This window comes from Macaca nemestrina, chromosome 5, assembly GCF_043159975.1.
Source record: "Macaca nemestrina isolate mMacNem1 chromosome 5, mMacNem.hap1, whole genome shotgun sequence".
Taxonomy (NCBI): domain Eukaryota; kingdom Metazoa; phylum Chordata; class Mammalia; order Primates; family Cercopithecidae; genus Macaca; species Macaca nemestrina.
The window spans coordinates 15,526,230-15,747,159 of record NC_092129.1 but is presented as its reverse complement, the minus strand read 5'-3'; the positions used below and the strand labels follow the sequence as shown (position 1 = coordinate 15,747,159).

General features: G+C 43.4%; 3 protein-coding genes, 1 long non-coding RNA gene, 3 other non-coding genes and 3 pseudogenes across 12 annotated transcripts; 3 read left to right on the top strand and 7 right to left on the bottom strand.

Annotated features, from left to right (window-relative positions):
- The first annotated feature begins 25,624 nt into the window (after nt 1-25,624).
- On the top strand, nt 25,625-26,273 carry LOC105492079 (glutathione S-transferase Mu 2-like; annotated as a pseudogene).
- A 19,180-nt stretch (nt 26,274-45,453) lies between these two features.
- LOC105492078 (ribosome production factor 2 homolog) lies at nt 45,454-92,786 on the bottom strand. Of its 4 annotated transcripts, none has more exons than XM_071096319.1 (10): nt 92,696-92,786; nt 89,749-89,881; nt 85,819-85,856; nt 82,510-82,549; nt 75,518-75,599; nt 72,883-72,959; nt 64,303-64,402; nt 56,610-56,712; nt 49,415-49,559; nt 45,454-48,329 (listed from the first exon to the last, which is right to left on the bottom strand). In XM_071096319.1, exons 1-10 carry the CDS (start codon nt 92,716-92,718, stop codon nt 48,150-48,152), a joined length of 921 nt encoding a protein of 306 aa, XP_070952420.1. In that variant the 5' UTR covers nt 92,719-92,786; the 3' UTR covers nt 45,454-48,149. The 4 variants fall into 4 exon arrangements, with proteins under 4 accessions (XP_070952420.1, XP_070952419.1, XP_070952422.1 ...); XM_071096318.1 differs by having other exon boundaries at nt 85,819-85,895; nt 92,696-92,784; XM_071096321.1 differs by lacking the exon at nt 92,696-92,786 and adding an exon at nt 92,508-92,652 and having other exon boundaries at nt 85,819-85,895.
- LOC112428520 (U6 spliceosomal RNA) lies at nt 64,071-64,174 on the top strand. The gene has a single exon (XR_003020505.1). It is a non-coding gene; the product is annotated as a U6 spliceosomal RNA (small nuclear RNA).
- Nucleotides 92,787-93,380: 594 nt separating the features above from the next.
- On the top strand, nt 93,381-195,052 carry LOC105492076 (uncharacterized). Its single transcript, XR_011623290.1, has 7 exons — nt 93,381-104,921; nt 107,389-108,167; nt 113,150-115,368; nt 120,572-120,646; nt 122,301-122,461; nt 141,089-141,190; nt 194,401-195,052. It is a non-coding gene; the product is annotated as an uncharacterized lncRNA (long non-coding RNA).
- Nucleotides 105,518-115,076, bottom strand: LOC105492075 (general transcription factor IIIC subunit 6). 3 transcript variants are annotated; one of them, XM_011758957.2, is made up of 6 exons: nt 114,938-115,076; nt 114,508-114,588; nt 113,251-113,314; nt 113,118-113,162; nt 111,210-111,323; nt 105,518-105,877 (listed from the first exon to the last, which is right to left on the bottom strand). In XM_011758957.2, the coding sequence occupies exons 1-6, from the start codon at nt 114,989-114,991 to the stop codon at nt 105,597-105,599; spliced, it is 639 nt and encodes a 212-aa protein (XP_011757259.1). In that variant the 5' UTR covers nt 114,992-115,076; the 3' UTR covers nt 105,518-105,596. The 3 variants fall into 3 exon arrangements, with proteins under 3 accessions (XP_011757259.1, XP_070952418.1, XP_011757260.1); XM_071096317.1 differs by lacking the exon at nt 111,210-111,323 and having other exon boundaries at nt 114,935-115,071; XM_011758958.3 differs by lacking the exon at nt 113,118-113,162 and having other exon boundaries at nt 114,935-115,071.
- On the bottom strand, nt 110,468-110,571 carry LOC112428529 (small nucleolar RNA U13). Its single transcript, XR_003020512.2, has one exon. It is a non-coding gene; the product is annotated as a small nucleolar RNA U13 (small nucleolar RNA).
- Nucleotides 151,779-155,481, bottom strand: LOC105492099 (28 kDa heat- and acid-stable phosphoprotein-like; annotated as a pseudogene).
- On the bottom strand, nt 183,049-204,671 carry LOC105492077 (adenosylmethionine decarboxylase 1). The gene is made up of 9 exons (XM_011758960.3): nt 204,234-204,671; nt 191,586-191,672; nt 189,835-189,961; nt 188,452-188,554; nt 186,549-186,591; nt 186,305-186,449; nt 185,922-186,014; nt 185,673-185,828; nt 183,049-185,267 (listed from the first exon to the last, which is right to left on the bottom strand). The coding sequence occupies exons 1-9, from the start codon at nt 204,341-204,343 to the stop codon at nt 185,127-185,129; spliced, it is 1,005 nt and encodes a 334-aa protein (XP_011757262.1). The 5' UTR covers nt 204,344-204,671; the 3' UTR covers nt 183,049-185,126.
- Nucleotides 204,672-217,903: 13,232 nt separating this feature from the next.
- LOC105492073 (calponin-2 pseudogene) lies at nt 217,904-219,112 on the bottom strand (annotated as a pseudogene).
- Nucleotides 219,113-220,585: 1,473 nt separating this feature from the next.
- On the bottom strand, nt 220,586-220,692 carry LOC112428519 (U6 spliceosomal RNA). Its single transcript, XR_003020504.2, has one exon. It is a non-coding gene; the product is annotated as a U6 spliceosomal RNA (small nuclear RNA).
- Nucleotides 220,693-220,930: the final 238 nt, after the last annotated feature.

Sequence of the window (220,930 nt, the reverse complement as noted above, 5' to 3'; positions counted from 1 at the left end):
AAAGACAGAAGCTCACGTAAGCACCAGCGTAAGGTTATAATTTAACTAGTAGTTCTATTTTGTGATGACCACATTCCTACACAGAAAAGGAAACATTTGTTCAACAGTTTAATCTGTCTCATTTCTTACTGTGGATTTGAAGAGATTTACCGTTGAGAGGCAATTGTGCATTTTTCTAACTCCAGCTCCTTTCTTAAACTTTAGGATGGAGCTCAATTCACAACGTATATCAAAGGAGGGGGTCTGATGATATGGTTGTAGTCCTTTGCTCAACCATAGAAAGATTCAGTCACCACAGTCACATGGTTATGAAAAAAGTAAGGTTTAGAACATGAAGTTACCAGTCCCTGAAATAATCAAGGAGCCCTGTTTAGTGCTGTACTGAATCACACAGATCCCTTTTTAGTTTTAAACCCAGACTGTCTCCAGTTCTCACATACTGTAACTTGTTTAGTGCCTATGTTGTCTCAGTGCCTATCACTTCCTGCTCCTTATTCATTCCACAGTCATTTTTGAGCACCTGTTCCATGCCAGCCAACATATTAACATGTTGGAAGAATAACCAACACATTGTAGTGTTGTGCCGTTTACAAGCCACTTTTACAAACACCATATCGTTTGGCAATGTAATGTGAGCTATTCAAAGTCAAGAACCGAGACCCATTCATCCTTGCATCATCTGGGACTTAGTTTGGTGCCTGCTTAATGCTCATTTGTTGAATGAATGAATAAATGGAGAATAGAATGAATGAATGAGTGAATACAAAAAGCCTCATATCCCTAGTCTATGCTATTAGTTTTCATAGGATGATCAAACAATTACTTTTCTCTGCAACTCTTTTTTACCCTGGAAACACTTTGTGCTTCCTACTCATTTCTTTCTCCCCTGTAGAGCAACGCCTCCTAATGATGCCCAGAGGCAGCACCCCAGCTCCGCGCAAGTCCCTAGACTTGCTGCTGCCTCTGCTTCTTTGCTGAGGCTGTTCCGGAGGCTAATGATCTCTGGGTGAGGGGTCACACTGTGTCAGCCCCATTCCCATTCTGGCCTCTTTTTGAAACCAACCAACACTTTATGGACCATGATACAAACTGTATCACTCCTATTACTACTGTTGCAGAATAATTTTAATTGGGATTTTTAAAAGCTGTGTAACAAGACTTCCCTTGTTAACTTAGAAATCAAGAAAGCAACAAGCCAAGAAATCTAGAAAACAGTGGTGGAAACCATAAGCCAAGCTGATGCGCATTTAGTACTCAGGATGAGATCAACAGGCAGAATCAGAGAATGGATGGCATCCAGAGATTGCTAAAAATATTTCAAGCAATACTCTACTAACTTTGCAAACAGAATGCTCTTTTCCTCTTTTCCCTTTTATTAAAAAGATAATCAGGCCAGGCACAGTGGCTCAAGCCTGTAATCCCAGCACTTTAGGAGGTCAAGGGGGGGTAGATCACTTGAGGCCAGGAGTTCAAGACTAGCCTGGGCAAAATGGCAAAACCTCATCTCTGCTAAAAATACAAAAATTAGTTGGGTGTTGTGGCTCATGCCTGTAATCTCAGCTACTCAGGTGGCTGAGGCATGAGAATTGTTATGAACCCCGGTGGCAGAGGTTGAGGTGAGCAGAGACTGAGCCATTGCACTCCAGCCTGAACAAAAGAGTGAGGCTCTGTCTTAAATAAATAAATAAACAGTACCGGCTGGGTGCGGTGGCTCATGCTTGTAATCCCAGCACTTTGGGAGGCCGAGGTGGGCAGATCATGAGGTCAGGAGATCGAAACCATCCTGGCTAACACGGTGAAACTCCATCTCTACTAAAAATACAAAAAATTAGCTGGGCGTGGTGGCGGGCGCCTGTAGTCCCAGCTACTCGGGAGGCTGAGGCACGAGAATGGTGTGAACCCGGGAGGCGGAGCTTGCAGTGAGCAGAGATCACACCACTGCACTCCAGCCTGGGCGACAGAGCGAGACTCTGCCTCAAAAAAATAAATAAATAAATAAATAAACAGTACCTTCCAAATCACCACAAATTTTTAAAACAACCCCAAGCACAGATAAGACTTCAAAAAAAAAAACAAGGCCCTCCTTTCCTGCCTACGCTGGCAGTGCTCCAGTTTCTTGGTGCACTCATCCAACAGCTATCTATTGAGCTTGCTTGTTGGGCACTCTTGGGGATGCAGTGGGTTGTTTTGTTTTGTTTTGTTTTGTTTATAAATGACAGATAGGGATTCTGCTAGGTGCTCAGGGAAGGAGACAACACTTCAGCTGAGACTGAAGGATAAGCAGGAACAGCACATGCAAAGAGCCTGAGGTGAAAGGGGCTGGGCTGTTCCCCCACCCAAGAGACTACAGAGGGAGGGGGTTTGAGAGGAGATCCGAAATGAAGGCAGGAGCCAGATGGTAGAGATCCTAAGGTCAGAGGAGGCAGCTGAGTATGATTCTGAGCACGAGGAGAGCCACAGGAAAAATAGATTTTCAGGTTCTGATGTGTTTTTCTCTGTGCCACATACAGTGACATGAGCAACATCAAGGTCCAATGGCCTCCTAAGTGGCACAAAAGTTATTGGCCGCCCCCTTAGCCTCGTTTATTTGGATGCCACTTTAGAGGATTAGCTAGGTCAATATGTCTGTTACTTTACTAAACACTTCTTTTATGATAAAGTTGTGCCAGGTTTTACCTACATGATCACATTAAATCTTCACAAAAACCTTTCTTTAGCAAGGTTGCCAAAACCATCTTCAGGTCTTCTGACAAGAGAATTCAAAGACTTCCCTATGCCGGCACACCTACAGGTTGTTCCTATTTGAGATGACATTCCGATAAGGCAGTGGGAGGAGAGTCAAGATGAGGATCTGCACCCACTGCTGCTGCAACATCTTTCACCACCAAGGCAGATAAAGGAGCTTGCAGATTTTGATCAGGAATAAAAGTGTACTCCTTCACTCAGCACATAATTATGGGCACTAGAGATATGAAAACAGCTGGAGCACAGCCCCAGTCCTTGTCGTTAGTCAAGTTAGATGGAATCTAGTAAGAGCTCATACCTGTTATCCCCTCTTAAAAATTTTCTTTTAGTATTTTGAGTTGCTGCTTTATGGTGCCACCTTTTTAATCACTCCTTCTCCACTGACACCCTCACATATGTTGGGATAGCTAGTGGGTGAGCCGCACAGGGAGAGGGAGAATTGTGTCATGGGCGCAACACACCTGGTGAACACGCCCCAGAACCACGATGCATGAGATCAGGTGAAAATTAAGATCAAGGTTGATCTTGCTGGAGAACGAAAGACAGGCTTGGCCAGGCACGGTGGCTCATGCCTGTAATCCCAGCACTTTGAGAGGCTGAGGTGGGTGGATCATGAGGTCCAGAGATTGAGACCATCCTGGCCAACATGTTGAAACCTTGTATCTACTAAAAATACAAAAATTAGCCGGGCGTGGTGGCACGCACCTGTAATCCCAGCTACTCGGGAGGCTGAGGCAGGAGAATCGCTTGAACCCAGGGGGCAGAGGTTGCAGTGAGCCAAGATCCCGCCACTACACTCCAGCCTAGTGACAGAGCAAGACTCCGTCTCAAAAAATAAGAAGAAGAAGAAGAAAGAAAGAAAAAAGAAAGAAAGAAAGAAAGGAAGACAGGCTTGGCCGGGCATGGTGTCTCACACCTGTAATCCCAGCACTTTGGGAGGCCAAGGTGGGCGGATCTCCTGAGGTCAGGAGTTCAAGACCAGCCTGGCCAACATGGTGAAACCCCGTTTCTACTAAAAAAACAAAAAATTAGCTGGGCGTGGTGGTATGTGCCTGTAATCTCAGTTACTCAGGAGGCTGAGGCGGGAGAATGTTTGAGCCCAAGAGACAGAGACTTGAGCCAAGATTGCACCACTGCACTCAAGCCTGGCCAACAGAGTGAGACTCTGTCTCCAAAAAAAAAGGTCAGGGGAGAAATAGTACCTAAGTGATTGGGCGGTTATAAGGACTGGATGAAGTGGTATGCAAAGCAACTAGCTTAGAGCCTGCCAGATTGCAAGTGTGCCCCAGAGAATAACAAAGGAGACTTGGACGTGGAGGAGAGGAGCCTACACACCACTGTGCCTTGGAGGTACAGGAGAAGATACATATGGTCTGGCAAAGATTGGTTCCATAAAGCCACACATGAAGCAAAGTTCACAGACTCACGCACTGTCTTGTACATATGCAAGCCTCAGGTCAGAGGGGAAGTAAGGAGACTTGGCACCACTGGGAGAGCTGTTCTCTCAGACCCCTTCCCCCTTTCCCTGCCCAAATTGTCACCAGCGGCAACTTACTGACAGCGCCCACAGCATCCACTGGGAGGAGATCTGGGAGCCTGGGGTCTGTTGACTTGTTCTATGAAGGTGCTGTCCCTCTCAGCCCTTATGGCCCACTTCATTCATTCAGCTCCATGGGGGAAAACAAGACACTGAAGCTGGGCCTGCTGGAACAGAGTGTGGCCCAGGAGCAGCCGACTTTGGAGTCTTTAAACTATATTTATAGAATGTCTGTGACAATGTGCAAGGACAGAGGCCCTGCCCTTGCCCTGCTATGGATCTGGCACATTAGATACGATGACACCAAACAGTACAGGTACCTGGGGAGGACAAACAGAGCACTGGGACTTAGGTGGGGGAGAGAGGGAAGACTGACTGCACCCCATTGAGGGGGCTGGGGAGGCTACAGGAAGCAGGTGGCTTCCGAGTAAATGGGAAGGGAGGGCATAAAAATCAGCGACTATTTTCCAAGCAGCTTAGCTTGAAAAGAAAGAGAGAGCAAGATGGCATTAGCTAGAAAGAAGAGAGGGCTGAAGGCCCAGGGGGCAGCTCCCCAAGGGGCTATGGTGCTGAGCTGGCCTGTGCAGAGGGACAGCTTGTCCTGCAATGTGGGAAAGAGGAGTGTGTTTAGTTCTAAGTGGACGTGAAAAGGAAGGAGGAGCAGGTTGTTCAGATCCTTGAAACTCTGCAGCTCAATTTTTTCCATGAAGTAAGGAGTCGATTCCTGAGAGTCACGAGGTTCCGTCGGGTGGGGCTTGGGGAGAGCAGGGAAACTTTCCAAGCCTCACTGAAGACCACTGATGGGCATGGGGAGCTCAGGTGCGACTGGAGAGAACAGAGGTTTTGTTGTGGTCCTAGTCCACACAGCAGTGTGGTTTCTTTCAGACAGAAGCCTATGCATCCTCATGGAGGGAGACAGGTTGCAGACAGAGGATAAGAAGTCGGAGGAAGAGATGATAAGGTTCAGGTCATCAGCTGTGTGAAATCAAGGCTAGATAGGAGTGTCCGGCCAGGTGCGGTGGCTCACGCCTGTAATCCCAGCATTCTGGGAGGCCAAGGGAGGGGGCTTTGCTTGAGTCCAGGAGTTCAAGACCAGCCTGGGCAACATGGCAAAACTCTGTCTCTACAAAAAAAATACAAAAACATTAGCCAGGATCAGTAGGTGCACACCTGTGGTCTCAGGTCCTTGGGAGGCTGGGATGGAAGGATTTGTGAGCCCGGGAGGTGGAGGTTGCAGTGAGCCAAGATCATGCCACTACACTCTAACCTGGGTGACAGGATGAGACCCTATCTCAAGAAAAGAAAAAAAAGAGAATGTCTAAAGTCATCAGAGGACCAACAAAGTAAGGAGGCAGTCAGACTTCAGGTCCCCAAGAGGGAAGGAGAACATGTGAGAGGAGTGAGAAGGTGATAGCTGGAAAGACACTGTATTAGATTGAAGAGTGTCCCCAAAAGCTCATGTTCACCCGGAACCTCAGAATGTGACCTTATTTGAAAATAGGGTCTTTGAAGATGTAATTAGGTAAGATGAGGTCACTCTAGTCTGGGATGGGCTCTAAATCCAATGACTGGTATCCTTAGAAGAAATCAGAAACACAGAGATATGCACACACACAGGAGGGTGCCATGGAAAGATGGAGCCAGAGTTGAGGGTGATGCATCTGCAAACCAAGGAATACCAAGTGTTGCCAGGAACCACCAGCAGCTGGGAGAGAGGCAGGGAACAGGTTCTTCCTCAGGGCCTCCGGAAGGAACCATCCCTGCCAACAGCTTCATTTAGAATTCCTAGACTCCAAAAAGCTTATCCACCACGATCAAGTCGGCTTCACCCCTGGGATGCAAGGCTGGTTCAACACACACAAATCAATAAATGTAATCCATCACATAAACAGAACCAATGACAAAAACCACATGATTATCTCAATAGATGCAGAAAAGACCTTCAATGAAACTCAACAGCCCTTCATGCTAAAAACTCTCAATAAACTAGGTATTGATGGAACATATCTCAAAATAAAAAGAGCTATTTTTGACAAACCCACAGCCAATATCATACTGAATGGGAAAAAGCTGGAAGCATTCCCTTTGAAAACCGACACAAGACAAGGATGCTCTCTCTCACCACTCATATTCAACATGGTGTTGGAAGTTCTGGCCAGGGCAATCAGGCAAGAGAAAGAAATAAAGGGTATTCAGTTAGGAAAAGAGGAAGTTAAATTGTACCTGTTTGCAGATGACACGATTGTACATTTAGAAAACCCCATAGTCTCAGCCTAAAATCTCCTTAAGCTGATAAGCAGCTTCAGCAAAGTCTCAGGATACAAAATCAATGTGTGAAAACCACAAACATTCCTATACACCAATAACAAACAGAGAGACAAATCATGAGTGAACTCCTATTCACAATTGCTTCAAAGAGAATAAAATACCTAGGAATCCAACTTACAAGGGATGTGAAGGATCTCTTCAAGGAGAACTACAAACCACTGCTCAACGAAATAAAAGAGGATACAAACAAATGGAAGAACATTACATGCTCATGGATAGGAAAAATCAATATGAAAATGGCCATACTGTTCAAGGTAGTTTATAGATTCAGTGCTATCCCCATCAAGCTACCAAAGACTTTCTTCACAGAATTAGAAAAAACTACTTTACGTTTCACATGGAACCAAAAAAGAGCCTGCATTGCCAAAACAATCCTAAGCCAAAAGAACAAAGCTGGAGGCATCATGCTACCTGACTTCAAACTATACTACAACGCTACAGTAACCAAAACAGCATGGTACTTTTTACCAAAACAGAGATATAGACCAATGAAACAGAACAGAGGCCTCAGAAATAACACCACATATCTACAACCATCTGATCTTTGACAAACCTGACAACAAGTAATGGGGAAAGGATTTCCTATTTAATAAATGGTGCTGGGAAAACTGGCTAGCCATATGCAGAAAGCTGAAACTGGATCCCTTCCTTACACCTTATACAAAAATTAACTCAAGATGGATTAAAGACTTAAACGTAAGACCTAACACCATGAAAACCCTAGAAGAAAACCTAGGCAATACCATTCAGGACATAGGCATGGGCAAAGACTTCAAGACCAAAACACCAAAAGCAATGGCAACAAAAGCCAAAATAGACAAATGGGATCTAATTAAACTAAAGAGCTTCTGCACAGCAAAAGAAACTATCATCAGAGTGAACAGGCAACCTACAGAATGGGAGAAAATTTTTGCAATCTATCCATCTGACAAAGGACCAATCTCCAGAATCTACAAAGAACTTAAATACATTTACAAAAAAAAAAAAATCAAAATATGGGCAAAGGATACGAACAGGCACTTCTCAAAAGAAGACATTTATGCAGCCAACAAACTTATGAAAAAATATTCATTATCACTAGTCATCAGAGAAATGAAGATCAAAACCACGAGATACCATCTCATGCCAGTTAGAATGTCAATCACTAAAAAGTCAGGAAACAACAGGTGCTGGAGAGGATGTGGAGAAATAGGAACACTTTTACACTGTTGGTGGGAGTGTAAATTAGTTCAACCATTGTGGAAGACAGTGCGGCAATTCCTCGAGGATCCAGAACTAGAAATATCATTTGACCCAGCAATCCCATTACTGGGTATATACCCAAAGGATTATAAATAATTCTGCTATAAAGACACATGCACACGTATGTTTATTGCAGCACTATTCACAATAGCAAAGTCTTGGAACCAACCCAAATGTCTATCAATGATAGACTGGATAAAGAAAATGTGTCACATCTACACCATGGAATACTATGCAGCCATAAAAGAGGATAAGTTCATGTCCTTTGCAGGGACATGGATGAAACTGGAAATCATCATTCTCAGCAAAGTAACTCAAGAAGAGAAAACCAAACACCGTACATTCTCACTCATATGTGGGAGCTGAACAATGAGAACATATGGACACAGGCAGGGGAACATCACACACCGGGGACTTTCAGCAGATGGGAGGCTGGGGGAGGGATAACATTAGGAGAAATACCTAATGTAAATGATGAGTTGATGGGTGCAGCAAACCGACATGGCACATATATACCTATGTAACAAACCTGCACATTGTGCACATGTACCCCAGAACTTAAAGTATCATAGTAAAAAATAAAAAATAAAAAAAAGAACTCCTAGACTCCAGAACTGGGAGAGAATAAATTTCTGCATTTTAAAAAATATTTATTTATTTATTGAGACGTGGTTTGGCTCTGCTGTCCAGGCTAGAGTGCAGTGGCACAATCTCAGCTCACTGCAACCTCCACCTCCTGGACACCAGCCATCCTCCCACCTCAGCCTGACAAGTAGCAGGGACTACAGGTGCATGTCACCATGCCCGGTTAATTTTTGTTATTGTTGTTTTGAGACAGATTTCACTCTTGTTGCCCAGGCTGGAGTGCAATGGCGCGATCTCAGCTCACTGCAACCTCTACCTCCTGGGTTCAAGCCTCAGCCTCCCGAGTAGCTGAGATTACAGGTGCGGCCACCATGCCCAGCTAATTTTGTACTTTTTAAAGTAGAGATTGGGTTTCACCATGTTGACCATGCTGGTCTCGAACTCCTGACCTCAGGCAATCTACCGGCCTTGGCCTCCCAAAGTGCTGGGATTACAGTTGAGTCATGGTACCCGGCCAATTTCTGCAGTTTAAGGCTACCCTGTGGTATTTTGTTATAGCAACCTTGGGAAGCTCACACAGATATGAAGAAGATGGTTGTTGGAGAGTTGGGGTTGATGGCGGGCAGTCTGCTCAGTCCGGCTGATGCTTTGTGATTGCTGTGAGGGTGAAGATGTCAGCAGATGCTAGAGAGATCCTACGGGGTGGACTTGGTGGGACTTGGCAACTCATCAGATGCTGAGCTGGTGGGGGAGGGGACGTGTATAAAAGAAGCAAAGATGACTCCATTCACAGCTGCTGCCTGAGAGACCACATTCCTCCTGATTTCCTGGTTCTGGGAATGGCAGTGCCATTCCCCCAAGGGAGATGATGTGGTCTGAGAAGATTCAGGAGTCTTGTTGTCTTCCTGGAGAAGGACTGGAGGAGGGAGCCATCCTGTGGAGTGATGAGTGAGTTTGTGGTGAGGAAATGGAGGTGGTAAGAGATGATGATTGATATGGTTTGGCTATGTCCCCATCCAAATATCAACTTGAATTGCATCTCCCAGAATTCCCACGTCTTGTGGGAGGGGCCCAGGAGGAGGTAACTGAATCACAGGGGCCAGTCTTTCTCGTGTTATTCTCGTGATAGTGAGTAAGTCTCCCGAGATCTGACGGGTTTATCAGGGGTTTCCGTTTTTGCTTCTTCCTCATTTTCTCTTGCCACCACCGTGTAAGAAATGCTTTTTGCCTCCCACCATGATTCTGAGGCCTCCTCAGCCATGTGGAACTGTAAGTCCAATTAAAACTCTTTTTCTTCCCAGTCTTGGGTATGTCTTTATCAGCAGCATGAAAACGGACTAATCCAGTAACTTTGCAAATTTAGGACTGAAAAAGAGGAGGTTAATTTTCGCTAGGTCAGAAGGAGGCATGTTCTTTGAATGTCACTGTATTTTCGCTGCCGGAGGGCTATGTTGTCCTCAAAAAGGTAAATACTACTCTTTTTTTTTCTGCTCCCATCTCTGATATAGCACATTGAACCATGTCTCTGCATCATAAACTTGGATATTATAATCATCTACCTGAATCTGAAACAGACAATGAAACAGGATTGGAAGAAGGCTAAAAGGAAGGGGTGCATGTCTGTGACCATGTCTGTGTGTGTGAACGTGCATGTGTGTGCATGCATGTGCATGTGGGGAGGGGAGGGGGCAGGGAGTGCTTAGAAACTGGGCATCTCATCCCAACAATGCCCTTTGCCACACTTGTGTTGTCAGTTTCTCAGGTGATAGCTCCCATCCTTCACCTGTCCCTACTCAGCCCACATGATGATCATCCTGTGGAGGTGTGACGATAGCAGTTGCCCACAGGAAGTCCTGGGCCTGGGTCTCCTCTAATCAGCAGGGTCTGCAGCTCCAGAGAAGTTGATTAACCACAGTCAAGGTCAAGGGTACCTCCTCTCCTGCTTCTAGATCACAGCCATGGCTCCTCCTACTTCTTTCTTAATTTTTTTAATTTTAATTTTTGTGGGTACACAGTAGGTATATATATTTATGGGGTACATGAGATATTTTGGTACAGGCATGCAATGCGTAATAATCACAACATGGAAAATTGGACATCCATCCCCTGATGCTTCTACTTCTTGTCCTTACTGGAGAAGGACCTGTCTTCTAGTGTTGTGTTGTGTCTGAGTCTGACCGCAATTCATTGTTGCTTGTTTTTTGTTGCTGTTTTTTAGGAAATAGGGCCTTCCTCTTTCCCCCAGGATGGAGTGCAGAAGCGCCATCACAGCTCACTGCAGCCTCCAACTCCTGGGCTTAAGCGATCCTCTCACCTCAGCCTCCTGAGTAGCTAGGACTACAGTCACGCACCACGATCCTTGGCTAATTTTTAATATTTTTTTGTAGAGACAAGGTCTCACTTTTTTTCTAAGTACAACCCCTTGGCCTACATTCCTGGCACAGAAACAACAGGCTGGTTAAAGCTAATACCTTGTTGTAATGGAGTCCTGGAGATCAAAGCCAGAGGATCAGGGGCAGCAAATCTCCAAGAGCCCGAAAGGCATTTTTCCTTCCAGCACAATTTTGACCCCCATCCCCTGTTTGTTCAGACACTTCTTAGCTGTAATATAATCCTCTGGCTCCAATTGCAGCCTAATGCCAGGAAAGAATTCATGCTTATTTATTAAACCTTTACAAAGAGTAGAGTTGAGTGGGATGAAAATTAAGAACAGAATCAAATCAAAGGTTTAGCTGTTTTATCATGCATACCATCATCCACATAGCCCAGATCTGCTGATTGAGAGACAAGGGGAAAGGGACTGCCTCTCAAACCATTGAGGTAACCTTGAAAAGGTGAGTAGGAGATCACTAAGTACGAAAAACAGCACTGTTCAAAAGTACAGAGTTGTACAAAGTACCCAGTGGTAAAGAACAGATTTTGTTTGGAGGACATTAAGAAGCGGAAGGCTGGTCTAATTTAGGCTGTGTTAGAGAATGCAGCCAGAGAGACAAGCTGGGAATATATTATAAACACTCTCTTCTACCGCAAAAGAAATTTGGATTTTTTCACATGAATGGAATTGTTAAGGAGGAGAGCTGAGAGTCCTTAAGTAGGAGAGCTGCTGGATCAGATTTTTATTTGTAAACGACAGATTCTACTAAAGGCTGGGAGACTGAAAGGTAAAGAATGATAGGCGGAGGGTATGGAGAGAAGGTGAGAACTGGCAGAACAGTGGGAGGGAGAGAGGGGTCGAGGGAGAGGAGAGAGTCAAGGTGAACGCCAAGATCCTGCCGGGGGACTGGGTGGGTGGTAGTGCTATTAACAGAGATGGGGAGTACAGGGTAGGCAGCAGGCTTGGCAGGGGAAACACATGCTTACTTCAAACCTGTTTAATGTACTGGTTGCTCTCCAGAAGACACCCAGGAGGTAGGGGACTTTAAAACAAGAGGTAGAGGCTAGGGACATTTAGCACAGATGGGGACACACCTACAGATGGAGAATCGAAATGGACCCTACCAGCCGGGTGAGGTGGCTCACGCCTGTAATCCCAGCACTTTGGGAGGCCAAGGCAGGTGGATCACCTGAGGGCAGGAGTTCGAGACCAGCCTGACCAACACGGCAAAACCCCATCTCCACTAAAAATACAAAAATTAGCCAGATGTGGTGGCGTGCACCTGTAATCCCAGCTACTCAGGAGGCTGAGACAGGAGAATCGCTTGAACCCGGGAGGCGGAGGTTGCAGTGAGCCAAGATGGCACCACTGCACTACAGCCTGGGCAATAGAATGAGACTCATTCTCAAAAAAAAAAAAAGGACAAGGAGCTAGGTGTGAACTTATGAGCTACCAACTAGAGAGAACTTAGAATGGGAGGTGATCCAAGCCGTGAGAGCACAGTAGATGAGAAAGCTTCGAGGAGGAGGTGTATGCAGACAGGCTCACCTGACTCTTCCACAGCACACAGACAGCTGTGGTGAAGGTGGAGAAAAGGCCCCAGATGGAGGCAACTGAAATCCTTCCTCCTTTGTTTGACTCTGCCCACTGCCTTGCAGCTTCATCTCTAGTCCAGATCTTTTTTATCTTATTTCTTTAGAGATGGGGTCTGGCTGTGCTGCCAAGGCTGATCTGGAAGTCCTAGGCTCAAACAGTCCTCCTGCCTCACCCTCCTGAATAGCTGGGATTGTAGGTGGGACTGCTCCACCATACCTGGCTTCTAGTCCAAATCTAGCCCTTTCCCTGACAAGGAGAGTAAAGACCATGTGAGTAGGTTAGTCTGCCTCTGGGCAGCTCAGTTGCTGCAACCTGGGAAGAAAAAAATACAGTCATGTGTCACTTAACAACGAGGATACTGTAAACTAAAATTAAAATTCCAAGTCTCCCAACAGACTGAATGGACCTTCCCTCTCAGCCAAGGGTCTTCCAAAGAAACCCAAATAGCTAGTCCAGGCCATGATAGGAAGGGGTTGCTGGGCATGCCTCATTATACACTCTTCCTTTCAAAGTTTACACACAACTGATCACCATTAACATTAAAATAGAGATCTTAAGACTGACAGAAGGCTGGGCGCAGTGGCTCACCCCTGTATCCCAGCACTTTGGAAGGCTGAGGTGGGGGGATCACCTGAGGTCGGGAGTTCGCGACCAGCCTAACCAACATGGAGAAACCCCATCTCTACTAAAAATACAAAATTAGCCAGGCATGGTGGCACATGTCTGTAATCCCAGCTACTAGGGAGGCTGAGGCAGGAGAATTGCTTGAATCCGGGAGGCAGAGGTTGCGGTGAGCCAAGAGCGCGCCATTGCATTCCAACCTGCGCAACAAGAAACTCTGTCTCAAAAAAAAAAAAGAGATATTATAAGCTATGTTATTATATATGTCTCACAAATATTACTTTTAGGAACTACATTAATTATTTTTGTTACATTTGTTATGAAATAATGTATTCGGTTATATTTGTTATGAAATAATTTATTTGACTAGATTATAATATATATGGTAAAAAAGTTCCAAATGCAGAGCTGTCCCTCCCCATTCACAGGGGATTGGTTCCAGGATCCCCTGAGGATACCAAAAACCTGTAGATGCTCAAGTCCCTGATATAAAATGGTGTAGTACACTCGGCAGATACGGAGGGCCGGCTGTTCACAAGAAAGATGTCTCCCCACGTTCCCATCCCTGTCTTCCAACCACCCAGCTCTCATCAAACAGAGGATTGAGCTAGGGCAGAAGACTGTTTCGCTAACTAGGAAATTTCTGGAAACCCAGGAGGAAAAGGCCATGGCAAGGTGATGGTAGGGCGGTGGGGGTGGGGAATGCTTATTGGCTGTGGTCACAACATCCTTGGATCAGCCCATCTGCATTTGAGGCATTGGAGAGATGGAAGGCTGGGGAGATGGGGGGCAGTTTTCTAGAGCAACTGGACTTGCACAAGCCAGCGAGAGGACTTGCTCAATCCTCTCATCAAACAGTTCTGGTCTGTCGTGTGTACTTCCAGAGATATTTTGTATATGTGCAAAATGAATTTACAAATACGTATTCTTCCTCCTTCTCCTCCTAGTGGCAGCAGACTATGCACACTCTCTGCACCTTATTTTTTTCACCTAACAGTGTACCCTGGAGCCTGTTCCAGATTGCCTAATTAAAGCAGGCAATTGGGAAAGCTTTTATTAGAATAGCAATTTCTTTGCAACAACAAATAGTGGCTCTCCCAGAGGCATTCAGATCCTCCCTTGAGCCAAAATGACAGGAAGCAAGTGACCCACCTACCAGATCTGCCCATGGAAACCAAGAATACCAACTCTGAGATTCCTGTCTCTTGCCCACAGTGTGGGGATGCTCGAGAGGCAGAAATAGATCTTGTTAATAAATGGAGGCAGCATGTCCAGAGAAAACAAGACTGAAGAATGAACTTCGCTCCAGAAATAGGTTGCTTTTGCTTTCTGTCTCCTGCACGCTGGCTTGTGCAAGTCCAGTTGCTCTAGAAAACTGCCCCCCCATCTCCCCAGCCTTCCATCTCTCCAGTGCCTCAAATGCAGACGGGCTGATCCAAGGATGTTGTGACCAGAGCCAGTAAACATCCCCCTCCCCCATCGCCCTACCATCACCTTGCCATGGCCTTTTCCTCCTGGGCTTCTAGAAATTTCCTAGTTAGCGAAACAGTCTTCTGCCCTAGCTCAATCCTCTAGCGTTTTAAGGTGTGTGTTACCTTAAATCGGATCAACTAGCCCATGTGTTGAATACTCAGAAAGGCACTAAAAATCTAAGATTTGACATAATAATGATAATACTAAGAGTCCTATAAAGAGGAGGATTGTTGAAGAGAAATGTGGATGGCAGCCTGAAGTATTTGTTGGGGACAAACTTTTCCTATTTGCCTAAACTACTAAGAACCATCTCCACTCCCTGCTTGACCCCAGACAAATGGAAAGGGTGCGTTTCTCATGTTTACCGTGTTGAGGAGACGCTAAGAGCCACATTGTATGGCTCTGCGTTTCAAGGAACATACAATCTCCTATATGCCACGCACAGGGCCAGGCACTATGGATACAGAGATGAGCAAGGCAGGGGCTCATGATCCAGGAGGTAAGATGAGACATTGGCACGAAAAATCAACTAGACAGGGAGGGTTAATGAGTACAAAAAAAAAAAAAAAAAAATAGAATGAATAAGACCTACTATTTGATAGCACAACAGAGGACTACAGTCAATAATAACTTAATTATAGATTTTTTTTCCTTCTTTTTGAGATGGAGTCTCATTTTGTCACTCAGGCTGGAGTGTAGTTGTGCAATCTCAGCTCACTGCAACCTCTACCTCCCAGGTTCAAGCGATTCTCCGATTCTCCTGCCTCAGTCTCCCAAGTAGCTGAGATTATAGGCATCCACCATCACGCCCAGTTAATTTTTGTATTTTTTAGTAGAGACGGGGTTTTGCCATGGTGGCCAGGCTAGTCTCAAACTCCTGACCTCAGGTGATCCACCTGCCTTGGCCTCCCAAAGTGCTGGGATTACAGGTGTAAGCCACTGCACCCAGCCAATTGTACATTTTAAAATAACTAAAAGTGTAATTGGATTGTTTGTGATACAAAGATAACTGCTTGAGGGGATAGATAGCCCATTCTCCATGATGTGATTATTCCCCATTGCATGCCTGTATCAAAACGTCTCATGTACCCCATAAATATACACACCTACTATGTACCCACAAAAAATGTTTTTAAGTCAACTATACAAGAGCTGTCACTGGGTGATAAAGAAAGATTGCCAAAAGAATAACACATATTGACTTTTGAACTATGGGTCTTGACTCATCAGTGGATAATAAAAGCCAGTTTGGTGGACAGGGGATGTGACCAGAAGTTTTTTTAATGGAGTAGAATAGAACGGAAAATATTAACACATACAGTACATAATTTGGATATTGTTTTGTGAAACCTTTGTTTTTCAGTTTTTTATCAAGTCACATGTGTTCCAGTCATGATATGAAATTTTTTTTTTTTTTTTTTTGAGACGGAGTCTCGCTCTGTCACCCAGGCTGGAGTGCAGTGGCTGGATCTCAGCTCACTGCAAGCTCCGCCTCCCGGGTTTACGCCATTCTCCTGCCTCAGCCTCCCGAGTATCTGGGACTACAGGCGCCCGCCACCTCGCCCGGCTAGTTTTTTGTATTTTTTTAGTAGAGACGGGGTTTCACTGAGTTAGCCAGGATGGTCTCGATCTCCTGACCTCATGATCCGCCCATCTCGGCCTCCCAAAGTGCTGGGATTACAGGCTTGAGCCACCGCACCCGGCCTGAAATTCATTTTTTATTGTGGTTTACAGACACAAAGTTTGAAAACAACTGATATCACAGTAAGGAGTCACCAATGTAAATTTGAGAAACCTGGAAATAAATCCCTCAAAAGTACAGGATGTAGCACAGAGGAGGTGCTCCAAAAACGTTTATTGAGGCTGGGCACGGTGGCTCGCCTATAATAGCAGTACTTTGGGAGGCAGAGGCAGGCAAATCACTTGAGGTCAGGAGTTTGAAATCAGGAGGCAGAGGCAGGCAAATCACTTGAGGTCAGGAGTTTGAAATCAGTCTGGCCAAGGTGGCGAAACCCTGTCCCTACTAAAAATACGGAAATTAGCTGGGCGTGGTGGTGCACACCTGTAATCCCAGCTACTTGGGAGGCTGAGCATGAGAATCGCTTGAACCTGGGAGGTGATGTTGCAGTGAGCCAAGATCATACCACTGCACTCCAGCCTAGGTGACAGAGCAAGATTGTCTTTAAAAAAAAAAAAAAAAAAAGTTTATTGAGGCTGCACATGCTACAGGACTTTAAGATAAGGCTTATTAAAGCAAGGTGGACTCAATGGCCCTGAAAAAGTGAGGGGAAATTCTTGGTATCCATGTCGAGGCTGCTCAGGCAATGCATTTTATATCGGGAATTCCTCTACTTTGCTCTGAGTTAACTGCCAGCACTTGTCTAGGTCTTTCTCATCTCTGCTATGGACCAATGAAAAGGCCTCCAAACTGTTAGTCCCTCTTCCACTCCAGCCCTCCATATCAGCCAGGAGTCTGCTCAGCTGTAACAGGAATCCCTACCTCAGTGGTTGAAACAAGTAGATTTATTTTTCTTATGTAACAAAAAGTCTGGATGTGGACAGACTAGAACTTATATGGCTGCTCAAGAGTCATCTGAAGACCAAGCTCCTATATCTGCCTGCTGTGTACATATATATATATACAGACACACACACATAGATATATGTGTATATATATACAGATATATGTGTATATAGGCATGAAACTTTCACCCTCATGGTTGCAAGATGGCTGCTGCACCTCTAGGCATTGTATCCTTTTCCCAGGCAGGAAAAATGAGAAAGGGTATAGGACAAAGGCACATACCTTTTATCAGTAAAACAATAGCCATCACTGAGACTACTAAAGTCCTCTCAGTAGACTTCCAATTATATCTCGTTAACCACTTATACTATCATTGGCCATCCCTGTGGCAAGGAAATAAGTCAATTTGCATTTTTGGCTGAATACATTGCTGCCTTCAACAAAATCAGAGTTTCGTTAGTAAAGAATTGATATCTAGGCAGGGTATGATGGCTCACACCTGTAATCCCAGCACTTTGGGAGTCCAAGACGGATGGATCACCTGAGGTCAGGAGTTCAAGACCAGCCTGGCCAACAGCTGAAACTCTATCTCTGCTAAAAATACAAAAATTAGCCACACGTGGTGGCGTGGGCCTGTAGTCCCAGCTATTCAGGAAGCTGAGGCAGGAGAATCACTTGAATTCAGGAGGTGGAGGTTGCAGTGAGCTGAGATTGTACCACCAACTCCAGCCTGGGTGAAGGAGCGAGACTCAGTCTCAAAAAATTAAAAATTAAAATAAAATTTTAAAAAAGAATTGATAGCTGGAAGTGTCTGCCACATCCCCTTCAATATAGTCTCTGCTTCAAACCCTTAAATGGTTTTCCACTGCTTTTAAGAGTAAATTTGAAATCCTTAAAGTTATCCTAAGTGAAATAACTCAGAAAAACATTTTTTAAGTAAAAATAAAAATTTAAAAATTAAAAAAAAAAAAATAGGCCAGGTGTAGTGGCACATTCCTGTAATCCCAGCACTTTGGGAGGCTGAGATGGGAGGATCATTTGAGGCCAGGAGTTCGAGACCAGCCTGGGCAACCTAGTGAGACCTTGTCTTTATAATAATAATAAATAAAAATGAAATCCTTAAATTTGCTCTGTGGACTGAATTGTGTCCCCCAACCCCACAAAAAAAAATTCATATGTTGAAACCTTAACTCTCCGTCCCTCAGAATGTGACTATTATTGCATATGGGGCCTTCAAGGAAGTAATTAAGCTAAATGAGAGTCTTTAGGGTGGGCCCTAATCCAATCGACTGGATCCCTATAAAAAGAGGAGATTAGGACATACAGAGAAATACCAGGGATGTGCAGGTACAGGGAAAAGACCATGTGGATAAGGCAGGAGAATAGGGTCTGGAGGCAGGGAACCCAAGGCCAATTCATGCTGACTTCTTATAACTAAATCAAAAGGAAGACCTACACTTTCCACACCTAAGTAATAAAAGAACTGGAGACTACTCACTTTGCAAACTGCCCATCCAATGCGTGGCAGATGGAATATTGAAAGTACCTCTGATTGGTTGCTTTCTGCAACTGATCAGATGTTTGCATAGGAGTGTGACTTGTAACTTCACTTCAGCTTCTGATTGGTTGCTTACCACAACCATTCAGACTGATTGCAGGCCATGTCTTCCTTTGCATAGAAGTGTAACTTTGTAACTTCATTTTAGTCTCTGAGTGGCTGCTTTCCACAACCAGTCAGAGGTTTGCAAAGGGTGTAACCTTTGTAACTTCACTTTACTGATTGTGGGCCACTACTTCATTTGCATGGGGTATACACCAAGTGGCCAATGGAAAACTTCTAGAGGATATTTAAACCCCAGAAAATTCTGTAGCTGGGCTCTGGAGTCCCTGTGCTTGGCCTGCTCCCACCCTGTGGAGTGTACTTTTGTTTGCAGTAAATCTCTGTTTTTATTGCTTCATTCTTTCCTTGCTTTGTTTGTCCATTTTGTCCAATTCTCTGTTCAAAATGCCAAGAATCTGGATACCCTCCAACAGTAACATGGAGACACTGAGAGAAGGTGGCCATCTGTAAGCCAAGGAGAGAGACCTTAGAAGAAACCAAACCTGCCAATACCTTGATCTTGGACCTCCAGCCTCCAGCTGTGAGAAAATAAATAAAATAAATTTCTATTGTTTAAGCCACCCAGCCTGTGGTATTTTGTTATGGTAGCCCCAGCCGACTAACACAGTTGCTTAAGAGAGCTGGGTGTGATCTGGATCCCCGCTAACCTAGGGTTCACTCTTTCGCCATTCTCCTTTGCTCATGGCCCTCCACCCACACTGGTCTTCTCTAGTTTCTAGAAGGTCAGCCCCGTTCCAGGCTCTGGAGCTTTGAGTGCACTGTTCCTTCTAACTAGAGCTGTGTGCCCCCTGCTTTTTAAGTGACTGGCTCCTTCTTATCCCACAGGTTTCAGCTGACATATCATTTCTTCAGTACCTTCCTGACCACCCTGTGGAACAGAAGTGTCTCCCTCTACCTGATATTCTATCTCTGGCCATGATTTGTTTCTTTATAGACTTTTATCGTGATTTGTAATAATTTTGTTTACTTTTGTCAAGTCTTTTGTTTGTCTTTCCAATAGTAGACCTTAAACTCCCATGAGGGCAGAAACATGCCTGCCTTATTCGCTGCTCTGTCCCAGTGGCCTAGCACATTCTAGACCTTCAAAAATAATTTCTGAGGGAATGCAATGTGTGTCATCCGGTATTTTCTGTTGCTTAAATTTATTATTTATTTATGTGTTTAGACAGGGTCTCACTCTGTTGCCCAGGCTGAGTGTGGTTGTGCACTCATGGGTCACTGCAGCCTCGACCACCTGGGCTCAAGTGATCCTCCCATCTCAGCCCCCTGAGTAGGTGGGACTATAGGTGCACAACACCATGCCTGGCTAATTTTCTTTCTTTTCTTTTTTTTTTTTTTGAGACTGAGTCTCGTTCTGTCACCCAGGCTGGAGTGCCGTGGCACAATCTTGGCTCACTGCAGCCTCTGCCTCTTGTGTTCAAGCGATTCTCCTGCCTCAGCCTGCTGAGTAGCTGGGATTACAGCCACATGCCATCACACCTAGCTAATTTTTGTATTTTTAGTAGAGACGGGGTTTCACCATGTTGGCCAGGCTGGTCTTGAACTCCTGACCTCAAGTGATCTGCCTGCCTTGGCCTCCCAAAGTGCTGGGATTACAGGCATGGGCCACTGTGCCCAGACATGGCCATTTAAATTTATTTATTTATTTTTTATTTTATTTTATTTTATTTTATTTTTTGAGACGGAGTTTCGCTCTTGTTGCCCAGTCTGCAGTGCAGTGGCACTATCTCGGCTCACTGCAATCTCCGCCTCCCAGGTTCAAGCGATTCTCCTGCCCCAGCCTCCCAAGTAGCTGGGATTACAGGCATGCGCCACCATGCCCAGCTAATTTTTTTTTTTTTTTTAGTAGAGACAGGGGTTCTCCATGTTGGTCAGGCTAGTCTCGAACTCCTGACCTCGTGATCCACCCTCCTTGGCCTCCCAAAGTGCTGGGATTACAAGTGTGAGCCACCGTTCTTGGCCTTAAATTTATTTTTAACTATGTGTTGAATGAAAGGAGAAAGAGCAAGCCTGACTTTTCTAGATGGGGGATGGGTAGCAATTGGGCACAATCATCACCCACATATATGTCCATGGGGCCAGGGGTACCACACCTCTGCTTCCTCTAAACCATTTAACACCTTGATGATCTGCCAAGAACTTTGCTTATTAGTGGTTCCAGTTATGGCCTGGTGAGGGAGAAGGTTGAAAATAATTTGTTACTCATACATAATACGTCAGAATTCCATCACCTTCTCTCGGCTACAGTACATCCACTCCAAACTCCACTAGCTCATTACATGAAGACATCCAAAAGCATTCAAACCCTTACGTGTTCCCTTTGTCATAATTCAACAGCAAAATCTAAAACGTGATAAACCGAGCTGTTTGCAAAGTTTTGTGGAGAGGAAGGTAATTCCAACCACCATGTATCACAAATGTTGAATTGTTCAACAGAGGATTACCAAATGGAAATTGAAATCTGCTCCACGTTTCTAATATCAAGCCAGGAGAGAAAAGAGTCTGTCATTGTCTCCACATCTAAGATGAAACCTGAGGACTCAGAGCAGCGATTGCCCTGGCTTGCCTGGCCATAAATACCTTCTTGATTAAAAGTCCATGTCCAAGCTGGGCATGGTGGCTCATGCCTGCAATCCCAGCACTTTGGGAGGCCAAGGTGAGTGGATCACTTGAGGCCAGGAGTTCGAGACCAGCCTGGCCAACATGGTGAAACCCCATCTCTACTAAAATTACAAAAATTAGCTGGGCATGATGGTGCAGCCATGTAATCCCAGCTACTCAGGAGACTGAGGCAGGAGAAACTTTTGAACCCAGGAGGCAGAGGTTTCAGTGAGCCGAGATCATGCTACTGTACTCCAGCCTGGGTGACAGAGTGAAACTCTTGTCTCAAAAAGAATTTTTTTAATTAAAATTTAAAAAAAAAGTCCATGCCTGCCAGACTGTTGGAACAATGAAATGTTATTTCAAAACGTCTAAGTTTATGCAAAAGACAACAGACTAATCCAAAATAAGGATATAACAAGGGTATTAACTTCTATTAATAAAATCTATTTTATTTATTTATTTTTGAGACAGAGTCTTGCTTTGTCATCCAGGCACAAGTACAATGGCAAGATCTTGGCTCACTGCAACTTCCATCTCCTGGGTTCAAGTGATTCTCTTGCCTCAGCCTCCCGAGTAGCTTGGGCTGCAGGCATGTGCCACCACGTCCAACTAATTTTTGTATTTTTAGTAGAGACCTGTCTCCATGTTGGCCAGGCTGGTCTCAAACTCCTGACCTCAAGCAATCCACCCACCTCGGCCTCCCAAAGCGCTGGGATTACAGGCGTAAGCCACTGCGCCTGGCCTAAAATCTACTTTAAAAGTTTTTTGTGGTTTCTTCCCTGGAAGTTTCTAGGCCTTTGAACATATTTAAGGGGAGCAAAAATACTATGTTTGCATGTTTCAAATAAGTGAATAAAACATGGACGGAATTGACTAACTGTCTCAAGAATTAGATCAGGACTTTTGCCTCTAAAATAAATCCAAATATTAGTTTTCCTGTTTTTCTCACTTTATTATCATAAATGGGCCTTATTTTCTTTATTTCTTTTTTTCTGCATCTGCTTGCTAGGGAAATGTGTGCCTTATTTTAAAAGTCCGTTGTGTTCCTTGAAGGCTGTCTGCAAACTATTTTTGGAAAGTGAATCATGTAATATCTAAAGATATCAACTATTTTAGAGATCCTTATACTGAATTTTGTTTGCAATAGGAAGAAATATGTTTGTAATGTAAATACTCACTTTCTAGTTTTTCTATGTTTGAAAATTCAGATTCTAAAGTCTCAGATTTATATGTCTCATAGATTCTGAAAGTTTTTCACTCTTAAAATAGTAAATAGCTGACAAAATACAAATGGCGTGATATAAAACACAGAAAGGAATCAAATCAGTGGGTGGAAATGTCTTAACTTTGTGCTGATTAAGGAGTAAATGCGAGAAAAACTGTTCTTTTCCTTTTTTAGCTTCCTCATCTTCCCTCTTATGTTTTCCTTCCCTCTCCCAATCCCCTACTTCAGCAAGTTCCCAAATTTTAAACAAGTCAGTCTCCTGTTTGGCAACTTTTCCTGACCATTCAGCAGTCAGAAAACAGGAAAGTTACTCTTCCCTTTGCCCTGTTTTTAAACTTTCTATTTCTACTAGGCAGCTTTTACCTATCACACTGGGATTTAACAAAGTATCTGAGGAATTAACTCACACTAATGTAGAAAACACTGGTGGCAATTTTCCATGTCTTTTTTTTTTTTTTTTTTTCTTCTTTGAGACAGAGTTTCACTCTTGTTGCCCAGGTTGGAGTGCAATGGCGTGGTTTGGCTCCCTGCAGCCTCCGCCTCCCAGGTTCAAGCAATTCTCCTGCTTCAGCCTCCCAAGTAGCTGGGATTACAGGTGCATGCCACCATGCCTGGCTAATTTTTGTATTTTTAGTAGAGATGGGGTTTCACCGTGTTGACCAGGCTGGTCTTGAACTCCTGACCTCAGGTGAATCACCTGCCTTGGCCTCCCAAAGTGTTGGGATTACAGGCGTGAGCCACCGTGCCCAGCTCCATATCATTTTTTTAAAGGTCACCCAGAGGCAACAATGTTTTGATTCAAAGGAACAGTTCGTTAGTGAATGGATTCTCGAGAGGACTTCTGTTTTACATGCATTTATCTCTGCCATCTCTCTAGTCCACTCTAACAAGAGTAAAGAAAAGAAGACCCACTGCCAAAAGGACAAAGAGGCAAAGAAGAACAATCTAAACCCAAAGCAAGCAGAAGGAAGGAAATAATAAGGCTTAGTGCAGATATTAATGAACAGAGAATAGAAAAACAACAGAGAAAAATCAACGAAAGCAAAAGTTGATTCTTTAAAAATACCAACAAAATGGACAAAACCTTAGCAAGACTGACCAAGAAAAAAAGACTCAATTACCAAATCCAGAATTGAAAGAGGGCTCATTACTACTAATCTCACAGAAATAAAAATTGTAAGGCAGCCAGGCGCAGTGGCTCACACCTGTAATCCCAGCACTTTGGGAGGCCGAGGTGGGCAGATCACCTGAGGTCAATAGTTCAAGACCAGCCTGACCAACATGGTGAAACCCTGTCTCTACTAAAAGTATAAAATCAGCCGGGCGTGGTGGTGCACACCTGTAATCCCAGCTGCTCAGGAGCCCGTTGGCAGGAGAATCACTTGAACCCGGGAGGCAGAGGTTGCAGTTAGCCAAGATTGCACCACTGCACTCCAGCCTAGGCAACAGAGAGAGACTCTGTCTCAATAATAATAATAATAATAATAATAAAAAATTATAAGGGAACACTATGAAAAACTGCATGCCAACACATTACACAGTATAATTTAGATGAAATGAACACATTTCTGGAAAGACACAAACTATCAAACCTGATTCAAGAAAGAATGGAAAATCTGAGTATACTTATAACAACTAACCAGGCTGAATTAATAATAAAAGAAAAGTCTCAGCTTCACTGGTGAATTATACCAAGCATTTAAAAAAGAAATAATACCACTATGGTGTTATTCTGTGATAGTATTATAGCATGCAATTCCTCAAAATTAAAAATAGAATTACCATATAATCTGGAAAATCTACTTCTGGATATATATCCAAAAGAATGGAAAGCATGGTCTCAAAGATATATTATATTTCTTGTTCATAGCAACAATATTCAGAATAGTCAAAAGATGGAAGCAGCCAAAGTGTTCATTGAAAGATGAATGGATATACAAAATGTGGTGTATACCTACAATGGAATATTACTCAGCCTTAAAAAGGAGGAAAATTCTGATGCATGGTATAACATGAATGATCCTTGAGGGCATTATGCTAATGTGAAATAAACCAATCACACAAAGATAAATACTCTATAATTCCACTTATACGAGGTACATAAGAGCAGTCAGAATCATAGGAACAAAGCCAGGTATGCATCTAAAGTCTCAGGTACTTGGGAGGCTAAGACAGAAGGACTGCTTGAGTCCATGAGTTTGAAGCTGTAGTGCACTATGATTGTGCCTGGGAATAACCACTGCACTCTTGATTGGGCAACATAGTGAGATGCTGTCTCAAAAATTTTTTTTAAACTATAGAAACAGAAAATAGAACAGTGGTTACTGGGAGCTGGGAGAAGGGGAAATGGGAGGTTGTTTAATAGGTATGGAGTTTCCATTTTGCAAGATAAAAAAGTTCTGGGCCAGGTGCAGTGGCTCACACTTGTAATCCCAGCACTTTGGGAGGCCAAGGCAGGTGAATCACCTGAGGTCAGGAGTTCAAGACCAGCGTGACCAACATGGTGAAACCCCATCTCTACTAAAAATACAAAATTAGCCAGGTGTGGTGGAGCATGCCTGTAATCCCAGCTGCTCGGGAGGCTGAGGCAGAAGAATTGCTGGGACCCGGGAGGCGGAGACTGCGGTGAGCCGAGATCACGCCATTGCACTCCAGCCTGGGTGACAAGAGTTAGACTCCGCCTCAAAAAAAAAAAAGTTCTAGAAGCTGGTTGCAACAACAATGTGAATATACTTATCACTACTAAATTGTAAACTTAAAAATGGTTAAGATAGAAATTTTCATATTAGTGTATTTTACCACAATTTTTAAAAGATAAATAAATGATATAAATTCTTCACAAACTCTTCCAAAATATAGAAGAGAAGGGAACATTTCCCAACTCATTCTATGAAACTGGTATTGCCCTGATACCCAAACCAAAGACACCACAAGAAAGCTATGGACTAATATATCTTACCAATAAGATGCAAAATCCTCAAAAAAATTAGCAAGTAGAATTTGGCAATATGTAAAATGGATTATACACCACGATCAAGTGGAATTTATCCCAGGAATGCAAGATTGTTTTAACATCCAAAAGTCAATTGATGTAACATACCACATCAATAGAGTAAATGGGCCTGTCTGCACCGACCAGCACCAGGCCCATGACACAGGGGTACTGGGACATCTGAGGGCTGACCCACACCATCTGCCTGCTCCAGCAATACACAGACTCAAGCTATGAGGAAAAGAAGTACACGATGGGGGGGTGCTCCTGACTATGACAGAAGCCAGTGGTTGAATGAAAAATTTGAGCTAGGCCTGGACTTTCCCAATCTGCCCTACTTGACTGATGGGGCTCACAAGATAACCCAGAGCAAGGCCATCCTGGGCTGCATTGCCTACAAGCACAACCTGTGTGGGGAGACAGAAAGGGAGAAGATTTGGGAAGACAGTTTGGAGAACCAGCTTATGGACAACCAAATGCAGCTGGCCAGACTCTGCTACAACGCAGGTTTTGAGAAACTGAAGCCAGAATATCTGGAGGCACTCCCTGCAATGCTGAAATTCTACTCACAGTTTCTGGGGAAGCAGCCATGGTTTCTTGGGGACAAGATCGCCCTTGTGGATTTCATTGCTTATGATGTCCTTGAGAGAAACCAAGTATTTGAGCCCAAGTGCTTGGATGCTTTCCCAAACCTGAAGGACTTCATCTCCCGATTTGAGGGCTTGGAGATCTCTGCCTACACGAAATCCAGCCGCTTCCTCCCAAGACCTGTGTTCACAAAGATGGCTGTCTGGGGCAACAAGTAGTGCCTTGAAGGCCAGGAGGTGGCAGTGAGCTGCCCATACTCAACCTGCTGCCCAGACTGTGTAGAGCAGCTGGACTCCACACCCCAGCCCCTGCCTTCTTGTTCTTTTCTCCTGTTTATTCCCTTCTTTACCCCCAAGACTTTATTGGCCCTCTTCACTTCCCCTAAACCCCTGTCCCATCCAAGCCCTTTAAAGCCTCAGCTACCCATTTTCCTTTATGAACGTCTCCCTCCCAACATTACCCTTCCCTGCACTAAAGCCAGCCTGACCTTCCCTCCTGTTAGTGGTTGTGTCTGCTTTGAGGGGCCTCACTGGCCCCTCGCCTGTGGAGCTAGCTCAGCCCTGAGGTCCCAGGGCTGCATGAAAGAGCAGCATTGACTGGTTTACAGGCCCTTCTCCTGCAGCATGGCCCCTGCCTTAAGCCTACCTGATCCAAGTAAAACCTAAAACACACAGACACAAACACACACACACACACACACACACACACACACACACACAGAATAAATGTCAAAATCCACAGGATCATTTCAATAGATGCAGAAAAAGCACTTGACAAAATTTAACACCCTTTCATGATGAAAAAAACACTCAACAAAATAGGAATAGATGAGAATTTCTTCAACTTAATATAGGGCTTCTACAAAAAACCCACAGGTAAGAGCATATTTAATGGTAAAAGAACTGATTCTTTTTCAGATGAAGCATCAAGACAAAATGAAGAACAGGACAAAGACATCTGCTCTCCCAGCTTCTATTCAACATTGTGAAGGAGGTTCTAGCCAAGGCAATTAGGCAAGAATAAGAAATAAAAGGCACCCAGCTTGGAAAGGAAGAAATAGAAGTATCCTATTAGTTGATGATGTGATTTCGCATATAGAAAATTCTAATGAATCCACTAAAAAACTGTTTGAACTAACAAACAAGTTCAGCATGGTTGCAGAATACAAGATTAATATACAAACAGAAATTGTATTTCTTTATAGTTGCAATAAGCAAACAGACAATGAAATAAAGAAAATTCTGTTTATAATAGCATCAAAAAGAAAAACTACACAGAAATAACTTTAACAAAAGAAGTACAAAACTTGTACACTGAAACCTACAAAACATCATTGAAAGAAATTGAAGATTTTAATAAATGAAAAGATAATCTATGTTCATAGGACAGAACACTTAACATTGTTAAGATGGAAAAACTCTTCAAATTGAACTAAAATTCAATACTGTCCCTAACAAAAACCTTGGCTGATTTCTTTGCAAAAATTGGCAAGCTAATCCTAAAGCTCATATGGAAATTTAAGAAACTCAGAATGGTCAAAACAGGTTTTTAAAAAGAACAAAGCTGTAGAATTTACATTTCCCAATTCTAAAACTCACTACAAACCTATAGCAATCAAGACAGAGTGGTACTGGCATAAGGACAGACATATTGATCAACAGAACAGAATTGAAAGTCCAGAAATAAAGCCTCACATTTACTGTCAATCAATTTTTGACAAGAGCACACAACCATTGAATGAGGAAAGAACAGTCTTTTCAAAAAGTGGTGCCAAGACACTGGATATCCATATGCAAAGGATGAAGATGGACCCTGTGACTCACACCAGATACAAAAATGAATTCAAAATGGATCAAAGACTTAAATCTAAGAGTTAAAACTCTAAAACTCTTCAAAGAAAAGTCAGGAGTGAGTCTTTATGACCTTGGACTAGGCAATAGTTTCTTAGATATGACACCAAAAACACAAGTAAAACAAAAGAAAAAATGTGTAAATTAGACTTTATTAAAACTAAAACTTTAGTCCTTCAAAGTACATCATCAAGAAAGTGAAAATATTCCAATGCTCAACAACATTAATCATCTGATAAATGCAAACCCAAACCATATGAGATACCACTTTACATCCATTAAGATAACTATAATAAAAATGGGAAATATACATAAGTGGACTTGTGTTATATGGGGAAAAAATGGAAAATAGCAAGCACTGGTGATGATGTGGAGAAACTGCAACCCTCGGCCGGTCGTGGTGGCTCATGCCTATAATCCCAGCACTTTGGGAGGCCGAGGCCTGAGAATCACTAGAACCCAGAACAGTGAGCCAAGATCATGCCACTGTACTCCAGCCTGGACAACAGAGCAAGACTCCATCTCAAAAAATAAAATAAAATAAAGAAAAGAATTTGGCAATTAAAGAAGTGCTTTGTTGAGTTAGTATGCCACAAAGTTATATAGTACTAAAAATACGCCTGTACTCTTACCCGGCTTCTCCAGAACTGAGGGAGATCATGGAAGGATGAAAGCAGTAGGTTTCTCATGGCAGTGAATATGATTTTCTCCTTCCATTTTTCCTTCTCCCTCTTGTTAAATAAAATTCCCCTGGTTGCAACTCCCTAGTGAGAGGATTGATGACAATTGAGTTATTTTGGAGGATCCATCTTTAGGCAGATTCTAGTTGTATCACTGAAGCTGTGACTGGGATATCATATATGAGAAGATATATAGAATGAATCTATAGGTACTGGAGGCTAAGTCTAAAGTATGCCTTGATTTGGCTTCCTAACCTAAAGAAGTTTTAAATGTCCATTCTGAGAGTTCTTACCAAAAGTTCCAGCAAAGCTTTGCAGCAGTAAATGCTATAGAAAAAGAGAAAAAAGTTCCCACAGGCTGGGTACAGTGGCTCACTCCTGTAATCCCAGCACTTTGGGAGACCGAGGCAGGAGGATCACCTGATGTTGAGGGTTCAATACCAGCCTGACCAACATGGACAAACCCCATCTCTACTAAAAATACAAAATTAGCCAGGTGTGGTGGTGCATGCCTGTAATCCTAGCTACTCAGGAGACTGGGGCAGGAGAATCACTTGAACCTGGGAGGCGGAGGTTGCAGTGAACTGAGATTGCACCATTGCAATCCAGCCTGGGCAACAAAAATGAAACTCCGTCTCAAAACAAACAAACAAACAAACAAAAAAAAAACAGTTCCAGCAAAGCAAACTTAAAAACAGTCTATGTGGTCAATCACTATTCTTGCTGCTCTTATGTAAATAACCAGGCCAACTTTGATGAGACTACCCTTATTTTGTAAACCCATTTGTCTTATTCTGATTATTTTTGGTAGAAATGGGAGGAGTAACTGTAGAGAGAAAAACTGTTTCTGAAGAAAAGCTATAGTACACCTGCTATTAGGTTGTAGCTCTGCTCATCGTTTTCAAGTTTTTCTTATCTTCCTGTAGACTGGACTAGATTCTAGAATTCTCTTTTCCTCCAATATCTGGCTACAACTCTCCAACTAAGAAGAACGGCTCTGTTCCCAAAGCCCTCTAAGCTGAAACCAGACAACTCGATGTAAATTTCAAGGGACAAGTGTCATTCCTGATGTGCGGGCCACACAGAGTTCACCACAACGCCTGATACCATAACCAGAGACATTCAAACCGCAGGGAAAGAAGTTGACAACTTCATGCTGTAAACAGCTTTCCCCAAGGTGTCAGCACAAGACTGCCTATCATAAGACTCTTGCCCCTCTGAACTTGTTTTTTTTTTTCTTTTTTGCCCATCTTTTTCGCTTGGCACAGTCAGCAGCTCCTGCAGGCAATCTGATGAACTGTCATGTGAAACCCAAATCTTTACAGAATCTAAGAGCTTCTTTAGTCCATCTAGTGGGTAAGTTTAGCAACATCTCTAATGTACGTAACTGTTGTTCAGATTGTACTAGCGGTCCCTTTTATAAAGTTACACTTCTAGATCCACTTGTTCTCACTCCCTGCTTTAGTATAACCCAGTCATAGGATGCCAGATTTCCTATAGCTGTATAGGAGGAGTCTGTGCAGTTGATAACACTTGTTGTCCATGGGTAGAAGCATTGGGTATTGCAGAGACTCGGTTACAAAAAATGAACAGTCGCTTGGGTAAAACAAGTGGACTCCTCATCTGACTCCTTCTTTGATTTATTCAATTTTAGTTGGTTTGGTTCATGGGATCCTGGCTAAGGAGCTTACACCAAACTGCTGGTATTATCCTCCTGATAGTCATAATAGTGGTCTTCCTGGTGTGCTATATTCTCTCAAAGGTTTTAAATACCTACACATAGCCATCCATTGAACATTGGATGACCTCTCTTCAGCTAGAATAACAAAAACTCAAAGAAGTATGTAATCATGAGGACACCACAACCTAAGAATGGCACATCGAGACCAGAAACGCAGAATGATGGTAACTGAGAGCAGTGTGAATGGCCTAAGTTTTGGTTGGACTCTCATCTACGTGACAGCCTGACCCAAAGGGTGAAATCGTTTAAAAAAAAAAAAATTATAGGAGGCCACTGGTTTGGACTGAACTCCTGCTCTAGGTCCAACAGATCAAACCAAAATGGAGTCAGTCACGCTAAAGTTCCACATCGCCAAACTGAAACTAAGTTGTTTATCTGACCTTCTGAGAAATCAGGTGAGAGACAATAGCTAAATCCCTAAACAAGCAATTTCAGCCAGTATGATAAAGAAGTCCCCTTTCTAGCCTTTACAAGGAAAGCAACTTTGAAACAATCTATCAAGTTTTTGTTTTCTGTTTTGGCGTTTCTCAACCTTTTTCTGTCTATAAAGCCAACCTCCTCTAATTAGAACATTCATTGTACTTTTTTTTTTGTTTTTTTTTTTGAGACCGAGCCTTGCTCTATCACCCAGGCTGTAGTGCAGTGGTGCGATCTCAGCTCACTGCAACCTCCGCCCCCTGGGCTCAAATGACTCTTGTGCCTCAGCCTCCCGAGTAGCTGGGATTACAACCACATGCCACCACCCCCAGCTAACTTTTGTATTTTTAGTAGAGATGGGGTTTTGCCATGTTGGCCAGGCTGGTCTCGAACTTCTGACCTCAGGTGATCCGCCCGCCTTGGCCTCCCAAAGTGCTGGGATTACAGGCATGAGCCACCACACCCAGCCTCATTGTATTTTATAGTATGAGGTGTTGCTCAGTTCTAGAATTACAAATAAAAGCCAATTACGTTTTTAAGCTAAATTTGTTATTTGTTGTAATTTTGTCTTTTGCAACTCTTCTTTTCTTTCTTTTCCTCCTCTTCTTCCCCTTCCTTTTTTTTTTTTCTGAGATAAGTCTCACTCTTGTACCCCAGGCTGGAGTGCAATGGCATGATCTCGGCTCACTGCAACCTCTGCCTCCCGAGTTCAAACGATTCTCTTTCCTCAGCCTCCCACGATTCGCCTTTCAGGCGCCTGCCACCATGCCTGACTAATTTTTGTATTTTTAGTAGAGACGGGGTTTCACCATGTTGGCCACGCCAGTCTCAAACTCCTGACCTCCGGTGATCTGCCTGCCTCGGCCTCCCAGAGTGCTGGGATTACAGGCATGAGCCACCATGCCCGGCCTTTTCCCCTTTCTTTTCTTCCATTATTGTTCTTAAGTTTGCACAATAATTAGGATAAGTAAGCATTTATAAAATCAGGTATATTTAGTCTTCTAATACATATTCCAATGGTGTTGTCACATCTTTTATCTAGATTAATACCTTGGTACATATCATTTAATTTTATTAAGAAAATGTAATTGTTATTTTAATTACTTTATTTATTTATTAGAGAAGAGGTCTCGCTAGGTCACCCAGGCTAGTCTCGAACTGCTGGGCTCATGCAATCCTCCCACCTCTCAAGCAGCTGGGATTATAGGCGTGAGCCACCATGCCCGGCTTGTCTGCCTGCCTTTCTTCCTTTCTTCCTTCTTTCCTCCCTTCCTTCCCTTCATTCCCTTCCTTCCTTCTTCTTTTTTCATTTTCTCTCTTTCTTATTTATTTACTTATTTATTGGTAGAAATAGGGTCTCACTGTGTTGTCCAGGCTGGTGTTATTATTGGTAAATGGGCAGATTTATGTAAATGATGAAGGATTATCACCCCTTCTTCTTTTTAGAGATGGGGGTCTTGGCCAGGCGCGGTGGCTCAAGCCTGTAATCCCAGCACTTTGGGAGGCCGAGGCGGGCGGATCACAAGGTCAGGAGATCGAGACCACAGTGAAACCCCGTCTCTACTAAAAATACAAAAAATTAGCCAGGCGCGGTGGCGGGCGCCTGTAGTCCCAGCTACTCAGGAGGCTGAGGCAGGAGAATGGCGGGAACCCGGGAGGCGGAGCTTGCAGTGAGCCGAGATCGCGCCACTGCACTCCAGCCTGGGCAACAGCGTGAGACTCCGTCTCAAAAAAAAAAAAAAAAAAAAGAGATGGGGGTCTTGTTCTGTTGCCCAGGCTGGACTCAAACTCCTGGGTTCAAGTGATCCTCCCGTCTCAGTTTCTCAAGTAGATAAGACTACCAGGCTCGCACCACTGTGCTCAGCTTCCCCTATTTTTATTATTAACATTTCCCCAGCCAGGCATGGTGCCTCATGCCTGTAATCCTAGCACTTTACAATGTCGAGGTGGGCAGAGCACTCGAACCCACAAATTTGAGACCAGCCTGAGCAACATAGCTGGGTGTGGTGGCATGTGCCTGTAGTCCCAGCTATTTGAGAGACTGAGATGGGAGGATTGACTGAGCCCAGGAGGTCAAGTCTGCGGTAATCAAGCCACTGCACTCCAGCCTGGACAACAGAGTAAGACCCCCATCTCAAAATAACAAACAAAAAAACATTTTCTCACACTTTCTTATACACTAACTATAGACAGTGTTATTTGACTGAAAGAGATAGTACATTTTTCTTTTCTTTTTCTTCTTTTTTTTAAGATGGAATCTCACTGTATTGCCCAGGCTGCAGTGGTGCAGTGGCGTAATCTCGGGTCACTGTAACCCCTGCCTCCTGGGTTCAAGCAATTCTCCTACCTTAGCCTCCTGAGTAGCTGGGATTACAGGCATGTGCCACCACGACCAGCTAATTTTTTTTGTTTTTAGTAGAGACGAGGTTTCACACCATGTTGGCCAGACTGGTCTTGAACTCCTAACCTTGTGATCCGCCCGCCTCAGCCTCCCAAAGTGCTGGGATTACAGGCGTGAGCCACTGCGTCTGGCCTCACATTCTTCTTTTCTCAACCTTTTAAGAAACACTTGAATGTTTTGTTTTGTTTTTTTCTTTTTCTCCCCCTCGAGATGGACTCTCACTCTGTCGCCCAGGCTGGAGTGCAGTGGTGCGATCTCGGCTCACTGCAATCTCTGCCTCCTGGGTTCAAGCGGTTCTCTTGCCGCAGCCTTCCGAGTAGCTGGGATTACAGGTGTGTCCCACCATACCCAGTTAATTTTTGCATTTTTAGTAGAGACAGGCTTTCACCATGTTGGTCAGGCTGTCTTGAACTCCCGACGTAGATGATCGGCCCGCCTTAGCCTCCCAAATTGCTGGGATTACAGGCGTGAGCCACTGTGCCTGGCCAAAAAACTTGAATGTGTTCCAAGTGCTTATTGTTAAAAATAGATAGTAGAAAAAAAATGTATTTTGTTTTTTAATCAGTTGCCTTATAAATTCATTCAAAATTACAACAGTTGGCCGGGCGCGGTGGCTCAAGCCTGTAATCCCAGCACTTTGGGAGGCCGAGACGGGTGGATCACGAGGTCAGGAGATCGAGACCATCCTGGCTAACACGGTGAAACCCCGTCTCTACTAAAAAATACAAAAAACTAGCCGGGCGAAGTGGCGGGCGCCTGTAGTCCCAGCTACTTGGGAGGCTGAGGCAGGAGAATGGCGTGAACCCGGGAGGCGGAGCTTGCAGTGAGCTGAGATCCGGCCACTGCACTCCAGCCTGGGCGACAGAGCATGACTCCGTCTCAAAAAAAAAAAAAAAAAAAAAAAATTACAACAGTTGGTTTCTAGGCTAGATTTATATTTGCTCAATAATTCATTTTGAGAGCTCAAAATCGTAGGTTTGGTTCCAGGTCCATCTAGTTGTAGTTCTTATTTATATTAGTAGAAAACATCTTTTTTAAAAAAAAAGGAAAAAAGAAAAATGAAGCCTCAACAACAAAAAATACTTAAAACCAGGTCATTTTCCTATCCCCAGATGTCCCCAAATCACAGAATCTCAGCTGGGGAGTGCACCTGGCCTCGTCGCCTGCCTTCAGCCATCATCCTGTCTCTAGTGCCTCTCTTATCTATGTCCGATCACGGAAGCCTCACTGCCTCCCCAGGCAACTCATTTCAGTCATGAGTAGCTCTACCCACAAAAAGGTGAGACTGAACTGAAAACTTTCTCCATCTCACTTTCACTCATGAGTCATAAATATGCCTCTAAAGTTCTTAAAATAAGTGTAATTCCTTTTCCATTTGGTTTTCCATCAAATGTGTGGTGAAAACTATTAAATCCTTAAGTCAAATACTTTGCTTCCTCAAGGACTTGACATTGACAGTTCTGAAATGTGCTCTCCCAAATTTTCACATACTAATAACTTGACATTCAGGACTCAGTTCAGTCCGTGTGTTGCCTTTACTGAGAGCTCTTCCCTTGTCATTCTTGTTAAAGTAGGCCCTCTTGAGTCACTCTCTGTCTATTTTTGTTTTATTTTATTTTATTTTTGAGATGGAGTGTTGCTCTTGTCGCCCAGGTTGGAGTACAGTGGCACGGGCTCAGCTCACTGCAACCTCTGCCTCCCAGGTTCAAGTGATCTTCCTGCCTCAGCCTCCTGAGAAGCTGGGATTACAGACGCCTGCCACCATGCCCGGCTAATTTTTGTACTTTTAGTAGAGATGGGGTTTCTCCATGTTGGCCAGGCTGGTCTCGAACTCCTGACCTCAGGTGATCCGCCCACCTCGGCCTCCCAACGTGCTGGGATTACAGGCATGAGCCACTGTGCCTGGACTCTTATATTGTTCTTATGTCACTTATCACTTTCTGAATGTATTCTATTTGTTTATATGTTTTACCACCTCTTTCCTTCCACTAGAAAGTGAGCCTTCTGGGGACTGGGAACATGTCTCTTGTTCATTCAGTTCCTTATGTGATCCAGGCATTCTATTCCTAGGTACTACCCCAAAGCAATGAAATCACTTGACCATACAAAGACCTGTAGCACGAATATTCATGGCATCTTTTTTCGTAACAGCCAAAAAGTAAAAGCAACCCAAGTGTCCATAAACAGATGAATCTATTAAAAATCTGTAAGAAATCCATATTATGGACTACTACCTACAGCAACCAACTACAGATACATGTAGCAACATGTATGAACTTCACAATATTCATGCTGAGTGAAAGAAGCGAGTCACAAGAGTTCTTCTCTTTCATTCCATTTATACAAAATTCCATTAAACATAAATTAATTTCTAGAGACAAAAATCAGATCAGCGGTTGCCCAGCACATGGAATGGAGGGAAAAAAACAAATATGAATTTTTTGGATGGGATGAAAATATTTTGCCTCTTGATTGTGGCAGTGTTTCCATAGGTATTCACAAATGACAAAACTCACCAAATCGTACACTTTAAATAGGTGCATTTAATTGTACATAAATTAGGCCAGGCACAGTGGCTCACACCTGTAATCTCAGCACTTTGGGAAGCTGATGTAGGAGGATTACTTGAGCCCAGCAGTTCGAGACCAGCATGGGCAACATAGTAAGACTTTGTCTCTATTTTACAAATAAATAATTTTATTAATTTTATGTAAATTATACTCCAGTTAAGTTGAGGGAATCAAATTTTGTTCAGTAAACACTTTTTTTCTTCAGGCAAATCATCCGTGCCTAATCTGACAGGGTTTGGAGATTTGTTGTTACATTCGCCATTACCGGGTAGCTCAATTTCTCCAAGGGTGGTGCCCAGAAATGGAGCCTATATTATAGACATGAACAGGTTAGAGGATGTTGGTTCCTGTTATATCTACTTTTTTATTACTGTACATTTGAATCAGGATTTCTTGTGTTTAGACTTCAAAAAATCTCATATAAATGATTTTAATCAGCCTGAAGGATCAACTTCTGTCAGTGCAGCTTAAATTTAGGGGGACGTTTCGGAAGCAGGCCTACACTGATGTCTGACATTGGGTTTCTCCAGGGGCATTTCCCAACTGTGGAACAGTCTCCTTTATCCTAACTACCTGTATATTTTTCCCCCAGGTTCTGAACTTTTCTTTGTGTCTTTTTTTGTCTTCATGAAAGTGGAAGATAACACCGTTTAAAGAGACAAAGGTCAATAGCAGCCCTGAGGCTGGTCAATAAAGATCTGCTTTCTGGATGCCATAGATGTAGTCATCGTTCATCAATACTCTTTGGGTGTAGTTGTTTAGATTGCTATGAATTGGCCTGGGTGCTGACTAGTTACATCATTTCTCCATGTGATTGACAAGAATACTGTGTGACACTTAAGACATCTTGCTGAGAATCCACTAGATCAGGAATTAGAAGGCTTGAGTTCTAGGTCCAGATTTACCTCTTTAAGTTGTGTAACATTGGACAAGATTACTTAATCCAAGCCTCTGCTTTCTCGACTGGAAATTTTATACAAATACCACCTGCACTATTCAGTTTATGGAATATTTTAAATATCAACTGAAAATATAATGTGAAAATACTTTCAAAAAAAGATTGTGCTTATCAGCCAGGCGTGGTGGCTCACACCTATAATCCCAGCACTTTGGGAGGCCAAGGTGAGCGGATCATGAGGTCAAGAGTTCGAGACCAGCCTGGCCAACATGGTGAAACCCCGCCTCTACTAAAAATACACAAATTACCCGGGCATGGTGGCAGGCACCTGTAATCCCAGCTACTTGGGAGGCTGAGACAGGAGAATTGCTTGAACCCGGGAGACGGAGGTTGCAGTGAGCTGAGATCGTGCCACTGCACTCTAGCCTGGGTGACACAGTAAGACTCCATCTCAAAAAAAAAAAAAGAAAGAAAAAAAAATTGTGCTTATTATATTATTTATAATAATGTCAATAGGAAATGCCATTAATGTCCAACACTAGAATGACTAAAATAAATAACATATCCACATAATCTAATATTACAGAGCTATCAAAAATAGTGTTTAAAAAATAACTAGTGACACAAGAAACTGCTTACATATAACATTTATTTTAAAGAGCAGGGCAGGCCAGGCGCAATGGCTCACACCTGTAATCCCAGCACTTTGGGAGGCTGAGGCGGGAAGATTGCTTGAGCCCAGGAGTTCAAGATCAGCCTGGGCAACATGGCAAGACTTCTGTTGTAAAAAAAAATTAGCCGGGCGGTGGCATGTGCCTGTAGTCCCAGCTACTAGGAATGCTGAGGTGGGAGGATCACCTAAGCCTGGGAGGTTGAGGCTGCAGTGTGCAGTGATCTTGCCACTGTACTCCAGCCTGGGCAAGAGTGAGAATCTGTCTTAAAAAAAAATAGGCCGGGCGCGGTGGCTCAAGCCTGTAATCCCAGCACTTTGGGAGGCCGAGACGGGCGGATCACGAGGTCGGGAGATCGAGACCATCCTGGCTAACGTGGTGAAACCCCGTCTCTACTAAAAAATACAAAAAACTAGCCGGGCGATGTGGCGGGCGCCTGTAGTCCCAGCTACTCGGGAGGCTGAGGCAGGAGAATGGCGTAAACCCGGGAGGCGGAGCTTGCAGTGAGCTGAGATCCGGCGACTGCACTCCAGCCTGGGCGGCACAGCGAGACTCCGTCTCAAAAAAAAAAAAAAAAAAAAAGGGCAGGGCACCTAGTTGTGAACCCTTGGACAAGGGCTAATGATGGGAGCAGGTACAAGGGGACTTCTGTGGGTCTTTACAATATTTCTATTTCTTTTTCTTTTCCAACTTAGATAAAGGGGGTACATGTGCAGGTTTGTTACCTGGGTATACTGCATGATGCTGAGGTTTGGGGTATGACTGATCCCATCACCTAGGTATTGAGCACAGGACCCAACAGTTTCTGAACCCTTGGCCTCCTTGCTCCCTCCCCACTAGTAGTCGGTCCCCACTATCTACTGTTGCCATCTTTATGTCCATGAGTACCCATTGTCTAGCTCCTACTTACAAGTGAGAATGTGTGATATTTGGTTTTCTGTTCCTTGACATTAATTCACTTAGGGTATTTCTATTTCTTGATCTGGATAATGATTAAGCAAGTGTGTTCACTTGGTAAAAATTTGTCATGTTTTGCTCATATGAACACTTCCATACATGTAGGTTTTAGCTATATATGTATTTAAAAATAAAAAAGCAGAACTCAGAATAAGACCACAGTTTTATTTTATGTATTTTATTTATTTATTTATTTATTTTGTGACAGAGTCTCACTCTCTGTTGCCCAGGCTGGAGTACAGTGGCATGATCTAGACTCACTGCAACTTTTGCCTCCAGGGTTCAAGCTATTCTCCTGGCTCAGCCTCCTGAGTAGCTGGGACTACAGGCGCGTGTCACCATTCCTGGCTAATTTTTGTATTTTTAGTAGAGATGGGGTTTTGCCATGTTGGCCAGGCTGGTCTTAAACTCCTGGCCTCAAGTGATTTGCCCACCTCGGCCTCGCAAAGCACTGGGATTACAGGAGTGAGCCACCGTGCCCGACACCATAGTTTTATTTTTAAATTTGGGGTTTTTAAAAGATATATATTTTAAATATTTTTTAGAGACAGTGTCTTGCTCTATCACCTAGGCTGGAGTGCAGTGGCAAAACCATAGCTCACTGCAGCCTCAGACTCCTGGGCTCAAATGATCCTCCTGCCTCAGTCCCCAGAGTAGCTAAGACTACAGGCATGCACCACTATGCCTGGCTAAGTTTTTAAATTTTTTGTAGAGACAGGATCTTGATATGTTGCCCAGGCTAGTCTTGAGCTTCTGGCCGCAAGCAATACTCCTCAAATTACATGTGTGAGCCTCCATGCCTGGTCCTATTTTTAATTTTTTAGAGACAGGGTCTTGCTATGTTACTCAGGCTGGAGTACAGTGGCTATTCACAGGCATGATTATAGCATACTAAGGCCACCTGGACTTAAGGGACTCTCCTGCTTCAGTCTCCTGAGTAGCTGGCGAAACCCCCTTTGCAAAAATTATAACTGAGGAAATTATGACAGTGAAAGAAATCAGACCTAAATGGCTCCATCTTGCGTCTAACCTTTAAGCTGTCCTTGTTCATCCCTGGGCATAGGCCGAACTAACTTTGGGAAGGAATTCAGTTTATGGTTTGACTCTAAAACAAAATTGGTAATAGCTCTTTCCCGAAAAGACTCCCTTCTTGCCTGGGAACCAGTCTGCCTTTGTAGGACTAACAAATTAGCTAGAAGATTAGAAATTACAGTTTAGGGGTGATGCAGCCTTTGGCTCCAAGAGTCTGAACCTCCCCAAATTGCTCCTGGGGATAACATCACCATTGTAAAACTAAAGATCAGAGCTATTTTGCAGATCCTGAACTCGATGGATCAGCTGACACCACCCAGACAGTAATCTGGGTCAGCTAGTTCTGCCATCCCACCCAGGAACAGAGAGAGCAAGAAAAATTCACTTCTGTCCCCTATGAGTCCATCTCCAACCTGACCAGTCAGCACTCCCCACTTCCCAAGCCCCTACCCGCCATATTATCAGGGAGGCTGATTTGGGTAATAATAAAACTCTCTTCTCCCACACAGCCAGCTCTGCATGAATTACTCTTTCTCCATTGCAATTCCCCTGTCTTGGTAAGTTGGCTCTGTCTAGGCAGCCGGCAAAGTGAACCCGTTGGGCAGTTACACTGGGACCACATGCGCAGCACCACACCCAGCTTAAAACTATGTATTTTTTTAAGTGGTAAGAAATACAGCAAAATGTTAATGATGGTATCTCTGGCTGGTGAGATTACAAGTGACTTTTATTTTCATCTTTGCAACTTTCCCTTTGATGATCAGAAAAAAGTGTTTGTTTGTTTTAAATTAGAAAAAATATTCCTTGTATTTGAAAGAAAATGCTTGGCCTGGCGTGGTGGCTCACCCCTGTAATCCCAGCACTTTGTGAGACCAAGGCAGGTGGATCACCTGAGGTCAGGAGTTCCAGACCAGCCTGGCCAACATGGCAAAACCTCGTCTCTACTAAAAATACAAAAATTAGCCAGGTGTGGTGGTGGGCGCCTGTAGTCCCAGCTACTCAGGAGGCTGAGGCAGGAGAATGGCGTGAACCTGGGAGGCGGAGCTTGCAGTGAGCCAAAACCGCGCCACTGCACTCCAGCCTGGGGTGACAGAGCGGGACTCCATCAAAAAAAAAAAAAAAAAGAGAGAGAGAAAGAAAGAAAGAGAAAGAAAGAAAGAGAGAAAGAGAAGAAAGAGAAGAAAGAAAAAGAAAAGAAATTGTAAACATATACAGTGTCAGGTGTTATTCCCAATGCCTGAAACATAATGCTTGATAAATGTGGAGTGAATGGTTATTGCCCTGTGAAAGTTGGTCCATAAGAATTGGGTCATTCTCTTCAGATCCAACTAAAACAGAGTCGAGAAGCCAGGAGGAAAAAGCACTCAGGGTACAAAGCATTGCTCCAAGAATAGAGTTTTTGCAAGCCTGGCTGCTGAAACTGCTTGTTGTAAGCTGAAACCAGTTTTATCTATAGCTTCTGAGATAACTTGCTACAATTCTAGGACTAATTTTGCCCTCTGCTGTTGCTCACCAATCAGAGCTCCCAGCTCCCCAAACCCATACTAGGGCAAATGAACTTTCTCAAAGAGCAATACATAACATTTCTGCTTTTTACTAAAACCTCTGGCCTTTTCTTTGTTCTTCAGACATTCCGAAGACCACCCAGTCTGCATGTATGCCCGAACTTAATATTCTGAAACCGCCCCCACAGGGTTGACAAGAATTGCATGTCAGGTTCTGGCCAGAAATGTAGTTATAATTTAGCATGAATCAGGCTGCCCTTTGGCCCACTTCCTTGTTGCTAAGTCACATAGCACTAGATACTGACCATCTGCATCCCCACTGTATGACGGGCAGGATTTCTGACATCAGGATCGTAAGACTAAGAATTGACTTGGCCGGGCGCGGTGGCTCAAGCCTGTAATCCCAGCACTTTGGGAGGCCGAGACGGGCGGATCACGAGGTCAGGAGATCGAGACCATCCTGGCGAACACGGTGAAACCCCGTCTCTACTAAAAAAATACAAAAAACTAGCCGGGCGAGGTGGCGGGCGCCTGTAGTCCCAGCTACACAGGAGGCTGAGGCAGGAGAATGGCGTAAACCCGGGAGGCGGAGCTTGCAGTGAGCTGAGATCTAGCCACTGCGCTCTAGCCCCGGCGACAGAGCGAGACTCCGTCTCAAAAAAAAAAAAAAAAAAAAAAAAAAGAATTGACTTGCATTCCTATTGTTCCTACAGGGTCTCTGAACATTAGATCATAACACTTTTGTTTAAGGATCACTTAAAATGTTTTTCAGAGCTAGGTGTGGTGGCAAAACCTGAAATCCCAGCACTTTGGGAGGCCGAGATGGGAGGACTGCTTGAGGCAGAGTTCAACCTGCTTGAGGAACATAGCGAGACCCCATATCTACCTACAAAAATATTTAAAAATTAGCTGGCCCTGGTGGTGCGCACCTGTAGTTCTAGCTATTTGGGAGGCTGAGTTTGGAGGACTGCTTGAACCCAAAGAGTTCAAGGTTGCAGTGAGCTATAATCACACTGGATGACAGAGCAAGTCCATATCTCAAAAAACAAAAACAAACAGATGTTTTTCAGACTCCGAATTCCAACAAAACAGCTGATGCCAACGAGTTTGAAGATCCCACCAGAGGAAGGGGATCAGCGTGAGAATAGTTTCTTCATCTCCCTGTCCTACGACTTCACTCTGCACTCTTTGATCAATTAACAATCTCTAAAACCCTAAAAAATCCTAACCTCAAATTCCTCAGAGTTGTATCTGAGGTTTCTTCCCATCTCTTTGTTCAAATTTTGCTTTTCTTTTTCTTTTTCTTGAGACAGGGTCTCACTCTGTCGCCCAGGCTGGAGTGCAGTGGCATGATCTCAGCTCACTGTAACCTCCGCCTCCTGAGTTCGAGCGGTTCTCCTGCCTCAGCCTCCTGAGTAGCTGCAATAAAAAGCTTGTACTACCATGCCCAGTTTTCGTATTTTTAGTAGAGATGGGATTTCACCATGCTGGCCAGGCTGTTCTTGAATTCCTGAGCTTAAGCGATCTGTCCACCTTGGCCTCCCAAAGTGCTGTGATTACAGGTGTAAGCCATCATGCCCGACTTCCTGGTTCAAATTTCTACGATTCTTCTTCTTTCTCTGTTGCAACCTGGTGTCCCAGCGTATTGACTTGCTGTGTGCCTCAGGCAACAAATTTATTATGGTTACAATTCTTTCTCCCAAGTAAAACAAATTTAGAGATTAGTCTCTACAATTTTGACTTCAATGCTCTATCTACCAGGAAAGTACCTGTTTTAAAAAACGAAATAGGTTAACACTCTTAGCTCTCAGGGAACCCAGGCTGGCTCCTACAATGACTATTTCCAATTCTAAGTAAGAGCTCATGAGGCACATACCTAATGATTTTTCTTATAATTTTGCCAGAGTCAAAACCAGAAGATATCTGTCACCAGTTCTCTGCCTCATTCTACATCCCCATAGTTCCTTCAAGATTAACTGAATGTGCGTGTTTGGAACGCAGACTCAAAGTTATTTCAAGCAGCCTGGTGCTTTCCATGCCATATTTCACCCACCTTGAGGTTAGGATAGAATTACTTTCTGGAGCCCCACTTCTCAATCAAGATGGCCACTCCTCTCATTTTCTAAGAATGGAGATAACATGGGAATTTCATTAGCCGGTATTATGCCAGTTGCCTTATCAAGTCCCCTTTTAAAATTCTTTGTCATACTGCTACTACTACCACAAAACAAAGCCACACTGATTGTCCTTTGCATTTCTTTAGTCTGCAAACATTTTCACTCTTCTTAGAAAACCGTATTACTAATTGATGCTGCCCATGGTTTTATGCACTGTATCTTTTCATTGTCCGTTTAAATCTCAGCTGAGCTCTCAAGAGTAGCAGGCGAGGGTTGGGTTGGTTTCATTTAACGCCACACAGTTTCCCACAACACTGCCCTGTCTGCCACTCCCACATACTCTGCTGCCCGTATGGTGATGCTGCTTTTGAGGAGCTCTCATGCCACTTGAGCTTTGATTTTTCAAGATTCTGTCTAATCCTTCCCCAAGGTGTCCCTTCACGGAGGAAGGTGCTGGGAGTAAAATTCAAAACATATTTGTGGCATTGACTAGCTTTGAGTGAGGAGCCAGATGGATGAAATGGGGCCTCATGGGGACAGTAAAGAATTCTCATGCTCTCCCAGTGCCATAAACCCAGAGCGGCCTCTGAAAGGCTGAGCTGGAGGGGCTAATGCAGCTGGTGTCATCTAAACTGATGTCTCTAATCAGTCAAGTCACTATACTATTTGCTTTGTCAGATAAGTGACTCTGGGGAAATCAGGTCGGAGAGTGGGAAAATAAACTGTTTGCTCAAGCTGATGTGAATCTTCAAAATCTATTTCAAATGCAGAAATTAAATAGGCTGTGCTTTGCCTTTCAGGAACCTCCTTCAGAACTCAACCAGTGAGTGAGAGGGACAGAGGGAGTTACCAGAACACAAGCTCGACTTTAGCTTGGCTCTAACTCTGGTTGCAGGTTCCTCCTCCTACTCGATGATCTAGTGTCCACAGATGGTGCCTGTGCAGTCCTGAGTTCCAGCTGGGTCGGAGGGCATGCCTCACAGAGCCAACATCTGCCACTCTGCGTCTGTCTGAGCCCTCAGAAGGCTGGTTTTCAGTTTGAGGAATCAATCTCAATCCAGGAAAGCACTTACAGCTCAGGGGCTTTGATCTTTGCTTGGCAAATGCCCTAACTGCTGAGTTCTACATACTTTGCCATTTCTCCCTTATCTGCCTTCTTTCATACAAGCTCCAGCTTGTATGAAACCAGAGCCAGAGTTTTCTCCGTGTTTGGAACCCACTTTCTGATTCCTTGAGCATGGGTGAGAGGAATGGGGGTGGGGATGAGATGGGTTGGGGAAGGAAGGACAGAAGTTTAATGGAAAAACAAGAACAGAAATAAAATGCATTTATGGGCTGGGCACTGTGGCTCACGCCTGTGATCTCAATTCTCTGGAAAGCTGCAGTGGGAGGATTCCATGAGGTCAGGAGTTCAAGACCAGCCTGGGCAACATAGTGAAACATCGTCTCTACAAAAAAAACAAACAAACTAGCCCAGCTGTGGTGGCATCTGCCTGTGGTCCCAAGTACTTGGGAGGCTAAAGCGAGAGGATGGCTTGAACCCAGAGTCTGATGCTGGAGTGAGCTATGACTGCACCACTGCACCCCAGCCTATGCAACAGTGACACCTGATTTCTAATAAACAAAATGTATTTATGCTATATTTAAAAACTTTCTGAGCTGGGTGCGGTGGCACACACCTGTAATCCCAGCATTTTGGGAGACCGAGGTGGGTGGATCACTTGAGGTCAGGACTCCAATTCCAGCCTGGCCAACATGGCGAGACCCTGTCTCTACTAACAATACAAAAATTAGCTGGGCACAGTGCGCATGCCTGTAATCCCACCTATGCGGGAGGCTGAGGCACGAGAATCGCTTGAACTCAGGAGGCGGTGGTTGCAGTGAGCTGAGTTCGCACCACTGCACTCCAGCCTGGGCGACAGAGCAAGACTCTGTCTCCAAAAAAATAAAATAAAAACTTTTTCTCAAAGAGCTCTGAAATGGAAAGAGTGCACAATAGCTTCAATTCAATGATGGCAAAGTTAAAATTCCTAACATGGTCTCCTGGCACACTCTGGATGATATGGGAAACACAGTGACATCCTTGCTGTTTTTAAACTTGAGCAACTCAAGTTGTTAGTATGAGAGGCAAATAATTAACATCTAAATGCAAGCTGACTTTCTTCTTACAGCTAGCATATACCTCGTCAGCAAGCCCATTTCATCTTCTTTTTCGAATAGCTTCTGTCAATGAATTCTCTACAATTTCATAATGTATACATGCTAGGATGCATTTGTCTTAAATGCAGTTATGTTTTGACTATTTCTAAGTAAAAGTGCATTCAGAACATAATGAAGCCCGTATTTTTTTGCACTGTCTCTTAATTTTATGGTGGATAAAGCACCAATTTCTGAAATTCAATAAAAGCAAATCTTCCTTTGTTGTTCAGATCTTAGCAGTGGGTTTAGTAGTTTTAACCTCTTCCATTTTGAAGCTTTCCATTTTTAGCCTGAAGTAGCTAAACATATAAAGGAAAGGAAGGAGAGATCATCTAAGTAGCTAATCAGATAAAATGAAAATTGACTTGAAGTTAGGCTTTATTCTCCCTTTCTTTTCTTGAATTGGATAATAACAGCTCTACTTTGGATTATGTTCAATAACCAAGAAAACAAACAGCACTTAAAAAAAAAAAAAAGAAAGAAACCCAAATTCCATGAAAAAATAGCTTGGTAATAGTATTAATATTCCAGAAAAAAAATATAAGAAGTTTGGTATTTAAAACAAAACAAATAACCAAACTGCTTTCCTCATCTACCAAAATCCAACATTAAGTAACACTTAAAACAGGCAATTTACCACCTCCATTGAAATGAATACATAGTCTCCAATTTATATATGTTGTACTCTAAAGTAAGGACAACTGAAAATTAAGATGTGCTTTCCACAGAAAGTGATACAAATGGCAGCTCAAGAGTTCCAGATGGTATAACACTACAAGGTGTTCTCAACAAAAAGCCTTTGTTAGACTTCAGCAATACTATCTGGTACTTCTAACAGCAACTAGGAAGCATTCCAATACTTATTAGCTCCTCTACCATCAGACACAGAAATTACCTAGAAAATAGAAATGTATTGCCAAATCTCAAACAAGAGGGCTACTGATTAAAACAAACAAAAACACCCTTACGACATCTCACATACAGAAAACATGGCCGTCTTTGGGTTACGATTGGCTGATTTTCCAGTAGTGCTCGGGTAGGTCTTCCTGATAGAGGGGTCCGGAAATGGCAGGGTCCCATAAGCGGCTGGTGAGGAGGACCCACTGCTTTGCCTCCTACCAGTGAGGAGCGAGGATTTGGGGAAGGACTATGCATCCATCGCTCCTGATGTTCTTTTCATGGCTCCCCTTCTCCTCAGTTTTATCCATCTACCTCCAGATGGCAGCAAACGACTTATTTTAGCCCTTTCTTCTCATTTAGATATAAAGTGCAAATGTCTGATTCAGATACAAGACTGTATGGTCTTCGGTTAAATGTATAATCAAACTAAAAGTATAAATGATACCAGCTCCCTGATTTTTCTGGCAAGAGGGGAGTAACAGCTATCTAGAGAGGACTAGGGAAAGCTAAGGAATGGATTCACAGGAGAACGGAAAGGTAAAAGGTAAAGCTGAGTGAGGCTCGAACTTTTGCTTAGTGCCAGCATTGTTGATCTGCACCTGAGCAATCTTACATAAATGCATGTACACACAGGCACGGAGCTCTCTAACATGGAATTGAGGTGAAACCCTGTCTCTATAAAAAAATACGCCAGGTGTGGTGGTGGGCGCCAGTAATCCCAGCTACTCAGGAGGCTGAGGCAGAAGAATCGCCTGAACCTGGGAGGTGGAGGTTGCAGTGAACTGAAATCGTGCCACTGCACTCCAGCCTGAGCTACAGAGTGAGACTGTCTCAAAAAACAACAAAAACAAAAGCATTGGTACTTCACGTAACAAATTATGATTTGCGTATGTCTGTACTTTTACAACATAACTGGCACTTGTATAAAGGAAATTCTTTGTCAAGGACTGAATCAAGGAACTTAACACCCTATTCTGGAAAAACAAGTATGCAATACTAGTAGGAGGAAGTAGAAAGCTGCTTTCTGTTTTCCTAGGCACAGGGCCTGTCTTCAAGAAACTTTCAAAACAGGTAGTTAGGCTTTGGCTGGCTTCTATACCATCTGCAAATGCCCAAGGCCTTCATGCAACCTTTAGCTACCTAGGGCTACCCAGTACCCTAAAGTGCCCTGCACCTTAAAACTCACCTGTTTTCTCCTTTTTCATTTCTGCCCCTATCACTGCCTTTCTGCTAGGTGCAGTGGACTAACACCTGTAGCTCCAGTTGCTCAGGAAGGTAAGGTGGGAGCATCACTTGAACCCAGGAGTTTGAGTCCAGCCTGGGCAACACAGCAAGACCTCACTGCTTAAAAAAAAAAAAAAAAAAAGTAGGGCTCAGTGACTCATGCCTGTAATCCCAGCTACACAGAAGGCTGAGGCGGGAGGATTACTTGAGCCCAGGAGTTCGAGACTGTAGTTAGCTGTGATTGTGCCACCACACTCCATCCTAGGTGACAGAACAAGACCCCATCTCTTAAAAACAAACCAACCAAAAATCACAGGCTTCCTCTCAGAGAAGGGGGGTGGGGCTCTACTTAGTAGCAGAGTCTCTTAATCAACAGTAGTGTAATGTATCAATAATCAGATACATCACTTTCAGAGATCTATATTTTCAGCCACAAAGCTTAAAATCTCAATTGTCAACTAGTAGGATTTCCGGCAAAATAACAAAAGTAGAAAATAAAAATCAGGTTGTAGATCTATGTTGGGAAAGGAGGTTAACTTTCCAGGTAGTTCATATTCAACGTGTCTACACAGCTCCTGCGGGTCATTTCTGCTTTCTATGTCTTCCTTTAGCTAAGGCCATTAATTCAAAAAAATTCAAAAAAATTCCATTGGTTATGGAGATCCCTCTTCACCCACCCATTCACTCAATGAGAAAGAAGAATTTGTGGAAGGCAGGGGATATCACAAGAGAAAATGGCACACCAGAGTGTAATGTCTCAAATAAAAGGCTTACTTTACACTTAATACTAGTATATTACTGTTCATAATATTGTAAAATTATCATGTTATAAAAATATATAATAAGATCTCATAAGAAACTCTGAATGGACTGACACTTGATAATTCTCTTAAGTAGAACACAATGAAACAGTAGTGGCTGGCTAAGTTCCATCAATTTTTTTTAACTCTTTTTGACTTTTTCTCCTGGTCTTCTGTTATCCTTTCTGCAGGTCGCTTCTTCAACCCCTTCATTTTCCTGGTTTGTAGTTTGCTTAGGTCTTGCTTCTGCATATGAATCCTTCCATAAGTTGTACCAAAAGTATCATGGGAGATATTTTTCTTCTTCTTTGGCTACGACAAAAGAATACATATATATTTAATGGCCTTCTACTATAATGAGCCAGTAAAAACCTAGTCTGTAACAACTATCTTAGTAGCAATTTCCATTAGTGCCTGCCCCTTCAATGACAGAGTATATATAGCCCTATATACTTTTCTTCTCAAACTTAAGTGTACATACAAATCACTTGGGATCTTGCTAAAGCACAGATCCTAATTCAGTATGTCTAGGGTAGGGCCTGATATTCTGCACAATTCCCAGGTAAACTGTCAGGCCACACTTTGAAAAACAAAACTATAAACTACACTAACCACTGTCAAACATCAAGAAAATATCCTGTGTGTAGCTTAAGGAGTTGTGACTATCATTTCAATTTCTATTGGCATTTTAGGGATTACATTTCTGCTTGTCTTTTAAGACTACTTAAAAAGTCAAAAGACATTTTATGCACATATGGTTTACATACCCTGTGCTCTAAATCCTCAGTCTTTACTGCGTCCCAAACAACTCTCTTCCTTTTGTTGAAAACAGCAGTCTTGACTATCAGAAGGCACTTAGCCAAACCTCACGTCTGGGTTGTGCAACTCTTTTTTTTTATTATCCCTTATTGTTGGCTTATTTGGTTCTCTCTCCTTTTCCTGGCTCTGTGAGTCCTAGTTTAATCTATCGTATTGATCTCTTTATGTATGTCCTTGTCTTTTTTTTTTTTTTGAGATGGAGTCTTGCTCTGTCGCCCAGGCTGGAGTGCAGTGGCGCAATCTCGGTTCACTGCAAGCTCCACCTCCCAGGTTCACACCATTCTCCTGCCTCAGCCTCCCAGGTAGCTGGGACTACAGGTGCCCACCACCACGCCCGGCTAATTTTTTGTATTTTTCGTAAAGACGGGGTTTCACTGTGTTAGCCAGGATGGTCTTGATCTCCTGACCTCGTGATCCGCCCGCCTCAGCCTCCCAAAGTGCTGGGATTACAGGTGTGAGCCACCATGCTGGGCCTATCCTTGTCTTTTAATACAATATGCCACAAATCCTTTTTGGAAACAAAAAGGATTAAAGTAGAATATACAAATAAATATGGCACCAAGCTCTAAGTCATATACCTTGAGAGCTTTTGGCATTTTCATAGATAATTTATAAAGGTCATCCGATGCCAGGTGTGTCCTCCTCAGAACGAGATCCAATGAGGGTCCCATCTCTTCCAATTCAATCCGTGGTGTTCTGCAACCAGATTTCTTCAACAGCAACCTTTAGGAAATAGGTAAAAAGAAATGTTGCTATGACTTTCATAAAAGTCCTCTCCACCAAATATTTTTTGTTCAGGGGATTTACAGGTCCATTAAATGACATAAAATGTTTAGAGAGACTTACTTGAATACTTCATACATTCAAGCCAAGCATATCCTTTGGTTCACTTTGTTTTATAAATCTTTTTTTTTTTTTTTTGAGATGGAGTCTTGCTCTGTCGCCCAGGCTGGAGTGCAGTGGCGCAATCTCGGTTCACTGCAAGCTCCGCCTCCCACATTCACACCATTCTCCTGCCTCAGCCTCCTGAGTAGCTGGGACTACAGGTGCCCACCACCACGCCCAGCTAATTTTTTGTATTTTTAGTAGAGATGGGGTTTCACCTTGTTAGCCAGGATGGTCTTGATCTCCTGACCTCATGATCCACCCGCCTTGGCCTCCCAAAGTGCTGGGATTACAGGCATGAGCCACCGCGCCTGGCTTTTTTTTTTTTTTAAGTCTTTTATCCCTTTTTGAGCTAAAGGGTCGCACAAACATCAAATTAAAAAAAATTTTTTCCCCTGAGGTAAAGGACAGTTTGCTTATTTTTAAAAATCAGAAATAAAATTATACAATATTGTTAAGAAACAGCAAGTGAGATACAAAATTCTCAGAAATGAAATAAAATCCTTTGATTTGACTTCATCTTACTCATAGACTTATATATGTATAAAAATAATTTTAATTGGCTTTTTCTTTGAAACAGTATGTTTGTACGATTAACAAGTTCTTATCTAAGACTGTAGGAGTTAAACCAACCCATTCGGAATCAACTTTTCCTCATAGCACAGATATTTACTAACTTCCTTACATTGAAGTGAACTTTAAAATCTTAACCACAACTTTCTGAATAGCCTATGACTAAACAACTCTGGATCTGGAAACACTGGTGGAGGGGAACTGGGGAGTACAGGCAGGATAAAGGGATGGTGGAGCAGCCTGGCGCAGTGGCTCACACCTGTAATCCCAGCACTTTGGGAGGCTAAGGCAGGCAGATCACCTGAGGTCAGGAGTTCCAGACCAGCTGGCCAATATGGTGAAACCCCATCTCTACTAAAGACACAAAAAAATTAGCTGGGCGTGGTGGCGGGTGCCTGTAGTCCCAGCTACTCGGGAGGCTGAGGCAGGAGAACTGCTTAAACCCGGAAGGCAGAGGTTGTAGTGAGCCGAGATAGCACCACTGCACTCCAGTCTGGGTGCCAGGGCGAGACTCCATCTCAAAAACAAACAAAAAAGAAATCAAGGACGTGTATTTACATTTTCAACTAAAATTTTTTCTTCCACTTAAAGTGCTAATTTTCAGCTAGTTAGAAAACTTGTGAATTCAAAACAGCTCATGGCATGTCTGATAGATTCAAATCACCCAAGTACTACTATACACTGCCAAAAGCACTTTTGAATTAACTGAAGCACCTTTTAATTAACTAAAAATAATTTTAAAAATTGATGCATAACAGATGTACATAGCTTCAGGGTATACATAGTAATTTAATATAGTGCCTTTTTATTCACACAAATGTCCTAATGAATTAATTTTTTGAGTGGTACATAAAATTAAGATTTCCAAATAACTATGTATAACTACCTATGTTGCTGTTTCATTAAAGAGTTAAGTACAATGCCATACTTGTCTGTGTAGATGATGTGATCTTAATCATTTCAGTGAGTATGTTTACTGGAACAGCAAACTGATTTAAGCAAATATTCTCTGGCTTTTAGTTATCTGCAAACAGAACCCAGTTCTTTCTCTCTCAGATGGATTCAAGCTGGTAGATATGCTAACTGGTAATTGCTACATATTTTAAAATATTATTTGCCTATTTCTTGAGGAAGAGTGACATTACTACTACTGTTCAAATTGTAATTTCCTCATTTTTCTCCCTCTCATACACTTTTCTGGCTGAAAGTGTGTTTTCATTAAGTAAACTCCTCTATTAGAATGTTGTGTTTGCTTTTTAAAGTATGCTAACACTTTGTTTTGCATATTCCCCCCCATAAGGCCTAACCATTGTGCAAAGGCACATGTGGCATTACTAACATTTTGTTTCATATTCATGGCCCTGACTCTCCAGTGAATAGAATTTCCCAAGGGATATCAACAGTCACTCACATATAAGGAATAATTACTACAGGATGTATAGGAACAGTGGTCAGTAACACTATGATTTATTCACCCAAAAGATCATGTTAAAGGTTATATTAATATAATTTCATGTTTAGAGTTCCTTTCATCCAAAAAGCTCAAAACCATTTTATAAGCCTCATTAATCTTCACAAATAAAGTGTGTGAATATTAAATATTACCATTTTCAAATTGCTTAAGGGCTAATTTGCAGTAAGAGAGAAGGAAAGGGTTCCACAGTATAGCCCAAAGAATGCCTGGGGAGCCGACTTAAGTCAGACACACTTTCTGGTATATGCCCATCTATGAGTACCTCTTTACTCTTATAAAGCAGTACTGTCAATCTTACGGGGACCTCAGAATTACCTAAACGGTATTGCTATAGTTTGCAGAGGAAGAAACAAAGACCCTGAGAAGTGGTGACCTGACCATGTCGGGTGGCTGAGCCCAGCTCAGAGCCAGGTCAGTAGGCTCAGATGTGATGCGGAATCCCTGGACCACCTCTTCCTCCCATCCTCAATGCTCCTCAAGTGTAGCACAGCCTCTGGAAGCTAAGCTGATCCACGTGTTTAGTGATTCTTTCAAGTAGCAGCTCACTCTCAATCACACTGTCCATTTATCATTTCAAATTAATAGCTAACAAGTATTACAGGCACATATGGAACATCTAGTGATCAAAATTACATACTGGGGTCTCTGATTTTAAAAATTCAAACTTTTCTTTTTTTCATTATGAAAGATGTCATGCTAGTGTAAAGGTGATTCTAGCAATCGGATTTTTGGTGGATCTATGCATTATAGTTACACTGCTAGTTTTTTGTTTTTGTTTTTGTTTTCATTTTTATTTTTTGAAATGGAGTCTTGCTTCGTCGCCAGGCTGGAGTACTGTGGCACAATCTAGGCTGGCTGCAATCTCCGAATCCCTGGTTCAAGCAATTCTCCTGCCTTGGCCTCCCAAATAGCTGGAATTACAGGCATGCGCCACCATGTACAGCTAATTTTTTGTATTTTTAGTATAGATGATGTTTCACCATGTTGGCCAGGATGGTCTCGATCTCCCAACCTCATAATCTGCCCACATTAGTCTCCCAAAGTGCTGCTGGGATTACAGGCATGAGCCATTGTGTCCGGCCTTACTGCTAGTTTATTCTTTTTTTTTTTTTTTTTTGAGATGGAGTCTAGCTGTCACCCAGGCTGGAGTGCAGTGGTGCGATCTTGGCTCACTGCAACCTCTGCCTCCCAAGTTCTCCTGCATCAGCCTCCTGAGTAGCTGGGATTACAGGCGCACACCATGTTGCCCAGCTAATTTTTGTGTTTTTAGTAGAGACGGGGTTTTACCATGTTGGCCAGGCTGGTCTCAAACTCCTGACCTGAGGTGATCCACCCACCTCGGCCTCCCAAAGTGCTGGAATTACAGGCATGAGCCACCACGCTGGGCCAGTTTATTCTTGTTCTAAAGTCTGACTTGATAATTCTCTATTTTGTTTTTCTCTGTATCCTTCTTTACAAATAAATCCTTTTCACTAAATACAAGCGAATACTTTCTATGAAACTGTTCAACACAGAATAGTTTTAGGCTACTGTTATTATTCATTTCTTATTCTCAACAATTGTTTATTGTTATATTTTTATCTCCCTTGTATCCCCTCTATGTTTAACACAGAGGGCATACATATCCACCTAAGGCAGGAGAATCGCTTGAATGCGGGAGACAGAGGTTGCAGTGAGCTGAGATTATGCCACTGCACTCCAGCCTGGGCAATAGCAAGATCCTGTCTCAAAAAAAGAAGTGTTCCAGGCCAGGCGCAGTGGCTCACGCCTGTAATCTCAGCACTTTGCAAGGCCAAGGCGGGTGGATCATGAGGTCAGGAGATCGAGACCATCCTAACATGGTGAAACCCCGTCTCTACTAAAAATACAAAAAATTAGCCAGGCATGGTGGCAGGCGCCAGTAGTTCCAGCTACTTGGGAGGCTGAGGCAGGAGAATGGCATGGGCCGGGCGCGGTGGCTCAAGCCTGTAATCCCAGCACTTTGGGAGGCCGAGACGGGCGGATCACGAGGTCAGGAGATCGAGACCATCCTGGCTAACACAGTGAAACCCCGTCTCTACTAAAAATACAAAAACTTAGCCGGGCGAGGTGGCAGGCGCCTGTAGTCCCAGCTACTCGGGAGGCTGAGGCAGGAGAATGGCGTGAACCCGGGAGGCGGAGCTTGCAGTGAGCTGAGATCCGGCCACTGCACTCCAGCCTGGGTGACAGAGCGAGACTCCGTCTCAAAAAAAAAAAAAAAAAAAAAAAAAGGAGAATGGCATGAACCCGGGAGGCAGAGGCTGCAGTGAGCTGAGATTGCGTCACTGCATTCCAACCTGGGCAACAGAGTGAGACTCAGTCTCAAAAAAAAAAAAAAAAAAGAAAGAAAGAAAAGTGTTCCAGATTTCTGTTTTTTTTCAGATTTTGAAATACTTGCATACACATAATGAGATATCTTGGGGATGAGACCCAAGTCCAAACACAAAATTCATTTATGCTTCATATACAGTTTATACACATAGCTTGAAGGTAATTTTATACAATTTTTATTTTATTATTTTTTATCTGAGACGGAGTTTCTTTCACTCTTGTTGTCCAGGCTGGAGTGCAATGCTGTGATCCAGCTCACTGCAACCTCTGTCTCCCAGGTTCAAGCAATTCTCCAGCCTCAGCCTCCCGAGTAGCTGGGATTACAGGAGTCTACCACCATGCCCGACTAATTTTTGTATCTTTAGTAGAGATGGTATTTTGCCATGTTGGCCAGGCTGGTCTGGAACTCTTGACCTCAGGTGATCCACCCGCCTAGGCCTCCCAAGTGCTGGGATGACAGGTGTCCAGCCAACATAAGGTTTTGTTTTTTTTTCTGACAGTCTTACTGTGTCGCCTAGACTGGAGTGCACTGGCATGATCTCAGCTCATTGCAACCTCTGCCTCCCAAGTTGAAGCAATTCTCATGCCACAGCCGCCCAAGTAGCCGGGATTATAGGCGTGTGGCCCAGGCTCAAGCAATTCTTGTGCCACAGACTCCTGAGTAGCTGGGGTTACAGGCGTGTGACACCATACCCACTTAATTTTTGTATTTTTTAATAGAGACGGGGTTTCTCCATGTTGGCCAGGCTGGTCTTGAACTCCTCATCTCAAGTGATCCGCCCACTCTCTGCAACCTCTGCGTCCTGGGCTCAATTGTCCTGCCTCAGCCTCCTAAGTAGCTGGGAGGACAGGCGTGTGCCACCATGTCCAGCTAATTTTTGTATTTTTAGTAGAGATGGGTTTTGCTGTGTTGGCCAGGCTGGTCTTGAACTCCTGGCCTCAAGCAATCCACCCACCTCGGCCTCCCAAAGTTCTGGGATTACAGGCGTGAGCCACCATGTCCGGCCTGAGTACCTTTTTATATTAGTGATTTTTCATCTTTTATTTCTTGTTCTCTAAATAACAGTCATCTACTGTATAATATAATATATACTTGGAAGCCCCCAGATCACATATGGAAACTCAAACAGGAGACTTAGGGCTTTCGATCTTAACTAGCTAAAAATTATAAAGTCACTAACTACATCTTATGATCATTGGGTATTTTATTGCATTTTGCCTTATTATTTTATTTTTAGTGAGAGGAAAATAGAAAAACAGAAGTGGTTGAATTAATCATATGGAGAAAACTAAGTGTCTCTGATTTAATACGGTTGAGCCCAAGATGGAAATTACTAGCTGACAAGAGGTGAATATATAAGTTTCATTTGGACATTTCATTGGACATCAGTCATGTATTTCATTGTGAAGGAAAACAAAAACCATGCACGAAATGCTAGATACAAATGGCTGCACAACCAGCACGACTGGACGGAAGACACTGTCAACACCAAGCTGTCAGCTCTCAGGCTGCGGCGCCAGCCACACCATAGCTCAAAATGTACAGCAAAGTCTAAACTCAATGTACAGAGAAAGGCAATTTGTGGGAGTCAGTGTATTCTTTAGGAAACTGTGTGCTCTGTCAGCCAGTACCAACGCCTTAAAAAAGAGAAGTCACACACTTACCTCAAGAACCACAATTACAGCATGTCATTAATTCTTTAATAAACATAGAATCTGCTTAAGAGGTTATTTTTTTGTTTTTTGTTTTGAGACAGGGCTCTCACTTTGTTGCCCAGGCTGGAGTGCAGTGGCACAATCATGGCTCGCTGCAACTTGCACCTCCCAGGTTCAAGCGATTTTTGTGCCTCAGCCTCCTGAGCAGCTGGAACTACAGGCATGTGCCACCACGCTGGGCTAATTTTTATATTTTTTTAGTAGAGATAGGGTTTTGTCATGTCGGCCAGGCTGCTCTTGAACTCCTGGGCTTGAGTGATCTGCCTGCCTCGGCCTCTCAAAGTGCTGGGATTACAGGTGTGAGCCACCGTGCTCAGCCTGCTTAAGTTATAATATAGTTATACTGTGGTAGGGGTAGAAGGCCTAGGCTAGAGAGACAGGGTGAAATGAATCTAGCCACTGAATCTTCTTATTCCTTTTAGACTCAATTGTTTAGACTTAGGGTTTTGAGATTTGCTTCGGCTGGCCAAGGATTTGTGGCTTAGTGCTGTGAATCCAACCAAGAACAATAAAGAGATGCTGCATAAAGCTAGGAAGAGCTGGTGCACCTGGCTCAGTGACACTGCGGTATCAGATGCTCTGGGGCACTGGAAAAGTAGGGTTTCAGAGGCAAAGGACTGAGGATCAGCAGAGAGCTGGTGCCACTGCTATCCCGCCAACTCTCCAAAACACCTTTTGGCCAGATACCAATTCTAAGTTTGGGCTCTATAAAACAGTCACACAGTTTTAAACGCTAACCCTGAGGATTAAGAAAATATGCAAAGAAATGCTCTTACTTATAGCTTCGAAAGTAAATCTTCCCATTCAGTGCAGTGAAGTGCAGAACATACTCTAATCCAGCCAGGCGGATATTTGATACTGTGGGGCCTCTGAAGAAATCTAAAAGCACATATTAAATTGTTAACAAAACAAAACAAATACTTGCAAAATTCAGTTACAACTGCATTCTAAACAGTTTTGTTCCAATACTTATCTAAAAAAGCACAAAAAACGATTCCTGAAAAATGTCTGAAGGTCTCACCCCTTAAGCATTTAATCTCATGACTTTATTTCTGTGTTCAGTTCACTGAGACATTTAATGTTTCAGTTTTGAAGTTCTTCCTCTGAGTCAGCTCGGCAACAAAAAATCATATCCATTAAAAAAATGTAAATCGGCCGGGCGCGGTGGCTCAAGCCTGTAATCCCAGCACTTTGGGAGGCCGAGATGGGCGGATCACGAGGTCAGGAGATCGAGAACATCCTGGCTAACACGGTGAAACCCCGTCTCTACTAAGAAATACAAAAAATAGCCGGGCGAGGTGGCAGCGCCTGTAGTCCCAGCTACTCGGGAGGCTGAGGCCGGAGAATGGCGTGAACCCGGGAGGCGGAGCTTGCAGTGAGCTGAGATCCGGCCACTGCACTCCAGCCTGGGCTACAGAGCGAGACTCCGTCTCAAAAAAAAAATAAAAATAAAAATAAAAATAAAAAAATAAAAAAATAAAAAAATAAAAAAATGTAAATCAAAGCATAAAATTTTAACCTATAGGTAGATGAAGGTAGCAAATTTCTGTAAAAATGATTGTTCAAACTGACTATTAAAATCAAATTAGCTTCAATTTTTTTTTCTATGAGGGAGGTCAACAAGAAAAAAATTCTAAGAAGAAATTTTGATTATATAAGCAAAGGATAAGAAACTTTATAAACTGTTAATGCCAGAAAAGAAACTTGGATATCAGGGATAGGCTTTTTTCTCACAAAGTGGTAATCATACCACTGGTGGCACATGCGAGCATTTTAATGATACAAAGCCAGATATAATTTACTACATATTTATTTTATCCTGTACCATTCTCCATTTATGACAGGGACATAAAGTTTCCTTTTAAAAAGAGTAGTCGGCCAGGCAGTGGCTCATGCCTGTAATCCCAGCACTTTGGGAGACTGAGGTGGGCAAACCGTTTAAGCTCAGGAGTTTGAGGCCAGTCTGGGCAACACGATGAAACCTCATCTCCACTAAAAGTATAAAAATTTAGCCAGGTTGTAGTCCCGGCTACTGGAAGGGCTAAGGTGGGAGGATTGCTGAACCACTGGACTCCAGTGAGGGTGACAGAGCAAAACCCATCTCAAGCAGTAACATAAAAAGAGGAGTAATTAAAAGAAAATCTCCAGTGCACTGCACGCTATAGATACTACACGGACTTGGCTATGAAAGAAGTTTGGAAAACAAGTGTGATACCTTAATTTTACAGCTGAGAAAATCGAATCTCAAGAAGGCTAAATGGAAATTCATGAATAACATTTGACTAAGATAAAGTTCTATATAAAAATGTATCCAAGTTTGCTTAGGAAGAGCTGCCCAAGGCAGGTGACGTAGTAAGTAGGAAATTTTATTCTAGTCCCATTCTGTAGCCACCTAGCATTTTCCTTCCCTCTTCCCATTAGCCCATAAGATGCAGATGATCTCCATGTGCACAGATGTACACATCTTTTGTTGTCTGCTTTTCCCTTCTTGTGGTTAACCAAAAGAAAATCACAGGCCGGATGCGGTGGCTCATGCCTGTCATCTTGGGAGGCCGAGGCGGGCGAATCACGAGGTCAGGAGATTGAGACCATCCTGGCTAACACAGTGAAGTCCCGTCTCTACTAAAACTACAAAAAATTAGCGGGGTGTGGTGGCACGTGCCTGTAGTCCCAGCTACTTGCGAGGTTGAGGCAGGAAAATCACTTGAACCTGGGAGGCAGAGATTACAGTGAGCCGAGATCGTGTCACTGTACTCTCCAGCCTGGGTGACAGGGCAAGACTCAGTCTCAAAAAAAAAAAAAAAAAAAATCAGCATTAATGTGTATAAAACAAACACAAGTGTACAGGCACATTTATATATTACCCTTCTCTACTCCCCCAAACGAGAAAAAAAACAAAAAACCCTAATGAACATTTTTAATTTAAAAAAAGTACATATATTACATATATTTATACATATATTATATAGAGATGGGGTCTCACTATGTTGCCCAGGCTGGTTTCGAACTCCTGGACTCAAGCACTCCTCCTGCCTTGGTCTCTCAAAGTGTTGGGATTACAGGCATGAGCCACCATGCGCCTGGCCTGGGACATTTTTATAAAACAAGTTTGTACTTTTCAAGATATTTTAATCTAAATATCATAATAAAGAGCTTTCCCATAATTTTGCCAAAGCCTGGCTCTCCTTCAGTGGCCAAGTTATGCTTCGGCAATGCCACACCAATGCCAAGCCCACTCATTGGTGTGGCATTACAGAAGTCAGAGTAGTTCTGGGGAACAATATGTACATTCCAGTCTGCTCCGAAACAACTTTCATAATGCAAAATTTTCAGGGCATCTGTGCTTTTTCCATAAGCTTTGGGAGAAAACTTTAGGAACACAATAAGCACATGGAAAAGTACTCTTTAATAGGTCAAAATTTCTAAGACTATGAATATAAAAGGATTTTCAGTCTGTATCCAATAGTTTGAAGTAGTCATCCTTTTATTACAACATTTCTCTTAACTGCCAAACTGAAATTTCCCTAAAGTTTGCAAATCATCAAGGTAACACAAACAAGTAATGAATGAAAATGGGAGGGCATAAATGGTAGTACTTAGTAACCGAAAGCAAATACAGCTAACAGCATGATATTTTCTGGCTAGAAACAACAGAGTATTGTTTATACATGAATACCATTGGCAAGAATCCATTCACTTAACAAATTCTACCAGAGCACCTATTATGCATAATGATAAATGACATATAGCATCTTTCTACCAGGAGCCCCGCATTCTAGGTAGATATGAATACATACAAACAACTGCAATTTAAAATAGCACATTAAAGGAGAACAGTATAAACCATTCTGGAAGTTCTGAGGAGAGAAAGATCATTTCTAGTTGGGAACGATCTCATGCAAGTGGTACATACATTGTAAGGATTTTGACCAAGAAGTATGATAAACAACTTTATGAACCTGAGAACCTGAAGTATAATAATACTGTATAAATAAAAGCATGGCTGGGCATGGTGGCTCATGCCTATAATCCCAGCACTTTGGGAGGCCAAGATGGGTGGATCACCTGAGGCCAGGAGTTCGAGACCAGCCTGGCCAACGTGGCAAAAACCCATCTCTACAAAAAATACAAAAATTATCCAGGCATGGTGGTGAATGCCTGTAATCCCAGCTACTCAGGAGGCTGGGGCAGAAGAATCGCTTGAACAGCTGATGCAGAGGTTGCAGTGAGCCGAGATTGCACCATTGCACTCTAGCCTGGGCGACAGAGTGAGACTCCATCTCAAAAACTAAACAAATAAGAAATAAAAGCATGTACTATAAAAATACCTAAATTCAAAACTTTAATATGCCACTTGGTAAATGCATGACCTTAGAAAAGCTACTCACCTCTTCAGGCCTCAGTTTTCTCAATTATATAATGAAAATCAGAATTAAAAATTCCTCTACTCCAAATTTTAAAAAAACCACATAAATAATATGCTACCATTTAAGAAGGGAAGAATAGGCCAGGCACACTGGCTCACAACTCCAACTTTGGGAGGCTGAGGCTGGAGGGCTGCTTGAGTCTAGGACTCTGAGACCAGCCCAAGCAATGTAGCAAGACCTCATGTCTACAAGAAATAAAAAAAAAATTAGCTGGGTGTGATGACATCTACCTGGGATCCTAGCTACTGAGGGGAATGAGGTAGGAGGATCGTTTGAGACCAGGAAGTTGAGGCTACAATGAGCCATGATTGTGCCACTGCACTCCAGCCTGGGCAACAGAGTGAGACCCTGTCTCAAAAAAAAAAAAAAAAAAAAAAAAAAGATGCAAACAAATTCAGAATGAACAAAATGGGTATCTTGCATGAAAAAAAAGGTCAATTTTTCTTTTTGGCCAAGAAAAAAAAAGAAAAGGAGCTTCCTAAATGAAAGCCCTTCATACATTTCTTGCTCCCTACTGATATTTCATTTGAACACACAACATAAACCAAGGAGCAGTTGTTTTACTTCATATTTATACTGAAAACCCAACTTCCCTTAGTGCCCTACAGTCTGAATCTGTTCATCTTCTACCTTTCTGCTTCTGTACAGATTCCTTTTTGGTTTTCACTCCCTTCCACTCATCACTGCATTATGTGATTATTCCTGCCATCTAGTGGAAGCACAAAATAATGAGAAGGTGGGGCTTATTAAAATACAACAAACATTTAAACAAATGCAAACAAAAGCTCTCTCTGTTATAACAAATTATAAGTATCTGCCTCACTGACAATAAACAATTATATGGGAGACCTAGGGGAAAGAGAAAAAGGTAAAAAATCGGGGTCAATGGAGTACAAGTAATGGAAATCTTAGCTGAAAATCTGGCTGACAGTTTGGTTGGAAAAATATCCTTGGCCAGGCACGGTGGCTCACGTCTATAATCTCAGCATTTTGGGAGGCCAAGGCAGGCAGATCACTTGAGGTCAGGAGTTCAAGACCAGCCTGGCCAACATGGTGAAACCCAGCCTTTACTAAAAATATAAAAAATTAGCTGGGTGTGGTGGTATGTAACCGTGGTCCCAGGTACTAAAGAGGCTAAGGCAGGAGAATTGCTTGAACCTGGGAGGTGGAGGTTGCAGTGAGCTGAGATCACACCAGGGCGACAGAGTGAGACTCCATCTCCAAAAAAAAAAAAAAAAAAAAATAGCCTTGATAATTTGGGATATATAATATTGAGAGAAGGAAATATTGGTCATTGTCTTTCATGTACGAATTCATGGAAAATGTGGATAAGAACCTAGAAAGATTCTAGAAGGGATCATGGGAATATGTTCACCACAGGCAAGATGGACAGTAGGGGAAGAAAAGCTCAGGCTTTGGAAACTTTAGGTTTCAACTCGGCTTTACCTACTTAATAGCTCTCATTTAAGTTCTCAGAGCCCCTGTTTGTTTTCCCATCTGTAAAATGGGAATGCCATTGAACTCAAGAACTTTTGTAAAGATTAAACAGATAATAGTGGTTCTTTAATAAGGGAAATAAGTTCTAAAAATTACAATGCCAAGAATGGGTGACTGGGTTTTTTCCCCTAAAAATTATAATCCTGATAATAAAGACCAAAAATAATCCCAAAAAGAAAAAATGAAAGCAATATGTTTGTCACAAAGTTTTTTTGGTGGGCTCAGATTTGTAAAGCATGTGTATACAACTTAACTTTATATGCCATCAATTTTTCAAAAGTGATCTAGGGCAAAGTACATAAAAATTTAAAAGAAGGGTAACAAAAAGTGTAGCATAAGCCTGTAAGCATGGTGCAAGAAAAGCTCAAATGGAATAACGTAGAAAATGCCACTGAGCATTAGATGGAGGCCTCGTGGCTATCAACACTGAGGTGAAATAGGAACATAAAAGACTGCTGCTTTGAGAGTAACAGTGCACTGTGCAGGAAAAGCTGAATCTCTCAAACCCCATGAGGGAAAAGAAGCAAAAAATTCAGTAAGATTTTCTTAAATTGGAGAGAGCTAGGTGCAGGGGCTCATGCCTGTAATCTCAGCACTTTGGAAAGCTGAGGCAGGTGGATCGCTTGAGCTCAGGAGTTCAAGACCGGCCTGGGCAATATAGAGAGACCCCCATCTCTACAAAAAATTAAAATAAAAACTAGCTGGGCATGGTGGTGTGAACCTGTAGTCCCAGCTGCTCAGGAGGTAGAGGACTGCTTGAGCTCAAAAGGTTGAGGCTGCAGTAAGGCGTGATCACACCAGTACACTCCAGCCTGAATGACAGAGCAAGATGCTGTCTCCAAAAAAAAAAAAAAAAACTGAGAGACAGAGACACAGACCCCCTAGACCCTTTAAATTAGTACCAATCTCTTGGAAAATTAAATTACTTTCTAGAGGTATAAAAGAGCTGGCAAATAGAATCGCGGAATGCTAAGTATTAGTAACCTTTTAAAAATCATGGAGGCTGGGTGTAGTGGCTCACACCTGTAATCCCAGCACTCTGAGGGGTTGAGGTGGGAGGATTGCTTAAGTCATGAAGTTCAAGACCAGCCTGGGCAACACAGTGAGACCCCGTCTTAACAAAAAATTTTAAAAATTAGCCAGGTATGGTGGCATATGTCTATGGTCCCAGCTACTTAGGAGGCTGAGGTAGGAGGATCACTTGAGTCCGGGAGGTTGAGGCTGCAGTGAGCCATGATTAAGCTACTGCACTCCAGCCTGGGCATCAGAGCACGACTTGTCTCATAAAGGAGAAAAAAACAGAAAAGGATGTAGTCCTTACATTCATTACACAAATCATTAAGAACTAGCATAGTTCACTAGGTGTGGGTTATCTGTAGAACAACCTCGCGAGGTTCTTGTTAGAATGAAGCAGTGTATATGAAGTGCCTACTATATGCCTGGCACTTAGGATGATGATGGTAATAAAGTAAAAATGAGCCGGGGCCTGTCGCAGTGGCTCATACCTGTAATCCCAGCACTTTGGGAGGCCAAGGAGGGTGGATTACGTGGCGTTAGTAATTCAAGACCAGCCTGGCCAACATGGCAAAACCCCATCTCTACTAAAAATTAAAAAAAATAAAATAAAATTAGCGAGGCATGGTGGCAGGAGCCTGTAATCCCAGCTACCTGGGAGGCTGAGGCAGGAGAATTGCTTGAACCCGGGAGGTGGAGGTTGCAGTGAGCCGAGATCACATCATTGCTCTCCAGCCTGGGCAACAGAGCAAGACTCCATCTTTAAAAAAAAAAAAGGAGCCAGGAAGGTCACTGAGGGCTTCCTGGAGAAGAAAAGAAACTTGACGATCTGACACTGAAATGAATTAGTAGAAACTGGATTAGTAAGAGTAATACCAGAATAGACAACAGAAATGTGAATAATATATTGGCAATAAACCCTTTCTAATGGAAAAAAGAAGTAGGAGATCAAGAAGGCCAAGTTACATTGGTTATATGTTGTGAAAGGCCTTGTATATTCAACTCAGAAAAACTAATTAAGGTTTTTGAGTTGGAAGTCAGTGATACATACAATCTTGAAATTTTAATCCCTCAACTTTCTAAATTTAATTTTAAATGATGCTAGGAATGACAGGAGATGGGTGCAGGAATTTTATAAAACACTATGTAAGTAATACCTAAGTTACTAACACATTGGGAAATAATCATCTGCACAGTACAACAGCTGCTTTAACTCTCCTGAGACACTTAGGTACTTTCTTGCTGCTGGTAAGGGGGAAAAAAAAGAAAAAGGTCCAAAAAAAGGAGGAAAAAGAAGCTGTGCTCACTTCGGCAGCACATATACCAAAACTGGGAGCACACAGAGATTAGTATGGCCCCTGTGCAAGGATGGCCCACAAATTTGTGAAGCACTCCATTATTTTCAGTATATATTATTTTTAAAATAAGAGAAAAAAGAAGTTACAAACCTAAAGTGGCAAACTGCCACCAGTGACAGTCTGAGACTGCCTTCCTGAGCTACTCTGAAGATAATAAATGCTAAAATACTTACCAATAAGAAGACTTTTTAGTCTTCTATAATCTTCTGTTACATCAAAATCATCACCAGCAAATATTAGCATGGGTTTTGTTCCCTCAGGACATTTACTGTTCTAAAAAAAAAAAAAAATGCAATTATATAATTACCAAAGTCTAAACTGTTTACATACTGATTTATTATTATATTATTATTTTTGACATGGAGTCTCACTCTGTCATCCAGGCTGGAGTGCAGTGGCGCAGTCTCAGCTCACTGCAACCTCCACCTCCCGGGTTCAAGCAATTCTCCTGCCTCAGTCTCCCAAGTAGCTGGGACTACAGGTGCATGCCACCATTCCCAGTTAATTTTTTGTATTTTTCGTACAGACTGGGTTTCATCATGCTGGTTACGCTGGTCTCAAACTCCTGACCTCAAATGATCCACCTGCCTCGGCCTCCCAAAATGCTGGGATTATAGGTGAGAACCACGGTGACTGGCCTATACTGATTTTAAAGTAGTCGGTACTTTACACTAATTTGTTTTCACATTTTAACTGTTCTAAAACTATGTCTGTGAATACTGATATTAGAGGTAAAAACAGAGGTGGGATTTTTTTTTAAAGAGACAGGCTCTCGCTGTGTTGCCTAGTCTGGACTCAAACTCTTGGGCTTAAGACATCCTCCAAGTATCTGGGCTAAAGGTGCAGGCCTGGCTAAGATGACGTTTTTAAGCTTCTAGACTTCTATACTAAAAAAACCATTCTTTGTCCCATTCATTTACATTAGCAAATAAAATATGGCAAAAGAATGATGTAACGGGCTTTTTAAACATTAGTCTATGCAAAGAATAAAATTAAAAGTTACACTTGCAAAAGCAAAACACAACACAACACAATACAACCAACTAACCAAAAGAGCCTTCTGATGGCCAGCATCCCTGAATCAAAATAAATTTAAGGCCAGGTGTGATGGCTCATGCCTATAAACCCAGCACTTTGGGAGGCCAAAGCAGGAAGACGGCCTGAGGCCAGGAGTGAGTTCAAGAGCAGCCTGGGCAACACAGTGAGACCTCATCTCTACAAAAACCTTTGTTTTGAAATGGAGTTTCACTCCTGCTACCCAGGCTGGAGCGCAATGGTGCTATCTTGGCTCACTGCAACCTCTGCCTCCCAAGTAGCTGGGATTACAGGCATGCACCACCACGCCTGGCTAATTTTGTATTTTTAGTAGAGACAGCTCCATGTTGGTCAGGCTGGTCTCGAACTCCCGACCTCAAGTGATCCACTGGTCTTGGCCTCCCAAAGTGGTGGGATTACAGGCATGAGCCACCACACCCGGCCAAAAACAACTTTTAAAAATTAGCTGGGCATGTTGGTGAGCGCCCATGGTCTCAGACACTCGGAACATGAGGTTGGAGGATCGCTTGAGCCCAGAAGGTGGAAGCTGCAGTAAGCCATGATCGTGCCACTGTACTCCAGCCTGGGTGACTGAGCGAGACCTTGTCTCAATGAGTAAATAAATTTAATTATAATTTATTTGTACCACTGTACCTTTCCTACTATATCTTATAAAAAGTATTTTAAAATGAAGGCTATGGACTGGGCACAGTGGTTCACGCCTGTAATCCTAGCACTTCCAGAGGCAGAGACTGGCTGACCACTTGAGGTCAGGAGTTCGAGACCAGCCTGGCCAACATGGTGAAACCCTGTCTCTACTAAAAATAGCAAAAGTTGGCTGGGCGTGGTGGCACACGCCCGTAGTCCCAGCTACTCCAGAAGCTGAGGCAGGAGAATCGCTTGAATCCAGGAAACAGAGCTTGTAGTGAGCCAAGATCATGCCACTGCACTCTAGCTTGGGTGATAGAGCAAGATGCTGTCTCAATTAAAAAAAAAAAATGAAGGCTATAGGCTAGGTATGGTGGCTTACACTTGTAATCCCAGCACTTTAGGAGGCCAAGATGGGCAGATCGCTTGAGCCCAGGAGTTTGAGACCAGCCTGGGAAACGCGGTCTCTACAAAAAAATATAAAACAGGCTGGGCACGGTGACTGACCCTTATAATCCCAGCACTTTAGGAGGCCGAGGCAGGCGCATCACTTGAGGTTAGGAGTTTGAGACCAGCCTGGCAAACATGGTGGAACCCTGTCTCTACTAAAAAATATAAAAATTAGCCAGGTGCAGGGGTATGTGCCTATAGTCCCAGCTACTTGAAAGGCTGAGACAGGAAAATCACTTGAACATGGGAGGTGGAGGTTGCAGTGAGCTGAGATAGTGCCACAGCAGTCCAGCCTCGGCGACAGAGACTCTGTCTCAAAAAAAAAACAACAACAAACAAAACACAAAACAATTAGCCAGGCGTGGTGGTGCACATCTATGGTCCCAGCTACTTGGGAGGCTGGGGTGGAAGGATCACCAGAGCCCGGGGAAGTCCAGGCTGCCGTGAGCCGTGCTCACGCCACTACACTCCAGCCTGGGACAGAGTGAGACCCTCAAAAACATAAATAAATAAAAATAAAATGAAGGCTAAGTTAAACTACCAACTAGACATTCACATGAGAAGCAATGTAATTTTATATAAGCTATAGAAAGTATAGGCCAATTCTCATCAGCAGTGTTGAAACTCTTACTATAAAAAGTATTTTCACCAGTTATAGATTTTTTACACCAAATAGAATGTGATGTGATTAAAAAGAGGATTTAGAAGCCACCAAAGAGGCAAATAATGAAAGAATAACAATTCTTTAACTGAGTGAGTAATTTATGGAGGAAGGTGAATGACTTGGTCTGGGCTTCCTATAAATTCTCTGTTCTGACCAAAAATCAAGGGCTATCCAAAATCCAGCAACAAAACAAAACAAAAACAGTACAAAAACCAAACACCCTCTGCCCTAGGACCAGAGGTCACCTGTTGCTTTGCTGCTCACCATGACCACTCTTGTTGACATTCTCTACTTCCAAACCCGGAACCTCAACGGTCTCTACTTAGGAGATGGAGATGTGCCTAACATCTGTCTGTCTGATAGAGAAGCTGAAAGGACATTCCAGATCTAACCGGTCTTCCACGCTCCAGCCATGCCAGTCCGACCCTAGGTCTATAGAGTCTATTTAGGTGTACAGAAGGGAACAAAAAGCACAGCATCATCAACAACTACTTTTGGCTTCCAAACCATCCTGACCACAATGCACAGTAAAAAAAAAAAAAAAAAAAAAAAATTGAAGTTGTCACCCAGTATACACATCATACAAATACAAATCAAAGTTATGTGAAATAGTAATTGGCTGGGCACGGTGGCTCACACCTGTAATCCCAGCACTTTGGAAGGCTGAGGTGGGTAGATCACTTGAGGTAAGAAGTTTGAGACCAACCTGGCCAACATGGTGAAACCCCATCTCTATTAAAGGTACAAAAATTAGCCGGGCGTGGTGGCGCATGCCTGTAATCCCAGCTACTTGGGAGGCTGAGGCAAGAGAATCGCTTGAACCTTGGGGTGGAGGTTGCAGTGAGCTGAGATAGCACCACTGCACTCCAGTCTGGGGGACAAAGCAAGACCCTGTCTCAAAAACAAAAAAAAAAAACAAAAAAACCCAAAAAAACCCACCAATACTTAATACATACAGCACTGATATTTTTTACTCTATTCCATTTTTTAAAAACACTAGTCACGGCCGGGCACGGTGGCTCATGCCTCTAATCCTAGCACTCTGAGAGGCCAAGGCAGGTGGATCACGAGGTCAGAAGTTCGAGACCAGTCTGGCCAACATAGTGAAACTCCGTCTCTACTAAAAATACAAAAAATTAGCCGGGGATGGTAGTGTGCGCCTGTAATCCCAGCTACTTGGGAGGCTGAGGCAGGAGAATCGCGTGAATCCAGGAGGTGGAGGTTGCAGTGAGGCAAGATCACGCCATTGCACTCCAGCCTGGGCGACAGTGTGAGACTCCATTTCCAAAAAAAAAAAAAAATGCTAGTCACATGCACATCATGAAGACCCTGAACTAGGTAGGAGTCTACAACAGATGAACTGGCTGGGGGCGGTGGCTCACATCTATAATTCCAGCACTTTGGGAGGCCAAAAGTGGGTGGATCACCTGAGGTCAGGAGTTCAAGACTAGCCTGACTAACACGGTGAAACTCCGTCTCCACTAAAAATTCAAAAATCAGCTGGGTGTGGTGGCACACACCTGTAATCCCGCTACTCAGGAGGCTGAGGCAGGAGAATCTCCTTAACCCGGAAGGCGGAGGTTGCAGTGAGCCGAAATTGGGCTGCTGCACTCCAGCCTGGCCAACAAGAGTGAAACTCTGTCGGTGAGGGAGACGTGATGCCTCACTCTGTTACTCAGGCTAGAGTGCAGTGGAGCGATCATAGCTCCCAGCAACCTTAAACTCCTGGGCTCAAGCGATCCTCTCACCTCAGCCTCTCAAGTAGATGGGACTGCAGGCACATGCCACCATGCAAGGCTAATTTGTCTCACTATGTTGTCCAGGCTAGTCTTATTTCATTCAATATAATCATCCTTCGATGTATGGCCATCTTGAGAAAACAGGCTCCTAGAATACTCAATTTCCTGGTAGAGTCTAATATTAAATATTCTCATTGAGTTTGTTTAAAGAGTTAAATATTCTCATTGTATCTGCTAAAAATACAAAAAAATTAGCCGGGCATGGTGGCAGGCACCTGTAATCCCAACTACTTGGGAGGCTGAGGAAGGAGAATTGCTTGAACCAGGGAGGCGGATGTTGCAGTGAGACGAGATCGTGCCACTGCACTCTAGCCTGGGTGACAGAGCAAGACTCTGTCTGGTGGGGATGGTGGAGGAGACGGACAAGTTAACGGAGGAAAGAGGGTTGGCAACAAAAGTAGGTAGGTGAGGTAAGAAATACCTAGCAAAACATCTTAAAAACAAAGGAGAAGTTGCCGGGCGCAGTGGCTCAAGCCTGTAATCCCAGCACTTTGGGAGGCCGAGACGGGCGGATCACGAGGTCAGGAGTTCGAGACCATCCTGGCTAACACGGTGAAACTCCGTCTCTACTAAAAAATACAAAAAACTAGCCGGGCGAGGTGGCGGGCGCCTGTAGTCCCAGCTACTCGGGAGGCTGAGGCAGGAGAATGGCGTAAAAACCCGGGAGGCAGAGCTTGCAGTGAGCTGAGATCCGGCCACTGCACTCCAGCCTGGGCGACACAGCAAGACTCCGTCTCAAAAAAAAAAAAAAAAACAAAAACAAAGGAGAAGTAAAGGGAAGATAAAGGAAAGTGTACCAAAACAAATTAAAAATATAAATCTGTAATCAAATAATGGGGTATTGGTGACACCGGTGTTAGAAAATTAAAAAAAAAAAAAAAAAAAAAAAGAGGTAAAAAGTGAAAGACTAGGGCCGGGTACGGTGGCTTACGCCTGTAATCCCAGCACTCTGGGAGGCTGAGGCAGGTGGATCACCTGAGATCAGGAGTTCAAGACTAGCCTGGCCAACATGGTAAAACTCCGTCTCTACTAAAAATACAAAAATTAGCCAGGCGTGGTGGTGGGCGCCTGTAATCCCAGCAACTTGGGAGGCTGAGGCAGGAGAATTGCTTGAACCTGGGAGGCAGAGGTTGTAGTGAGCCAAGATCATGCCACTCTGCACTCCAGCCTAGGCCACAAGAGCAAAACTCCATCTCAAAAAAAAAAAAGGACTGCCTAATAAGTCTGAGTACACGTAAGAATTGCCAATGTAAGGACATTTTCAATTAATAAAATTTATAGTTATATATATACTCCATGAGTGAAAATGTAGTGTTCAATTTAAACGGTTCTTGTTTAGAATGAGACCTGGGCTGGGTGCAGTGGTTCATGTCTGTAATCCCAGTGGTTGGGGAGGCCAAGGCGGAAGGATCGCTTGAACTCAGGAGTTTGAGACCAGCCAGGGCAACATGGTGAGACCCCATTTCTTAAAAAAAAAAAAAAAAAATTTTGGCGGGGCTGGGTGGCACACACCTACAGTCCTAGCTACTCAGGAGACTGAGGCAGGATAATAGCCTGAGCCCAGAATTCAAGGCTGCAGTGAGCGGTGATCCCACCACTGTACTCCAACCTGGGCAACAGAGTGAGACCTTGCCTCTAGAAAACAAAAAAAGAAATGAAACCTGGTAATAATGGTTTTGTGGTCCAGTTTACTTTTTTATTTTCTTTTTTTTAGACAAAGTCTTGCTCCGTCGCCCAGGCTGGAGTGCAGTGGCATGATCTCGGCTCACTGCAACCTCCACCTCCCGGGTTCAAGAGATTCTCATGCTTCAGCCTCCCAAGTAGCTGGGATTACAGGCATGCACCACCATGCCTGGCTAATTTTTTTATTTTTAGTAGAGATGGGGCTTCGCCATGTTGGCCAGGCTGGTCTCGAACTCCTGAGCTCAGGTGATCTGCCTGCCTTGGCCTCCCAAACTACTGGGATTACAGGTGTGAGCCACTGCGCCTAGCCGGTTTACTTTATACATATACGAGACAAGGTCTCGCTATGTTGCCCAGGCTTGTCTCAAATTCCTGGCCTCAAGTAATCCTCCTGCCAGGGCCTCCCAAAGTGATGGGCTTACAGGCATGAGAGCCTGGACTGTGGTCCAGTTTAGAAGCTGCACAGTGAATGAAATATTTCATTGCTTTGGAAGTGAAATGGAAAGACTAGAGGGGCTGGCATGTGCTCATTAGCCAGTGCTCCCTCCCACTAAGCTGGTGATAAGCTAGTAGCAGTGGTAAAGGTGAAATGGGGTTACGCTGGTCATCTCCAGAGATTTGTGCATGCTCCCAAAGAGACACTATAATAATATGACAGCTGGGCACCCCAGCACTTCGGGAGGCTGAGGCAGGAGGATCTCCTGAGTCCAGGAGTTTGGGACCAGTCTGGGCAACACTGTGAGAGCTTGTCTTTACAAAAAAAAAAAATTAGCCAGGTGAAGTGGCACACACCTATAGTCCCAGCTACCTGGGAGGCTGAGGTAGGAGGATTGCTTAAGCCCAGGAGGTCAAGGGTGCAGTGAACTGAGATCGTACTACTACACCCCAGCCTAGGTGACAGAGCGAGACCCTGTCTCCAAAGAAAAAAAACAGAAAGAAAATAATATGAGGGTTTCCACCATAATCAAGCATCACAGTTTATATACTTTACAAAATACTTCCCAAAATATTATCTTTACTGATAAGCACTTTCACATATATTATCTCATTTGATGTTGTTATACTTATTTTATATGTGATTGCAATTGAAGGTTAAGGAAGCCATTAACTTGTCAGGTCACAAATGTCATCTAAATAGCCAAGACAGGCCTCAAATCCAAGTGTTCTGCCTCTAAATCCAATTTCAGACCACTGTTCCACCTGTACCTGAGGAAACTGGGGTGACTGACTAAATGGGGATCTGGTAAGAACCTTTTTTTTCCAAACTCATGGGATAAAGTTGCTTAGTACAGGAATTCTACCCAAACCTGGAAAGCATGTCCTCTCTTAAAGTCAGGCAGGGAAAAGAGTAATTATATATTTTTGCTACAATTCTTCCGACTAGACCATGAGCCTCAAAAACCCATAAACTGCCAGTAGTTACATAACTTTCTATTACCAACAATAATATCACTTCTCCCAAAGCCCTGGAGTCCTAATCTTGGTTATACTGACCATATGTGTGATTCTAGTTGACCAGTGAAACCCCTACGGGCCACAATCTCCAAATCTATACAAAAAAGAAAATTACTTAGGCCTTACCCAGATTGCTATGAGGTCTAGGTGAAATAATGTATTTGCTAAGATAGATTAAGCCTGAAGCAGAGTTCTGAGGGAACAGTAGCCCAATTTGTACCTAAGAGCCGAGTTAGAACACTCTATTTCATACTATCATTAAAACAAAGATGACACAAAAGATACAACTCCCCAAGGGTGAACTGAGCTGCCATTTGGTGGTTAGTAACCAAAATACTATAGAATCAGCCAGAGCTTCCTGGGTTTACAAGAGGACTCAATTTGAAAATTCTACAGGTTTTTCTAAGGTTCCATAAAATAGATGCTGTGATAATTGAGAGGAAGAGGACAGCATTTAAACTATAGGCCTACAGGTGCTTTGGCTCACACCATGGCAGGGGGAGCCCTTGAGCTCAGGGATTTGAGACCAGCTTGGGCAACATGACAACACCCTGTCTCTACAAAAAAAAATACAAAACAATTAGCTGGGCGTGCTGGCACGCCCCTGTGGGGGCTTGCTTGAGCCCGGGAAGTCGAGACTGAGTAAGCCATGTTCATGCCACTGGTCTCCAGCCTGGGTGACAGAGTGAGACCCTGTTTCAAAAAAATAAAATAAAACAAAAAAAAAAATAAAAAATAAATTCAAACTATGAAAAAAGCAAAAAAAAATTAAACTATGGCCTAGACAAGAATTAGTAACCACAGTCTGAAGTCTAACAGCCACAAGGTCCACATATGTTGCTATGCACTACAAATATATTCCTCTTTTTAAAAGAAAGGTAAAATAAAATTGCATTTTTATCCTAGAGCATGTCAAAATAAAAACACAAAGTTCTTGATCTACTCTTCACCACAAGATGTCACTACTGGCCAAGAGAAGCATTACAAAATACTTTTCATTTCTATGATGAGTATCTTACCTTAATGTCTTTTAGAGAGATGAAATTCTCAATACCTAATTCAATCATATCCAGCACATGGTGGTCATACATACGACCTGGAAGGAAAATGTATTTTTAAGTATGTATTTTTCCCAAAGAGCCACCTTACATATCCCCACATGAGCTGTGTATTCAAAATGTCCTAATATCTGCCTCTTTTCTTTCTCCCTATAATCCCGCAAACATATCCCACTTTCTTACATTTTCAACTCTACTTATTGTTATGATATTAGTCATTGAAAGGATCTTAGACATTACCTAGCCCAACTCCTTTATTTTATACTAGAATAAATGATGGCCCACAAAAGGTAAAGGGCTTGCCTAAGCCAGTGAGCATGCCAGACTCAATCTCAATACACTGAGGCAAAGGTTCATTTTCAAATCTACTTACTCAATAGATATTAGAGCAAGGTTAATTTACATGGGTCGATACACTAACTCTAATATTGATTTAGTACATATATATATCATACTAAAAAAAAAATCTACAGCTTAGGATAATTTTTTCCCCCAATTCCAATGGATCCATGCTACGTGGGAGCTCAGAGACACTCAATGCAAGTATAAAGTAATCATGTTGCATCTACAACCCAGTAGGCAGGGATGCTGAGAGCCCGAAGAGACCACGGTTCCTGTTTAAATCAGAATTTGATTCCAACAGAGACAGAAGGCAATGGCATTCTAAGAAACATGAATTACCAGGAAATCTTTTCATATTCTTTCTTACTTGTGGCACTTCACTGTATCGGTAGGGTCATATTTATTTATATGCCCCATTCTTTACTTGCAGACTGACATAAATTTTTTTTTTTTTTTTTTTTTTTGAGACGAAGTCTTGCTGTGTCACCCAGGCTAGAATGCAATAGCATGATCTCAGCTCACTGCAACCTCCGCCTCCCTGGTTCAAACAACTCTCCTCCCTCAGCCTCCCGTGTAACTAGGATTACAGGTGTGTGCTACCATGCCTGGCTATTTTTTTGCATTTTTAGTGGAGACAGGGTTTCACCATATTAGTCAGGCTGGTCTCAAATTCCTGACCTCAAGTGATCCACCCACCTCAGCCTCCCAAAGGGCTGGATTTACAGGCGTGAGCCATCGTGCCTGGCATGATCTAAAAATTTTTTATTCAATGTCACAAGGTGAAAACAAAACCAAAAAACCCCACCAAACTAGTTTACAGCTTATTGATTACTCCTGATCCCTCAATACCATCAGTTAATCTGAGTCACAGAGCTTGTTACAGTAGATAGGCAGACATGCACGGGACAGGAGAGGCTGCCCACTCACCCCACCCCAACCAGGAATGTCAGGCAACCATCAGGTGATGGTCAGGTGGCTGTTTAACTGTCTCTCTAAAATAATAATTGGTTGTAGCCAGTGCCAAGGAGAGGCATGCTCCCAAGAAATAGATAACACCTGAGGCTAGTAATCAGCAGCTTCCCAATAAGATCTCAGGAGTTGGGTGGGTGGGCTCAAGCACGCACACTAGGAGGCAAAATGGCAGACTTTAACTGGTATATGACCTTGCTCTATGCTTCAAATGAGCATATGTATAACTCCAATAAACACACTGTGCATGTGGCCCCTCCCAAGTGCTGGCAGGCCACTGCACAGGCAGACAGCTCATCCCAAGGAAAAATCAAGGTAGGAGGAGAGGCATGCTGGCTCATGCCTGTAATCCCAGCACTTCAGGAAGCCAAGGTGGGCAGATCACTTGAGGTCAGGAGTTTGAGACCAGCCTGGTCAACATGGTGAGACCCCCATCTCTACGAAAAATACAAAAATTAGCTGGGCATGGTGGTGGGCACCTATAGTCCCAACTACTCAGGAGGCTGAGGCAGGAGAATTGCTTGAACTCGGGAGGTGGAGGTTGCAGTGAGCTGAGATTGAGCCATTGCACTCCAGTCTGGGCGATGGAGCAGACCAAGACTCCGTCTCAGAAAACAAAAAAAAGAAGAAAAGAAAAACCAAGGGAGAAGAGACGCCAAACCCCTGAAGCATACCAACGTATAAAGCCCCCAAGTCAAAGGTCAAACAGCACACTTGAATCTTTCAAGTTGCCTGCTTGGCGCTGCAAGGGTACTTTACTTCCTTTTACTTTCTTTTGTTTCTGCTCTATAACTTTTTTTTTTCCCTTGAGACAGGGTCTCACTCCGTCGCCCAGGCTGGAGAACAGTGGCGCCATCTTGGCTCACTACTACCTCCACCTTCTAGGTTCAAGCAATTCTCATGCCTCAGCCTCCCCAGTAGTTGGGACTACAGGCATGCACTACCATGCCTGGCTAATTTTTGTATTTTTAGTAGAGACAGGGTTTCACCACGTTGGCCAGGCTGGTCTCGAACTCCTGGCCTCAAATGATCCACCCACCTCAGCCTCCCAAAGGGCTGGGATTACAGGCATGAACCACCATGCCAGGCCCCTGCTCTAAAACTTTTTAATAAACTTTCACTCCTGTTCAAATAATTCCCTCAGTCTCTTACTCTGCCTATGCCCCCTGGATGAATTATTTCCTCTGAAGAGGCAAGAACCAAGTTGCTCCAGACCCATATGAATTCGCTGCTGCTAACAAGTTGACTCTAACAGTGAAAACATTAAAAAGTAAATTATACTTACCTATTACTAGATTATTTGGCCGCTTCTTATTATGGGAGCCAAACATGAATAAAGAACAATCTGACTTCTTTGAAAAGAATTCCTATAAAACCAAATAAATCCCATTTAGTCAACGCATAAATTTAAGAACTTTAAGAATCTTACCTTTAAACTCAGGCCAGGCACGGTGGCTCACACCTGTAATCCCAGCACTTGGGAGGCCGAGGTGAGTGGATTGCTTGAGATCAGAAGTTTGAGACCAGCCTGGACAACAAGATAAGACCCTGTCTCTACTAAAAATACAAAAGACAGCCAGGTGTGACGGCACACGCCTGTAATCCCAGCTACCTTAGTGGCTGAGGCACGAGAATCACTTGAACCCAGAAGGCAGAGGTTGCAGTGAGCTGAGAATGCAACACCGTCCTCCAACCTGGGGGACAGAGTAAGACTGTCTCAAAAAAATAAAACAAAACAAAACAAAAAACTATACCAGTTTTTTTTTTTTTTTTTTTCCCCAGTGGAAGTTAATGAAGACTTAATGAACCAGAAAGGAAAATACAGGGGAAAAGTATTTCTAGCTTTTTACTTCAAGTTTTCTGATTTGGGGTACTTAGGGAAAAGATGTACATTTCAAGACTAAGAATACATGAAAACTATTCAGTTAATAAATAAAATGAAACCATTTATTTTGTTATGCTGTCATTTTGGAATAGCACACCAAGTGTTCATTTGCTGAACAAATCCCTTTAACTCATAGGATATCACTACTATCATTGCATACATTTAAAACACATGAGGCCCAGTAAGGTGGCTCATGCCTGTAATCCCAGCACTTTGGGAGGCTGAGGCAGCTGGATCACCTGAGGTCATCTGATGTCAGGAGTTTGAGACCAGCCTAGCCAACATGGTGAAACCGTGTCTCTACTAAAAATAAAAAAAATTAGCCAGGCGTGGTGGTGGATGCCTGTAATCCCAGCTACTCAGGAGGCTTAGGCAGGAGAATTCATTGAACTTGAGAGGCAGAGGTTGCAGTGAGCCGAGATCACGCCATTGCACTCCAGCCTGGGCAACAAGAGCACTGCACTCCAGTTTAGGTGACAAGAGTGAGACTGTCTTTAAAAAAAAAAAAAATTATCTGGCTGGGTGCAGTGGCTCATGCCTGTAATCCCAGTACTTTGGAAGGCTGAGGTAGGTGGATGGCTTGAGATCTGGAGTTTGAAACCAGTCTGAGTAACATAGTGAAACCCTGTCTTTATGAAAAATACAAAAAATTAGCTGGGTATGGTGGTGAGCACCTATAGTCCCACCTACTTGGGAGGCTGAGGTGAGAGGAAGGATCACTCGAGCCCAGGAGATTAAGGCTACATGCAGTGAGCTGTGATAACACCACTGCACTCCAGCCTGGGTGACACAGTGACAACATCTTGGAAAAAAGAAAGAGAGAGATCTTATCCATTTGGTTCTCAGAAGTATAGACTTCCATTACAGATTTCAGAGTAGTAAAAAATCTAAGTGTGGGGTTCTAATTCTAGACAGCTCTTTTTACACTATGCCTATAGTCTCCACATCCCACATGCTTTGATTCAGTTTACTGAGATCACCACTCTTAGCACAAAAATTAGAATCAACATGTTTTAGTCCAAAAATCAATTGGAAAGCCTCTTATTAAGAAAAAAAAAAAAAAAGGCCGGGCGCAGTGGCTCACATCTGTAGTCCCAGCACTTTGGGAGGCCGAGGTGGGCGGATCACCTAAGGTCAGAGTTCGAGACCAGCCTGACCAACATGGTGAAACCCTGTCTCTACTAAAAATACAAAATTAGCCAAGCGTGGTGGTGCATGCCTGTAATCCCAGCTACTCGGGAGGCTGAGGCAGGAGAATCACTTGAACCCAGGAGGCGGAGGTTGCGGTGAGCTGAGATCACGCCATTGCACTCCGACCTGGGCAACAAGAGCAAAAACTCTGTCTCAAAAAAAAAAAAAAAAAAAAAAAAGAAAACAGATGAAAGAGTCATAACCCTCAATTTTTCTTTACTCCTTACAAGACTCTCTGAGGTATGAGCCCCTAGTTTGGTTATCATTCATTCTAGTCTCTAAACAGAAGCATAAAGGACAAACAACTACCCAGCTGGCCTGTCCACAACCAGTATGGGGGATGCAGAGTCAGAAAGTCCAAGAATTCAGGCTCTGCCACTAAGTATCTGGACAAATAATCTTTTCTGAGAATTAACTTTATCAGTAGGGATAATACCACCTCCTGCAAAAACTTGCAAAGGCCACATGCGATGTCACGTGAACGCACCTTGTACAATGTTGTACAATGTCCTGAACAAAGTAGGTGTCCAGAAAATACTTTTTATGGCCAGGTGTGGTGGCTCTTGCCAGTCACCCCAGCACTTTGGGAGGCTGAGGTGGGTGGATCGCACGAGCTTAGAAGTTGGAGACCAGCCCAGGCAACATGGCAAAATCCTGTCTCTAGTAAAAATAGAAAAAAATGTCCGGGTGTGGTGGTATGCACCTGTGGTCCCAGCTACTTAGGAGACTGAGGTGGGAGGATCACTTTAATCCAGGAGGCGGAGGGTGCAGTGAGCCGAGATGGTGCCATAGCACTCAAGCCTGGGTGATAGAGCGAGACCCTGTCTCAATTAAAATATATATATTTATTTTGTATGTCTAAATCAATGGAATTACTTTCTTAAAATTTCTTAAACATTCTCATGGTATGACTAACATCCCAAAGCTTTCCACAAAACACCCTTCATATATACTTGAGTGTTTTATATATATACCCACACACGTGTGTGTGAATGTGTGTGTGTGTGTATACGTGTATATACGTATAATCTCATCCCATTCTCCACAAAGTCTACTTTTTATTTCTTAAAATTCTAGAACAGGGGTAGTCAAATTACCTGCAAAAAGCCATATAATAAGTATTTTAGGCTCATCCTTTTGTTTTGTCTTTAACCAACTCTTCTTTTTTGTGTGAGACAGGGTCTCACTCTGCTGCCCAGGCTAAAAGTGCTATGGTGCAGTCATGGCTCACTATAACCTCAAACTCCTGCACTCAGCAGATCCTCCTGCCTCAGTCTCCCAGACAGTTAGTACTTGGGCTCCCACCACCATTTCCTGCCAATTTTTTACTTTTTTAAGAGATGGAATCTCAATATGCTGCTTAGGCTGGTCTAGAAATCCTGGCCTCACGCAATCCTCCCACTTCATCCTACCAAAACAATGGAATTAGAGGTATGAACTACGAGGCCGGGCGCGGTGGCTCAAGCCTGTAATCCCAGCACTTTGGGAGGCCGAGACGGGCGGATCACGAGGTCAGGAGATCTAGACCATCCTGGCTAACACGGTGAAACCCCGTCTCTACTAAAAATACAAGAAAATTAGCCGGGCGAGGTGGCGGGCGCCTGTAGTCCCAGCTACTCGGGAGGCTGAGGCAGGAGAATGGCGTGAACCCGGGGGGGCGGAGCTTGCAGTGAGCCGAGATCGGGCCACTGCACTCCAGCCTGGGGCACAGAGCAAGACTCCGGCTCAAAAAAAAAAAAAAAAAGAGGTATGAACCACGGTGCCCAACCTAACCAACTCTTTTTTTTTTTTTTTTTTTTTTTTTTTTGAGACGGAGTCTCGCTCTGTCGCCCAGGCTGGAGTGCAGTGGCGCGATCTCGGCTCACTGTAAGCTCCGCCTCCCGGGTTCACACCATTCTCCTGCCTCAGCCTCCCGAGTAGCTGGGACTACAGGCGCCCACAACCGCGCCCGGCTAATTTTTTATATTTTTAGTAGAGACGGGGTTTCACCGTGGTCTCGATCTCCTGACCTTGTGATCCGCCCGCCTCGGCCTCCCAAAGTGCTGGGATTACAGGCGTGAGCCACCGCGCCCGGCCTTTTTTTTTTTTTTTTTTTAATTGAGACAGAATTTCACTCTTGTTGCCCAGGCTAGAGTGCAATGGAAGGATCTCGGCTCACTGCAACCTCCGCCTCCCGGGTTCAAGTGCTTCTCCTGCCTCACCTCCCAAGTAGCTGGGATTACAGGCATGCGCCACCACGCCTGGCTAATTTTGTATTTTTAATAGAGACGGGGTTTATCCATGTTGGTCAGGCTGGTCTCGAACTCCTAACCTTAGGTGATCCACAGGCCTTGGCCTCCCAAAGCGCTGGAATTACAGGCATGAGCCACCACGCCCAGCCTAACCAACTCTTTAAAAATGTAAAAACCATTCTTAGCTCATGAGCCTCACACAAAGAGGGATTTGGTTTGCAAGCAGTGTATTTTTGCCAACCAACCCCTGTTCTAAAGCAGCAAAACTCATGTCTCCAAGATCGTAGTGAAAAAAATGTGTGGAGAGGGTCAGGAGGAGAAAATTGACCACTATTTCCAACACAACCACTCCTTCCATAGCCATTTTGAGCTCTGTAGGTCTGGGATTCAGATAGCTAATAAATATATCCTATATCTGGAGATAGGAGATCAAAGAGAGGGAATGTCACAAACTTAAGAGTAAGAAAAGCTGTTATATCAACACTAGACTAAAAAAGCTCAAGTGCTACAGCTTTCACTATGGAACACTGCCACAAAGTGGTCATGCAACTAAAAGCATTATGGTATCACAAAACAAAACCAGGCCTTGATTAAGTGGTATATGAAACAGAGAATTCTGAGATAAATCTTTTATTTTTACTTCCAGGATCTCTTCAACAAATGACTGTAAAAAATACGAGACAAGGCCGGGCGCGGTGGCTCACGCCTGTAATCCCAGCACTTTGGGAGGCCGAGGCGGGCAGATCACAAGGTCAGGAGATCGAGACCACGGTGAAACCCCGTCTCTACTAAAAATACAAAAAATTAGCCGGGCGCGGTTGTGGGCGCCTGTAGTCCCAGCTACTCGGGAGGCTGAGGCAGGAGAATGGTGTGAACCCGGGAGGCGGAGCTTGCAGTGAGCCGAGATCGCGCCACTGCACTCCAGCCTGGGCGACAGAGCGAGACTCCGTCTCAAAAAAAATAAATAAAAAAATAAAAATAAAAATAAATAAAAGTAATTTGAAAAAAACTAAGTAAAATGCATTTTATCGATACTATCTTAATTTTCACTGCAGTTAGTTACAATAAGATTATTTGATTTTAATCTAATTAATCATTAATTTCTTCCTTTTAAATTCACTAATTAAAAGAAAAAAAATTACAAAAGTCAAATGAGCTTAAGGAAAAAACAACAAATAATGGGTTCCTGGTTGGGTGCGATAGCTCACACCCATAATCCCAGCACTTTAGGAGGCCAAGGCGGGCAGATCATTTGAGCTCAGGAGTTTAAGACTAGATTGGGCAATATGACAAAGCCCTGTCTCTACAAAAATTAGCCAGGCATCGTGTCGTGCACCTGTAGTGCCCGCTTCTGAGGTGGGAGAATGGCTTGAGTCTGGGAGGTGGAGACTGCAGCAAGCAGAGATCATTCCAACGCACTCCAACCTAGGCAGCAGAGCCAGACCCTATTTCAAAATAAACAATGGGTTCCTATCAAGAAAACATAATCATATTAAGTTTTTAAAATTTTTTTGGCCGGGCGCGGTGGCTCAAGCCTGTAATCCCAGCACTTTGGGAGGCCGAGACGGGCGGATCACGAGGTCAGGAGATCGAGACCATCCTGCCTAACACCGTGAAACCCCGTCTCTACTAAAAATACAAAAAACTAGCCGGGCGAGGTGGCGGGCGCCTGTAGTCCCAGCTACTCGGGAGGCTGAGGCAGGAGAATGGCCTAAACCCGGGAGGCGGAGCTTGCAGTGAGCTGAGATCCGGCCACTGCACTCCAGCCCGGGCTACAGAGCAAGACTCCGTCTCAAAAAAAAAAAAAAAAAAAAATTTTAAAATAGAGACGGGGTCTCACTATGTTTTCTAGGCTGGTCTCGAACTCCTGGGCTCAAGCAGTCCTCCTGCCTTGGCCTCCCAAAGTGCTGGGATTACAGGCGTGAGCTACTGTGTCTGGCCCAACTCTTAAGGAAGAAACTAATTTTCTTAAGGAAGAAACTAATATCATCACATACTGAAATCCATTCATCATTCCCCATTTACTATAAACAATCTTTGATTTCACTTCCTAGTTTTTTCATTTAGTTTTGGTTGACTATATACTCAAACAAGAATCTGATTAACTCTAAGAAAACAACTGACATCTGTTACCAATAATTCAAGTAGCGTTTCTTGTTTTAAAAGTATCCACGCTAGTTGTGGTGGTGCACACCTGTAGTCCCATCTACTTGGGAGACTGAGGCAGGAGGATTGCTTCAGCTCAGGAGTTTGAAACCAGCCTGGGCAACATAGCAAGACCCAATCTTAAAAAGAAAAAAAAAAGTAAAAGCATCGGAAGGAAGAATCATATTTTTAGAACTCAAACTTGCTTTATAAAAATAGGTCTATAATAAACTTCCTTTTGAAAATTCATTATGTCCTTTAAACGCAACTCAAGTTTTACTTTTTTTTTTTTTTTTTTTTTTGGCGCTGGAGTTTCACTCTTGTTGCCCAGGCTGGAGTGCAATGGCGCAACCTTGGCTCACTTAAACCTCTGCCTCCTGTATTCAAGTGATTATCCTGCCTCAGCCTCCTGAGTAGCTGGGATTACAGGCATGTGCTACCACGCTCGGCTAATTTTTTTTGTATTTTTAGTAGAGATGGGGTTTCTCCATTGGTCAGGCTCGTCTTGAACTCCTAATCTCAGGTGATCCACCCGGCTTGGCCTCCCAAAGTTCTGGGATTACAGGCGTGAGCCACCACGCCCGGCCAAGTTTTAAAAATTTTATCAATGTATTTGCAGGCAATGAATAACACATTTCCCAGCCATAGTGAAAAGAAAGATCTATAGATATTTTTAAAAGTATTTCCTCTCCATTTTACATCAAAATTCCCTCACATAGGATGACCTCTAATTTAAAAAAAATCACAAATTTGGAGTACAAATGAATTAATCTGAATCATTACTACTTATATGTTCTCTTAAATCATAAAGATTATTGTACTTACCAGTGATGTCTGATCCTCAAAAGGTCTTGTAATATTTTTCCTAAGAATATAAAAAAAGTGACTGCAATTTTAATAACCTCAATAAGTATATACAATGAATGTATTAAGGTAATTTTATATTCAGATGATAAAAAAATTGAAAGGATATTCATTCATTCAAATATTTATTCAATGCCAATTATATGCCAGGCCACCATTCTAGGAGCTAGTGATACTATACTACTACATCAAACAAAATGCTTGCTTTCATGGAGTTTACAGGCTTGTGGAAAATAAAGTCTTCTGTATATATGGATTCTGCATCCTTCCGCATCCTTCTGCATCCATGGATTGATTTGACCAACCACAGACTGCTAGTATTCAATAGACAAAGAAAGTGTGTTTTTAAAAAAAAGGTGGGGGGGCTGGGCACAGTGGCTCACAACAGTGAGCTATGATCATGCCACTGCACTCCAGCCTGGGTGACAGTGAGACCCCGTCTCTAAAAAAAAGTTAATCAAGAAATAAAAAGAAAGAACAATAAAAAGCAGGATAAACCAGAAAATACAGCATTATAACGATTTACATAGTATTACATTATATTAGATATTATAAGTAATCGAGAGATGATTTAAAGTATATGTGACTTACTTTTATGGGAAGCATTTTTTAAAAAAAGTACACAGGAGGATGTGCGTGGGTTATATGCAAATACTAGGCCATTTTATGTAAGAGACGAGCATACCTAGATTTTAGTATCTAAGGGGAGGTTTCTGGAACCATTGCCCACAGATACTGAGGGATGACTGTAGCTTATTCCAGGGCTGTGGTAAGGAAAAAGACAAGATGAATCCAGAGAATTTTGTGATGTTAGAAAGTAAGGAAGTGCTCAAAAACAGGAGGCATGTTGAAAGGTCATAGGAACCAAACTAAAAGAGTTCCCAACTTTGGGAGGCCGAGGCGGGCAGATTACGTGGTCAGGAGATTGAGACCATCGCTACTAAAAAAAAAAAAAAAAAAAAAAAAAAAGACAAAAAAATCAGCCGGGCGTGGTGGGCACCTGTGTAGTCCTAGCTACTAGGGAGGCTGAGGCAGGAGAATGGTGTGAACCCGGGAGGCGGAGCTTGCAGTTAGCCAAGATTGCGCCACTGCACTCCAGCCTGGGCGACAGAGCGAGACTCCACCAAGAGCTCCCAGCTGGGAGTGGTGGCTCACGTCTGTAATCCCAGCACTTTGGGAGGCTGAGGCTGGTGGATTACCTGAGGTCAGAAGTTCAAGACCAGACTGGCCAACATGGTGAAACCCTGCCTCTACTAAAAATACAAAAATTCGCTGGGCGTGATGGTGGGCACCTGTAATCCCAGTTACTCAGGAGGCTGAGGCAGGATAATCGCTTGAACCCAGGAGCTGGAGGTTGTGGTGAGCTGAGATTGCACCACTGCACTCCATCCTGGGTGACAGAGACTCTGTCTCAAATTAAAACAAACAAATAAACAAACAAAAAAACGGGGGGTTCCCAATTGCCAAACAGAACAATTTAAGCAATTAAATTAAGAACACTGGATTAGGCCGGGCGCGGTGGCTCAAGCCTGTAATCCCAGCACTTTGGGAGGCCGAGACGGGCGGATCACGAGGTCAGGAGATCGAGACCATCCTGGCTAACACGGTGAAACCCCATCTCTACTAAAAAAATACAAAAAACTAGCCGGGCGAAGTGGCGAGCGCCTGTGGTCCCAGCTACTCGGGAGGCTGAGGCAGGAGAATGGCGTAAACCCGGGAGGCGGAGCTTGCAGTGAGCTGAGATCCGGCCACTGTACTCCAGCCTGGGCAACAGAGCCAGACTCAGTCTCAAAAAAAAAAAAAAAAAAAAAAGAACACTGGATTAGAATCCAGAAGAATATATGAGGAAAGTGCAACATTTTTGTAGTGTTCTTGACAAACATGCATAACCTCAACCAATTCATGAGAAAATTTAAACCCAAATTGAGGGATAATTTACAAAATAACTGACAAGTACTTGTCAAAAATGTCAAGGTCATCAAAGACAAGGAAAGACTAAGGAACTGTCACAAATTGGAGAAGACTAAGGAGGCATGAAAACTAAATGCAACATGGGATGCTACAAGAGAAAAAGTATTAAAAGGAAAACTAGAGCCGGGCGCAGTGGCTCACGCCTGTAATCCCAGCACTTTGGAAGGCTGAGATGGGTGGATCACCTGAGGTTGGGAGTTCGAGACCAGCCTGACCAACATGGAGAATTCCGTCTCTACTAAAAATACAAAATTAGCCGGGCATGGTGGCACATGCCCATAATCCCAGCTACTTGGGAGGCTGAGGCAAGAGAATTGCTTGAACCCAGGAGGCGGAAGTTGCGGTGAGACCAGATCGCGCCACTGCACTCCAACCTGGTCAACAAGAGTGAAACTCCGTCTCGAAAAAAAAAAAAAAGAAAAGAAAGAAAAAAAAACTGGGCCGGGTGTGGTGGCGGCTCACGCCTGTAATCCCAGCACTTCGGGAGGCCGAGGTGCAGAGATCACCTAAGGTCAGAAGTTTGAGACCAGCCTGACCAACATGGCGAAACCCCGTCTTGACTAAAAATACAAAAATGAGCTGGGCGTGAAGGCATGTGCCTGTAATCCCAATTCGGGAGGCTGAGGGAGGAGAATCACTTGAACCAGTGAATCGGAGGTGGCAGTAAGCTGAGATCGTGCCACTGTACTCCAGCCCGGCGACAAAGCTAGACTCCGTCTCAAACAAAACAAAACAAAACAAAACAAAAAAACCACAAAAAAATTAGCCAGGCATGGTGGCATGTGCCTATAATGCCAGCTACATGGGAGGCCAAGGCAGAAGAGTGGAAGTTGTAGTGAGCAGAGATCACGCCACTGCACTCCAGTTGGGCGACAACAGGACTCCGTCTCAAAAAAAGGAAAAAAGAAAAACTGATGCTAATCAAATATGTCTGTCATTTGATTAACATTAGTGAATCAGTGTTAATCTGTTAGTTTTGATCACTGCATTATGGTTATGCAAGATGTAACATTAGGCGAAGCCAGGTGAAGGGTATATGGGAATTTCGCATTATTTTTGTACTTTTCTGTAAATCTGTAAGTATTTCAAAATAAAATACATATGCTATGGTCACAACTATGCAAGGACATTCAATACAAATGAAAAAATAGAACAAAAGAAAGAAATTATAATATTAATAACTGTAAGGAATTTTAGTATCTTTAAAAAATTTTTTTGTTTTCCAAATCCTCCATAAAGTAGTTACTTTTATAACGAAACAAAATCATTTAAAATACAGTAAAAGAAATCATGACTTACTTTTTATACAGGACACCATATGGTTTTTTCAGTGCATACTGTAAAACAAAATTTATAGCTTTTAAAACAAACACATTCTGAAAAGCAGAAATAAAAATAAAACATCATAACAGTCACTCTCCAAGACTGCTCTGGGGCCTCAATCTTGTCCTGAGGCCTTCTTCCTGGCTCCCTTTTCATCACTTACAGTAACTTGAAACATAAACTTAATATTCTTGGACTAGACTTTCCTATTTAAAAGTTTCTATGCCCTTTCAATAGTCTATCAAACTTAAACCATTTCCTTCATGTCTTTAAACTCGACTTAGTCCAGTCTCTCTCTGGGGAAACAATGCCAGGTACAGTGGCTCACGCCTGTAATCCCAACACTTTGGGAGGACAAGGCAGATCACTCGAGCCCAGGAGTTCGAGACCAGCCTAGGCAACATGGCAAAACCCTGTCTCTACAAAAAACTGCAAAAATTAGCCAGACATGGTGGTGCATGCCCGCAGTCTCAGCTACTTGGGAGGCTGAGGTGGGAGGATCACCTGAGCCTAGGAATTTGAGGCTGTGGTAAGCCTTGATCGCACCACTGCACTCCAGCTCTGGTGATAGTGTGAGACCCTGTCTCGGAAAAAAAAAAAAAGTAGTAGATAAAAACAGAAAAAATAAATTCTATCAGGAAAGGTTGATGTTGTGTGGAGATAAGAAAACTCAGAAACAGTCACAATGATGACAACTAGAATACTAGCCAGGGGTTAAACACAGCTCTTTAAAAAATGCCTATTATTCAATGTTCTTCATTTTTTTCCCTACTTCTACCCATCCACTAATAATCATTCATTTTATTTTATTTATGTATTTTGAGACAGGGTCTCACTCTGTTGCCCAGGCTGGAGTGTAATGGTGCGATTAAAGCTGACTGCAGCCTCAAACTCCTGGGCTCAGGTGATCCTCCCATCTCAGCCTCCCAAGTACAGACACATGCACCACACCCAGCTAATTTTTGTATTTTGAGTGGAGATGGGGTTTCACCGTGTTGTCCAGGCTGTATTTTACTATTTTTAAAAATTTAATTTAAAGAGATGGGGTCTCACTTTGTTGTCCAGGCTGTTGTACTGGGCTTAAGCAATCCTCCCACCTCAGCCTCCCAAAGTGCTGGGATTACAGGTGTCAGCCACCACACCTGGCCTATAATCACTTATTACTTGTATGGCCAGTACTGCTCTACCACAGAGAATAACAAAGATGTCATCAGGTACTACCTTGCATTAGAGAAATGGGTAAATGAGGGAAACAATGAAAAATAAGGTATAATAATCATTCATCAACTATCAGAGTTGGTGAACAAAGAAAATGCAACAGTAAAATCTGCCTTTTTAAGTATAAAACTTTTGATGATTCGTGGCCAACTATTTCCCTGTTTCCGTGTAATAAACATTGCCACCTCTTCTTTCTTGATAACTCAGATGAATTTTGATAATCATGATGAATTTTAATTATTGTAGTAATCTGTAATATTGTGCTGCTTTTAAAGCTTACTTAAATATGTAGGATCATTGTGCTGATGGATATACTAGGAGAGGGGCAGTGTCCCGTCAGCACAATGACATTCAGACAAACATTTCAAAAAAGGGATGGGCCTATATAAGGCATTCAGACATCTGAATTGACTATGCTTATCAGGCATAGAGTTTGGCAAGTTTAAAAATGTATTCAACGCCAGGTGTGGTGGCTCACTCCTGTAATCTCAGCACTTTGGGAGGCTGAGGCAGACAGATCACTTCAGGCCAGGAGTTTGTGACCAGCCTGGCCAACATGGTGAAACCCTGTCTGTACTAAAAGAACACAGAAATTAGCCGGGTGTGGTAGCATGAGCCTGTAGTTCCAGCTATTCGGGAGGCAGAGGCAGGAGAATCGCCTGAACCCGGGAGGCAGAGGTTGCAGTGAGCCAAGATGACACCACTGCACTTCAGCCCGGGTGACAAAGTGAGACGCCATCTCAATAACAACAAAAATGTATTCAATTACTTAATTGATTTAATTCAAAGACCTATTAGCTGTACTGAAGGCCTAATTAGTCAAATAACCTACTAGATATCTCCACATACTATGCCTTTTTTTTTGAGATGGAGTCTTGCTCTATTGCCCAGGCTGGAGTAAGTGCAATGGCGTGGTCTCAGCTCACTGCAATCTCCACCTCCCAGGTCCAAGCAGACTCTCCTGCCTCAGTCTCCTGAGTAGCTGGGATTACAGGCGTCCACCACCAAGCCCGGCTAATTTTTGTATTTTTAGTAGAGATGGAATTTCACCATGTTAGCCAGGCTGTCTTGAACTCCGGACCCCGTGATCTGCCCGCCTCGGCCTCCCAAAGTGCCGGGATTACAGGTGTGAGCCACTGCGCCTGGCCTTTCTTTCATTGATTACCTATATATTGAGTACCTACTATGTACAGACACTGGGCTGGACACTAGGCTACAGAGGTAGAAAAAACAAAGCTTTTATTTTCATTACTTAAATCACATGTCCCAAACTGAATCTTTCACCTTTCCCTCCAAACCTGCTCCACTTGACACATTTTCTAATTGGCATTATTGCCCATCAGGCACTCAAGCCAAAAACCTGGGAAGTCATACTTTTCACTAGTTCCCAACTCTTCTACCCTCAACATCTATTTTTTTCTGGTCATTTCTCATTTTCATTGCCACCACTGGACTCCAGATGCTCTTCACCTAGCTGGCAGCAATGGTTTAGTTTCCTACATTTGCTCTCAACCCTCTCTAGTCAAGCCAATTAAAAAGACTGGTGGTCCTTTAAATTCTCTTGCTTATTATCTTTCAATGACTACATGGAGCTTTCAGATTAAAATTCAAACTCCATTTTACTATATGACCCATGCCTCTTCTTCTAGCCTCATCTAGCCCACTCTCCTTTGGCCATGCCCAATTATTTATAGTTCTCCAAATGCATCAACGCTCCTTCATACTCCCTTTTGCACAAACTTCTTTCTCAGTCTCAGAGGGTCTTCTCTTTCTCTCCCACTTCTTGCACCAACTTCTCCTTCAAAATGAAGCTGAAGTGTTATCTCTGGGGGGACCTACCCTGTGTGGGGGTCCCCCATGTGATTTTCTTTTTTTTTTTTTTTGAGATGGAGTCTTTTGTCACCCAGGTTGGAGTGCAATGGTGCGATCTCGGCTGACTGCGACCTCTACCTCCCCGGTTCAGACCATTCTCCTACCTCAGCCTCTGAGTAGCTGGGACTACAGACATGTGCCACCACACCCAGCTAATCTTTTTATTTTTAGTTTTCACCATGTTTCACCATGTTGGCCAGGCTGGTCTCGAACTTCTGACTTTGTGATTCTCCTGCCTCGGCCTCCCAAAGTGCTGGGATTACAGGCGTGAACCACTGTGCCCGGCCTCCCTTATGTGATTTTAACTGTTTCCCACCCTACCCTGTCCATGCCTCCAACACAGCACAATGTGAGAACTTTTTACATGTCTATCTCTCTAAGCTCACTGAAAGAACTGTGTCTCACCTATTAACTCCCAGCAGAGGCACAGTAACTGGTGTTGTTGAATGACTAAATATATAGCAATATGCAGTTCTTTCTCTTTACAAATTAAATTTTTTCCTAAAATGTGAGTAAGCCAAATTCTAGTAATTGAAAACAGCTTAAATTTACTAAGGGAGACCTTCACCCTACCAGACCCATCTGTGCTCCTAAAAGATAATAATAAAATTTACTAACAGAACTAGTTGCTTTAAGAAAAACTAGTAGTTGGTGCCTCGCAGGGTAAAGAACCCCCCAACTTTAGCTCTTCTCTAAGATTAGTAGTTCTTATGGTAAGGCAAGCTGATCTATGTATTTCTCCGGCAGCCCAACCTAGCATGCTGAAAATTCCAAAATGACTTCAATACCTTTTAAAGATTAAGTATATATACTCACCACATCTTTAAGTACTTGTGTCACTGTTGCATTTGCATTTCCCCCTTTAATCAGCATGGCATTTTTAATATTTTCATTGAGTTTCGGTTCTCTCTTCTCAAGGAATCTCTTGGCTCTTTTCGTTTTGGGCTTTCTGTTCAGAAAAGCACAATTCATAACTATTTAAACATTTTCCTCACATTGCAAAGGCATGACTTAACTAATATGCAAATTCTTAAAAACACATTTGTCATTTAGGACTCCACCCTTAAACAAAATCTCACTTTTTTTTTTTTTTGAGATGGAATCTCACTCTTGCCCAGGCTGGACACAATCTGGACGCAATGGCACAATCTTGGCTCACTGCAACCTCCATCTCCTGGGTTCAAGCAATTCTCCTGCCTCAGCCTCCTAAGTAGCTAGGATTACAGGCACACACCACCACACCTGGGTGATTTTTGTATTTTTAGCAGAGACAGGGTTTCACCATGTTGGTCAGGCTATTCTCGAACTACTGACCTCAGGTGATCTGCCTGCCTCGGCCTCCCAAAGTGCTGGGATTACAGGTGTGAGTCACAAGGCCCAGCCAAAATCTCACTTTTTTGGGAGATATCAGTAAAAGATATTTCCTTATGATTGTTAAATAAGTGTTTTGTTAGCTTTTAAAAAAAAAGCTTTCATTTTTATATTTCCACCATTCTTTTACTACTGCTTTTTCAAATCTTTTTTTAAGTAAAAAATAAAAGGCTCAAGTAAATACTGTCGCTATTTTTACTCTTCTTTTTTCTTCAAGCCTTAAGTAGTCAAACTGTATCCTGTACCCTAATACAAAGAATTGAGCATCAACTGCTGATCAACCTGTGGGCATTTACTAAACATGAGACTAATGACTGCTTACCTTTCTTTTAGGTTTAAGACCACAATGCCTGCCAGGAAGTATACACTGTTGCACTCCAAAATCATTGCTGAGAATGTCAATATTATTGCCAACAATGGGGAATAATAAGGTTGATGTTTACCTGGAGTCACTCTATTAAGGCTTAATCTTCACCACAATCCTGAGAGTTACAATTCTTTATTTATTTATTTATTTTTTTTGAGACGAGTCTCTCTGTCTCCCAGGTTGGAGTGCAGTGGCGCGACCTCAGCTCACTGCAAGCTCTGCCTCCCGGGTTCACGCCATTCTACTGCAGGCGCCCGCCACCATGCCCGGCTAATTTTTTGTATTTTTAGTAGAGGCAGGGTTTCACCGTGTTAGCCCAGGATGGTCTCGACCTCTTGACCTCGTGATCCGCCCGCCTCAGCCTCCAAAAGTGCTGGGATTACAGGTGTGAGCCTCCACACCCGGCAAGTTACAATTCTTATCTTCACTTTACAGATGAGGCAACTGAACAGACAGGTAATGTGCCCAAGATCACACAGCAAGTAAACAGGCCAATTTTCAAAATGAGCTAGGGCTGGGCGGCCACAGCCTGTAATAAAAACACTCTAGGAGGCCAAGATGGACGGATCACTGAGCCCAGAAGTTCAAGACCAGCCTGGACAACATCGCAAAACCCTGTCTGTACAAAAAAAATACAAAAATTAGCTGTGGTGGTGCATGCCTATAGTCCCAGTTACACGGCAGGCTGAGGTAGGAGGGCTGCTTGATTCCGGGGAGGTCGAGGCTGCAGTGAGCTGTGATCGGGCTACTGCACTCCAGCCTGGGTGTCAGAGCCATACTCTGTCTCAAAAAAAAAATGTTTTTTAAGCCAGATTTAAAAATTCATGTAGACCAATTACCCTGTAAACTATTAAGGGAAAATAAATTCATTATTCTGACTTTATGATGTGACAGTAGGAATGGCGTATTTTTATACATTTCTGTTCAAAAAAGGGGCTTCACCTCTGCTTCCTCTACAATGAGCGCCCTGATTTTTCAGACAGTTCTGTCATCTACTGAAAGAATTCTCCTCCCAAACAATTATGACCCTCCCTCGTCCAGTCCCATGGACACTTTGGGAAGAAAGAGACTATACATGCACTTTAGTTTCCCATGTAGATTTTTAAAATCCTCCTCCAGAGATAATGTCACATATAAAGCTTCTAATCATTTACTGGTTGATAAAGATACAAATTATTCTATCTTCTGTAACTCATTAAACAGCAACAAATGCAAATAGCGATTAACATGTTTTATTAGCTGCCTGGTTCCCAATTAATGTGTAAACTAGTCCCAATACCTAGTAAACGACGACTCTTTGTAGTCCAAACAGCTAGAGGCATAGCAGGTGTGCAAAATCTCTGAATGACTAAAACTGTCGTTTTGGATACATACTAACCTACGTAAATAGCAAGAAAACCACAGCAAATAACAGCAGGGCTGTTTAGCACAATAAATATTATTGAACAAATTTAAAACAGGTATTATTCAAGGATAACTCAGAGGAGTGTACAAAGTCGGAAAGAAAAAAAAACCAAAACTAATGAACATTTCTACGTGCTGCAGCAAAGGCTCTACATACATTCGCAAAACTAACCCTCACAGCTCTAAGAAGTATGACTATGATGAGTGCTATTTTACAGAGTAAACTGAGATTTAGAGACATTTAATGACCCAAAGTCACAAAGCTTTAAGTGAACACGCCAGACTGTCACCCAGATCTGTCGGATTCCGAGGGCTGTGCTCTTAACCCCACTCTAACTAATCTGTCTCATACTTCGGAAGTCAGATGTTTTTCAACTGACTAGGATAAAAGCGGCCAACGCTTCAATCCCACATCCCATCCCGCGACTCCCACCTGAGAGCTTCCCCACTGTCTCCTGGCAAGTAGCTCGCGCTGAGGAAAACCCCGGCTGGTGATCGATCGGCTCCCACCCAGGCAAGAAGAGGGGTAACCAGGAAGAGTGAGAGGCCGAGACAATACCACCCTCATCACGGGACCCTTTCACCCCAACGTTCCCCGGGGCGGAGAACCAGCGAACTTACACAACTCGATCCAGAGTGTCCATCGCTACTGCTCCCTGCAACTCTTAACTAAGTGGATGCACGTGCACCCGGCGATTACGTGCGCCGGAACAGGCAGAACCGGAAGCTGAGCGCGACGCCACTTCCGGGGACGCCCTCGCCGACGGTGCCTGGAGGTGTTGGCGGCCATTTTGATTGGAATCGCGCCCTGTTCCCTTGGTTACGGATTTTTGCCCTGGCTCTTTCCCGGAATTACAGGTGCGAGGTAATTCTTTTAAGTAACATTGGCCGGGTGTGGTGGCTCACGCCTGTAATTCCAGGATTTTGGGAGGCCTAGACGGGCGGATCACCTGATACCAGGAGTTCGAGACCAGCCTGGCCAACATGGCGAAACCCCGTCTCTACTAAAAATACAAAAATTAGCCGGTCGTGGTGGCGGGCGCCTGTAACCCCAGCTACTCGGGAGGCTGAGGCAGGGAGAATTGCTTGAACCCGGGAGAGGGAGGTCGCAGTGAGCCGAGATCGCACCACTGCAAAATCCGGCCTGGGCGACAGAGCGAGACTCCTTCTCAAAAAAAAAAAAGTAACATAGACTCTCACAGTTTGATGTACACGCTAGTTGTATACTTGGAGTCAGGTATTCAGAAGCCAGATTTTATTCTTCAGGGAATCCCAGGATGCTAGAAAGGTTGATTGCACGGTAGGTACTCACATAATCACTAAAAACATTAATGTGAAATGGGCACTATTGACAACTGTGCGATCAGCGTGACAGAGTTTGTCTATCACGGTTGCCCAGTACATAAAATATGCGCAGAAAAGGTACTGCTGATCGTGATTTTTTCCCCAGTTTTTAAGTTACCACATAATTCACATACCATAAAATTTACCCCTTTAAAGTGTACAGTTCATTGGTTTTTCGTGTATTCACAAAGGTGTGCAAACATCACCACTAATTCCAGAATATTTAATCACCTCAAAAAGAACCCCCTCGACACACAAACCCAGTAGCGATCCAAGCCCCACTTCCCCCTCCTGCCAGCCCTTGGCAACCAATAATCTACTTTATGTTCGGTGGATTTGCGTATTCTGAACATACATAAATGAATTCGTGCAACGTATGGCCTTTTGTGTCTGACTTCTTTCACTATCTGTTTTTGAGGTTCATACATGTTGTAGCGTGGATCAGTACTTCCATTTTGTTAGCACTGAATAATATTGCTTTGTATGGATATACCACATTTTCTTTATCTGTTCGTCAACCTAGGTACTTTTTTTTTTTTTTCCGACGTAGTCTTGCTCTGTCGCCCAGGCTGAAGTGCAGTGGTGCGATCTTGGCTCACTGCACCCACCACCTCCCAGGTTCAAGCAGTTCTCCTGCCTCAGTCTCCCAAGTAGCTGGGATTACATGCACGCACCACCACACCTTGCTAATTTTTGTATTTTTTAGTAGAGACAAGGTTTCACCATGTTGGCCAGGCTGGTCTTACCTGAACTCCTGAGCTCAGGTAATCCACCCGCCTCAGCCTCTCAAAGTGCTAGGAATACAGGCGTGAGCTACTGTGCCCGGCCAGCTTATGTACATTTGAGTGGTTCCCATTTTTTGGCTACTGTGGATTATGCTGCTTTGTGTTTTTTTGTTTTGCTTTGCTTTGTTTTGTGTCTGAGACAGTCTCGCTCTGTCACACAAGCTGGAGTGCGGTGGTGCAATCTCAGCTTACTGCAACCTCCCTCTCCCGGGTTCAAGCTATTCTAGTGCCTCAGCCTCCCAAGTAGCTGGGACCACAAGCGCGTGCCACCCCACCCAGCTGCTTTGAATATTATTTTCCAAATTTTGTGTGGACATATGTTTTCAGTTCTCTAGGAGTAAAATTGCTGGGTCATATGCTAACTCTTAAGTGTAACATTTTGAGGCACTGGTAAACTGTTTTCCAAAGCACCTGCACCACTTACATTTCCCATGAGCAATGTAAGAGGGTTTGGTATTAGTTTCCTATTTCTGTTGTAACAAATTACCACACATTTATTATTTTATTCTTCAGGAAGTCAGAAGTCTGAAATAGTTTTGCAGGTCTAAAACGAAGGCCAGGAGCCGTGGCTCATGCCTGTAATCCCAGCACTTTCGGAGGCTGAGGTGGGCGGATCACGAGGTCAGGACATCAAGACTATCCTGGCTAACATGGTGAAACTCCATCTCTACTAAAAATACAAAAAATTAGCCAGGTGTGGTGGCACACCTGTAGTCCCAGCTACTTGGGAGGCTGGGGCAGGAGAATCACTTGAACATGGGAGGTGGAGGTTGTGATAAGCCGAGATCGCACCACTGTACTCCAGCCTGGACAACAGAGTGAGACTCTGTCTCTTAAGTAAGTAAGTAAGTAAATAAATAAATAAATAAATAAATAAAATAAATCGAAGAAGTCAGTAGGACTACCTTCCACCTGGAGGCTTCAGGGTAGAATAGGTTTCTTGGCTTTTTCCAGCTTCTAGAGACTGTCTGCATATTTTGGCATTTCTCCATCTTCAGAGGTCATCAGTTGAACTTCTGCTTCCATTTTTCTGTGATGCTCTGACACTTCTAACTCCCTCTTAATAAAACGCTTGTGATTACATGGGCATCACCTGGATAATCCATGATAATCTGAAGATCCTTAATTGTATAGCAAATTCCTTCTGGGCATGTAAAGTAACATATTCACAGATACTTGGGGTTCTCAACATCTTTGGGCTGGGAGTTGAAGGAAGCATTATTCTATCTACCAAAAGTTCCAATTTCTCCACTCCTCACCAAAACTTAGCATTGTCCATCTGTTTTATTAAGCCATCCTAATGGATATGAGTGCTGTCTCATTGTGATTTTCATTTCCCTGATGGCAAATAATGGTGAACATGTTTTCATGTGCTGATTAATTACCCATTTTTATATCTTCTTTGGGAAAATGCCTATCCAAATCCTTTGCCCAGTTTTTAAATTGGGTTGTCCTATTGTTGAGTTCTAATATTTTCTCATGTATTCTAGATATAAGTCCCTTACCTGATATATAATTTACAAATATTTTCTCCAATTTAGTAGGTTTTTTCATTCTCTTGTTAATGTCCTTTTGAGCACAGATCTTTTGAACTTTGTTCAAGCCCAGTTTACCTATTTTTTTTCTTTTGTTGCTTGTGCAGCGTATCCATTTTTTCCTTTTGTTGCCTGTGCCTATGGTATTGTGTCTAAGAAGCCATTCCCTATTCCAACATCACAAAGATTTGCCCCATGTCTTCTTTCAAACATTTTTAATTGTAGCTCTTATAATTAAGCCTTTGGTCCATTTTAATTTTGATATATGGTGTGAGATAGGGGTTCAACTTTATTCTTTTGTACGTGGATATCCAGTTGTCCCAGCATCATTTGTTGAAAAGATTATTCTTTCTCCATTGAATTGTCTTAGCATCCTTTTGCAATATCAATTGACCATAATTGTAAGGGTTTATTTCTGGACCCACAATTCTATTTAATTGATCTCTCTGGTTTTCATTATGCTAGTTCCACAACTTTGATTACCATATAGCATTGTAGTAAGTTTTGAAACTAAGAAATGTGACTTCTATGATTTTGCTCTTTTGCAAGATTGAATTTCCATATGAATTTTAGGGTCAATTTCTCAATTTCTGCAACAAAGGCAGCTTGGATTTTTCTTTTCTTTTTTTTTTTTTTTTTTGAGATAGGGTCTCCCTTTGTCGCCCAGACTGGAGTGCAGTGGTGTGAACACAGCTCACTGCAGCCTTGACCTGCGCTCAAGCGGTCCTCTCACCTCAGCCTTCTGAGTAGCTGAGACCACAGGCATGCACCACCATGCCTGTGGTCTCACAGCCCCAAAATTTAAGAATTAACACCTTGCTAATTCTTAAACTTTTTGTAGAGATGGGGTCTCACGTTGCCCAGGCTAATCTCAAACTGCTGGGCTCAAGCAATCCCCTTGCCTCAGCCTCTCAAAGTGTTGGGATTATATACGTAAGCCACAGCACCCAGCCTGACTTATTTGCCTAGTTTGTTGAATGCTTTTTATGCTTTTTATCATGCAAGTGTGTTGGATTTTGTGTGTACTTTTTCTGCATCTATTGAGATGATCATGTGGTTTTGTCCTTTATTCTATTAACATTTTATATTACACTGATTTTCATATGTCCAACCAACCTTACATTCCTGGAATCAATCCTATTTGGTCATGGTGTATGATCCTTTTTATATGTTGGTGCGTTCGGTCTGTTGATATTTTGCTGAGGATTTTTGTGTCTATATTCATCATATTGGCCTGTAGTTTTCTAGTGGGAATGTTTGTTTGGCTTCGGTATTGGATTAGTACCGGCCTAATAGATTGAGATGGGATGTGTTCCCTCCTCTTCAGTTTTTTGGAAAAGTTTGTGATGTCTGCTGTTAAGTGGTAAGAATGGTGGTGATGTTAGTGAGATTTTGCAGATGTTATTGAGGATTTTTTTTTTTTTTTTTTGAGATGGAGTCTCACTCTGTCGCCCAGGCGACAGTGTGCAGTGGTGTGATCTCAGCTCACTGCAACTTCTGCCTCCCAGATTCAAGCGATTCTCCTGCCTCAGCCTCCCTAGTAGCTGAGACTGCAGGTGCCCACCACAACGCCTGGCTAATTTTTGTATTTTTAGTAGAGACGGGGTTTCATCATATTGGCCAGGCTGGTCTCAAATTCCTGACCTTGTGATCCACCTGCCTCGGCCCCCCAAAGCCTGCACTGCACCCGGCTAAGAATCTTTTTTTTTTTCAGTAAAACTTTATTAACCACTCATTATTATCAGAATATAAATAGGAGTACACTGCACAGTGAAGAATTTGCATAGCAAATGAATGACATGAACAAAATATTCAGAAGTGTCACACACTTAAATTGATTAATTCAAGTAATTGTTTTCATGAAAATAATTTGTGAATGGCATGGTCCCTATCATTCTCCCCTTAATAACTTTTCAGTAACATGTTGTAAGATAAGTTAATACAATTGTATTTCATTTATCCTTAAATTGTAGTTGTTTTGATATATACATGTAATTTGGACTGGCCTCTCATGAAAAAATTAGTATTTAACAGTACACAATTACTAATCACCATTTTAAAAAATGTACGATACAGCTGAGTAAAAGTATAGAAAATATTATATTTTATAAATCTAAATATAGGTCAAGTTATTCTTGACAAATTCTTTGGAAAGAAGCTAATGCAAACAAATACTAGAGCAGCACCCCCTATAAGAAAGTACATGGTCCCTAGCACTTTGGGAGGCTGAGGCAGGCAGATCTCCTGAGGTCAGGAGTCCAAGACCAGCCTGGTCAACATGGTGAAACCCCGCCTCCACCAAAAACGCAAAAATCAGCCGAGCATGCTAGCAGAAGCCTGTAACCCCAGCCACCCAGAAGGCTGCAGCAGGACGGGCTAAGATTCTTCAAAATAGGGAGATTATCCTGGATTTTCCAGATGAGCACCAATCTAATGACAATGGACTTTATAAGAGGGAGGTAGAAGTTTAAGAGTCAGAGAAGGAAATGTGATAATGGAAGCAGAGGTCGGAGTGAGAGAGATAAGAGGTAATGCAGCTGGCTTTGAATATGGAGGAAGGAGCTACAAACCAAGGAATTCAGGCAGCCTCTAGAACCTGGAAAAAGCAAGGAAAGAGATTCTCTCCTGGAGCTGCCTGGAGCCCTACTAACATCTTGATTTTAGCCCCATAAGACTCGAACTTTTTTTTTTTTTTTTGAGATGGAGTCTTGCTCTGTTGCCTAGGCTGGAGTGTGCAATGGCATGATCTCAGCTCACTGCAACCTCTGCCTCCTGGGTTCAAGCAATCCTCCCACCTCAGCCTCCCAAGTAGCTAGGATTACAGGAATGGACAACCATGCCCAGCTAAATTTTTTTGTATTTTTAGTAGAGATGGGGTTTCACCATGTTGGCCAGGCCGGTCTCAAACTCCTGACCTCAAGTGATCTGCCTGCCTTGGCCTCCCAAAGTGCTGGGATTACAGGTGTTAGCCACCACGCCCAGCCTTGAACTAAGAATTTGACCTCCAGAACTGTAAGATAATAAATTGATGTTGGTTTAAGCCACTAAGTTTGTGGTGATTTGTTAACAGCAATAGTGGAAAATAATACAGTGCCCAAATGGGAGCATGAAATATGAGTACAAAATGAAATTTTCAAGACATGATAGTAAAAGAGATCTTATTTTGGATCTGAGAAAAGTAGAACCTCTACTATTTTGACCTTCTTATTAATGATACACAAGTATGGCCGGGCTCCGTGGATCACCCCTGTAATCCCAGCACTGGAAGGCCGAGGCAGGTGGATCTCCTAAGCTCAGGAATTCAAAACCAGCCTGAGCAACATGGTGCAACCCTGTCTCTACCAAAAAATACAAAACATTAGCTGGGTGTCGTGGCATGTGCCTGTGGTTCCAGCCACTTGGGAGGCTATGGTAGGAGGATCACTTTAGCCTGGGAGGCGGAGGTTGCAGTGAGCAGAGATCGTGCCACTGCAGTCCAACCTTGGTGACAGTGTGAGACTGTCTCAAAAAAAAAAAAAAAAGCAGGTGTATGGCTGCCTTGAACCCATGTACTATCAGTAACTACCAGCTACAAATTGACATTAACAAAGGTGTATATTTACTTTGTACTGTATTAATAAAGTAAAATGTACTTGTAGACAATTTTATAAACAGCATTTTCTCATTCCACAAGGAAATAATGGTCAAAGTCATAAAATGTAGCAAATTCATCTCCAAAATCAATACAAACATTTCTGGAAGATAATTCCATGTAAACCTTAGACATATTAGGAAAGTTGAATATTTTCACTTAAGCTGTTGGAACAAGAGGAAATAAAAACAGATTCTAAAAAATTAAAAACTGCTGCTATACGAATAGAAAAGTATATATCGTCAATAGTTTCACTGAGCTGGCTGTCCATAAATTTATGATCTGCCATGCAGTACATAATGAATAAATAAGTGAACTTGCAAACATTTTGAGACAGAGTCTCGCTCTGTTGCCCAGGTTAGAGTGCAGTGGCACGATCTTGGCTCACTGCAACCTCCACCTCCTGGGTTCAAGCGATTTTCCTGCCTCAGCCTCCCAAGTAGCTGGGACTACAGGCGTGTATCACCACGCCTGGCTAATGTTTTTGTATTTGTAGTATAGACGGGGTTTCACCTTGTTAGCCAGGATGGTCTCGATCTCCTGACCTCATGATCCACCTGCCTTGACCTCCCAAAGTGCTGGGATTACAGGTGTGAGCCACCGTGCCCAGCCGCAAACATATTTTGTAATGGGCTTAAGGAATAATTCTCCATGATGCACCTTAACAATACAGTCTTTTTTTTTTTTTTTTTTTTTTTTTTTTTTGAGACAGGGTTTTGCTCTATTGCCCAGGCTGGAATGTAGTGGTATAGTCACAGCTCATTGCAGCCTTGACTTCCCTGGGCTCAGGTGGTCCTCCTACCTCAGCCTCCTGAGTAGCTGCAACTACAGGTGTGCAACACCACACCCAGCTAATTTTTATATTTTTTGTAGAGATGGGGTTTTGCCATGTTGTCCAGGCTGGTCTCGAACTCCTGGCCTCAAGGAATCTGCCTACCTCGACCTCGACCTCCCAAAGTGTTGGGATTACAGGCGTGAGCCACCGCGCCCAGGCAACAATATGATCCTTCTAAATTGAAAAGTATTATTTGTCAACAAAAGCAATCCACTGTATTTAGTGTCAAAAGTAGTACTTAGTGGGAGGCCAAGGCAGGCAGACGGCTTGAGCACAGGAGCTCAAGACCAGCCTAGGCAACTGGCAAAACCCCTTCTCTATTTTTTAAAAATAATATTATTAATTTTTTTAAAAAGTAGTACTTAGTGTGATAACTATGCAGGGATTCTGGTTCTAACATTAGCTTTTAGGTAATCCTAGTGAGTTACTAAGGCAATTAATGGCAAAGAAATTCATAAATGAAATTCTAGTCTCACAAAATATTATATAGTTAAAAAATAAGACTATTTTACTAAATTTGAAACACTTATAAATAGGTAAGGAGCTTAACACGTATGTTTTCATCAGAATTTAAGATTTTATTTTCCTCTCAACTTAAGGTAGAACTACACTATAGTGTAGATCAGTTTCTTTGGCAAGATTACAAATCTCGGGAATATTTTATTTCTTTATACTTTTTTAAATAGAGATGAGGTCTTGCTCTCTTGCCCAGGCTGGTCTTGAACTCCTAGTTTAAGCAGTCCTCCTGCTTTGGCCTCCCGAAGTGCTGGGATTACAGGCATGAGCCACCGTGCCTGGCCTACTCTTTAATATTTTTCATGTTTTCTAAAATACATATGTATCAGGCCGGGTGCGGTGGCTTATGCCTGTAATCCCAGCACTTTGGGAGGCCAAGGCAGGTGGATCACTTGAGGTCAGGAGTTGGAGACCAGCCTGGCCAACATGGCGAAACCCTGTCTTTCCTAAAAATACAAAAAATTAGCCAGGCATGGTGGTTCACGCCTGTAATTCCAGCTACATGGGAGGCTGAGGCAGGAGAATTGCTTGAACCCAGGAGGCAGAAGTTGCACTGAGCTGAGATCGTGCCACCGCACTCCAGTCTCGGCGACAGAGTGAAGACTGTCTCAAAAAATAAAAAAATAAAATACATATGTATCAATTAGTATTATGTTTGGCTATTACAGAGTGACCTAACAAAGAGAGCAGCTAATTTCCCTCTTTATGTAAAAGAAGTCCAGAGGTAGAAAATGGCAATGCCTCAATGCCTTCTCTGCCTAAACATCAGCAATAGCTACAGGTTTGGAATGACACAATCACAGGACCCCAGTAAGCCTTGTGGAACGCAATCTGGCACCCAGCTCACTTAGTATTCCAGGATACAGAACAAAGGACAGCACAGCAACACAGCAGCATGAGACTTATTTCTGCAGGAGTCTTTATTCCAGCCTCCCAAGTGTCAGCTGAGGGGTAAAGAAACTAGATCATTTTGGATGGGTGCAGAAGCCATGAGGCTTAGAAGCTTTATGCTCCAGAAAAACCAATCCCTGTTGAAACAGTACATGAGTGTTGCTTCCAGAAATATTTGCAATAAGGAACACGACACTTAAGGAATTCCAAAGCCCATGTTTTCCAGTGGGCATTTGTAGTACGTGTTAGTCTTCCTGGTCCAAACAGTTTACCAATAAGGTGTCTGTTTTTTTTTTTTTTTTGAGACAAGGTTCTGCCACAGCTGTAGTACAGTGGCATGGTGTGATCTCGGGTCACTGCAACCTCCACCTCCTAGGCTCAAGCAATCCTCTTGCCTCAGCCTCCTAAGTAACTGGGACTACAGGCGCACACCACCATGCCCAGCTACTTTTGTTTTTTTATAGAGACAGGATTTTGCCATACCACTTAGGCTGGTCTCAAACTCCTGGATTCAAGTGATCCATCCATCTTGGCCTCCCAAAGTGCTGGGATTACAACTGTGAACCACTGCGCCCAGCTAAGGGCTCATTTTTAATCATAAACAATATTGCCTAATATTACAGCTGACATTCCATTATTACCTTGCCTAGTAGGTTTCCAGAGAAACAGTACTGAAAGCGAAATTCGAGGTCATTTAGACGGGAAAAATGAAAGGGTTTTATTAACCCTTTACTCATAGCAGTCCAGGGTAATCTCACAGTATCAAGACCCAGTCTTCTATATTGCTGCTCTGCCATTCTTGGCTTCTATTTCCAAAGTTACTTTGAAGTCCAAGAATCCTGCTGGATGGAGCTCTAGCTACCACATCCATGTTCCAGCAGGAACAGAAGATGAGCCCACCTGCTTCCTTTTAAGCCTTTAAGTTTAAGGAAACGTCCCAGAAGCACCACTCAGCACTTGTTTTTTTTCTTCTTCTTCTTCTTTTTTTCCATCACTCAGCACTTCTTATTCCATGTCAATGCCAGAACTTAGTCATATGACCACATGTATCTGCTAGGAAAGCTAGGCACATTGCTAACCTGAATAAATTCTGGGATTCTGATACAAAGCAAAAAAAGGAGAACAGATAATTGGGTCAGGCAATGAGCATTCTCTCCTATACATACATACAGGGGGAACAATAAGCTGTCAGTAAAAACTGAGACTAAAAAAAGTCATAAATTATTAGCTGGGCATGGTGGCACATGCCTGTAATCCCAGCTACTTGGGAGGCTGAGGCGTGAGAATCGCTTGAACCTGGGAGGTGGAGGTTATGGTGAGCCAAGATCGTGCCACCGCACTCCAGCCTGGGCAACAAGAGTGACAGATTATCTCAAAAAAAGTAAAAAAATTAAAAAGTCATATAGACATTGGGAAGATTATGCTTATAATCATCTGCTTATTATTTGAAAATGCTTTTTATCAAGGTAAGTCATTTTCCAATTAAATATAAAACTTTTTGAAGAAAAAAATTCTTTGGGCCAGGCATGATGGCTCACACCTGTAATTATAGTACTTTGTCAAGGCAGGAGGATCACTTGAATTCACGAGTTTGAGACCAGCCTGGGCAACATGGCAAAACGCCATCTCTACAAAAAATACAAAAATAAGCTGGGTGTGGTCGCACACCCCTGTAGTCCCAGCTACTAGGGAGGCTGAGGTGGGAGGATGGCTTAAGCCCAGGAAGCGGAGGTTGCAGTGAGCCCAGATTGTGCCACTACACTAGAGCCTGGGTGATAGAGCCAGAACTTGGGAAAAAAAAAAAAAAAATTATTCATCCTAGAACATTAGCTCTCTAATCTGTTAAAATAATTTTATCTCCACCAATTGTGAGATGTAATTAACATGAGGTATGTAACTTACTGGGACTAGGTTAAACTACAGGAAATTGCTGTTTTTTGTAGTTGGAAACAATCAAATATTGGCAGTTTTACACAGCTCAACCTGTAACAAAGTATCAAAGGGTGTGAACAATTTACTTAAAAAATATAAATTAGCACAGATTTAGTTTACTGCCATAATAAAATAACGAATACAGCTGAATTCCAATAATCTTTCTCAAGTGGGAAAGGAGCAAAATTACATCTGGAATATGTGGAATTGTTCCTTTATCCTTAAGCACTTCAAAATTCTTTTTCTCAATAAAATACTTATTGTAGTAGATTAAAAATAGCCCCAAAGATTTCCATGCCCTAATCTCTAGTATTAATGCCTGTGTATATTAAATGATCTAGCAAAAGAGACTTTGCAGATGGAATTAATGTTTTTTTGTTTTTTTTTTGAGACAGAGTCTCACTCTGTCACCCAGGCTGGAGTGCAATGGCGCAATCTCAGCTCACTGCAACCTCTGCCTCTCGGGTTCAAGCAATTCTCCTGCCTCGGCCTCCTGAATAGCTGGGATTACAGGTGTGCACCACCACACCTGGCTAATTTTTGTATTTTTAGTAGAGACGGGGTTTCACCATGTTGGCCAGGCTGGTCTCAAACTCCTGACCTTGTGATCTGCCCGCCTTGGCCTCCCAATGTGCTGGGATTACAAGTGTGAGCCACTGCACCTGGCCAGAATTAATGTTATACAACTTCGGCGGGATGCAGTGGTTCACGCCTGTAATCCCAGCACATCGAGAGGCCAAGACAGGAGGATCACTAAAGCCCAGAAGTTCAAGACCAGCCTGAGCAACATAATGAGACTCCATCTCTTAAAAAAAAATTAAAAAGAAAAACAGCCTGGCATGGTGGTGCGTGCCTGTAGTCTCACCTACTCAGGAGGCTGAGGTGGAGGATGGCTTGAGCCTGGGAGTTCAAGGCTGCAGTAAGCTGTGGTCACGCCACTGCACTCCAGCCTGGGTGATGGAGTGAGACCCTGTCTCAAAGAAAAAAAAAAAAATTATCGACCTTAAAATAGGGAGATTATCCAAGTGGGCCCAGAGTAATCAGACAGACATTTAACAGTGGAAATGGAAGACCGAAGGGTAGGTCAGAGAGAGGGATGATGGAAGAAGTAACAGGAATGATTCAAAATGGGAGAGGGACTTCACCCACTATTGCAGGCTCTGAAGAAAAGGGGATCATGAGCCAAGGAACGAAGGCAGCCTTCAGAAGCTAGAAATGACCCTGAGCTAATGGACAACAAGGAAAGGAGACTTTGATCCTTTAACTGCAAAGCACTGAACTCTGCCAACAACTAAATAAACAAGGAAATGGATTTGCCCCCCAGCCCAAAACCTCCATAAAGGAATGCATTCCTGCCAGCACCTTGAATTTAGCCCAGGTAAGACCTGTGCCACACTTCTCACCTACAAAACTGTAAGACAGTACATTTGTGTTAAGTCACTGACTTTGTAGTAATTTTTGACAGCCTCCAAGGAAAACTTTATATACTTAATAAAACCTTGAATTTAAAGGACTCAGAAGGGTCCCTAAAGTCATTTAAAAATATTTCATTTTACTTATTTTTTGAGACAGGGTGTCACTGTGTCACCCAGGCGAGAGTACAGAGGTGCAAACACAGCTCACTGCAGCCTCGACTTCCAGTCCCAGGCCACCCTCCCAGGTCAACTGACAGTAGCTGGTACCATAAGCGCACGACACTGTGTCCAGCTAATTCTAAAAAAATTTTTTATAGAGATGGGACCTCCCTATGTTACCCAGATTGTCTCAAACTCCTAGGCTGCTCAAGTGATGCTCCCACCTCAGCTTCCCAAAGTGCTGAGATTACAGGTATGAACCACTGCACCCAGCCTAAACTGTATTTTAAAAATCCAATTCATGTCTGGTCCCAAATGATTCTGGTAAAATAAGTTGTGTTATGACTGCATGTGTGTGTATAGCCGATAAAATACCAAAAAATGTTAAAAGACTGAAAGCTACACAGCAATTATTTTTATGTAAGAACTCTAAAAAGTTCTTGACAAGTTATGAGAAAAATTTCATCTAGGAGTGATTTCTAAGGCAGCATTTGAGTTTCCATAAAAACAGAACCTTCTGTCTCAGAAGGTATATCAATAAGAGGACCAGAATCTTCTATATCCAAGTGCATTGGTTTCTCCTGTTCACAACTCAGGTTTGAACTGTCGTTCATTTGAATCTCTTCCTCTTCCAATTCCAAAGATTTATCTGGGGCTGAGGCTGCCACTTCTTCGTCTTCATTTTCATGTAGAAAGCTACAAATCATGTTGGGTCGATAGGAGAAATCATTATCCTTTATTTGCAGCCATTCCACCCCACCTAATTTGGAAGGGATGAGAAATAAACCAAAAAGAAACAAAAAATGAATTTTAGTGAAGTATATTTTTATTTAATTTAAATCTCTATCATATGAATACATGTCAAACTGAAAGCCCAACATAAATCAAGGAATATGGTGTCTGTAACTACTGATAAAATATATTTTCCATCTTCTCTAGAGACCTTGGAATGCCTATTAGGTAGGTACCATCAAAATCACTACAAGTTATCAACCTCAATTACTATTCCATGCCTTTTTCCAGAGTTCAGTTCTCAGCTCATTATGAAATATAATTTGAGCACTCTCTGCCATCTTATGCCTTCAAGGAACCTTACCACTACCCTATAATTTTTTTTTTTTTTTTTTTTTTGAGACGGAGTCCCGCTCTGTCACCCAGGCTGGAGTGCAGTGGCGCGATCTCGGCTCACTGCAAGCTCCGCCTCCTGGGTTTACGCCATTCTCCTGCCTCAGCCTCCCGAGTAGCTGGGACTACAGGCGCCCGCCACCGCGCCCGGCTAGTTTTTTGTACTTTTTAGTAGAGACGGGGTTTCACCGTGTTAGCCAGGATGGTCTCGATCTCCTGACCTCGTGATCCGCCCGTCTCGGCCTCCCAAAGTGCTGGGATTACAGGCTTGAGCCACCGCGCCCGGCCAATTTTTTTTTTTTTTAAGACAAAGTCTCGCTCTGTCACCCAGGCTGGAGTGCAGCCACGATCTTGGCTCACTGCAACCTCCGCCCCCCAGTTCAAGCAATTCTTGTGCCTCAGCTCCCCAAGTAGCTGGGATTACAGGTGTGTGCCACCATGCCCGGCTAATTTTTTATTTCAATAGAGACGGAATTTCACCATGTTGGCTAGGCTGGTCTCGAACTCCTAACCTCAAGCCATCCACCCGCCTCACCTCCCAAAGTGCTGGGATCACAGGCATGACCCACTGCACCTGGTTATTAGTCTTTTTTCTTCCAATTCAGTTTCAACTACAGATGTTCATATTTTTTTCCTGCAATAACATCATTCTCCTAGTCAGCCAGGCTCAAAATCTTGAAGCTATCCTTTATTCTGTTATTTAGCATAATACTTAAAATAGAATGAATTTGATGTTCACTCATATTCGTCCGTGTCTCTCTTTTTTTTTTTTTTTTGAGACGGAGTCTCGCTCTGTCGCCGGGCTGGAGTGCAGTGGCCGGACCTCAGCTCACTGCAAGCTCCGCCTCCCGGGTTCCCGCCATTCTCCTGCCTCAGCCTCCCGAGTAGCTGGGACCACAGGCGCCCGCCACCTCGCCCGGCTAGTTTTTTGTATTTTTAGTAGAGATGGGGTTTCACCGTATTAGCCAGGATGGTCTCGATCTCCTGACCTCGTGATCCACCCGTCTCGGCCTCCCAAAGTGCTGGGATTACAGGCTTGAGCCACCGCGCCCGGCCGTCCGTGTCTGTTTCAATGTAATTTACTTCAGAATGCAAGTTCCTAGAAGGTAAGGGTCACACTTCCTCACTGTTCTGTTTTACCTCCAGCATGGAGCTGTGTTTGGTAGCCAGCCTACAAGATGGTCCCCAATGATCTTCACCTTCCTGGTATTCATGCCCCTATGTAGTCCTGTCCCACACTGAGTAAGATATTGTGGAAATGACAAGACTGTGACTTCTTTCTTTTTTTTTTTTTTTTTTGAGACAGAGTCTCGCTTTGTCGCCCAGGCTAGAGTGCAATAGCGTGATCTCGGCTCACTGCAACCTCTGCCTACCGGGTTCAAGCAATTCTCCCACCTCAGTCTCCCGAGTAGCTGGGACTACAGGCATGTGCCACCACACCTGGCTAATTTTTTGTATTTTTAGTAGAGATGGGGGTCTCACCATGTTGGCCAGGCTGGTCTTGAACTCCTGACCTCAAGTGATCTGCCTGCCTTGACCTCCCAAAGTGCTGGGATTACAGGCATGAGCCACCGTGCCCAGCCAAGACTGTGACTTCTAAGTCTAGTTCATAAAAGACACTGTGGCTTCTACCTTGTTTTCATGGAATACTTTATCTGAGAGAAGCCAGCTGCCGTATCAGGAGGACATTCAAACAGTCCTGTGAGAACAACATGGCAAGGAACTGAGGCCTCCTGCCAACAACCAAAATAAATTTTGAATTGATTTTGATGAATAAGCCATTTTACAATCAGATTTCCAGCATTAGTCAAGCCTTCAGATGACTGCAGCCCAGATAACATTTTGACTGCAACCTTATTGGAGACCTGGAGCCAGAACCACCTACCTAAACTGCTCCCAAATTCCTGATTCACAGAAACTGTAAGGTACTGGTTTTCTGTTGTTGTTTTAAGCTGTTAAGTTTAGAGGTAATTTGTTATGCAGCAGTAGATAACTAATGCAGACTCGAATTGTTGGTTGCTCATTTATTTGACTAAACAAAACACCCAAATATTCCCAAAGATCTGTCAGATTATTAAAGACTACGAAGAGGAAACTCGTAACTTCCTTTAATAAGAATATCCCAATGATAGCTAAGCTTATGATACATGTCAGCCTTTTAAGTTTATTCTAGAACCTAGTACCACTTTCTTCCTATAATTATTACAAGGTGCCTAAAAAAGGGGATAGTTCAGGGATATACATAATAAGAACAAGGGTTTATTATATAGTTGTATATAGGTGATGTAATTAATTTTATAAGATCAATGTACCTTCAAATGTTTATTCCGTTAAGCTATAAATACTCATCATGAGAATCTTACTAGAGTTTCATATGTGTTATTGAGCAGTGAACTTTTAAACCATCAAATTATTGTTTTTTCAACTCCACAAACGTATGTCTACTTCAGGTGAAAGAAGCACTAGTCTAAAAGTCTCTAGTATGTGGTGACCAGCAAGTGAAGAAGAGTAAGTGGATGCAAATTAAGAACTCATGCCTGTAATCCTAACACTTTGGGAGGCTGAGGCAGGAGGATCACTTGAGTCCAGGAGGTTGAGACCAGCTGGGTAACATAGTAAGACCCTGTCTCTATTTAAAAAAAAAAAAAAAAGGTTGGGTGCAGTGGCTCACACCTGTAATCCCAGCACTTTGGGAAGCTGAGGTGGGCAGATCACATGAGATCGGGAGTTCGAGACCAGCCTGACCAATATGGAGACACTCCATCTCTCTACTAAAATTACAAAATTAGCTGGGCGTGGTGGTGCATGCCTGTAATCCCAGCTACTCAGGAGGCTGAGGCAGGAGAATCACTTGAACCTAGGAGGCGGAGGTTGCAGTGAGCTAAGATCGCACCACCCCACTCCAGCCTGGGCAACAAGAGCAAAACTCGGCTCCAAAAAATAAAATAAGATAAAGAAACCCTGTCTCTACTAAAAATTAGCCAGGCGTGGTGGTGGGTACCTGTAATCCCAGCTACTCAGGAGGCTGAGGCAGGAGAATCACTTGAACCCGGGAGGCAGAGGTTGCAGTGAGCTGAGATCACGCCACTGCACTCCAGCCTGGGGGACAGAGTAAGACTCTGTCTCCAGAAAAGAAAAAAAGAAAAACATCAGAAGAAAAAGAAAGCCTGGGCACAGTGGTCTCTTCAGGAGTTCGAGACCAGCCTGGGCAACATGGCGAGACTCCATCTCTACTAAAAATACAAAGAAGGATGGGTGCGGTAGCTCACGCCTATAATCCCAGCACTTTGGGAGGCTAAGGCAGGCAGATCACAAAGTCAGTTCCAGACCAGCCTGACCAACATGGTGAAACCCTGTTTCTACTAAAAATACAAAAATTAGCTGGGCATGGTGGCATGTGCCTGTAGTCTCAGCTACTCACAAGAGAATTGCTTGAACCTGGGAGGTGGAGGCTGCAGTGAGCAGAGATCACGCCACTGTACTCCAGCCTGGGCGATGGAGTGAAACTCCATCTCAAAAAAAAGAAAAAACAAAAACAAAAACAAAACAGCCAGGCATGGTGGAACATGCCTGTGGTCCCAACTACTGGGGAGGCTGAGGTAGGGGGATGGGGGGCAGAGGTCACAGTGAGCCGACACTGCACCACTGCACTCCAGCCTGGGTGACAGAGTGAGACCCTGTCTCAAATAAAATAATTAAATAATAATAATAATAAAAACTAGACTGATGACTAACAATTGTGGTCCTAGAGTCTCCCCCACATTTAAAGCTAGCTTTTGGCCAGGGGCGGTGGCTCATGCCTGTAATCCCAGCACTTTGGGAGGCTGAGGCAGGTTGATCATCTGAAGTCAGGAGTTCAAGACCAGCCTGGCCAACATGGCGAAACCCTGTCTCTAATAAAAATACAAAAATCATTCAGGTGTAATGGTGCATGCCTGTAATCCCAGCTACCTGTAATCCCAGCTACTCGGGAGACTGAGGCAGGAGAATCACTTGCACCCAGGAGGCGGAGGTTGCAGTGAGCCAAGATGGCTCCACTATACTCTAGCCTGAGTGACAGAAAGAGACTGTCTTTAAAAAAAAAAAAAAAAGCCAGCTTTTTCCAGCTGTGAGCCTGTTGAAAGCTGCTGCAACTGCCAAAAGTTTCCAAGGAATTTCAGCTTGGGAATTGAGAACTATTGTGATCATATCCACTTTGCTTACAAGGAAGTTTTTTCCCCCCACACATCAGACAGGTAATATGCTGACATCATAACAAGGTTTGAGGGAGGCACATCTTATACATGAATGTAAAAACATAATCATCATGCTTATGAACTACAAAAAGGTACAAGGAAGTTTTTAATTAAAGAGGGGAGGGGGGAAGGAGAAGAGAGAGAGAAGCACTACTGAATTCCCTAGGGCTTAGATATCAAGTTTCTTCAAAAAGTCCTCAGTCATTTCCAATGCCAAGCAGATAAAAGATTTCTACGTCCCCAGTGCCCTCAGCTATATGAGCGTTCAACTGAATTTTAACTCTATGCTTGGTACTTTACATGGAGCACCCTCCATTTTAATATATTAAACATATTATGAGGCCAGGCACAGTGGCTCACACCTGTAATTGCAGCACTTTGTAGGCTGGATCACTTGAGGTCAGGAGTTTGAGACCAGCCTGGCCAACATGGTAAAATCCGGTCTCTACTAAAAAAATTAGCCAGGCGTGGTGATGGGTGCCTGTCATCCCTGTTGCTCAGGAGGCTGGGGCAAGAGAATTGCTTGAGCCCAGGAGGCGGAGGTTGCAGTGAGCCGATATTGTGCCAGTGCACTCCAGCTCGGGTGACAGAGCAAGACTCTGTCTGAAAAAAACAAACAAACAAAAATCATGTATAGTTATTACTAAAAAGTACAAGGAGTGTCCTGGCATCAATGTACCACTGTCAAAGCCAGTACTGGATCACCTATTTTCAGAGAATAAGGGAACTAACCTATGTTTTCTTCTCCTTCCTTCTTCTCTGTCAGAAGAGTTCTTGTCATGCTGAGCTTCTTCATTGTATGACATTTATATTTTAGCACTGTTTTATTATTGCCTTCTGTATCAGCTAGAACAGAAATGAACTCCATTATTATACTGCTTGTGCTATCAAATAAAACAAAGATGAAGCCTTAATAATTCCAGTGTAGGGAGTCAGATTAAACTACTTCTTGTCAAGACAGTGTAGTAAATTCAAGGTATAACTCATCCCTCCTGCTCCAAGCATAGAAAAATAACAGATAAAATACATTAACAGGCCAGGCACAGTGGCTCATGCCTGTAATCCCTGCACTTTGGGAAGCCGAGGCAGGTGGTTCACCTGAGGTCAGGAGTTCGAGACCAGCCTGGCCAACATGATGAAACCCCCGTCTCTACTAAAAGTACAAAAAATTAGCTGGGCATGGTGGCACATGCCTGTAATCCCAGCTATTTGGGCGGCTGAGACAGGAGAATTGCTTGAACCCAGGAGGCGGAGGTTGCAGTGAGCAGAGATTGTGCCACTGCACTCCAGCCTGGGCAACAAGAGCAAAACTCTTGTCTCAAAAAAAAAAAAAAAAAAAAACAAAAACATTAACAACTGAAAGTACAACTGGATTCAAAAGTAACAAACATCTTCAGAGGTCAGAAACACAAAGTTATGAGTGCGATTAAACCCACAGGTCTAACAGGCTTCATCCTTGAAGTAGAAATTGGGGCCAGGAATTTTACCCTATAGCGTATTGGGATCTAAAATTCTACCACTCAAATGAAGGACCAAAGTCAGACTTACTACCTGAAGCCAAAGTGTGGAGTAGGGACATTCTCAATCACGACAGGCTGAGAAAAAAAATTGCTGCCAACCTGCTGCCTGGAGTTGAAACTTTCAGAAAACTCTATGCCTAGGCAGGAGGGAAGATGAGGCCCTTGAGCCAAGGATACGAAGCACAGACACTTCCATACATTGCTACTGTGAGTGTAAATTGATATCATACTTTAGAAAGTAGGCTGCTCTGCCTGTGAAGTAGCCGTTCTTTTATTCCTTGGCCAGGAGCAGTGGCTCACACCTGTAATCTTTTTGAGACGATCCCTTTGAGAGGCCGAGGCAGGCAGGTCACTTGAGGTCAGGAGTTTGAGACCAGCCTGGCCAACATGGTGAAACCCCGTCTCTACCAAAAATACAAAAATTACCTGGGCGTGGTGACAGGCGCCTGTAATCCCAGCTACTCAGGAGGCTGAGGCAGGAGAATTGCTTGAACCTACCAAGTACAGGAGGCTGCAGTGAGCCGAGATCATGCCACTGCACTCTAGCCTGGGTGACAGAGTAAGACTCTGTCTCCAAAAAAAAAAAAAATTCAGGAGAGTGATGATCTCTGAAGACAGAGGGAGAGAAACAAGTTTGGAAATGGAGAGAAGGACTTCAAATGTATCTGGAATGGGTTTGTTTTTGACACATAGTCTAGCTCTGTTGCCCAGGCTGGAGTGCAGTGGTACGATATCGGTTCACTGCAACCTCCACCTCCCCGGTTCAAGCAATCCTCATACCTCAGTCTCCCAAGTAGCTGGGAGGCACATGCCACCATACACAGCTAATTTTTGTATTTTTAGTAGAAATGGGGTTTTGCCATGTTGGCCAGGCTGGTCTCGAACTCCTGGCCTCAAGTGATCTGCCTGCCTTGGCCTCCCAAAGTGCTGGGATTACAGGATTAAGCCACCTGGCCCAGCCTGGCATGTTTTTTTTTAAACTATAATCTGCGTCACATTTGGGAAAATGGTAGGATATGATACAGCTAGACAATGGATACATGAGATATTTAATGTTTATTATGCTTAAGTATGATTGAAATAGTTCATATTAAAAAGGGCTGGGCTAGTAATCACTTACCATGTTCAACATTTTCTTCAAATATAACACAGGTCCCAAGAGTGTCTACAGAAAAATACAAATTGTTGAGAAGAGCTACCATCTCTGAAAGGCCCATATCAGAAAGAGTTCCAACTATCTGACATCCTCCTACCTTCATACTCCCCAGCAAAGACACAGCTGTCCACTTGCAGAATGGGCCTCTCAGTGTCAATGCCCTACAACAGAATAAAGGATCAGAAAAAAAAACATGATTAGAAAAAGGCTTCAACATTATAACCTTGCTACCAAGGAAACTAATCTCCAAAACTGGGGAAACTCTAGAGCATCTTGTCCTACCAAGTACAGGATAAACTACAATTGCTCTGATCACAGCAGCTACAACTTGAAGACTACTTAATTCATACTCAAGTAACAAGGTCTATTTCAATCAGCATCTTCTTCAAGAGTAAGCTAAGAACAGAGGAAGTTTTGTCAACAGTAGTGCAAAGAGTCTATCTATCTGTCATCTATCTATTTTTTGAGACAGTGTCTAGCTCTGTCACCCAGGCTGGAATGCAGTGGCATGATCATGGCTCACTGCAGCCTTGACCACGAGGGTTCAGGCAATCCTCCCACCCCAGCCTCCTGAGCAGCAGGGACCACAGGAGCATGCCACCATGCCCAGCTAATTTATTTTTTATTTTTATTTTTATTTTTTGAGATGGAGTTTTGCCCTTTGTTGCCCAGGCTGGAGTGCAGTGGCGCGATTTCGGTCACTGCAACCTCCGCCTCCAGGGATCACGCGGTTCTCCTCTCTCAGCCTCCCGAGTAGCTGGGATTACAGGCGTCCACCACCATCCCCGGCTAATTTTTGTATTTTAGTAGAGATGGGATTTCACCATGTTGGCCAGGCTGGTCTCCAACTCCTGACCTCGTGATCCATCCACCTCGGCCTCCCAAACTGTTGGGATTACAGGCGTGAGCCACCGCGCCCAGCCATTTATTGTTATTATTATTGTAGAGAGGGGGTCTCGCTATGTTGCCCAGGATGGTCTCCAATTCCTGGGCTCAAGTGATCCTCCCACCTCTGCTGAGATTATAGGAGTGCTGAGATTATAGGAATATATGTACTGTTCCATATCACAATGTTACTTCCTCCAAATCTGTAACTTTCTCTTCAGCCACACATTCAAACAAGCAAGCAAAGTTAGCCATTTTCTCCTATCTGCTCCCATAGTACCCCTGTACTTTTACATTACACTTAATTATATATTTATTAATTAATTATATTTAGTGTACTTCTTATCCTTAGAGTTCACTGCTTTGTAAGGTGAAATAAATATATCAATACTTGTGGACAGGTATTTCACCATTCTTGTTTTACATTTAAGAAACTCTAGAACAATCCCCCCAAGTCCAGAAAACTCACCAAAACCTTGCATTTATTTTGACATTTTGAGAGAAAGTCTGAATCAATAATTCCTGATAATTCCACCAGAACCAACTGCTCCTGGTGAAAGAAAGAGGGGTTAATTAACATGCTAGCACGCGAGCGGGCAAGAGGGAGCAATTAGCAAAAGAAGCCAAAAATCCCACCTTTGTGAAAACAGGACTCTGTTTTCAGCAAGAGGAAACGACGCTACCTAAGGTAACTTCCCGGTACTTCCCATCCTAAGTACGGGGTGACGATTAGGGCTCAGGTCCCAAGCTGCCCGGCTCCGCGTGCCCAGGAGCAAGAAGCCGGTGAGGAGCGTCGGGGCCTCCCTCCCGCCCGCAGCTCCCCGACTCCCTTCCCCACACACGGCCAGCACAGGTATCACCGCCACTGCGGTGCAGGCTTTCGGCGTAGCGCTTACTACCTCCTCTTCCTCCTCTTCTCCGTCTTCCAGACCCCGCTCGTCGGCCGCCGCCATGGTCCCTTGGCGCTTCGCCTCCTAGTCACTGGCCACGCCCGCCCGGAGCCGCCATCTTGAGTGCGGGCAGCAGCTCCTACGCGGAGCAGCTCACTGGGTTCCTGCCACTCCGCTCCTCGCCGCGCAAACCGCTCCTGCCAGAACTCAAGATGTCGGCTTCCGGTGGGCGGGTGGCTACGGGCGCCGAGAGCGCTGGTGCTCGCGTGGAGACTCGCAACGGCCCACTCCTTGCTTAGTGACTGAAAGCGGGGGCGGGGGCTAGGCTGCTGTAGGCAGCGGAGCGCTGTCGGTCACGCAAGACAGGGCCTGCGATCTAGGGAGTCGCCGGGCTCCCGGTCCCGCTGGCGGGGAGGACTGGCAAGGCACAGGGGATAAAGGTGAAAGCAAGGAAACCATGGTTTCAGGCGGATCATGGATAGAAAGGCCTTGTGTTGACCCGAGCACATTTCTTGGAAAGAAATTATTAATATTGTGTCAGCGCTCATCCTCAATTCAACGTCCCCCAAGCCAAGTTAAAGGCACATTCAGTTTAACACTAATGAGCGCCTACACGGTAAAAAGCACTGCACCAGGAGCTATGAAAAATAGAAAGTGGGCTTAAGTTTTAGGCCTGCAGGAGCATAGGATCTGTGAGAGGTATATAAATGGACCCAAGCAAGTGCTGTAGAGATACACATTGTTATAGCAATACAGAGACGTGGGCAAGAGAAGTTTGAACAGAATTTTCTTAAAGTATCCCATAGATGTTTCTGATTATGAAAGAAATGGTCTTCGAAAGAAATGGTCTTCCTACCTGAGATAGCATGATCTAGTGGTTAAGATCATGAGCTTTGGATATTTATTTATTTAGAGATGGAGTTTTGCTCTTGTTGCCCAGGCTGGAGTGCAATAGTGTCATCTGGACTCACTGCAACCTCCACTTCCCAGGTTCAAGCGATTCTCCTGCCTCAGCCTCCCGAGTAGCTGCGATTATAGGCATGCGCCACCACGCCCGGCTAATTCTGTTATTTTTTATTAGAGACGGGGTTTCTCCATGTTGGTCAGGCTGGTCTCGAACTCCTGACCTCCCAAAATGCTGGGATTGCAGGCATGAGCCACCGCGCCCAACCTGAGCTTTGGATTTTAATACCTGTCAAGTTCTACTGCTTTAACAGCAAGGCTTTGGGCAGATTGGTTATTGTGAGGATTAAATGAGACAATACATATAAAATAAATTTAGCCCAGTATTCAGCACATAGTAAGCATTTAAAGTGCATTTAATCTATTATTAGTAGTAATATATAATTTTTTTAGTATGCTGCTCTCTTTTATTCTTTGTTTCTTTCTCTTTCTCTCTTTCTTTCCTTTCTTTTTTGTGACAGGGTCTGGCTCTGTGGCCCAGCCTGGAATGCAGTGGTGCCATCGTAGCTCCGTGTACCCTCAAACTCCTGGGCTCAAAGGGAGCCTCCTATCTCTGCTTCCTAAGTAACTGGGACTACAGGTGCACGCCACAGTGCCTGTCTTTACATAATGGTTGTATGAGTGTGCCATAACTTGATCCTCTATTTTTTAACACATAGGTTATTTACAATTTGTGGATATTGTAAATAACATTGTAGTAAACACTCTTCTGTGTATATTTTTGTCCAGTTGCCTAATTAAATGTATTTCATAGTTTAAAAAAGTAGAAGGAACACTGGACCTGTTAGAAGTACATTTGAATTCTAGCTCTGAAGCTTAATAATTGTGAACTTTTCCAACCTCAGTTTTCTTTCTTCTTTCTTTTTTTGAGATGGAGTCTTGCTCAGTCGCCCAGACTGGAGTGCGGTGGCGCGATCTCGGCTCACTGCAAGCTCCTTCTCCCGGGTTCACGCCATTCTCCTGCCTCAGCCTCCCGAGTAGCTGGGACTGGAGGTACCCGCCACCACGCCCGGCTAATTCGTTTGTATTTTTAGTAGAGACAGGGTTTCACCGTGTTAGCCAGCATGGTCTCGATCTCTTGACCTCGTGATCCGCCGTCTCGGCCTCCCAAAGTGCTGGGATTGCAGGAGTGAGCCACCGCGCCCGGCCATCAGTTTTCTTATTTATTATATGAGAATGAAAATAATTTTGCTTACACCAGGCGCGGTGTGCCTGAGCCATCCTAGTAGCTGGGATTACAGGTGTGTGATACCACACCTGGCTAATTTTTGTATTTTTAGTAGAGACAGGGTTTTGCCATGTTGGCCAGGCTGGCCTCGAACTCCTGACCTCAAGTGATCCACCTGCCTCGGCCTCCCAAAGTGCTGGGATTACAGGCATGAGACGCCTCACCCGGCCAGAAAGTGAGCCTTCCACCCCTGTCCCCCAACCATTTGTACTAGTTTCTTTTATATCCTTTCAAAGATATTCTGTGTGTTTACAAAAACACGTGTATATAAAATCTGTGAAATAATTTTTATTTATTTTTATTTTTATTTTTTTGACAGAATGAGACCGTCTCATTCTGTCACCCAGGCTGGAGTGCAGTGGCACCATCTCGGCTCCCTGCAACCTCTGCCTCCTGGGTTCAAGCAATTCTCTTGCCTCAGTCTCCCAAGTAGCTGGGACTACAGGCACCTGCCACTATGCCCAGCTAATGTTTGTGTTTTGATTAGAGACAGGGTTTCACCATATTGGCCAGGCTGGTCTTGAACTCCTGACCTCAGGTAATCCACCTTCCTCAGCCTCCCAAAGTGCTGGGATTACAGGTGTGAGCCCCCGCAGCCAACCAATAATTTTAATATTAGAATGTGGCATGCATACTGGAAAACCATTCCCTTGGAAGGAAGACATGATCTAGAGCTTGTACCCTGTGAAAATAAGCTTAAAGTTTGAAAAATCTTTCAGACTCAAAACAGGAGCTTATTAGGCACAGTAAGCATCCATAGGCACCCATCAGCATCAGCTTTGAAAGAGGGATACAAGCCTTTTGGTGATTGGGAGGAATTTCCACAATCTTAAAGTGAGACTTCATTCTTAATACAGTCTACTCTCAATGACTTACAATTCTTAAAAAGATTAAAAGGAGCCGGGTGCAGTGGCTCAGGCCTATAATCCCAGAACTTTAGGAGGCTGAGGTGGGAGGACTGCTTGAGCCCGGGAGTTTGAGACCAGCCTGGGCCATATAGTGAGACCTCGTGTCTACAAGAAATTTAAAAAATTACCCAGGCATGGTGGCACATGTGTGTAGTTTCAGGTTCTTGGGGGGCTGAGGTGGGAGACTCACTTGAGCCCAGGACCTCAAAGCTGCAATGAGTTGCAATCATGCCACTTACTGCACTCCAGCCTGGATGACAGAGTAAGACCCTGTCTCAAAAAAGAGAAAACATTGTGCCAAGTGAAAGAAGTCAGACACAGAGTACCACATACTGAATGGTTCCACTTATATGAAATGTCCAGAATAGGCAAGCCTATAAAGAGAGATAGTAGGTTGGGCGTGGTGGCTCACTCCTATAATCCCAGCTCTTTGGGAATCCAAGGTAGGAGTATCCCTTGAGGCCAGGAGTTTGAGACCAGCCTGGGCAACATAGGGAGATCCCATCTCTATCTTTGAAGAGAGAGAGAGATTAGTGGTTGCCAGGGCTTGAGAGGATGGCGGAGTGAGGAGTGACTGCTACTGGATAAGGAGTTCTTTTTTTTTTTTTTTTTTTTTTTAATGTAAAAGCAAGCTTATTAAGAAAGTAAAGGAGCCAGGCATCGTGGCTGACGCCTGTAATCCCAGTACTTTGGGAGGCCGAGGTGGGTGGATCACCTGAGGTTAGGAGTTTGAGACCAGCTGGCCAACATGGCAAAACCCCGTCTCTACTAAAAATACAAAAATTAGCTGGGGGTGGTGGCGGGTGCCTGTAATCCCAGCTACTTGGGAGACTGAGGCGGGAGAATCGCTTGAACACAAGAGGCAGAGGTTGCAGTGAGCCAAGATCGCGCCACTGCACTCCGGCCCTGGCGACAAGAGCGAAACACCATCTCAAAAAAAAAGAAAGTAAAGGAATAAAGAATGACTACTCCATAGGCAGAGCGGCAGCTTGGGCTGCTCTACTGATAATACTTAAGTTCCTTTTTGACTATATGCTAAACAAGGGGTGGGTTATTTATGAGTTTTCCAGGAAAGGGGTGGGCAATCCCCAGAACTGAGGGTTCCTCCCCCATTTAGACCACATAGGGTAATTTCTGGACGTTGCCATGGGATCTGTAAACTGTCATGGCACTGGTGGGGCTGTCTTTTAGCATGCTAATGCACTGTAATTAGCATATAATGAGCAAGGAGGATGACCAGAGGTCACGCTCATCACCATCTTGGTTTTGGTGGGTTTTGGCCAGCTTCTTTACTTCGTCCTGTTTTATCCGCAAGGTCTTTATGACCTGTATCTGGTGCTGACCTCCTATCTCATCCTGTGACTTGGAATGTCTAACCTCATGGGAATGTAGCCCAGTAGGTCTCAGTCTTATTTTATTCAGCCCCTGTTCAAAATGGAGTTGCTCTAGTTCAAATGCCTCTGACATATTCCCCCACCTTTTACAAGGGAACCCTTAATCCTAAGGGTTGTAGAGGGATGAAGATCCATTTTCTGCCACTTTTTCAGGATGAACAGGGCAATTATATTCCTGCCTAACTATGAGGGTCTCTTGTATTCAGGGTAGAGAGGAGCTCAGTCAGAAAGCGTCAGTATGGCAAGGGCCACTCATAACTCTTGAGTTCTGACAAAAGGTGATATCGTTTCCAAATTCTGGAGAAAACAGGTACAGAGAAACTAATATGCTCCAAAGTTTGTTCACAGGAGTATACTTTACTCAACTTTTAAAAGCTGTAAATAGCTCAAAGGAAAAGTTTTCTTGATTCCAAAGTCAGCCAATTGTGGTGCTTCAGACTATTTCCTTTGGGTTGGGGGTCTCCTCAGTTTAGTCCCTTCGTGGTTCACCAGGAAGATGTTACTGGAAAGGGGTCCTGATCCAGACCCCAAGAGAGGGTTCCTGGACCTCACACAAGAAAGAAGTTGGGGAGAGTCCATAGAGAAAAGTGAAAGCAAGTTTATTAAGAAAGTAAAGGGGCCGGGCGCGGTGGCTCAAGCCTGTAATCCCAGCACTTTGGGAGGCCGAGATGGGCGGATCACGAGGTCAGGAGATCGAGACCATCCTGGCTAACACGGTGAAACCCCGTCTCTACTAAGAAATACAAAAAAATAGCCAGGCGAGGTGGCGGGCGCCTGTAGTCCCAGCTACTCGGGAGGCTGAGGCAGGAGAATGGCGTGAACCCGGGAGGCGGAGCTTGCAGTGAGCTGAGATCCGGCCACTGCACTCCAGCCTGGGCTACAGAGCGAGACTCCGTCTCAAAAAAAAAAAAAAAAAGAAAGTAAAGGAATAAAGAAGGGCTACTCCATAGGCAGAGCAGCCAGGAGTTTCTTTTTGGGTGATGAAAATGTTCTGAAATTAATGGCAGTGGTTGCACAGCTCTGTTAATGTACCAAAAAAACAAAACAAAACAAAAACTACCAAATATATATTTTTAAAGGGTGATTTTTATGATATATGAATTATATCTTGATAAAGCTGGTTTTTTTTCTTTTGTTTTTTGTTTAAAAGAAAAGAATAGAAACACTTAAACTGAACAGAGAAGAGGAAATTTGCTTGGGGTGATCAAGGAAAAATCTTTGAAAGGTAGATAACCATCGTGGCTGCATAGAAATGTAATTTGGCTCTGGATCCAAAAAAGATGGCTTAAGGACCCATGGCTGAGAGGAAGAAAAGTTGGAAAGGGTCAAGTGTTATTAGTTTGCTTTAACTGAACCCACTTTAAGCCTTGTCTACTGAAACTAAGGCTGCTGAGGCAGAAATAATTTGAAAAACATTTATTGGAAGCCAAATGTGAGGATTGAGCTGGGAAGACACACCAATAGAGTTAGGAGTGTTCTGAAGTCTGTTACAAGTTACTGGAACAGGCTTTTAAAAGGACGGCCTTTTTTAGGAGAAGGGAGAAGGAGAGGGAGGGAAGGAGAAGGGAGAAGTACTCCTTATACCAAAGTTATTGGAGAGTACATACAGTACAGAATTTACAGTCATTGGCTACAGATTGCAACATGCAGGATAAAATGTCTGTGTCCAAGACAATCAGTAAAACTTTATGATCAGAAGTCAGTGTCCTTTTCAGTGTCAGTAGGTTATGCATTAATCAGTATGTCAACAATTTGAAGAACTCACAGATTCTTTACTCAGGGATAGGATGTTGCCATGAGTCACAAGACCTCCCCAAGGCAAGTTAATTTGGAAGCCAGTTTACTTTAAAAGTAAACTACCAAGTGTGACATCTAGGTTATCAGCCTCAAGACAGTCTCAAAAGGTAACTATTATCAAGAATGACATTTAATGAATTATCGAGATTATTTAACAATTAACTAGCAGGGCACAACCCTCAGCCATCTTGGGGTAGGGTCCTGGGAAAGTTGGATCATGGGGAGGCCTGGAGTGAGCTAAAGGCTTGCGGTGATTGCTTGTTACTGACTGATATGGAAAAATGTCTCTAATTTAACAACTGGTATGTTTTTATCAGTGCATACAAGCTAAATATCAGCCCTCATTAGTCTAACTTCCATTTTACACTTTGGGAAACTGACACTTAGAAAATTAGGAAACTTGGCCAGTAGCGGTGGCTCACGCTTGTAATCCCAGCACTTTGGGAGGCTGAGGTGGGTGTATCACAAGGTCAAGAGATCGAGACCTTCCTGGCCAACATGGTGAAACCCCATCTCTACTAAAAATACAAAAATTAGGCCGGGTGCGGTGGCTCATGCCTGTAATCCCAGCACTTTGGGAGGCTGAGGCGGGCGGATCACGAGGTCAGGAGATCAAGACCATCCTGGCTAACATGGTGAAACCCGTCTCTACTAAAAATACAAAAAATTAGCCTGGCATGGCAGTGTGCGCCTGTAGTCCCAACTGAGGCAGGAGAATGGCGTGAACCCAGGAGGCGGAACTTGTAGTGAGCTGAGATGGCGCCACTGCACTCCAGCCTGGACTGCAGAGCGAGACTCCATCTCAAAAAAAAAAATGCAAAAATTACCTGGGCATGGTGGCATGCGCCTGTAGTCCCAGCTGTGAGGCTGAGGCAGGAGAATCACTTGAATCCAGGAGGCGGAGGTTGTGGTGAGCCGAGAACGTGCCACTGCGCTCCAGCCTGGCGACAGAGCGAGATTCCATCTCAAAACGATGGAAGGGAAGGGGAGGAGAGGGGAGGGGAAGGGAAAAAGAAAGAAAGAAAGAAAATTAGGAAACTTATCTGACTTACTACACTCTATTGTCTTTTCTGGGAAAGCAGGAGAACCTTAACTGACCTAGTAGAGATGCCAATCTCTGCATCAGGCTAGTTAAGAGTCAACAGAATGAGATCGAGCATCCAGCCTTAACAGAGTTGAAGCGGTGTTAAAGAGCTAGGGAGCTGCACACCTGATTAAACTGGGTCAGCCACATCATTCTATGGTGAGACTTTAATGACATTAGGATCAATAACCCTTGTTCTGTAAACATGTCCACTGCTATGTTCTTCATCTCTTTCTGCTTTGTTTTTCACTGTATTTCCGGGGGTGTGAACTGCAACCACAAACTTTGATATTTAAGAAAAACCGTGTTTCCTTATTTTCCTTAAATTGAGCCTGACTCTGAGCCCCTGTCACGTCAAGCTGGCAGGAAAATTTAATCTCAGTCAATATCCTCTCCTTTACACCCCCAGACCAGGCATAGTATCTGAAGAGGCCTCTGCAGTCTTTAATCCATATCGGTTACTACTGAGATTCCCGTGGTTCTGGAAGCCACACAGACTCTTCAGTTTCAGGCACTATGTTTCAGTAAAGCATGGGAATCCCTGCTGTTTGAAAACCCTGAAATAGCCGGGCGCGGTGGCTCAAGCCTGTAATCCCAGCACTTTGGGAGGCCGAGGCGGGTGGATCACGAGGTCAGGAGATCGAGACTATCCTGGCTAACATGGTGAAACCCTGTCTCTACTAAAAATACAAAAAACTAGCCGGGCGTGGTGGCGGGCGCCTGTAGTCTCAGCTACTTGGGAGGCTGAGGCGGGAGAATGGCGTGAACCCGGGAGGCGGAGCTTGCAGTGAGCCGAGATCACGCCACTGCACTCCAGCCTGGGAGACACAGCGAGACTCCGTCTCAAAAAAAAAAAAAAAAAAAAAAAAAAAGAAAACCCTGAAATTTAGAGCAGGCCTTTCTGAGGCTAGACTCTTAGGTCTTGGCATTACTTCTGGGCACTGCTGGGAGAGAAGAGACACACCAGTCCTTTCCCAGCCTAAGGAAATCTCCATTTCCTCCTGCAGTTTTTATTTTTTGTTTTAGATACAGGGTCTCGCTCTGTTGCCCAGGCTGTAGTGCAGTGGGATGATCACAGTGCACTGGAACTCCTGGGCTCAAGCAATCCTCCTGCCTCAGGCTCCCTAGTAGCTGGGACTACAGACATGCATCACCATGCCTGGCTAATTCTTCAGTTTTCTTTTTTTTTTTTAATTTAATTCATTAATTTATTTATTTTGAGACAGAGTCTTGCTGTGTTACCCAGGCTGGAGTGAAGTGGCACAATCTCAACTCACTGCAACCTCTGCCTCCTGGGTTCAAGTGATTCTCCTGCCTCAGCTTCCCAAGTAGCTGGGATTATAGGCATCAGTCAACATGCCTGGCTAATTTTTATATTTTTAATAGAGACAGGGTTTCACCATGTTAGCCAGGCTGGTTTCGAACTCCTGACCTCAAGTGATCCACCTGCCTCAGCCTCCCAAAGTGCTGGTATTATAGGCATGAACCACCACACCCGGCCAGCTTTCCATTCTTTTAAACATCACAGATAAAGAAATACAAATTGCCTACCTGCCTGCTTGGAAGGGATAAAGGGGAAAATGTAGGGCATTAGCGTCTCCATAAATTACCCTGCCATATCACTAAAAGCCTTTCAAAAATTTAAACTTTATCATGTTGGTTTTTTTTTTTTTTTTTTTTTTGAGGTAGAGTCTCGCTCGGTCACCTAGGCTAGAGTGCAGTGGTGCAATCTCAACTCATTGCCACCTCCACCTCCCAGGTTCAAGCAATTCTCCTGACTCAGCCTCCCAAGTAGCTGGGATTATAGGTGTGCACCACCACTCTTGGCTAAATTTTTTTTTTTTTTTTTTTTTTGAGACAGAGTCTCGCTCTGTTGCCCAGGCTGGAGTGCAGTGGCACGATCTCTGCTCACTGCAAGCTCCGCCTCCTGGGTTCATGCCATTCTCCTGCCTCAGCCTCCCAAGCAGCTGGGACAACAGGTGCTCGCCAGCACGCCCGGTTAATTTGTTTGTATTTTTTAGTAGAGACGGGGTTTCACCATGTTAGCCAGAATGGTCCCCATCTCCTGACCTCGTGATCTGCCCACCTCTGCCTCACAAAGTGCTGGAATTATAGGTGTGAGCCACCGCGCCCGGCCCCTAATTTTTATATTTTTAGTAGAGATGGGGTTTCACCACGTTGGCCAGACTGGCCTCAAACTTCTGACCTCAAGTGATCCATCTGCCTCTGTCTCCCAAAGTGCTGGGATTACAGGCATGAGCCACCACTCCCAGCCTTTATCCTGTTGGTTTTAGGAGTCAAAGGTAACCTGGAGAAGTGGTGCCCACCTGTAGTCCCAGCTTTTTAGGGAGGCTGAGGTGGGAGTATAGCTTGAGCCTAGGAATTCAAGGTTGCAGTGAGCCAAGATCACACCACAGTACTCCAGCCAGGGTGACAGAGTGAGACCCTGTGTCTTAAAAACAAAAACAAAAGAGTCAAAAAGATTTGTTCTCACCTGGGAGCTTGAGGCCTCAAAGTGCTCATTGAAAAGAGATTTGAGGCTGGGCGGAGAGATTCACGCCTGTAATCCTAACACTTTGGGAGGCTGAGGCAGGCAGATCACTTGAGCCCTGGAGTTTAACCTGGGCAACATGGCAAAACCTTGTCTCTACAAAAAATATGAAAAATTAGCTGGGCATGGTGGCACATACCTGTAGTCCTAGCTACTTGGGAGGGTGAGCTGGGAGGATGGCTTGGGCCCAGGAGGTTGAGGCTGCAGTGAGCTGTGATTGCACCATTGCGCTCCAGTCTAGATGACAGAGACCCTGTCTCAAAGAAGAGAAAAAAAGAGAGAGAAATTTGGTGGCAGTGGGCTATTGTTTCCTGGTGATCTTGTGTAGTTCCTGGGGCATTGCTCTTAAGAAAGGGACTGGTAATGAGAGTGTACAAGACAAACACCTGGGTGGTGTTGCAATCCTGTAAGGGGCTGGGCGTGGTGGCTCACACCTGTAATCCCAGCACTTTGGGAGGCTGAGGCGGGTGGATCACCTGAGATCAGGAGTTTGAGACCAGCCTGACTCACAGGGTGAAACCCCATTTCTACTAAAAATACAAAAATTAGCCGGGCGTGGTGGTGTGCACCTGTAATCCCAGTTACTCAGGAGGCTGAGGCAGGAGATTCACTTGAACCCGGGAGGCGGAGGTTTCAGTGAGCCAAGATCGCATGACTGCATTCCAGCTTGGGCGACAGAGTGAGACTCCATCTCAAAAACACACAAAAAAAAGAAATCTTGGAAGAAAACTCATTTCTTCTTCTATTTATTTTTTTTCTTTTTCAAGACAGAGTCTTGCTCTGTCACCTAGGCTGGAGGGCAGTGGTGCCATCTTGACTCACCGCAACTTCCACCTCTCAGGTTCAAGCAATTCTCCTGCCTTAGCCTCCTGTGTAGCTGGGATTACAGGCACCCACCACCACACCCAGCTAATTCTTTTATTTTTAGTAGAGACAGGATTTCACCATGTCTTGGTGACCAGCTAGGCTGGTCTTGAACTCCTGACCTCAGGATCTGCCCGCCTTGGCCTCCCAAAGTGCTGGCATTACAGGCGTGAGCCACTGTGCCTGGCCAGAAAACTCATTTCAAAGTGTTCTAAGTAAATGCTTTTTACCGATAAGAAGGACGTGTGGGTAATGACGGGAAATTTATAAGTCAGATTAAAAGGAGCCATGTGAGAGACAAATGATGTGGCCTTCTGCAGGCACAGTTGGAGCTACTAGAGAAAAATCTGTGTTTGTACGTTGGAGGAGGAGGAGCAATGGATTATTTATTTATTTAGAGATGGAGTTTCACTCTTGTTGCCTAGGCTGGAGTGCAATGGTGAGATCTGGACTCACCGCAACCTCCGCCTCCCCGGTTCAAGCGATTCTCCTGCCTCAGCCTCCTGAATAGCTGGGATTACAGGCATGTACTACTAGGCTTGGCTAAGTTTTTATTTTTTAGTAGAGACAGGGTTTCTGCATGTTGGTCAGGCTGGTCTTGAACTCCCAACCTCAGGTGATCTGCCCGCCTCAGCCTCCCAAACTGCTGAGATTACACGTGTGAGCCACTGGGCCCGACCGATGTATTTATTTTTTAAAAATAGAGACGAGGTCTCATTATATTGCCCAGGCTGGTCTCGAACTCCTGGGCTCAATGATTCTCCAGCTTTGGCCTTCCAAAGTGCTGGGATTGCAGGCATAAGCCACCACACCTGGCCCAAGTGATTTTAATTATAGTTAATAAGAATTGGTTGAGTGAGGTGGCTCACGCCTGTAATCCCAGTATTTTGGGAGGTGGAGGCAGACAGATCATGAGGTCAAGAGATTGAGACCATCCTGGGCAACATGGTGAAACCCCCATCTCTACTAAAAATACAAAAATTAGCCAGGTATTGTGGCGCGTACCTGTAGTCCCAGCTACTTGGGAGGCTGAGGCAGGAGAATCGCTTCAACCGGGGAGTTGGAGGTGGCAGTGAGCCAAGATTGTGCCACTGCACTCCAGTCTGGTGACAAAGTGAGACTCCGTCTCAAAAAAAAAAAAAAAAAAAAAAATCATGAAAATTTTCAGAAATATAATTTCTGAGAAATCAAGTGTTGTGCTCTATATTTAAAAGCCTGCCACAGGCCGGGCGCGGTGGCTCACGCCTGTAATCCCAGCACTTTGGGAGGCCGAGGCGGGCGGATCACAAGGTCAGGAGATCGAGACCACGGTGAAACCCTGTCTCTACTAAAAATACAAAAAATTAGCCAGGCGTGGTGGCGGGCGCCTGCAGTCCCAGCTACTCAGGAGGCTGAGGCAGGAGAATGGCGTAAACCCAGGAGGCGGAGCTTGCAGTGAGCCGAGATGGCGCCACTGCACTCCAGCCTGGGCGACAGAGCGAGACTCCGTCTCAAAAAAAAAAAAAAAAGCCTGCCACTAGGAGGAGACAAATGAATTAAAAATTGTTTAACCTGTTCTTTTAGAACACATTTTCTTTTTTTGTTTTTGAAATTTTTTTGAAATTTTTATTTTTTTAATTTTTTTTATTTTTAGAGACAGGGTGTCGCTTTGTCCCCCAGGCTAGAGTGTAGAAACGCAATCATAGTTCACTGCAGCCTTGATATCCTGGGCTCAAGCGATCTTCCTACCTCAGCCTCTACAGTAACTGGGACTACAGGCTCATGCCACCGTGCCTGGCTAATTTTTTTACATTTTTTGTAGAGATGGAGTCTCGCTATGCTGCCCAGGCTGGTCTTAAGCTCCTGGGATCCAGCAATCCTCCTGCCTCAGCCTCCCAAAGCCCTGGGATTACAAGCGTGTGCCACCTTGCCCAACCCAACATTTTGTCTTAAAAATCAACATTTTGGCCGGGCGCGGTGGCTCAAGCCTGTAATCCCAGCACTTTGGGAGGCCGAGACGGGCGGATCACAAGGTCAGGAGATCGAGACCATCCTGGCTAACACGGTGAAACCCCGTCTCTACTAAAAAATACAAAAACTAGCCAGGCAAGGTGGCGGACGCCTGTAATCCCAGCTACTCGGGAGGCTGAGGCAGGAGAATGGCGTGAACCCGGGAGGCGGAGCTTGCAGTGAGCTGAGATCCGGCCACTGCACTCCAGTCTGGGCGACAAAGCGAGACTCTGTCTCAACAAAAAAAAAAAAAAAAAAAAAAAAAAAAAAAAAAAATCAACATTTTACACTTATGTAGTAGTTTATATTCCATTTAAGGACAATGAGAGCTTTTAAAATTATATCTTATTATGTTTTAGATTGAAAACTAAACGCTAATCCAGTGATTCTCAAACTTCAGCTGTATCAGAATCAGCTGGAGGGCTCATTAAAATGCAGACTGCTCAAGCCCCACTCCCAGAGTTTCTGATTCAGCAGGTCTGATGTCTGATATAGGAGAAGACAGGAAACATGCCTTTTTTTTTTTTTTTTTTTTTTTTTCCTTTAGAGACAGAGTTCGCTTTGTCACCCAGGCTGGAGTGCAGTGGTGTGATCTCTGCCCACTGCAACCTCCATCCCCTGGGTTTAAGTGATCCTTCCACCTCAGCCTCCCAAGTAGCCATGCGCCACCATGCCTGGCTATTTTTTTGTATTTTTAGTAGAGACATGCTGCCCAGGCTTGTCTCCTGATCCCAAGTGATCCACCAGCCTCAACCTCCCAAAGTGCTGGGAATACAGGTGTGAGCCACTGCGCCCGGTGGAAAATATACCTTTCTAATAAGTTCTTAGGTGATTCTGATGCTCTGGTCTAGGGAACACGCTTTGAGAACCACTGTGCTAGATGACAGTAGATGTCAACACCACTTGCCAACAATCAGATTGAATTAAATATTGAGAACACACTAAGTATTCCAGTTTGCTAGAAAGTAACGTAGTGTTAGAAATAAGACTGGAATTACCGTCTTTGAAGGTCTTGAATTCAAAAGAAAGCACTTGGCTGGCGTGGTGGCTCACATCTGTAATCCCAGCACTTTGGGAGGTTGTGGCGGCGGATCACCTGAGGTCAGGAGTTCTAGACCAGCCTTGCCAACATGGTGAAACCCTGTCCCTACTAAAAATACAAAATTAGCTGGGTGTGGTGGTGCATACCTGTAATCCCAGCTACTCGGGAGGCTGAGGCAAGAGAATCACTTGAATCTGGGAGGCGGAGGTTGCAGTGAGTACAGGTTTTTTTGTTTTGTTTTGTTTTTTTCTGAGACAGTTTTGCTCTGTCACCCAGGCTGGAGTGCAATGTCATGATCTCAGCTCACTGCAACCTCCTCCACCTCCAGGGTTTAAGCAATTCTCCTGCCTCAGCCTCCCGAGTAGCTAGGAGTACAGGCCCCGCCACCAGGCAGAGGCTGCAGTGAGCCGAGATAGTGTCAGCCTGGGCGACAGAGTGAGACACTGTCTCAAGAAAAAAAAAAAAAAGTTAGGCAGATTTTGCCATCTTCTCCATCTATTTTTGCTTTAACATAAAAGGAATGGGATGGGTGCAGTGGCTCACACCTGTTATCCCAGCACTTTGGGAGGCTGAGGTGAGTGGATCACCTGAGGTCAGAAGTTCAAGACCAGCCTGGCCAACATGGTGAAACCCCATCTCCACTAAAAATACAAAAATTAGCCAAAGTGGAAGAATCACTTAAGCCCAGGAGTTCAAAACCAGCCTGGGCAGCATAGTGAGACCCCCGATCTCTGCAAAAAATTTAAAAAATAGCCGGATGTGGTGGCGCACACTTGTGGTCTCATCTACTTGGAAGGGTGAAGCAGGAGGATCATTTTAGAGCCTGGGATATTGAGGCTGCAGTGAGCTGTGATGGCACCCATGCACTCCCGCCTAGGTGACTGAGCAATACCCTGTCTCCAAAAAAGAGAAAAAAGAAAAAAATATATATCAATATGGAAAAACAAATTCAGATATTTAAATATTGACTTAAGGCCAGGCGTGGCGCTCACACCTGTAATCCCAGCACTTTGGGAGGCCCAGGCGGGCGGATCACCTGAAGTCAGGAGTTCAAGACCAGGCTGGCCAACGTGGTGAAACCCTGTCTCTACTAAAAATACAAAAATTGGCTGGGCTTGGTGGCGGACGCCTGTATTCCCAGCTACTCGGGAGGCTGAGGCAGGAGAATGGCTTGAACCTGGGAGGGGGAGGTTGCAGTAAGCTGAGATTACGCCAGTGCACTCCAGCATGGGCAATAGAGCAAGACTCTGTCTCTAAATAAATAAACAAATAAATAAATAAATATTATTTACCTAAAAGCAAAAGTTTAGACGTGTTCCAAAACTTAACTTAATGTGATAACCAAAGGCAGCCGATCGATGGCCTTCAGGGAAACCATAAGTATTTGAGGACTGTCAGTGGAAAGGTAATTTGGCAGCTGCGGGTCTAGGGCAGCTTGAAACAGGAAGCTTTTCTCTGATCCAGGTATGGAGAGATGAGACCCTGGATGAGGGCAGTGACTGAGGAAGATAAAGGGAGAGGTCAGAGACATTCCAGTTATAAACCATAAGACTTGGGTGACTGCCTAAATGAGGAGGAAAAAATTCTCCAGTTATGAGCCTGAGAGTCAGTTCAGAAATATGGTACTGGCAACATGAGGTAGCTTGCCCCAGTTGCTCTATCCAAACAGATAAAAGGATAATTAACCAGACCAATGGTTCTCAAGTGTGGTCTCCAGATCAATGTAGTCAGCATTACCTGGGATTTTGTTACAAATGCAAATTCGCAGGCTGTACCCCAGATGACTAAATCAGAAATGCTGGGAAGGGGCCCTACAACTTGTGGTTTAAGCTCTCCAGATGATTCTGATGCACATTATTATATTATTATGAGACAGGGTCTTGCTCTGTCACCAAGGCTGGTGTACAGCTTACTGTAGCCTTGACCTCCTGTATTCAAGTGATCCTCCCACCTCAGCCTCTCGAGTAGCTGGAACTACAGGCACACATCACCATGCCCAACTAGTTTTTGTATTTTTAGTAGAGATGGGTTTCGCCATGTTGGCCAGGTTCTGATGCACATTTAATTTTGAAAAACTGAACTAAGCCAGTCACATTTTTCTCCTTTTTTTTGAGATGGAGTCTCACTCTGTCATCCAGGATGCAGTGCAGTGGTATCATCTTGGCAACCTCCACCTCCCAGGTTCAAGTGATTCTCCTGCCTCAGCCTCTCGAGTAGTTGGGATTACAGGCGCGCACCACTATGCCTGGCTAATTTTTTTTTTTTTTTTTTTTTTGTATTTTTAGTAGAGACAAGGTTTCATTCACATGTTGGCTAGGCTGGTCTCAAATGGCTGACCTCAAGTGATCTGCCCAGCTCGGCCTCCCAAAGTGCTGGGATTACAGCTACCAAGCCCAGCCAGATTTTTTTTTTTTTTTTTTTTTGATACGAAGTCTCGCTCTGTCACCCAGGCTGGAGTGCAGTGGCGCGATCTCGGCTCACTACAAGCTCCGCCTCTTGGGTTCACGCCATTCTCCTGCCTCAGCCTCCTGAGTAGCTGGGACTACAGGTGCCCGCCAGTATGCCTGGCTAATTTTTTTTGTATTTTTAGTAGAGACAGAGTTTCATTTCACCGTGTTAGCCAGGATGTTCTCGATCTCCTGACCTCGTGATCCACCCACCTCAGCCTCCTAAAGTGTTGGGATTACAGGCATGAGCCACTGTGCCCAGCGTTTTTTTTGTTGTTGTTGTTGTTTTTGCTTTTTTTTGGTTTTTCTTTCAAGAATTTGCGCTGGGCATGGTGACTCATGCCTGTGATCCCAGCACTTTGGAAAACTGAGGCAGAAGGATTGCTTGAGCCCACCAGTTCAAATCCAGCCTGGGCAACATAGTAAGACACTGTCTGTACAAAAAATTTAAAAAAGAGCCAGGCGGCCAGACATGGTGGCTCACACCTGTAATCTCAGCATTTTGGGAGGCCAAGGTGGGAGGATCACCTTAGGTTGGGAGTTCGAGACCAGCCTGACAAACATGGAGAAACCCCGTCTTTACTAAAAATACAAAATTAGCCGGGCATGGTGGCGCATGCCTGTAATGCCAGCTACTCGGGAGGCTGAGGCAGAAGAATTGCTTGAACCCGGGAGGCAGAGGTTGCAGTGAGCCAAGATCGTGCTGTTGTACAGAGTGAAACTCCGTTTCAAAAAAAAAAAAAAGCCAGGCATTGTGGCACAGCTGTAGTCCCAGCTACTCAGTAGGCTGAAGTGGGAGGATTGCTTAAGTCTGGGGTGCCAAGGATGCAGTGAGCTGTGATCACGCCACTGCACTCCAGCCTGGGTGACAGAGTGAGACTGTCTCAAAAAAAAAAAAGAAAGAAAGAAAGAAAGAAAAATAAAAGAAAGAAAGAAAAGAAAAAAAGAATTTGAAGTTGATTATACAGAGGATCACTCTGTTGAATGTGGGGAGAGAAGCTGAAAGTGGTTATAAGTGGTTATAGAGAGACATGATATGAGTAAACTGGAATTATGACTAAGCAGAAGCTATGACTAAATGAGGTAGTCGGCTGGTAGTCATAGAGACAGAGAGAAGTGGTGATACACACCCTCAGGGTTGGGGAGTACTGCATGACTCCTGCCACTGAGAATGACACTTCAGTCTGTCTGTAGGTGTGCATAGAATTTGTTGTGCACTTCCACGTTCATTTTAGTTCCCAACTGCAGTCTAACCACATTGCTGTTCTTACATTCCTATGATATTCTCATCTTTCTTGTCATGTGTATCCTCAAAATAGACTTCCTCCCAGCTACTCAGAAGGCTGAGACAGGAGGAGACCAGCCTGGGCAAGATAGTAAGACCCCCATCTCTTTATAAAATATGTATATAGAGAGACTTCCTACTACTTGAGATGGCAGGAGTAAATCTGCGTTCCTAAAACCTGAAAAGCTGATACAGGTTAAGCAACCCTGATCCAAATATCAAAAATCCAGAATTCTCCAAAATCCAAAGCTTTGGGTTTTTTTGTTTAGGTGGAGTTCGCTCTTATTGCCTAGGCTGGAGTGCAATGGCATGATCTCGGCTCACAGCAACCTCTGCCTCCCTGGTTCAAGTGATTCTCCTGCTTCAGCCTACCAAGTAGCTGAGAGTATAGGCATGCGTCACCACATCCAGCTAATTTTGTATTTTAGTAAAGATGGGGTTTCTCCATGTTGGTCAGGCTGGTCTCAAACTCCCGACCTCAGGTGATCTGCCCGTCTCGGCCTCCCAAAGTGCTGGGATTACAGGCTTGAGCCACCGCGCCCAGTCCAAACTCCAAAACTTTTTGAGTGCCAATGTGATGCCTTAAGGGAAAACTCCACACCTGACCTCATGTGATGGGTCGCAGTCAAAACTTTGTTTCAGGCTGGGGCACGGTGGCTCATGCCTGTAATTGCAGCACTTTGGAAGGCCAAGGCAGGTGGATCACTTGAGGCCAGGAGTTCCAGACCAGCCTGGCCAACATGGCAAAAACCCATCTCTACTAAAAGTACAAAAATTAGCTGGGCATGGTGGCACACACCTGTAATCCCAGCTACTTGGGAGGCTGAGGCATGAGAATCACCTGAACCTGGGAGGCAGAGGTTGCAGTGAGCCAAGACTGCCCCACTGCACTCCAGCCTGGGTGACAGAGACTCTGTCTCAAAAAACAAGAACAACAAAAAGAACTAAATAAATGAGAAAGCATCCCATGTTCCTAGATTGGAATGCTTAAAAAATGTTTTGTCTGTTTGTTTCAGAGGAGGGGAAGGAGAAAAAAAAAAAAAAAGAAAGAAAAAACTTTACTTCAACCAGCACATGGTTTATGCTTGTTATCCCAGTGCTCTGGGAGTCTGTTGCAGGAGGATCACTTGAACCCAGGAGTTCAAGACCAGCCTGGGCAACACAGCAAGATCCCATCTCAATTTAAAAAAAAGAGAAAACTTTATTTCACGCACAGTTATTTAAAATACTATATAAAATTACCTTCAGGCTATGTGTATAAACTGTATATGAAACATAAATGAATTTTGTGTTTAGACTTGGGTCTCATCTCCAAGATATCTCATTATACATATGCAAGTATTTTAAAATCTGAAAAAAATCAGAAATCTGGAACACTACTTTTTTTGAGACAGGATCTTGCTCTGTCACCCAGGCTGGAGCGCAGTGGCATAATCTCAGCTCACCACAACCTCCACCTCCTGCGTTCAAGCGATTCTCCTGCCTCAGCCTCCCGAGTAGTTGGGACCACAGGTGCACACTACCACCCCCAGCTAATTTTTGTATTTTTTGTAGAGATGGAGTTTCACCATGTTGGCCAGGCTGGTCTCGAATTTCTGAGCTCAAGGGATCCACCCCCCCTTTGGCCTCCCAAAATGTTGGGATTATAGGCATGAACCACTGCACCCGGCCAGAAATCTGAAACCCTGCTGATCCCAAGCATTTCGTATAAGGGATAACTCAATCTGTATAGCTTCAAACCTGTATAGTACAGATAGAGTTTCCCCATGTTGGCCAGGATGGTCGGCATCACTTGACCTCATGATCCGCCAGCCTTGGCCTCCCAAAGTGCTGGGATTATAGGGGTGAGCCACCTCGCTGGCCTCAAATAATTACTTTTTTTCTGAGATGGCATCTTGTTCTGTCACCCAGGCTGGAGTGCAGTGGTGCAATTTCGGCTCACTGCAAGCTCCACTTCCCAGGTTCATGCCATTCTCCTGCCTCAGCCTCCCGAGTAGCTGGGACTACAGGTGCCCACCACCACACCCAGCTAATTTTTTGTATTTTTAGTAGAGACAGAGTTTCACTGTGTTAGCAAGGATGGGCTCGATCTCCTGACCTCGTGATCTGCCCACCTTGGCCTCCCAAAGTGCTGGGATTACTTTTTTTTTTTTTTTTTTTTAGAAATGGGGTCTCACTATGTTGCCCAGGCTAGTCTTGAACTACTTGACTCAAGTGATACTCCTGCCTCGGCCCACCCAAAGTGCTGGGATTACAGGTATGAACCCCTGTGCCTGGTCAAGAATTACTTTTTGATTAAATGTGTTCTGTCACCTTTCCCCTTGAACAACTACCACTTCTATATTAACCTTCACTTCTGACGCTGGAGTCACAGTTGGAAATCTTTATTTTTCTCTTCTCTTACTGGCCTCCTTATTCAGGCAGTCACCCTGAAAATGTAGTACAGGTAACACTTTCTCAACTGGAATGTCTCTTGATCTCTCCTCTATTTCTCTCAACCACTGCCCCAATCCACGTCTAAACTTCCCATCCTTAATTTCAACATCTTCTGCGTATAGTGTCTTTGTCTTTTCTTTAATTTTTTATATGTTTCATATTTTTCATATTGATCTTCAAAAAATAATAGTCATGCAATTTGGGTAGAGTTGTGAACACGAAGATTCCGTCAACTGTTGGTAAATGAGGCAGGAGCGTTGTCTGGCATTGTCAAAACTTTAGACAGGATCCTACATTGCCAGGATTCTTTTTTTTTTTTTTTTTTTTTGAGACGGAGTCTCGCTCTGTCGCCCAGGCTGGAGTGCAGAGGCCGGATCTCAGCTCACTGCAAGCTCCGCCTCCCGGGTTTACGCCATTCTCCTGCCTCAGCCTCCCGAGTAGCTGGGACTACAGGCGCCCGCCACCTCGCCCGGCTAGTTTTTTGTATTTTTTTTGTAGAGACGGAGTTTCACCGTGTTAGCCAGGATGGTCTCGATCTCCTGACCTTGTGATCCGCCCGTCTCGGCCTCCCAAAGTGCTGGGATTACAGGCTTGAGCCACCGCGCCCGGCCCCATTGCCAGGATTCTTAACTTCTTATCTGGTAAAAGAGAGGTTGAATTAAAAGAGGTATCTCTAAATTCCTTTTCATCCCTGACATTGCCTATACTATTTTATTTGCTTTATCATCTTGATGGCATTGCTCTTTAGTCTATTTACAAAATACTACTTATTTTAATAGCTTGGTCTAGGGCTGGGTGTGGAAGCTCACGACTATAATCCCAGCCCTTTGGGAGGCCAAGGGGAGTTTGAGTCCAGGAGTTTGAGACCAGCCTGGGCAACATGGCGAAACCCCATCTCTACAAAAAATTAAAAATTAGCTGAGCATGGTGGCATATGCCAGCTATTCGGGAGGCTGAGGCAGGAGGATCACTTGAGCCCAGGCTGCAGTGAGCTGTGTTTGCACCACTGCACTCCAGCCTGGGTGGCAGAGCAAGACCTTGTCTCAAAAATAAAAATAAAAAAATAATAAATAGCTTGGTCTTGTAGAATTAATGTTTTATTACCAACACATTTCAAGAAAGGAAGTAAAAGTTATAAGAGCAAAACTGTTGTACTTAGGGTGTTACAAATGTTTTCATTTGTTATGACAGTTTGACTTGTATCAGAACCCACCACACCTTATCAAACCTCACACTCTTCCTTTTCACACACCAACTGGCCCTTTTGTGCCAGTTGGTGGCACAACCAAGATGATCTGTTGAAACTCTACATCCTGCCTTATATTATTTTTGCCACTGGGCCTTTGCTAATGCCATTTTCTTTGCTAGACTGCCTTCTGTTTCTCAGTCTTTGACGATTATGTCTCTCTTTTCTTTCTTTCTTTTTTTTTTTTTTTCACCACATGGGTTTAATCTTCTCACATAGGTAATTAGAGTAGGTAGTCTTGAGGGGCAGTGTCTCCGTCATGTCGCCCGTGTCTCTTGTATCTTATGTTTTCTGTCTTCTATTCTGTTCATGGTGTCTCCTGATCAGAAGATGGCCTCTGCACCCCATCCCCACGTGTGTGTGCCAGGGAGATAGAAGAAAGCCGTAAGGAGAAAATAAAATAGAAGGTCCATGCCTGGCATGGTGGCTCATGCCTGTAATCCCAGCACTTTGGGAGGCTGAGGCAGGCGGATCATCTGAGGTCAGGAGTTTGAGACCAGCCTGGCCAACATAGCAAAACCCTGTCTCTACTAAAAATAGAAAAATTAGCTTGGTGTGATGGCATGTGCTTGTAATCCCAGCTACATGTGCTTGTAATCCCAGCTCAGGAGGCTGAAGTAAGAGAAGCTGGGAGGTGGAGGTTGCAGTGAGCTGAGACTATGCCACTGCACTCCAGCCTGGGAGACAGAGTGAGACTCCATCTCAAAAAAAAAAAAAAAAGAGAAAGTCCAGTAGAGGCTGGGCATGATGGCTCACGCCTGTAATCCTAGCACTTTGTAAGGCTAAGGCAGGTGGGTCATTTGAGGTCAGGAGTTAGAGACCAGCCTGGCCAACATGGTGAAACCCTGTCTCTACTAAAAAATACAAAAATTAGCCGAGTGTGGTGGTGCGCGCCTGTAATCCCAGCCACTCGGGAGGCTGAAACACAAGAATCGCTTGAACCCCAGGGGGCGGAGGTTGCAGTGAGCCAAGATGGCACCACTGCACTCCAACCTGGGCAACAGAGTGAGACTCTGTCTCAAAAAAAAAAAAATTACAAAAAGAAAATGCAGTAGACTTTCATATAAGTCCCATTGACCAACACTTTGGAATATGGCCACCCTTGGGCTATGAAGGAGGGTGGAAAATGTAGTTCTCTAGTTAGCAATATTCCTGCTCTCTCAGAAAGAAAAAATAATAAATAAAAGGACAATGAATCGAGGGAAGGCAGCTAGTAGTGTCTGCTCCAGTCTCTACTTTAAAAATAGAAAATTTTCAGGCTGGGCACAGTGACTCATACCTGTAATCCAGTATGTTGGGAGGCTGAGGTGGGAGGATTGCTCAAGCGAGTTTGAGACCATTCTAGGCAGCTACCTCATCTGGCACTACCGCATCTCTACAAAAAAATTTTTTTTTAAATTAGCCAAGCACGGTGGCATATGCTTGTAGTCCTAGCTACTCAGGAGGCTGAGGTGGGAGGATCACATGCACCCATGAGGTTGAGGTTGCAGTGAGCTGTGTTCATACCACTGTACTCCATCCTGGGCAACAGAGCAAAACCCTGTCTCAAAACAAACAAACAAACAAACAAACAAACATTTTTTTCATAGAGAAGCGTTGTCACTGTGTTGCCCAGGCTGGTCTCGATCCCAGCAGTTGGGAGGCCACAAGTGATCCTCCCACCTCAGCCTCCCAAAGTTCTGGGATTACAGGGGTGAGCCACCTTGCCTGGCCTTCCAGTCTCTTCTTGTTCATCTTAGGGGGTGGGGTTACGTCATTATTTTCCCAATAGGACACCTAATAATAATGACCACCAGTTAAGTAACTATCATAAACCAGGAAGTTTGTCAAGTCCTTGATGTTCGTTTTTTTCTTCAGTTCTTACAAGAAGCCTGAGGGTAGATGATTACCATCCTCAATTTACAGATGGAGGAATGGAGACTGACAAATGTGTGTTGTCCAAGGCTTCACATAAGCAATAGGTGACAAAGTCTAATTTTTATTTTATTTTATTTTATTTTTATTTTTTTAGATAGAGTCTTGCTCTGTTGCCTGGGCTGGAGTGCAGTGGCATGATCTCAGCTCACTGCAGCCTTGACCTCCTGGGCTCAAGCAATCCTCCCACCTCAGCCTCCCAAATAACTGGGACTACAGGTGTGTGCTTCCATTCCTGGCTAATTTTTTATATTTTTTTGTAGATACAGGGGTCTTGCTATGTTGCCCAGGCTGATCTTAAACTCCTGACCTCAAACAATCCTCCTGCCTTGACATTCCAAAGTGTTGGAATTACAGGCATGAGCCACTGCACCCAGCCATAAGGTCTAAATTTTAATCCTGATCTCTCTGACTCTAAAAATCTAACTTTCTGCTATAACTCAATATACATCTTGATTATTGCCTCAGAGGAAGGGCTGGTGCTAAGAGATTTTCATGCTGAAGGTTCTTCTTCCAAATCCAGCATCCTTTGTTATGCTCCTCTGATGCTTTGTCTCATTAGTTAACTCACCGATGTGAACAATCTGGTATCCAGGCTCAGCTGGCCATCTGCTTTATTTATTTATTTATTTATTATTTTTGAGATGGAGTCTCACTCTGTCACCCAGGCTGGAGTGCAGTGGCGCGATCTCGGCTCACTGCAACCTCTGCCTCCCAGGTTCAAGTGATTTTCGAGCCTCAGCCTCCCGGATAGCTGGGACTACAGACACACACCACCATGCCTGACTAATTTTTGTATTTTTAGTAGGAACAGAGTCTCATCAGCCAGGCTGGTCTCGAACTCCTGAGCTCAGGTGGTCCACCCGTCTTGGCCTCCCAAAGTGCTAGGATTACAGGCGTGAGCTACCGCACCCGGCCCATCTGCTTTATTTTGTATTTTGCAAACAGTTTTGTACCAAAAGTCCTTTTTAGTCTACACATACCAACTTTACAATTAATACAATTGTAAGTTTACAGTGGGTACTTAATAAATACTTCTTGAGTGAGTGAGTAAATTACAAAGAAAAAATTTTTTCCCTTACAAGAAAGAACCCTCTTTGGCTAAGTCAGTATTTCTCAATGTGGTCCTGGACCCCCTGTAATATAATCACTGAAATGCTTGTTAAAAATATAGATCCCAGGCCGGGCGTGGTGGCTCTCGCCTGTAATCCCAGCACTGTAGGAGGCCGAGGGAGGCAGATCACCTGTGTTTGGGACTTTGAGACCAGCCTGACCAACAAGGAGAAACCCTGTCTCTACTGAAAATACAAAATGAGCCGGGAGTGGTGGTGCATGCCCAGTTACTCGGGAGGTCGAGGCAGGAGAATTGCTTGAACCCAGGAGGCGGAGGTTGCAGTGAGCTGAGATGGCGCCATTGCACTCCAGTCTGGGCAAGAAGAGCAACAAAACTCTGTCTCAAAAAAAAAAAAAAAAAAAAAAGATGATAGATGATAGATAGATAGATAGATAGATAATAATGATGATGATAGATAGATAGATCTCAGCCCTATAATCCTAGCACTTTGGGAGGCCAGAGTGAGGCTTGAGCTCAGGAGTTCAAAACCAGCGTGGGCAACATGGTGACGCTCCCGTCTCTACAAAACATACAAAAATTAGCCAAGTGTATTTGTGCACACCTGTAGTCCCAGCTACTTGGGAGCTGAGGTGGGAGGATCACTTGAACCCAGGAGGTTGAGGCTGCAGTGAACCAAGATCACACCACTGCACTCCAGCCTGGGTGACAAAGCGAGACCGTGTCTCAAAAAAGTAAAAAATAAAAATAAAATATTAAATATGGATCCTTCAGTTAAACCACAGACCTACTAGAATCAGAATGGGGAGGGAGGGTTGGTGTATGGACCAGAAATATACACTTTTAACAAATGCTTCAAGTAATTATGATGCTTTTTAAAGTTTGAGCACCATTGCCCTAAGTATAAGGTAAGACTAATAAATAAGGCTCAGAGGCGGCCAGGCGCAGTGGCCTACGCCTGTAATCCCGGCACTTTGGGAGGCCGAGGCGGGCAGATCACCTGAGGTCAGGAGCTTGAGACCAGCTGGACCAACATGGAGAAACCCCATCTCTACTAAAAATACAAAATTAGCCGGGCGTGGTGGCGCATTCCTGTAATCCCAGCTACTTGGGAGGCTGAGGCAGGAGAATCGCTTGAACCTGGGAGACAGAGGTTGCAGTGAACCAAGATCAAGCCATTGCACTCCAGCCTGGGCAACAAGAGCAAAACTCTATCTCAAAAAGATAAATAAATAAATAAATAGATAGATAAATAGATAAATAAGGCGTAGGGAGGTAGCCGCTCAGCAGTTAAGAGGATGGGCACTGGAGCTAGACTTCCTGGAGTCATCTAACTCAGGACTTACTAAATGTACAATCTAATCACACCAACCTCCCTGTGCCTCAGTTTTCTCATCTACAAAATGGGCAAAACAGCATAATTACCTCATATGGTTGTTGTGAACATTAAGTGAGTCAATGTACATAAGGTGCTTGGAACAGAGCCTGACACTGTGTAAGCTCTATGTATATATTTGCCATTATCAGAATTTTCCATCAAAATAGTACATTTCTTAGGCTGGGCATGGTGGCTAGCGCCTGTAAGCCCAGCACTTTGGAAGGCTAAGGCAGGTGGATTATTTGAGGTCAGGAATTCAAGACCAGCTGGGCCAACATGGTGAAACCCCATCTCTTCTAAAAAATACCAAAATTAGCCAGGTATGGTGGCAGACGCCTGTAATCTCAGCTACTCAGGAGACTGAAGCAGGAGAATCGCTTGTACCAGGAGGTGGATGTTGCTGTGAGTCAAGATTGTGCCACTGCACTCCAGCCTAGGCGACAGAGTGAGACTACATCTCAGGAAAAAAAAAAAGAAAAAAATACATTTCTTTATAAAGCCTATCTTATTGCAGAAAACCTGTAGATTTTGTCCTTTCTTCTTTTCTCCTTTTCTGTTTTAGAGAAGTGGACACTTCAAATCAGAATATTTCTTTATTGTGGGGTCAAACTGCACAAAGAAAGCTAAGATGATTACCACATGATGATGAACCAGAGGACCAGAGGTCAGTCTTTGTACAGCTTCCCCATAATTAAGATCGCATAAAAAGGGCAGGGATTCAAAATGAGCCTAACATGTTTTCTCACTTACCAGAAAGTGTTGGGGTAGTTACAAAGGATAACAAAACACAAAGCCTATTGCAGCAACAATCCTTTGGCCAAGTCATCTCCTGTCCCAAATCTCTGTGGAGACTGTGTTGACTCCAGGGCTTCTTGTTCCTTTCTACTCCTATCTCCAGGATGTTTGTCAGCCTCTGCCAGATGAAAAACATTCCCAAGAGCAAACTAGAAGGCTTAGCACTTGCACTCCCCACCCCTTATAGAATGAGATGAGCTTTGGCAACTGATCGCTCGAGGATGGATCCTTGAGAACAGGTGTGCCTGGGAAGTCTAACACAGTTTTTCTACAATGGGCTCCTTGTTGGTGTGTGAATCCAGACTGGATATGATTAATTGACTCTTTTATCTTTTTTTTTTTTTTAACTTGTCACTGACTTGCAGCTAATAATTGACTCTTTTAAAATTAGGCTTTCCTCTTATCATGTGACTTCTTCCAAGTTACTTAAAATTAGAATTTCTATTTCCCTATTTGTAAAAAGGAACTTACAGTAGAAAGTTAGTGCTAAAGGGAATTTCTAAGACAACTTAATATGACTCCTTGCATTTTATAGAGAGAAGATTCAGAGAGGTTGAGGGACTTATTCAAGGTCCAAAGAGCTTGTAAGTGGTAGGGCCAGGAATAAAACTTGAATATTTAGTTAATTTTGCAATTGACATAATTGAGGTGGAAATTGGAGAATTACTGAAATTTTTGCTAGAAGGCCAAAAATTTAAGTGCCATTGATAATTTATTTTTGGTATTATTTCTCTGACAATCTAGTTAGTGAATAAAAAACACAAAGTGGTCAGGCACAGTGGCTCATGCCTGTAATCCCAGCACTTTGAGAGGCTGAGGCAGGCGGATAGCTTGAGCTCAGGAGTTCGAGACCAGCCTGGGCAACATGGTGAGACTCCATCTTTACCAAAAATACAGAAACTTAGCTGGACATGGTGGCATATGCCTGTGGTCCCAGCTGCTTGGGAGGCTGAGGTGGGAGGATCGTTTGAGCCTGGAAGGCAGAGGCTGCAGTGAGCCGAGATCACATCCTTGTACTCTAGCCTGGGTGACAGACCCAGACCCTGTCTCAAAAAACAAAACACAAAAACCCCACAAAGTATAATTTTCTGGTGTTTTATCTAATGAAAGTATAATAGAAGCTTTGCTGTTAAACATAAGATATAAAGTGCCTGTGAATACGTATTTTTCTTTTTGTTCTTTTTTCCATACATATTCTGCTTATGTAATATTTTTCTTTTTTTTTTTTTTTTGAGACGGAGTCTTGCTCTGTCGCCCAGGCTGGAGTGCAGTGGCCGGCTCTCAGCTCACTGCAAGCTCCGCCTCCCGGGTTTACGCCATTCTCCTGCCTCAGCCTCCCGAGTAGCTGGGACTACAGGCGCCCGTCACCTCGCCCGGCTAGTTTTTTGTATTTTTTAGTAGAGATGGGGTTTCACCATGTTAGCCAGGATGGTCTCGATCTCCTGACCTTGTGATCCACCCGTCTCGGCCTCCCAAAGTGCTGGGATTACAGGCTTGAGCCACCGCGCCCGGCCTTATGTAATATTTTTCATAATTACTTTGGATCATAATAATTTTTTGAGATTAAGTCTTACTATTTTACCTAGGCTAGCCTCAAACTCTTGGGCTGAAGCGATCCTCCCTCAGCCTCCTGAGTACTTAGGACTGCAGGTGGGCATACCAGGCCATCAGGATCATAATAGTTTTACTTGATGTTTTAATGAATCTTGATTCTTTTTTAAAATAATGACTTATGGTATATGAATTATCTATCAATTTAAAAATAACTCTAATTTTCTGTCACTCATTAAATGTGTAATCCACTTGCAGGAACCTTCATTCTAAGTTAAATATAATTTCAGATATACAGAAACATTGCAGGAACCTTACAATGAATTTCTAGATAGTCTTCGCATTATAACATTATATACTTTTCTTTATAAAGTCTATCTAATTGTACAAAATCTAACCTATAGATTTTACATAGGTTAGACTATATATATATGTCTTTTTTTCCTGAGCAATTTAAGAGTAAGTTGCAGACATAATGCCCTTCTAACTTTAATTCTTAACTGGAAAAAATACATCACACCCAGTTAACTATAGAGTAATCTAAGTATCGGTCTTTTCAGCAACACCCACTCACATAATATTCATTGTTGACAGCATCATTTTCAAATTGTAGCATCTTTTAACTTGAACAATGGTAGATAAAGTCTAGCTATAAGAGTAATTGATATAGTCAGCCGAGTAGCATGGTGGCTCACGCCTGTAATCCCAGCACTGTGGGAGGCCAAGGCGGGCGGATCATGAGGTCAGGAGTTCGAGACCATCCTGGCCAACATGGTGAAACCCCATCTCCACTAAAGATACAAAAAATTAGCCAGGCATGGTGATGTGCGCCTGTAATCTCAGCTACTGAGGCAGGAGAATCGCTTGAACCCAGGAGGTAGAGGTTGCAGTGAGCCAAGATCACGCCACTGCACTCCAGCCTGGGCGACAGGGTGAGACTCCATCTCAAAGAAACAAAAACAAAAACCAGAACAAAACGAAACAAAAAGAGTAATTGATGTAGTCTTTTAGCTCAATAGATACTTACTAAAGAGTAAGTGTTTTAGCTGGGCACAGTTGACGTGCCTGTAATTCCAACTACTCAGAGGTAAGAGGATTGCTTGAGCCCAGGAATTTGAGAGCATCCTGGGCAACATAGCGAGACCTCTGTCTCTACAAAAAACGTTTTTAAAAATTAGGTGTGCATGGTGGTGCTCGCTTGTGGTCCCAGTCACTTGGGAAGCTAAGGCAAGAGGATCACTTGAGCCCAGGAGGTTGAGGCTGCAACTGCATTCTAGTCTGGGCAACAGAGTATGATCCTCTCTCTAAAAAAATTTCAGTTTATATTTGTTTTCTCAGGTGTTACACAGCTGTTTTTATTTGTTTTTTTAAAGGAAGGCGGTGCTTGCTTCAGTACCACAGTATCCTATAGTAATTCATCACATAATTTTCCATATGGAAGTCACTCTGTTAGCTTGGGAGCACAAACAGGCATCATTGGTGGCTTTTCATAAGCCCCTGATAACTTTGTATTGTTTTATTTCTTTTGTTTTTTGTTTGTTTTTGTTTTTGAGACGAGTCTCGCTCTTGTTGCCCAGGCTGGAGTGCAATGGTGTGATCTTGGCTTACCGCAACATCGGCTGCTTGGGTTCAAGCGATTCTCCTGCCTTAGCTTCCTGAATAGCTGGGACTACAGGCATCTGCCACCATGCCCAGCTAATTTTTGTAACTTTTTTTTTTTTACTAGAGTCGGGGTTTCACCATGTTAGCCAGGCTGGTTTCAAACTCCTGACCTCAAGTGATCTGCCTGCCTCGGCCTCCCAAAGTGCTGGCATTATCAGGCATGAGCCATCGTGCCCAGCCAGCCCCTGATAACTCTGGATACACTTAAGGAAGAAGAAATTTTTTTTACCTGCATTACAGTAAACTAACAGGATCTATTTGTCTTTCATGAACATTGTGTTCCACGAAACACTGCCCACTATCTGATAAGCAATATGAGAGTACAGGACCAGTCTTCTTATTGTGTCCTTTGATGTCAAGCATAAAACAATACACATTGCAGAAGTTTGATAGCTATTTGATGAGTTGGAGCAAAATCCAGTTTGCAGATAAAGATTCAAAACAGGGGCGAAAAAGAATTGACTTGGGGGAAAAAAGCAACTTCAGTTCTTCTAATATTCCTACCATTAAAACCACATATATTTCTATTCAAAGGTATATTACCAAATCCAGTGGGGTATTATTTAAAGTTGAAACTTGGAAAAAATAAAATATACAAAGAAAAAGTAATTTTATATTTCTTTTTTTTTTTTTTTTTTTTTGAGACGGAGTCTCACGCTGTTGCCCAGGCTGGAGTGCAGTGGCGCGATCTTGGCTCACTGCAAGCTCCGCCTCCTGGGTTCACGCCATTCTCCTGCCTCAGCCTCCTGAGTAGCTAGGACTACAGGCGCCCGCCACCGCGCCCGGCTAATTTTTTGTATTTTTAGTAGAGACGGGGTTTCACTGTGGTCTTGATCTCCTGACCTTGTGATCCGCCCGCCTCGGCCTCCCAAAGTGCTGGGATTACAGGCTTGAGCCACCGCGCCCGGCCTTATATTTCTTATATATTGTGTTTGATAGTATTGATGTTCTTCTGGGAGAAATAATAAAAGTTCTTTTTTAACTGGCATGCAAAGAAAGTTTTGGCTGGGTGCGGTGGCTCATGCCTGTAATCCTAGCACTTTGGGAGGCTGAGGTGGGTGGATCACGAGGTCAGGAGATCAAGACCAGCCTGGCCAACATGGTAAAACCCTGTCTCTACTAAAAAACCAAAACTTAGCCGGATGTGGTGGCACATGCCTGTAATTCCACCTACTTAGGAGGCTGAGACAGGAGAATCGCTTGAACCTGAGAGGAGGAGGTTGCAGTGAGCCGAGATCACGCCACTGCACTCCAGCCTGGCAACAGAGCGAGACTCCATCTCAAAAAAAAAAAAAAAAGAAAGAAAGAAAGACAGTTTTATACTACTAATGGGGATGTGAGCAGCATAAATTTCATAGAGTACTCACTTATATCAGCACTAACTTTCTGTCATAGATGTCACATCCTGGATTAGTCATGAAACAGGAAGTTTAAGAGATGTCTAAAATGACAAGTTGTAATATAAAAATTACAAATAAGTGCCTCTCTCACTTTTTTCTTTTTTTTTTTTTGAGTCGGAGTCTCACTGAGCCGCTCAGGCTGGAGTGAAGTGGTGGGATCTCAGCTCACCGCAACCTCCACCTCCCGGGTTCAAGCGATTCTCCTGCCTCAGCCTCTCAAGTAGTTGGGATTACAGGCATCCGCCACCACGCCCGGCTAATTTTTTGTAGTTTTAGTAGAGGCAGGGTTTTGCCATGTTGGCCAGGCTGGTCTCGAACTCCTGGCCTCAAGTGATCCTCCCACTTCAGCCTCGCAAAGTGCTGGAATTACAGGCGTGAGCCACCACATCTGGCCTATAGGTACCTTTCTTATTAAAGAAATGAATGAAAGAAAAAAAGCCTTATGACCTTAAGGAAATTCCTTAATAGACCTCAGCTGCCCATTTATAAAATGAGAAAATTGGATTGGATAATACTAAGGTCCTTTCCACACATCGTAATGTTTTTTTCAGAAACAAAAAGGTCTCATGTGACAGGAACTGACTGAAACTAGCTACAGGCCAGGCGTGGTGGGTCATGCCTGTAAGCTCAGCACTTTGGGAGACCAAGGTGCCTTTGCAGATAGTGGGTACTCAATCAAATCCCATCTCTCCTAAATACAAAAATTAGCTGGGCTTGGTGGTGCACGCCTGTAATCCCAGCTACTCGGGAGATTGAGGCAGGAGAATTGCTTGAACCCGGGAGGCGGAGGTTGCAGTGAGCCGAGGTTGCGCCACTGCACTCCAGCCTGAGAAACAAGAGTGAAACTCCATCTCAAACAGCAACAACAACAACAACTAGCTACAATGAAAATAATGATAAAGATGGGTAGAATAAAACATAGCATAATTCATTCAGTAATGCAAAGCTCAGGCACTCTGTTATTCACCTGCTGTCTCCACAATTATTACATTTGTCAGAATTTGCTGTTAAAGGGATTTGTTGTGTTCTAGACTACACAACGCTGTGGCAGTCAGGAAATCTTAATGCTATTCTTGGGATTCCAGATCTCTGAGCTTCCTTCATTCTGCAAGTTACTAGTCAGCTATTTACATGTTGGTATTCTTTACTATATTGTAATCTCTAGGAGGGCAGGGATCACATCCTATGCATGTCTCTACCACATTCTACCTTGCCTAATACTTGGCAGACAGTGGGTACTCAATAAATGTCATTTGATGATATCTTTAGTAAATAATTGTGAAACCTGGTTTTTAAATAGCATTTCACATTAAATAATATAACACTTATATAATGTCCATCACCTAAAATATTTGCTTTTCCTCATGCTCATCAAATATTTGATCCTTTCTTCAGGGGTCAGATGAGGTTCATCCTTCTGTATGAAGTACTAATTGACTGTTACAGCACTTAATTATGGCGTTTTCTTATTTATTGTACCATTCAGGTGGCTTAGCATTTTGGGTGAGGTCTCTGTCAACACACTAGATTTTTATTTATTTACTTATTATTTATTTTATCCTGGGCTCAAGCAATCCTACCACCTCGGCACATTAGATTTTTACTTCAGCACGGGAAGAAGCATGTCATTTCTCCTTGTATCCTGTAAGCATGGTGCCTTCATAACAAAGTTGCTAAATGAATATTTGATGATGATCCTGATGATTGATAATAAGTGATTTACTGTTAAAGGTTTACCAGTTGCTTATATCAACCCCCCCAAAATACTTCAGATACAAATTTTCTAAAAGGAATGCGTTTTGGGAGTGACAGCTTTGCTCTCACCTCGGTACAGGCTCCCGCAGCCTGTCTCAGACCATACCCAGGCACAGCCTTTTCTGTATTTTATTGCCTTCATTTTCCTGGAAGCCAGGGGATTTGGAGGACAATCAAACAGAAGGAAGGAATGAAGGGAAGGAGGGAGGGAAGGAGGAAATGAAAATATATTTCTGTGCATTGTGAATATAATGTACAAGATGTAACAAAATAATAGGCAGATTTTGAAGACATTATAATCTACTGAGATAATCTGAATATACACAACTGAAAATATATCAAAATATATAAATGGTGAAACCCCGTCTCTACTAAAAATACAAAAATTAGCTGGACATGGTAGTGGGCACCTGTCGTCCTAGCTACTCAGGAGTCTGAGGCAGGAGAATAGCTTGAAGTCAGGAGCAGAGGTTGCAGTAAGCCAAGATCACACCATTGCACTCCAGCTTGGGCAACAAGAACAAAACTCCATCTCAAAAAAAAAAAAAAAAGGAAAGAAAGAAAGAAAGAAAAAAGAAAAAAACTGGTTGAGTAAATAGGAGGAGGAGCTAAATTGATAAGGAGATTTAGGGCTCAGTGTAAATAAATTACAGTTTCTATGAGGAGCTGCTAAAAGCAGTTTAAGGTTTATGAAAAAGGACTTAGTATTCAAACAGTGTTTGAGGAAGATTATTCTTGCCATAATAATATTTATTGAACACTTCTTAAATGACTTACATGCAAATGCCTTACATATTAGCCCATTTAATCTTACAACTACCCCATGAGGAAGACACTGTCATCGCTGTTGTACAGGCAAGGAAACTGAGGCACAGATCCTGGGTAACTTGCTTCCCCAAGGCCCCATTGCTTCTAAATAGCAGACCTGGAATATGAACTCAGGCTATCTGAGTCTAAACCTGGTGTCTCTTCTAACCATCGCATGACATGGCTTGTCTTTCCATAGAGCTATGTATCTGTGTGGGAGACGGAGAGGAGATTCATCAGGAGGTAGTAGTGGTCTAAGGCATGTAGTGATTAGACTGAGCTGGGACTGTGATCACAGAAAAAGCAAGGAAGGGATGAAGCTGAGCAAATTCACATGAGAGAATTAGACTTGCTAGATATATTTGGAAATGGAGGTAAGGGATAGGGAGATAAGGATATTATTTCATTCCAAAAAGATTTATTATTTTTTTGTGAGAGGGTCTTGCTCTGTCACCTAGGCTGGAGTACAGTGGCATGATCACAGCGCACTGCAGCCTCAAAACGATCATCCCTCTTCAGCCTCCCAAGTAGCTGGGAAGACAGGTGCATCCCACCATGTCTGGCTATTTTTTAAATTTTTTGCAGAGATGGGATCTGACTATGTTGCCCAGGCTGACCTCCAACTCCTGGACTCAAGCAATCCACCCGCCTCAGCCTTCCAAACTGCTGGAATTACAGGCGTGGGCCACTGCTCCCAGCCCCGCAAAAGATTTATTGAACATTTACTAGGTGCCAGGAACTGTGTTAGGTACTGTATTCGGTTAAGAAACAGTGAAACAGATGGACAGAGTCCCTGCATTTATGGAGCAAGATTGTGTTATTAGTGGCAAACAGGCTCTATTTGCATAGAAAACACAACAAACTGGAAACACTGGTTGTTTAGGAGGACTAGATGGAAGCCGAAACATAGAAGAGAAACCGGTTGAATTTTACAGTTCTATTAGAATTTGTCTAAAGGTTTTCCCCTCCTAGACAGGGAGGGAACAAAGGAAACATTGAATTTTAACACATGAATATGTTAACTATTTTAAAAATAGGGTTTTTTGATATAATAAGATCTCATGGTATAAAAAAATGTATAGTTTTTTGTTTACTTTTTTGAGACAGTATCACTCTGTCACCCAGGCTGGAGTGCAATGGCGTGATCTTGGCTCGCTGCAACCTCTGCCTCCTGGGTCCAAGAGATTCTCATGCCTCAGCCTCCTGAGTAGCTGGGATTACAGGCCTGCACCACCACGCCCAGCTAATTTTTGTATTTTTAGTACAGATGGGGTTTCATCATGTTGGCCAGGCTGGTCTTGAACTCCTGGGCTCAGGTGATCTGCCCCCATCAGCCTCCCAAAATGCTGGGATCACAAGCGTGAGCCACTGCACCTGGCCTATAGTTTTTTGTTTTTTAAAAAAACTGAGATACTGCCAGGCAAGGTGGCTCACACCTGTAATCCCAGCACTTTGGGAAGCCAAGGCAGGTGGATCACGAGGTCAGGAGTTTGAGACCAGCCTGACCAACATGGAGAAACCCCATCTTTACTAAAAATACAAAAATTAGCCAGGCGTGGTGGCTCATGCGTATAATCCCAGCTACTCTGGAGGCTGAGGCAGGAGAATCACTGGAACCCAGGAGGCAGAGGTTACCGTGAGCTGATATTGCGCTATTGCACTCCATCCTGGGCAACAAGAGTGAAACTCCGTCTCAAAAAAAAAGAAACAACTGAGATACTAAGACTACATGCTGTGTACTAACACACACACACACACACACGCCTGTATACGCGTAGACTTTCTGACAATTCGTGCAAGAAACTGGCAAAACTGGACACCTTGGGGAAGGGAATTGGGTGAGAATAGAGGTGGGAGAGAGACTTTACCCTTTTGTACCATTTGTGTTTTTATGAATTCAATTATTGAATATACTTTGTACAAGTATTAATAAAAGCAAATGAGTTTTAAAAATAGCTATCAAAAACCTAGGCATTAATAGAGGTTTTATGGAGAAAGAATCCCACAAGTTTGAAATATTTTACATACCAGCGTGCTTTTCTTTAAGTTATAACTTTTACCAAAATTAACATTCAAAGGAAAATTATATGTATGTGCATGTGTGGTAGAAGGAAACCAATTAAAACTTTGGTGTTTGTGAAAATAAGAGAAAGTATTTTGGCATTTGGCTAATGTGGGAAAAACTCCTCAGCTATCAAAATTCTCTAAATAAGTTTTCAAAAAACGCCTAAGGCAGTTTCACTTCTTACAATAGACACTCTGTTGAAACAGGTTCAGGTGGTGGCCAACCTCCACCCATAGGCTGCAGGGTTTTTGTGCTTTCTTGTAGAACTAACTAATCCTGACATGACAGTTTGTACTGTGTTTTAAATCGGAATTGATCCCCTGGTTCCAAACAAAAGTTGGATGATGAAACCTATTATTGTTTCACAGAATGAGGGCCAATTTGGTTGAACCACGATTCAAAAATTTAGTTTTATTTCTGGAGATATTTTAACTTTCAGGATTTTTTTTTTTTTCTTTTTTTTGAGACAGAGTATCACTCTGTTGCCTTGGCTGGAGTGCAGTGGTGCGATCTTGGCTCACTGCAACCTCTGTCACCCGGATTCAAGCAATTCTCCTGCCTCAGCCTCCCGAGTAGCTGGGATTACAGGTGCCTGCCACCGTGTCAGGCTAATTTTTATTTTCTATTTTTTCGATAATGTCAAGTTTAATCTGCCAAATATACAAGTTGAATTTGTGGAGCATGTTTTGCCTGGGTGCTGCATGGTAAACACAGGTTTCTTTCTTTCTTTCTTTTTTTTTTTTTTTTGAGACGGAGTCTTGCTCTGTTGCCCAGGCTGGAGAACAGAGGTTTCTTGAAATGATCAATGGGTAGGGTTAAAAATAGGCACTAGCCCTGGCCAGGTGGGTAGGAACCGGGCGGGGAAGCGCAGAGAGGCGAGGCCTTGGTCAGACAGGACTGACCAGGGGCAAGCCATGACTCTCGAGGACCCCAGGGGCACAGGCTCCCAGATGACAGCCCCTCTCTGAATGAGCACCCAGGCAACATAGTCCAGGGCTGGCTGTAGCAAACCCATGAGCAGCTGCCTCCTGGCACGACCACGCCCTTATGTGCTATTTACCAGACAAATGAAAGCTCTTCTTACCTGATCTCCCAGACATCCCCCAGCTGGGGCTCTGAATTCTAAAAACAGCAAAAACATTCAAATGGTTCCATATGAAATGCTGTCCTGAATCTTTCTGTCTCAAAGAGAGCAGCTACCCCTCCCCCATCCCCCCCCACATCCCCCAAACAATTTCTGTGCCAAGGTGAAGAGGAGGCCCCAGGCTGTGGGGGGCTTCTGGCCGTGAGGGGCTGTTGCAGTGGCGCCAGGGCACAGGGTGGGCAAGACACAGCAGAAGTCCCGGCAGCACGGCCCAGGTCCCTGGCATTTTCTCCTGCGGGTCACAGTTGCTTATTCAGGGAGAGCGACTGCATTGGTTTTCCTGACAATGTGGCATTGTCTTTTGCTTTCCTTTCCTCTTCCTTCTTCCGGGCAGCAGCGTCCTGCTGTTTCCGGATGATGGCCACCCGGGCCAGGTCGGCCTTGGTTGCTCTGTCTTCCCGGCCAAGTGCATTTTCATGTAACGCTCTTTTGCCTTCTGCTTCTCAATCTCCTGTCATTCTCTCCTTGAAAGCTCCTTTGGCCCATCCAGATCCAGTTGTGTGAGCTTTTTGGTTGTCTGTGCCACCGGGTTGGGGTTCTCATTGTTGATGAGCCCTTCCACACGTTTGCGCCTTTGCTGGTAGTCATCTTCATCCTCATTGTCATCTGAGTCTAGAGATTTCTTCTCCTTTTGGGGTCACCTGCAGCTCCATCTCCACTTTCTTTTTGCTCCTCTTCTTCCCCGGCCTTCTGCTTCTCAGCCTTCAGCTGCACGTCGATCTCTTCAGGGCTCATACACTGCCTTGCCCGGCCTTTGTGGCCTCCCTTTCTCCCTCCTTTAGGTATCGTGGCTCCAGCGGTGGCAGCTGCGCCTCAAACTGACACCAGAACCGGAATTTTTGTATTTTTAGTAGAGACAGGGTTTCACCATCTTGGTCAGGCTGGTCTTCAACTCCTGACCTCGTGATCCACTCACCTCGGCCTTCCAAAGTGTTGGGATTACAGGTGTGAGCCACTGCGCCTGGCCAGGATTTTTAAAATTCTTTTCAGACAGGGTCTTGCTCTGTTACCCTCACTGCAGCCTTGAACTCCTGGGCTAAATGGATCCTCCCCACTCAACCTCCCAAGTAGCTGGGACTACAAACATGTGCCACCACTAACCTGGCTAATTTTTAATTGTTTTTGTAGAGATGGGGTCTGCCTATGTTGCCCAGACTGATCTCAAACTCCTGAACTCAAGCTATCCTCTGACCTCAGCCTCCCAAAGTGCTGGGATTGTGAACCACTGCATGCAGCCACTTTTGGAATATATATATAATATAATATATATATAATATATATAATATATATAATATAATATATATATAATATATATAATATATATAATATATATAATATAATATATATATTCCAAATATATGCATATATATATATGCATACCAAGACCAGCTCGATCATGGAGACCCTAACCCAGTGGCATTAGAGGAATTAAAGACACACACACAGAAATATAGAGTGTGGAGTGGGGTCAGGGAGCTGACAGCCTTCAGAGCTGAGAGCCCTGAACAGAGTTTGACCCACATATTTATTGACAGCAAGCCAATGATAAGCATTCTTTCTATAGGTTATAGATTAACTAAAAGTATTCCTTACAGGAAACAAAGGGATGGGCCAAAACAAAGCAAGAGCTCTAGCTATTTATCTGCAGCAGGAACAGGTCCTTAAGGCACAGATCGCTCATGCTATTGTTTGTGGTTTAGGAACACCTTTAAGTGGTTTTCTACCCTGGGTGGGCCAGGTGTTCCTTCCCTCATTCCAGTAAACCCACAGCCTTCAGTGTGGGCGTCATGGCCAACACAAACATGTTACAGTGCTGCAGAGATTTCGTTTATGGCCAGTTTTGGGGCCAGTTTATGGCCAGATTTGGGGGCGTGTTCCCAACATGTCCCCCTTTTTTAGTTTTACAAAGCGATAAAAGTAGTCACAGTGAGCTACTTCTCACAGGAGCTGGGATCCACGTCTGCAGACTATACAAAGACAAACAACACAGATTAAAAGCACAATCATCATTGAAATCACAGAGCATCCAAAAGTGTCTTTATCTATTTTTTTCTTTTTCTTGAGATGGAGTCTTGCTCTGTCACCCAGGCTGGAGTGCAATGGCACGGTCTCAGCTCACTGCAAGCTCCACCTCCTGGGTTCACGCCGTTCTCCTGCCTCAGCCTCCTGAGTAGCTTGGACTACAGGTGCTGGCCACCACACCTGGCTAATAGTTTGTATTTTTAGTAGAGATGGGGTTCACCATGTTAGCTAGGATGGTCTCGATTTCCTGACCTCGTGATCCGCCCTCCTCGGCCTCCCAAAGTGCTGGGATTACAGGCGTGAGCCACTGCGCCCAGCATCTTTATCTATTTTAATGGTTTCTAGCTGTTAATCTGTCTGCAGCTCCTTCAAGCACTCCAGTTCCTGGCATTAAGGTCAGGTGTGCCTGGGATGCTTTAAATATTCATTCTTTTGATTTTGCAATATCCAAAGACAAGTTTGTAGAGTGTCCTTCTAGATGCTTTTTTATTCTTTCCCAAATTTTGATCTTATTAAGAGCCATTAATAGTTTCCACAAATTCTTACATTTAGCTCCTACAGTGGGCCATATGATTTGAGGCTGAGGTGCCACTATACTGCCATGTCTCCAGATAATAGGAACTCTTGCCGTATTTCTTACCATTTCCCCATGTGACCATTTTGTTCAGACCAGCTGAACATAGTGTGGCAGTGGCACGCAGACTGAGAGGTGCAATTCAAGCTAAACATCCCCTTAGGGGACCAATCAATAATGATTCCATGGGAATCATTTCACAGCACCTCTTCCTGTTCTGCAGTGCAATCTTCCCAAACAAGTATGTTCATTATTTCTGGCCAGGTTCTATTCTGTTGGCAAATAGGTTTTTGATGGCGGTATACCTCAATTATAGGAGCAGAGTTATTATGGTAAATACTGAGATCAGAAAACATGTGTAACTGTGTCATAGAGTGATTACATCCAGGCATTATTGCCAGCCAAGATTGATGAATATTCCCAGTAAGTATAATTGTTCTCTGTGTCAGCCCTTGTTGAAGGAATACTCATGGCAATGGTGATCACTGCCATTATAGCTATCATTAAATTATTCATTGTGACTGGTTGTCCTGCTTTCCTCAGGTTTTCTTCCACCATCTGTGACAGCTTCTTGATCAGTCCCCAGGTGGGTGGCTGTGTTCAATGGGTGTTGCTCATGACAGTTGGGGTCCTCCTCAGCGTCAGTCTCAACATGGCTGCAACCGGGGGGTCCTCGGGATCCTCTAGGAATCTCTTCCTCAGCATCTGGCTCATGATAAGGTTTCAGGTGTCTTGATGGTATCCAAATCGACTGTTGATTCAGTCCTGGAGAAACACAAGCATAACCTCTACCCCAAGTTATTATTTTACCTATTTCCCAACTTTTTGTTATCAGATCCCACCACCAAACCAGTTGTTCTGCTTCTGTCTTTGCAGCTGGTTTCTGTAGATACTGTTCAGCTGCTGAGAGCATCTGGCCTTTAGGCAGTCTCAAAAAATTTAAAGGCAATAATGTGAGATTCAATTGCATACGGGGTATCCCATAGTCCTTGTTTTCCCCCCTCTGCTTTTGCAACTGCTGTTTTAGGGAGAGATTCATTCTTTCTACTATGCCTTGTCCTTGAGAATTGTATGGGATACCAGTAATGTGTTTAATATTCCACATAGAGAAAAATGTAGCTAGAGCTTGGCTAGCGTAGCCTGGGGCATTATCTGTTTTAATAGAAGCTGGAATGTCCATCACCGCAAAACACTGCAAAAGGTGACGTTTAACACAGGCGGAAGACTCTCCTGAGTGGCATGTAGCCCAGACAAAGTGAGAGAACGTGTCCACACATACATGTACGTAAGCTAGTGTCCCAAACGGGGGAACATGTGTGACACCCATTTGCCAAAGAGAGTTAGGTTCCAATCCTCAAGGATTAACTCCTCCTGTAAAAGATGAGGAAGGCACCATTTGGCAAGCTGGGCATCGCTGGATAATAGCTTTCGCTTCTTTCCAGGTAATGCTGTATCTGCGTTTGAGACCAGAGGCATTAACATGGGTTAAATTGTGAAAGTGTCTAGCATTAGATATTGCAGTAGCAAGTAGGTGATGAGCCATTTGATTCCCTTCAGTCAAAGGTCCTGGAAGAAGTGTATGAGCCCTAATGTGAGTGATGTAAAAAGGGTGCTTTCTGCTCCTAACTGCTGTTTGTAATTGGATAAATAAAGTCATCAGTTGTTCATCTGTATGAAATCATAACTGAGCATTTTCTTTTTCTTTTTTTTATTTTTTTTTAGCATTTTCAATTAATTGTGTGGAATGAACCACTCATGAAGAATCAGAAATCACATTAGCAGGCATATCAGAAGCAGTCAATACCTCAATTACAGCTACAAGCTCTGCTTTTTGAGCTGAAGTATATAGGGTGTCCGAAAAATTTTATCTTTCAAGCCAGAATAAGAAGCTTTACCATTGCTAGACCCATCTGTAAAAACATTTTCAATTGGTTTAAATTTAGTTATTTTAGGGAGAATCCAATTAGTTAATTTCAAAATTGGAAATAATTTTGTTTTAGGAAATGATTGAGGATACCCACAAAGTCAGCTAAATGGGTTTGCCAAGTAAGACTATTTATAAAAGCTTGCTGTATTTGTGCCTTCATGAGAGGGACAATAATTTTTCCAGGATCATATCCATGTAATTTAGTAATCCGAGTTCTCCCATTTCCTATCGTAGTAGTGATTTGATCCAAGTAAGGAGTTACAGTCTGTGAATTAGTATGTGGAAGAAAAAGCCACTCTACAAGATCTTCCTCTTGAACAATAACACCAGTAGGTGAATGCTGAGTTGGAAAAATTAGCAAATCTAGAGTCTTCTCTGGATCTATTCTATTTATTTGAGCCTTATGGACTTGCTTTTCGATTAGCTGCAGCTCTGCTTCAACTTCTTTTGTTAATTGCCAAGGGCTAGTGAAACTAGGATCTCCTCTAAGGATAGAAAATAGATTATTCATGGCATAGGTAGGAATGCCTAGAGCAGATCGTATCTAATTAACATCCCCTAGTAATTTTTGAAAGTCATTCAATGTTTTCAATTGATCCCTATGTATGGTTACTCTCTGTGAAACAATGGTAGTGTCATTTACTAAGGCCCCCAAGTAGGGGTAAGTAGTTGTAGTCTGAATTTTGTCAGGAGCTATAATTAAACCAGTGCGAGAAATCAAATTTTGCAAGTGATTATAACATTGGAGTAATATTTCTTGAGTGGGACAGCACAAAGTATATTGTCTATATAGTGAATATTGTAACATTGTGAAAATTTTTTATGAGTAGGTTCAATTGCTTGCCCTACATAAGTCTGGCAAATTGTTGGACTGTTTAACATACCTTGTGGCAACACTTTCCAATGAAAACACTTAGCAGGCTGCAGGTTGTTTACTGCAGGAATTGTAAATGCAAACCGTTCACAGTCTTGCTCAGCTAAGGGGATAGTAAAGAGAGAGTCTTAAATCTATGACTATTAAAGGCCAATTTTTTGGAATCATAGCAGGAGAAGGCAGTCCTGGCTGCAATGTCCTCATAGGTTGTATAACTGAATTAATGGCTCTTAAGTCAGTTAACATTCTCCATTTACCTGATTTTTTTCTTAATTATGAAAACTGGAGAATTCCAAGGGGAAAATGTTGGAGCTATGTGTCCTTTTTCTAATTGTTCATTAACTAAGTCCTCTAAAGTCTGCAGTTTCTCTTTACTTAGCAGCCATTGTTCTATCCAAATTGGCTTATCTGTTAACCATTTTAAAGGTGTAGGTTCTGGAGGCTTAACAATGGCTGCCGTTAAAAATGATATCTTCAACCTTGGCGGGAACTTTGTCTTTCCGTTTGAAGCAGTTCCTTAAAACTTTGCAAATTTTTTCCTAGTCCCATACCATGGACATACCCCATTCTTGCATCATATGTTGACTTTGAGGGCTGCATAATGCTCTGGAATTAAAACTTGTTCTCCCAATTGTAATAAATCTATCCCCCATAAAATTATAGGCACAGAAGTTATAATTGGCCAGTTTTGGGACCAGTTTATGGCCAGATTTGGGGGTCTGTTCCATATATATATATATATTTATTTTTTGAGATGGAGTTGTGCCCTTGTTACCCAGGCTGGAGTGCAGTGGCATGATCTCAGCTCATTGGAACCTCTGCCTCCCGAGTTCAAGCCATTCTCCTGCCTCAGCCTCCCAAGTAGCTGAAATTATAGGCACCCACCACCACGCCTGGCTAATTTTTGTATTTTTAGTAGAGATGGGGTTTCACCATGGTTTCACCTGGTTTCACCAGGCTGATCTTGAACTCCTGACCTCAGCCTCCCAAAGTGCAGGGATTACAGGCGTGAGCCACCATGCCTGGCCCAGAATTTTTAAAAACAGCATTATTGAGGTATAACTGACACACAATAAATCACACATATGAAAAAGTGTACAACTTAATAAATTTTGTATGTGTACAGCCATCACCACAATCAAGATAGAAAACATATCCATCACCTCCAAAAATTTTCTTCTGCCTTTTTTTCTTTTTTCTTTTCTTTCTTTCTTTCTTTCTTTTTTTTTTTTTTTTGACTAGAAATGGATTCTTGCTCTATTGCCCAGGCTGGTCTGAAACTTCTGGCTGCACGTGATCCTCCTGGCCTCCCAAAGTGTAGGAATTACAGGTGTGAGCTTCCAAGTCCAGTGGCATACAGGAATCCATGTGATAAAATTGTATAGAACTAAAACACTCAAGAATATATAAGATCAAGGCTTGGCACAGTGGCTCACACCTGTAATCCCAGCACTTTGGGAAGCTAAGGCGGGCAGATCACCTGAGGTCAGGAGTTCGAGACCAGCCTGACCAACATGGAGAAACCCCATCTCTACTAAGAATACAAAATTAGCCAGGCGTGGTGAAACATGCCTGTAATCCCAGCTACTTGGGAGGCTGAGACAGGAGAATCGCTTAAATGTGGGAGGTGGAGGTTGCAGTGAGCCGGGATCACACCATTGTACTCCAGCCTGGGCAACAAGAACGAAACTCCATCTCAAAAAAAAGAAGAATATAAGATCAAAGGGCCAGATGTGGTGGGCATGGTAGTGGCTCACACCCGTAATCCCAGCACTTTGGAAGGCCAAGATGGGTGGATCATTTGACGTCAGGAGTTAGAGACCATCCTGGCCCACATGGTGAAACCCTGCCTCTACTAAAAATACAAAAAAAATTAGCCAGGTGTAGTGGCGGGCGCCTGTAATCCCAGCTACTTGGGAGGCTGAGGCAGGAGAATGGCTTGAACCCAGGAGGCACAGTGTGCAGTGAGCTGAGATCTCACCACTGCACTCCAGCCTGGGCGACAGAGTGAGACTCTGTCTCAAAAAACAAGAGTATATGATCAGTAGATTGTATCAAGATCAATATCCTGGTTGCGATGTTGTACTCTAGTTTTGTAAGATGTTACCATTGTGGGAAACTGGGTAAATTGTACAGAAGAGCTCTCTGTATTATTATTATTATTTTGAAATAGAGTTTCGTGCTTGTTGCCCAGGCTGGAGTGAAAGGGTGCGATCTTAGCTCAAGGCAACCACCGCCTCCTGTGTTCAAGCAATTCTCCCGCCTCGGCCTCCCGAGTAGCTGAGTTTACAGACATGTGCCTCCATGCCTAGCCAATTTGTGTGTGTGTGTGTGTGTGTGTGTGTGTGTGTGTGTGTGTGTGTGAGACGGAGTTTTGCCCTTGTTGCCCAGGCTGGAGTGCAATGGCCCGCCTCCCGGGTTCAAGCGATTCTCCTGCCTCAGCCTCCCGAGTAGCTGGGATTACGGCCATGCACCATCACACCTGGCTAATTTTGCATTTTTAGTGGAGACTGGGTTTCACAATGTTGGTCAGGCTGGTCTTGAACTCCTCACCTCAGATGATTCGTCCACCTCGGCCTCCCAAAGTGCTGGGATTACAGGTGTGATATTATTATTATTTTGAGACAGGGTGTCAGTCGGTCACGCAGGCTAGAGTGCAGTGGTACAGTCACAGCTCCTAAAGCCTTGACCTCCCCTTCATGTGATAAAGCCATTCTGTATCTTTTTTTTTTTTTGTAGAGCTGGGGTTTCACCATGTTGCCCAGGCTGGTCTCAAACTCCTGGACTCAGGCTATCTGCCTACCTTGGCCTTCCAAAGTGCCTGGGATTACAGGCATGAGCCACTGTGCCTATGAGACCCCATTTGTAAAAAAAAAAAGATACAGAATGGCTTTGTCATCTTAAGTGTCTCATGTTGCCCTCTTTTAATGTCATCCACCTGCCTACCACACCCTTTATGTGAGTCTATTTCTTTTTCTCGCTGAGTAGTATTCCATTGTGTGGATTATACCAAGACTTGTTCATTCTTTACCTATTATTGACAGACTATGGGTTGTTTCCAGAGTTCAACTATTACAAATAAAGCTGCTACAAAACATTCATGTGCAAGTCTCTGTATGAACATATACTTTCATTTCTCTTGGGTAAATATCTAGGACTGGATTGGCTGATTCATATGGTACATATATTTTTAATGTTTTTTTTTTTTCTTTTTTCTTGAGACAGAGTCTCGCACTGTCACCCAGGCTGGAGTCCAGCGGCATGATCTTGCCTCACTGCAACCTCCACCTCCCGTGTTCAAGCTATTCTCCTGCCTTAGCCCCCTGAGTAGCTGGGGTTAGAGGCGCCCACCACCATGCCCAGCTAATTTTTATATATTTTTTTATTAGAGACGGGGTTTCACCATGTTGGCCAGGCTGGTCTCGAACTCTGACCTCAAGTGATCTGCCCTCCTCAGCCTCCCAAAGTGCTGAGATTACAGGTGTGAGCCACCGCGCTCAGCCGTATCGTATTTTTAACTTTTTAAGAAACTGACAAACTCTTTCAAAGTGGTTGTACCTACCAGCAGCGTATGAGAGGTCCAGTTTCAGTATATATTCTCTCCAACACGCCAGGCTTTTCTAAAAACATAGTTCCATTGAGATATAATTCACATACCATACAATTTGCACATTTAAAATAAAAAATTGGCTGGGCATGGTGGCTCATGCCGGTAATCCTAGCACTTTGGGAGGCTGAGGCTGGTGGATTGCCTGAGCTCAGGAGTTCGAGAGCAGCCTGGGCAGCATGATAAACAACCCCATCCCTACTAAAATTAAAAAAATTAGCCAGGTTTGGCGGTGTGCGCCTCTAGTCCCAGTTACTTGGAAGGCTGAGGCAGGAGAATTGCTATAACCTGGGAGGCGGAGGTTGCAGTGAGCTGAGATTGTGCCGCTGCACTCCAGCCTGGGCGGCAGAGCGAGATTCTGTCTGAAAAAAATAATAATAATTTTTAAAAAGCCAGGTGTGGTGGCTCACACCTGTAATCCCAGCACTTTGGGAGGCTGAGGTAGGTGGATCACCTGAGGTCAGGAGTTTGAGACCAGCCTGGCCAACATGGTGAAACCCCATCTCAACTAAAAATACAAAAAATTAGCTGGGCATGGTGGCGCATGCTGTAATCCCCGCTACTCGGGAGGCTGAGGCAGGAGAATCCCTTGAACCCGGAAGGCGGAGGTTGCAGTGAGCTGAGATCACGCCATTGCACTCCAGCTTGGGCAACAAGAGCAAAACTCCATTTCAAAAAAGTAAAACATTGTTTATTGTATTCACAGAATTGTGCATCTATCACTACAACCAATTTTAGAACATTTAAGAAAAGAAAACCCCATACTATTTAGTGGTAACACCTCATTCTTCCCCCAGATCTTTTCCCCCTAGTCCTATGCACCCACTAATATACTTTCTCTCTCTGTGGATTTGCCTATTCTATACATTTTACATTAAATGGAATCATATGATACAAGGTCTTTTGTGACTTTCTTTCACTTAACATATTAGGTTTTCAGGGTTCATCCATGTTGGAACATGTAGCAGCACTTTATTTTTATTGCTGAATAATATTTAATTGTATGGGTATTTTGTTTATCCACTCATTAGTTGATGGACATTTGAGTTGATTCCACACTTCCATCTTTTAAATTGTAGCCCTTCTAATGGGTGTGTAGTGATATCTCATTGTGGTTTAGTTTGTGTTTCCCTAATTATTAATGATGCTATATGTCTGAAAAAACCTTTATCTTACTTAGGTGTTTGAAAGATATTTTCGTTGGGTAGAGAATTCTACATTGATGGCCGGGCTTAGTGGCTCATGCCTGTAATCCCAGCACTTTGAGAGGCCAAGGTGGGAGGATTGCTTGAGCCCAGAACCTCAAGACCAGAAGCTCGAGACCAGCCTGGGCAACATGGCAAGACTCTGTCTCTACAAAAAAATAAAAATAAAAAATAAATAAAAATTAACCAGGTGTGGTGGTATGTGCCTGTGGTCCCAGCTACTCAGGAGGCTGAGGTAGGCAGGACTGGTTGAGTCTGGGAGGTTGAGGTTACAGTGAGCCATGACTGGGCCTCTGCACTCCAGCCTGGGCAAAGAGCAAGGCTCTGTCTTTTTTTTTTTTTTTTTGAAAGGGAGTCTCGCTCTATTGTGCAGGCTGGAGCGCAGTGGCACGATCTCGGCTCACTGTGACCTCCACCTCCCGGGTTCAAGCGATTCTCTTGCTTCAGCCTCCCGAGTAACTGGGACTACAGGCACGTGCCACCATGCCTGGCTAATTTTTTGTATTTTTAGTAGAGATGGGGTTTCACCATGTTAGCCAGGATGGTTTCAATTTCCTGACCTTGTGATCCGCCCACCTCGGCCTCCCAAAATACTGGTATTACAGCCACCGTGCCCAGTTGGCTCTGTCTTTTTTTAAAAAAAAAAACAACCAAACCACAAAGAGCCGAGCATAGTGAGGCTCACTTCTGAATCTCAGCACTTTGGGGGAGTGAGGCGGGTAGATCACTTGAGCCCTGGAGTTAAACCTTGAAGTGAGCCGTGACCATGCCGGTGTATTCCAGCCTGGGTTACAGAGTGAGACCCTCTTTTTTTTTTTTTTTTTTTAAAGATTCTGTCTCTTAAATAAAAAAACAACGTTGGTTAGAAATGAGCCATATCATGTTAGAAAGATATGTTGAAAGCCCTAGTGGTTCTTTTTTTTTTTTTTTTAAGCGCAATCTCAAAATCAATAAAAGCAATTAAATCTACAAGGAAATGATAGTATTAGCTAATATTTATAAACTACTTATAATCTGCCAACGACTATGTTAAGCACTATACTTGAAATATTGCATTTAATACGCACAGTGTTTAAAGCAGGTGCAGTAAATAGTGCCTCTTCATTTTATCCTTCATACATTTTAGACTGCAGAAATCAAGGAAAACGAGGTTTAGTCAGTTTAAGATACTTGCCTAAGGAAACACAGCTAATAATTATCAGAACCATGTATTGATCCAAGCCTATCCCAATAGTTGAGGGTTTTTTTGTTTTGTTTTGTTTTTTGTTTTTGAGACAGAGCCTCAGTTTGTCTCCCAGGCTGGAGTGCAGTGGCATGATCTCGGCTCACTGCATCCTCCGCTTCCCAGGTTTAAGCAATTCTCCTGCCTCAGCTTCCCGAATAGCTGGGATTACAGATGTGCGCCACCACGTCTGGCTAATTTTTGTATTTTTAATAGAGACGGAGTTTTGCCATGTTGGCCACGCTGGTCTCCAGCTCCTGGCCTCAAATGATCTGCCCATCTCGGCCTCCCAAAGTTGTGGGGATTACAGGTGTGAGCCACAGCGCCTGGCCGCTTAGCTCTTATCTGTGTTAAAATGCTATAATGCCTGTCCTGTGTTGTCTTTTTTTTTTCTTTTTTTTCTTTTTTAAATTATACTTTAAGTTCTAGGGTACATGTACACAACGTGCAGGTTTGTTACATATGTATACATGTGCCATGTTGGTGTACTGCAGCCATTAACCCGTCATTTACATTAGGTATATCTCCTAATGCTATCCCTCCCCCCTCCCCCCAACCCACAACAGGCCCCGGTGTGTGATGTTCCCCTTCCTGTGTCCAAGTGTTCTCGTTGTTCAATTCCCACCTATGAGTGAAAACATGCAGTGTCTGATTTTCTGTCCTTGCGATAGTTTGCTCAGAATGATGGTTTCTAGTTCATCCATGTCCCTACAAAGGACATGAACTCATCCTTTTTTATGGCTGCATAGTATTCCATGGTGTATGTGTGCCACAGTTTCTTTTTTGTTTTTTTGTTTTTTTGAGATGAAGTCTTGCTCTGTCACCCAGGCTGGAGTGCAGTGGTGAGATCTCAGTTCATTGCAAGCACCACCTCCTGGGTTCATGCCATTCTCCTGCCTCAGCCTCCCTAGTAGCTGGGACTATTGGCGCCCGCCACCATGCCTGGCTAATTTTTTTTGTATTTTTAGTAGAGACAGGGTTTCACCGTGGTCTAGATCTCCTGACCTCATGATCCACCCACCTCAGCCTCCCAAAGTGCTGGGATTACAAGCATGAGCCACCGTGCCCGGCCTGTGTGCCACATTTTCTTAATCCAGTCTACCATTGATGGACGTTTGGGTTGGTTACAAGTCTTTGTTATTGTGAATAGTGCCACAATAAACATACGTCTGCATGTGTCTTTATAGCAGCATGATTTATAATCCTTTGGGTATATGCCCAGTAATGGGATGGCTAGGTCAAATGGTATTTCTAGTTCTAGATCCTTGAGGAATTGCTACACTGTCTTCCACAATAGTTGAACTAGTTTACAGTCCCAACAACAGTGTAAAAGCATTCCTATTTCTCCACATCCTCTCCAGCACCTGTTGTTTCCTGACTTTTTAATGATCGCCATTCTAACTGGTGTGAGATGGTTTTGATTTGCATTTCTCTGATGGCCAGTGATGATAAGCATTTTTTCATGTGACTGTTGGCTGCATAAATGTCTTCTTTTGGGAAGTGCCTGTTCATATCCTTTGCCCACTTTTTGACGGGGCTATTTGATTTTTTTCTTGTAAATTTGTTTAAGTTCTTTGTAGATGCTGGATATTAGCCCTTTGTCAGATGGGTAGATTGTAAAAATTTTCTCCCATTCTGTAGGTTGCCTGTTCACTCTGATGGTAGTTTCTTTTGCTGTGCAGAAGCTCTTTAGTTTAATTAGATCCCATTTGTCAGTTTTGGTTTTGTTGCCATTGCTTTTGGTGTTTTAGTCATGAAGTCCTTGCCCATGCCTGTGGCCTGAATGGCATTGCCTAGGCTTTCTTCTAGGGTTTTTATGGTTTTAGGTTTAACATGTAAGTCTTTAATCCATCTTGAATTAGTTTTTGTGTAGGGTGTAAGGAAGGGATCCAGTTTCAGCTTTCTACATATGGCTAGCCAGTTTTCCCAGCACCATTTATTAAATAGGGAATCCTTTCTCCATTTCTTGTTTTTGTCAGATTTGTCAAAGATCAGATGGTTGTAGATGTGTGGTATTATTTCTGAGGGCTCTGTTCTGTTCCATTGGTTTATATCTCTCTTTTGGTGCCAGTACCATGCTGTTTTGGTTGCTGTAGCCTTGCAGTGTAGTTTGAAGGCAGGTAGCATGATGCCTCCAGCTTTGTTCTTTTTACTTAGGATTTTCTTGGCCATGCAGGCTCTTTTTTGGTTCCATATGAGCTTTAAAGTAGTTTTTTCCAATTCTGTGAAGAAAGTCATTGGTAGCTTGATGGGGATGGCATTAAATCTATAAATTACCTTGGGCAGTAGGGCCATTTTCACAATGTTGATTCTTCCTATCCATGAACATGGAATATTCTTCCATTTGTTTGTGTCCTCTCTTATTTTCTTTAGCAGTGGTTTGTAGTTCTCCTTGAAGAGGTCCTTCACATCCCTTGTAAGTTGGATTCCTAGGTATTTTATTCTCTCTGAAGCAATTGTGAATGGGAGTTTACTCATGATTTGGCTGTTTGTCTATTATTGGTGTATAGGAATGCTTGTGATTTTTGCACGTTGATTTTGTATCCTGAGAGTTTGCTGAAGTTGTTTATCAGCTTAAGGACATTTTGGGCTGAGATGATGGGGTTTTCTAAATATACAATCATGTCATCTGCAAACAGAGACAATTTGACTTCCTATTTTCCTAATTGAATACTTTTATTTCTGTCTCTTGCCCGATTGCTCTGGCCAGAACTTCCAGCACTATGTTGAATAGGAGTGGTGAGAGAGGGCATCCCTGTCTTGTGCCAGTTTTCAAAGGGAATGCTTCCAGTTTTTGCCCATTCAGTATGATATTGGCTGTGGGTTTGTCATAAATAGCTCTTATTATTTTGAGATACGTCCCATCAATACCTAGTTTATTGAGAGTTTTTAGCATGAAAGGCTGTTGAATTTTGTTGAAGGCCTTTTCTGCATCTATTGAGATAATCGTGGTTTTTGTCGTTGGTTCTGTTTACATGATGGATTACATTTATTGCATATGTTGAACCAGCCTTGCATCCCAGGGATGAAGCCCACTTTATCGTGGTGGATAAGCTTTTTGATGTGCTGCTGGATTCGGTTTGCCAGTATTTTATTGAGGATTTTGCATCGATGTTCATCAGGGATATTGGCCTAAAATTCTCTTTTTTTGTTGTGTCTCTGCCAATCTTTGGTATCAGGATGATGTTTGCCTCATAAAATGAGTTAGGGAGGATTCCCTCTTTTTCTATTGATTGGAATAGTTTCAGAAGGAATGGTACCAGCTCCTCTTTGTACCTCTGGTAGAATTCAGCTGTGAATCCGTCTGGTCCTGGACTTTTTTTGGTTGGTAGGCTATTAATTATTACCTCAATTTCAGAACCTGTTACTGGTCTATTCAGGGATTCAACTTATTCCTGGTTTAGTCTTGGGAGGGTGTATGTGTCCAGGAATTTATCCGTTTCTTCTAGATTTTCTAGCTTAATTGCGTAGAGGTGTTTATAGTATTCTCTGATGGTAGTTTGTATTTCTGTGGCATTGGTGGTGATATCCCCTTTATAATTTTTTATTGCATCTACTTGATTCTTCTCTTCTTATTAGTCTTGCTAGCAGTCTATGAATTTTGTTGATCTTTCCAAAAAACCAGCTCCTGGATTCAGTGACTTTTTGAAGAGTTTTTTGTGTCTCTGTCTCCTTCAGTTCTGCTCTGATCTTAGTTATTTCTTGCCTTCTACTAGCTTTTGAATGTGTTTGCTCTTGCTTCTCTAGTTGTTTTAATTGTGATGTTAGGGTGTCAATTTTAGATCTTTCCTGCTTTCTCTTGTGGGCATTTAGTGCTATAAATTTCCCTCTACACACTGCTTTAAATGTGTCCCAGAGATTCTGGTATGTTGTGTCTTTGTTCTCATTGGTTTCAAAGAACATCTTTATTTCTGCCTTCATTTTGTTATGTACCCAGTAGTCATTCAGGAGCAGGTTGTTCAGTTTCCAAGTAGTTGAGCGGTTTTGAGTGAGTTTCTTAATCCTGAGTTGTAGTTTGATTGCACTGTGGTCTGAGAGATATTATAATTTCTGTTCTTCTACATTTGCTGAGGAGTGCTTTACTTCCAACTATGTGGTCAATTTTGGAATAAGTGCTATGCGGTGCTGAAAAGAATGTATATTCTGTTGATTTGGGGTGGAGAGTTCTGTAGATGTCTATTAGGTCTGCTTGGTGCAGAGCTGAGTTCAATTCCTGGATATCCTTGTTAACTTTCTGTCTCCTTGATCTGTCTAATGTTGACAGTGGGGTGTTAAAGTCTCCCAGTATTATTGTGTGGGAGTCTAAATCTCTTTGTAGGTCTCTAAGGACTTGCTTTATGAATCTGGGTGCTCCTGTATTGGGTGCATATATATTTAGGAGAGTTAGCTCTTTTTGTCAAATTGTTCCCTTTACCATTAGGTAATGGCCCTCTTTGTCTCTTTTGATCTTTGTTGGTTTAAATTCTGTTTTATCAGAGACTAGGATTGCAACCCCTGCTTTTTTTGTTTTCCATTTGTTTGGTAGATCTTCCTCCATCCCTTTATTTTGAGCCTGTGTGTATCTCTGCACATGAGATGGGTCTTCTGAATACAGCACACTGATGGGTCTTGACTCTTTATCCAATTTGCCAGTCTGTGTCTTTTAATGGGAGCATTTAGCCCATTTACATTTAAGGTTGATATTGTTATGTGTGAATTTGATCCTGTCATTATGATGTTAGCTGGTTATATTGCTCATTAGTTGATGCAGTTTCTTCCTAGCATTGATGGTCTTTACAATTTGGCATGTTTTTGCAATGGCTGGTACTGGTTGTTCCTTTCCATGTTTAGTGCTTCCTTCAGGAGCTCTTGTAAGGCAGGCTTGGTGGTGACAAAATCTCTCAGCATTTTTTTGTCTATAAAGGATTTTATTTCTCCTTCACTTACGAAGCTTAGTTTGGCTGGATATGAAATTCTGGGTTGAAAAATTCTTTTCTTTAAGAATGTTGAATATTGGCCCCCACTCTATTCTGGCTTGTAGGGTTTCTGCTGATAGATCTGCTGTTAGTCTGATGGGCTTCCCTTTGTGGGTCACCCGACCTTTCTCTCTGGCTGCCTTTAACATTTTTTCCTTCATTTCAACTTTGGTGAATCTGATGATTATGTGTCTTGGAGTTGCTCTTCTCGAGGAGTATCTTTGTGGCGTTCTCTGTATTTCCTGAATTTGAATGTTGGCCTGCCTTGCTAGGTTGGGTAAATTCTCCTGGATGATATCCTGAAAAGTGTTTTCCTACTTGGTTCCATTCTCCCTGTCACTTTCAGATACACCAATCAGACGTAGATTTGGTCTTTTCACATAGTCCCATATTTCTTGGAGGCTTTGTTCGTTTCTTTTTACTCTTTTTTCCCTGAACTTCTCTTCTTGCTTCATTTCATTCATTTGATCTTCAATCACTGATACGCTTTCTTCCACTTGATCAAATCGGCTACTGAAGCTTGTGCATGCATCATGTAGTTCTCATGCCATGGTTTTCAGCTCCATCAGGTCATTTAAAGACTTCTCTACACTGTTTATTCTAGTTAGCCATTCGTCTTTTTTCAAGGTTTTTAGCTTCTTTGCGATGGGTTCAAACATCCTCCTTTAGCCTGGAGAAGTTTGTTATTACTGATTGTCTGAAGCCTTCTTCTCTCAACTTGTCAAAGTCATTCTCCATCCAGCTTTGTTCCATTGCTGGCAAGGAGCTGTGTTCCTTTGGAGGAGAAGAGGCGCTCTGGTTTTTAGAATTTTCAGCTTTTCTGCTCGTTTCTCCCCATCTTTGTGGTTTTATCTACCTTTGGTCTTTGATGATGGTAACGTACAGATGGGGTTTTGGTGTAGATGTCCTTTCCATTTGTTAGTTTTCCTTCTAAGAGTCAGGACCCTCAGCTGCAGGTCTGTTGGAGTTTGCTGGAGGTCCACTCCAGACCCTGTTTGCCTGGGTATCACCAGTGGAGGCTGCAGAACAGCAAATATTGCAGAACGGCAGATGTTGTTGCCTGATCCTTCCTCTGGAAGCTTTGTCTGAGAGGGTCACCCGGCCATATGAGGTGTCAGTTGGCCCCTACTGGGAGGTGCCTCCCAGTTAGGCTACTCAGGGGTCAGGGACCCACTTGAGGAGGCAGTCTGTCTGTTCTCAGATCTCAAACTCCATGCTGGGAGAACCACTACTCACTTCAAAGCTGTCAGAGAGGGACGTTTAAGTCTGCAGAAGTTTCTGCTGCCTTTTGTTCAGCTATGTCCTGCCCCCAGAGGTGGAGTCTACAGAGGCAGGCTGGCCTCCTTGAGCTGTGGTGGGCTCCACCCATTTTGAGCTTCTGGCCACTTTGTTTACCTACTCAAGCCTCAGCAATGGCTGATGCCCCTCCCCCAGCCTCGCTGCCACCTTGCAGATCGATCTCAGACTGCTGTGCTAGCAGTGAGCAAGGCTGCATGGGCATGGGACCCTCTGAGCCAGGTGCAGAATATAATATCCTGGTGTGCTGTTTGCTAAGGCCGCTGGAAAAGCGCAGTATTAGAGTGGGAGTGTCCCGATTTTCCTGGTACCGTCTGTCACGTCTTCTTTTTTATAGGAAAGGGAATTCCCTGACCCCCTGTGCTTCCTGGGTGAGGTGATGCCCCACCCTGCTCCGTAGGCTGCACCCACTGTCTGACAAGCCCCAGTGAGATGAACCCGGTACCTCAGTTGGAAATGCAGAAATCCCCCGTCTTCTGTGTCCTTCACGCTGGGAGCTGCAGACTGGAGCTGTTCCTATTCGGCCATCTTGGAACATCCCCTCTGTCCTGTGTTTTTGGAGTCTTACAAATAATTCTGAGGGGGAGGGAGGGACGAATAGATGGAGCACAGTGGATTTTTTGTGCAGTGAAAATACTCTGCATGATAATATAATGGTGGATACATGACATTATACATTTGTCCAAACCCATCAAATGTGCAACAGTAAGAGTGAATTCTAATGTCAACTACAGACCCTCGGTAATAGAATGTGGGCTTATCAATTGTAACAAACGTGCTACTCTGGTGGGGGATGTTGATAGTGAAGGAGGTTATGCATGTGCTGAAGGCGATATATAGGAAATCTGTGTATCTTCTGCTCAGTTTAGCTGTAAACCTATAATGGCTCTCAGGAAAGAAAAATTAAAGATAATGGGGAAAAAATACTGACTGTTAGTTTTCCTTCTAACAGTCAGGACCCTCAGCGGCAGGTCTGTTGGAGTTTGCTGGAGGTCCACTCCAGATGCTGGGATGTGCTGTTTGTTATGTGGACATAATATAAGAAATTCTCACGTGTTATCAGTAAACAAAAGGAAACATCCTTTCCATTCAAAACAGAGTAATTCAGTGGACTAGAGACTTCAAAATTTCTTTGTTTTTAGAGGTGGGGCCTCTGTGTTGCCTAGGCTGGTGTCCAACTCCTGGACCCCAGCAAACCTCTTGCTTTGGCCTCCCAAAGCTCTGGGATTACAAAGATGGTGGAGAGATCTACAGTCATTTAAAGGCTTGTCTGGGTCTAGAGGACCTATTCCTTGGATGCCTTTTATGACCTATCTTTGGAGTCATACTCCCTGATTTCTGCAATAACCTGCTGGCCACATAAGTCAGCCCTATCAATGTGGGAAGGGACTACAGAAGGGTGTGAACACGGCCGGGCGCGGTGGCTCAAGCCTGTAATCCCAGCACTTTGGGAGGCCGAGACGGGCGGATCACTAGGTCAGGAGATCGAGACCATCCTGGCTAACACGGTGAAACCCCGTCTCTACTAAAAAATACAAAAAACTAGCCGGGCGAGGTGGCGGGCGCCTGTAGTCCCAGCTACTCGGGAGGCTGAGGCAGGAGAATGGCCTGAACCCGGGAGGCGGAGCTTGCAGTGAGCTGAGTCCGGCCACTGCACTCCAGCCTGGGCGACAGAGCGAGACTCCGTCTCAAAAAAAAAAAAAAAAAAAAAAAAAAAAGAAGGGTGTGAACACAGCACAGTATGTGGCCATTGCTAGGACTATCTTGGACCTCCATGCTTGGGAAATAGAAACAAAGCACATATAAATCCCTGTCCTCAGAAAGCTTACATTCTTGTAGAGGGAGCTAGACAATAAAAGCAAGCATGATGAATACTTAGTATCTAAAAACACTAATAGAGATGAGGGGGATTAGGACTGTTTGGGGGTCAGTTTGCAATATAAAATAGGATGGTCAGGGTATGGTATGTCTCACTAAGACTTTGAGCAAAGACAGTCTGGTGAGGGAGTGAGCTATGTAGATGTATAAAGGAAGAGCATTCCAGAATACAGCTAGCACTGAGGTCCTAACACAGGATCATGCCTGGTGTGCTCTAGGAAGAGCAAGAAGCCAGAGTTCCTGGAGAGGACTGAGCAAGGAGGAAGCAGGTCAGGGACAGGAGGAGACAGGATAGCCAAAGTTGGGGAGGATGTTTTGAGGCAGGAAAAGCAGGAAAAGTGTTCAGACAACACTACATAGTTACAAATAATTAAGGAATACCATTAAGATAACTCACAAGTATACTTTGAAAAAACGTGAAGTCCAGGTGAAGTGTGCACTAATAGTTTTTAAAAAAGAAAAACTGTGAAGTAATTTAACGCCACACTTTTAGAGCTGGGACTTTTATCTTCATAAACTGCCTCTACTACGTAAAAAGAGAAGTCTAGGCCAGGCGCGGTGGCTAGCTCCTGTAATCCCAGAGCTTTGGGAGGCCAAAGCGAGAGGTTTGCTGGGGTCCAGGAGTTGGACACCAGCCTAGGCAACACAAAGGCCCCATCTCTAAAAACAAAGAAATTTTGAAGTCTCTAGTCCACTGAATTACTCTGTTTTGAATGGAAAGGATGTTTCCTTTTGTTTACTGATAATACGTGAGAGTTTCTTATATTATGTCCACATAATAAACAGCACATCACAAATATGTACTCCCATTTCACAATACAGTCTTTGTGAAAGAACTCACAATGTTAGAATAGGGCATTTTGGTAAGCAGAAATTTATCAAATTTCTCTTTCCAGAGCATAGAACAGTTAGTTATTAGATTAGGGATTTATCAACCTAAGTGCCTACTGCAAGAAAGGTCAAATTGTGAATTAACTGCTTCAATTAATTTCTATGGCCTTGAGGAGACTTGCCCCAATATAGTAACTGTAATGATTTCAGATAGGATGATCTACATTTCAACCCTAAGAAACTAAAACTTTGTTCTACTGTGAATTATACTTTATTTCACATGCATTTTAACATATTTTATGTCTAATACATACTTCTAAAAATTACATAGTATTATTCTGCCTTAACAGAGAGTTCACCTCCTAAGGAGGCAGTACTGGCAGGCAATTCTTTTGAACAACTTTGAATAAGTGAGCTGTGTTGTGGGGGAAGCCTCTGGCCCCAGATGCCATTTGGATTCCTGTTTCTTCAGGGTGACATGGCCTGCAGCTGATTGTGTGATCTGTATCGTCATGTCTCCCTTCTCTCGTGTCCCGGCTTCTACACTCTACCACGAACTGTGGTCTGTTGACTGGTAGCAGTCCCAAACTATATCATTTTGTTTGTTTTTTGTTTGTTTATTTATTTTGAGGTGGAGTCTCACTCTGTCACCCATGCTGGAGTGCAGTGACACAATCTCAGCTCACTGCAACCTCCGTCTCCCAGGTTCAGGCGATTCTCCTGTCTCAGCCTCCTGAGTAGCTGGGATTACAGATGCACACCACGAAACCTGGGTTTGTTTTTTTTTTTGTATTTTTTGTAGAGATGGAGTTTCACCATGTTGGTCAGGCTGGTCTCCAACTCCTGACCTCAAGTGATCCACCCATCTCGGCCTCCTGAAGTGTTGGGATTATAGGCGTGAGCCACCACGCACAGACTATATCAGTTTGCAGTGAGATAAACACAGGAATTAAAATACATGTTTAGTTTTTATAAATACTTGGCAATTTTGTTTTGACTATATTAATATTCAAAATGGGGTATTTTCGATTTTTAAAAAAATTCATTTGAATAGCAATTGACTTTTATTGCCATTTACAAAAGCATCAGTCTGGCCGGGCGCGGTGGCTCAAGCCTGTAATCCCAGCACTTTGGGAGGCCGAGGCGGGCGGATCACAAGGTCAGGAGATCGAGACCACAGTGAAACCCCGTCTCTACTAAAAATACAAAAAATTAGCCGGGCGCGGTGGCGGGCGCCTGTAGTCCCAGCTACTCAGGAGGCTGAGGCAGGAGAATGGCGGGAACTCGGGAGGCGGAGCTTGCAGTGAGCCGAGATCGCGCCACTGCACTCCAGCCTGGGCAACAGCGTGAGACTCCGTCTCAAAAAAAAAAAAAAAAAAAAAAACAAAAAAAAAAACCAAAAGCATCAGTCTGTGGCAGATTAGAAATGAAAACTGGTCCTTCAACAACAAACATTTGAGAAACTCTTCTAAATTACAGCCTCAAATTCCTGGGCTCAAGTGATCCTCTCACCTATGCCTCCCAAGTAGCTGGTACTACAGGTGTCTGCCACATTAAATTAGAGATGGGGGTACGGCTATGTTGCCTAGGTTGGAAGCCTTGTCTTTTTGAATGCCTCTATGCCATTGGCCTCTGTCTCCGACTCTGCCTGGTCTTACCTTAACCTTGGTCTCCATTCTTTTCCTGCAATCAGGGCAGCTACATACAGTGATATAATTTGCACTGCCTAAAGGTCGATTTTCAGGCCAGGGCTGAAACCCAGCACACCCTCAGGTCCACTCTCCATACCTCCCCACAGGTCTGTGGCTGCCCCGAGGGAGCTATCCATTTCACAAAATATAGTCTCTACGGGGGTAGATTTATGGTAAGTGGCTCAGGGTGGAATGGACGAGCAACAGCAGGAACATGTTTTTGTTAAGATATTCCTATTTGCTACTAAACAGTCCATATAGATTATAGAAATAGATAAGCAAAAGCACACCCACAGTTCCATCACTAGGATACTTTTGATTTCCTGTATCTATTGTTCCACTATTTAAAATGAAAAAGGTGATCATTTACTATTTGCCTGCCTCATACCTGCAGGAATACTTTTTTAAAATTATTATTATTTTCCAGATTGGCAATGGATATTTTTCTCTTTCTTTTCTTTTCTCTTTCTTTCTTTCTTTCTCTTTTTTTCTTTCTTTCTCTTTCTTTCTTTCTGTTTTTTCTTTCTTTCTTTCTTTCTGTTTTCTTTCTTTCTTTCTTTCTTTCTCTTTCTTTCTCTTTTCTTTCTTTCTCTCTCTTTCTTCTCTGTCTCTCCTCTCCTCTTTTTTTTTTTTTTTTTTAATTTTATTCAGAGTCTTTTTGTTGTTGCTGAGACAGAGTCTTGTTCTGTTGCCCAGTGCTGGGGTGCAGTGGTGCGATGTTGGCTCACCGCAACCTCTGCCTCCCGGGTTCAAGCAATTCTCGTGCCTCAGCCTCCCATATAACTGGGATTACAGGTGTGCTCCACCGTGCCCAGCTAATTTTTTTGTATTTTTAGTAGAGATGGGGCATCTCGCTATGTTGGCCAGGCTGGTCTCCAACTCCTGGTCTCAAGTGATCTGTCCACCTCAGCCTCCCAGGGCTAGGATTACAGGTGTGAGCCACAATGCCCGGCCATTTTTCTATCTTACTTTTCCTCACTTAATGTTATAAAAAATTATGATGCCAATATAAATCCGTATGTAGTCTTCATAGCTTCATATTTCGATGTATAATTATTTAACCAATCTCAATGTAAAATTTAAAAAATTATTTAGAAACTACTTGTTGAGGCCAGGTGCGGTGGCTCACGCCTGCAATCCCAGCACTTTGGGAGGCTGAAATGGGCAGATCACCTGAGGGTCAGGAGTTCAAAACCAACCTGACCAACATGGTGAAACCCCATCTCTACTAAAATACAAAAATTAGCCAGGCATGATGGCGGGTGCCTGTAATCCAAGCTACTCAGGAGGCTGAGACAGGAGAATTACTTGAACCCAGGAGGCGGTGGTTGCAGTGAACCGAGATCATGCCACTTGGGCAGCTGAGTGAGACTGTCTCAAAACAAGAACAACAAAAAAAATTACTTGTTGAAAAGATTAAACATTCTTTTTGAAAGTGCTCATAACCCCACAATTGTAGCATAACGAATTTGGGTTTCTTTATGCACATTTTGCCTCATTAAACTCAACATATCCAAAAGCAAATCTACCTCCTTTTATCCCCATCCTCCTCCCTGAGTCATCAGTGGAATGATGCCAGAAACTCTAGGTCTACCCTTGACTTCTTTTCTGTCCCTGCCACTTCCTCATGCCAGCCCTAACATTTCTTACCTCTCTAGGCTAACTGGCCTCCTGGCTTCCAAACTAACTTTCTGCAATCCCATTGTAAGCTGCACCAGCACTACCTTTTTTGGTCTTTTCAATTTTCCCCAAACTACTTCAAATACTTGAAATTTATTCAAGTATTTTTGTTCTTATACAGAAATCTTTTGCTGAGAAGTTTCTAGAGAGGGACCTAGCTGTGAGCTGCTAGTAACCAATACTCCTGTAAAAGAATAAAGTAAAAGAATAAAGAATTATAAGTAAAATTATTATAAGTAAAAGAATTATAAGAATTGTAAGTAAAAGAATTATTATATAAGTAAAAGAATTATTATAAGTAAGGAATTGTAAGTAAAAGAATAAAGACCTTAGTCCTTGGGGTGATTGGTGTGGCAGCATAGCATCTACCAGAATCCTATCTTAACTCATTTCTTGTCCCCACTCCCCACAGCAATCACATGCAGTTTGTAGAGCATGAAATTCACTTTTTTTTTTTTTTCTCCCCGGAAAAAAAGATCTGCGTTAAAACACCACACCCTTACTTACCATCTTGTGGATTTTTTTTCAGTCATGTCAAAGATGAGCCCTCCTGTAAACCTTTTCTAAACTCCCTGGGCAGAGGCTCTCCTCTGTACATGCTTCCATAACTTCTCATGTTGTTAACACATCTATTTCCTCTACAAGTAGAGACTAGACTGACCTCCTCTAAGGGTCAGAAAATTCAGCTCATTTCTATTTATATTCTCAGCATCTACCAGTAAGACCAGCATTTAATTCATACTCATCCAGTTATTTTTAACTAAACATTCATGTACTTTTTGTATTTTGAGACAGAGACTCGCTCTGTCACCAGGCTGGAGTGCAGTGGTGCAATCTCGGCTCACTGCAACCTCCAACTCCCAGGTTCAAGTGATTCTCCTGCCTCAGCCTCCTGAGTAGCTGGGACTACAGGTATACACCACCACACCTGGCTAATTTTTTTATTTTTGTAGAAATGGGGTTTCACCATGTTGGCCAGACTGGTCTCAAACTTCTGACCTCAGGTGATCCTCCTGCCTTGGCCTCCCAAAGTGCTGGGATTACAGGTTTGAGCCACCACACCCCAGCCCATGTAATTTTATGTAGTTATATATAATTGCATAGAACTTAAGACCACATTAACTAACCAGCATCTATTCTCCACGTTTTGCATGCTTCATCTCAGTATCTCTTACATCTTAAATGCTAAAGGTGGCTGGGCACGGTGGCTCACATCTGAAATCCCAGCACTTTGGGAGTCTGAGGAGGGCAGATCACTTGAGGACAGGAGCTCAAGACCAGCCAGGCCAACATGGTGAAACCCCGTCTCTATTAAAAGTACAAAAATTAGCCAGGCATGGTGGTAGGTGCCTGTTATCCCAGCTATTCAGGAGGCTGAGGCAGGATAATCACTTGAACCCGGGAGCCGGAGGCTGCAGTGAGCCAAGATTACACTACTGCATTCCAGCCTGAGTGACAAAGCAAGAGTCTGTCTCTAAATAAATAAATAAAATAAAATGCTGAAGGTGGGGCTGAAGTCACCAGAACCAAACATGCTACCAAGGATGAGGAATTCTTAAACAGTAAAAAATAGGAAATAAAATAATTGAATTCTGAAGCTTTAAGTAGATTAAAAGATTTAGCTGAGAGATAACAGTGACTAAAACAAACTCTAGCCTGCCAGAGTTTGAATCTGGGCTATATCATTTCTAGTTTCTCTAACCTTGGGCAATTACTTTTATTATTATTATTATTATTATTTTTTTTTTTTGAGACGGAGTCTTGCTCTGTCACCCAGGCTGGAGTGCAGTGGCCGGATCTCAGCTCACTGCAAGCTCCGCCTTCCGGGTTTACGCCATTCTCCTGCCTCAGCCTCCCGAGTAGCTGGGACTACAGGCGCCCGCCACCGCACCCGGCTAGTTTTTTGTATTTTTAGTAGAGACGGGGTTTCACCGTGTTAGCCAGGATGGTCTCGATCTCCTGACCTCGTGATCCGCCCGCCTCAGCCTCCCAAAGTGCTGGGATTACAGGCTTGAGCCACCGTGCCCGGCTACTTTTATTTTTTAAGGCGGAGTCTCCCTCTGTTGCTCAGGCTGGAGTGCAGTGGCATGATCTCGGCTCACCGCAACCTCTGCCTCCCGGGTTCAAGCGATTCTCATGCCTCAGCCTCCTGAGTAGCTGGGACTACAGGCACATGCCACCATACCTGGCTAATGTTTGTATTTTTAGTAGAGACAGGGTTTCACCATGTTGGCCAGGCTGGTCTTGAACTCCTGACCTCGTGATTCGCCCACCTTGGCTTCCCAAAGTGCTGGGATTATAGGCGTGAGCCACCGCACCGGGCCACAAAGTTACTTTAAACCAGAGAACTACCCAGGTGCCTTTACACTTTTATTTTTTTAAGTGAAAGCAAGTTTATTAAGAAAGTAAACAAATAAAAGAATGGCTACTCCATACACTTCCCTTCTTGTCTCCAATGGTAGAGGGCCTGTTTCAGTCATCAGGTTCCACTACTAAACTCCTTTCATTCTGAGGACAGAAACAGTATCTAAAAAAGCATACAAACCATTATCATCTCAGTGGATGGGAAAAAAGGCGGGTAGGGATGTGCTATCTTCTATTCATGACAACCCAGAAAACTAGAAGGGGACTACCTTAATCTAATCAAAGGCATTGATCTAGACATCTACATAAAACCAGTAGAGGCCAGGTGAGGTGGCTCACTCCTGTAATCCCAGCACCTTGGGAGGCTAACATGGATGGATTGCTTGAGCCCAGGAGGTGGGGACCAGCCTGAGCAATATGGCAAAACCCTGTCTCTACTAAAACACAAAAATTAGCCAGGTGTGGTGGTGTGCACCTGCAGTCCCAGCTGCTCGGGATGCTTAGATGAGATCACTTGAACTGGAGAGGTCGAGGCTGCAGTGAGCCATGACTGTACCACTGCACTTGAGCCTGGGTGACAGAGCAAGACCCTGTCTCAACAAAATGAAACAAAAACACCACCTACTAGCAAACAGTCTTGATGGAATATTTAATGCTTTCTTCCTAAAACTGGGAACAGGGCAAGGATGTAAGCCCACGGGAACAGCACGAGACCAAGCAAGTAAGGTACAAGTGAAAGGAAGGAGCAAGTGCAAGGATGTACTCCCACTCAGATGCCCACTCTACGCTTCCACTGCCCTGACGGTGCCTCCTTACATTTTACTATATATCTCACCTTAGTCACAGTCTGCTCTTACCTCTTTTACTCACCATGGAAGTCCTAACCAGTGGAATAAGGGAAGAACCAACCAACCACCCACTACTGGCAAAGTCTCATAAGTCAACATTTTTAAAGTTGCCTTTCTATAAACTAGTACCAGTTGGAAAAAGAAACCAATTCCATTTAGACTAGCATCCAGAAACCAAAAATGCTCAGGAATTCACAAAAAACTAGCCGGGCACAGGGGCTCACACTTGTAATCCCAGCACTTTGGGAGGCCGACGCGGGTGGATCACCTGAGATCAGGAGTTCAAGACCAGCCTGGCCAACATGGTGAAAACTCATCTCTACTAAAAATAAAAAAAATTAGCCAGGCATGGTGGCAGATGCCTGTAATCCCAGCTATTCAGGACGCTGAGGCAGGAGAATCGCTTGAACCCAGGAATTGGAGGTTGCAGTGAGCTGAGATCGCGCCATTGCACTCCAGCCTGGGTCACAGGAGCAAAACTGTATACAAAAACAAAACAAAAGAAAACAATTCAACTTAATTCTAATAATCCTACCAGGCTTTAAAAAAAATTGAAACCAACAGGTTTGTTATCGTATTTATATCAACATCTAAAGGATAAAGTAATCTGAAAACAGAACAAAAGAAGACAACTTGACTTCAAGACTTTAAAGCTTAGCAATCAGTATTATATGGGCATATAGACAGATAAAAAGTGGATCAGTGAGAGAATACACTCCAGAAGGCTGGGTGCAGTGGTTCTCACCTGTGAGGCAGGTGGATCACATGAGGCCAAGAGTTCAAGACCAGCCTAGCCAACATAGCCAAACTCCGTCTCTAATAAAAATACAAAAACTAGCCAGGTGCGGTGGCATACGCCCATAGCCCCAGCTACTTGGGAGGCTGAGGCATAAGGATCCCTTGAACCCGGGAGATGGAGGTTGCAGTGAGCCGAGATCGCATCACTGTACTCCAGCCTGGGCAACAGAGCAAGATTCTGTCTCAAAAAAAAAAAAAAAAAAAAAAAAAAAAAAAAAAAAAAAAGGCGAGAATACACTCCAGAAACGGAGAAAAGAATCTTTCCCACAGTGTTAGAATAACTTGATGGGGGGAGAAAAATGAACCTCAAGCTCTACCCTACATCACATACAAAAACTTGAGATTGATAATAGACCTAAACATAAAAGCTTAAACATTTTATGAGAAAACAATACCACCATAACAATCTGGAGGTAGGCAGATTTATTTAGAAAAAGTCCACTTAAAAATTGATAAATTAAGACTCCAGTGGAAACTTCTGCTCAAAACACTATAAAAAAAAAAATCAAGAGTCAAGACACACAATGGGGAAAATATTTGTAAAATAACTGACAAGGAATTTTATTCAAAATACAGAGTTCCTATAACTTGGTAATAAAAAACAACCTAATTTAAAAATACACACTCAAAGACATATTAATGGCCAATAAAAACATGAGAACATGTTCATTAGAGAAATGCAGACTGAAACCACAAGATACCATTTCATGGCCAGAAGTCACAATATTGGTGTGCAAATGTTCACAGCAGCTTTACTCACACTTGCCAAAAACTAGAAATCAATAAAATGTTCACTAACAGGAAAACAGATGAACAAATTATAGTATATTCATACAATAGAGTCCTACTCAATAAGGACTGTTGAACTTCAACAATGTTTATGCTGAAAGAATTACAAAGTTCTAGGGAAGGAAAGTAAAAATGAACCCTAGTCTATGATGAAAACATTTGAATATGGTGGTGGTAGGAGATTGCTTAATTGCCTGGGTAGAGGTAAATGAGCTCCTTTTGTCCTGGTAAGGTGTGGGCGAAGGAGAATCATTTATCAAAATTATAGCTTAGATTTGTGTGTATGCATATATATCTTTTAGATGAAGTCTCACTGTGTCGCCCAAGCTGGAGTGCAGTGGCAATCTCAACTCACCGCAACCTCAGCCTCCCAGGTTCAAGTGATTCTTCTGCCTCAGCCTCCTGTGTAGCTTGGTCTACAGGCATGCGCCACCACTCACGGCTAATTTTTGTATTTTTAGCAGAGATGGGGTTTCACCATGTTGGCCAGGCTGGTCTTGAACTCCTGACCTCAGCTAATCCACCCACCTTGGCCTCCCGAAGGGCTAGGATTACAGGCGTGAGCCACTGTGCCCGGCTAGATTTATGCATTTCAATTTAAATTTATCGAAAAAGGGCATGTAGTTAGTAGACAGATATGCCTAACTAGAATGGTGTTGAAACTTGTATATAAAGGTTTAGTGTACCATTTTGTTTACTTTGTATGTTTGAAAATTGTCCCTATTGACTCCATATTAAGACTTTGTAATCCCTGAACTGTGGGAAGCCGAGGCAGGCAGATCATCTGAGGTTGGGAGTTCGAGACCAGCCTGGCCAACATGGTGAAACCCCATCTCTACTAAAAATACAGAAAATTGGCCAGTCATGCCTGTTATCCCAGCTACTTAGGAGGCTATCACTTGAACCCGGGAGGTGTGAGTGAGCCAAGATGGCGCCACTGCACTCCAGCCTGGTGACAGAGCGACATTCCATCTCAAAAAAAAAACAAAAACAAAAACAAAAAACCCTCCATATTGTTTACAAATCTAAAATCTATTGTCTGGGCCCCTAGGCCATATATCCAACAATTTATCAGGTATCCCTTGACAAGGGCTAACATCTGTTTGATGATTTTCTTACCATCTTGAAGTCACATACCTCTAGCTTTGTTTCTAATTTCACCACAGGGTTCTGTTGAGAATCCAGGAAAACTGGTGGCTATTGCACAAGTCATGATTTTTGTTTTTGAGACAGGGTTTCACTTTTGCTCGGGCTGGAGTACAGTGGTGTGATCACAGCTCATTACAGTCTCAACTTCCTTTTATTTATTGTAGAGACAGGGTCTTGCTATGTCGCTCAGGCTGGCCTCAAACTCCTGGGCTCAAGCAATCCTACCACCTCAGCCTCCCAAACTTTTGGGATTACAGGTGTCCAGCCATGGCGCCCAGTCTAAAGTTGTTTTGGAATAAGAATTTGGACACTTGACCAGGCACAGTGGCTCACGCCTGTAATTCTAACACTCTGGGAGGCAAAGGTGGGCGGGCGTATTGCTTGAGGTCAGGAGTTCAAGAACAGCCTGGCCAACAGGGTAAAACTTTGTCTCTGCTAAAAACACAAAAATTTGCTGGGTGTGGTGGCACATCCCTGTAATCCGTTATTTGGGTGACTGAGGCACATCACTTGAACCTGGGAGGTGGAGGTTGCAGTGAGCCTAGATCGCACCACTGCATCCAGCCTGGGTGACAGAGCAAGAACGTCTTTAAAAAAAAGAAAAAAAAATTTTTTTTTGGTCACTTGCCATCATTCAAGGCACTAGCACAGAGGCCTGCGGGAGGGCCCTAAGGGAAGAAAATCAGAAAATTCAAACAAACTAATGGAAATGTTTTAGGAAATCACAGGACAGTCTCTGAAAGCAGGAAAGGATGGAATCCAAATTAGGAGCACCTCTTCTATTATGACAAGAGGAAGGGCAAAGTGGATGAGATTATAAAGCCTGAAGCCCAGAACCCAACAAATCCATCACAATTGTCCATCCAGGAGAATAAAATAATATAACATTTCCACTTACGTGTCTATGATGGAAACTTGATGACTGCTTACTAATGAACCCCCAAATTCACTCACCTGTTTTTGGCAAATGAATTTTGTGAATTACATATTGCACAGATACGTAATATTTTGCTTTTCTAGGAACACCATCTGTTTTTAATGAAAATTGAGGAAATATTTTCTAACTGAAGCATATTCTGAGAAAGATCAGAATATACATTTTCATAACATTTTCAGCTTATTACATATTTGTCTGTAGAACTAAAATGTTGCCAAATAAAGAAAATGGCAAAGCCAAGTGTGATGGCAGAAGCCTGCAGTCCCAGCTAGTTGGGAAGCTGCAGCAGGACTGCTTGAGCCTAGGAGTTCAAGGAAGCAGTATGCTATGACCGCACCTGTGAACAGCCACCGCACTCCACCCTGGACAAAAGAACAAGACCCTAAGTTAAAAAAGGAAATGATCACGCTTATACATTTTTTCTACTTAATAGAAATAACCATGAATGAAATAAGGAAACTTATAGTTTGATCATCCTCAACCAATGTTTTAAGAGTCTAGTCTATAATAAAGATTGGGACCTAACACTTTTAAACTTTTCTCTAACTCCAAACTCATAAATACACATTGTTATATTGATTTTAAACTTTTCTCTAACTCCAAACTCATAAATACACATTGTTATATTGCTTTTAAACTTCAGATATAGAGTATTTGGTCAAGTAGCCTCCTTTAAAAAACAGGGCAACAGAAAAGTTTCTGAATGTCACTAGACAATTAAACTTTTATTGAAGCGTAAATTGTGGTACAGAAATACATTTCAATTGATTTAAGTCCAACACCAGTGAAAGGAGAAATTATGGCACCAAAACTTTCCCTCTTCTATCAAACCATGATTTAGATTATGATTCAATCTACATTTCTCTTTTCTAGGCTTTGTCCCATACAAATTTGTGCAGTTTGTCAACATTAGAATTCTTAATTCTATTAGGAAAAAAAACAAAACAATCAAAAAAAAAAACCCACAGACCTCAAGTCAACAAATCTATTGGGATACTGTTTACAAACAAAGTCCACCTTAAGCATTGGTCCTTAAAACAGAGCTCCTCAAAATATTAGGTGCTGTGCTCATTACAGAATCAAACTTACACACTGACTGAAAACTTCAATGAAATTTTCAATCAACCACATGCTTCAAATAAAAGTCAAACAGTGTTCCAACCACTTGATTTCAAACCAAGTAGATTTTAGGTTTAGAAACACTAAAAAAAGGTGTTTCATTTATAAATACGGAAGGAACAAAAACATCACTGCATCAATCCAGAAATTATCAAAATATTTAGAGGACAAGAAATATAGAATTTAGTCAACTTTGCTGTTTTCTCAGTTCCTTAAAATCCCAGAGTATCTGCAAATATAGCTAAAAGGTACCAACTCTTGAAAGCCTATATTACTAGTCATTTCTCATTGAGTATTTTGGAATTTTATTTATGTTCTACTTATTTATTCATGTATTCTACTTTATGATGTTTATCTGAATAATCTGGACAAATTCTCATTCTGGGCAGTCATTCATTTCATCCTATGAATGCCATGGTGAGGGAAACACCATAGGTTAGAGGTACAGATGAAGTCAGAACACACATGCATCACAGTCACAGAATTTTAAGTCACAAGATGGAAAAGACATTGATTCTGCTTTGGATCAAAGTTTATAGAACACTACTTAATGGAAACTAGTGGAAATGGCTGCTAAAGGAAAAGTTAAGGTGAATGATCCAAGCTGACTTGATTTACTGAATCCAGAACAAAATTATGCTAAATCTCTCTGGTAATTAACTAAATAAAAAATCATTTTATACTACTACTTAGTAGGTTAGTAAAGGCGTGCTACTCATTAGACGCTAATCTCATTTACTGAGGAACACAGAATTGTATGTTTTCCACAGTTCAGCCAGTACACCCTAATCTCAATCTACAACTCTGGGTCTTCCCTGCTAATCAACTATTTTCCAAAAGAGCACATTACAATAAAAGAGAGGCTAAATTCCCATGCCCTTTAAATATTAAGCCCAGGGACCATCTCCTCCATTCCCCATCTGGGGTATAGAATTAGTATATATAAACCCACAGTGTTAACAGTGTATTGCTTTATTTGGGGTCTTGGGGGAGACACCAGGGAGAGGGAAGAAATCAAAGGACTATAAATGCAGGGTCCAATAATGTTAAAATAGTAAATATGCAAAATGAGTAACTGGAATCATTTTCTTAAGGACTCAACCCATAGAAGAAAAACTTTAATTGCTGTTTCAAAAAACATCAGTATGAAGTAGAAATTGGTTTCAATAACATTAGTAAAGAATATGTTCTAGAAAGTGGAGGTAACTGGATGTAAAATTCTGGCAGCAATTTAATAGAACAGTCCCAGAGGGTTAGGCTGAGGCCAACACCTAATGAGGACGAAAGCCTTGTCTGTGGGGAATTTTGGATGATACTTGGAGAAATATTACACTGTGCATAAACCAAATTGAGTTGCTTTCACAAGTGTTGTAAAGTTTCATATAGTAAAAGGTTTTTTCTACATGCACTTCAATTTCACAGCAAGAGTGGCAGAGAATACCTAAACACAGAAGAGAGCATTCATGCAAGATATCTAACTCCTTGATATAATAATGCATACAATTCAAAATGATTACACTATCATTACATCTAGGGCTTTCTGCAACTACACAGTGGTGGTTATGGAAAGCACTGCCCCCAGCATCGACATCTAGAAAGCATCCACCACCTTCTACATGTGTTCTCTTTTTGCGTTTTTTCTTCATTTTTCTTAATCAACTCTGCTGTTGTTGCTGCTTCTTAGCAAAACTGGTAAAAACAAAATTGTAATCATTGAACATAGCACTCTGGCAATCAAGACGCTTAAAACCTTCAATCTTCTGAGGCGAAGCAAGCACTGTGCGACATTTAGAACTCTGGGGGAAAAAATTAAATAACCATTAGTGTTTGCAATCCAGAGAAGTGTTTTCAACCAAAACAGTTAAGTGACAGACTTTTATCTTAATGAAACTAAGGCATTTGAGTTATTTTAGCTGCCTTCTTATGTGCTGGAGGGACCAGGGCTTCTTATGGTTCCTCCCACCAGGCCTGTCAATAGCAAGACAGAAGGAACCCATCAATTTGGCTAGATAGAAAACAAGGACTGATATAGGTCTAATGAAACAAAGCTTCTCAGCTACCAGTAACCTCAAACAGTATTACTTCTGGATATCTGAGTGGCTGGTATATGTGCTATCTTAGAATACATCTTAGGCCTCAGTCTCATTTCCTTTAGATTTTAAAAACCAAATTACCTGATTAAAAATAAAATATAAAATTACCTGATTAACAAACAAGGTGGTCACAAATTTTCCTGGCTTGAAGACTTCTACAACTTTCCTGATCAGGTCATCATAGGAGGTCTGACTTAAGTTTGTTTCAAAGCTAACATAAGAAAATTCTGGTTCTGGAGTGATGTGAATAGTCCAATAAGTTCCCTGAGAGAAACAGTTCACAGTGTTAAGAATGGAAAGACTATTACATATTTAAATATTTAAATAATTATTTAAGCAATACATATAACTACTCACATCCGATTTCATTCCATTCATTGAATACCCACAAGGATTGAACATTGTGGCATCAATGACAGAACCTGGTATCAGGTCACGAATTCCACTCTCCTGGGGGGAAAAAAGACCGAGTTTAACAAAGGTTTGACAAATAAACTTCAAATGAGTTCAAAATTTAGTCCCAGGATGGGAGGAGGGAGAGGACCAGGAAAAATAACTAACTGGTGCTAGGCTTAACCCTTGGGTGACGAAATACTCTGTTCGACAAACCCCCATGACACAAGTTTACCGACGTAACAAATTTGCACTTGTAACCCTGAACTTAAAAGTTAAAAAATGAAAAATAAAATTTAGTCCCCATGCAGAAGAATCCAGCACCAATTATTACTAAAAACGCTTACACGAGTGACATCCTTTGCAGTAACACCATCTTTCATGTAGAACTGGTCCATAACTGCTGGGTCAAGCTCACTCATCAGAATTTCCAAGGTTTGATCTGGCTGACTGATTACCCGACTCTCTGGGAAATCCAGAGTATATAAGTACCTAAATAAAAGTTTAAAATGTTCCTAAAAATGACAATTGGCAGTTTAAATTAAATCTTACATAGGACAACAAAAATCCACAAAATTGTACTAAACATACCAACAGTCAGAATTCATACGTCCCATACAGTATGCTGCTCCATCTGTTGAGGGAAAAGAACACAAAATAAATATAACACATCCATTTAATAGGATGGTTTGTTACTACCCTTCCATAATAAGCAGAATGATACTATTTGCCACTTATTAGAAATGTCATCCATGAGTGGACCGGGCATAGTAGCTCATGCCTATAATCCCACCCCTTCTGGGGGAGGCCGAGGTGGGCAAATCACTTGAGGTCAGGAGTTCGAGACCAGCCTGGCCAACATGATGAAACCCCGTTGCTACGAAAAATACAAAAATTAGCTGGGCGTGTTGGTACACGCCTATAATCCCAGCTACTTGGGAGGCTGAGGCAGGAGAACTGCTTGAATCCGGGAGGTGGAAGTTGCAGTGAGCCAAGATCATGCAACTCCACTCCAGCCTGGGCGACAGAATGACACACTGTCTCAAGAAAAAAGAAATGTCATCAGTGAAAGGAAAGGAAACAGTAGGTGAATTCCCAGATAAGGAGAATCGACTGACTTGGTGGATATTTGCACCAAACACCCAACACTCTGATTAGCCTGATTTGGTTTCATATTAGTAGATGTGCTAAGTTCGATTTTCATGCTTGTAAGCGACTTTGTGCAAAGTTACTAAATTATCTTAGGTTTTCAGCCTTATCTAGGAAGTAAGGATGTTATCAGATAACCTTTAGTTCCCTGACCTCTATAAATAAAAGCTTAGTAAAAGGATGAAAGAAACCCTTACCAATTTCATTCAGGAAACACTACTTTACACTGTGCAATTTTAAAAAGGAAGGTCAATTGTTATATAAAATGCTGGAGCAGAGCACTAGGCATTTTTCTGGAGGGAATCATATAACCTTGTTCATATTGTCAAAGGACATTATGATCTATAGGTTAAGAACCACTGAGGCCAGAGGACTGCTACAGGCCAGGAGTTTAAGACCAGCCTAGGCAACATAGCGAGACTCTATCTCTATTAAAAATTTAATAAAAATTAGCTGGGTGCTTGAACTCAAGAGTTTGACATTGCAGTGAACTATAATGATGCCAATGCTCTCCAGCCTGGAAGACAGAATGAGAGTTTGTCTCAAACAAACAAAAACGCAAAAAGAACCAGAGTGAGACACAAAATAGAGTGACTGGCCAGATGAAGATGAACTCTCTCTATGCTATATGAAAAACCAGAGGTGGCAGGTGATCAATTCTACATTTTAAAATTCCATCCGTTAAACACCACTGATTTATGACGCACAATTATTTTTACAAGTGCATGTGTATACATAATTTGTAATAAACTTATCTGTTCATCTCTCTTAACTAAAAATATTTTATCTGATATTTTAATGCTCTTTATAAATTCTGCATATTTTGAATTACAGGTTATATAAAGATCACTACTGTACTCCTAAAACACCCAAGTCAAAGTAAATACGGATCAGGTGCAGTAACTCACACCTGTAATCCTAGCACTTTGGGAAATCAGGCAGGTGGAACCCTTGAGTCCAGGAGTTCAAGACCGGCTTGGGCAAACATGGCAAAACCTTGTCTCTACTAAAAATTAAAAAAAAAAAAAAAATTATATATATATATATAGTGCCAGGTGTGGTGGTGTGCACCTGTAGCCCCAGCTACTTGGGAGGCTGAGGTGGGAGGACCACTTGAGCCTGGGATGTTGAGGCTGCAGTGAGCTATGATCACACCACCGTACCAGCATGGGTGACAGAATGAGACCCCCGTCTAAAACAAACCAAAAAACCCATAAGGAAAGCAAATATGAGTGTATGTAGAGTGCTGTATCTGCATACATATGCTCTCATATAGAAAGATCTCTGAAAGGTTGCACTTTCTATCTTTAAGAAGATAACAGGTTTAGATTTTATTTAAACTTACTTGGGAAAATTGCATTAAGAAACTCTATTTCTTCCTGGAAATTCCGGTGTGGGTACCCTTGGTGAGAAGGCTTCATGAAATTCTTACGAGAATAAAAGAAGCTCTTTATTAAAAAAGAAAAAAAAAAAAAGATAACTTTTAGCTGTAGAATTCTATCACTTTTTGAAGCTAATCAACTATTTCCCACATACTAAAACTCGGCAAAATCAAAACTCAAATATTTTAGCTGGGCATGGTAACATATGTCTGTAGGTTCTGCTATTAGGAGGGTGAGGCAGGAGGATCACTTGGTCCAGGAGTCCAGCCTGTACAACATACTGAGGCTCCATCTCTCCCTCTTTTTTTTTTTTTTAAAAAAAGCCCAGTCTAGGCATGATGGGTCATAACAACTATTAACACCAAGTATATTCCTTTCTAGAACAGTAGTTTCTAAACTGGGCTTATTAATAGTCATGTAAGCAAAAATTTGGGGGAAATAACATACTAGTTTTAAGCATCAGTGATCCAAGTTAAGCACACATTGCTTTAGATTTCTTACAAGGATCAATTCACAACAAAAAAAACTGTACTGAGTACTAATGACAATCCATCCTTTCCTTAAGAAGTTAAAGATTAAAACTCAGGCCGGGTGCAGTGACTCACGCCTGCAATCCCAGAACTTTAGGAGGCTAAGGCGGGTGGATCACCTGAGGTCAGGAGTTATGAGACCAGCCTGGCCAACATAATGAAACACCGTCTCTACTAAAAATACAAAAAATTTAGCTGGGCGTGGTGGTGGGCGCCTGTAATCCCAGCTACTTGGGAGGCTGAGGCAGGAGAATCGCTTGAACCTGGGAGGTGCAGATTGCAGTGAGCTGAGATTGTGCCATTGCACTCCAGCCTGGGAAACTAGAGCGAAACTCCATCTCAAAAAAATAAAAAATAAAATAAAATGTGACAACCACTAATCAGAAAATTATACTCTAGGTAAAAACACTTTAGTTATTGAAGAGTATGAGAATTTAACTCAATACTGACTGTTGCTCTTTGACCTTACTCATTATAAAGACTGGAAAATTTCGGTAATGACATTTTGCTTTTCCTTCTTTTCTTACCATTTCTCTATTATTATAAGTAACCATGTTAAGAAATTAACTACTGGAAGTGTCTGGCTTCTTCATTTCTTTCTCCCACTTGAATTTCATCCTAACTCATTCTCTGCTTCTTTCATATTTTCTGCTGTTCTTGAGAATCAGATCTCTTTCTAAGGTATGAACACCTTACCACGTGTTTACATGCATTGTAACAAAGGCAGTAAGTATATAAATTTATTTACTTTGCATATTACAGGATAAGAACTCTAACATTTATGCCTGAAAAAATATTTAAAAGTTTGCTACTTACTTGAATTGAGTCAAACCCACTGTAATCCCTAGCAAGCTTCAACAGGGGAACCAGTGCTTTCAGCAAGAGGGTGGTACCACATGTCTTCAAAATGAAACGTCTCTTGGAGACAAACATGCTACTCTCACTGCAGTTGAAAAAAGTCACAATATTATAACAATACTAATATACTACTGAGGGTGCAATCAACCAATTTAATTATTTACAATTTTGGCTAGTATTTTTAAATATTAGGATCTCAAGGAAGCAAGTTACACACTACAGTATTCTTTTTTTCTAGTATACAAAACATCCCCAGGGCTTGGCACATGGTAAGCATTTTCATAAACATTAGTATATTTATAATATAAACTTAGTTTAAAAAAAAAAAGAGAGACGCCAGGCATGGTGGCTCACACCTGTAATCCCAGCACTTTAGGAGGCCGAGGTGGGTGGATCACGAGGTCAGGAGTTCAAGACCAGCCTGACCAAGATGGCGAAACCCCATCTCTACTAAAAATACAAAAATTAGCCAAGCACGGTGGCAGGTGCCTGTAATACCAGCTACTTGGGAGGCTGAGGCAAGAGAATTGCTTGAACCTGGGTGGCAGAGGTTGCAGTGAGATGAGATTGCACCACTGGACTTCAGCCTGGACAGAGTGAGACTCCGTCTCAGGGGGTAAAAAAGAAAAAAAGAAAGAAAAAAAAAAAAAAAACAAGGGTGGGGGGGCTGTTTAGTCCAGTATCTCCCTGCAAGGTCCATCACAATATATACACAATATATACTATAAGCATTCATTCAAAGTATTTATTGAATAAATTAACTCTGCAACTATAAAAAAGGTGATGAGCTTTTATATACCAATTAGACAACTGTATTTGTATAGCAAAGCTAACTTTCCCTTTGCCTGAACTTCTGATTAAGAGGTACTTCTTTCGGCCGGGCGCGGTGGCTCAAGCCTGTAATCCCAGCACTTTGGGAGGCCGAGGCGGGCGGATCACAAGGTCAGGAGATTGAGACCACAGTGAAACCCCGTCTCTACTAAAAATACAAAAAATTAGCCGGGCGCGGTGGCGGGCGCCTGTAGTCCTAGCTACTCAGGAGGCTGAGGCAGGAGAATGGCGTGAACCCAGGAGGCGGAGCTTGCAGTGAGCCGAGATCGCGCCACTGCACTCCAGCCTGGGCAACAGCGTGAGACTCCGTCTCAAAAAAAAAAAAAGGTACTTCTTTCTTAAGTGGGAGGAAAAGATGGCAACCACCTTGAACTATCCGGTGAGGCTTCGAAACCTACATCCTAGAAACATCCATGTTACACTAAACGTTTCCTTTTATACCATATTCTTAAAAATAATGTATAAAAAAGGCGGAGTGCAGTGGCTCACATGTATAATCCCAGCACTTTGGGAGGCCGAGGCGGGTGGATCACCTGAGGTCAGCAGTTCAAGACCAGCCTGGCCAACATGATGAAACCCCGTCTCTACTAAAAATACAAAAATTAGCCATGTGTGATGGAGGGTGCCTGTAATCCCAGCTACTCAGGAGGCTTAGGCAGGAAAATTGCTTGAACCAGGGAGGCGGCGGATGCAGTGAGCTGAGATCACGCCACCGCACTCCAGCCTGGGTGACTGAGTGAAACTAAGTCTCAAAAACCCAAACCAAACAAAAAAAAACCCAGAACTACAACTGAGAGGAACTTACTGTTTCACATTATGATTAGGACTGAAATGAGCTAACACTTGTTTCAACCTAGCACTTGTTTCACAGGACTTACCTGAGTACATAAGCTTCCTGCTTGTCAGTTTTTGTCACACTTATGATTGAACATTGCACATCCTTCAAAAGTACGTCCCACTCAGATCTATCATTTAACAAAAAAAATTATGATTAATCCACAACAGTACCCACCTACTCATAAAAATTACAAAGCTCACACTTTTTCCCACGAAGAGACCACATTTTTAATTAATACTGTACACCAACATTTAGTTTCTTTCAAAATAATCTACATTGACATATCCAGATAAATGACAGGTATATTATGCTATATATGGAAAAAAAAGGTCATTATACTATGTATTTACAAATTACTAAAAGAAAAATAGGCAAAAAAATGTTCAAAGGTCCATAAACCAAGGTAAACCATTAACTCATCAATGATTATAGAAATTCAATGGGATACTTTGTCTCTAAAATGTGCAGATTTTTAACCTTAAGAAACACTTCAAAAAAAGAGCATAATTTTACCAATCTAATTGGCATAGAGATTTAAAAGCCTAACTGTCTGGACAGAGTGAGTGATGTTACCCTTATAGCACTTACAAAAAACTGGAATTACTTTGCCAATCATAAGCACACCTAGAAGACTTTGGGAATACTACACAGCTCTCCAAATGCAATGAGAAAGCCCATTTAGCAGGAAATGTGTAGTACAAGCAACCATAGCAATGGAGGTCATATGGACATGAAGAAACTAGTCTTAATTTGCCTGAGATAGAATTAGGAAAGTATTGATTCTTTCATCAGTGTGCCCATTATAAAAAGACAATGTAATTCCATGGAACAGCTTAACATGACCAGATATTATTATTTTTTGAGACAGGGTCTCACTCTGTCGCCCAGGCTGGAGTGCAGTGGTGCAATCACAGCTCAGTTCAACCTTGACCTCCCAGGCTCAAGCAATTTTCTTGCCTCAGTCTCTCAGGTAACCAGAACCACAAGCATGTGCCACCATGCCCAGTTGTTTGCCAGAAATATTTTCTAGGCCGGGCACGGTGGCTCACACCTGTAATCCCAGCACTTTGGGAGGCCAAGGCAGGTGGATCACTTGAGGTCAGGAGTTTGAGACCACGTGTGGTGGTGGGTGCTTATAATCTCAGCTACTCAGGAGGCTGACTGAGGCAGGAGAATCGCCTGTAATCCTAGCACTTTGGGATTGGGATGGCTTAAGCTCAGGAGTTTGAGACCAACCTGGGCGATAGAGCAATACCCTAGGTCTTTAAAAAAAAGAAGAAAAATTTTTAAGCCCCATGATATCTGATAGGCCATTGCTCTATAACTCACAAAAATGGCAAATCTTTTTTTTTTTTTTTTTGAGACTGAGTCTTGCTCTACCACCCAGGCTGGAGTCTAGTGGCAAGATCTCTGTTCACTGCAACCTCCACCTCCCAAGCAGCTGGGATTACAGGCACGCACCACCACGCCTGGCTAATTTTAATTTTTGTATTTTTAGTGGCGACAGGGTTTCACCATGTTGGCCAGGCTGGTCTCGTACTACTGACCTCAGGTGATCCGCCTGCCTCGGCCTCCCAAAGTGCTAGGATTACAGGCGTGAGCCAATGTGCCCAGCTGGCAAATCATTTGTTAACCAGATAAGAACGTCTGAGTGAAATCCAACAGCAAAATGTTTTACTCGTTTGTATTAAAAAGCAAGCACAATACCAAACAAGCCTGGTAGAATTTTGTGTGTGTCTCACCATTTTGCTATAAGAAACTGTTACTGACCCATCTGTGTACCAATACCCATCCAAAAATATTTAATGTGTTAGGCTTGCTAATGATTACAGAGCTTTCCTGTATTTGACTATAACATGACTAAACAACTTTTTAAAGAGAGCTATTAAAAAAAATTAAGGTTCTTTTAAAAAGGTGCTAACAATTTGTTCATATATGCAAAGAATACATATGCGGGACATATACTGTGACAACCCTTGAAATTACCCCTGGCTTGTGTGGTGGCACACGCCTGTAATCTCAGCTACTCAGGAGGCTGAGGCAGAAGAATCACTTGAAGGTGGAGGGTGCAGTGAGCTGACATCTTGTCACTGCATACCAGCCCGGGAAACAGAGGGAGACTCCGTCTCAAAAACAAAAAACAAAAAAAACTTGGCCAGGCACAGTGGCTCACGCTGTAATCCCAGCACTCTGGGGGGCCGAGGCGCGTGGATAACCTGAGGTCAGGAGTTTGAGATCAGCCTGGCCAACGTGTTGAAACCCCGTCTCTACTAAAAATACAAAAATTAGTTGGGCGTGGTGGCGGGCGCCTATAATCCCAGCTACTCCAGAGGCTGAGGCAGGAGACTGAACACGGAGATGGAGGTTGCAGTGAGCCGAGATCACACCACTGCATTCCAGCCTGGGCGATAAAAGTGAAACTCCATCTCAAAAAAATAAACAAATTTTACTCGTGGGAATGAAATCCTGCTTCACTTGACTAAGATAAATTTACAAAATCCTTGCAAAAATTATCTACTATTAAGACTCCCATTCCTGAATATGAAGGTAAATAAAAATACCAACTATGATTTAAGTATTTGAAGCATTAAAATTTCAGATTTTTAAAGAGCTTATCTAATTCAGGTCCATCAATAATGCTACCTGCTTAAGTCATCACCTACTGACTTCCCACTATAACTTACCACTCTTGCACATGTTCTTTTTTACCCACTGGATGCACTAACAAATCCCACCCTCCCTTTCTCAGTTATACTCACCATTTCTATTAAGACTTTTAACAACAGGGTCCCTGGCTGAACCAAACAATGTAACAATCTTTTCCTTTCTTATTTTTGTTTTCTCTTTTTTAAAAGGCTGTTGTGGTCAGGCACTGTGGTTCAGAGAGGCCAAGAAGGAAGGATCACAAGGCCAGAAGTTCAACACCAGCCTGGGCAACACAGCAATAGCCAGTCTCTTAAAAAGAAAAAAGGCAGCTGGGAGTGGTGGTGTAGGCCTGTAGTCCCAGCTACTCAGTAGGCTGATGTGGGAAGTTTGCTTGAGCCCAGGAGGTGGAGGGTGCAATGAACCATGATTACACCACTACACTCCAACCAGGGCAACAAAGCAAGACTCTCTGTTAAAATAAAAAGTATTCACCCTTACAACTTGTAGCACAGATACTTTAAAATCGTGGTCCATGTCACCTTGAGGTTGGTGTCTGCTGTTTTTTCCTTCGAGATGTTAAGATTTTCCTGGTTTTGGGTATGTCACCTAATTTAGGGTTGCATCCTGGATATTTTGACATGTTACATCATTCTAGGTCTTGATTTTTAAAAACGTTTAGCAGACAATCTGGTTTGGTTCAGGCTTCAAGTTTTTACTCAACATTTGTAGGTTGTGTTATGGTTCCAATGTCAGGCTCGTTATGAACTCCTTTGCTATGCTATTTGCATCTGTCCCACTTATTTGCCACCCAATAGCCAGGCTGGCCCTGGGGAGGCAGTCTATCCTGTATTTTAGTTTTCAAACCTCTGATGTGCTGTTTAGGGTCAGATCTATGCAAAATGGCTAAGGAACGTTCATATAAAACTTCATAGGTTTACTTTTCTTCAACTCTCCATAATCTCTCTGACAATGCCTGACTCACATAGGGGATAGGGGAAGGACTCTTCTTCATCCACTATCTATAAAAACAGGGCTTTGGCCAGGCGTGAGGGTTCACGCCTGTAATCGCAGCACTTTGGGAGGCCAAGGCAGGCGGATCACGAGGTCAGGAGATGGAGACCATCCTGGCTATATGGTGAACTCCTGTCTCTACCAAAACCACAAAAAATTAGCCGGGCGTGGTGGCGGGCACCTGTAGTCCTAGCTACTCCGGAGGCTGTGGCAGGAGAATAGCGTGGAGGCAGAAGAACTGTGTGAACCTAGGAGATGGAGCTTGCAAGTGAGCTGAGATCGCGCCACTGCACTCCAGCCTGGGCAACAGAGCAAGACTCCGTCTCAAAAACAAACAAACAAAAAAACGATTCCCTTCTCTTGTCGTTTTAGGTATCTGCCTAACTGCCACAGCTGCTAAAGGCCTACAAGGGGGTTGGGGCAGAACAGAAAAAAACAAAAGCAAAAAAGAGATTTCCTCCACTCTGACTCAAAGGGGCCTCTCTTTCTTTCTTTGCAGACCAGAACTAGAGAGCCTTTCTTGGAACTATTTTTGCCTGCCCGTACTGTTCAGTTTTGGGTTTCTGGCAAGCCCAGGAGAAATCAGTGAGGAGATACCAAAGGGGGAAAAAAACAGGAAATTAGTGGTTCAGTGGAATTTAAAGTTCTGGCTTTCTTCTCCATTTCACCTGCTAAAATTTACTTCTTAGAGTCCTTGGATAGCTGCTCAACAAGGCATTCTGTCCAGGGTTTATTAATTGCATTTTAATAAAAGAAGACAGTGTAGCATGTTTCTTCTGTAATGGCAGAAAGAAATAACCTTTTGTTTTTTGAGCCAGTCTCACTGTCACCCAGGCTGGAGAACAATGGCACAATCACAGCTCACTGGAGCTTTGGCCTCCCAGACTCAAAGAGATCCTCCCTTCTCAGCCTCCCAAGTAGCTGGGACCACAGGCATGTATCACTACACCTTACTAATATATTTTTAAATTTTTTGTAGAGATGAGGTCTCCCTATATTGCCCAGGTTTGTCTCAAATTTCTGGGCTTATGAAATCCTCCCACCCCAGCCTCCCAAAGTGCTAGGATTATAGGCACGTGCCAACCCATCTGGCTTCAAAATGCTCTTATACTCATTCATCAACAGTTAATAAAATTCTCCAACCAAACCTTTCCTCAACTAATAGTAATGCTCCACTAGTCAGAATTTTTCAATCATAGTATCAAAGAAAGCAATTACTTTAAGCACCCTAGGACAAACAGTTAAACTGTCTATCAACCTAGTGATGATAAAGGCATCTTACCAGAGTTGCCAGGCTCAAGAAAAATAAATCAGAGGGCAAGATAGATGAAAGAAAAATGAAGAAGTCAATACAATGCTATATGTGTACATAAAAGAGGTGAAAAACTCTGCAACAGCTGAAAATTTCAGCACAAATTATTTCTATCATATTTCTGTGGGAAAAAATGGCCTGCTTTTGTAAATAAAGCTCTACTGGAACCTAGCCACACCCATTCATTTATACATTGACTATGGTTATTTTCTCCCTATAAGGGCAGAGATGAGTAGTTGCGACAGACTGTCTGCCTTGCAAAATTTAAAACTTACTCTCTAGCCCTTTACAGAAAGTTTGCTGACTCTCGTTTTGGAGGGAAGGTTTTCAGTGGTCTGCTTTCTGATCAAATTAACGATGGAAAAGACAAAGTGCTTTATACAGTCGACAGAGCCATTTTCTAAATCAGGTTGCAGTGAGCCAAGATCACGCCACCGCACTCCAGTCTGGGTGACACAGTGAGACTGTCTCAAAAGAAAAAAAAAAAAGATAGCATTAAGCTAGAATGTTTTATCAGGCTCAGCAGTGGTGGTGGTCTCATCTCTGCTTCATTCCCAGGCATACTATGCACTGAGACTTTGAAACACTAGTCTATTATAAACTGTTTACAAAACTCATCTATATTTGGCAATTCTTATAGAGTTCAATAAATCAAATTGATGGATATAAAGCAGAATCGAGAGAGAGAGAAGCAAGACAGCTAGATAATTTTGGGATTTATTCACATTACAGATCACATAATACTGATCTAGTCATTAGAAATTATTATAAAGCTATTCAAGCACACAATTTTTTTTTTTTTGAGATGGAGTCTTTTTCTGTCACTTAGGCTGGAGTGCAATGGCACGCTATCAACTCACTGCAAACTCCACCTCCCAGGTTCAAGCAAGTTTCTTGCCCCAGCCTCCTGGGTAGTTGGGATTACAGGCATCTGCCACCATGCACGGCTAATTTATTTTTGTATTTTCAGTAGAGAAGGCGTTTCACCATGTTGGCCAGGCTGGTCTCGAACTCCTGACCTCAAGCGATCCACCCACCTCAGCCTCCCAAAGTGCTGGGATTTGGGATTACAGGCATGTGCACATAGCTCAAAGCACACAATTCTTAGGTGCTTATAAAACACAAAGAAATATGTAGATTGAGTATTTCCTGATTTGAATTCCTTTTTCTCATCTTAAATGCCACTGCTGGCAGGGCGCGGTGGCTCAAGCCTGTAATCCCAGCACTTTGGGAGGCCGAGGCAGGCAGATCACGAGGTCAGGAGATCGAGCCCATCCTGGCTAACACGGTGAAACCCCGTCTCTATTAAAAAATACAAAAAACTAGCCGGGCGAGGTGGCGGGCGCCTGTAGTCCCAGCTACTCAGGAGGCTGAGGCAGGAGAATGGCGTGAACCCGGGAGGCGGAGCTTGCAGTGAGCCGAGATCCGGCCACTGCACTCCAGCCTGGGCAACAGAGCGAGACTCCGTCTCAAAAAAAAAAAAAAAAAAAAAAAAAAAAGCCACTTCTTTGATCTAATTCAGTGGTTCTCAACTTGTGATAATTTTGTCACCCAGGAGACATGTGGCAACATTTGGAGACTTTTTTTTTTTTTTTTTATCACAACTGCGGTGGTAGTGGTGTTGCCAGCATGTAGAGGACAGAGGCCAGGGATGCTGCTACACATGGTATAATTAACAGGATAGTCACTGACACCAGTGAATTATCTGAACCAAAATGTCAAGAATGCTGAAGTTGAGACACCCTAATTTCACTTAAAGTGTAGGTACTAAAATATTAAATATAATCAGAGATCATGATAAATGATCCCAAAGAAATAGATGTTCTATATTAATAACAGCACATAAATTGTATGTCTGAAAAACAACACTTTAGTGGCATGCCACATTTTATATTTAAAATGTTTTCTTAGAGGCCGAGATCTAATAAAAATAGAACTTAGGAATGTTTACAGGGACAAGATTATTATAACAAGACTTCTCTATGCCTGATTAAATGCATTTTGGGAGCCCAAGGCAGGCGGATCACTTGAGATCAGGAGTTCAAGACCAGCCTGACCAACATAACAAAACCCCATCTCTACTAAAAAATACCAAAATTAGCCAGGTGTGGTGGCACAGACCTGTAGTCCCAGCTACTCGGGAGGCTAAGGCAGGAGAATCGCTTGAACCCAGGAGGCGGAGGTTGCAGTGTGCCAATATCACACCACTGCACTCTAGCCTGGGAGACAGCAAGATAAGCTGTCTCAAAACAAGAAGTAAATGAGGTCAAGTATCTTGAACAAGAGTCCCAAGACTACATAACAGGGAAAAACAGTCTCTTCCACAAATGGTGCTGGGAAAAAGGGATGTCCACATGCAAACAAAATTAAGTTGGACTCTTACCTTACATCATAAACAAAAATTAACTAAAAATGGAACAAGGACCTAAACATTAAGAGGAAATAAAACTCCTAGAAGAATACATAGAGTAAACGCTTCAGGCATTACATTTGACAATGATTTCTTGGATATGACATACAACAAAATCAAAAACAGACAAATGGAGCTTGAAAACCTAAAATGTAAAAATTTCTATACATCAAAAGAAATGAGTGAAAAGACAACCTACAGAATAAAATACTTGCAAGTCACCTCATAAGGGGTCAATATCCAAAATAAAAGAAACACCTACACACAACTCAACAAAAAAAAAAAGTGATTAAAAAATGGACAAAGGGACCAGGGCGATGGCTTAATCACTTGGAAGTCAGGAGTTCAAGACCAGCCTGGTCAACATGGCAAAACCCTGTCTTTTACTAAAAACACAAAAATTAGCCAGGCATGGTGGCGCATACCTGTACCACCAGCTATTAGGGAGGCTGAGACAGTAGAATCGCTTGAACCTGGGAGGAGGAGGTTACAGTGAGCTGAGATGTGACCACTGCACTCCAGCCTGGGTGACTGAGAGTGTCAAAAAAAAAAAAAAAAAAAAAAAAGACAAAGGACTTAAATATAGAAGGAACCCATTACTGCAGGGTTATGCTCTAATCACCTGAAAAATGACTACATAGATCCTATTCCCATATCCAGTTAGGTCAGACACTTTCTGAGGATGATGCCTGGAAATTTTTATTTGAAAAGCTTCCAGGTCATTAGATTACTCATTACTTTCTAATGTAAAACTAGCTAGTTTCAGAGTTCAGGTAATTTATCCAAAGTCACTGCAGCTTCCCAATTCTGAGCTTACCTCATATTTTTAGGTCTGTTTTAGAGACTCTCATTACAGTACATTCATCAGGGTGCCTCTACCCCAGGTAGTAAGCAGTCTTTAGGTCAAAGGCATCCTAAAACCGTATTATTCTTGAGTAAAGCTAGACTGACCAGAAGTTAGATTCTGAGGATGCCTTCCTGGGGCAGTGAATTCAGATACCCTGAGAAATAAGCCTCCTCCTTTTGTTCAAAGATATGAACCTAGAATGCAGCCACACTATTATAATCACATTATTGTTTCTCTGTCTCAAATTTTTACCCCAAATCGGGATACTCCTCTCAGTTTTCTGCTACTTTCAACATGCGCTTCTTAAAGATACATGGTTTGTAAACAACAGTTGAAATCTTTTCGTTGTTGTTGAGACAGGGTTTCACTCTGTCACCCAGATGGAGCGCACTGGTGCAATCTCATTTTGCTGCAGCCTCAATCCCCCAATGGCTCAAAAAATCCTCCCATTTCAGCCTCCTGGGTGGCTGGGACTGCAGACACACACCAGGATGGACCAGCATGCCCAGATAATTTTTTTTTGTAGAGTCAGGATTTCACTATGTTGCCCAGACTGGTCTCAAACTCCTTGGCCTCTCTCAGAGTGCTGGGATTAGACATGAGCCACCAAGCCCAGCCCTGAAATATTTTTGAAACTGCTGGGAGGAATGTAACGAGAAGCTTAATTCTTTAGTAGGAAGCATTTTTACCCTGAAACATTACACTAAAAGGTTTTTTGGCAATGGGTTGTAAATTCCTGCAATGTAAATTATTGATAGTGCGATAATACTGCATAATGACGTAGTCAAAGAAGGCATGAGTTTGGGGAAAGTTAAGCTGAGGTATGACTATCTTTGCAACTGCCCCAATCCTTTACTAAAAATTATGTTTTAGTTTATAAAATCTGAGTAAAGCACAGAATAGGATTTCCAGTCCTGAAAAAATCACTTTTCCCAGCAAAATTTTCTATTTTCTAACAGATTTCCTCCTTACTACTCTCATCCTCCCTAAAGCTGCCATTTCTTATAAAAGGCTTTTGTTTGTTACAGCACTTTGATTCAACAACTAAACCATTTTTAAATGGTCACTGATTTTTATTCAACATCCCTAAAATCTGAAAAATTAAAGAAAACTGCAGGTTACCCCTAAGAAACTGCCTCTCCCTTAATTGTCCTTTATTCATCTGGGTACACCTGGTCTGCTGCTTTTCTCCAACAGTAGTGTTTAACCCAAGCTATATCATACAAGATTTTTCTTTGTTAAATTTCTCAGTATTACATAATTTGTTCGCTTATTAAGATAAATTATCTTAAATGGTCTACAAGAGGAAAGCAGTGTTTAGTAAAAAGGTGTATATTCAGAAAGGATTCCAGCTTAACTTGGCATTAAAGCTTGCACTGATGAGCCAAGTTTGTTTAAAGTGAATTCTATTCCCTCACACCATACACAAAATCAATTCCAGATGGATTGCAGATCTAAATATGAAAGGTAAATATCGTGTAGGAGAAAAAAATATTTCAGACTTTGGGATGAGCAAACTGAGGGAAGTATGTCGTTTCCCAGAAGAATGTGTGAAAAAGGTTGGATATTTTCTCCCTTGAATTATGTAGAACACTCCAGTGAAACCATCTGGGCCTAGATGATTGACTGATTCAAGTTATTTAGGTGTTGTTCTAGGACTATTTTAGGTTCTCTATTTCTTCTTGCGTTAGTTTTGGAAAGCTATTTTTCCAGGAGTTTTTTCTCCCTAATATCTTTATCTTGTTATCCTTGTCTTTAGCATCAACACTAATGCTCTCTTTGGATATTTAAGCCTCTCACTCTCTTAATCCTTTCTATGTCCGTATGTTTATTATGCTTTATAAACAAATTTGTTTAATTCAGCCTGTTCGTCTTTTAACCCACTTTTAGTTTATTCGCATCTTAATGGAGCCCAAGAGGTCAAGGCTGCAGTGAGCCATGATCGTGCCACTGCACTCCAGCCTGGGCTATAGAGGGATCCTGTCTTTAGTACTGCATATAAAATATTAACCTATTTATTCTTCACAACTTCCATGAGCTATATGCCATTATTGTCTCCATTTTAAAGATGAGGAAACAGCTCACACAGCTATTAAATGCTGTTTGAATTCAAATCTTGTTATTCCAGAGGCTGTGCATTTAATCATGTCATTTGAGTAAAACGCGTCATGCTTTATTCTTCTAGATAACCGATTATCCTTCCCTAGGGTCTCTGGGACTGGGCCCATGTCCCTACAGACCAGACTCCATCGACGATACTCTCTTTGCTAGGCTGTTGATTTTAGGTGATTCAACGAACACCTACTATTTCAAGCTTTTTTAACATCCCGGTAAATAACCTAACCAGTTGAGTGGTCGCTGAAAAATGTTCCTACGAAGGTTACCAGGGGACCTTAGTTAAATCAATAGATTTTTCCGTTCTTGCTTAACTTGCTTTATCTACAACAGTTACAATGTGGCAGTATACTACCAGTAGTTGTTCAATGAATGTTACATGCCCACAAAATGGATGGCACTAAATCATGAACTCTACAGGGAATATTTTGTCCTTCAAAGTTCAACTTTGGCCATGATTTTAAGAGCCACACTGGGGCAGTAAAACAATTTGGGCTGATCAAAGTACAAAGTAAAAAGGATTCTTAAACATTTAAAGAAAGCAGGCTGCTTTGTTAAAAGCCTCTTCCCCCTCTCCACTTTGACTCAGGAAGCTCTAAACAGCCAAACCGCCAAGAACTTGGGGAGAACAAAACCTTCTTCCCTTTATTAAGAACATGTACTTACTATTATTTAAGGGCTCAAACATTTAAAAAGCCAAAGTGACAATTTCTGCTATTCGTTTTCTAGAACTGTTCTTACCCATCAGTTCTTCCTTGCCAAGATTTTGTAGGTTAATTATCCTGATCACAATCGTTTTTACCACACACCTATCACAAATACCAGCCTTCTCATTTGTGAAATGAAGGAAATACTAAGCTTCTCCATGACCAAAGTCCGCTTCCTATAATCTGCACGTGAGCCTGGCACGTAGTAAGCGCTATAGACATTTTAAGTGTCACACGAAGCTTGAAAAATGAGATGTGTGACATATTAGCTATCACTAGTAGCTTTTTTCTACAACGGAATCGTTCGAGATATACTGCTAGAAACTGGGTTTCCCATGGTGCCTTAAAGTCTCGGTAGCACGTGTCTGCCTGGATTCCCTTTTCCAGTTGCTTTTTGTCAAGGGACAGCTCCGAGATTAGCTAACATTCCTAAAACGCCCATTGGCCCACACCCTGGGGCCAGGCTCTGAGTCGGGCCCAGGAGCCCATTGGTCGCCGCCTCTCAATGAAGCTGGCCACGCCGGTTACTCCGTAGCACGGCCACTCTAGCCGCACTTGTGCGCAGAGGAGCCGGGGATCCGGTGGCAGGGCCTAGGAAGGCCATGGGTGGCCACCGGTGCGACCGCTGCCGGGAACAAGGCCCAAGCATCCACGGGATCTCCGGGCTTTTATTTAAGTATGGATTTCCACAGCAATACCAACTAACACGCCTCTTCGGCGCAGTCAGCCCAAGTATGTCTCGCGTGACGGCCGGCAGTAGGAGTGGGCCCCAGATTCCTTTGCTCAAGCTTAAGGCATTAGAGGCATTATGTCCTGGGGCAGGCGGGCCTCCCGCCACCCGCACCTCTCCCGCCGGCTCCGTAGCAGGTTACACAACCCAAGGTCAAGAGACTGGGGAGCAGCCCTCGGCGGGCTCAGCGGCCGTGTCGAGGGCGGCCCCGGGGACTGCTCCGTTTGCCCAGCCGCCCCGAAAAGGCTCTGGCGCAGAGCACGTTAGGGCAGCGGTGGGGCCCCGCCACTGCGACACAACTGCTCCCGCCCAATCCCCGCCGCCCGAGCGCCACATGCTGCCCGCGGCCACCGCGGGTGGGAGGCCTGTTCGCCAGCCCCTCAGACAAGGCCGGGAGGGCCCCTCCTGTCCGCGCCCGCGGCAAGAAAGAGCGCCGCTCCCGCCCTCCCTTCCCCGAAGCGGGCACGCCCGAATTAGCGCCTGACTAAGCCCGCCGAGCCACACCTGCCGGAGGCAACCCGCGCAGGCGCCCCGACCCCCACCTGACGCCCCTGCCGCCAACTACTACGGAGAGGAACGTCGGGAGGCGAGGGCCGCAAAACCACCCCGGGCCGCGCCTCCCGCCGCCCAGCGCGGGACTTTACCTGAGCACGCGGCCGCGCCGGCCTCCTCCCCTCCCCCAGGACAGTGCCAGGCGCCGCAACCACCGCGGGAGAAGCCGGCTCCGGCCCGCGTGGACACGGCCGCTCTCCCCCAAACCGCGAACCTTCCAAGGCCGCCGAAGCGACCCCCGGCCGCAGACCTGCCCCCACCTGAAGGCGGAGGGAACTCGGGCCCCGCCCGTGGCTGGTGCCTCGGCGGCGGCGACAGTCCCCAGGCCCGGATGTCAGCGAGCGCCCCGGGGACCCACCTTGGGATAGTGCGAAGATCCCCAGATCCTTGGTTTGCCTCGGGCTGCTGCCGGGAGAACCAAACCTCCAGCAGCTTCTCGGTCCCTTCGAAAAAATGTGCAGCTTCCATCACCGTGAGACTAGCGAACAACCAACAACCACAGAAAATCAACTAAATTAAACCTCTTCTCCCGCCGCTGCCGCCGCCGCTGCGGATTGTTCCAGCTGTGTTACTAAAGTTCAGGTTCCTTTTTTTTTTGCTATAATTTTATATTAACTTTTTTTAAAAAAAGGACTAATAAAATTTTCCCGGCTTTGTGTGAGCGAAAGTTGAACGTAAGTCTTTTGGAAATAGAGGCAGATACAGTTCAGTCTCTTGTAGTCCGCTGCTTTCCCGTTAGAGAGAGTAGAGCGAGCGCTAGCTAATGTCGCCGGCCATACTGTGTAAGCGAGAGCGCTGCGTGAGCACCGCGCTTATATATCCCGGCTCCCCCAAAAGACCAGGAAGTGACGCATCGTCCCACCTCCACGGCCCATAGCTGCCGCCGCCTGTCAATCACTAGCGGCCGAGTGACGGCTGGCTGGCCGAGGGCCTGGCGGAGAGCGCGGGGAGCTGCCCCCTGCGCTGCGGCTGGGGCTCTGGCCGGCTGTTGAGTGGTAGTCTTTACTGTGATGTCCAGCTGGGGACTGGAAACCTCGGGTCGAATGCAGAGTGGGTGGGGAGAGCGGGAACCGAATGAGGAAAGGCTGTGCAGAGCTGTTTAGGAAAAAAAATGATTAGCAGAAAACATGGGTGGGTCCTTAGCGGTGTTGGCGGGGTTCAGCGGGGACGGTGGCCAGCGCTGGGTTGGCGTGGTGCTTTCAATCTTGTGCAGTTCACCGCGACTGCTGAGGTACTTGGCCATTCTTTAAAGTGTGTTTTCCCAAGGCGAACGCAGCCAGGCGTTAAAACTAAACATTTGTCCGTGACGCGCACGTTGCCAGGGGTCGAATTAGAAGGCGCTTTAATTCTGCTCACGCCTTGGCTGACGTGCGAATGAATGCAGTCCTCGGCTGGTTTATACAATAGCCAGAAGCATTGTCTTCTCATTTCAGAAGAGAAAAGCAACGTGGCGCCCAGCCTTGGAGGGCTCCGGCTCTACCCACCTCCCGCCGTGTGGCTCGCCATGCCTCCGAATTGGCTGAGCACAGCAGCCGCCGGGAAGCACTGGCAACTCCGTTGCTCCATTAGCTCAACTGGTGGGAATTTATTCAGCAAAACTACTTCTAGAAACTGAATGTGTTAAATATAATCTGAAATTTGATCATGTTTTTCTTTGAATTTTATCAAGCTGATGTATTAATTGATGGAGGTTCTCCTTACCCCCCAAAATTTACAGTGCTATCTTCTCATGTGCTTAAGAAGGATTTACCTGGAAATTAATATAACAGGGATTCCAGAGCTATCACTGGTGGTAATTTAACGAACTATCAGTCTAATATTTTATAAATATTAAGTGTAAAATAGTCGTCAAGCCACGGTCAAACAGTTTAACCTCAGATGGCAAAATTGTGGTAACAAAGTTATGACTTTTACTTGGAAATATGGGAGGAAAAAACCCAAGCTGACATAAAAATTGCTATTGTCGCAAGACAAAAAGACTTTTCGCTATCTTCCTTAGAAAAAAACTTTCCCCAAAGTGAAGTAAGATGATGTCAGCATGAAAAATCCACTGAAAAAGACATGGTTTGGGTTTGCACTCTAGATACCCTGCAGAATAGCACTTGTCTTACAAGAACATGGATTCACATGTCTCCGTGAAACCTGTTGAAAGAAGCTATGTTGTGAGCTAGGTACATACACTACTCTTGCCATGTTTTGTTTGTTTGTTTGTTTGTTTGTTTGAGACGGAATCTCACTCTGTGGCCCAGGCTGGAGTTCAGTGGCGTGATCTCGGCTCACTGCAACCTCTACCTCCTGGGTTCAAGCGATTCTCCTGCCTCAGCTGGGATTACAGGTGCATGCTACCACGCCAACCAATTTTTGTATTTTAGTAGACAGGAGGTTTCACCATGTTTGCCAGGCTGGTCCCGAACTCCTGACTTCAGGTGATCTGGCCACCTCGGCCTCCCAAAGTGCTGGGAGGCCACCGCGCCCAGCCCTCTTGCCGTGTTTTATAAGCATCCAACTCAAACTGCGGATTGGGACAAAAGATAATAAATGTTGCTTATTTTATAATGATAAAAGAATGTGGTTACTCTACTTGGAATAAAGATAAAAGAAGTATTTCTGTGTTTTACAAGCTATTCAATTATTTGATGGTTGCTTATTGAAGAATCTACCTACTAAACCACCTCAAACACTAATTGGTATAAACATAATTTGGCTTATAATTGCTTATAATTAGTTGCTTCTCAACTACTATTATACTTTTTTCCCAGTGCAATTTAAGTTAATATAAAAGTGCCAAGAATCTTGGCAAAGTAAATCCTTGTTAATTTGATACAGGATAATTTAAATAGAGTCTACCAACTGGATTCGTCCTTTGTCAAATATATCATTTTTCTTGTTATCTTGAAGCTCAAAATTCCTTGTATACTCTGGTTTCTCTTCGGATCATAGAAATAATAAAAATAAAAATCCTTTGTACTAAGTTGGTTAATCTTTGCTTAAATATTTTCCTGAACTCAATATGTCAAAAATACATTTATCATTGTTTCTAAAATGATTTCCTTTCTCAGCCCCATTTCTATCAATAGTGACCATTTTTTCCCCACACTTCCAGTTTTTTAAACATGCCTTGGCTGGACGCAGTGGCTCATGCCTGTAATCCCAGCACTTTGGGAGGCAGGTGGATCACCTGAGGTTGGGAGTTTGAGACCAGCCTGACCAACATGGAGAAACCTCGTTTCCACTAAAATTACAGAATTAGCCAGGCATGGTGGCACATGCCTGTAATCCCAGCTACTAGGGAGGGTGAGGCAGGAGAATCGCTTGAACCTGGGAGGTGATGGTTGCAGTGAGCTGAGATCGCACCATTACACTCTAGCCTGGGCAACAAGAGCGAAACTCCATCCCAAAATAAATAAATAAATAAATAAAAATAAATAAATAAAAATAAAAATGCCTCATTGGCTATAGCACTTTGCACACAAAACACTTACTTAAAGGACTCCCATTCACTAGGCCTTCTTAAGATACCTCTGATTGTACTCCTTCCCTTTATTCTCTTTGGTAATCATTCCTAGTAAGATCTTACTCAAATTTTAAAAAATCCTTACTTGACCCCACTTCTACCTTCAGCTATCACCCAATTTCTCTGCTTCCCTTAACAGCAAAACTCCCTAAAAGATGTAAAGACATGTCTATACTTGTGGTCCCTACCTCCTCATCTCTCCTTCAAATTCTCCAGATGGGTGTTTATTCCTAGCACTTGACTGAAATGGCACTTCTCAAAGCCCACTTCTTGCCAAAGCCAGTGGTTGCCAAAGCCATTGAGACCAGTAAATGGTCTCAATCCCCATTTACTCAATCTTTCAATAGCTTGTGACACAATTAACTATGCCTGCCTTCTAGAAGCAAGTCTCCAGTCTTTCCTGACATCTCTCTTTTTTGGTTTTCCTTGGAATTTTCTTCCCAATGCTTCAGTGCTCTTGGCTATGCCTCTGCCCTCTTTTCTACATACATTTTCTCCCTAGATGACCTACATCATCCAGTCTATGGCTTTATGACCCGCTCATAATATTAATGATTTTCAAATTCATATCTCCAGCCCAGACATCTTCCTTGAATTTCAGACCTTTGAGACACTTGCCTGACTACTTGAATGCCTAACAAGCACATAGAAGCTAACATTACTAGAAAAGAGCTGTTCACAGCAAAATCTGCCTCCTCCCCACAAAAGCAAAAACAAATTAACAAAAACTCAGCTGTCCTCAACTCAAGCTTCCCGCTGACCTCTTTGTCTCCACTCTTATCTCTTCTTACCTCTTTATGGTCCACTCTTTACACAACAAATCACCTCGTTAAATAGCAGTTGCTTAAACTCAGAATCATCAATGATTCCACTCTTTCCTGCATTGTCCTATATCCAACTCATAATTAGCCTTGTTGATATTTCTAAAACATTTCAAGAATTTGATCTCTCTACCTTCATTTATACCACCATCCTAGTTCAGAGCACAAAATTAGCTCCCCTGAACTATGACTGTAGCTTTCTAACTATAGTAGTGTTTGTCTTCACTTTGCCACCTCACTTGATTTAACACAGAGCAGCTAGAGTGATTGTTTTTTGTTTTCATTTTTTTAAATGTCTCCATAGCCCAAGATTGAATGATGTTTTTAAAACATAAGCCCAATTATGACACTTATTAAAATTCTCCAGTGGTTTCCCATTACACTTAAAATAAAAATTTCTTACCCTGGCCTTCAAATCCTTATGTGATTTGATCCTGAATTAATTATCCTCCAACCTCATCTCTACCATTCACTCTCTGTACTCCATCCATACTGACCTGTCTCCCTTTAGGTCATTTTCATTTATCTGAAATGCTCTTTCTCTCCCTTTTGGTATGGCTTGTTCATTCTTGTCATTTACATCTTAGCTTAAATGTTGCCTCTTCTGAGAAGTCACTAAGCTACTATAGCAAAGAGATCCCCAAATACAATAACTCAAAGATTAAGGTTTATTTCTCTCTCACATAACAGTACAGAGGTAGGCAGGTAGTCTAGGGTCAGTGGGCAGCTCTGTTCCATGAGATCATTCAGGGAACCAGGTTCCTTCTAACCCATTTTGACCATAGAGTAAAATCTTTATTCTCATTATTGAAGCTGACTTAATCTGTCCACAGTCTAGCCTGGAAGAAGAGGAAAAAAAGAAAGGGACAAAAACTACTTTCCTTATAAAAACAAGATATGGAAACTTGTTTTGTTGTTTTTATTTTGAGACAGGGTCTCACTCTGTCACCCAGGCTGGGGTGCAGTGGCTCTATCTTGACTCACTGCAGCCTCAACTTCCCTGGGCTCAAGTGATCCTCCCACCTCAGCCTCCCACGTAACTGGGACTACAGGCAAGCGCCACCACGCCTGGCTAATTTTCGTATTTTTAGTAGAGACCAGGTTTCACCATGTTCCCCAGGCTGGTCTTGAACTCCTGGACTGATGATCTGCCCACCTCAACCTCCCAGAATGCTGGCATTACAAGCATGAGCCACCATACCTGGCCTTAGATTCAATGTAAAGTGACCAAGTAGTGTGCTGGAACTGGCTTCCTACTGTTTGTGAGAGCTAATCGTTACACTCTCAGAAATTTGGGGAGTCAGTTGACATCACAGTGGTGGTTTGAAATTAGCCATGTTGTGACTATTTACATCAGTGAAATTGGCAAACTATAATCAGGGTTCTCCATACCCTCAGCTGGGTGATTGTTAAACACCAGTTGTTAAATGTTTACCAGCGTTCCTCTGGTTTCACAAATCTGTCACATTGATGGTGTTGAAAACATGGTTTTCTTGGCCAGGCACAGTGGCTAATGCCTGTAATCCCATCCCTTTGAGAGGCTGAGGCGGGAGGATTGCTTTAAGCCCAGGAGTTCAAGACCAGCCTGGGTAACATAGTAAGACCCCCATCTCTATTTTAAAAAGAAGAAAGAAAAAGAAAACATGATTTTCTCTAATGTCAATGCAAGTTTTACTGCCCAAGGCTGTTGTGGGACTTCAGAGACTGTAAGTGAGAAAAGTGTTTTAGAAACTGTAGGCCGAGTGCGGTGGCTCATACTTGTAATCCCAGCACTTTGGGAGGCCAAGATGGGCGGATCACCTGAGGTCGGGAGTTCGAGACCAGCCTGACCAACATGGAGAAACCCTGTCTCTACTAAAAATACAAAATCAGCCGGGCGTGGTGGAACATGCCTGTAATCCCAGCTACTCAGGAGGCTGAGGCAGGAGAATCACTTGAACCCAGCAGGCGGAGGTTGCGGTGAGCATCTCGGTGAGCATCGTGCCATTGCATTCCAGCCTGGGCAACAAGAGTGAAACTGTGTCTCAAAAAAAGAAGAAGAAGAAAAAAAAGAAACTGTAAAACAACATGTAAAGATACAGCATTGTTACTGCAAAATACAGAAGAAATAGAAGCTAAAGTAATGGAGAAAGAAACAACACGGTAATGCCTCAGATTACATTGAATTACATTAATTTTCTTTTGTTTTGTTTTGTTTTGTTTTTTTGAGACAGAGTTTCCCTCTTGTTGCCCAGGCTGGAGTGCAACGGCATGATCTGGCTTACTGCAACCTCTGCCTCCCAGGTTCAAGCGATTCTGAAGCTTCAGCTTCTGGAGTAGCTGGGACTGCAGGCACCTGCCAACATGCCTGGCTAATTTTTGTATTTTTAGTAGAGATGGGATTTCGCCATGTTGACCAGACTGGTCTCTAACTCCTGACCTCAAGTGATCCCCCGTCTCAGCCTCCCAAAGTGCCGGGATTACAGGCGTGAGCCACTGCACCTGGCCTGTATTTTCTTTTTATGTATTTACTTTTTATGTTATAATCTCAACTATACTTATTCTGTCATTTAAATGATTAAAAAAGTAATTGGGCTAGCACAGTGGCTCACGCCTGTAGTCTCAACTAATTGGGAAGCTGAAGCAGGAGGATTGCTCGGAACCCAGGAATTTCAGGTTACAGTGAGTTATGTTTGAGCCACTGTACTCCAGCCTGGACAAGAGAGTGAGACTGTCTCTAAAAAAAAAAAGAAAGAAAGAAAGAAAAAGTAATTGTTTAGAAAGTGTTGTTGGAGGCTGGGCGCGGTGGTTCACACCTGTAATACCAACACTTTGGGAGGCCGAGGTAGGTGGATCACCTGAGGTCAGGAGTTTGACCTGGTCAACATGGTGAAACCCAGCCTCTACTAAAAATACAAAAAATTAGCTGGGTGTGGTGTTGGGCGCCTGTAATCCCAGCTACTTGGGAGGCTGAGGCAGGAGAATCGCTTGAACCGGGGAGGCAGAGGTTGCAGTGAGCCAAGATTGCACCATTGCACTCCAGCCTGGTTAACAAGAGCGAAACTCTGTCTCAAAGAAAAAATAAAAAAGAAAGTATTGTTGGAGCTCAGAAACCGATACCACCATATATGGCTCGGTGAACTGAGGAAGCCTCAAGGTCTCTCTGACTTACACCTCTCCCTACCCCCACCCTCTGTAAAATAGGAGTTTCTTTATCTTCCTAAGATCTAGACCATCAAAAAAAATTAATTTTTTTCTCCTCCCTGGAAGACCAGGAATGTAGCTTTCCTGAACATAGCTTTTCACAGGATCATGTACAATTTAATCTCTGTTCCCTAATCCATTCATTCTCCCTAGTAACAGAATTCTTTTCCCTACTTCCACAACCTGTTTTGCTAGCGTGGTCTATAAGCTTCTGAATCACAATGTGGGTGGGGAATGACTCTGTGACTTTCCTCTTGTGCTCGTTATGTACTTGTTAAATAAATTTGTATGCCTGTTCTTCCATTAAACTGCCTCATGACGATTTTCAGTGAACCCTCAGAGGGTCAAGGGGAAAGCGCTCCTTTGATCCCTACAGTGTATAAAATATGCATTAAAGTGAATGATAAAAAACCTTTACATTTCCATTTTATATTACATTTACATTATTTTACGGAAATTGTAAAATAATCAGGAAATTATTTTGAGATATTTCCAAAAACTATATTTCCTCTAACCTTGATTATCTATTAAAACTTTAAAACAATCAATAAATGAACTAAAATTAATAACAAAACATAAAATTAAAATTATGTAGATAAGGCTAAAGTTTTTTAATTTAATTTTTTGAAAATTTAATGAAGGCCAGGCATAATGGGTCACGCCTGTAATCCCAGCACTTTGGGGGGCCAGGCGAGCAGATCACCTGAAGTCAGGAGTTCAAGACCAGCCTGGCCAACATGGTGAAACCTCATCTCTACTGAAAATTCAAAAATCAGCTGGGCGTGGTGGCAGGCACCTGTAATCCCAGCTACTCAGGAGGCTGAGGCAGGAGAATTGTTTGAACCCAGGAGGTAGAGGTTGCAGTGAGCCAAGATTGCACCATTGCACTCCAGCTTGGGCAACAGAGTGAGACTTCATCTCAAACACACATACACACACACACACACACAAACAAAAAAAAACAAAGAAAGAAAGAAAAAAAGAAAATGAAAGTTTATTTATTTATTTATTTATTTATTTATTTTTTTTGAGATGGAGTCTCGCTCTGTCACCCAGGCTGGAGTGCAGTGGCCGGATCTCAGCTCACTGCAAGCTCCGCCTCCCGGGTTTACGCCATTCTCCGGCTTCAGCCTCCCGAGTAGCTGGGACTACAGGCGCCCGCCACCTCGCCCGGCTAGTTTTTTGTATTTCTTAATAGAGACGGGGTTTCACCGTGTTAGCCCAGGATGGTCTCGATCTCCTGACCTCGTGATCCGCCCGTCTCGGCCTCCCAAAGTGCTGGGATTACAGGCTTGAGCCACCGCGCCTGGCTGAAAATGAAAGTTTATTAAACATTTTAATAAAATTAAACTATCTGCAATTCGAGCTGGGCACAGTGGCTCATGCCTGTAATCCCAGCACTTTGGGAGGCTGAGGTGGATAGATAACCTGAGGTCAGGGGTTCAAGACCAGCCTGGCCAACATGGTGAAACCCCGTGTACTAAAAAAAATCCAAAAATTAGCCAGGCATGGTGGCACATGCCTGTAATCCCAGCTACTGGGGAGGCTGAGGCAAGAGAATTGCTCGAACCTGGGAGGTGGAGGTTGCAATGAGCCAAGATCACGCCACTATGCTCCAGACTGGGTGACAGAGTGAGACTCAAGAAAACAAACAAAAAAAAACTATCTGCAATTCTAACATTCCGTGTCACTTTTGCTGCAAATGTAAAGAATCAGTATCACACTTTGTTACATCTATACAAACATTTAAGAATAATATAAAAGTGCTCAGTTTTGCAGAATGTTTCTCAGCTACCCATCTGAAATTTCATCCTAATTTGTGAGCATCTCTGGTGTCCTAAGAAAAGCAAGAAAATGCTTGACACTAGGAAAAGATACTCTGTTAAGCCAAAAGCTATTGCTTTCACACTGAGAGGAAGAATTTACTTGACAAGCTAATTATTTTGTCTTTTCTCTTATCTAACTGTTTCTGCTGTTCAGAATCCTCCCCACATTCCGAAGCAAGGTCTTTCTCCTACTTCAACAGCAGCAGAAACCATGGCATTTGTATTTGGTTCCCTTTTGTTTTGTAGACATAGAACAAGTGATGTGAAGTGTTTCCTTGGGGTCTAATAGGTGTTATTTCCAGGAGTGGATGTTTAAGTTTGCAAGTCATACAATGCCAGCCTGTATGCTGGATTCCAAGTAACAAAGGTATCTGTGTGTCATTTAATAAACACATTTTGGCATTTATTTGTGACATGCAGGGTTAAGGGCAGGGGCCCCTCCTGCTGGGTCTAGGGGTGATGCTAGTTAGAGTTTACAAAATGAAGTCCCCAAAACTCCCAAAACTTCCCTAGTCTTTCTAGGCCACTGGTAGACAAAGTTAGAAAGTTAAGGGGTCCCATTAATCAGTATTATTGGGGTCTGACCCCATGATTAGAGTCCCACAAATCACTATCTCAAAACATCTGTCAGATTGAAATTTAAAAGCCCATGTTTTCTGAGGACAAATATTTATACAAATTCAGTTACTGAGTTTATTGCTCATAGTAAGTTTTTTTTACATAAAACATTTATAATTTATTGTTCTTTTGGGGGAATTAGATGCTTCACCACTGTATTACAGCTGAGCCATTAATTTTGTAGCTTCATCAACATTAACTGTTTCACTTTAATGATTCTCTGCAGGAGAATCGGTTCTTCCTGCAGAGATATTTTTTAAAGGCCTTTTGAGAAGTGTACAGGTTCCTTTTGTATATTTACAAAAACTTTATTTACTCTGTTAATTTTTCATCATTTATAATGTTTATCTTCTTAAAATTAGTGGTAACTCAGGCTGGGTGTGGGGGCTCATGCTGTTATCCCAGCACTTTGGGAGGCCAAGGTGGGCAGATCACCTGAGATCAGGAGTTCAAGACCAGGCTGGCCCGTCTCTAATAAAAATACAAAGTTAGCTGGGCATGGTGTCGCACACCTGTAATCCCACCTACTCCAGAGGCTGAGGCAGGAGAATCGCTTGAACCCAGGAGGCAGAGGCTGCAGTCAATCGAGATCACACCATTGCGCTCCAGCCTGGGCAACAAGATCTGTGATCTCAGATACTCAGGAGGCTGAGACAAAAGAATTGATTGAGCCCAGGAGGTGGAGGTTTCAATGAGCTGAGATTGCGCCACTTCACTCCAGCCTGGGCAACAGAGTGAGACTCTGTCTAAAAAAAAAAAAAAGCAGAATCAGGTTTATGTTTCCCAGAGTTAGGAAGCTTCTACTTTGTAGAAGTGAAGTAGCCCTAAGTAAAAGACGTGTGTATCTACAGTCAAGACTCATTCCAACTTAAAAAACCGAACTTGGTTTTCCTATCGTGAGGACCACAAGTCCACGAGTCAAGAGTTTACCATCCGTTTGTAATGCTTCAAGCTTAAATACTAATGTCAAGTGTCAGATATTTGAGGAGAGCTTTCAACATTAAAGAGAGAAAGAGAAACTAAAGTAAATAGGCTGAATGCAGTGGTTCACGCCTGTAATCCCAGCAGTTTGGGAGGCCGAGGCAGGCAGATCACTTGAGGCCAGGTGTTCAAGACCAGGCTGGCCAACATGGTGAAACTTGCCGCCTCTACTAAAAATACAAAAATTAGCCAGGCGTGGTGATGCGAGCCAGTAATCCCAGCTACTCGGGAGGCTGAGTCATAAGAATTGCTTGAATCTGGGACGTAGAGGTTGCAGTGAACTGAGATCTCAACACTGCACTCTAATCTGGGCAACAAAGCAAGACTCTGTCTCCAAAAAAAAAAAAAAAAAAAGTTAAATAGGCAAAAAAGGAAACCAGAGGAAACAGAAATAATGCAGGAAGTAGAAGGAAACTTCCAAGGATAAGACCATTATTATATCCCATACAAATAAGAGAAAGCACTCTATCCATTAAAAACAACAAAAAACAAAAAAACAGAACAATCACACAAAACCAGAATACTGTGAATGAGGAGAATTCAAAGAACTAAAAAAGAATGCTAGGAAATTAAAGCTAGGATTGCTGAGATTTTTTAAAAATTGGAGACTGGGCAACATAATGAGACTCTATCTCTATAAAATAATAAAAAAATTAGAGAAGCGTGGTGGCACTTGCCTGTAGTCCCAGCTACTCCTGCGAGAATCACTTGAAACTGGGAGGTGGAGGTTGCAGTGAGCTGCGATCACGCCACTGCACTCCAGCCTGGGCAACAAAGCAAGACTCCATCTCACAAAGAAAAAGAAAAAGATTTTAAATATTTAATAGGTCACAATCAAAGGACAAAGAATCAAAATGCATTGAACTTCGCAACAGCAACATTGGAAGCTTAAAGACAATGGAGCAACACCTTTAACATTTGGAAAATATTATTATTCTATATTTCAATTTGTTTTATTTTATTTATTTATTAATATATTTTTGCAATGGAGTCTCGCTCTGTTGCAAGAGCAAGAGGCTGGAATGCAGTGGCGTGACCTTGGCTTACTGCAACCTCCGCCTCCCAGGTTCCAGTGATTCTCCTGCCTCAGCCTCCCGAGTAGCTGGGATCACAGGCATGTACCACCACGCCTGGCTAATTTTTGTGTTTTTAGTAAAGATGGGGTTTCACCATGTTGACCAGGCTGGTCTCAAACTCCTTACCTCAGGTGATCCATCCACTTTGGCCTCCCAAAGTGCTGGGTTTACAGAAGTGAGCCACTGTGCCTGGCCTATTTTATTTTATTTTATTTCATTATTTTATTTTTTGAGACGGAGTCTCACTCTGTTGCCCAGGCTGGAGTGCAGTGGCACGATCTCGGCTCAGTGCAACCTCTGCCTCCTGGGTTCAAGCGATCCTCCCACCTCAGCTTCCTGAGCAGCTGGGACCACAGGCACACGTCACTACACCTGGCTAATTTTTGTGTTTTGTGTAGAGACTGGGTTTCACCATTTTGCCTGAACTCCTGACCTCAAGTGATCCACCCACCTTGACCTCTCAAAGTGCTGAGATTACAGGCCTGAGCCACTGTGCCCGACCAGCCAATTAATAAAAGGAAGGGATCACCACAAATTTAAAAATCAGAAGTAAAATGTGATTGTTCTGTGTGTGTGTGTGTATGTGTGTGTGTGTTTTGTTGTTGTTTTGTTTTTGCTTTTTTCTGAGATGGAGTCTCGCTCTGTCACCCAGGCTAGAGTGCAGTGGCATGATCTTGGCTCACTGCAACCTCTACCTCCCATGTTCAAGGGATTCTCCTACCTCAGCCTCTCAAGTAGCTGGGACTTACGGACACATGCCACCACGTCTGGCTCATTTTTGTATTTTTAGTAGAGACGGGGTTTCACCATGTTGGGCAGGTTGATCGCGAACTCCTGATCTCAGGTGATCCTTCCACCTTGGCCTCCCACATTGCTAGGATTACAGGCGTCAGCCACCTTGCCTGGTGTGTGTGTGTGTGTTTTTAATAATATAGAATGGTATTATAATTAGGGCAATAGAATGAAAATATTATTTAACTTCTGTTTCTGGCTTATTCTGCACTCTTCTTATTTGAGAAAGATAAAAACTTGAATAATTGGAATAATAAACTATGAGTATAAATATATTATCTCTCAGGAGACACACACACACACACACACACACACACACACACACACACACACACACTTTTTTTTTCTTCTTACAGAGGTTTTACTGCGTTTGGTCCACAGTCATATTTCACATTATCTCATGGGGCAGGGCTCCTGGGTGGGGGTCCCTGTGTAGTACTTGGTAGGGCGTATGGCCAGGGGAGATGGAGCAGTATAGCTGGTCAGGCCCAGAAGGGGAGAAGGAGGGCTGGAGGCTCCTTAAAACCTACTGAGGGGCCGGGCATGGTGGCTCACACCTATAATTCCAGCACTTGAGGAGGCTGAGGTGGGTGGATCACCTGAGGCCCGGAGTTTGAGACCAGCCTGGCCAACATGGTGAAACTCCATCTCTAATAAAAATACAAAAATTAGCCAGGCGTGGTGGAGCACCTACAGTCCCAGCTACTTGGGAGGCTGAAGCAGGAGAATCCCTTGAGCCAGGGAGGTGAAGGTGCAGTGAGCCAAGATCTTGCCACTGCACTCCAGCCTGGGCAAGAACAACAACAACATCAACAAAACTGACTGAGGCCATAGTGGAGGGGGGTGGTTAGCATGGAGAGGGGGTCAGGCTTAGCCCCAACAACGCAGAATTCCACTTCATTGTACGGGCCCCCCTTTCCACCGGCCCTGGGGCAGGTCTGAGGGTCTGAGGTCTGTTGGTCTGAGGGTGCTAGGGAAATGCAGCCACTTGGCAGCCTGAGATATTTAGCATGGTGGCCAGGCCCCCTTTCCCAGGGGACTCATTTCCCAGCACTCTCTCCACTGTCCCTGCCCCATTCCTCGGGGGAAAAAAAAAAAAAGTATTTTTCTTTTGTTAATACTTCCTGAAACTTCTGCGGGTACAGAAACCACAAACTGATAGGCTGACAAAATGGGGAAGAGACAAGGCAACCGGAAACCTTCCGGGACTGGTTCCCTCCAAGCCTAAGTCTCTTCTCCCCAGCACAGCTTGGCCCACAGCCTGGACTTGCCGGCAGAGACCCTCACCCTACACATATGGGATACGGCTTTGACCCCTTCCCCCATAGCCCGGTGGCTCAGTCCTACGAAGGACCAAGGCAAGGGGGAAAAAGACCTGCTCCCTGATCCCATACCGCCACTCACAGACCCTGGGTTGATTGGCAACACTGAACAGCTTAAGAAAAAAGAAAGACGAAAACACAGAAAAACCCAAAAACTCAGACGGGGAGACGTTGTGGGGAGAGAGCGTGCTGGGAGCCTCAGTAGCCAGCCTCCTCCTGGAAGTAAGGCGGATATTCAGGGACCTCCATCAGGCCCGGGCAGTCGCTGGCGCCCGAGGGAGCCCCGTTGGCCACTGTGCCTTAAGGGCAGAACTTGGGGTCCTATATCTGCCGGCCCAGGCCAAAGACCTGGCCGCTCTGCTTGGCACTCTGTGTGTAGCCCATCTGCAGGGACATGGAGGAGTTGTCACACTTGTCGGTTCCCAGCTTGGTGTCAACTGGGTGCCGGGGGCTGTCATGCCCACCTGGCTGGCACACTTGTTTGTACCCATCTGGAGGCTGATGGTTGAGTGGTCCATGGGGGGCAGGAGGTGGTTCTTGGGGTTGTAGAGATGCCTCCTGGTGCCGTCGGAGTCATACCCGACTGGCTGGTGCATTTGTTGGTGCCCATCTGCAGCCCGATGGCGCACTGGCCAGCCTTCATGGTGGCATCGTCGAAATTCTGCTTCTGCTTCTCCCAGTACTTAAGGCCGATGTCCACCCCGCTCTGCAGCCTCTTAGTCTTGGCCTTCCCCACCAGGGCGAGAAGAGACACCTGCACCTGCCTCATGTTCCCACTCTCAAACAGGTCGCTGGCTTCGAACAAGTCCACAGTGTTCATGCCTTCCCTACCATGGGCTTGATGAAGTTGGAGAGGTTTTCTAGCTGGTGCCAGTTCTGCATGGAGCGGTTGATCTTGGGAACTGAGCTCTGCTGTAGCTTGTTGATGAGTGTGCGTAAGACAGTCCCGTCCTTCAGGCCCTTCTGGAAGTCGGGGCCGATGGAGAGGCCGGTGGGTCCCTGGATCCAGCTGCAGAGCTCTGCCTCCTTCTAGCACAGGAGCCAGTTCTTGACCTCGGCGGACAGCCGGTATGAGGAGTCCTTGTTGAACTGCCTGGAGCTCATGGCTGGCGGGCGCGGCGGTGGGGTGGGATGGGATGGGAGGGGACGGGACCGCCTGGTGGGCGCGGGTCTGGGACACGCTCCTCTCCGGATAGTTTTATGTGGTCTGGGCATGGTGGCTAACAGTTGTAATCCCAGCACATTGGGAGGCCAAGATGGGAGGATCACTTGAGTCCAGGAGTTTGAGACCAGCCTGGACAACATAGCAAAACCCTATCTCTACCAAAAAGAAAAAAAAGTTGTTGGGGGCGTGGTGGCAAGCGCCTGTAGTCCCAGCTACTCGGGAGGCTGAGGGGAAGGACAGCTTGAGTTCAGAAGTTCTAGGCGATAGTAAGCTATCATCAGTCTACTGCATTCCAGCCTGGGTGACAGAGCCAGACTCTGTTTCTAACTCAATCAATCAATCAATCTGTAGTGATATATATATATATATATATATTATTTTTTTATTTTTTTCTTTTTTTGAGACAGAGTTTCACTCGTTGCCCAGGCTGGAGTGCAATGGCACAATCTCGGCTTGCCACACCTCCGCTTCCCCAGGTTCAAGCGATTCTCCTGCCTCAACCTCCTGAGTAGCTGGGATTATAGGCATGCACCACCACGCCCAGCTAATTTTGTATTTTTAGTAGAGACAGGATTTCTCCATGTTGGTCAGGCTGGTCTACAACTCCCGACCTCAGGTGATCTGCCTGCCTTGGTCTCCCAAAGTGTTGTGATTACAGGTGTGAGCCACTGTGCCTGGCTATAGTGATATTTTTATGTGGAGCTGAAGAACAAAAGCTATTCTGTTATCTGGACACAGGTTTTAGTTGGTTATTTATTTATTTTTTTTGAGACAGACTCTCTCTTTGTTGCCCAGGCTGAAGTACAGTGGCGTGATCTTGGCTCACTGCAACCTCTACCTCCTGGGTTCAAGCAATTCTCCTTCCTCAGCCTCCCAAGTAGCTGGGATTACAGGTGCCCACCACTAAACCCAGCTAACTTTTGTATTTTTAGTATAGATGGGGTTTCACCATATTGGCCAGGCTGGTCTTGAACTCCTGACCTCAAGTGATCACCCTGCCTTGGCCTCCCAAAGTGCTAGGATTACAGGTGTGAGCCACCGTGCCTGGCCAGACCACTCCAATTTTTAATAACCAAGCTATATGTGCCACACACCGAAATCCTGCCTTTTTTGGAATAAGGAGAATAAGCTGATATGATTTGACGCTTCTTCCCTGCAGAGCCTGAACCTCCAACTCGAGAGATAGAGATGAAAAAGTCCAACTCAGAAAGTCCATTTCAGCCTATTTGGTGTCTAGGAATTTGAGATACTAATTGTCTTATCCCTACCCACTTCCCCATCTCAGAAAATCTGCCTTGCCACAGAGTCCCTGGCAGGGACAGCTATGCTACTTACCATTAGACCTTGTCTCCCTAGCTGCAGCTGATTGGATCAGAGAAGAACACCTAATCCATTCAGATACTTTTTCCCCACTTAACATGGGATGCCTCACAAATTTGGGTGTCATCCTTGCGTAGTGACTATACTCATCTTCTCTGTATTGGTCCAATTTTAGTGTATGTGCTGCTTATGTGGGCACCAATCCAATTATTTTGCTTGCTAATTTGAACCCAGAGACTTCAACTTTGAGTCACTAGCTCAGTGGAGGACACCAGAGCTGGAGAGTCAGGTAGTGTGAGCAGTGGCAGCCATTTTTTTGGTGTATGCAAAGGTGGAGAGAGTAGTGGTCTGACAACTTTGACATCTGTGACTTCTACTTGGGATCTGTGATCTTCCCCTCTGGATCTCTGATCATCCCCTTTTAATTAATTAATCAA

Coding starts and splice junctions, on each gene's coding strand:
- LOC105492078 (XM_071096318.1), bottom strand. CDS start 92,718: ATGGACACTCTGGATCGAGTTGT. Junction 82,550..85,818: donor TATGGTGTCCTGTATAAAAA/GTAAGTCATGAT, acceptor TTATATTCTTAG/GAAAAATATTACAAGACCTT. Junction 48,330..49,414: donor AAATGCCAAAAGCTCTCAAG/GTATATGACTTA, acceptor CTTTTGTCGTAG/CCAAAGAAGAAGAAAAATAT.
- LOC105492075 (XM_011758957.2), bottom strand. CDS start 114,991: ATGGCGGCGGCCGACGAGCGGGGTCTGGAAGACGGAGAAGAGGAGGAA. Junction 114,589..114,937: donor GAGAAGAGGAGGAAGAGGAG/GTAGTAAGCGCT, acceptor TTCTTTCACCAG/GAGCAGTTGGTTCTGGTGGA. Junction 111,324..113,117: donor TGAAGAAAATGTTGAACATG/GTAAGTGATTAC, acceptor TTTCTGTTCTAG/CTGATACAGAAGGCAATAAT.
- LOC105492077 (XM_011758960.3), bottom strand. CDS start 204,343: ATGGAAGCTGCACATTTTTTCGAAGGGACCGAGAAGCTGCTGGAGGTT. Junction 188,555..189,834: donor GTGGGTTTGACTCAATTCAA/GTAAGTAGCAAA, acceptor TTTTTAATAAAG/AGCTTCTTTTATTCTCGTAA. Junction 185,268..185,672: donor CCACCTTGTTTGTTAATCAG/GTAATTTTATAT, acceptor TTTTTCCCCCAG/AGTTCTAAATGTCGCACAGT.